The sequence below is a fragment of the Crocodylus siamensis genome, chromosome 2 (assembly GCF_052110815.1).
Source record: "Crocodylus siamensis isolate JL-2025a chromosome 2, ASM5211081v1, whole genome shotgun sequence".
NCBI lineage: Eukaryota > Metazoa > Chordata > Crocodylia > Crocodylidae > Crocodylus > Crocodylus siamensis.
The window spans coordinates 170986883-171275240 of record NC_143396.1 but is presented as its reverse complement, the minus strand read 5'-3'; the positions used below and the strand labels follow the sequence as shown (position 1 = coordinate 171275240).

The following is a 288358-nucleotide window of genomic DNA, read 5'->3' as shown; positions in this document are numbered from 1 at the left end:
AACAAATGTACTCCCACTGAAGATGAGATCAGAGACTAAAATCATGGGCACCATGGTCAGTAGCTAGAATGAAATGAAGACAGGCAATATTGAATCACAGAACAGAGGACAGATTAATTGTAAAGACAGGTCAGAAGATTAGATACCTGGGTGTTTGTGAGGTCTGAGTTTATGACCTTTATTTATTGACTGTTGTTTCTGAGTTTGGACATTGGCTTTCATGGTAATCACATTAAGTTAGTTGAAACCAAGAAAGACTGCATCAGGGCAAGTTCTAGACCGGGGTGCTCAATCGCAAGTCCATGGGCCAGATCCACACTGGGGCATTGTCATCTGGCTTGCAGGGCTGGCTGGCAGGGTCCAGAAACGTGGCAAAGGGGGAGCCATGCTACCACTCCCCCTACTGCCAAAACTCTGTACTTATGGGAAACCTCTAGCACTAACCAATGAATCCAGAGTGATGTGACCTCCCCACAATTAATCACCTGGGAAGAAATTAATCTCTGCATGGGCAACGGGCACCCACATCAAGAGCAAAAACTGGCGATCAGCAGGAAAGTCTATGACATCAGTCAGTTTTCCTGCCAGCAACCCGGGGGCACCTGTGTCCCAAGCCACTATGCAGGGGCAGGGTGCCATGGTGAGAGCCAGAGGATCATGGTGGAGGACACCAGCTATGAGCCAATAGAGATGGACAAGGGTATTCCTGAGCCTGGAATGCTTTAGAGTTGGGGCACAAGTCATGGTTAATCAGTGGGTCAGGGAAGTCTGGCAGGGGTTTTATCAAGCACAAGGCAGGATATCACCATGAGGCATAAGACTGGCATCAGGTTACCAGTCACTGTGAGGGCAGAACCAAGAAAGAAGGCTTTTCTCTTCAAGACAGTGAAATGTAGAAAAAATCATTTCTGCCTATCTTAATAGAGACTGAGGGAAAAGATAATTTAATTCACCATATATAAAAAGTTAAGAAAAATACTGTATTGTTCTGATTATAAGTTGACCTGGCATTTAAGTCAACTCATATTTTCAGGTTTCATTTTAGGGGGAACAAGTTTTGTTTCCCTCCCCACAGCCCCTAATATAAATCAATAATTTGGAATTTCTATTCTCCTAACAAAATATAAGAATAGAAACAAGGAACCAGGGACAAAATCCAAAGGTTCAAATTCACTCAAAACAACAAATTTAAAAACCAAGCTCAATTCTGGCTCTGCATCTTTATTGCATAAACAAAAATACTGCAAGTACTAAGGTCAAGACAGTAGGGCCAGGTCCCTATGAGTAGGGCCATGACTTTGCAGCAGCACAAATAGTAGTGGCACAAATTTGTGCCACTACTTTGTGGTGCAGTGCACATACCTGTTCATGCACTTGGCAGCATGACACTTAGTCCCACTGCTCCATGTACTGCAGGGGGGCTGCTCGGAGCACAGGGTGCCTCAGAAGGGGCTAGACATCAGGCAGCCCCCACACTGAGGCACCCTGTACCCCAGCCATCCAGGAAGCAGCACATGGAAACAGGGAAGTAGGCAGCCCAGGGCTGGAGCTGCTCCATGGCGTCTCAGAAGGTGACCTGGATCATGCGGAAGGCCTCCAGCCACTGCTCATCATCCCAGGTGTGCTGAACCATGTGCTGCCAGCATTCATGGCCCCAGTGGGCCCAGAGGTGGTAGTGCTGCTGGTTTCTAGCTGCTGCAACTGGAGACTGGAGCTCCCCCTGATGGCAGTAGGGGCCCACTGCAGGGCTTCAGGAAGTTTGGCACTAAAAGCAGCAAATCTGCTCCCTAGTACCCCGCATATTTAAATTAGGGCTGTGCGAAATTTTGCTACCAGTTTTGTTTCAATGCTGTGTCAAATTGTTTTGCGGTTGAAACAGCAAAATCAAAATGAAACAGATATGGTCAAAACAACCTCAAAACAAAATGATGCGAGTCAAAACATTTTGCCGTTTTGACCCTTTCGACATTTCGCCCATAGGCTATAATGGGGAAAGGTGAAACGGCCTATAACTGTCATTTCTGGCCTGATTTGGATGAAACTTGCAGGACTGATAGCCCCTTCTGAGGGGCATGACGCCTGCCAAGTTTCAAGGAGATAGGTACAGGGGGTTTGGGGAAACTGCACCCCAAAGTCTTGAAAGCAAAATTCATGTCATGTGTATGTGTTAGGCCACAGGTGAGTCAAAACTTCAGGAATGGTAGCTCTTGCTGAGGCCACAAAGCCTGCCAAGTTTCAAGGAAATAGGTGCAGGGGTTTGGGGGAAACTGTACCTCAAGCTGCGGACAAGCAAAACTCATGACATGGATGACACTGTGTGTGTGTGTGTGTGTGTGTGTGTTAAGGCACAGCAGGGTGAAAGCTGCAGTCCTGCTTGCTTCTGCTGCAGCCATGAAGCTTACCAGCTGTCAAGATAGGTGCAGGGGGGTTCTGGGGCCCTGCACCCCTAGCTGCTGACAGGCAAAACTTGTGACATGGAACTGACTGTGTCCAACTTGGGGCAGAGGGAGGTGAAAACTGTGGGCCTGCTAGCCCCTGGTGTGGCTACGATGTTGGCTACAAAGAACCAACTCACAGGATCATCATAAAATTCTAGTTTATTAGACAGATGCAAAAGTCAGATCATAAACCTTAGTCCCTGAGTGAATCATGATTGATTGCGTAACACGGTAGCTAGTTATAATAACAAGTTAATGAGCAAGTATTAACACCTACGGAAACCACAGACTAATGAGAGGAAAGAATCAATACAGAGCCTTCCAACTTCACTGTTAAAAGTACAGAAGCCCTGGTTTGAACTAATGAGTGCTGGAGACTGAAGCTTGGGACTGGATACCCCCCATCAACCTCTCTCAGAGCCCAATTCATCATGGCAGTGAATTCATCAAAATTCATCATCGGACTCCTGAGACTGTACATACTTCCGGATGTGACCCCTGGGGCTGACAGCTGCCATCCAGCAGCCATCAAAGGGGACGTCCCACGAGGTCAATGAACAAAAATTGAAAGCAAAATTCAATTTGACCTGAGGCTTTGTAGCCTCAGGATTGGCTAGCATGCCTGCAGTTTTGACCTAGCTGTGGCTTAACACATACACGTGACATGAGTTTTACTGTCACGATTTTGGGGTGCAGTTTCTCTGAACCCCCTGTACCTATATCCTTGAAACATGGGAGGCTTCATGCCCTCAGAAGTGACTACCATTCTTGCATGTTTCATCAAAATAAGGCCAGCAATGACAAAGTTATAGGCTGTTTCATTACCTTCCCCCTTATATCCTATGGGCAAAATGTCGGAACAGGGTCAAAACGGTAAAACGTTTCAGTGGAAAGGAATGGACCAGCTGTTTTGAGTCAAAACAAAATTAAAAATGGAACACTATTCTGTCAAAATACTGGTCAAAATGGAACAGTGCCATTTCACACAGCTCTAATTTAAATGCCTGCCCAGAAGTGCTTAATCCACAGAAGTTTACACCTAAATGAACTGAGTCTGGATCAAACGCATGTGTAGACACGCCATTAGTGGCCATGAACTGTGAAGCTGCAGCTGTCACTGTAGTGACCTGCTCCCCTGGTATAGTGCATCACTACAGCGATGTAGTGGTGAAAAAGAAACATGTACAGCAGGGACAGCACAGTATGAGCTGTTACCGCACTGTCATTTAGGACTTCCGAAAGGAAGTCCTAAATGACAGTAAAGTAACAACGGCATGTAGACGTGCCCACTGAGTAGTTTTTGTGAGAGACTGAAACTGAGAAATGAAGAAAGAACAAGAAAAATAAGAAAAGAAGGGTGGAAGGAAAGCAGCTAGAATTGATCACTGAAAATGTGGTTACATATACAAGTGGAAGTTGTACACATGCATATGGAAGTTTAGGTTACCTCCGCATTTCCTTTCATTACCATTTTTACATAAGTTGAAACAGACACCTGTTGCACTAGGTTGAAAATGCCCAGTTGTGGCCAGATCGGTGGGCTGGACACCATTGAGGAAGCAGTTTATGATTAATATGCAATATTTATTTGGCTTTAACCTATAAAATATTGACAACTCAAGCAAATGATTTCCTATATAATACTAATCTATGACAACACACAATAATCAAACAATCAAAGCTGAGGAGTGATGTGCGTTGGGTCACAAGGTTCAGGTCAAGGCCCCTTGCTTTCAAAACCACGAGTGGTTTTGGTGCGGCTGGCCAGGACCCTAGTCTCAGACCTGGTCAACGGCTCATATTTCTTAAAAGGTCATTTAACAATCAAAACATAATCAATCAAAACAATTACAAACAGCTAAATGGGAAATTACATCCATTGAGTCATGGGGTTCAGGTCAAGGCCCCTTGCTTTCAAGATCGCAGACGACCTTGCAGCTAGCCAAGACCCTAGACCCAGACTTGGTCAACAGCTCATGTCTTTTACAGGAAAGACAGACAAATACAAACATAAATAGCTACAGTCTTACGTGCATGCTTACCACTACAGCAAACAAAAGGAGTGGTTTCATGGCTGGGAACGTTAGTCTCTTCACGGAGGCCTCAAGAACAACCCAAGGCAGTGCTCGGGGTGGGGGGCGACCCTGCGGGTGATCAGTCTGCGGGCCCTTTGATGCTTGAAGTTATGGTTCGAACTTCCCCCATCAGGGCCTCGTGGCTTTACCCTTTTATACCCTTACTCTTTTTCACTTACTTTTACTGGCCAATTGTGTTACCTCCCTGCCAGCATTCTGTTCACTTGTCAGTAGCCCCTTCCTCACTGCAGTCCCCTCATTGTTTTCTGCTTAGCCAGTTATGTTGCAATTTCCTTCCTGCTTCGCTGGCAGTTCGATGCGGTTGACTTCCCTGCCTCATGAGCGTGACAGGGGTCACCCGTCCAGAGGCTCGTGTTATGACCTAGCATTCGGCTATTTCACTGCGGCTTGGCCATTCATCTGGGAGATGCCTGTGACAACACCAATTTAGGTAGAGTGGCAGACTTTTTGGAGCCTAGGACTGGGAACCAGAATTACCTCTAAAAATACATCAAATAAATTTCAGCAAAGATATTACAAAGTCCTGCACTTTGGATGGAATAATAGCATGCACAAATACATAGTGGGGAATGACTACTTAGGCTAAAGTACTGCAAAGAAGGACCTGGAGGTTGCAGCAGATCATAAGCTGAATATGAGCCAGAAGTGTGCTCTTGTCACCAACGGCATATTAGGTTATATAAACAGAAGTGTCACTTAAATATCAGAGGAAGTGATTCTTCCATGCTATTCAATATTGGGGATGCCTCTCCTGGAGTACTGTGTCCAGTTTTGGGCCCCACACTTCAATATGATGTGGACAGCTTGCAAAATGTACAGCAGAGAGAAAAAAATATTAGAAACCTGAGAAAGGTGATTGATAATTGATAAGGAAAGGCTGAAGGAAGATTGAGCGGGGGATTGGATAACAGTCTTCAAATATTTGAAGGGCAATTATAAAGAGGATGGAGGCAGACTTCTCTGTGTCTGTAGGGGACAGAACTAGGAGCAATGGCTTCAGTTCACAAAAGAGGGGATTAGGAGGAACTTTTTATTAGATGGATGATTAAACATTGGAACAGTCTTCCTAGGGCTGTTGTGGAATCTCCATACCTGGAAATGTTCAAGAGCAGGTTAGACAGACACTTGACCGGAATGGTTTAGGGATGATCCTGTCTTGAGCAGAGGGCTGGAAGACTTCTTGTGTTCCCTTCCAGCTATATTTTCTTATGACCCTGAGGTACTTGCCTGGCCATTGAATGGAATATATTGGTTTATTGCCTTCACTGTAGGTTTCTACCAGATCATACCTCTTTTCTATACACTACACAAGTCCTATATTCAAGCCATCACTTACATCACTTTCCTTCCCCCCATGACAAATGAAGACTACAGTCATAGATTCATAGATTCATGTATTGTGAGACTGGAAGGGACCACAGAAGATCATCAGGTCCAGTCGCCTTCAACTGGGCAGGAGAGACAACTGGGGTCAGGTAACTCCAGCAGGGTGACCATCTAGTCTCCTCTTGAAGATTTCTAGGGTAGGCGATTGCACCACCTCTGGAGGGGGCCTGTTCTACAGTCTGGACACCCTGGCTGTGAAGAAGTTTTTCCTAATGTTGAGTCTGAAATGGTCTTCCAGGAATTTATGTCCATTACTCCTGGTTATCCTCAAGGGCACCCTGGTGAGCAGTTGTTCGCCAAGCCATTGATGTATGCTCCTGATGTAGCGATAAGCCACTATCAAGACACCTCTCAGCCTTCTCTTTTTCAGGTTGAAGAGTCCCAGGTCCCTCAGCCTTTCCTCGTATGTCTTGCCTTGCAAGACTCTGATCATACAGGTTACCCTTCTCTGGATTCTCTTGAGCTTTATCACATCCTTGTTGAAGTATGGCTCCCAGTACTGGACACAGTACTCCAGCTGCAATCTCACCAGTGCTGAGTAGAGTGAACAAATCACTTCCCTAGTTTTGCTGGAGATGCATCAATTGATGCATGCCAGGGTATTATTTGCCCTGTGGGCTATAGCGTCACACTGACAGCTCATATGCATACTGTGATCTATTATTACCCCCAGGTCCCTTTCATTCATGGTGCTGGCCAGTTTGGCATTGCCAAGCCTGTAGGTATGTAAAAGAGGGGGGGCAGGGAGGGAGTTGTTCCCAGATGAAGCACTTTACATTTCTTGATGTTGAATTTCATTTGATTCCAATCCACTCAACTTGGTAGCCTGTCTAGGTCCTCATGTATCTGCAGCCTATCTTCAAGCATGACCATTATCATATGTTGCAGATCTTCCCTAAAAAACACTGTAGGCCTGATTCTGTTCCAGTTATCAGATGTCTTCATACTTATTCTTTTGCTCCTCTCCAGACAGTAAAAACCAATTAAAGCAAAATATGAGTGGTTCCTCCTCCTACCTGCTGCTTTTTGTGATTCAGTCTTAAGGGACAGATTAAGGTGCTTTACAATGAAGACAAATTAATGGATTTATAGTGACATGAGCAGAGTGAAAGTGAATCTCTTTGGGACCCAGTACAGGAAGATATGGGTGAATGACTCTTGGGTTTGGTTCATGGCTGCACGATCCTGTACTCCCCATCTTTAGTCACCTGTGATGCCTTGTTGTTCAAAATAAATCAGAGAGGTTGTCCAAAAAAAAAAAAAAAAAGAGGAGGTAAGTGGGGGACAGGTGTGGCAGGATGCCATCTCTGTTTCTCCCCAAACTCTGCTTTCAGGCAGATGCCTAATCTGACAATTTGGTTACCATAGTCACTGCAGAGGGCAGTCACTTCTGGCCCCATCAGCTGCAGGTAACCCAGAGTTGTAACCTGAGCTGGATACAATCCTGAGGGAGGGGGAAACCTGCTCCCTCTGCCTACATGACTGGCCTCACACACCTGGATGGGGGCTTAAACTCCCTATTGTTCTAAGCAATGGGAGGGGGCTAGAGACCCTGCCAGTCTACCTGGCAACCAATGATGCATTTCAAATTGGTTGGCTGGCAGCCAACAATTGCTGGCCTTCATTGGATTGGGTAAATGAGGTCATAAGGTCTATATAAGTTAAGAACTGCCCAGGAGGCAGGGAAGCAGCCATGATGAGAACTCTCGAAGAAGCTGGGCCATCCAAAACCCTCTGTCTCTCTCTGGAAATTCATGGTCAATGAACTGCTTGCCTCCAGAGGGAATCTCCACCTGCCTCTAGATGATATGTGTGAGTAAGCTACTTGAGAACTAACTAGATATATAGCTTGCTGTAACTCAGATGTGTGATCAAATGCTATCATGCCAGTTTGCTCTAAGGTATTTCTCTGATATTGCTGTATCCTGTACCCTATTCCAAACCTACACCTTGTAACCAATAAAGTTCTCCTCTGTACCTAGCATGGGAGAGTTATTGGGAGAGGTTATGTCTTGGGGTCCCATTGGATCAGCTGACTAAGGCTGACCATTTGTGCTTCAGACTGGTGCTTCCATCTCTGTAAATCTTGCTTTACTTATATTTCTATTACCAGTTAGCTGTGTCTGATCCTCTTCTCTATTTCAATCTCTCTGCCCATGAGAACTCTCCTTTCCCCTGGCCATTTTGCTGTCTCTCACCAACAATTCGATTTTATTCTTAAAGGAACCTTGCTCTGTGGCTCTGCCCATTGGTCTCTTCCTTGTAACAGGAGTACAACACCCTGTTACAAGGCCAGGTCCACTTAGAATCTGAACCTTGTTTCTGAGGTTCCTGAGAATTAAAGAAGATAACCGGGCAGAGGCAGCTTAAAAATACTAACGAAGGAAAAAGGAAAAGGAAAACCCAAGAACAAACTGTTCAATGCTTTGGAATTTTTCTTTGTTTTGTTTTGTTATATTCCCCCTCTGCATCATTTTGATTTTCAAAAATGATTTAGTCACTTAGGGCCAGACCCAAGGAATGGATTTAAGTGCCTAGATTTCATTTAAGGAGAATATGAGTGTTTAAGTCATGTTGGCAACTCAGCTCCCCTCACTGACTGCTTAGTCACATCCACAGCAGTGGACACATCTACATGTCACCCTATTGTGACATAGCGATGTGTCATGTTGCTGTATCAAGCACTATGGTGATGTAGTGATCACGTAGGTCTACAAGTGATCACCAGCTACATCGCTATAATGATGCGATGCCTTGCTACAGCATGCTGCAATGGCAATGTAGCCAGTGAATCTAATCATGCACCGCCTATACGCCACAGTACATGTGGCTGTGTTTTAGTACTGTCTCCAAGAAAGTACTAAAACATGGCGCCATGTGGAGACATGTAGACACATCCAGTTAGTTCCTAAGTTTTTGAGTAGAAAGTGACTTGGGGACCTAAAGATCAGCTATTGAGCATACCCAGAGCTGCCACTATCTTGATTTTCTCATCTCTCATTTGTCTAAGGGCCTTGTTATACATTAAATTTAGGTGGCTTCTGGAGCTCAGTGTCCCCTCCCCCACCTTCCAGTTCAGTGTGGACAAACTTTATATCCCCTGAACTCTACTGCCCAGGGAGTGGTTGTGGCCATGCACCATAAAATAGTACTTTCAGGAACACCACTATCTTATGGCAGTGTAATTAACTGTGATTAAATGCATGCATAGATGCTGACTGCAGACATAAGTTGCAACTCACCAGCCCAGCCACCAGGGAGCAAAATGCCTGCCTAGCACCTAGCCATGTGGCTCTGTACTTTCAGCACCCTCATGTCCTAGCCAGTCCCTCCACTGCCCAATTTTACCACCTGAAGCCGAGGGCAGATTAGGGCAGAAGTAACCTTGGTGTAAACTGTTCCACCCCAGCTCAAATTGCTGCTGTACCAGATGCATGTGTAGACACCGCATCTGGAAGTAGTTTACTCAGGCTCAAACTGCTCCAGAGCTTATTGTATCATATTAATTGCAGATGTAGATGCACCCACATTGATCAACATTTGAGCAGTTCAATGTGCAAAGTGTAACAAGACCATTATTTTATTTTATATTCACATACTGGGGCTGAAATGCTATTTTTCCTCTAAAGAACATTAAACTGTTCATTCTGGTCTCAAGCTTGTCTTTCTCCTTCAGGAAAGCAAATCAGGTTGCACATCTTTGGCAGGTAGGTCTCCCATTCCCTCATATTGCAGTTTGTTGGGTGCCTGGACTCTTTCTACTGTCAGCGTAAGCAAATTTAAACCACTAAACAGTAGTTCTCTGAGAATATTTCTTGAATTAGTCTTGATTTCTGTTTTAATCTGGGTGGGTGGAGATATGGCCAGATACCAGTGAATTAAAGGTGTTTTCCTCTCTGTCTCCTCCTACTTTCTCTTCTCTTTGCTTAATAATTTGAGAGAGAGCAAACTGCACAGCAAAGGCATATCTAACTATTTTTGTGCTCTGAGAAGAACAGGGGCATAGGGAAGAGGGTTGTGCCAAGCTCAGGAGAATGGAGATTGGAGTTAAGAAGAGTCTTACCTGCCACAGGGGCTGGAAGCTTCCCCCTTGCGGAGCAGAGACAGAGTCCCCTTGTCAACCTTACTCTCCCTTCACTGTGGGAGATGCTGCTGCTGCAAAGCTACCAGTTAAATCTCTCACAGCTACTGCTGACTTGTTTGTGAAATGTGAGTGTAAAACCCTTAATTCCATGGCAGCTGTGAGAGGGTTAATGCCATAGCTGCTGGCCACACAGCAGGGAGATTGGGGCCATGTCTATATGAGACACTGACAATAGTAATAGCTCATTACTATTGCACAGTAGCATCACATGGCACAAAGCATGATGCGATGCTACTGCACAGTAGTAATGAGTTACTGCACAGCCAGCATCACCTAAAAGCTGTTCAGTAATGCTACTACACAGTAACTTATACAATTACTAAATGACTGTGTAGTAACCACTGTGCAGTCAGCATCTTGTGTAGATGTGGCCAGTGAATAGAAGAGAGAACTCCTGCCTCTGGTTTGTATGGCCACAGCTAACAGCCCCTGGGTGAGCCTGAACCAAACACACCAGCATCTGCCACTCCTCTAGCACCCCACTGCCTCCATTCTGGCATCCTCCCATAGTCAGTACCCAGGGCTTATTCTCTGGTCATCCACCCCTTGTTGCATGACTACTGCATAAAGATTGCATGCTGTGTTGCAGCTTCTACCATGGCATTTCTTTATGTTCTTCCTTCCTCTTTTCCTTTTCTCTCCCTTTTTTTCCAATGGAATGTCCTTCAGAGAGAACAAATGTGATATTATTCTAATTCTACATATTGTGGAAGAAATCAAACTTCATGTTGTGGTTGAATCAGAACTGACAGAGCCAGCTTTTCTTTATTTAGGGCTATACTATGATCACAGGCAGGATTTCATACAGCAAGGGGAATCACTCACTTGTCTGTTTCAAAGGAGTCCTCCTCTTCTGTAAGTTTTTTTAAGCATTTTTATAATTAAGATAGATAAAGAGAGAAAAAAAATATGACCTTGGAGAAACTAAAACAAGTTTACTTAATTGGACACCTGTGCACAGGGTAATAAGGCATGCAGGATTTCTTATCTCAAAACATGTAACTGAAACAAGCAGTATCAGCACTTCTGTTCTCTGTCTGTTTTTCTACTCAAGTAGGCCAGAAGCCCGACTAAATTTACTCCTACACTATAGAATATGAGATATGCACAAAAGTGGAAATGGACATTCCTGAGATTAATATGGTTTATTCATATACTTACTGAAGTCAGGAGGAATCCTGATAAAGACAGAACTTATCAACTGTGTATTAGAAATAACATTTATTATCTTTCAATTAGAAAAAAAATGTGCCAACACAAAGCAACCATGATTTCCTCCCAAAATAAGTTGTGAAAGCTGTAGGTGTCTTGTACTTATCTCTGCCCATTTTCTCACCTGTATCCCTCAAACCTCTGCAGGATGCATTTGTAGCCTTCCACCCTGACAAGGCACTGGCAAGAAAGTACTTGAGGTCACTGCTGATCGGGGAGCTGGCGCCAGATCAACCTAGCCTTGAGCCCCACAAAAATGTGAGTGTCCTGTGGCGTGGAAGAAGGTTGGGATTGCAAGAGGGGAGGACCAGGGACTAAATACAGTTTTTCTGGGTTTTAGTTCACTTCCTGGCTTCCAGGATTCTCAACTGGAGCACAAAGAACTTGGCTTGTTGATTCTAGGGTGTCTGCTGTGGGAGAGGAGCCCTTTGGATTAGTACTTTTCCCTGTCTTGCAACAAACTTGACAGTGTGACTGTTACCCCCCTAGGTAGCTGAAACCATTAGCCATATCAACTGGCCAGTAGGCCTGTGTGAAGCAGCAAGTATTTGCTTCAGATTCAGCTGATTCAGAGGGACAGTGACTTGATTCAGTGACTCATTTACAACACCCTTTTTCTGTTAGAATTTTGATACAAAATCCTGCCTTATTCTTTCCTAGACTGACTATTCACAACTCGTCCCCCGTTTCCTCATGTGTCATGTTTTTTGTACCTCTAAACAGTTTTGTTGCTTCCTTCCTTTCCTATCTGTCTCAAACTTTCCTAACCCTGATGCCTAAAACTGGGCCAGTACTTCAAGTAGGGCCTCTACCAGTGCTCTGTAGAATTGAAGGATTCCTTCCTCTGGTTAATTCAAACCATTATCTCAATCTAATAGAGGCATTTCAAATCCTAATGCTATCCTGTAAAGTGTTTGCTGACATACCCAGGTTGGTGTCAACTGCAAATTTAACAAATGGATGCTTAATTCCATCCTCCCAGTCTTGGCCTCAGCCTGCCTGTGTCTTGCACCCCTGCCCCTGGCAAGGCTCAAAACATGCATGCCCCTCAGGAACCTTTGTTTGGCCTCCTTAACACCCCTACAGCCACTCCCTGGCCCTCCGGTATAAACTAAAATATAAATGCAAGCAACCACTTCAAACAAAAAGACTCAAAGCCCTTGTTGGGGCCACCATGCAGCTGCCAGAGTCCTCTCCTCACTTATTGGCTCGCCTAATCCATGAGAGTATTTGACCAAGCCTGCAGCTTCTGCATCTGGCTGGCCTGAGCTAACAGAAGTTCTTCTCCTCACAGGCAGCATCTACACATGCAATTAATGCAGTTGAATAAACTCCCTTTTCTGCATCCTCTGTCGCACGGTTGCCTCCCCCATTCAGTAAGGAACCCACACTTTTCCCTGATCCTCCTCTTGCTACCGACATACTTGTAGAAACTCTTCTCATTACCCGTCACATCCCTTACTAGCTGCAACTTTAACTGTGCTTTGGCCTTCCTGACTTCATCCCTGCATGCTCAAGAAATGCTCTTATATTCTTCCCTAGTTACTTGTCCAAGGTTCCACTTCCTATAAACTTCTTTTCTGTCATTTAGCCTGCTGAACAGTTCCCGACTAAGCCAAGCTGGTCTTCTGACATACTTGCTAGTCTTTCTGTGCATAGGGATCATTTGTTCCTGCACTCTCAGTAAGGCTTCTTTGAAATACAGCCAGTTCTCCTGGACTCCTCTTCCCCTCAGTCCCGCTTCCCAGGGGATCCTGCCCATGAGTTCCCTGAGTGAGTTGAAATCAGCTTTTCTGAAGTCTAGCGTTCTTACTCGGCTGCTCCCCAACCTTCCTTCTCTCAGGATCCTGAATTCAGTCCTCTTGTGATCACTGCTGCCCAAGTTGCCATCCACTTACTAAATTCCCTACCAATTCTTCCCTGTTTGTGAGCAGCATTTTAAGAGGAGCATGGCCTCTGGTTGGCCACTCTAGCACTTGCACCAGAAAGTTGTCCCCAGTACTCTCCAAAAACATCCTAGATTGCCTGTACACTGCTGTATTTCCCTCCCAGCAGATGTCAGGGTGATTGAAGTCCCCCCATGAGAACCAGGACCTGTTCTACTGCCTCTTTAAAGAAAGCCTCATCCAACACCTCATCCTGATCTGGCAGTCTATACCAGACCCCCACCATGACATCACCCTTGTTGCTTTCCCCTCTTAAAGGGTCATCTATGTCACAAGTTTTGCCTGTCATCAGCTTGAGGTGCAGTTTCCTCCAAACCCCTGCACCAATCTTCTTGAAACCTGGCAGGCTTTCTGGCCTCACCAGGGGCTACCAGCCCTGCAGTCGCATCCCCCGTCCCCGCCCATATTGTAACACATAGACATGACATGAGTTTTGCTTTCAAGAATTTGGGGTGCAGTTCCCCCAAATCCCTGCACCCATCGCCTTGAAACTTGTCAGACTTTCTGGCCTCACCAAGGGCTACCTCCCCTGCAGTTTTCACCCCCCTATAGTATAACACATACACATGATATGAGTTTTATTTCAAGAATTTGGTGTGCAGTTCCTCCTGAACCCCTGTACTGATCTTCTTGAAACTTGGCAGGCTTCATGCTCTCAGCAGAGGCTACCATCTCCGCAAGCTTCATCCAAATCAGACAAAAAAACCCAAAGTTATAGATATTTCATAGATTCCCCATTATACCCTATGGCTGGATCCCCGAGGCATCTCCAAAGCTTTGGAGCCACTTCAGCCAGATCAAAGCGGAAACCTGGTCCAGAGCTCCAGATCGGATCCCTGGCATCTGAAGCGGCCGGATCCAAAGCTAGATCAAATAGCTGCCTACTCACACAGGCCTACTGGTTGTTCCTGGTCACCTTGTTCTCCTCTAAGTGCTTCACAGTCAACTCTTTGAGGACCTGTGCTATGATCTCTCCAGGTACGCAGGTCAGGCTAACTAGTCTGTAGTTTCCTGCATCCTCCTTCTTCCATTTCTTAAAGATAGACACTATTTTTGCTGTTTTCCAATTGTGTAGGACTTCATCTGACCCTGTAGGCACTGAATTTATAGCCCAGTCTTTATACCCTGCTCTGGGCAAGCGCAACCTTCAGACCTACCAAAACTCCTCTGGTTTATAATAGGGGAGTTTTATTGATACACAGTGATAGGAAATAAGAGTAATGCAGGCAAAAAGAGCAAGATTATTACAAAATACATTACCCAAATTCCCCAGCACCCAGAATATATACAAGAAGAGCAGTGCATCTGGCCAATACATAAACACCAGAAACAGGTTTCATAGTTTCATAGTTTGTAGGGTCAGAAGGGACCTGAGGAGATCATCTAGTCCGACCCCCTGCCATGGCAGGAAAGAATGCTGGGGTCAAATGACCCCAGCAAGATGTTCTTCTAACCTCCTCTTAAACACCCCCAGGGTAGGAGCCTGCACCACTTCTCTTGGAAGCTGGTTCCAGACCCTAGCCGCCCTAACTGTGAAGTAGCGCCTCCTGATATCTAACCTAAACCTACCCTCTGCCAGCTTGTGACCGTTATTCCTGGTCACTCCTGGCGGTGCTCGGGGGAACAGTGACTCCCCCAATGCCTGCTGGTCCCCCCTGACTAGTTTATAACAGGCCACTAGATCCCCCCTCAGCCTTCTCTTTTGGAGGCTGAACAGGTTCAGGTCCCGCAGCCTGTCCTCATAGGGCCTGCCCTGCTGTCCCCTGATCATATGAGTGGCCTCCTCTGGACCCTCTCCATGCTGTCGACATCCCTCTTGAAGTGTGGTGCCCAGAACTGGACGCAGTACTCCAGCTGCGGCCTGACCAGTGCCGCACAGAGGGGGAGGATCACCTCCTTGGATCTGCTTGATATGCATCTGTGGATGCATGCCAAGGTGCGGTTGGCCTTCCTGACTGCCTCTCCACACTGCCGGCCCACGTTCATCTTGGAGTCAATGATGACCCCCAGATCCCTTTCTGCCTCCGTGCTGATAAGAGGGGAGTTCCCCAACCTGTAGGTATGGTGCCAGTTGTTCCTCCCCAGGTGCATCACCTTGCACTTGTCTGTGTTGAAACCCATCCTATTCTCATCCGCCCACCCTTGTAACCTGTCTAGGTCTGATTGTAACCTGTTGCATCCTTCCAATGTACCCACGTCCCCCCACATCTTAGTGTCATCAGCAAATTTGAACAGGGTGCTTTTTACCCCCTCATCCAAATCGCTGATGAAGATGTTGAACAGCGCGGGCCCGAGGACCGAGCCCTGCGGGACCCCACTGCCCGCGTCCTTCCAGGTTGAGAAGGACCCATCCACTACCACCCTCTGGGTGCGGCCCACCAGCCAGTCGGCGACCCATTTCACTGTGTGGGTGTCTACACCACAGCCCCCCAGTTTCTTAATGAGAACAGGGTGAGAGACAGTGTCAAAAGTCTTCCGGAAGTCCAGGAAGATTACATCCACTGCTACCCCTGCGTCTAACAATCTGGTGATCTGATCATAAAAGGCCACCAGGTTGGTCTGACAGGACCTGCCACTGATGAACCCATGTTGGTTGCCCCTAAGCATGCAGTCTCCTGCTGGCCCCTCCTGGATGTGTGCCAGCATAATTTTCTTGAACAGCTTGCCTAGGATCGAGGTGAGACTAACCAGCCTATAGTTTCCCAGGTCCTCCTTCCTGCCTTTTTTGGTTCTTTGCTTGCTTGTCCAACATCAGCAACCTTGTAGGTTGGGGGCCGATGCCAACTTGTTGTTTTGAAAACTCTATTAATCGAGTCTGCTGGAGCATGTAAATTGATGCACCTGGCATGGAATTGGGTACAAGTGTATAAGCAGTGCAGTGCATGTCAACACTGAGAAAATGGCAGGTGGTGCACTTTGAACTAAAACAATATTCACCGTGCTTTAGTTCAAAGTGTACCACTGCCATTTCCTCACCACTGACCTGAGCAGCACCAGTCATACACCAGATGCAGCACCAGGCACTTTTAAGTGGCATGGCTTACTAATTAAAAGTCTTCAGTGCTGTGTTGGGAGCATGTGTGAAGATGTCCCTCGAGCCAGCCCTTTCTCTATTATGAAAATGAAGTTTGGATGTTTTTAATTTCCCAGGATGTGTATGTCCACTGGCCTCAGACACCCTGTCTTGCCTTCGAGGCTGTAAAACTGCGTGACAAACAGGCTTTTAGAAATCAATTAACCCTTCCCATTCCCCTAGATCATTGTTCTAGTTTACCTACAATCTAATTTCTAGCCATCAAACTAGACACTGAGGTGCTGATACAAGTGATGTTTTGTCACAATTGGCTCCCTGAAGTGTGCTCTACAGCTGTGCTTTTACAGGAGTGCATGGCTGCAGAACCCTTTAAAAGTGCCTGATTGCATGACAAGCTGAACCCTCATTACATGAGGCTTTTATCACATCCACTGCTCTCCCTGAATCCAAAGAACCTGTTACCTTATTGTAATAAGAAATCAGGTTGGTGAGGCATGACCTGCTCTTGGTGAATGTATGCTGGTTGTTCCTGGTCACCTTGCTCTGCTCTAGGTGCTTCATGGTAGAATCTTTGAGGACCTGTTCCATGATATTTCCAGGTATGCAGGTCAGGCTGACTGGTCTGTAGTTTCCTGGATCCTCCTTCTTCCCTTTCTTAAAGACGGGCACTATTTTTGCTGTTTGCCGATCATGTGGGACCTCACCTGATCTCCACTCTTTCTCAAAGAGAATAGGCAATTCCTTCAGTAAGCTAGGGTGCATCCCATCAGGCCCTGCTGACTAAGGAGCATCTAGCTTCTCTAAATAATCCCAAACCTGTTTTTCCATTACTAACCAAAGGCCAAATTTGGCCTGTGGAGCCATTGCACCTGGTTAGGAAATGGCGGGGAGTGGCGGGGTCACAGGGAAGCATTGGCAATTACTACTACTACCCCTCTTCTCCTGTTGACCCCAATCTCCCTCCCACATTGCTGGGTTGGGATCAGGCCACATTCCTGTCCCATATGCCACCCTGAGCCTTGCCTCTTTCCCAACCTACACTTCCACACTGCCCTCTTCTTCCCCCACCCCATCATATTCAGATAGGGCCCGTACCACTCTTGTCCTGCACACTGGATCATATCCACTGGCAGATCCAGCCCACAAATGGCCTGGGAACTCCCCCCTCCACCCCGAAACCTTCCAGCTTGTGGGACCATAAGGCTGGGCACCACTGCTCTTGGTGCTTGTCTCCTTCCCTATCTTTGTTGACAACAAAACTCCTTATCTAGTAGTTGCCATAATTTATGAAAACTTAAGTAAAAAGACATTAAACACTTTGAGCTTCTCTGAATCATCCGTTACTAGATTGCTTTCTGCATTCCATAAGGGACCTATAGTTTCTCTGGTCTTGTTCTTACTTTTGTCATGCTTGTGGAATTCCTTTATATTGCCTATTATGTACCTACCAAGCTACATCTTATTGTACCTTGTTCTTCCTAATTTTATCCCTGCATGCATGTGTGATACTCTTATAACCTTCCCTAGCAGTACAAAAAAGTTTTTAGTTTTTATATCATTTCTTTTTTGAGTTTCAGCTCATTGAAGAGATTGCTGTCTAGCCAGGCTGGTCTCCTATTGCACTTCCATTTCTTCTCTTGCATCAGGATAGCTTGTTCCTGTGCCCTTAAGAGGGCCACCTTAAAGTATAGTCAGCTCTCCTGGACTCCTTTTCCCCCTCAGACTTGCCTCCCAAGGGATCCTTTCCACCAGTTCCTCAGTATCTTTCTGGGCAAAGAAGTGGGCTGTGTGATCCTGTCAAGCCCTGGATGCTCCTTGTTCCTTTTTCAAACACGGGCACTATATTTTCCCTTTTGTACTGTTCCAGGCCTCACCTAACCCCCATAACTACTCAGACATAGTAGGCAGCAATGACTGCATTTGCTTCAGACAATTATTTGAGTACTCTGGATTGAATCTTACTAGGGCCTAGTGCTTTGAAAGCATCCAGAGTCTTTAAATGATCTTTTCTTACTCTTGACTGACCATCTCCCCCAATCCTTGTTGCCAACTATTCTCAAGTTGCTCCTTCTTGAAAAGTGCAATAAAAAGCACCAAATATTCATAGATTTTATAGACATTTGGGCTGGAAGGGACCCCAGAGGATTGAGTCCAGCCCCCTGCCCCAGGGGCAGGAAGTCAGCAGGGATCATAGGATTCCAGCAAGATAAGCATCCAAAGCTGTCTTGAAGGTGTTCAAAGTGGGTGCTTGAACTGCCTCCGACAACAGTCTATTCCAAACCTTGGGGGCTGGACAGTAAAGAAGTTCTTCCTTGTGTCCTGCCTTGAATCAGACACGGTGGAGTTTGTGACCGTTCGATCTTGTCATCCCTTGGGGTGCTCTGGTGAACAGACATTCCCCAGATCTTGATGAGCACCCATGATAAACTTATAGGTGGCCACCAGATCACCCCTGAGCCTGCACTTTTCCAGGCTGAAGAGCCCCATGGCTCTCAGCCTGTCGTCGTACGAGCTGTTTTCCTGACCTCTGGTCATGCGTGTGGCTCTCCTCTGCACCCTCTCAAGTTTCTCCACATCCTTTTTGAATTATGGAGCCCAAAAATGGATGCAGTACTCCAGCTGCAGTCTCACCAAGACCGAGTACAACGGGAGAATGACATCCCAGGATTTGCTTGAGAAGCATCTATGGATGCAAGCCAGTGTTTTGCTCGCTTTACTAGCTGCAGCATCACATTGAAGGCTCATGTTCATCTTGTGGTCAATCATGACCCCCACGTCCCTTTCATCTGTAGTGCTAACCAGCGTAGCACTGCCGAGCCTATAAGGATGCCGCAGGTTTTTCCTCCCAAGGTGGAGAACCTTGTATTTTTCAGTGTTAAACACCATCAGGTTCTCATCCTCCCATTTCTTCAGCCTGTCAAAATCTGCCTGGATCACCCTCCTGTCCTTAGGTGTGGATGCTTTACCCCAGAGTTTGGTGTCCTTGGCAAACTTGGCCAGTTCACTTCTGACACCAATGTCCACATCGCTAATGAAGATGTTAAATAGTATAGGCCCTACGACAGAGCCTTGAGGCAGCCCACTGGTGACGGTGCACCAAGACGATTGGCTTCCATCAACTACCACCCTCTGGGTCCTACCATGGAGCCAACTCCCCAGCCCAACTCCCCAGGATCGTGGTGTGGTCGAGCCTGCAGTTAGCCAGTTTAGGCAAGAGGTGATCATGGGATACCAGACCAAAGACTTTTTTAAAGTCAAGATATATGACATCAGTCTCTTCCCTCTTGTCCAGGTGATCGGTCACCTGGTCATAAAAGGAAATGAGATTGGTCAAGCAAGACCTACCTGCAACAAACCCATGCTGAGTATCCCTCAAGATATTGCCTTCAGCTAGGATGGCCTCTTTGATAACCTTTTCCAAGACCTTCCCCAGGACAGAGATCAGGCTGAAGGGCCTGTAGTTTGCCGGATCTACTTTCCTTCCTTTCTTAAAGATAGGCACGACATTGGCCCTCTTCCAATCATCAGGCACTTCACCAGAGTGCCAAGAGCTCTCCAAGATCCATGCCAGGGGCTGAGCTATGATGCTTGCCAGCTCCTTGAGTACTCTTGGGTGTAACCCATCAGGGCCAGCTGACTTGAAGGTATCCAGCCTGTCAAGATGTTCCTTCATCCTATTATCAGTTTTCTCTCCCTATTCAGCGTGGACCTTGTTGGTCTTACTTTTACCCCTAATGAATTTATAGAATTCTTTTTGTTACCTCTCATGCCCCTTCCTTACTTCTTCACAATTGTGCCTTCCTAGTACACTTTTATGCTCAGCCATAATAATAAGCCAAAATTATAAATTTTGAAATACATTTTGAAGAATTATTTTTTTAGTCCAACACTACTGAACTCCTTGCAACACAAAAGGTGATGCTACTGGGAGGCAGGCTTCAAAGGTAAATAAGAAAACCCATTCCTCATATCAAAAACTGAAAACCACTTTATTTCAGGAAAAATTAATTCCATGTCCCAGAAAAGCTGCCACTAGAGGGGCCCATCTCTTAGAAGTCTTTTTTATCCCCCTATAGTCAATTGTTAACCTCCATGCTACAACTGGCTGCTTCCCAACTAGACTGGTGCTAAATTAGGTGCTGAGCACCATTAAGTTAAGCTTTACTTTTCTAGTTCCATTATGACTTGTCTCAAGGACCCCTTTGCTTCCTGAAGTATTGGATATGACTGAACTAGTCCAAGTGTGACTGATTAGTCCAAATGTAGGGGTGATGTCTATGATAACTAGTGCCTGTATTTTTCCAGCATCTAACAAATGCTCAGCCTAAACATCTTGCATTCCTCTCCACCAAGAATCCCATCTATGTGGTAGAAGAGGAGGTTGTTCTTGCCTTCTTTGCTTGTACTGTCTGTGTGAGTAAGACCATGGGAAAGAAGCACTCAGTCTCACTCCTCTCTCGATTCAAAATTTTATTGGGAAGTTGGTAGTTATTCCCAATTGCCTTATAGTGTCACCTTCCTTTCCTCTGATGGCACTCTTCTCATTAATCATGCATGAGTCACATTGAAGGGATAGTATTTTAACTTTGTAATTCTGATTAAATTCCAAATTTGCCTATATGGTCACTATTTTCTACATTATATAAGGTGCAACATGCCATGACAATTCTATTCAGTCTTTTGAGCTGTATGTATTCTAATGTGGGATCAGATGTGTGGAACCAGCCTCAGGAAATATTTAGTAGGGTACACTTGCAGAATGGATATAGCCCCTTTCTACATGTCCTTGGAAAGTACCAGGGAGTGAAGGTACCATGACCAGGGAGGAAAATCTTTGGTCATGTGCACAAAGTCAAAAGAAAGATGTCTATGAGAACAGGGCCTGGCCTGTCTAGGCAGCTTTCCACCTGGCCTGGCATGCATTGCTGGTCAGCTTGACCAATGCATCAACATATGAGGCCCTTCAGGTATAAGGCCTAAGCTCCCATGTTGGAGGATGTGGAAGGAGAGCACTCACCTAGCAGTCAGCCAAGTGTGAACCCTCTTTGGTGGAAGTGCCTTTGGAGGCAGGACTGTGAATAAATGGAGGCATCACAGCTGGGCCCAGGAAACCTGGATGGCTACTGCTGACCACCATCATAGTTATTGTGTAGGTGCAGGGCTTTATGGGGCCTGTGAAGAACCTGAAGGGGCCTGTGGTTGTTAATGTTTGTCTTATCTATACCTGTGTTATATTAAAAATTTACAGGAATTTCCAAGTGGTGCTATGCTGGGTACAGTGGTTTGCAGAGAATGTAATGAATCAAGAGATGAGGGGGATGAAGTAATCCAGAAATTATGTCATGATGGTTCAGGGTGTTCAGTGGCTGTGCAGGCCATTTATGCAGCTACAGCTGTATAGTGCATCTATGAAGCAATTTGGAAAAAAAGGATGATGTCCTAGAACTTCTAGCTCTTCCTCCTTATTCCCCATGATTAGAGTTACCATAGATCTGGATCATCCCAGACATGTCCTCTTTTTTGATGCTCTGTCCTCCATTTCTGCGTGTTTTTGAAATGCCAAATAAGTCCAGGTTTTTGCTCTGCCTCTTCTTTTTCCTGGCACTTGTGGCTTGGGTGCTTGGGACTCGGAGTAGCAGGGGAAGGTGGTTGGAGGCTGTGGGGATCACATGCTCTGCATATAGGTCCCACAGCTGCTGACAGGTGAGAGAGAGACAGCACTGCATGAGCAGCAGGGCTGGGGGGGCCAAGGGGCTGCAGATCAGCAGTGCACAGGGGGGGCTGTGGGTTGGGAGTGAAGGGCACCAGCATGATCTGGGGGAGTGGGGTACAGTGGATCAGGAGTGACAGGCACCAGCAGGGCTGGGGCGGGGGCTGTGGCTTAGGAGTGAGAGCAGAGGCAGGGCACAAGCATATACCTCCACACACGTCCTTTTTTTGAAACAAGAAATATGGTAACCTTACGCATAATGCTTGAATTAGTATGTAACCTGAAATGTGCAAGCAGTTCACTAGGAGCAATAAGAGAAAAGGGAAGAGGACCTGGGTACCAGGCACCATATCCTGTTTGGGGCAGGTGCTCCAAGATGCTGCAACTGCTGCTAGCTGAGTGATTCCTGGGCAATTGCTCCCTATATCTGACAAAAGTCCTAACAAGAGCCAGTCCAGGCCCAGCAGGATAAAAATGAAGACTCCCAGGTGACCTGGGAACACTCAAATAGGGACAGAAAATAAAACAGTTTTCAAGCAGTTTCCAGGTCAGTTTGCTGCCCCTCCCTCTTTGAAGGGGAGCCCTTAAGGTAAGCTCTTTGTTTTAATTATGGAATAGCTAATCTACATATATTTAGTGTAAGTAGCTAAAACTCAGAAGTTAGACCAATACTTAAGCCTCTTGCTTAACTAGAGTCCAAAGCAAGGGGGAGTTGGCTAGGGAGTTTGCCTGGAAAATGTCTTTCACCTTCCTTCACTGTAAGCTTGCTGAGAGAAAGCAAGGAAAAAGGAACATTTTGGGACCAGGGAGCAGTAAGTAGATCATCTTACAGGTGAGTTTGCTAAGGAAGGTCTGCTTGGAAGAGAGGCAGCATGAGAGAGAGAGAGAGTAGATTAAAAGACCCTGAGAAATGGGTGGAGGACTTTGCAATGCCTGAGCCACTGCCACTTCCAGCTTTTCTTCTGCTTGCACCTGTGAGCTTTTATCTGTCCAGGCAGGGCCACTAGCTATCAAGGCTTTGGTCAAGGTCCTGGTTTTCCACTGTGGAGACTGAGGCTGGCAAGTTCCTTCCAGTGACAGCCAGGTGGGGAAGTGCCTGTGATGTGAGCCACCAGTGCCTCCTCATGGTGTCCTTCTGAGAACAGGCAAGAGAGCTACAGGAGGGGATGGCAAGACTCCAAAACATCCTCTACCATGAGGATGCAATTCTGGCAAGGACTCCTAGGACTTTGGAGGAAGACTGCCAAAGGCAGTGCTAGAGAGGGAAGGGGACACAGACTCACAGGAAGGTAGAAGCTGGAAGCTTGTGACCTGGCAGCCAGCAGAAATCATCATCTCCACTAGCAGTAGTTTGTCTGGAAAACAGATATGGAGTGCTAGCAACAGAAGAGGAGACCACATTCCTTTGGTGGAGGAGGCCAGGCCAGACATCCCTAAGGCCAGTAAGATCAAGACCACTGCCCCCAGCAGAAGTAATGGGTGGTGGTGGTAGTTAGAGACTCCCTTCTGCAGGGGATGGAGCTGTCCATTTACCAGCCTAGTCTGTTGTCTTGGGAGGTCTGCTACTTGCCCAGACCCTGGGTCTGAGATGTCAGAGAGGGATTACTGAGGCTCATCCTGCCTTCTAACTACTACCCCACACTGTTCATCCACAGGGGCACCAATGATACTGCCAGGAGAGACACTGAGCAGATCAATAATGGCTACAAGTTTCTGGGTGCAAGGGTGAAGGGTACAGGGGCTCAGGTAGTGTTCTCCTAGATCCTTTCAGTCAAGAGAAAGACCCTGGGCAGAAGCAGACGCATCCTGCAGTTCAATGCATGGCTGTGCAGAGTGTCACCAGCAGGGCTTTGGCTTCTTCAACTGTGGGTTGTGGTTCCAAGAAGGATGTCTAGGAAGAGATGGGATCCACCTCACAAAGAGAGGGAAGAGCATATTCGAAGACAGGCTCACTAACCTGGTGAGGAAAGCTTTAAACTGGAGCACTGTCATGAATGGGTATAAAACTGTTCAGGAAGGATAGACAGGGGAGAGAAGGAACAGGAGTTGCACTTTACGTAAAAGAGCCATATGATTGATTGCTCAGAGCTCCAGTATGAAACTGGAGATAGGCCTGTTGAAAGTTTTTGAGTTAGGGTAAGGAGTGGGAGAGCAACAAGGGTGATGCCATAGTGGGTGTCTGCTATAGACCACCAGACTAGGAGAATGTGGTGGATGAGGCTTTCTTCAAACAGCTAGCAGAAGTTTCCTGATCACAGGCCCTGGTTTTCAAGGGGAACTTCAATTACCCTAACATTTGTTTGGAGGGCGATACATCAGTGCACAGGAAATCCAGGAAGCTTTTGGAGAGTATTGGAAACAAAATGCTCATGCAAGTTTTGGAGAGGCCAACTAGGAGCTGTGCTCTTCTTTACCTGCTGCTCACAAAGAGGGAAGAATTGGTGGGGAATTTAGTAAGTGGATGGCAACTTGGGCAGCGGTGACCACAAGATGATTGAGTTCAGGATTCTAAGGAAAGGAAGGAAGGAGAACAGCAGAGTTTGGATACTGGACTTCAGAAAAACAGACTTCAACTCACTCAGGAAACTGGCTTCCCACCACGCCTTGTTGTTAACTATTTAATTGATCTTAATAAAGTGGGAGGCTACCCATTTCTTGCCCCGATACCAGGGGGGCACTATCTGCAGTTCCGTTCCTCCCCTACACCACAGCCCAAGCCTTGCAGATGGCAGCCAGATGTGACCAGGGGGTTAGACTACAGACCTCCTCAGGTCCCTTCCAGCCCTCATTTTCTATGATTCTGTGAAACTGACAGGCTGATATGTGCTTCTATTTCCATTCTTTAGACCTTGTAAGAGTTCCCATATTTCATCCCAAGTCCTAGGCTTTTATCTAGGTCACTCTGGTCTATATCTACCTGTGTGCTGTTGTCTGTGTCCCTTGCTGATCACAGTTATTAGCCCTCATCACTAAGCTAGTAAGTCTATCCAAAAAATGGCTTCACCTGACAAAGTAGGAGACTATATCTGTGTTCAGCAAGCCTTCTCCCAACACTCCTCTGGTCAAAGATACCAAATTTTCTAGAAAGCAAGAATAGGATCTAGGTTCCGGCATCTTATTTCAGAGTCCCCATCTTTCATGGCTAGTACAGGAAAAGGCTCAAGAAGTGTTGACAGAGGTAATGGTTTTGGTGATATGGTTTCTTCCAGATATTATGATGCTTTTTATCATGATACCTGCTGAAAACAAATAAACGAATGTATCCCTCTCCTCTCCTTGTCAGAGTTTTAACAAAGGTAATATACAATAAAAATATCACAAACCAGGGAAAGAACCCTCTCTCTCCATGCCATTATCTGCTTTGTTTTGTGGCTCTTGATGTCACTTGCATCCCACACCAATTCCCCTCACAGGAATTGCTGGTACAGGACTTCCGTGAACTGTATTCCACCCTTGAGAGAATGGGATTTCTGAAGTCTGGTGGTCTCTTCTTCTTCCTGAGTTTTCTGCAAGTTCTGCTGCTTGAAGCTGTCAGCTGGATCATCCTCTGGTATTTCAGGATGTCTCTGATGCCTCTGCTCATCTCAGCAATGCTGCTGACAACCTCTATGGTAAGGTTAATATTTAATATATGTAGCCAAAGGCCAGCCTTTTCCTTACACCCAGTTATTGCCAGCCACATTATCCTGTTTCTCTAGCTGCTGCTCAGAGTGAACACAGTGGAACAAGCTTGTTTTAATTCATAGTGTATACCTTGCAATGTGGTATTTTACCCTATCAATTGTTACAGGCTTCAGGTCTGATTCTCCACTGCTGTGTAGTTTATGGAGTCTTGTACTCTGGTGTAAAGTGAATCTATTCTTTTGATGTTAGTGAGTAAATTTAGATTTGATTTGGTAACATTTCCACCCTCTTTGCACTGGTCTAAAGGCCATGCAAGCTGCAGGATAATGGAGAATCAGTGTTTTGTATATAAGTGCAGACAGAGCCCTGAGTAGTTCTGGGAACACAGTGACCGGATTGAATTAAACAACAGTCAGTAAAGAGTTTCTACCAAAGAATTTCTGGCTGAATTACAACCTATGAAGGCCCTGCTGGGTAACTCATGGAAATGCCTCCCTGCTGTCGTCTACTAGAGGGGCTCTGACCCAGTACAATGGGTTGAGAGAAGGAGGCAGTTTCAACACCATGGGGGAAGCAGCCTCTGTGACTGAGCATGTTGAGAACAGTTTTTTGTACCTTGTGTTTTGTTTTCTCAGTGCATCTTTTTTTTTTTTTTGCAGCAACAGAGTCTGACTCTGCAGCATGATTTGGGGCATCTCGCAGTGTTTCGCAAGACCAAATGGAACCACTTGGCTCAGCTCTTTGTGATGGGCACACTCACAGTAAATACTTGCCCCAGTGTGACAGGGGACAGTTGTGAGGGCAATCACTACATCAGCCCTCCCACCTGTCTAGGGCAGCCGCACACCTGTCTCACCCACCACACCTTTAATATAATTAATACATTGTTTCTGGGCCGGAGACTGCCCCATTTATGCCCTAATACTAAGGGTGTAATGCACAGCTCCAACCTCCCCTTTACCATGTCCCAAGCCTTGCAGGTGTTAAACTACTATCTGTCACTTCTGCGCCCCTCTGGTGCTGGGCTCTGCACCCCTGTAGCTGCACCCCTCTCTTTGCCTATCACTGGGCTCTACCCAAATCATATGCCCCTTTCTCCAGGCACTAATGAGGCCTCTGAACCTCCCCTTATAGCCTCATCCCAGTCCTCCAGTGCAAACAGTAACACAAGCATAAGCCTTGGGCTATAACTTAAACACTAGCAAATGGCAACAGTGCTATGCCCCTTTAAGGGAACAGACTTACACCCTTAGGGATATATGCCTCTAGCCCTAGGCACCTGGAAGGCTGCTGGAGTCTTGCTGTACTTGGGTAGTAAAACAGGAAGCACCACATCTTAGGTAGCTCCTTCATGCAGAGGAACTCCTTCCCCTAGAAGTTGCCAGAGAGAGTGTCCCCACTAGCTCCAGCCCTGGGCTCATATGCCCTGAAACCCTGCTTCCTTCCTGTCATCTGACAGCCACAGGTGCTGCCCAATTGCCCCATTAGGCTGTCACCCAGGCAACCTGCAGCTGTGGGGCTCTGCTTAGCCTGCATAGCTCCCTGGCCCGGCTGCTTCAGCTCTAAAGGAGCAGGCACATCTCAGTGCACTCCTATATCCAGGTAATGTTCTGTGAAGCTTCGGGAGGAGCAATCTCGCTCTTTGAGTCAGAAAATATCTCCTGGAGGGACTGTATCCTGAATATACCAGGAAGAGGAACAGGATTTAACTTTCAGAGTGAAGGGAAGAAGCAATGGCTGCAAGTGTTCCCTTCTGATCACACTGATGTTTGTAACCTCTGGTCACCCTTTCTACAGAGGCTTTCATACAACTGGTGGAATCACCTGCACAACCAGCATCATGCTAAGACAAACTGCTTCCGCAAAGACCCTGATGTCAACTTGCATCCGCGCTTGTTCACCTTGGGAAAGAAACTCTCTGTGGAGGTGAGCATGGACTAGCTTGGTTTCTTCTAATGTCAGGATGTTATTGATTGGTGAGGTATTGACTCTCTAGTACCTGACACATCACATTAGGTGGGACACCTGCTTATTAGAAAGATTGGAAATGGTCCAGTGGATGGTTGGACTTGCTGTTTGAAATCCCAATGGTTCCAATAATACACAGCAACATAGATGAAGAATGGAAATAGGTAAAAAATGAGGAAGAAAGTAGGTCAGGAAAAGAAAAAACAGCTGAAACTGATAGCAGATCATGATACTTATGCTATGGATGGAATCTTATTTTGATTTATGCACATAAATGGAAATACTGTTTCATGTCTCATGTTTAGTGGGGATGCATGAGCGTCCACATATCTACTGAGGACAGTCAGCTGTCCTCTGACTGGCAAGTTATTTTGCTTTGAACATGAGTTCTTAAGCATTCATTATATAACTTTAGCCTGGCATGAAACAGGAGGTGTCTACATCTCTCTCATACTCGCTAGCACCCCCAGATGACAGGTTAAGCCAGAGTTAGAGATACCTCTAGCCCTCGTGTTCAGATTAAGCCACTGAAACTTGCATTCAATATATATTGAATCAAAGGAATGGGGAAAATCTGATCAGTGATAAGTCTTTGCCTGCTTGGGAGCAAGGGAGTAGGGCAGAACCCACAGCTGCTTTTACCTGCCCAGCCAGCATGCAGGCTACAGCACATGAACATTAGCCATTTGAACCCTTGTGCCTCCACGCTGCTCTTGAACAGGATCCCAAAATACACCGAAGTGCCAGAAATGGCAGTTATGTAACTGAGAAAGGGCCACTTGGGCGTTCATTAGAATGGAAACACAATGAAACCCCAACTCTCAGGGCAATATGCTAAGAGCCCAATGATATGGCTTTTATAACCCTCACATGGGCCTATCCTCCAAATGGAATTTTTTCAGGTGCAGTCTTTGTTCACAGGTGACTTTTTCTGGAAAGTCTGATGAAAGAAAATAATTTTCATTTTTTGTACCATAAAGGCACCAACTGGGTGTGCTCCATACTGGTTCATCCTTCATCTAGAAATAAGAGAGAAGGTTAAGGCCTGGACTGCTGCTGTGGAATTACCTTTATGTTAGTTTACAGAAAAAGATTCATACTAATGCATTTTATACCCTTTCTCTTAGTTCTCTCCATCATAGAGCACTCTTCTCTTCATCATAAAAATAGATCTTCTTTTTGTCTGTTATAAATTTAACAATGCAACTGTTGAGGGGATAGAGAGAATTAGGAGACGGGGTAGAAAACTCATGGACTGTAGAGTCTGTCAGGGAATGGTGGGATGAAAGGATAGACACCAGGGACCACTGCACAATACAGCTGCATATTGTATTTTGTCTCTTTGGGACAGAGGTTTTTGCATGTGGGAGCACTTCTGTATCTCCTCCTGATAGGTTTCTTCTTAATTTAAACTGGGAGGTGTTGAAGGAATATCTCAGTGTTTGGGGCAGAATTTGAATATTTGCCTGGGTGGTTCTAGTCCAGATAACATGTTGTGATCTCCTATCCTTTCACAGCTTGGGATGAAGAAGAAAAAGTTCCTGCCATACAACCACCAGCACAAGTACTTCTTCATCAATGAGTATCTCTGCTCCCATACAGGTCACCTACAAACAGTTGTCAGAGCTTCTAGAATTAATTCCTTCCAGTGGGGAATGAGCAGAGACAGGCTTCTCCTTCCCCTGGCCAGCTTGACAGGGCATCACTGGGTACATCTACATGTGCTATTAAGACAACACAATAAACTCCAAAGCAGTTCACACCAGGGTTAACTGCCTCTAGGCAGATCATCTACATGTGTACCCAATACCACAGCAATTACAGCTGGGGCAGAGTAGCCTCGGGCTGGCAGGGGGCACAGGGGGTCAGTCCTGGGCTCTGCAGCACTGGGTGTCGGAAGGCAGGCAGGAGCCAGGGATCTGGGCCTGGCTAGCTGGGCCGACCAGGTGCACTTTGCACCTGGTGGTCACCATCCATGTGAGAGTTTGATGGCAGTTAATTACCCTGCCATAAGATAGTATGGTCCCCAACAGTACTGTTTTACAGTGAAGTTAATTAATTTACTACACCCTAATACTGGCACACATGTGGACAGTGATGCTTTACTGTGGAGCTAATTAGTCAATTCTACAGTAAAATGCACATGTAGATGCACCCACTATGTAGAAAGTAGAGTGAAGGGAATCCTCTTGCCTCATCATTTCCTAATATTCTTTCTATTTTGCCACTGCTCTTGCACATCCTCACTCTCACCCTGGCTAGCAGCTACATTTCTCTCCCTGTCTCACTCTCCTATTTGAATTCCATTTTTCATTCTACACTGACAGAAAGGGAGATGTAAATGGACAAATACAATCTTAGGGCATGTCTTCACAGCAAATTGGAAGTGTGATGGTAGCCAGGCATAACAAGCCTGTACTAGTTGAATTAAGCTATCTGGGCTAATGATTGGAATGGCAGGTCTTAAAAGGCTTTTAAAAACTGAGGAGATGCTCCCTGTGTTCTTCCCCTGCTTGTGAGCACATACTAAAACCCATTTGCACTGCTAGTGCAACCTACGTTAGCCAAGTTAAATGAGACAGACACAAGGCACAACTACACAAGATGCTAATTCTACTGCACATTAGCACAGCAGGCAAAAACTGTGCTGATGCACTAACATGCAGTAGAATTAATCTACTGTGCATTAGCATCACAAAAAGTGTGCTCCATTATTATAGGTTTGTGCTCCTTGTGCCTCAGAAATATGGATGTTTCAATTGACCTGGGTGGCAAACAGGCCTATTGGTGGTGTCCTCCAGTGACTTGGTGATACTTGTCAGAAATGACCACCCATGGTTGATGACAGACTATCTGCTTAGAGAGTCTGACAAGTCATAGCTGACTTCTACATGACATAGAGCAGCCTGAGTGAAGTCATGAAGATGAAGCCATTTCCAGAACTTGATTGGGCATCTGCACATGGGTGACAAGCTAATATATTCTTCAATAAGCCAAAGCTCACCTGGGTCAGAGCCAGCCCCAATCTTCATCTCAAACAAATAAGGAATCAGGCTAATCATCTTTAGGAAGAGGGCCCAGCCCACACTGCCCTGTATAAGTTTGGACCAAACAGCAGCAAGCTGTGTTGTCAACAGACTACTTTACTGTATCTCTCAGATTCTTGGCCTCTTGTGGGCTAAGATCAAGTGTAGTTTAGTTTTGCTGCACTGGTCTGATACCCGAGCCAAGAATGCATTTAAAATATCACTGTGTAGTGGAGGGTATGCCCCTGTGTGCTTGCGGACAGGACTCCCTACAAGAGCCTCATAATTAGCTTCTCACTTACCAGCTTCCTGTGGGAGGATCTTGGCTACACACCAACTTTATGGAAATGGGAGTCTCTTCCCTGGCTTGCTCCTGTGACCATACAGCTGAGGGCAAGCAAAACTTGGGGGCATCTGAACCCCAAGCCTCCAGGCTTGAGCCTGTGTCACAGGCCAGCCTGGGCACTGTGAGTATATCAATTTAGTTGCAGACTGACTGAGCACTGCAACTTTATTAGCCACTGAGCTTTTTGGTTCAGGATCAAGAAGGTGATGTTGGAAAGGAAAGAAATGACAAGTTTCACTTACAAAAAGGAATGAATTTTAATTATGACAACAAAAGATATAGTTTGCATATATAATACTTAATAAAAAGGTTAAGCTAATAAGCAGACAACATAACAATACAGATTAAAATTGACAATGATAATAACACAGATAAAGAAATTAACCAAGAGTTTCCACTTGGTTAGTAACTTATCAATAGTCTCTCAGTTAGAAGATGCATGGCAAGTTGAATCAGCCAAGTCAGACATCTCTGCCCTGGGCTGCCCAAAGGATACTGGTGGAAGCTTCTCAGTCAGGATCTGGTCCTCACTGTCACAGGGAGTAAGAGATATCCATGGGGTATGGGACAGCAATGACCCTTCTGTTCTGTCCTTCCTAAGGGTTACTATGATATGTGTGTTCTTTTGTATTCTAATTATGCTCATTTTTAGTTATATAGCCATTCATAATATTGCTTTATAGCTATTATCATATGGGGTTAAAAGGTGTTAGAAATTATTATAATAAGTTACTGCCCAAGCTTGGGTTTATCCAATAAGCAAATTGCAACACAACATCTTCAAGTTTAAAATTAACATTACTCCGCCTAAATCTAGCCCCTTCAAAACTCTCTGACTATGCTTTTTTGAGATGTCCTTTCTTGAAATGTACTGGATAAGCTGGGCAGTTGAATCCAGTTTTTATCATCATGAAGGCTAAATTCTGAGTAAGAAAGAACTGGTAGGTCAGCTAATTTCACAGCTATAGCTTTGTCTTTGAGGCCTAGTCAGTTCCACAAACAGTTACAAGTTACATTTGTGGGTTACAAAAAATACAATCTTCATATTAGACAAAAGTTCCAAATGCCTCCAAGAAGCACATATTTATTGCTTATTGGTTCTGGCCATCACAGGCCTGCATATAGGATGCCTGCCAAAGGATATGGAAGTATCTGAAACCCCAGATTGGGGTAGAGGATACTTCTGGTAGCAGGGCTACATATGGTTCTTGAATGATTCAAATGGATTCAGATTTGATCTGGCTAATTTGACCTGGAACACAAAAAAATTTCCAAAAAGAAAAAACCTCTCAGATTCTTGGAATTCCCAAATCTGACTTTGGCATTTGACCTCTGACTTATGACTTGTTGCTCTGAACCTCTGGCTTGGACCATCCTGCCTCTTCCTGCTTGCTCCAGTTTCTGTCTTGGACCTCCTGGCCTTATTCAACTGCTTCCCCTGACCTTGACCTCATCTCAACCTTCTGGTTGCTCTCTTGGATGAGGACTGATGTCTGATTTGACCATAGCTTCCACTCTCATAAACCCCTGATCTAGCATGCTCCATTTGGACTGACCACCTATACCTTGATCAACCACTATCTGTCCTTACTTGGGTATGTAGTGTCTAGCCCGTACACTGTCTGCCAGTGTCTGTACAAGCATACTTTGCAGAATGAGGGTGAATGGCTTACATGAGCTGGATGACTCTGAGTTGCAAGATGATTATATACAATTCAGTTTCCTGGGATACCATCAAAGCACTCATGCAGCAATCTGGCTTCCAACACCTTCTCCCTAAGAGAGTCGTAGTTACTGTTACTAGGGAAAAATCAAAATGTATCAGGCCACAACTGCCTTATGAAGCAGTTTAGGTTCTACTCCACCCTGTGACATCCTCTTTCTCTTCGGAGTCTGCCATTTCTCTATTGAGGAAACTACACTTGTTAGCTCCAGCATGCTCAGTAGAGGGCAATAAACCAAACTGGGCAGGGACTGTTTAATTTCTAGTCAGTTATGCCCTCAGAATAACTTTGTCCTAATCCAGCTGAGACCTTTCAAAGCTACCACATTCGAGGTTTCTTTTGATATTGCTCATGTTTCTCCGGTTTTGCTGGCTTGTTTCTGGCAAGATTTTGTCCCCTGGAAGGTCCTGTGGGAAACAACGGCGTGTATTTGCTGGCCTTTCCATGGAGAGGCAGTGGCAGGTCTAGTGAGGAGTAATTACCCAAAAACTGTCTCACATGGCCTCTTTCTCTTCAAACAACTTCACCAGCTCCACCTCCCACATTTATTAGCTGCCCTGGGACCTTCCAAAACCTTCTCCCCTGAGCCCTGTCAAGGCTTGTCAGCCTGCCCTGTACATGAGACCAGCTCAGTTACTAGAGAATCCTGTGGCCTCACAGACCTCTTTTGAGGGTAGATTGTCTGATTTTAGTCATGTAACTAATAACATGTCCCTGTTCTCCTCAAGTCCATTTCCAGCAATGCCTCTATTCATGTTTCTCATCTACATCCAATTCTACGCTTTCTACCACACAATCCAAAGAAAAAAGTGGCTGGTAAGTACTACATGTCCAAGAATTGGCATACTCAAGAAGCTTTGAAGGAGACAGCAGAACATGAGAAGTCACATCCTGGAAACTTTGGGCTCCTAGGCACATGCAGGGAGCTGGCTCTGATGCACTGAAAATCCAGCGCATCGGAGCAGACTCGATTAATCTAACACGGAAATAAATACACTGCAGCAGCCGCTGGTGTCATATGTATCAGCATCCCCACGCTGCAAAATGGTGGTGGGGTGCTTTGAACTGGCCTGTGTGGTGTGTGCTATGTTTATACCATGCCTGCTACATAAATATAGGTTTTTATTTCCCCTGTGAGCACTCTGCAGTTGATCCTGTTTTCTGGCCATCAGCTCTGTGAACCAGAAGCCATAACCTAACTTGGACCCTTTGACAATTCCCCAGGTCCTGCAACCCCTTTCACTAACGTCCCCCTGTGAGCAGCCAGACTATTAACAAACACTCAGAAGCAGCAGTCCGGGACAGGGGTTGCACAGAAGTTTATTATGAAAGGCTGCACTGTAGTGAATGAAAAGAAGAACATATGGTGATTGCAGGGAGCCTGGTGCTATTTGTCGGGAAGAGTGAATTATGTACTCTGTGGTGTTCACTAGTTGTAAGTGGGGTAATCCTTTCTTGGGGTGGAAAAGTATTTTTATTTTTTAATATAAAATGATTTAGCCGTGGAAACATGTTCACATGCAAGCACTAAAACCATGGTGATTGGCGCAAGCATTCAAAATACAGCATATGCATTGTAGCTGGGCACTACCATATGTGCTCCTAAAAGTTGGGGTAGGGGGAGCTGCACTGATGCAATCCAGTGTTTACCTGTTCATAAATATAACTCTCAGGGGTAATGCGTGTGGGTACCTGCTGGGTCACACCACAATTGCTAGTAGACAAGATCGGCAAAATCCAGCAAACTAAAGGATCCACAAGGGAATAAGGGAAGCCATGACTAACTGTTACATTTTTCCACTTCCCTCTTGACAGGACCTGGCCTGTGTGCTGAGCTTCTTCATCCGGCTGTTTCTCATGTACAAGCCCCTATTGGATCTGAAGGCTTTTCTGGGCTATTTTGTGCTGATCAGGTATCACTCCTTGAACCCAACAATGTCACTGGCTCTGCCACACCCCTCTTCCTTGTTCCCCTGAGTCGGTCTGTCTCTCTTCCCCCACCCCTGTTATCACTCAGCCCACTGTCGTGGCATTACACATCTTCCAGGGGAGGCTGTGCCTCAGTCCTCTCCAGAAAGAAGCCTTGCCTCATCCCTCTCTCCTGAGGCTATCCCCTGAACCCAGCCCTGAGATGGCTTCTCAAGAGGCAAGCGTCTGCTTTGAGATCCTGGCTTGTCTTTGTCCCTGAATTCCACAGTAATCAGTAGCGCCCCAACCTCGGAGACCTCCTGCTTTTTGGTCCTGGGAAGGGGGTATATATTCTTCGGAGGAGGAGGAAAGAGGGGCTAGACTGCTGATGTCCCAAGCAGCAGATTCTGCTTCAAAGCAAAGGCTTTTTTGTGGCACTGCAGAGCCTTCGACTCTACTTTGTCCTCCCTTGGACTGTTCCTTTTCCTCTCCGTCCCCACTATGAGTTTCTCTCTGTCCCCCTTACCCATTCTCTCCTCCCCATCTCTCTCAGAGCCCCCCCCCTTCTCTGACAGACAGCCACCCTGGCAACAAAACAGCCACAAAATGATGGTACTTTCCCACAGTGAATAACACTCACCTAATACAATTAGAAAGAAGGTCATGGAGAACCAATCATGGAACAGTCCCCAGGCCCTGCTGCTAGGCCCAGATTCCCATCTTCCCCTGGGGTGAAAGGCTATCCAGTTGTCCTATCTGTTGAACTACTTACAGCAACCATTTACATCAACACATGCTCAGACCAAGCCTTCAAAAAAATGTTCTCCATCAGAACCTCAGGCTACAATTCAGCCCACTTTGCCTCTTTCATCACAGCCACCCACCCCTCCTAATTTTTTCACTTGCTTCTTATTTCTGTACCAGGAGGGAACTCTGTAGTACTTCAAAGACACTCCTTTGACTGCCATGCTGTGAGTCAGGGTGGAGACTGCATCATGACAACACCTCTGGTTATCAAGAAATGGGTTTGGACTTAAGGTTCTTGTCATGTTCCTTATCCTGAGGTGCTGCTTGTGGTCAGTCACTGACTGATGCTGCTAAAGCACATAGTCACAGGAGACTAGCATCATCATCAGTGTTACTGGCAGCACTAAAGGAGGAATACACTTTATGAGTTTGAGCAGCTTCTGGATCAGTGACTACTTCATGGGTGTGTGCATGTTTTTGTTTTCATAGAGTCCTGCACAGTACTTGGATTTCTTTGATCACACAGATGAGCCACATTCCCATGGATACTGATTATGATAAGAACCTAGACTGGTTCTCAACCCAGGTATGAATTATGTCCTCTCAGGCCACAGACTCCCAGATGATTGTGTCCATTGTGGTGGTTGGAAGGGAAGGATGTTTGATAGGGAGTGATATAGAGACTGCAGGAGGCCTGACGATAGCACTTAAGATCAAATCCTAGAAGTCTTTCTCATGGTTACTTTGAAAATGACACCTTCAGCCTCAGAAGAATAATCACAACCACAATCTCTCCAAGATGACACCAACGTTCATGGGGCAATCTCACAATAGGCAGTCCAGTGAATCAGAGACCAATCTTAATCCACCTTCACATGCCACTAACTTTCTATTTGTATCATTAGTAGTCTTCACTGATCTTAATCGCCTCAAAGAATACCTCTCTCTCCTATTCTTCAGTGGTGAGAGACTATTAGTTGCCCGATAAATGAATCCCTTTCACTCTATGGGAAACATCAACATGGACAGAACAGGGCCCATCCAACTTTCAAGCCGACAGCTCACTGTGCTATTTCTGAGGGATTGCCTGCCCAGGTTTTACATCTTGTACAATCAGAGGAAGGTTGACCCATATCTCACACTTCCCTAAAAAGTGCCGTGGTCCAGTCTACCACCCTGTGTTTAAACAGGCCCACTAGAAAGCTGGACATGAAATATTCATGGGGCAATAGAAAATATATGCAACAGGAAGTGTGACTCCATTGAGGAGGGCCTTCTCCTGGCATGAAAAAACCCTAGGTTCTGGCCCATCTTTCTAAACTGGGCTCTTAGTGCCATTCATATACTACGTAGTGATAAAAGCATAAGCATCAATCACAGAAAAGTAAGACTGGAAGGGACCTCCAGAGGGCTTCTAGTCCAACCCTCATGCATGAGGCAGGATCATCCCTATGCAAACCATCCTATACAAATCCACTCAGGGATGTCAGCCAGGGATACGCATACCCCTGGGGGTACTTGAGAAGGTCCTAGGGGGTACGCGAGGGGATTGAGTGCCACCATGCACACTGCCGCACAGGTGCCATCCACCCGGCCAGATGTGGGGGGCAGGGGAAGCTCACATGCAGCTGCTGCTGCCTTCACATCCAGCTGCATGCCACCCTCCACCACCCCGCTCAGTGGCCAGGGGTATACTGCTCCGCATCCGGGCACCTGGGGGTAAAATGATCAAAAAAGATTGAAAACCCCCGGTCTAACTTATTAGCAAAACTATACTGTAAAACCTGACACAAAACCCAAGATATAACACTCTAACCTGCCACAAATAAAGCAGGGGGATCATGGTTGCCAACAACTTGCTGCTGCAAAGGTCATTGCATCCCCAAAAGATCCAAGGAAATTGGCTCTGTCCCTGCTACAGAAGAAGACACAAATCCCTATAGTCCATACAAGTCTAACCATCATAAAAAATGCCTTCCTGGCTCTAAATGTGGTGATTGGTTTGATGTGAGCAGGGGGTGCAGAAGACCTTCTAGCCAAGAATCTCTGGGTTTCCCAATATGAACTTTGGCACACACCAGTCAAAAATTCCAGCCTTAGCTGCAGCTAATACGCGATTCTTCTGAAGAAGGCAAAAATACAAAACAATGCAAAGTAAACAAACAAAAAAAACCCCAAAATAAAACAAAATAAACTTTAACGCATAGCAGCAGGAGTGGATGGGAAATTCTTTCCTGGTGACATGCGGCAACCAACAAAGTCCAGAAATATGCGAAATGTCTCCAGTAGAACTTGGCACAGCTATTTCTACGTTAGCACTGACCAATGCTTATTCTACTACTTCTTGAACATGTCCAATGATGGAGATTTCTTACCTAGGCAATCTTCCCCAGGCAGTCTATTCCACACCCTCACTCTTCTAACAGAGAAGTTTTTCCTGATAGCCAATCTAAACCTTGCAGAGATTTCAAACCATTAGTCCACATACTACTTTCTGCATGAAGAGAGAAATGATTCCCTCCTGTGTCTTTGCACCTTCTAAAAATGCATCCCAAAAATGCATTCATCTTTTTAGAAGCTACATCACACTGCAAACTCATATTGAGTCTGTGATCCAGAAAGACTCCCAGAACCTTCTCTGTAGCGTTGCCATCCAACCAGGTGTCACCCATTTTGTAGTTCTACTTTGAATTAGTCTTTTTGAAGAGTATTACCTTGCATTTGTGAGAACTGAACTTCATCCTCTTAGCTCCACCCCAAGTCAGTGGAAGTTTCCAGTAGAAGCACTGACTGGGAAAAAGGGCTACACTCAGGGTTCATTCCCTCCCAGAATAGGCCCCTCCTGTCTGGTTCAAAGCTTGATGGCTGTTGCACTGGGTGAATTTAGATGGTTTTTAGTGATGTATATGCCTAGGTGCTTTGCCAGTGTCTGTTGGAAGGGTATCAGAATTTGGTGATGTTGGAAAAACACATGGCAGAAGCTACCTGTTCTGGGACATCCATATGCACCTAACCCTAAAGAGAAACCTCTTCTAAATGCGGAAGTATAAAGGAATGAGGACCCTTAGGGGGCAGGTGGAAACAGACATACCCGTGCTGATCCTGACATTTACAGGTTCACTCTCAGTTCTCTCTCCTCTTCCAGCTTCAGGGAACATGTAATGTGCATCCATCATTATTCAATGACTGGTTTACTGGGCATCTGAACTTCCAAATTGAAAATCAGTGAGTATGAGTCCCTGGCAATGAGCAGGTAAGGGCAGGTCCCAGTGGGAGGAAGGGTATCCTCATGGAGAAATGATTACTGGGGATATCTGGAGAAAGATGGGATTTCCCTACAGTCCCTGTGAATACCCACCCTGCAGGAAGAGGAGAAAGCGGTTGACTAGCTGAGGTTTCTGCAAAGGGGAGAGATTTTTATGAGGCCTAAGTGCCAACTACAGCTCCCAGTGAATTATCTTCTTTCTCTCCTCCCAGCCTTTTCCCCAGGATGCCTCGATACAAGCTCTACAAGGTGGCCCCCATGGTGAAGTCCCTGTGTGCCAAACATGGCACTAAGTACTATTGCAAGCCCCTGCTCACTGCCTTTGCAGACATTCTGCAGTAAGAATTAACTTGGAAAATTCAGTACACAACTAGATGATAAGACAGCACCTCACATTAAATGAGAAGAGACATGCACAGCAAAAGAGCAGGAGAAGATGAGCTAGGAACAGTGGATGGGAATGGACTGTATGGCTAAGGGTACAGGGATGGTTTTATGGAGCCTTTCATATCTCAGTTACCACCTAAAATCTAGCCACAGGGTGCTAATGAGTAGATCATTAGATTTCAAAGAACAGATTTCGGAGGCCTTTGTAGGGTGAACTGGTATTTTGGTTCCTAAAGAGCATCTGTCCACATCCTAGGACTTACCTTAGCAAGTGGCAGTGTCATTCCTGTCTTATATTGTATGTCAGCAGAAAAACCAAGAGCTGAGTGGGCTATGGCATGAGAAGAGCTGTTTGACCCAGAAGGGGAAACTCTTGGCAAGGAGAAAGGTACATTGAGAACAACTGCATAAGGCAGTCATAACTTTCTAAGGAGATGGACTTGAATTCTTGGGATGAGGGGCAAAGCACTGTCACGTATCAGGAAAAAAGCATGGAAAAAGGTTTTATCATGGCATATAGTGGAAAAGCAGGTAATTACACCATCAATCAGTATTAGTTGCTGACTGATAGTCATATTAATAATCCAGAAAAGGGGTGAGACATGAGGTGGGTCAAGCGTGTTCAGTTCTGTTATCTTGATTGAATAGTATGAGAAACATAAGAGAAATGGATAAAGGGGCAACACAGGGGCCAGTAAAACACAATGTTGACATTTGCAAGATAATGCAAAACAGGAAGAGTGATTGGAAAAGCTCACCCAGTTATCCAGGATTCAGAATTGATTATTTCAGTTCAATGGAAGATCTGCATATCCTTGTAGATGATTCATTGAAACATTCAGCTGGGTCCACAGGAGCAGTCAAAAAACAACCAACCTGTTAGCACAAGTAAGGAATGGTGCCAAGAATAATGGTGAGAGTACTACAAGGCCATTATTTGAAACCCTGAGATGCCCTCCTCTGCTGCTCTGGTAAACATTATCTAAAAAACAAGAATAGAAACTAAATAGTGCTCAAAAGCCAGAGATTGGAGAAGATATGGTAGTGGGGGAAAGGAACGATGGCATTGAGGGAGGTGAATAAGAAAAAAACACCAAAATATATTTTAAAATATTCTACATGGAAAGGATAGTATGAACGTAAAAATCAAGCACAGAGAAGTTAATACTCTTTAGTATGTGGAGCACTGCCCTCATATGGTGCAACCATGATTTTATACTTAGCATTAATTGGATATCTTCTCTCTCTCCCTTTCCTCTTCCCACCCCCTTAACCCCTCCTGCACTCCAACAACCCTTGCAGGTCTCTGAAGGAGTCAGGGGACCTCTGGCTTGATGCCTACCTGCATTAGTAACTGGGAGTCCCATGTAGGTGAATTCCACCTACAGGTGTTGCCAAAAAAAAAGGAATGCAGCCCTGTTAGCTACATACGATCAGATATTCTGTCTTCTGGGTGAGGGGTTTCTTCAGAAGTTTGCTTCCAGGAGTGCAAATTAGATTTTAAAGTACATTTTCCTCCCACGATTCTTCCTTCCCTTTTCTTTGGCAGTCAGCACCAGGGGCTGTCTTCTTGTTCGCTGTTTGCAGAGCACCTTCAGAATGACATCCAGGTTCTTGCATATTGGCTCACAGGTGTTATGGGAATCTTAATAATAACACCGCCACTACCACTGTTGCCACCACCATTATAATAATTGGGGCACATGACTTCTGAGGAGAGGCAAAGCAACTAGGATTATTTAGTCTGTAGAAGAGAAAACTGAGAGTGGATTTGATAGCAGCCTTTAAGTACCTGAAGGGGGTTCCAAAGAGGATGGAGCTGGACTGTTCTCAGTGGTGACAAATGACAAAACAAAGAACACTGGACTTAAATTGCAGCGGGGGTGGGGCTTGTTTATGGCATCAGCTTTTTCTGGCTAAAGATGTTCCTGGTGGTTTTTTAGTGTTGTAATGTACTGCAGCTAATGATGTAACATGTAATGACTTAATATGCTAAACTAGTAAAAGATGCTGGAGGGCATATCATAACGATTTTAGTTGCAGTACTGATTTATGCCAGGGGGGCATTTTAAGATAGTATTTGATTTTTTGGTTGGTTTATTTTCTTGGGTCGTGCCAGGTTGATTTTTTGGTGGGCTTGTCAGAGGCTTTGCTTAAGAGACATGCACTTTTTGGTGGGGTTGAGTTTAATAAGCAGTGCTGCCCGCCTCCCCTGCAAAGCCTGCTTTTTCTGGGCTGTTGTTGCACGGCGCACTGGTGTTTGGGGCAGGAAATGTTTTTGTGCAAAAGTCTGCAAGAGCCTGCCTGCCTCCCCCTCTCGTCTGGCTTGGCGTCAGAGGTGGGTACTGCAGGCCACCCAAAGGGGCTTCTTCCCCTGGCCAACCCTGGTCCCACAGTTCTGCCTCCCACTTGCTCTGTGCACTTGTTGCACTAGGTGCTTTGGAGGGGGGATACACTTAGGGGCACACAAGGGTACACAAAGGGTCTGGCTGCCTTGCCAACACCCAGGGAGGTGTGCGTAGGGGGGATCTGGGTATCATAAGCACTGCATCTTCTGGCCACTTTGCAGAGCCATCCAAAGGGGCTATTCCCTGCAAATTTCTTTCCTGTCATTTTTTGCACAGGGAACAATTTTGTTTTGGCGCTGTTTTTGGATGGGAGCTTTTCCAGCCCACGGTGGGTTTTGCGCATTTTCCAGGCCGGTGCCAGAATGTCTGGATTTTTTTACACCAAAACAAGGCCACCAGGAGTGGGTTCCTACCCTGTCAGGGCCTATAAATTTGGGAGCAGTGGTTGGGGTGCACTACGTTGTATCGATGAAAGAGTTTTGAGGTGGATGAGAGACTGCAGCACACCAGAGGCAGAAGGACCGGGTGGCACAGGAATGCCAACGCAGCAGTTGAGTAAGAGTGCAGGCTGCAGCTGCTGAAGTCATGTGCAGTACAGCATTCAAGTGCAGGATGGGAGCTGCTTTGCGAGACTTGAAAGAGGACACGGCGATGTGTTCCACAACCAGCACATTTAAGCACTGGTGAGTGACACCTGACACTTGGCTGTGCCCTGTGGCTGGGGGGGGTGTGGCAGGCCAGTAGGGGGCGCTCCTGCGTTGAGCCGCCCACCTCCCTGTGCCCGACCACCTGCCAGGCTCCGAATGCCTCCCTAGGGGCGCCTTATGCTTGGCCGACCCCTCTCCCGGAGCACACTCGCTAGTCTGGGGGTAACGTGCCGCCACCACCCCGAGAAGGGACTGTCTCGGCCCTGTGCCCTCGGGGAAATACAGGCCTAATAGTCCGACGGGTACTCGACCCGGTACAGGCACTTGGGGCACTTCCCCAAGCCAGGGGGCAAAAAGTAAAGTCTCCCTTAGTCCTCAGACCTAAGGGGTCTCTCTGGTGTAATTTAGACCCACCCCTCAATAAGTCTCCCACACCGGTCAAAAAGGAGAACTTTATTGATTACAGGGGGTAGGGAAAACTAGGGTACAGGGTTGAGAAATATCTTAGAAATCCTAAAGAGCAAACAGTGTGGCTGAGGTAGCCTTTTGATTACGCATCTGTGTTACTGCCAGCTAGATATCTAATCCAATTGAGTAGCTTACTCACAAGCATCTTCCAAAGGTCTCCAGTTTCCCCTCTGGAGTCTTGGGGTGAGAGAGAGAGCTAGGTCCCGATGGTAAGGCTCCTGCTTTGCTGCTGCTTCACCTCATGGCCGAAGAGAGAGAGCCTCCTTCCCCCCCCCAACCTATATAGCCCCTGTGACCTCATTCACCTGGTCCAGTGGAGGTCAGCCCCAGTTGGCTGTCAGCCAACCAATTCGAAATACATCACCTGTTACCGGGCAGATTCCAGCTCCCCAGGTAGAAACCCCCCACCCAGATCATTGATGCAAGTCACCTAGGCAGAGGGAGCCGGTCCCCCCTCCCTCAGGACTGCAGCCAGTTCAAGTTACCTAAAGAGACTGGCCAGGGTGTGGTCCCCTCCGTGCTGACCCACCCTAATCAAATGGTTGCTGCTCAGAGATTTTAGTCACAGTGTCACAGGGGAGAGATTTTGGGGAGAAACAAGGTGGCTTTCTGCCACAGGGGTGCATTGTTGACTTCAACTTGGATATAAATAGGGTGGGTGGATTTAATTGTCAGGAAGGAAGCTGCAAGGTATTGCGCAGCATGAAACCCTGAAGTGGCAGTGCATTACAGTGACCTTCTCCACCTCCCGGTGCTCCCCCTCTCCCTCCCTGCTCCTGGGAGAGGTACCTGAGGTCAGAACAGGAGGCACTGCATGGTGTTTTATCACTACTTGTATTATCCTTAGATTAATAATACTGAAAAAGTAATTAAAAATGAGCGTGATAATTAGTTCACCATTAGCATTGCATGTGTAAAAAATAAGCATCTCTCCACCACGACATACACAGTTTCTAAACAGAGACAAAGAGGGGTCATATTGTTTGAATACAGCAGCAACTAAACATGCATGTGAAATAATGATTTTAAATTTGTCAGTGATTTGTATTTATCAATGATTAGAAGGGTTTTGTCTCTGGTCAGGGTAAGAATTGTGTATGCTGTGTGTGTGCACCCTACTTCCAGGGCTAGCTGTTGCTCAGCCTCCCGGCCTGCAGTGTGGAAGATTTTGAAATGCTGAAAAATTGCAAATGTTCAGGTAGTCCAGGCAGATACTTAGTGAAATACGCTTCATTAACTCTTTTGAAAAATGCTGAATGCAATGTTCCCTTTTTTTTATTTTGTTTATTCCCACAATTTTTTACTTCAATATATATTTCTACTTAGGCTGTATCCTCTCAAGATACAAAGAAGCACAAAGTCATTTATGGGTGCTGGGCCAGAACTTGCTAACTGTTGGTCATTCTGTTCAATTTGTCCAGCAGGTACAGCAAAAGAATTAGAGTAAAGTTTTGGTAGGAGGGTAATGTGTTTTCCTAATGTTAACCGATCGATAACAATAATAGTAATAATATCTCATGTGTCTGACTTAGTCAGCCTCCCTCCCTTGCTGTCTGCCTTTCCTTGGTGCCTGTCCAAATATCTCAGGTGCTGGACCCTGTACTGGACCGGATGCCTATTTCCTAATTATTGTGCTCTTTTTTGTGAGGACAATGATCCCAAGTAATTCTGCCTATGGTAATGATTATTTTAATAATTGTACTAGTAATAATCATAAATTATTATAACAATACTCTAACCACTGTGTCATAGCATGGGGTCTTAGCACCAAATCCCCAATTCTTCTTTAGCTTCCTTCATTTCACATTTGATGTGTTAAACACCCTCTCCCCACCCACAAAAGGTAGGCTATACCTGTCTGTCTTTTGTAAAAATTGCCTGTCTCCTTGAACACTCAAGAGCAAATCATGGATCGTCCACCGCACCTCATGGGGTTTGACCCAATAATTAGCTGTTTTGAACGCAGCACTGTGAATTCAGGCTTCAAGCAAACAATTTTGACTGCTGTTTGAATTATGGTGTCTCCAGGACAGCTTCTCATTTCCCTGAGTCAAGTCATGGATGGCTATTTTAGGAAGCAGTTGGGTGCAGGCTGCAAATGTCTTTGCATGAAAAAATTGCCAGCAAACCATTCAAAAGCTGTAACTCAATTGCTTTGTTAGCCTGGCATCCGACAGCACCCCAGGCACAGGAGGGGTTTCAGTTCCATTCCACAAGTTACCCTCAAGCACATGAAATTTTCACCTCTATGCTCTGCACCCAAAAATGAGATATTTGACCCCCATCCACATTACACCCCCTCCCACAATGGAAGAACATTGATCATCCTGTGGAGATTGCTCATCCAGGATTTGTTATTGCCTGCATATCTAATGGAAATGTGTTTCAATCATCCTTTCTAACACATTCACGGTTTCTCCTCTGCAGTGCTCACCCACCATTTTCACCGCTTGCCAGCACGATAGTAGTGTGAGTATGCTTCTGCATGCCAGGGGCTAGACTGTTAGAAGTGAAGAAATGCCATCAATGTCTGGACATTGCACAAATCACACTTGTATTATGCCTCTCTTCATAAAAGTTTCATAGGTCTCTGGTCCTTGGACATACTCCAGAACAGGTCCTAGCAGGCTATATTGCAGACATCACTGTCTCATCTGCTCTGCTTTCTTGTACACAGCGGGGATCGCACCCCAATGGCAGGAACGGTGAGTCCCGGGGCTTTTCTCAGAGTTTTTAATCTTAAAGGGCTAGAGCTGGCCTGGGGAGGGCACCCATAGTGGGGCTGGGGGAGCAAGGGGGGGCTCATGGCAGAGCCCCCCATACAGCGTGGGGCAGTGAGGATTGCCCCCAACCCAGCAGCACCCGGTGAGTTGGGGCTTTTTTTTAAAGCACCAGGAGCTGGGGCAGGCAGGGCAGCTGGGCGGGGGGGGGGGGCAGTGGGCAGGGGTTGGGGGAGCTGGGGGAGCAGGCAGGGGTTGGGTCCTGCTTTGAATCAATTCAGACCTTTTAATTGGTCCCCTGATTCAATTTGGATTCAGAGATTTGGCCACTGAATCTGACCGAATCTCCTCCGAATCAAATCACCACCCAAAGCTTCACACAGCCCTAGTATGTATGTAATCGAAAGACTTCTAAAAATAGAAGTTATGAAATTACGTTGGGTGAGAAGAAATCCCAAGTACTTGGATTCTTTCTAACTATCATATTTATTACCCAGAAAAATAATACTGACAATGCATTGTAAAGATTTCAAATTTGTCTTTTGACAGGAATGAAAATGAGGCAATTCCATGAGGCAATGATCTTTACTGGTGGATGAACATGGTTGTTTCTTTCTTTCTTTCCTTTATTCGTTTGTCATTGTCATTGTTTGAAGTCTTCATTTATGGTTCTTAAGTTAAATTGTGTTATTAAAATTTTTTGCTCTGTACAATACAGGTGTTTGTGTGTTTGTTTGAAATAAAAAATGTGATAAGCAAGAGACATATTATGGGCAGGCACAGCCCAGCTGTCACGTGAAAGCAGGGGTGTGCTCCAGGGGTGCAGGGTCAGGCACCCCAAGTGGGGAGGGAGGGCAGTGAAGCAGGGCATGCAAGAAAAGTTGGGGCACTGAAATGTAAGAGGTTTGCTGGCCCTGAAAAGCAGCAGCAGGGAAAACAGGCATTGCCTGCTGGTAGCAGTAGCGGGGAAGGGGAGAGCCCCAAAGTTCACAGTAGGGCCAGCCAGCTGTGGTGCTGTGGGCAAGCATGGCCTGGCCATGGTGTGAAAGCAGGGTGTGCTCCAGGGCTTCAGGGTCAGGCACCCCGGGTGTGGGAGAGGACAGCAAAGCAGGGTGTGCAAGAAAAGTTTGGCCACTGGAATGGAAGAGGCTTGCCAGCTCCGAGAAGTGGCTGCAGGGAAAATGGGTGCTGCCGGCTTTTGGAAGTGCATGCGAACATGGGGAACAGTTATTTTGGAATCCAAAAAAGTAGTATTTTTCATTAACCTGAACCTTGAACTGGTAAATGACCAGTAAAGATTTGCAAGGATCCCACCTGGTGTCTTGCTGCAATACTGCAACAGAAATTCCATGGATTTCCGAGTGAACCCAGGCAGCATCTGGTGGTGGAACTGTTGCAAGGCAGGGAAAATGCCATTTCGCCTGTATGTCAGATGCATGTTGAAAAAATAATACAATAAAAACTATTCTCTTGGCACAAGTTGCCATGCTAAAAATAAAACATGTTGGAGGTGGTTTATTTTACTACAATAAACAATTACTAACACAATAAAACATGGTGAAAATGTGGATCTTCAGACATGATTAAGTTAGCAAAATGGCGATTTTTGTCAGGTGGAAACAGGAAAAGCATTACGTGGGCAAGCACCAAGGAGGTTTAAGTTGGATATTAGGAAAAAAACTCTCTCACTAGGAGGATGGTGAAGCACCAGAACAGATTACCTAGAGAGGTAATGGAATTGCCATCCTTGGAGGTTTTCAAGACCTGTCTAGACGAAGCTTTGCCTGAGATGATGTAGCTGGGGCTGGTCCTGCTTTGAGCAGGGGTTTGGACTAGATGACCGCCTGAGGTCCCTTCCAGCCCTAATTTTCTATGATTATGTCTCATCTTCATATAGGTATTATGTCACTTATGTCTGGCATAGCCCAATGAGTCTGTCTTTGACCTATATGCTCCCTTCAATAAGCTTCCACTTTGGCTCTGCCTCAGCACCAGTGTTTCTCTGAAGCAAGTCCCCAGCAGTTTCATTCTGGTGGATCTTTCCCAAATTTCCCAGTACTTCTCTATATAGCAGGACATTGGGAATAATTTCATGTAGGAATTAGGGAGATTTCACCAGTGTCCATTACCCCATCCACCCTGTAAAATGGGTATATTTTCTGCACAGTTCTAATGTCCCTGATGTCCACTTTGATGAATGAGCAGTTGTCAAGGTTATGGGCTATGCCACCCTATACCATGGGCCAGATCCTCTTCCACCTCTTAGTTTCCTAAGTGGTATTCTATTTCGTCTGCTCAAGGTCCTTGAAAACTGGTAGAACTGCTTCCTTTTCACTGCTTTTAATACATAATCATGTGGCTAAGAGGATAACATTTTAAAGTTTGAATGCAGCTCTTAATTTCCTTCCAATAAGTCCTTACTGGGATAGTAAAAGAAGAATAAGTATGGTCTGGAGGAGAGCAATAGCAATTGAAAGAACCAGCAAGAAAAAAAAAGATCAAGATTCAGCCTAAAATCTTCCTAATATTCCCAGTAAAAAAAAATGCTAAAAAGCACCTGTGACAAAACCCTGGGGTGTTGTGGTGTGCTTAAAATACATCCTGGTCCCCTGCTCTGCTGAATGAGTATGTCCACATCATTAATTTGCCCAGAAATCATAATTTACCAGAGGTATTTCAGTCTATTAACAGGAAAAAAAAAACCCCCAAAAAACCAAAGAAACAAGAAGTGTTTACTAGACAAAAAGAAAAACTGATCAAACACTTTGAGAACAGAATATGGTAAAATCTAATGACAAAATCCTTAGCCTACTTTTGGACTAACACCCAGCCCTTATGAAATTTCTGTGAAAAGCACTTGGGAGGCAACCTCCCCACTTCAGACACATCTAACTCCCTCCACTAATGATCTCTGGTCCACCTCCCATCACAGCAAGCCCTCGCCTAACAGTCATTCCTTCCACAACATTCAACATCCCCCTCCCAGCCACCTTCAGGGAAACAAGAGTCCTCTCCAGCTTGTCTGATGCAGCTCTGATGCACCAACCCTTGAGGCATCACCACCAAATATGCTGGTTCCCATGAATGATAATTATGGAGAGCAGCTGGGAGGAGACAGGAACCTTCAGGGAGAATTTGCAAAGTTGCCTTCACATAGCAGCTTTCATGAAAAGTAAAGCAGGCACCAACCAGCTTTCTCCTGTTAGTGTCTGTAGAAGCAAACAGGATTTTCAGGACTCTTTTGCAGGTTAGCTCTAAAACATACAAAGTCTGTGGAACATTACAGCAGTGACAGGATAAAGCTTAATGCCCACTCACAGCTCTGACTTGGCACTAGAAAGCCTGGCTAGCAGGGTTTTGGTCAGGAGCCAGGACTCTATCCCCCACTCTGGGCTGGGAAAGGAATGGGAGGGTGGCATGTAGTTTGGAGACTTAGGAATTGCCATGAAGTGTACGACTGGAGCCTTAGGTGGGAGGGGAAAAATCTACAGTGAGTGGGTAGGGAGGAGAAAAAAAGACAAAGGAGCGAAAACAAGAATAATTAAAAATAAAGGGGTTTTCCTGCAGCCAGATGGGTTTAAGATGGGGTGGGCTATTACTTGGCTCAGAGAGCCCCTTAGGGAGTTTTGATGAGCTGTTGTGGGCTAAATCAGCATTTCCCTCTCCCCCATGACAACAGCTAACCAAAACTTTCTAAGTGGCCCTCCAGACCACGTAATTCCCCACCCTGGGTTAGCAATTGTTCCCCTCTTCTCCATGAAAAATGTGAAGTGCCTGGCATACAGCTGGGCTGGGCCAGTGCCTCATTGTGATCCCATGTGCCACCTTGGGCCATATGGGCACAGCTAAAGCAGCTCCTGCCTGACCCAGCTGCATCCAGAGGACTTGGGGTGGGTGGGAGAGGGGGTGCAGGGAGATGGGCTTTGGGAGCTGTGGCTTATCCAGATCCAGCCAGGCTGGTGCCACTCTGTGTTCCTGAGTGATGCTTCAGGCCACATGGGTGCAGCTGGCATGGCTTCTTCCCATCCTGGCTGTGTTCCGGAGACTCGGGGCAGGCAGAAGCCATGCCAGGGTCAAGCAGGAGCCACATCAGCTGCTCCAGCTGCAAACATGAGGCGTGGCTTAAAGCATCATGGGGAACACAGTGCATCATGCCCCTACCAGCACCCGGCAATAATGCACAGCTCCCAGCTCTCTTCCCCTGCACCCCTGCCCTGGCTAGTGGGGAGTACCTTACCTGAGCTTTGACTCCCTGGGGGCTGGGCTGTCTGTTCTGAACACAAACAGACTTGCTTGGCAGAAGCTTGGCCAGGAGCTCAGCACTCCCTGGCTTGGAGCCTACACTGGGGGTTGGGGAGTGGGGCAGGCCAGGCCACAGAGGGGGGTGGCTGCTGCTCCTGCAGCCAGCTACAGCACTGGGAAAGAAGGTTGAGAGGTACTGACAGGCAGGGCGGGTGCAGGCTGGATACAGTTCTCCTTCAGAGGAGCAGCTGTGGGCCTTCGGGTTACCATCTGGGTTTTCCAGGACTTGTCCTCTTTTTGGACCCCTGTACTGTGTCTGGGCAGGTTTTTAAAATAAGAGCAAAATGTCCAGGCTGTCTGCACTCCCTGGCCGGCTGCTTCCAGCTGGGAGCAGGAGGCAAAGTGATTAGCTGTCAGGGGTCACATGCTCCCAGTGTGGGCCCCAGCAAGCCATGTAGAGACAGAGACAGAAAGAAAGAGGGAGAGAGAGTGGGAGCATGTGCAATGTGGGAGATGCTTTGGCAGCAGGGCTGGGGGACTGGGGTCAGTGGGTCTGGAGTGAAGGGCAGCAGCAGAGCTGGGGGGGATGTGGTTTGTCAGTGAGGGGCAACAGAATGGGCAGGGCTAAGGCACTGACATGTCACTGCCCCCCCCATCACATCCCCCCTCCTTTCCCCCACCCCCCAGTGACAGATGTCCTCTTTGTTGGACCTGGAAATATGGTAACCTTAGATAGAACGATTTGGTGGAATGGACCTGGGTCACAGACCATATTTTGCCCATCCCTGAGTTAAGGGCAGGCAATCTATGGATGCGTTCATGCTGCCTGTTTTCTAGCTGACTGCACACTCCCTAGTATCCCAAAGTTCTTGTGCCACCTTGGGGGGTTGTGCTGGCCTCACTTTCTCCTCACCCCTGCTCTAGCGCTTCTCCTCCCTCAGCAGCTGGCTGGCCCCTCTGGGAGAGAGGGAAGCCACATGTCTGGCTCCCTCAGTGATGGAAGTGGAACTGCTCCTTGGCTTGAGCCTGGCCAAGCCACTGGCCTTTGGTTTCCCAAATCCCACCTGGGCACTGTGTTGCCTCCATTTGGGGTTTTTTTGTTCAGCTGCTGAGAATGCTGCATGCATACTGGACAGGAGCTGGGTTACCACTCACATCAGAACTTATGCCCAGCAGGCTCACCAGGTAGGGGAGTGGTGGGCATGGAGCTGCAGGTGGCTGGGAGTGTGGAGCATGGGGCTGGGGCTGGTGGCAGTGTAGGGCCCATGCCCAGGGGGGCAGGAGCTGTGCAGACCTTGGTTGGCAGCATGTGGGTATGAGGGAGGGTGGGGCTTGTGGGCCTGCCCCACCACACTCCTCCCATGGTGCACAGACCTGGCAGGTGGTAGCAGCAGCAGCAGGCAGGGGGCACTCAGTGCTCTCATGCCCAGCGCAGGCACCCAGCAGGGCATGACTCCAGCCAGCGCTTTGCATTGCAGCAAGGAATGCAGCTCCACTGGGCAGTCTGTATCGCCAGTGCTCCCTGCCCTGCGTGTGCAGCCTTTGCACTCACCAGGCATGGGAGGGAAGCCCCACATGCTGGAGCCTCTGCCCCCGCCCCACCAGGGCTGTGTGGGGGCTGGGGAAGGCAGTGGACTCCAGGACATGGGGCTTCCCTCCCATGCTGTGTGAATGCAGGGAGTACCAGTGATGCAGACTGCCCCATGAGGGGGCTATGCTCCTTGCTGTGATATGCAGCACTGGTCAGAGCCATGCCCCATGGTATACCAGAGCCCTGAGCGCCCCACCTACTGATGCTACACTATGGGGGGAGTGCAGGAGTCCCCAACCCTCCACACCCTCCCTCACACCCCACAAACCCCACACACCCACATCCTTCCCGCACAACCCCCCACACATACACAGCCCCCTAACATACCATATGCCCACCCACACTGCCCACAACCCCCCACACATGCACACACCACCATATGCATACACACACACACACACTCACACTGTACAATATACAAAACTAACAATTTATTTTCAGTTAGTATATAATCCCCTCTGTATACAGTATGCAAACACAAATCATGACAAAAATATTTTTTGTAATAAAATTAAAATATGTTCTAGTAGGTGTTTGACTTTTAGTGTATGGTTTGGTTTTCTTCTGGTTCTAAGATGGCAACACCCCCTCCCCCAACAAAAGGAGTATTTCTGGGGGGCAAGAGGAGGGACTTCCAGTGGCAAAGGTCAGGGGCTAGGAGGTGGGACTTCTGGTCCCAAGATGACAACCAGGGGGTGGGGCAGCTGTCAAAAGGTGGGATTACCCACACGGCCCGCAACAGCTCACCAAAACTCATTAAGCAGCCCTCCACCCAAAATAATTGCTCGTCCCTGCCTGAGCAAGTATGTCCTATTATGAGAATTTTCTATTAGGAGTACCACTGAGAGATGTCAGAGATGCTTTTGCCCAGGTCCAACCCCAATAGGTCTGGCATGGGACAGTCCAATAGACTGCCAAATATATATCTGCTCACTCATAGGACACCACCCTGGGATATTTTTAGAGGTACTGGGGCACCCCCTTCTAGAATACACTTTGGATCTTGGCTGAAACATTGGGTACCTCTGACAAGGCTGGCTTTCTATCACTTGTCCAAGAAACTTAAAAAACATATATCTAGTATAGCATAACTATATCTGATAACATTTGGTTAACTCAAGAACTATTACTAAAATTCTTAATCTAAAATTGTAATGTGCTATATTTGGATTAAGCAAAGTGTTTTTTTGGTGAGGAATGTGCCCCCACAGGTAATTGGGTTTTGTTGTCTTTGATAGATTCTGGTATGCGGTTTGTGGGGGTACTGGAGATATTTGGCAGGTTTTGTCTTTTGAGCTGTAGGAAGTTGGCTTCAGTTCTGGTGATGAGGTTAGGTGCTTGTCTGAATGTACAAATCATTGTTCAAAGGCATATCTACTCTACCTACAAGCCAGTTCCTAAAAGCAAAACTCTAAATAGCATTTCCTAGCCATCACTGCTCAAGGCAGGGTTGTCCCTATCTGAACCAACCCACATAATGTTTGTGTAACCCACTCTTAAAACCTTCCAGGGATAAAGATTCCACAACCTCCCTAAGACATCTACTCTAACACTTAACCACCCTCTTAGTGAGAACATTCTTCATTATACCTAACATAAATTTCACTTGTTCCAATTTAAAATCCCTGCAATCTTTAAGTTTGTGCCATATACTGCAAATCACCCCAGTCCATTCCCTTTCCTCTTGTTTTCAGGAGGCTTCCTCTGAAAAGTTAAGTCAGCTGTTTCCCACGATGATTAACCTCTGGTGGGAGAAGGGAGAGAGTGCAACTGATACTGTAAGCAAATGACTTATCCACTTACCATCTAGCTATTGATGCTGTAAACAAACACTGACTTTTTGTAAGCACTTTCTCCACTTACCTTCTAGCTGCATTGTTTGAACTTGCCACCATTTGTGAATGCAAACCCAGAACTGAATAAAAGATCTTCCTTTCTTTTTCTTACCTACTTCCTTATTGTGAAAATTATGATCTTCCTGGGAACTTAAGGCAGGGGGGACATGGTTAGGATAAAGAATGAATGCTTGCATTCCTCTGGCCAGCACAGAGTGGTGAAAAGGGGGTGTGATGCAGGTGATGGGAAGAAGGGAGAAGGGAAGGGAGTCTTGTGTGGGTTTAGAATGGTCCTTCAAGCCAGAGATCACAGCAGGGAAGAGCAAAGCAACTGTTTTCCTTTGACAAGGTGCACAGGAGTGATGTGAGCTGTTGCAAATTCAAGAGACAGGAGACATGACCAAGGTCTGGAGGTTGGTATGATCCTACTGGCCAGTGATAAGTTTAGGGGAGGGAGAATCTTCTCTGTTCTTATTTCTGGACATGAAGAGCAGTAGGTAAGCACCCAGTAGCAGGTTTTGGGAAACCTGGATAGAATCTGGGACTTGGAAAACTCTGGATGGTCAGTGGTTGGACTGGGGAGAGAGAAGCAACACTGCTTCAAAACCCAGCCTGGCCTGACTCCTGTGGTGCAGTGAGTACACAGGTGCCACTGATGGAAGGGACAGGGGGGTCTTACTTCCCATGGTTTTCCAGCCTCTCAGGATCACACTGGGATAGCTGCTACTTGTGAGCAGGATGTGGAGTAGGAGTATGGAGCCACCGCTACCCTCTGCTGAGAAGAAGGGAGGGGGACAGGCCATGATAACCCTTGCATGAAAAAACACAATTTATTGATGATCAGGGAACTGGGTTTTCTGTTCACCATGGAAAATTGTAGTAAAACCCAGATTTTCTCATTTTAAGGAGAAAAACCAAGATTTTCTCCTTCAAAGGAGAAAAACACAGGAAATGATGGGTTTCCCCTTGCAGGTTGGAAGAGTTCCAATCTGCAAGGAGCTGGAAAAGTGGGAGAAGGGAGATCAGCAGCAGGCGCCATGTGCACATGCATATATACAAATGGCCACCAGGCAGGCTGGAGAGCAGCTCCCTATGGGTAAGTCTGGTGGCAGGGAGGGAGAGATTGAGACCCCCATAGTGAGAGAGTTGGGCAGGGCTGGGGCTGGGGCTGGGGCTGGGGCCGCTGCCCAGCTGGGGCCGTGTGTGGAGCTTGGGGCCCAAGGTCAGAATGTATAGCTGTATGGCATGGGCAGGGGGCAGGATAGGGCCATGGGTGGCGGGCTGGGCAGGGGGATGGCTCCTTGCTTCTGTACTTATTCTCAGGAGGTTACATGGGGGTATGCGCCCCTCAGATTTGTGCACGAGGTGCGCTGCCAGCTGGGGCTTTGGGGCTCCCTGCCCTGCTGCCTTCCCCCCCAGTACCTCTGCAGCCCAGCCAGCAGGACCTGGCACAGCAGGGAGCAGAGCAGGGCTGGGCATGGAAGCTTGGTGCTGCTGCCAGGAGCCCCACACCACCATGGTGAGGCACCCCCTGCCTGCCAGCAGCAGTGGAGGTGTCAGCACAGAGCTATGCCCCTCACTGCTGCTGGCAGGCAGGGGGCACCTCACCAGTGCGGCATGGAGATCCCAGGGGTGACAATGAGCTTCCCAGCCTGGCTCTGCCACACCAGGTCTCACCCACTAGGCTGCAGAGGCCCCAGGAGGAGGCAGCAGGCAGCTGACCCCCACTCCCTCTGATGGGCTTCGCTCCAGACATGCCACCCATGGGGGAAGGGGAGCACACTCTGCTCTGCCACAGACAGCAGCTGGGCCTCAGGCCCTGCTGCAGGGGGCAGGGGGCTGCTGACCTGGGTCCCTGGCCCCATAGCCCTGGCAGCTGGAGGACCCTCTGGCAAGTCTGGGGAGGCAAGGGGCTGTGGGTGGGAAGTAAGGGGCACCAGCAGGGGTGGGGGGGGCTGTGGATGAGTGAGGAGCACCAGCATGGGAGTGGGGGGGGGCCTATGGGTGGGGAATGAGGGGTACCAGCAGGGCCCAGGGGGCTGTGGGTTGGGAGTGAAGGGCAATGGCAAGGGCAGGGCATCTGCATATCAGGGCTGCTCAGTGCCACACAGCCACAGCTGCACCTGCATCCTGGTGAGCAAAGGGGGAGGAGGCAGAGGGAGCTCTGATTTTCCATGATAAAAAACCCAAAATCAAACACCAAAATTTATAGGTATTTGGAATTTATTTTATTATACTGATTGAGGCATGGGTAAGCTTCCAATGTACTTTAAAACTGTAAATATATCAATAAAATATTGTGTTCAACTGATACCTATATAATGGTGTTTTATTTTAAACATGGCATTTGGGAAGTTTTAATCAAACAATTTGCACTTGTTTTAATCAGAGAATTTGTGATTTATAAACAGAGAACACTAGGATGTCTCAGGCGATGCTGTAAATTACTATTAAGGGAATGGCTGCCATCTGAGAGTGAAACCACACAACAGCCTGCAGTGGCTCAAAAGAGTTTCCAGGGTGATCTCACTTTTGCCCCCTGAAAAGACAGAATGTGCCTCCCTCCCAGCCACAGTACGAATGGATGGATGGGAGAGGTGGATATACTCTGATCTGTAGCTGAAATACAGTCAACCCTCCATAGACCATGCAAGGTTCTGTTAGCATTCTATTCTCCACTGATAGCACCCCTTTCCTCAATGCCCCCAAATGCCCCATCACCTGCCTGTGGCATGCAGTATGCCTTTACACCTGCCTTAGAAAAGATCAGGTTACATGCAGGATGTGTGACTGCAGGGTAGCTAAGATGGGAGTAAATAATTCAGGGGTTAACTCAGGGAGGTGGGAGTGGGTCACACAAAAAAGTGTGGGAAGCTACCTTTTCAGGCTTTGGTGCCAAGGACAAATGTAACTAGAAGTGCTTCACGCTTCTTATCTTTGTTTCATCCAGGATCACTTTTTATACCGTTAATGCTGATTTATAGGTTTAAAATGCTGCATGTTGTATCCCTTCATTTGTATAGTGCTTTCAGGACTCTTGAAATGCCTGAAAGCTGAATGTTACATTAAGAAAATACTGATTGCATGTGTGTATTGCTTGCATCACTGGCATCTTATCTGTAACTATTTTTGATACTACCTCAGCCCATGTGCCTGAAGACACACAACATGATGCACTGATCATATTTGCATGTAGGTTCACTGTTTGTTTCAGAACAGAAATGTCCAGCTTATCTGGTCCCGTGGGTCAGATGAGTACTGTGAGGCCAGGACACAGGCCAGATCCAAAGTGCAGTCATGTCATCTAGCATAGGAGGCTGGGATTTGGTGGTGGAAAAGTTAAGATGTGGCTTCTGGAGCCATGATAGCTGCTATTCCTTCCACCACCATACTTCTGATGCTACAGGCCAAATGATACATCTCCATGCTTTGGATCTAGCCTGTTGAGCTTCGACAGACTGACAAATTTGGCAGCAGGACGAACAGCAGTAGCATTAATTGCTGTGGTCTTGGGAGCTGTAGTAATTAATGCCACCATAGCTCATCCTGCCACCAAATTTCTGGACCCACGACAGGTCCCAGAGAGAACATAGATGACATGTCCTGGTTGGATAGATCTGGCACACAGGACCCATCTTGATCACCCTTTTTAGAGATCTTCAGGTTGATAGTTGTCTAATAAACAGTAAGCTCTTGAGGGTCTTCCATCACTGGTGCTGTCCAGATTGGACCTCCATGGCTTGTTCATACTTCTGTAGTTTCAGAAGCAGGAGCTGTATCTTTGGGTGTGGTACTCCAAGAGTTTTTTTGTATATTTTGATCAGTGCTTTTTTACATTTATATTTTGATTATGATTCAGATTGGACCGAGAATCCTGCAGAAACAGGCTGCCTTAGACATAGTGAAAAGTAATGAGGAGTCCCTTTCTCTTCTTGCTGAGCCTCTAAACAAAGGTGTATCATACCAAAGTCCAGATGACTTTTTCCATGTTGAGGAGAAGGAAGAATGCATATTTCTATATTACAGTGGTTTTAGTGGTACTTCTTTTTTTAAGGCTGGTTGTCATAAAAATCTTCACACTCAATTACATTTCCAAAATTCTGAAATAATGTCCATTTGGATGATATTGCAGGTGCCAACACCAAAGTAATTCCCCTCCCAAAGGGAGTGTTTGTAGCCATATCAGAAACAAAGCATTGTCATTCCCTGATATTTTGAGCACAACATAATCTGAAAATGACCAGGGTTTGTATCAATGTCACAGAAATTTATGAGCACCTTGCACAAATACGTCTCACTGGGCAAGTCTACATGTGCTTTTAAGCACACCTAAATTTAATGCACATTAGCTTAATGAACATTAAGCAGGATTAGGCAAGTGTCTACACATGCAGCTATTAAAGCACATTAACACTGTGTATGGACTGACTTAGGCCTAAAGTTAGTCCCAATTTAGTCAGCACAGCATTAATATGTTTTAACTATTTGCGCCTAAATTTGATACCTACATTTGCAGGTATCAAATTTAGGTGCAATTACCTGCAAATCACCATTTTTAAAGTGCATTAAGTGCATGCACAAGTAGATGCATCCATAATATGCCTGACATTTAGGCTAGTATGCCTTAAAGCATTTCGTGTAGGCTTGCCCTTTATGTGGTTTTCTGTTTCTTCAGACTTTTATCCTCAGCCTATCTTTTAGTGCTTATCTCTACATTAAATGTGACTCTTAATCCACTTATGTGGAAAAAAATTGAATCTGAACAAAAATACTCTCTCTCTCTTTCTCTCTCTCTCTCTCTCTCTCTCTCTTTTGCATGGTTGGCCTCCTTTTATGTCTTAATAGATACAGAGGCTCAGAGGCCTGAAGGACTTCATTACCTCCTACACAACCCAGCCCGCATTATTTAATAAGTTTAATATACCAAGTAATGAAGAAACAATTCTGTCCTAAGAAAAGATATTTCATGAATTTTGGAACTAATAGAGTCTTTTAATTACGACTGATTAATCTTCAAAGACTAGCTTTAAAGTGGTAAACAGGTGCTTAGGATGACAAAATAATCAACAAAGAATAGCTTGTTCCATTAATTTGGAAAAATTATATGGGATGGCAAGACAGACTCTTACAGAGTCTGAATCATAGTTTAACCACACAGTAACAACTAGGTGAAGCAAATATGAGGTGATCTTAATTAATAAATGGTCTTAAAGGTTCGTGGACTATCACAAGATTGTATCCTACAAATTGTAGGTCAGAAAGTGCTAGCAAGGGCAATATTTGTTTAGAGCTAGGGACAGAAATTACACATCAACCAGTATAAGTGATCAGAAACCAGTTCAAATCTGTAACACAACAGAAGTTCAGTGCGCATAAACCTCTTTCAAAATGGCTGATATCGGTTTAAGATAAACCTGGATGGATGTAGTATCAGACATGACAGATTTAAGTTAAATTGGTTTATTGAACTTCTGTCCCAGATCCCCTCCAGATTCAAGTTAGCTCACAGTCCCCCAATAGCCTAGGATGCTTTGCACCTCTCCTGCAAACCTCCCTCACAGGGCAGGCAGGCTAGCCTTGGCCCAAGCTGTCTGCTCCAGCTGAGCAAGGAGGCATGCCCCCCAGATTCTGGCATGAGCTTCTGCAGGCATGTGGATGCATTTCTGGAATCAAAAGTTAATGTCTGTTCATTTGCTTACTGGTTCAATCTACACAGTTTAAACTAACCTGCAAAGATTGAATTGATTCCGCCTCAGGCTTTTTGACTATGTAGTAAGCCTAGATGTAAAAAAAGATAATATAAAGAGTATATGAAGGGTGGTCTTGGGGCCCAAATTGGGGAAGCAGACAGCCTCAGAATCATAGAATCATAGAAAATTATGGTTAGAAGGAAACTCAGGAGGTCATCTAGTCCAAACCCCTACGCAAAGCAGGACCACCTCCTCATAAATGATCCCAGGCAAGGTTTTGTCTAGCCAGGTCTAAAAAACTTCCAAGGATGAAGCTTCCACCACCTCTCTGGGTAACCTGTTCCAGTGTTTTACTACCCTGCTAGTGAGAAAATTCTTCGTAATATCTAACCTACACTTCCCTTGCTGCATCTTGAAACCATTGCTCTCTTTTCTGTCTTCTGCCACCACTAAGAACAGCTTAGCTCCATCCTCTTTTGAACTCCCATTCAGGTAGTTGAAGGCTGCTACTAAATCCCCCCTGAGTCTTCTCTTCTCTAGACTATATGGACGCATCCACACATATAGGCATGTGCACTTACAGCAATTCAAATATAAGTGGTGCAAATCTGAGGCAGAGCTTTTTGCCTCAGTGCAAGTCCCTGGACATAAACTTTGGTGTGGTGCAAGTTGTGCCACTTGAGGCAAAATAACCCTGCCTGGCTTCTGCAGCCAGGGGGATCTAGAGCCAGCAATGTAAAAAGTTGCCCTCTCCTGGCCCCATCTGTACAAAAAGCTGCCCTTGCAAGTAGCTCAGGGCTACTCGCTCTCAAGAACTTCTGAGGCCCAGTCAATTGGTACCTGGGGACACTACCCCTTGTGCAACCCTGAGAGTTCCCTGCAGCCTCTACCCACTGCAGCAGTCTGGCAGTGGGGGCTGCTGCCTGGCTGTGACCTGCTGCCACCTGCCAGACCCAGATAGGGACTGCACAGCCAATACAGGCATCTGCCCCTCTGGGCCAGCTGCCAGTGAGCTGTGACTGCAGAGTTGGCCTTTGGGCAGCACTACTCCCATGCATGTCCCCTGTCCAGCCATCTGGGCTGCTATCGCCTGAAAGATATTCTCAGTGTGGTAACCTGCTTTGAACTGAGCAGGCTTCTCTGCCTGAGTCCTGCCACTTGCCTCCCTAGCAGGAATTCTGGTGTTCACTATTTTAAAACTGAAAAACCCCTGATAAAAAAAATAAAAATCCTGAAGTCAGCCAGCCTGGCTGAGAAGAGCCTCCTCCCCAGGGGGGAGAGGTGGAGGCCATCTCTTTCCAGCAGCTCGCTGACCACAGCCCGCTCTTTGGCGAGATAGGCAGTGAGCTGCTGGGAAGAGATGGCCTCCACCTCTCCCCCCCTGGGGAGGAGGCTCTTTTCAGCCAGGCTGGCTGACCTGCTCCACCGGGCTTTAAACTAAGCCCGCTGGGGGATGGGGGGACTACTGTCACTGCTGGCCCGCTGAGCAACCCTTGCAAAGCCAGCAGACCAAGGCACTTAAGGGAGCCCACCCCTGCCCCAGCCCTGGCACAATCTGTGGGCAAGGCAAGAGCCCCCAAGGGGACACTTGCCTGCCTGTACACTAATGCCAGGAGCCTGGGCAACAAGCAGGAGGAGCTCATCCTCCTGCTCAGTGCAAAGAATTATGATGTCATTGGGATAATGGGGACCTGGTGGGACTCCACCCATGACTGAACCACAGGTATAGAGGGCTATACCCTGTACAGGAGGGATCGTGTTGACAAAAGGGGCGGGGGTGTAGCTCTCTATGTGAAGGAAAGCTACGTGTCCCTGCAAGCTGATTTTGGCAACCAGCATGGACAGCTAGAGACCCTCTGGGTAAAAATTCGTGGGGAATACGGCACAGGGGACACAACGGTGGGAGCCTACTACAGACTTCCCACTCAAAGTCCTGAGCTTGACCAGGAGTTCGCCTGGGAACGGACTGAGGCCGCTTGCTCCAGGACCTTGGTTGTCATGGGTGACTTCAATTACCCAGACATCTCGTGGGAAGATCACTCAGCAAAATCCGAGCGGTCGCAAAGCTCTCTCTCATGCTGGATGACCTCTACCTGACTCAAGAAGTCTATGGGCCAACGAGAGGCAAAGCACTTCTCGACCTGGTACTGGCTACGGGGGACGACCTAATCGGCGACCTAGTGATCGATGGGAAGCTGGGTGACAGCGACCACGAGCTGATCACCTTCACCATCCGCCGTACAGCTGGCATTGTCAGTCAGCAACACAGAAGTCCTTGACTTCAGAAAAGCAGACTTTGACAAGCTCAAGAGGCTTGTCAGTCAGGCCCTCAGGGACCGTGACCCCAGGGAGATGGGAGTTCAAGAAGAGTAGTTGCTTCTTAAGGAAGCGATCCTCAATGCACAAGCTAAATCTATTCCAACACGGAGGAAAGGCAGCAAGAAGGCACAGCAGCCCTCCTGGCTCTCCAGGGACCTAGCGGACCTCCTGCGGCTAAAAAGGAAAGCCTACAAAGGATGGAAGATGGGATTCACCTCCAAGGAGGATTATTCTGCACTGGTCCGGTCCTGCAGGAAGCAAACCAGGAAAGCCAAGGCTGCAACTGAACTCCAACTAGCTTCAAGCATCAAGGACAACAAAAAGTCCTTTTTCAGATATGTGGGGAGCCGGAGGAAAAGCAAGGGCAATGTTGGACCCCTGCTAAACCAGATGGGGCAACTGACAACTGACGCCCAGGAAAAAGCCAACCTATTAAATAGGTACTTTGCATCAGTCTTTCATCAGTCCCACAGGACGCCCATGCCTGCTATGGGACAGGGAGATCCGGGTGTTGGAGATCCCCTACCCTCCATAAATGCTGACCTCATAAAGGAACATCTTCAGAAGCTGGATAACTTCAAGTCAGCCGGCCCTGACAATCTGCACCCCAGGGTACTCAAGGATCTGGCGAGCGTCATAGCTCAGTCCCTGGCACGGATCTTTGAAAACTCCTGGTGCTCTGGTGTAGTGCCCGAAGACTGGAGGAAGGCCAATGTGGTGCCGATCTTCAAGAAAGGGAGGAGAGTGGATCCGGCTAACTACAGGCCCATTAGCCTGACTTCTATCCTGGGGAAGATCTTAGAAAAGTTTATTAAGGAGGCCATCCTTGATGGACTGGCCCAGGCTAACATCCTAAGGGATAGCCAGCACGGGTTTGTTGCAGGTAGGTCTTGTTTGACCAATCTCATTTCCTTCTATGACCAAGTGTCCTATCACCTGGATGAGGGAGATGAGATTGATGTCATATATCTTGACTTCAAAAAAGCTTTTGATCTGGTATCCCATGATCACCTCTTGGCCAAACTGGCCAGTTGTGGCCTTGGCTCCACCACGATCCGTTGGCTGGGAAATTGGCTCTGTGGTCGGACCCAGAGGGTTGTAATTGATGGCAGTCACTCATCGTGGTGCCCTGTGACCAGTGGGGTCCCTCAAGGCTCTGTCCTGGGACCTATCCTGTTCAACATCTTCATTAACGATGTGGACATTGGAGTCAGGAGTGGACTGGCCAAGTTCGCCGATGACACCAAGCTTTGTGGCAAAGCATCCACGCCAGAAGATAGACGGGTGATCCAGGCTGACCTGGACAAGCTCAGCAAATGGGCGGACGAGAACCTGATGGTGTTTAACACTGAAAAATGCAAGGTTCTCCACCTTGGGAGGAAAAACCTGCAGCATCCTTATAGGCTCGGCAGTGCTACGTTGGATAGCACTACAGAAGAAAGAGACTTGGGGGTCATCATTGACCACAAGATGAACATGAGCCTGCAATGCAATGCTGCAGCTAATAAAGCAACCAAAACGCTGGCTTGCATCCATAGATGCTTCTCGAGCAAATCCCGGGACATCATTCTCCCCTTGTACTTGGCCTTGGTGAGGCCGCAGCTGGAGTACTGCATCCAGTTTTGGGCTCCACAATTCAAAAAGGATGTAGAGAAGCTTGAGAGAGTCCAGAGGAGAGCCACGCGCATGATCAGAGGTCAGGAAAACAGATCTTACGATGATAGGCTGAGAGTCATGGGGCTCTTTTGCCTGGAAAAGCACAGGCTCAGGGGTGATCTGATGGCCACCTATAAGTTTATCAGGGGTGACCACCAGGATCTGGGGGAACGTTTGTTCACCAGAGCGCCCCAAGGGATGACGAGGTCGAATGGTCACAAACTCCTGCAAGACCGCTTCAGGCTGGACACAAGAAGAATTTCTTTACTGTCCGAGCACCCAAGGTCTGGAACAGTCTGCCAGCAGAGGTGGTTCAAGCACCTACATTGAACACCTTCAAGAGTAAATTGGATGCTTATCTTGCTGGGATCCTATGACCCCAGCTGACTTCCTGCCCTTTGGGCAGGGGGCTGGACTCGATGATCTCCCGAGGTCCCTTCCAGCCCTGATGTCTATGAAATCTATGAAAGTCACTCTGTAAAATACCCCCAAATCCATGTTCCTCCACAGTTAAAACAAAAGACCACTATATATAGAGAGAGAGACAGAGAGACAGTGATCAGTTGGCCAATGTTTTATTAGTATATCTACAGTGTTAAAGCAATTTGGAAGCCTACCAGTGTCTCTATCATCATAATAAAATGAATTCTAAATACATATGTTTTGCTGTTAGTTTTCTTACTGTAGAGCAGTTAGAGCTCCCCCTGACACCTTCACTAACCAGGATGTGGGGACAGCTGACCCTGCAGCCACAGAAGATCTCATCCTATCTGGCAACTGGGCATGCAGGGTGTGTGCTGGGGGGACGTGGGGTTTGCAGAAGAGAGATGGGAAGATGGGTGGGTGGCTGTGGAGGGATATGAGGCGCTGTGGGGTATATGGGTAGGTGTGGGTTGATTGCAGGAGGATTACAGGGTGGGGCTGCTCAGGAGGGGTGAGTTCCTTGCCCCCCACAGGGTGCAGCCCCCCTATACAGGTCACAGACTGCCCCCCACAGAGGCCACAGCCCCCACAAGAAGGGTCACGTGGCCCCTGCAGGAGCTACCACCTCCCCCCCTGCAGGGCCCATGTGCCTCACCCATGTTTGCTCCCCCAGCCCTCTGGATTGCTGGCCTGCCAGCTCCTACAGCCCCCCCGATGGCTGCCCCACCTGGCCCCAGCCTCCAAGCACTTTAAAAAAAATCCCTGCACTCACCAGCAGTAGCAGCAGCTGTGGGGCCACTCCCCGATCACCCTGCCCCTACCCAGCCCCGTCCCTGGTGCTCCGCCAACCCCAGCAGTCCAGGATTTAAAAAAAAAAAGCTCCGCACTCAACGGCTGTAGCAGATGCTGTCAGGGTCACTCATGGCAGAACCCCGTCACAGAGCACAGGGCAGTGGGAACCGGCCCCAGCCACCTGGCACCTTCACTGCCACTGCCCCATCGTGCAGGTGTGGCCTGGGTTGGCAGGGCACCACACAACTCTAGGCATTGTCGGGCAGCTGGAGCTGCTGTGGCTGTCACCTGGGGCCTGGCACCATTCAGCCGGAGTGGCCCCAGCTGCCTAAAAGCCCACAGAGCCACATAGCACCATGCCAACCCAGGCCACACCCATGAAATGGGGAAGTGGCAGTGTGCGTACCACATGGCCAGGGCCAGTCCTCACTGCCCCAGCTGCCCAGTGTTGTGCAGAGGGCTCTGCCACAAGACCCCAGTGCCCCCAACAGCAGCTGCTACTACCAATGAGTGCGGGGCTTTTTTTTTTTAATTGCCGGGATGCTGGGGCCAAGTGATGCAGTGATTGGTGAGGCTCAGTGGGAGGTGGCAGATGGGGCCAGGTAGGGCAGCAATCGGGAAACTTGAGGGGGAGGCAGGGGATGGGGCCGGGCGGGGCAGCAATCCAGAGGGCTCAGGAAGTAGGCAGGTAATGGAGCCAGCAGGAGTCCTCCCATGGTTCCCTTCCCCTCTTTAAGCCCCAATCCCCACCCCCTACTTACCAGCACAGAGCCCAGATCCAGCTCCCTGTGACTGGCACACTGCCTGCCCTGCACAGGCAAGCAGCATGCTTCAGGGCAAGGGTCAGCCATAGAGACTAAGTCTGCACGAAGCGAATAGTATTCACTTTGGATTCAGCCAATTCCGGGGACAGCGATTCAATTCGGTGAGTTGAATCACTGTCCTGAATCGATTCGGCCAGATCTGATTTTCAGATTCGGCTGCTGCTGAATCAGCTGAATCTCTGAATCACATAGGCCCCATCCCCCCAGCTCTCCCAGCCAATGGCTGCCCCACCCACCCCAGCTCCCAGCTCTTTGAAAAAAAAAGCTCCCACTCACCAGATGTTGCCAGGTGGGGGTGCGATCCCTGCTGCCCCCACTACCCCACACCATGTGGGGGTCTCTGCCACAAGCCCTCCAACTCCCACCCACTGTCCCAGCTTCCCTCATTGGCTGCCCTGCCTGTCCCAGCTCCTGGCCATTTATAAAAAACAACAACCCTGGAATCACTTGCTCCTGCCCAGCAGGGGGCAATCCTTGCTGCCCAGCACTGCCCTGTGCCATGTGGGGGGCTCTGCATGATCCTCCAGAATCTCCAAGGCTACTGCAGCAGCTGGTGAGTCCAGGGCTGGGTTCGGTTTTTTCTTAAAGGGCAGGAGCTGGGGCAGGTGGAGAAGCCATGGGGGTGCTGGGACAGTGGGAGTGGATTGGGGGGGTTCATGACAGAGTCCCCCACATGGCATGGGCCAGTGGGGATCTCCCACCCTGCCCAGCAGCACCCGGTGACTGAGGGCTTTTTTTTAAAGGGCCAGAAGCTGGGGCAGGCAGGACAGCCATGGAGGGTGCTGGGGGAGCAGGCAGGGGATTAGGCCTGGCAGGGGTCCCCCACCATCAATGTTCCCTCTAAAGTGTAGCGATCCATGAGCGCACCACTTTGGTCCGTGAGCGCACCGCTTTGGTCCGCTCCTGTTAACAGCATAACAAACATATAACTACTTGAACAGTAATTGGGTTCTGCTAAAGCACTCTTATATATTGTTTGAATAAGCCTGGTGGGGCTCTGCAATGTATCTCAAGAACAGCAGCAAAATATTGTGTTTAAGGTGTATTAGACTTTCATGAATAGATTTAAGAGTTAAAATTGTCAGTTGTCACAAACAGCTAGAGGGTTAGGGTCTGATTCCCCTCACACAAAATCAGATACCAGCATAACCTCAGTACAGTGATGATACAAATTAATATACGCAAGAGGAGTATCGAATTATTTGTACTTGAGTGTGTATTGATGAAGAAACTCCTATAGGTACTTATATTTTAAATTACATAGCTTTACCCAAACATTGTGCCTAAGAAAAGTAAAATAAAGAAAGCAGTAATAGTGTTCTGTGCACCACTAGAAGTCATGTGAACTGTTTACATGCAATCGTTTCCTTCTATGGTGCTTATAGACCCATATTTTCTTTTCAACTATGCCTTTGCAAATCAGCAGTCACTTAATTGAAAAATAGAAACTCACAGTGGTGTAATATTTGTATGAGGGGGGAAATCACATGCAGGGCCAGCCCACAATCTCTGGGGACCCCCTGCAGGATGTAGTTCCAGGGCCCCCCTGATCCCTCCCCAGGGCCAAGGCAAGGGCCAGGGCTGAAGCCGAGGCCGGGGCCGGGGTGGAGCTGGGAACTCCTCCCACACTCAGCCAGTAACTAAATGAATGCCCCAGCACACCAGATGCAGCAGAAGGGGTGATGGCCAGAATTTCCGGCTACAACAAAGTAAAGAAACCAGCCGGAGCAGTTCCCCAGTGCTGTGAGGAGGCAGCCCCCATCTCTGCCCCCACCTCACCTCGGAGAGGAGCCACTGCCTGAGAAGTGAGAAGCTTACCTCCAGTAAGTGTCCCGCACTGGCCCCGGTGTTTCTGCCGCACTCCATGCCCACCTCCTCTCTGGGCGGGTGCGCGGCATTAAAAACTTAGTGCACGGCAAGATTTTAAATCGTGCACAGCTGGCACACATCTTGGAGGGAAGCTTGCCCCCCGTGGTCCCCTCCCCCAGCCTCCCCTCCTCCACCCCCTACTTACCAGCTCAGTGTCTGGGTCCAGTTCCCTGCTGCAGTGGGTGGGAACTGCCCAAATCACCAAAGCTCTCCAAATTTTTTCCAAATCAATTTGGAGAGCTTTGAATCGATTTAGACCACTTAATTGGTCCACTGATTCAGTTCAGATTTTGGAGATTTGGCCACTGAATTGGGCCAAATCTCCAAATTGAATCAGCACCTGAAGCTTTGCAAAGCCCTAATTGCCTGCCCCTGCTCTATGCCATCTTCTAGGTCAGGGGCGAGCAATTATTTCAGGCAGAGGGCCACTAACTGAGTTTTGGCAGGCCATCGAAAGCCGCATGACAGGCAGCCAGGGGCAGATAACTATTCATTTTCTAAATTTTTTAGGGGCCCCACGGACCAGATAGAATGGCCTGGCAGGCCACATCCGGCCCATGGGCCACATTTTGCCCACCCCTGTTCTAGGTCATTTATGAAGATATTGAACAAAACCAGCACCAGGACCAACCCCTGGGACTCCTTCTGATACTGGCTGGCAACTAGACATTGAACCATTAATTGCTATCCTTTGAGCCCAGTGCTCCAGCCAGTTTTCTATCCACTTTACCATCCATTCATCCAGCCCACACTTCCTGAGCTTGTTTATGAGAATACTGTGGGAGACTGTATCAAAATCCTTGCTAAAATCAAGGTACACCACATCCACTGGTTTCCCCACATCCACAGAGCCAGTCATCTCATCATAGAAGACGATCAGGTTGGTCAGGTTGGCCCAAGTTACCATCTACTACGACACTCCCCATTAATTTTTCCCTGTTTGTGAGCAGCAGGAATGTAATCATCCACTGCCTTACCTGATTCTGATCCCTTGTATGTAGTGGACTGTGTGAGAAATATTAATTCTGATCATTTTGTGTTGCTTTCCTCCTCTTTGCTGGATCATAATTGTATTGTTTTATTTAATCTTCCAGATAAAGTAGTGCTATATCAGTACCTAATGTGCACAGCTCAGTGGTCTTCAGGTCAATAATGATATCTACTGTAGCTGCTGAAAAAACCTGACCCAGTAACTATATACAATGCTGTATAATATTAGTAGCTCAAATAATTAGAATAATATAAAAGAAAAGACTGCAAGAGCCCTAAGATAAAGATAGTGCATAAACTTTGCCCATCCAAAGAGAAACCCCTTGGTGTTGTAGGTCCTTCTCTGCTCCCTCCATTTGCCTATCCCCCACTGTCTGCCCCTCTATGATCTCCCCACCACCTTCCTACTGCCTGTCTCCCCATCACCTGCCCCCTGCCACTGCTTTTACTTCTCCACAATGGTTGTGGAGGGCAAATTTACAACCTTCCAATAATTAGATACTGTATGCAGATAACAGATATATATATTTTCCATGTATAGTATCTAATACTGGGGGGAATCATCTTAAATTCAGCATTTTCTTGGGTAAATATGGTATATTGGGATATTTACCTGAAGTCTGATTTTTTTCAACAACACACAGTTTTTAAAAGCAAACAGTGTTGTCTTGGCACATTGCATTTGGATTTGTTTTGCCCTCAGTGTTGATGTACAAAAGCATGTCAGCAAGCTCTTATTACACCTGCTCTGTGAAGTTTTCTACTATTCTGTAATCCCAAACGTTACTTGTTAATGGTGGGTTAAGCACCTACAGGTCTGAGAAGCCCTATTTTTAGTTATTATTTCAGTTGCAACAAATAAACAAGCATCTCTCTTTTGGATTATATTATACTGTACTGTACATCTGTGCCATAACAGAATCTATTCCCATGATTACGAAGGGAGTAGCAGTGACACCATCGGGGGGTAGGAGAAATATTTGCACATTAACAAAAATGATAACACTTTAGTAAAGATCCTTCTCTCCTTTCTAGATTTCTGAGGGCTTAGAACAAATTTTTACTTTGGTTATAGGAGGTGGATTTGACCTTTACATGATGAAGTGGCATTACTGTAGCCACAATTTTGTCCCCCTATGTACAGTATGGGATCCATTTCCATCTATAGTATCTTAGGATAACCTTTTATATGTGCCTGCTAGAAGTAAAGTAGGTATTATATGTCCTCTCAATTTTTAGCTCAATAACAGTAGCATGTGCCCAGAGAACAGGAGACAGTTTCTAGGTCTCTATGTAAAAGGTATTTGAAAGTGTATCTCTCCCTTCTCAAAAAATGATTTGACCACCAGACCATGAGCTAGACCTTGCTGAGGGCAGTCTCAGGCTCTCAACTTGAAACTGGCTTACTGAAACTTGCATTAAATATTTGTCAGATAAAATGAATAAACTTGGATAGCTCCTAGTGAACTGGGGGATGGCGGCTAGGTTAGATACTAGGACTGTGCAAAGCTTCTGTAGCTGATTCAATTTGGAGGAGATTTGGCATGATTTGGGGACCAAATCTCCAAATCCTAATCGCATTGGGAGACCAAGTAAAAGCTCTGAATCAATTTGAAGTATTGAATCCATTTGGGAAAAGATTCGGAAAAGATTTGGATGATTCAGAGACTCGACCATAGGCTAAACAGGCAGCTGACAGCTGCCTCCATCTGGTAAATCTGTTGTGTTTGGGGGAGGGGGGAGGGAAGGTGCGTGGGTGAGGGAGGGATTGGGCCTGGGACAATCTACCCAGCCAGGGCGGGGGGATGTATTACTCAGGGAGCAGGTTGGGAGGGTGGGCTGCACATGTGGCAGCACTGAAAGTGGGGGTTATGCCCTGCTGCCACTTGCCCAGCTGGGGCAGGGTGGGCAGGATGCGGGCACGGCATGCCCCTTAAGGAAGGAGGCAGGTGGCAGCATGGCATAGCCCCCACTCCCAGTGCTGCCACGGCCGCATCCCACACCCACCCCGTGCCAGCTGGCAAGAGGCGGCAGGGCAGTGTCCCCTCCCAGCACTGATGCAGGTGCAGTAGCACTGGGAATGGGGAGCTGCTGCCCAGAGCGAGCCACTCCTGCATTACCCACCCCACCCCAGCTGGGCAAGCAGCAGCAAGGCAGAGCCCCTGTGGCTCCCCTCGCTGGGTCAGAGGCAGGCACAGCAGAAGGAGCCAAGGGAGAAGCCCCCATGGCTGCCCTGCCCAACCTCATCCCCCACCCAGCCCAGCCCCTGGAACTTTAAAAAAAAAACCCACACACTCACCGGCTGTAGCAGGGGCTCTGGGGCCATGTGGCAGAGCCCTCTGCACAGTCCCCCAGCCCCCAACCTTCCCTGCCCAGCCCCACCCCTGATAGGCCCCCTGCCCCAGCCTCCTGGCACTTTAAAAAAAATAAAATAAACCCACACTCACCAGGTCTGGCAGCCATGACTGGGGCCTCTGGGAGCTTGTGGCAGAGTGGAGGGGGGGCATCAGGGATCTTCCCCCACCCCTGATTGGCACCCACATGGCAGTAGTCACATTGCATGGGTGCAGTGCAGCTCGGCAGGGCACTGCATACTGCCTGGGAACTGAAGCCACTCCAGAAATCATCCGGAGACTGGCAGTGCTCAGTCCCAGCTCCCAGACAGTGTGTGGGTGCCAGGGGAGTGGGAATCCGCACTGCCCTCCACTGCCCTGCACTGTGTGGGGGAGCTCTGCCACAAGCACCCAGAGGCCGCAGTTACCATTCCTGCATCCAGTGAGTGTGGAGATTTTTCTTTTCTTTTAAGTGCCAGGTCTAGGCTGGAGCTGGGAAAAGGATAGGACTAGGCAGGGAAGCCATGGGGGTTTCTCCCACAGCTCCCCCAATCCAGGGAGAGGCAGGCACAGCCAGAGGAACCACCCGGCTCTGCCTGCCTCTCCCTGGCTTATCTGAGTCACCAAACCTGTCTGAATCAGAGCCGAATATTCTGAAGCTGATTTGGCCAAATCAATTCAGGACAGTGAATCACTGTCCTCTGAATCAACCAAATCCAAATCAAATACTTCCATATTCACACAGGATTAGATACCAAGGTCTGTCTTTTCCAGGGAGCATTCCTTTTACAGAACTCTACTCCTTCTGACTTACTATTTTCATACTTTGCCTGCCCAATTGGTCAAATTCAAAGCAAGAGCTGGAAAATGCTCTGGGCAGTGCTTAGTCTGGATGAGAGATCTCATCACATTTCTAGATGTTTCTCTTCAAGGACCTGCAGTTCTGGGTTTTGCTTACTTCACCTCCAAGTCCACCAAAGATATACACAGATGAAACAGAAATATGGATTGAAAAAGGGAGGAGCATATACCACAGTTTCATGTTGATCTCTTGGAGCTGTTCTGCATATCTGCTCTATCCAGCTGTACATAGAAGCTAAACCATGGTAATTTAGAAGCTGATTTATTATGTTACAAACTGCCCTCATTTAGCTTTAAATTACCATAGGACAAGAGTAAAACCATGATAAAACAGTTCAAATGGATCTACTAATGCAGTGTCTCATACCATAATTCTCTCCTACTCCCTGCTATGGAATACTATAATTTCTTGCTTCTCGTCTGTGGAAGATTTTGATGCTGGCCTCAATCCAGGGGTTACAGGCTGAGACATGAGCTGCTTGTTTCTCATGCTTTTTTTTTCCTACTGGTATTTCATAAAGTATAAATAAGTAAAGCTGAAGGAACTGCATACAGCGTGAGAAAACAATTATGAGCAGAGACATCTTAAGGAATTAAGAAAAGTAGCCTGATGTGAAGGAACTTGAGCCTCAGGAAAAGGCAGGTCAGCATAAGTGGAGTAAATGTGATGAATATGGACATCTGTTAGAACTATGGTGGCCATCAAGCCAGCAGAGCACACCTGAACCTTCCACATGTAAAGCAGGGGAACCATGGCAGCCAATGTCCTGCCTCTATGAAATGTCGTCAATACGTGCTCAATACATCCTGTATAAAGAGCCATGCCACCTCTACAGAGGCAGGCAAAACCCGCTCCCACAGTCCATACCAATCCGACCGTGGGGTAAAATTCCTTTCTGACCCCAAATATGGTGATCAGTCTGCCCCTAAACAGAGGGCAAGACTCTCTAGCCAGGAACCTCGCGCTTTGCTCCCAGCAAGAACATTGGCACACCCCAAAGTTCCCAGCCTTGACTGTAGCCAACACCCAATGCCTCTGAGGGAGGCTTAAAAATAGGGAATCTTCAGTCCCTGATTTGATTCAGCAGAGATTTGGCCCTATTCGGTGGCTGGATCTCCAAACCTGAATTGAATCAGGAGACCCTTTAATCTCTCTGAATCAAATTGGAACCCTCTGAATCCATTTGGAGAGATTTGGAAAGATTTGGCAATTTGGATATAGCCACAGCTTTAAATGTTCTTTCTATATATCTCAAGGTACCAAGCAGCTCATGAATGCCGCAATGGTGGGGCAGATGGAGCTTCCCACGTAAGTGTTGGGGGCTCCCCAGTGCACTTAGCAGCAGACCCAGAAGTGGACCTGAAGCACTTCCTGTCCACTTCCAGGTCCACCAGGGAGCGTGCTGGGAGGCTTCCCCATGCCCCCCCAGCTTGGTGACTGGTGCTTCCTAGGTCTGGGGGGGGCACCTAGGGTCCCCCTGTGGCCAATTGCCAAGCCAAAGGGACACGGGGGACCCCGCAACATGCTCAGCAGCATACCCAGAAGTGGACTGGAAGTAGTTCCAATCCATTTCTGGGTTCACCACCAAGCACATGGGAGGGTGGGGGCATACTCCTGTGGGACACTCCATCCGCCCCACCATCACAGCATTCACAAGGCGCACCTGGTACCTCGAGGTATGTGGAAAAAACATTTAAAGCTGTGTCTATGGCCGAATCACTGATTCCCTGAATCAGCAGTGAATCTTCAGATCTGGCCAAATCGAATCGGGGCAGTGATCCAAATCAACAAATCACCACGCCTTGAGCTGCTTGGGAACAGTTACTCGGTCTTAGACGGGCACGCCTGCACCATGCAGGTATCAGATTTAAGCCCGATTAGTTACTGCGCAGTAACAAATATGTAGACACCTTCCTGTGCAGTAACACTGTGCATGTGGACTGATTTGGGATTAACTTTAGTCCTAAATCAGTCTACACACAGCATTAATGTGCTTTAATACCTGCACAGGTAAACCCTGGCCTATTCCCACTTACTGCACAGTAATTTACTGCATGGTAACTTTAAACCAGCATAAATGTACATGAAGACATGTAGAAATTTACTAACAAGATCATAAATTATAGTGTAGCAGTTAACTATAAAACAGACTCAGCCTCCAAGGACAGGCTGATAAGACTCTGCAATGACCAAATCCTATTCATTTTGAAGTCTGAAGTAAGCAAAGATTTAGTTTTCCTCCCTATTAGTTACCATTTCAAAACAAACATGTAGCCAAAAACCAGTTTGAAACAATTAAGAGTTTTCTCACACTGACCTGATATCTTGTTTTCTTATACAGTGGAAAATTCCCACCTGCGATGGCATCTTGTCTGTAAACTATAAATCGCCTCTAACAGTTTTATTTGGGGCCTCTGAGCTTGCTCAGTGAGCCCAGCATGCTGAGACAGACAGCGACTCTTTGTCTTTGGGAATAGCTCCACAAGGGGTCACAAACTCCTCAACAGACATGCCCAGAGGTAATTTATCCATAATGGAATTTTCTAAGCAAGCTCAAAAAGGAAACACAAGGCACACATTGTACCCAGGTGGAAATTAGAAACATCAGTCAGTGTAAATATCAAGAATGACACACAAGAGGCATGAGTATTATTTTGGTGTTTAAAACTGAAATGGAATTTGCTGCATTCCCTTCATTCTAAAAGGCTACTTAAGCCCACTTTGAATTCTCAAAGTTAAGCCTTCAAACAAATTTTTCAGGTGCTGTTTTTGTTCAAACATGAATATTTCCAGACAGTCTAACAAATAAAAATGTAAGCTATTTCTGTATGACTAAAAGACAGTTGCTATATATATGAATGTGTTGATCTAAAGTTACTTTCTGTTGAATCTGCTAATGGCAATGAATGTTTGCTTTTACTTTATCTTTACAGTATAAAGCACTTTTTCCCATCCTTGTGGTTGGAGCACTTATTTATGCTCTGGACAAATATAAATGGTGACAAAGGTTCCACAAGATGGCCATGCATTAAATTAACCTGAAATTTTTGCTTTAATTGTGAGCATTTAAAAGCTGCTGGAACTCAAAATGGCTGCTTATATTGAAACAATGTGGGCTTATGAGAGCACCCTGGTGGGCTTGTCTATGCATATCAAGTGGCTGAAGCAGTTTTTTTTAAGTAAATGAGATTCCACTACAGAAATATGTAGCTGTGTTTCTAAGTTTAATGCAATAAAAATCATATAGTTTACTGCACAATCTTCTCACCCCATAAATGCCATCAAACAAAATCTTTAAGGAATTAATGAAAATTGTCAAAAAGTGTCTGGGACCCAGGCCACTGATTACTGCAGAAATGTTCGGTTTCTGTAAGAGAAATCAACTTGAAGATGAATTTATTTCCTCATTTGTAAAAGAGTTACAGAAGTTATCTGAACATTGCAATTGTAAGGATGGACTTAATGAGGCTCTGAGACAGGTTTTTGTGTGGCCAGGAGCTGTACAAAGGAAGCTCCTAACAAAGAAATAACTCACCTTTAAATGTGCTATTGAGGTTGGGTTAGCTATGGATACTGCAGCAAATGATACCATAGAATTGCTATGGAAATAGGAAATAATTAATCATTAAATATGCAGTGTAACAGCCAGACTTGGCAGCAGCCTGATGTGTGCTACTGATGTGGAAAAGGATAACATATCCCAAATAATTGCTGGTTGAAGGAACACTATTTCCAAAATTGTAGTTTAAAAAGGACATATCTGGCAGTGTGCTGTGCCAAGAGAAGTAAAGAAGAGTGTGTGGTAAAGAAAAGGAAATAAAAAGTTATACAGTATGCAATAGTGAGAGTCGAGCAGCTATTCTGGGTCTATATCATGTCAACAAGGATGACAAATGAGCCATCTAGCTGACATCCCAGGTTCCTGGCAAAACCATTAAAATTGAGTTGGATGTAGGCTCTGCAGTGTCAGCAATCTCATATTCCAAATATGAAAAAAAAACTTTTAAAACAGGGGTGGTCAACCTCCAGTATGCAAACTAGATACAGCACTGGCACTATTTCACCCCATCTGTTGGGCTCCCCACAGGTCTGAAAAGTTGGCTTCAAGTAAGTAGTGACAGTGCTTTTCTCTAGTGTCAAATTTCTGAACCATGTGGCCCAGATAGTGTGGTCCTGGACACTGGATCAGGTATGCAGGGGCCCAGTCCCAACAGGCAGGATCTGGTGCAGGACCTTGGGGTCCAATCCGTGTGTGCAGGGCTGGGCCCAGTCTACATAGAACCCAATCCATGCATGTGGGCTAGACAGAGGCAGCATGGGGCCCAGTCTGGCCTGAGGAGCAGTCTTGCGCCCTTCATCTGGCCCATGGAGCCAAAAGGTTGAGCCCCACTGTTTTAAAAATATTTAATTAAAGGAGACCCTTGTGTTTTTAAAAACATACACAGGAAAGATAATTCTGCTAAAGGGCTTTATGTAAGTACCTGTAGAATATAACAATAAGTGGCACCTCTTAGACTTATGCATCATTTAAAAAGGAGGGCCCTCTTTGGGGGTTCAGGAATGGATAAAAGAGATTCCTCTGAACTGGAATTGTATAATGATGCTGCAGGCACTTTAAAAGATCCCTGCAGAACCAGCCAAACAACACTTTAGATATATATTAAACCATGACTCTGAAGTTTTCAGGGAAGTCTCAAGAACTTCAAAACATATCAAGGCTAGGATGATGATAGATGAAAACACCCAAACCAAGTTTCACAAAGGTCAGCCAATTCTATAAAGCTTGCATGCCAAGGTAGATACTGAATTGGACTGCCTAGAGTGACTGGAGCACAGTTTTACCACGCTACCAGGGGGCAGAGATGTACCAAAATTGATTTAAGACAAGATTACTTACAGAAGGAAGTAGAAGTCTGCAGAAAGGGTTATATCAGTGTAATAAAGTAGTGCTTGGCATTGCCTCTGCTCTTGCTATATGACAGCAAGCAATGGATCAAGAGTTACAAGGTCTTCCACGAACAGTGTTATTTGGATGACAGCATTCTAACTCATAAAAATGATGAAAAACATCTGAGCTACTTTCATCCCCATTCTCCCCTTCACCCAGCCTGTCTCTCACCCACTGACTCCTCAGTTTGCATCTTCACTGACTGCCTGTCTTGCATGCAGCCCAGCCCAGCCTCTGGCTTCTTTATTTTTCATTCCATCCAGGAAGAGCAGACACCAACTGCAGAGACTTCCTCAGCCTGACGAAGGGTTTTTAAACCTGTAAGCTTGCTAAAAAAACATTTCCAACTATTTAAGTTGGTCTAATAAAACATATCAGATTCACCCAAAGAACCTTGTCTGCCAAAGAACATTTGAGAAATTTGAAGAGTATTAGAACCTCTAGAAGAGTACATGTTGTGAGCAAATTGTGCAACATGAAAATTTTTCAGAGTCAGTTGCTGATTGCAATGGTGTTAATGATATGCAAAATCTACATAAACTGCAAGAGAGGATTAAAGCAGTCTTAGAAGCCTCACAGCCAAAAGATGTTGTGAAATGTAGCTCTTCTCTAAGATTCATTAATTACTGTAGGAGATTTACCAAACCTAGCAACTGTGGTGTACTCTTTAAATTGTTTGCTCTAAAGAGACCATAAATGGGTTTGGTCACATGAGTATCAAAAGGCTTACTTAAAAGCAAAATGCTGATGAAATCTGATATTGTACTGGTTTAGTTTAACAACCGTTGCCAATCAAGCTAGTGTGTGATGCATCCTTACATGACATTGAGTTCACATACTATGGCTGATGAAACTGAACAGCCCATAGCATTTGCATCAGTTATAGCAACAGAATGAAATTATGTATGGTGTGGGGAGTAAAGAAATATAGCTAATACTCTTATGAGAAAAAGTTTACATTAGTCACAGATTAACAACCCATCCTACAAAAGGAGTGTCTGGGACAAGTGCAGCCCATATTAAATAGTGGGTGCTCTTTTTAACTGGTTACACTTATGACATTAAATACAAAACAAAGGCACATGGCCTTTCTCTCATTGGATTTTCTCATTCACCTGTGAAAGAACCTGATGTAATAGAAACAGAATCTACTCAAATCATTAATTTATTTCAGCTGGAGTATTCCCCAGTAACCTGTATGATGACTGGCCAAGGAATCAAGCAAGATCCTACACTGGAATAGATGTATGAATCCATCCTGAAAAATTGGAAATATACTGACACTCCTAATTTAGTGCTGTCTTATGCATGCAAAGATGAACTTATTATACAAGGATGTGTCATGCGGGGGAATTGTGTTGTTGTACCCAGCAAACTGTGCACAGGAATTTTAGAAGAGTTGTGTGTAAGGTACCTAGAAGTTGTAGAAACAAAGATATTAGCTAGAAGCGTTATATGGTGGCCCAGTATTGTTCAGCAAATAGAACACCTTGTTAAGGAATGTATGGGATACCAAAAAGCACAGAATATGCCCAAATCAGTGCCATTACACACTTAGGAATGGCCACACCCTCCCTGGCAACAGCTTCATATTGAGTTTGCAGGACCTTTTTCAGGGATGATGTATCTAGTAGTGGCAGATGCCCACTCCCAATGGCTAGAAGTTTTCTCCATGAAAACTGCTACAGCAGCACAGACAGTAGAAAAATTGTGATGTCTGTTTTCAAGGATAGGATTGCCAAAACAAGGGGTAACTGATAATGGCCTACAGTTCAGTTTAGATGAGCAGCAAAGAGCAGGTGGTAGTCCACAGGTCTCTCTACCTGTACTGTGGTGATGCTCAATACTGTAGGAAGGGGAGCGGGGACAGTGAGAGCATAACCACCCCGGGCACCGAAGTGAAGGGACACCAACAGGTGCTGCCCAAATGGGGTGGTGCGTGGGACAGAGCCAAGAGTGGCTCATTCGGCAGGGGTACGGGGGTGGTGGGAGAGCAACTCCCACCTCTGCGTGCACTCCTGGGAAGCACGAGGGAGCATGTGCCCCCTGGATCTGTGCACAGGGTGAGGGAGGGCTGCTGCTGTGGGTTTGCTCTGGGCACCAAATTTCCTTGCTATGGTACTGGCGATGCCCACTGCTTTGCAGATGTTTGCCCTGCAAAGTGCAATGGAACCCTGGGATCAGGGAGCTGTGAGGCCTGGTTGAACTGGAGGGGTCTGGACTGGAAAGTGCACACAGCCCTCAACATATAGCCATCCCACTGCCTTCCTCTTGAGAGCAGGGGCCATTGTGGGGTCATGTCACTTCTGGGTTGCCTGTCTCCCCAGATAGCAGGATTGTGCAGGCATATTTGACAAAAAAGTGGACACCCTGCTGCCCCACAGACCATTATGGCTGTCCCATTGAGCTTCAGTAAGGGTCACAAGTTTCCTTACCTAATTGTACTTTATGTCCAATTCAGAGCTAGAAGCCTTGAAGAGAACCTGGCTAAAAAAATTTTACATAGGCATAGATATAGATGTAGATATAGACATAGACATTCGGGCTGGAAGGGACCCTAGAGGATCATTGAGTCCAGCCCCCTGCCCCAGGGGCAGGAAGTCAGCAGGGATCATAGAATCCCAGAAAGATGAACATTCAAATGTGTCTTGAAGGCATTCAAAGTAGGTGCTTGAACCACCTCTGGCGGCAGTCTTTCTTATGTCCAGCCTAAATCAGTTGTGGAGGAGTTTGTGACCATTTGATCTTGTCAACCTTTGGGGCACTCTGGTGAACTAACATTCCCCCAGATCCTGATGAGCACCCCGATAAACCTATAGGTGGCCATCAGATTGCCCCTGAGCCTGCGCTTTTCCAGGCTGAAGAGTCCCATGGCTCTCAGCCTCTCATCATAAGATCTGTTTTACTGACCTCTGATCATGCACATGGCTCTCCTCTGCACTCTCTCAAGCTTCTCCACGTCATCTTTGAATTGTGAAGCCCAAAACTGGATGCAGTACTCCAGCTGCAGCTGGAGGCCTAGTGCAACAGGAGAATGATGTCCTGAGACTTGCTTGAGAAGCACCTGTGGAAGCAAGCCAGCATTTTGTTCGCTTTAGTAGCCGCAGCATCACATTGAAGGCTCATGTTCATCTCATGGTCAACCATGACCCCCAAGTCCCTTTCATGTGTAGTGCTAACCAGCGTAGCACTGCCGAGCCTATAAGGATGCTGCAGGTTTTTCCTTCCAAGGTGGAGAACCTTGCATTTTTTGGTGTTAAACACCATCAGGTTCTCGTCCGCCCATTTCATGAGCCTGGATCACCCTCCTGTCCTCAGGTGTGGATGCTTTACCCCAGAGTTTGGTGTCATTGACAAACTTGGCAGGTCTATTTCTGACACAAATGTCTTCAATATTGATGAAGATGTTAAAGAGCATAGGCCCTAGGACAGAGCCTTGAGGGACCCCACTGGTCACAGGGCACCATGATGATTGACTTCCATCAACCACCACCCTCTGGATCTGACCATGGAGCCACTTCCCCAGCCAGCGGATTGTGGTGAGGTCAAGGCTGCAGTTAGCCAGTTTTACCAAGAAGTGATCATGGGATCGAAGTCTACTAGTCGAAGGCTTTTTTAAAGTCAAGATATATGACATCAACCTCTTCTCCCTTGTCCAGGTGATAAGTCAACTGGTCGTAAAAGGAAATGAAATTGGTCAAGCAGGACCTACCCACAACAAACTCGTGCTGGCTGTCCCTCAGGATATTGCCGTCAACTAGTCTGTTAAGGATGGCCTCCTTGATAATCTTTTCCAAGACCTTCCCCAGAATAGAGGTCAGGCTGATGGGCCTGTAGTTTGCCGGACCTACTTTCTTCCCTTTCTTGAAGATAGGCACAGCATTGGCCTTCTTCCAGTCTTTGGGCACTTCACCAGACCACGAGGAGCTCTCACAGATCCATGCCAGGGGCTAAACTATGATGCTAGTCAGCTCCTTGAGTACCCTGGGGTGTAAACTGTCAGGGCTGGCTGACTTGAAGATATCCAGCTTGTCAAGGTATTCCTTCATGAGATCAGCTTAGATGGAGGGTAAGGAATCTCCCTCACCTGGGCATCCCTGTCCCACAGTGGGCAAGGAAGTCCCATGGGTCTGGTGAAAAACTGATGCAACGTACCCATTTAACAAGTTTGCTTTTTCATGGACATTGGTAGTCAGTTGTCCCATCTGGTGTAGCAGGGGTCCAGTGTTGCCCTTGCTTTTCCTCCGGCTCCTCACATATCTAAAAAAGGACTTTTTATTGTCCTTGATATTTGTAGCTAGCTGGAGTTCTGTCGCAGCCCTGGCTTTCCTGGTTTGCTCTCTACAGATCCGGACCAGAGCAAAGTATTCCTTCTTGGTGGTGGTTCCAGTCCTCCATCCTTTGTAGATCTTCCTTTTAAGACGCAGGCAGTCTGCTAGTTCCCTGGAGAGCCAAGGGGGCTGCTGTGCCCTTTTGCTGCCTTTCCTTCGAGACAGGATAGACTTTGCTTGCGCATCCAGGATTGCTCCCTTGAGGAGCAACCACTCGTCCTGAACTCCCCTTCTCTTTGGGTTGTGGCCCTTCAGGGCCTCACTGACAAGCCTCCTGAGCTTGTCAAAGTCACCTTTCCTGAAGTTGAGGACTTTTGTATTACTAACTGACTTGCCAGCTTTACGGTAGGCCTCTGCGAGTCAGCAGTGATCTGATCCAGCTTCGGATCTGGCTGCTTCAGATGCCAGGAATCCAATCCAGAGCTCCGGACTGGGTTTCTGCCTTGATCTGGCCAAAGTGACTCCAAAGCTTCGGAGCTGCCTCAGAGATCCTGCCATAGGGTATAATGCGGAATCAATGAAATATCTATACCTTGGTTGTTTTTTGTCCGATGTGGATGAAACTTGCAGGGATGGTAGCCTCTGCTGAGAGCATGAAACCTGCCAAGTTTCAAGAAGATCAGTGCAGGGGTTTGTGGGGAACTGCACCTCAAGCTGTGGACAAGCAAAACTCATGCCATGGGTGACACTGCATGTGCTAAGGCGCAGCAGGGTGACAGATGCAGGGATGGTGGCCCCTGCTGTGATGCCTTCCAGCTGTGAAGGAGATCGGTGCAGGGGGGCTCTGGGGCCCTGCACCCCTGGCTGCTGACAGACAAAACTGGTGCCAAGACTGTGTGGGTCTTGGGGCAGTTGATTGTCTGTATTGAGTCTTTCCTCTCCTTAGCCTGGTTTTGTAGGTGCTAATTGATGCTCATTAAGTTGTTGTGCAGTAGCTAGGTCCTGAGCTGGTCTCCAAGTCCCTGGTCCCCGAGTGAATCATGATTGATCGATTGGTAACTGGGAACACAGCAGCTTAGCAGCCAGGCCTGCAGCAGTGTCTCCCCCCCCCGCAGACAGACACAGTCAGTCCCACAGCACCCATGGCACCAGTTTTGCTTGTCCGCAGCTTGAGGGGCAGTTCCCCCCAAACCCCTGCACCGATTTTCTTGAAACTTGGCAGGCTTTGTGGCCTCAGTAAGTGCTACCTGCCCTGCAGTTTTCACCCCCCCGGTCCCCCCCCCCAGCCCCCCCCCCCCGTGTTGTAACACACAGCCGTGACATGAGTTTGGCTTTCAAGAATTTGGAGTGCCGTTCCCACCAAACCCCTGCACCGATCTTCTTGAAACTTGGCAGACTTCATGCTCTCTGCAGAGTCAACCATAATTTCATCCAAATCAGACAAAACACAACAGAGTTGTAGATATTTTGTTGTTTCCCCAATATACCCTATGGCCGGATCTCCGAGGCGGCTCTGAAGCACTTCTGGAAGCCGAACGAGGCAGCGCTGTGACCCAGACATACTTCTTCAGACCCTGAAGCATCTGAAGCTTCTCCGGATCCGAAGCTCTGTCCAAATCCTCGCACAGCCCTACTTTACAGTGGATAGTGCAGGTGATCAGCTCATGGTCACTGTCACTCAGCTTCCCTTCAATCATTAGGTCACTAATTAGGTCATCCCTGGTTGCCAGTACCAGGTCAAGCAGCACTTTACTTCTTGTAAGCCCGTAGACTTCCTGCGTCAGATAGAGGTCATCCACACACGGGAGAAATCTTTGCAACTGCTCGGATTTGGCTGCATGCTCCTCCCAGGAGATGTCTGGGTAGTTAAAGTGTCCTATGACAACCATGCACTGGGAGTGCACAGCCTCAGCCAATTCCCTGGCAAACTCCTGGTCAGGTTCTTGATTTTGGGTGAGAGGTCTGTAGTAGACTCCTACCATTGTGTCCCCTGTGCCGTGTTCCCCATGGATTTTAACCCAGAGGGTCTCCAGTTATCCACGCTGGTTGCAATATCGGCTTGCAGGGACGCATAGCTCTCCTTGACATAGACAGCTACACCGCCACCCCTTTTGTACTCTCGATCCCTCGTGTACAGGATATAGCCATCTATACTTGTGGTCCAGTCCTGGGTGGAGTCCCACCAGGTCTCTGTTATCCCTATGACATCATAGTTATTTGCGTTTAGGCAGGAGGACAAGTTCCTCCTGTTTATTCCCCAGGCTCCTAGCATTTGTGTATAGGCACATGTGTCCCCTTGGGGGGTCCTTGTCTTGCCTACATTTTGTTCCAGGGCTGGGGCAGGGATGGGATCCCTTGAGTGCCTTAGACTGCTGGCTTTGCAAGGGTTGCTCAGCAGGCCAGCAGCGGCAGTAGTCTCCCCATCCCCATCTGTCTGTAGAGTATAATGCCCTAACCAGTATCCATGCTCCCTTTTCAACAAACTGTTTGAAAGACTGGGGCAAAAATGTATCTTTACAAAGTTGATCTGAGAGGATCATACAAGTTGATTCATATTTCTGTGTCCAGGGGGAGGGATGAATGTAAGATAGCATACTGCACCTGGTATGGGTACTGTGAATATCTTCTTATGCCCTTCAGACTCGTCAGTGCTCCCACCACATTCCAGCACTTCAGCAACAATGTTTTTGGGATGCCTTGAATCGGTTCATAGTGGTCTTGCTGGATGATGTTCTCATTTTCTCTGAATCTGATGAACAGCATGACTAGTACATCTGCTTTGCTCTAGCATGGCTCCATCAGAACTATCTGTATGTGAAACTGGAGTAACGCAAGTTTGATTGCACCACTGTGAAATTCTTGATATATATCATCAATCCAGAAAGTCTGGGACTGGACTCATATAAAGTAACAGGTGGCTGAATTGGTCCCCTCAAAAGGTGGATAGGATGTCCAATGGTACCTAGTTTTCACAAACTTCTGCAGATTCATCTGGAAATTTTTCAAGGGAGTTGCTACCATAATGGCATTTGACAAAAAGGGGTTCCAGTTCCAATGGTCCCCAAGAGCTCAATCTGTATTTGATCACCTAAGGAGGCCTTTACCTCTGCACCAGTCTTAGCATACCAAGACAGGGCCCTCCCTTTCACAGTGGAGACAGGTGCTTTTTCAACCAATCAGAAAAGAATAGTCCCAGTGCCAAGGGACTTAGAAAACTGCTGCATTCATGTGCTTTCAAGGCCCAAAATATGACCCTTATTTAGATCAACTGTGACATCTGGGAGTAGTAACTACTGGCCATCAAGAAGGCCTTCTGAGAGTGGTGCTTCCATTTGGAGAGAACTCAACACCCTGTATAGGTCCTGACTGACCATAAGAATCAGACATATGCATTTCTGCATAACAAGGAATCCCAGCCAGTGACCGATTCCCTGATTTCTGTTCTTTTCCAGATTAATAAAGGCTCCACTTGAAACCTCCTGTGATTCTGACATGGCTCCATTTATAATTACCCTTTGCTTGCAGCAATTGAGCTAGTTGTCTATCCATCTTATAGTAGGTTTTCCAGCCCACATTTCCCTAAATCTAACCAGTACAAGACAGGCACAGTGTGGTAAAAAACAGTAATGAGAGGAAGAAAAGGAAAATTGCCAGAGGTACCAGATGTACAATTAGCAGAAGAAAAGAAGCTAATTATTGAGAGACCAAGGCCTATCAAAGGAGAAGAAAGTCACCTTAAATGTGTAAAAAGAATTTAGGAGTCAGGTAGACTATGTAGTAGGACCAGGCCCCAGGGTGGCTATGATGCCTCCCCATGGCCACATGGCTCCTGCTCCTCTCTGGCTCCTTGAGGTACCCTCCACTTTTTCCTCACTTGCCATGTCTTGATGTAACTTATAGTGTACAAGGGGCTACCACTAAGGTCCCAAAGTGCACTTCAGTTTTTCAGCTAGCTGATCCTCCTCATGCCCAACCAGTGCCAATATTGCCTCTCTCCGGTGCTCACCCGCAGTGCCAGCTCCGGCACCAATCACTGTGCCCTCCCAGGGCACCCAGGAAGCCCCCCACTCCACTGGGGAGCTCCTAATGAGGCGTCCTCCGTCCCCTACAGCCTCTCCCAGTCCTCCGGTTGTAATAACAACCAAAACCAAAATCTCCCCCTCCTGGATTACAACACAAATACAACTTCCAAGCCAACCTGGCTCCCTTTTACGCGTATCCTTTTCAGGGTTTCCTCCACCCGGTATCATCAAGCAGACACTCTCCAGCCATCAGGCCTCTCCGCTATGCTCTGTTCTGCTTGCTCCAATAGAGCTCCCTCTTCCCTGGCTGCCAGAAGGGAACTGGCTCCGGCCTCAGCCTCTTCTGTTTATATGGGCCAGGCCCCGCCCCCTGGCTGTCAGCTGACCCAATCTGTTGCCTAAGCAACCTTCAGCTGTGCTGTCCTGCTGATTGGCAGCCAAGCCCTACTCCCAATGCCAGTAGCAGGAACCCCAGTGCCCTGCTACATATCTCCCCCTCCTGGGGTTGAGCCTCCTTAGGAGTGGGCCCTACGACACATCCCCCGCCTTAAGTTTCGAGACTCACCGTGGCTGCTCTTCACTTGCCGGGATGTGGCATCCCTTGAGAGTTCTTCTCGGGGTCTCTCCGTAGATTTCCACCAGCTCACAGACTGTAGGCGGGGGTTTTTAGGCGCCCCCAACTTGCCTTTTTTCCAAGGCGCACCGTATGGGATTTCTTGGGATATACCCGCCATAGGTAGTCCCCCCACCTTAGCCAACCCTGGCAAATTTCCCTCTCTGCTGGCTACGTTTCTGTCGGCCCTTCAAAATTTCCTTTCGATGCTCACCTTCCCGGGTCCTTTCTTCCTGATGGTTTGCTGGGTTCTCAGTTTTTCCCTGTCTTCTTGGATGTCTCGGAGCTTGCCCCATATCTCCCATTGGCACTTTAGTGCCCTTCGGGCATCTTCCTCGCTCCAGCATTCAACTCTTCCCTGGCCAGTAGACTTCCCTCCGGGCCCTTCATAGATTTTCACATAGGCCACTCAGCCTATTTTGGCCTCGAGAATCCTCCTCAGGGTCTGCCATCTGATGTCTGGAGGCAGGCCATTTATGTACAGCTGCAGTCTCTTCCTAATCCCAGGTGTTCTCTCAACCAACAGCTCCCTCCTCCTTCTATCCAGATCCTCAATTCTTCTGTTTTGGGCTGGACAGTCCTGCTATTCACGGCATCTCTCCGTGGCTTCTGCCACCCTGGATTGGGGTTTTTCCCTGCCTTTTCTATGTACCTTGGATAGGAGGTCTCGTTCTGAGGGGAAATATCTTCGTCGGTCCCTGTTCTTTCTTCCTCTTTTGAGTTATTTGTCTCTGGCTGCTCAGGCTCACGTACAGCTCTTATCCCCTTACTCAGCTGTAGGGAAAACTCCCTCAGTTGATCTCTTAACTGATTCATTTCGCTGACGTGGTGATCCCGCCATTGTTCCCACCTAAGGTCCCAGTCCTCCTGCACCTCTGACAGGATCTCCTTCTTCAAGGCCTCTAGCTCTCCTCTTATGAGGCTCTGTTCTTTAGGGCCGCTTTCTAGCTGTCCTGGCTTAGTTCCTTTTCTTGAGCCCCCAGGATCTTTAGCAATGGGAAGACATTCTCTCGTCAGGTCCTGCACCAGTTTAGGCTGGGCCTCCTTAATGAGTGCCTCTACCTGCTGCAGTGTTTTTATGAGCAGCTCCCTCTCCTCACACTCCGCCTTAGCGGCCTTCACAACCTTGGCTAATTGCTGCTCCAGGTTTTCCACTCTCTGCTTCAGTAAGTCCCTGACTTTTAAGGCATGTACTTCCCGCTCTGCTAAGACTACCTCCTTTAGCTTCTCTGCTTCCCTGATCTCTCGAGCCTCCCGGGCCAGCTGGGTATTTGCCTCCAGCAGCTCCTGTATCTTTCCCCCCTGAACCTGCTTCTCTAACTGGAGTTGTTTCTTTTCTGCAACCAAGCCTGCCTCTCTAGCCTGGCCATCTTTTAGGCAACTCTCCAGGGACTGACTTTGTTTACTGCAGCGATCTCTTTCTGCTTCCAGGTCTTGTACCCGCGATCTTAACTCTGCATTCTCCTTTCCTTGTTCCCCTAGTTCTTCCCGCAGGGACTGACATTGTTCCTGTAGCTCCTCCTAATTTTTCAGGAAGATTTTTACTTTCTCCATCTCCTGCCCTACTATTGTATTCTCTTTCTCTATTTGGGCCCGGGTTTGGTTCCGCTCTTCCTGTAGCTGTCTAACCTCCTGTTCAGCCTCCAGACAGCCCTCCTGCCACTTCTCTCTGTCCGCCCATAGCTCCTCTATCTGTTCCTCCTGGCTACATATTTCTTGTTGAAGGGCCGTTACTAGGGTTTTAGCCACTTCTAACTTTTGTTGGACCTCCCGCTGTTCCTTTATAGGGATTGTCCCACCCTCAGGAGACTGTACCAACCAGGCCACCATGTCCGCCTGCATCTCCTGCAGCTTTTTCTCCCTTTCCTGACCTTTTTGAATTTCTTGGGCCAGCAACCTTTCTATTTCCCGAGTCTTGTCCGCCTCCGCCGCCATTAGGCACCTGATTTCTTTCGCCCCCCCTTCTTTCTTACTCGGCGACAGTTGCTGTTCTAGCGTCGCCACTTTAGCTTTGGCCCTCTTTCTCTGGGCCTCCGCCAGAGCCAGGTCGCGCTCCAGTAGGGCTATCCTTTCTTTCATTCCTTCCATTTTTAGTAGCTCAACAAAATTCTCCAGCCCCTGGCCGTCCCTCATTTCCTTGTGAGACATTACTTGCCGTACCCTTATCTTCCTTGGGTCCAGACCTCAGTCTTTCCTGCAGATTCCTGGCAATGGGTATCTTCCCTTTGCACCACCACTGAACTGTGGCACTCTTCCTTTGCTACAAACATCCGTCTATTTAGCCCTGGGTTCACTTTCCCCTCTACGGGACACGGGTTTCCGGCCCGCGCATGGCCGGTTGTTCCCGGCCAATGCACCACTTTGTCATGGGGCGGGCCCAAGGAGCGGCCGTGATCTCCCTAGCGCCTCCTGCCATGCCAAGCTGGTGATTCAGCACCCTCTATCTCGCCCGCCACGTCTTGGTGTCATATAGTTTTATAATGGAGGCTGCCTTAAAATAGGCAAAAAATAGTAAAAATACTCAAATGATATTGTGGCATTAGTCCTATAATCAGTACAGTTAATTGTATATAGTTTCATAGTTTCATCTTTTAATCAGATGTGTAAAGCAATAACTGGTCTTCTTAACCATCTTGATAGTGCCTCCAATACTTCACTGTCAGTCATTTCTACACCTAGGTTAATATTACTACACCTGGGTGAAGGTTTTTAACTAGAACTAAAATCAGTCTGCAGGGCTGTGAAATAGAAGGTAGACATTACCAGGAATGACTAACACAGACAACAAAACAGCAGAAGGGGCAGTTTGATTAGTGGAACATCAAGACCCATAAAAAACAAGGTCATTAACACTGGTGGAGTGGAGAGAGATTAGAAGGAATCAGGTAGATGACAATGAGCCATCAAGTCAATTAACTCCATCAGCCTGACTGAATACAAATGCTGTTACTCCTCCTAGGTGGTTGGTTTTAAAGTTTCTGTGAAGCAGGAATCAAAAGGAGAGTGCAACGGCACCCTCTCAATTTGCCCCTGCAGGTTTTTCAGGCATGCAGCTGTGCCTTCATGATGTGGGATGTTATTGTACATGCTGGTGACATCTATGATTGTAGGTATTCTCAGGGTGGTGGTCGATGTTCTGGATTCTGTTGAGGGAGCCTGTGACAGATAAAGCCTTTGATCTCTGGTACCTAGTTCTGTTCAGTTTCATTCCTCTTTGGAATACCATGATGTTACAGAATTCAGAAAGATATGCTGCTCTGAGGTAACTGCACACTCAGAAAGAGGATGGTGAATGTAGCTGCAGGGTGTACAAGCTGTAGCCCATCCTTTGCCTCTCTCCCTGTGCCAGGGAAAGCAGTGGCAGTCAGTAAGTTGACAGTGTGCCAAGACGCATAGTTAAAAAAAAATCATAATAACCAATGAACTTGCCATAGGGGCAAGATACAGGTAGGGTCATGTCTTGTGTGGATGATGCAGAACAGTAATGCTAAATTGTTATGGATTTAAATATGCAACAAGAGCAACAAGGATAAAATTGGGGTGTATGATACTAAAGGCTGAGACCCATTTAAACTGAGATGGAAGAAACACAGACTTATGTGACCTCCTCCCCACAGCTGTTCACTTGGAAGGACATTGGGCTCCACATGGGCAAGGGGCATCCTCAACAGGAGAGGTGGTTAGTGATCAACAGGAAGGTCTATGACATCAGCCAATTCCATCGGCAGCACCCGGGGGGGTCCCGAGTCATCAGCCACTACGCGGGGCAGGATGCCACGGTAAGAGCAAATGGGTCTCAGCAGTGGACACCAGAGTTTTTAGCCAATAGGGAGAGCAGGAATCTATGCTGGGAGCAAGAAATTCAGGAAAGGTAGGATATGAGCCTTGGAAAGACAGGAGGATAGGGAAGACAGGCAGGGGCTTTATCAACCACTCAGTGGGATGTCATTTTGAAGCATAAGAGTGGATTCTGATTACCAGCCATCCTGAGGGAAGAGCTCAGAAAGCAGCTTTTCTATATAAAGCAAAGAAATGTCTACGTTTCTTTGTAGACAAGACAGCACAAGAGTTTGAGCTATGCTTAGAAAGACTTTACTCACCCCATATATAAAAAAAACAAGAAAAAGACCATATTTTCCCCTTATAAGTTGTCCCTACATACAAATCAAACTCATAATTTCATGTACAATTTTTTTTTAGAAAAAATTACCTTTTTTCCTGAATATAAGTCAATAGTTATGAACTGATTTTCCCCTTAAAAAGTTCCACAAGGGAAAGAAGCAACAAAGGGCAGGGCTCAAAGTTTAAATGCACATATTTGTAAAATACAAATATTCAAACTGGTACTTGCAGTGTTTTGTGCCTGCAGTAACAATAATGAGAGTATTTTAGCACAAAGTCAAGGCTGAAGGGGCCTGACTTATAGGTCAAGTCCAAAAAGAACTCAAGTGCAATTTTTGATATTATTTGGAAGGGGGGAAAGGTCTCATAACAATATACTATAGGTACAGATGATACTGAAATTTGTGCAAATATAGAATAAAAATGAAAAATAGAAGAGGCTGTATGCATTTAAATAAACATGCAGAAAAACATAATATGGTATCTTTTTAAGAAATGCAATGTTCCAAACCATAATGTAGAATACTGATGTGCAAGAACGTAGAATTAGGATTGCAATCATAACCTAAACTCTGGTAACTACAATGATGAGAACCCTGGTTTTCTTAATGTCACTATTTTATGTGAACTGTGGATTAGAAGATAAATTATTCATTATATACAAAAAAGTCAAGAAATAAAAGTCAAGAAATACCGTTCCTATTAAATGTTAACCCTGCATATAAAAATCCCACAGGAGGATCAAGGAACCAAGGAAGAAAAGAAAGGTCTAAATGTGCTAAAAATACTAATATAAAAACCACACTAAAAAAGAAATCTGACTTGGTATTTTTATTGAATGAACAAAAATACTGCAATTACAAAGTCAAGACTGTAAGGGGCCCAATTATAGCTTGCCCCAATGTAAGGGGCAGATATAATTTTTAAATTTCATCTGTAGGAAATAAAAACATAGAAGACCATCAAAACAATATAGTAGGTGGAGAGATACAGACACCAAAATTAGAGTAAGTATAAAAAAATGAAGAAAAACAGTAGAAGATATTCTTTGCAATAACATAAACATGCATAAAAGTGTAACATATCCTTGTAAAAAATGTGGGGTAGCAGATTGTAATATATAAATACTGATAAGCAAAGAGGTAAAATGATCGTTGCAAGCATAATTTAAACTCTTATATCTACTATCTCTTCACTGTTTAAGTAAGAAATGGAAACCTCTAATTTTAGCTATTTTATGTGATCATATTCTGTCCTGAAGACAAGTTGACTTATGTAGGAAGGAAGCAGTATTGGGGGTGACCCATCCAGCTTCACTCTATGCTGATACCCACCCCCAGAGCCATCACAGGAGCAAACAGGAAAGGAGATGACTGTAAGGTTGCCCACATTTATCATTAATATAGTGATGAGGTCTGAAGTGTGAGTGGCTGTTTGGAACAACATGCTGTGCACAGGCTTACTCAAACTCTGCCTGTCCTAGGACAGAGAAACAGGACCCATGACAATATTATAACAATGGCAAATACTTATGTTACCATTTCTACCTATCTTAAAGTCCTTTTCAAGATGGACAAATGTTATATTACTTCAGTTTTTCAGGTGAAAAATAGGATGGAACAGGGAGATTAACTCCCTCATATGGCAGTCTTTTGACTGCTGGCATAGTCATCTGAGTCCAGGTGAACCAGTTCAATCATCCACTGTGAACTTACCTGAAATTGTTTCCTGGTGAGACTGGATGGTCCTGTACTAACCTAGGTGTCTGACAGATGGAGAGAAATGCCTCTTGTGTGACAGAATATTGAAGAAAGTTTTGCTTTCTTTTATGTTTTTCTCTCCTCATTTGCTCCCCAACTCGAGCAACAGCAGACTGCATGGATCTTGCATACTTCATTCCAGCCCCAGCTGTGATTTCTTTCCATCCATCTGCTCTCTCTTTCTTCAATTTCTTTTTGTTTTCAGTCATAAAGAACAGATATGATTTCATCCCAATGGTTGTCACAAAATATGTAGTACACTGCCATCACATGGTTCTGTTACCTTAATTGTGAGTATTCAAGGAGAAACTTTGTTTCTTCCTGTACCAGCAAGTTTCAGACATAAGATTCCAACACAAAGAAGGTGAATGCTAACTCAGCATTAAAAAATATTCACACATACCATGTTACTGTATACGTCATATATTTCTAGCTACAAAACACACTGCATTTCAGCTAAGCCACAGTAATAAAATTAGGTACATTCTCATGCCCAGATCACACTATTAAAGCACTTGAATTAGAGAAGTAAAAGTTAGGATGAGGGCAAACTGTCACGAAAATGTACCGTATATAAGAAACAGTGATAATTTATATTCATATGCTAGGGCCTAAAATTAGGTACATGCTCTTTCTTCCTATTTTCTTTCTTCTCTCTTTCGTTTTTGGATGCAGTGCCACACAGATGAGATGAGTGTGATAGTACCCATTGTTAGCTACAGAATTTGAAAAGTCCCTGAAGGGCGCATCTACACGAGATGTTTACTGTGGAGCTGACTAATTAGCTCTGCAGTAAATGTCTCAAAATCTACATGTGTAGCCCTATTATGGCACAAGCAACTAATAAACTCTGCAGCAGGGTAGTACTTGTAAATACAAATACTCCTGTGGAGTTTTTTTCGTGCACAGCAGCACATGTATAAACACTGACCCAGCTGCCTGGGGCATAAGGGTGCTTCAGTGCAGGGGAGTCTGCCAGCTAGCCCCACACTGACACACCCTCATGCCCCAGCCAGCCCCTCTGCAGCACACTGAGCTGGATTAGAGCAGCCATGGGCTGGCAAGCTGACTCCCAGAGTGCCCTGCTAGCTGGGAATGCCCCGACTGGGCTACACATGTTGTGCATGAATAAACCCAGGAGCTGATTGCTCTGGAGTTCATTGCTCCCAGAAGGCCTGGGAGCAAAAAACGCCAGAGCAATAAGGTCCAGAGTTTATTCACGTACACTAATTGCATGTATAGATATGGCCAAAGTGTAGCTGGACAAGCCAGAGTTTGGGCATAAGCATTACCATGAACAATGCATGCCCCCAGAGGCTGGGAGGGCACAACAACCACCTGCAGGTGGCAGCGGCAGGGGCATGACAGCAGCAAGCAGGGAGCTCCTGCAGATGGCCACGATGGTGGCAGTGGAGATGGGGGAGGGGTGGCAAGCTCCATCCAGTGGTTGGCAACCACCTGCCAACACTACTAGCAGTGGTGGTGGTGGCCAGCAGGATCGGCGACCACACGCAAACACCACTGTTGGTGTCAGTGGTGAGGTGGGGGGTGACATGCACCCCCCATGTGTCGCCAATGAGCATTAGTGAAATTAAAATGGTTTATTCACATAATCCCCAAAGTCAGAAGTATGAGTCCCAATAAAGACCTGATTAATAGGACTGTGTGAAGCTTCGGTCCCTGGTTTGATTTGGCCCACTTTGGTGGCCAAATTTCCAAATCCAAACTGAATCAAAGGACGCTTTAATTTCTCTGAATTGAATCAGAACGTTTCGGAAAGATTTGGTGATTTGGACATAGACACAGCTTTAAATGTTGTTTCTACATACTTAGAGGTACCAGTGCAGCTCATGAGTGCTGCGATGCTGGGGCGCATGAAGCGTCCGACAGAAGCACAGGGGGGTCCCCAGCATGCTCGGCAGCAGACCTGGAAGTGGACCAGAAGCACTTCTGGTCAACTTCCGGGTCCACCAGGGAGGGTGCAGGGGGGCACCCCCCCCACACCAATCGCCAAGTGGGGGGGGGGCCACGCACTCCCCAGCAGACCCAGAAGTAGACTGGAAATACTTCCATTCCACTTCTGGGTTCGCCACCAAGCACATTGAGGGCCCCCCGCACTCCTGTGGGACGCTCCATGGGCCCCAGCATCACAGTGTTCACATGCCGTGCTGGTATCTCGAGGTATGTACAAAAACCATTTAAACCTGTGTCTGTGTCTGTGTCTGTGTCTGAAATGCTGATTCTCTGAATCAGCATCAAATTTTCAGATTCGGATTCAGCCAAATCAAATCAGGGACAGCAATCCAAATCAACTAATCAAATCACTGTCCCCAGTTCTGGCCGAATCCAAATCCAAATCAAATAGGGCCTGCTTCACACACCCCTACTGATTAGCTGTATCTTTGAAACAGCCCTTATTAGGTTTTAAGTACAAAAATATGTTCAGGCACAAAACAACTATGGTTCCCATATGCAGAAACTGATGAAAGTATTAAATACTGTTCTCCCTGGTCTGTGGTTTTCTCACTTTAATCCTTCACACATTTGCAGGATGCCTTTGTGGCTTTCCATCCTGACAAGGCACTGGTGAGAAAGTACATGACGCCATTGTTGATTGGGGAGCTGGCACCGGATCAACCCAGCATTGAGCCTCACAAAAATGTGAGTGTCCTGTAGCATGGATATAGGCCAGGGCCCCAAGGAGGCATGAGCAGGAGCTAACTATTATTCATATGGGTTTGTATTCATTTGCTGGCTTCCAGGACTCTCAGATGCAACACAGTTCCTTGCTTCTTGGTGTCATAGTCCCTGCTTTGGGAAAAGAGCCTTTGGGATTGTACTTTCCTCTACCTTGTAGCAAACTTGATTTAAAAGAATGGAGTAGTCATAGTGTAACTGTGACCCCTCTAAGTGAGCTAAATGCATCAGCCATGTCACCTAGTCAGAATCAGAAAGAATCCCTGGGAAACAAAATGGATCAGGTCTTCCCTTCCCACAGAGTATCTCTGAAGTCTCTAAGGTAAGCAGGGTATATAGGCTTATCTAATGGTAAATGTAGAAACCCTTTCTCCTGAAGGCTGCTGTGCTGTACAACCAGAGCAGAGAATATGGAATCATAGGACAATAAGAAAGTTGGGACTTCAAAAGTTCAGCTAGTCCGACTTCATTCTCAAGGCACTAGAGTTCTTGTCTAAACCATCCCAGATAAATATTTGCCTCGCCTGCACTTAAAAGTTTCTTATGATGAAGAGTCCACATCTTTAGGGGGTCTGTTCCAAAGCTCAATCAGTCTTACACTTAGAAAGTTAGTTAAAATCTTATCGAAATCTCCCTTATTGAAAAGCAACCATATTATTACTTCTGTCCCTTCTCATCACAGGGTACAACTGATTTCTGTCTTTTTTTAAACTCTTTTTGTATTACAGTTCAGTACAATGGGCTGTGAAATCCGTCTCATTTTTCTCTAAACTAAAACTCAGATCTTTCTTTCTTTCCTTGTATGTCATGTTTACTCCACTTCTAAGTAATTTTGTGGCTTTCTTCTCAATGTTTACAATTTCTCCACAACTTTCTTGAATCTAGTGTCTAAAATTGGATACAATACTTCAGGTGAGGCCTCCATCAGTGCTACTTGGAGTGGAAAAATCACTTCTATTGATACATCCCAGTAGACAATTACCTACCTACAAGGCATGTCTACATGAGAAGCTGACTGCACAGTAACCTGATACTGCATAATAACATCACATGGCAAAACCAGTGACACAATGCTACTGTGCAGTAGTATTAGGCTACTGAGCAATAGTGTCACAAAAAAGGCGATTGTCGGTGATGCTGCACAGTAACTTGGGTTACTGCATATTTATTTAGTAGTTGTTTATACAAGTGCTAAAGAAATGTGCAATAACCACTGCGCAGTAACGTCTCATGTAGATGCAGCTATAGTGTTGCCCTTCTGAGTCTCATCCAGCCTTCAATTCATTTAATGCCCACAGACTTTTTCAGACAAGGTTATTTGGATAAATGTGATATCTTTTATTAAGCCAGCTGAATAGTTGGAAAAATTGTTCTTTGCAAGCTTTCAGGCACAGGACAGGCACCCTTCTTCAGGCATAGGGAGAGTCTGCTGGTGCTCTCTCTAGGGTTAAATAGAAGCTTAATCCAATATGCAAAATGCAGATCTGTGAAAACGTGAAGTCAGAGGATTGGGGAGGTTCAGTCCTCTGGGAATGATGTTGTGTTTCTTGCATAGGCTTAAAAATTATGTCACTGCTGAGTTTGTCTTCTTTCTCCTTCATGTCAATATGGCTGCAACCGACACCCCCAAAACATGGAAGATGTCAAATTTTGCCATTTGAAATGGAAACTTCACAACATGAAGAAGAAAGAAGCCAAACTCAACAGTGACATATATATTTTCTATGTTACCCTTTTTGCTCACTGTACTAGTCTTATTAGCTTTCCCTCTCTAGTCAGTATGGGATTCCCATCACCCACAGCCATGCCCCATCCAGTTTTCATCATTTATGGAAGGTTTATAATACATGAGACACCCAAACAGTGATTCAGTAGGTAAGCAAGGAATGAGGTGTGCAGGATATGATGATCCAGGAGCCATGTCAGAGCAACTGAGCCTGCTCAGTACCTGGAAACTAAAAATATCACAAACCACCAAAACACAGAGAAGGAACTCCCCCTGAATGCAATTTCCCCCTTGCCATTTTCTGCCCTGTTTAATGGCTGCTGATACCATTTTATCTCAACACTGTTTCTCCCCACAGAAATTGCTGGTACAAGATTTCCAAGAGCTGCGTGCCACCGTCGAGAAGATGGGACTTCTAAAACCCAATGGTCTTTTCTTCTTCCTGTATTTTTTGCACATTCTGCTGCTTGAAGCTGTCAGCTGGAGCATCCTCTGGTACTTTGGAGTGTCCCCAGTGCCTTTCATCATCTCAGCAGTGCTGACAGCAACTGCCATGGTAAAGTTCACAGTATATTGTACATTACTAGTGGCTAACCTTTTCTGCCACCCTATTAGGATCAGTATCACAATCCTACTCCTTTTGCTGATGGCTTTCCTACAGCCGTGTACTTCCTGTGTTGCAATCACACTGTTAGAGTGGTTCCAGTAAAAGAACGTAAGTCAAAGTCATTGTAGTGACATCTCCCTTTAGCCCTTACCGTCTAAGAAAAATAGTAGTTAGCCATGCCAAAACTTAGCCTCATGCCCTCCCTGAGTGCCACTCTGACCCCCTTCACTTGCCCGATCTACTGTCCTGCTCCCTGTCCGCTCTGCTGGTATGATTTCTGCTTCCTGCCCTATGTTTCCTGAATGATCTACTGCTATATTTTCTGCTTCTCCTCTATATGCTGCTATGCTGCCTTTCCCCTCCCTTATCTGTCACATGCCACATACAGAGGCTGCCTGCGGGCCACCCCTGAACTAGGGGGATGGTGGTTAGGGAGGGTGGAAGAAGGAGGCTGAGACAGCACCATGGGAGAAGAGCCACCATGACTATGTTGAAAATAGACATCTCTCTAAATTGTCATTTTATTTTATAACTCTTATTTTTTATTGATGATTCCTTTTCTTTTCCAGGTCCAAAATGGTTTTCTGCAGCATGATTTGGGGCACCTCTCAGTTTTCAGCAAGCCCAAATGGAACCATTTGGGTAGCCACTTTGTGATGGGCTTTCTGCAGGTAAGTACCTGAACCAGAGAGTGTTCCCTGGAGCTTCAAGGACTGATTAAAAGGGGGAGGGGTCACTTGGGAGTCAGAAATGTCTTCTTGAGGGACTTCAACTGAATACACCAGGGAGGTGAGGAGGGTGTAACTCTCATGGGGAGACAAACCATGATGCCTGAAAGTGTTCTCTTCAGGCAGCTCTGTTTGTAACCTCTGGTCTCCCTTCTTGCAGGGGGGATCAACCAGCTGGTGGAAACATCTGCACAACCAGCATCACGCTAAGCCAAACTGCTTCCGCAAGGACCCTGATCTCAACATGCATCCCCTCTTGTTCGCTTTGGGAAAGAAGCTTTCCGTGGAGGTGAGCAGGGGAAGCTGCAGGAAACAACTTGGACTTCGGGGAGAATCCAAAGTTAGGAAGTTATTGATGGTCAGGTACCGAACTCTAGTAATTAAAACATGAGAGAAACTGTTGCATCTGTATATCAGATATGTTGGGAAAGGTCCAGTGGGTAGATGGACTTGATATTTAAGATCTCACTGACTCTAGGATGACACAGGGAGATGAGATGAAGAAAGACTGGAAAGGATTGGGTGGAGATCAATAAAGGAAAACATTAGGAAGCGAAAAGAAAAACAGCTGTTAATTTTATATGGCCGAGCAATAATATCTGTACTAAAGATATAATACTATTTCAGTTGACATGTCCAAATAGCACTTTGCCAGTTACATGAATGCTGTTCTGGGAACTTAATGACATTTAAAAATCTTATTACTGGGCCTGATGCTCCGCTGAGCAAACTTGCAGATAACACAAAACTGGGAAGGATTACAAAAACATTGGATGGACAGGAGCACAATTAAAAAAAATTCTGATAAATTGGGAAGCTGGGCTGGGGTCAGTAGGATGGAATTCAGTGCTGACAAGTGCAAAGTGCTACACCTCAGGAAGAATAATCAAAAACACTAATACAAAATGGATGAAAACTGACTGAATGGCAGCACTGCAGAGAAGAATCTAAGAGTCCTGGTGCATTACATATACAACATGAACCTGTGGTCTGATGCAGCTGTAAAAAAGGCAAATGTAGTTTTGAGTGACATCAACAAGAGCTTTAGATGTAAGACTGTAACAGCACAGGGTGCTCTCTTACCTACAGGGGCCTAGGCAGCAGCCAGGCAGCCTACAGCTGGCTGTAATCCCAATCAGGCACTGATGCCTGATTGGGGAACAGGGCCCACCTGGAGTATATAAGGGCTGGGTGCCTGAACTACAAGGCAGCAGTTTGCTGCTACCAGCTGAGGAGGCAACATCTGGTTGGGCTGCTTCCGGGAACACCTTGGGGGTAAGGGCTGGGGCTATGGGGAAGGAGGAGGCCACATGGTCCTGGGCGTGACCTAAAACTGCACCCTGATGGGGAAGGGAGGTGTGGTAGTGCTACCTGTGGTGGGGTAGCTCCCCAAAAATGCAAGACCAGTTACCTCCCTGATGAAAGGCAAGTAGGGGCATCTGAAAACCCCAGCCCCCACATCCCTGGTGGGTGAGACCTGAGACAGGGGGAGACCAGGCTCACTGCAAGCAGTGAGGCAGGGCCCAGGCCAGGTGGATTGACCTGTGGCAGCACCCAGTTTCACAGCAGACCCTGAGCACATTATGGAGTGAGGTGTTAGGCTCGAGGAGAGATGGGGCTTGTAGCCCTAGTTCCATTGTGGGGGGCTTGGAGCCCAGTGTGGGGGCCTGGGGCCCAAAGATATACAGAGTGGGTGATGCCCTGGGATGGAGCTTGGAGCCTGGGGACAGGGCTTGGATCTGGGAGAGGTCTGTGGCCTGGGCATGGGGGCTGAAGCATGAGGACGAGGCCTGGAGGCAGAGGACTGGGAGCTCAGTATATGTAGAGATGATGATGAGGCAGGGTGTTAGGCCAGGAAACACCTGTGAGGCATGGGACATGTCAAAGGGAGGTTGGTGAGTGTACAGAGGCCCTTGTCACCAGGGCAGGTAAAAGGCAGCTTTCTGCCTGATTAATATCAGATAATTAGAACATCAAGGCATGGCAGGCGAGAGATGGGCAGGTGGTTAGCCCAAAAACCAGTGGGTGAGCCTGTATTGAGATTGGTCCCAAGACACCCATTTGTTACAAAGATACAGGAGGTGATAATCCCTCATTAATTAGCACTAATTAGGCCTAATCAAGAATACTGTGCACAGTTTTGGCTTCCACACTTTATAAAAGATATGAAGAAATTAATGAGAGGCCAAAGGCAGGCAACAGAAATCCTGAAGGGCTTGGAAGGCAAGCCATATAGATAAAGACTTACAGAAATTATGATTTTGCAGATTTTACAAAATCCAGCATTGCCTGCAAAAGTGAGCAATACCTGTGAAATCCACAGGAGAAAAAATAGAAAACTCACTGGAAATAAAATGCTGACGCCCCAAAGGAAGCCAGCAATCCTCAAGGTGTCGCAGCAGCTCACCGGGGTGGGGAAAGGGGACTGCCCACTTGAAAGGCTGCTGCCAATATGGCTGCTGCCCCTGCCCCTTGCCCCTGGTTGTTTGCTAGGGCTGCTTGCCATTTGGTTCTGTCCCTCTCCACCAACCAGCAATGAGGGACAGCCACCTCTCACTAGCCAATCAGTGGTGAGGGGTGAGGGCCAGTGAGGGGGCCTCAGCCAGAGGCATGAAGGGCCCCACAATGCTCCACCCACAAAATGGCTGCCAGGTCTTGCAATCTGTCCACAAAATCAGCAGACAGCCACTGTGAATTAAGTAGATTCCCACATATAAGAAGCTGAAAGAAATAGGCATGTTTATCATGCAGAAAAGGCAATTAAGAGGGAATATGATAGCAGTCTTCAAATATCTGAAGGTCTGTCGTGAAGAGTGAGTACACCTCTTTCTCTGTCATTGCAGAAAATAGGATGCATAGTGATGGTCTAAAATTGTGACAAAGTAGGATTAGGCTGGACATCAGGAAAAAAAAAATCTTCATTGTTCATAACAGTGAGGCAGTGGATTAGACTGCCTAGGGATGTGGCAGAATATCCTTCATGTGAGATTTTCAAGAAGAGTTTAGAAAAACATTGACCATGGATGATCTCAGGGTAAGAATATCTGGTGTGTTCTCTGAAGAGCAACTGTTGGAAGTCCAGGATCCCTCATATGGATTACTAGGAGATCAGAAGAAGGGTTCTGCTGTCTAGAGCTGGTGGAAATTGGAAAGACCTATACTCAACAGCAGGAGAATGAAGCGGAGCTCACAGCTGACTTAGTTATGAAAGATTGAAAGAGTTGGGATAAGTTAATGGAGAGATAGTATGACAGAACAGAGAGTGCTGGCTCTCCAGTTAAGGTGATTTCATAGATTTCACAGACATTAGGGCTGGAAGGGACCTCGGGAGATCATCGAGTCCAGCCCCCTGCCCCAGGAACAAGAAGTCAGCTGGGGTCAAAGGATCCCAGCAAGATAAACATCCAAATGTCTCTTAAAGGAGTCCAGAGTAGGTGCTTGCACCACCTCCGATGGCAGGCTGTTCCAGGCCTTGGGGGCTCAGACTGTAAAGAAGTTCTTCCTTATGTCCAGCCTGAAATGGTCTTGGAGAAGTTTGTGACTGTTTGACCTTTTCATCCCTTGGGACGCTCTGGTGAACAGACATTCCCCCAGATCCTAATGTACACCCCTTATATACTTATAGGCAACCACCAGGTCCCCCCTGAGCCTGCAGGCTGAAGAGTCCCATGGCTCTCAACCTCTCATCATAAGGCCTGCTCTCCTGCCCTCTGATCATACACATGGGTCTTCTCTGGACTCTCTCAAGCTTCTCCACATCCTCTTTTAAATTGTGGAGCCCAGAATTGGACACAGTACTCCAGCTGCAGCCTCACTAAGGCCAAGTACAAGGAAACAATGGCATCCTGGAATTTGCTTGAGAAGCATCTACGGATGCAAGCCAGAGTTTTTTGCTCGCGTTACCAGCTGCAGCATCACATTGGTGGCTCATGTTCATCTGGTGGTCAGTCATGATCCCCAAGTCCATTTTGGCTGTGGTGCTAGCAAGTGTAGCACTGCTGAGCCTATAAGCACGCTGCAGGTTTTTCTTCCCAAGGTGTAGTAACTTGCATTTTCCGGTGTTGAATGCCATCAGGTTTTCGTCCGCCCATTTTCTGAACCTGTCAGGGTTGGCCTGGATCACCATCCTGTCCTCGGGTGTGGACGCTTTACCCCAAAGTTTGGTGTCATCATCAGTCCATAGACTTCTTGAGTCAGAGCTCATCCACGCATATGAGGAAGCTTTGTGACCATTCAGATTTGGCTGAGTGCTCTTCCCATGAGATGTCTGGGTAGTTGAAGTCTCCCATGACAACCATGCACCGGAAGCATGCAACCTCAGCCAGTTTCTTGGTGAACTCCTGGTCGAGCTCTTGATCCTGGCTAGGAGATCTGTAGTAGATTCCTACTATTGTGTCCCCTGTGCCATGTTCATCATGGATTTTAATCCAGAGAGTCTCCAGTTGTCTACCCTGGGTGCCAATGTCAGCTTGCAGGGACGTGTAACTTTTCTTGACATAGAGAGAGAAACACTCGCCCCTTTTGTCTACACAATCTCTCCTGTACTAGGTATAGCCATCTATACCTGTGGACCAGTCATAGGTGGAGTTATCCTTATGATGTCATAGTCATTCTTGTTTAGCAGGAAGACCAGTTCCTGCTGGTTATTCCCCAAGCTCCTGGCATTGGTGTACAGGCAAGTAAGCATCCCACTGGGGGCCCTTGTTTTCCCTACACATCATTCTGGGGCTGGGTTCCCTTGAGTGCCTTAGCCTGCTGATGAATATATGGAGCTATATTTGATGTCCCTGGGTTGCAGTATAGAGTGGAGACTTCTTTTTTCCCATGTTTCTGGGCTCTGCTGGAGCCTGGAAGGAATTTTTTCCCCTTCTGTTTCTAATGGTGTCTGGAACTTTTTCACCTTCCTCAAAAGTATTAGGGGCAGCCAAGACGGGATTTTTGACTGAGGTGTGCCAGTACCCTTGGTGAGATTTAAAACCCTCTGCAGTTCCTAGTTACAGGATCTTTCTCCTCTAGCATGAACCATGTGGTTTCTAGCATGAACCATGTAGTTTTTGCCTTTCTCTCTTGTGGGGGCATGGTCCTCTTGGATTGCTTGATTCTATATTTAGCAGCTACATCCTGTCCTTACAGCAGCAGGACACTGACAGTGTCTTGGCTATTTTAGACACTGCCTGGCAGTTGTGTGATAGGACTGTTTGTGTAGTTTGAAGAATAGGTTAGAAAAACACTTTCATAGGATAGTTTAGACAGGGATGATTCTGCCTTGGGCAGATGATTGAACTATATGACTGCCCTACTTTTCTATGATTATATGATTCTGTTCAATGTGGCTGAACAAACACACATGGTTATTGAGCACACTTGGTCAGCTTCACTCTGTCTTTACAGGTACGTAGCTCCACACATACATACCTGAGCATAAGCCCTGAAATTGTAAACCAGGAAAAAATAGAAGGAAAAGGGCCTTGAATCTGCACCTTCTAGGCACATTTCCTTGAACCACAGGTTAAGTCTTAGTGGGCACATCTACATGTGGGCTTTAATGCACAATAGCCTATTCTACTGCACATTAAAGTGGTGCATTGAAAACCATGCTAATGTGCAGTAGAATACACGACTGTGTATTGTTACCTAAAAAGTATGCACTTACACCATAAATGCACATAAAGCTGCACTAATGTGTAATTTAGTACCTCATATTGGAGGTACTCAATTTAATGAGCATTACTAAAAGTGTATTAATACACATGTAGATGCGCCCAGTTGGATCCATCTCCAGGCCTCTTGTTGAAGCTGAGCCACTGCATCTTGCATTTAATAGTCATTGAAAAAAAAATGGATGAAAAGAAGGGAGCAAGTGACCAAGTAAAACTAAGGGTCCCTTACATTCTAAGTCGTACATGCTTAATAACCATGTAAATGCTTCTGTTTGCACACTGAGCATGGAACAGAACCACAAGATCCTTCTGAATTGTATCAAAGTACCTTTTGGGCACCTAAAGGGAAACAGGATTCTACCATAATACTTGGGTCCCCACTCTCTTTCCATTTGAAGAGCTTATTGAAATGGCTTATAACCTTCTTAGCTGCATGCCCCAAAATAAATTTATCCAGTGCAGTCTTTGTTCAAAGGTAACTATTTTCAGAAAGTTTTATGAAATAAAAATAATTTGTCCTTGTCTGCAACAAAGTCTTCATGTGGGTGAGTTCCATGCTCGTCCATCTGTCATGACCAAATGGGGGAGAAAGGTATGGCCTGAAGTGCTTCTGTGTCCACTCCTTTGGTAGCTCCGGCAAGGATTAGCATCTCCCTTAAACAGGTGACAGCCAATGCATTTTATACCCTTTCTTCTTGCCTCTGCATTGTCTAGCACTCCTCTGTTTACATCTCCACAAGGCTAAGATTTTTTCTCTTAAGGAAAAGTTGCACATTACACTTGGACCATACTAACTCTGGAATGTTAAGCTATGCTAAAGTTAGTTAGATGTTTTGTTTTTAGTATACAATTTGTTTTTAATAAATTATTCATTAAAGTAACTTCTGAAAGACTTTGTGCATGCTGCCCTCAACAGCTCAGCAAAAACTTGTTTAAATGGCCTGCCAACCGAAAGAAATGTCAACCAATGTGTTGAGAATTAATCTGTTTCTTGCCTGCACTGCTCTGACTTGCCACTAGATGGCTGGTGAGTAGCGGTACCACTAGCTGCCAGGACACCTGGGCTCTATTGCTAGTTGCATCTCCCTGAAGTTAGCTTGTGGTAGGGTAAGTAGCACAGCTCAGAGTTTTAACACTTGCATGAAGGAGTGTCACACTGAGATGCTAAGTGGGCACTTAACACAAGTCAACAAGCTTTAATGTGACAATGCTCATGCTTTAAGATGCTCATGCTTTAAGTGTCCTTAGTATGGTCACTTAAAACATGTTTAAGATGCTCATGCTTTAAGATGCTCATGTTTAAGATGCTCATGCCTCAAGATGCTCATGTTTACGATGCTCATGCTCTAAGTGTCCTTAGTATGGTCTAAGTGCAATGTATAACTCCAGTCTTGGAGCTCTCCAGGCAAAGCTCTAGTCTTTGTGTGGAATTAATTTGAAGGACTTTATGGAAGGGCTAGAAATAAGAGATAGGGTAGAAAATTTGTCCATTGATGCCTCTGGCAAGAAGTGGGAGGACAGATGAGAGAAACTAATAAATGAATATAAGATTAAACTCCACAAAGACCTAAGGCCACTGCCCTGAGCAGGTACACATTGCACTCTATGTATCAGTTTGAAGAAACCTCTTGTTTCTGATATGGGACCAACAAGGTGATTGGAATTAGAACCGGGAGGTAGTTGAGAGGGTCACTGGAGCAGTGCTGTAAAGTGCATGTTGGGTGGCTCTAGCCCTGCTGACCAACCATCTTCCCCTCTTCTTTCACAGCTTGGAAGGAAGAAGAAAAAATTCATGCCTTATAACCACCAGCACAAGTACTACTTCATCAGTGAGTATCTCTGCTTCCCCAGTTACCTCAGCTTCCCAAATTAATTCCTCCTAGTAGGCGGGAGCCAAAGACAGAATTTCCCTTTCCCTGGAAAACTTTGTGCCACTGCTATCTGTCCCTGGGCACACCCCTGCACATGTGTTCTGGCACATGGCAAAGTGACCTGGGTGCAATAGGAGAGGCTGTCTATGTCGCAGCACCTGCGATGGCCCCAACAACCTTACCTGAGGTCCTAGGGGCCTCCCAGAGTGGCAGCAGTGCTGAGCCAACCACTCAGAGCCTCACCAGCAGCCATTGTGTAGATGAGAGAAGAGCTGCTGTGCCCACAGTAGGGCATATAGTGGCTGGCCAAGCTATTGTCTGCACAAGCAAATATTGCAGGATAAAAGTGAATGCTACATATGCCAGTTAAATGGTATGACAGGACCAGCCCCTGCAGGTAGCAATATTGACACTAGTAGTCCCACCAGTCCTGCCCAACTCCAGCTTCTTGGTGTATTTCATTTAACATGCCTTGATGTAAGGGTTTTCAAAGCTAGGCAGCTTCTCCTAAGCCCTAGAGCAGTTGTGGCCTTCAGCCTTCCCCATAGCCACACCCATACCTCCATGGTCTTACTCTGGTTTCATTCACTGAGCTCTCTGGCTCTGTCCATTTGTCAGTTCACTCAGCCTGCAAAGCCTCTGGCCCTAGTAAAGTTTTACCTATTCCTTAGGCCACTGGTCCCATCTTAGCTTCAGCCTCTCTGCCCAGGCTCTAGCCTCTTGGCCTTATCCTGTTTCTGGGCCTCCAGCACAGTCTTGGCTTCAGCCCTTTTGCCCAGGCCTTAAACCTCTCTGCACTCCTCCCCAGCACCCTGCTGTGTGGCCTCTGAAGCACCCCTGTACCACAATCCAAATCTCCAGTAAGAAAAAAGAAACACCAGCAAACTGTCTCAAAATAAAACACTTAACCCCCACTCTGGGTCACTGCGCTGCTGCAGAAGTCTTGTCCAATTTAGTGGTCCCCTCCCAGCCTTTGCTGTTGCTAGTTTGATGGCATCTGGCCCTGTTTCAGCTGCCCACTGATTGCAGCCTCCACTGTGCTGACCATTCACTCACTCACTCACAGTAACAGGGTCCAATGATCACTGTTACAGATGGTTCTAGGCTCTAATAGACTACTAAATCACAGGATCACAGAAAATTAGGGTTGGAAGGGATCTCAGAGGTCATCTAGTCCAACCCCCTGCTCAAAGCAGGACCACCCCCACTACACCATCCCAGCCAAAGCTTTGTCTAGCCAGGTCTTAAAAACCTCCAAGGATGGAGATTCCACCACCTCTGTGGATGAGGACAGCTTATTGTCCACTGTAATCCTCAGGTCCTTTTTTACAAGAGCTGCTGCCCAGTCAGTCAGCCCCCAGCCTGTACTGGTGCATGGGATTGTTGCATCCTAAGTGCAGGACTTTGCACTTGTCCTTGTTGAACCTCAGGAGATTCCTTTTGGCCCAATCCTCCACTTAAATAAGTCAGTGTCTTCGAATAGCAAATAGGGAGCACCACAGCTTTAGCTTCCATCAGCTTTCACTAGTAACTGTAACTGAGGAAAAGCAAACTAGACTAAACTTGTCTAACTAGGAAGATTTTTACTCATTCCTGTGGCATGCTCTCTCTCTCTCTCTCTGGTTACTGTCATTTCTTCCTCAAGGGGATTTACTTGCTGGCTTCATCATGCCTTGCAGAGAGTAATAAATGCAACAGAGTAGGAACTGTTTCATTTCCAGTGAGTTCTGTCCTCAACATGGTGCAGTCCCAAGCCCAGCTTGGACTTTTAGGAGCTACCACAGTCTTGATTTCTAATGACATTGCCTATATCTGTGTCTTGTTGCTACCTCCTTCCTGGCACAACTTTGTCCCCTTGAAGGGCCTGTAGAAAACAGAGGCAAGAGTTTTCTGGCCTTTCCAAGGAAAGGCAGAAGCAAGTCTAGTGAGTAATAATTATACCAAAAACTTTCTCCCATGGGCTTTTTTTCTTAAGGCTGCTTCACAGGCTCCTATCTCATGCACTAACTAGAATCCCTGACCTTCCAAAGCATTCTTCCCCAGTCCCTTTCAAACCCAGCCATTTGGCCACTCAGATTTCCCCTTTAAAGGTGGAGTATATGATCCAAAGATGTAACAAGTACCTGTTTCCTATTTTTTTCATGTCCTCTTCCAGCAATGCCTCCATTCCTGATTCCTGTCTATGTCACATTCCATATTGTGTTCAAGGCAATCCAGAGAAAACAGTGGGTGGTAAGTACTGAATATCACAAGTTAAGATGCTCAAGAAGCTTTAAAAAAGATGGAAGCATATGAGGACTATTGCCCTGAAAACATTCTTTTGACAGTGGCTACCTAATTTGTGAACTTGGGATAAAGCTAATCTATAAAAACTTGTATTCACCTGAGACTCACCTGAAGACCAATATCCCACCCTAAGTAGCTACTAGAGACTGGGGCTGGGATCTCCAAGACATGGTTCTGGCCTGGGTGATGCATGCTGCATATATACTATGACTGCTACATAAATACAGGGTTTTAATTCCTCCATGAGAACAATGCATTTGATCGTGCTTTCTGGTCACCACATCCACTGGACAAGCACCATGTCCCTAACTTAGATCCTGTGATGATATCACCCTATTATAAACTTTTCTCCAAACTGCTCCTTTGAGCATCCAGACTATTTTAATAAACACTCACAAGTAACAGTGCTGAGAGTGAGTTGTACAGAAGGGAAGGATAAAGGGGAACTGCAGTGAGAGGTACATTGGTTGATTTCTGGGAGGCTGGTATTCATGAGGATGAATGGGCATTGCATTTTGTAGCCTGTAAGAATTGTGGGAAATGTTTCCTTGAGATGGAGAAGAATTATCTTTATTAGGTGGTTTAGCATTCATTTCCTTGCTTTTGTCTCAGGAGAGGTGTGGATATGTGTGCACCGGTCTTCTTGGTGTTATAACAAAGTATTTTGAGCATTAATTAATGCTTGTTTAGTACTGTGAAGAGGTATATTATGACAGGTTGGTCATTTCCACTCAGTGGATGCCTTGGTCAGCTTTCAGTTTCAAGCAAATGTGAATGAAACCTACACAAAATGTTGGTATGCAAAATATATGCATTCTTCCCAGTTGTACTTTTTAGGATAGTACTGGGGATTCAGAGTTGGGGCAACAACTGCAACAGCAAGTGATTTGCACAAATGACTATCAAGGGTTTGCTCTCTTTTAATTGTTGTATGGTACTCATGGTGATGGGCACAATTTTACTAAATACAGCAGGTACAGAGTGAATGACCTCTAATGTGCATGCTGATACAGGATAGTGTTTGGCAGCTGAAGCGCTGCAATGCAGAATTGTCCAGCATGTAAACACAATCCTCAATGGTGTTGAAACTGGGGGCCCTCTGGATCCAACCTCAAGCGCCAGATGCAAAGGAAAATGTCAGCAGAATCCAGCAGACTCTAAGACCCAGGAGGAAAAAAGGGAGAATGACTAAATGTTACTTTTCTCCATCTCCTCTTTGGCAGGACCTGGCCTTTTCGCTGAGCTTTGTCATCCGATTCATTCTCATGTACAAGCCCTTACTGGGGGTGATGGGTCTCCTTATGTTTCATGAGCTGGTCAGGTAACATTTCTTGACACACCAACCCTGGCTCTGCCAGCTTCTTTTCCATGTTCTGCTTTGTCTGTTTATCTGCTTCTCCCTCCCCCTTTTTACTCTGGCCTTCCTCCTCCCCTGTATGGCCACCCAATCTGACTAATTTTCCCCATCTACTTCCTTTTCCTCTACTGAGAGTAGCCTCTGTAGCATTCAGCAGACACTTCTGTGATTTGCTGTGCTATGAGTAGTGTGGGAACTGCAGCTTCTCCATTTGTCATGAAAACAGTTCCATTCACACTAAAAGAAGTTTGGATTTAAGGATGTTGTCATCAATCAAGGTGATGCTTGTCATTCGTCAACAACTGATGCTGCCAAAGCACATGGCCAGCAGAGACCAGCAGCATCATTAAAGCCATTTGTGGGATTAGGAGAGGTATGTGCACGTTTTATCAGCTTGGGCAGGCTCTGGATTAGTGACTGTTTTGTGTGTTTGTTTGTACAGAGTCCTGCAGAGTACCTGGTTTACTTGGGTCTCACAAATGAATCACATCCCCATGAACATTGATTACGATAAGAACATGGACTGGTTCACTACCCAGGTACAGCTTATCTCCTCTCTGGCCACAACCTCACAGATGGTTCTGTCCGTGATGGTTGTTGGATAGCAAGGCTGTTGGATTGGGACTGACATGAAGACTGTAGCAGGCCCAAGGAAAGTATTTTGGATCAAATCCTCTTCCATATCTAATTTTTTTTTATGGCCACAGGAAAAATGACACCTGCAGCCAGAGGACAGCAATCCTAATCTACCCAAGATTACAGAGTTCTCTTAGGATATAAACAGACTGTGCCCTGGCACAGCTGATCTTTTCCATTGGATGAAACACACGTTGCCCATTGTCCCACAGGGTTGGGCACTTACCACTTCCGGGAGCAGCCATTTGCCTGATCTTGTGGGACAACACTTAGGGCATGCTTCTGCAAATGGGGGAACCCAAGGTTTCCCTGCTAGCAGAAGCATACCTAGGGAATCTCTGAGCATGCTTCTGCTAGGTGGGAAACCCAGGGTTCCCCCATGTGCAGAGATGCATCCTAAATCAGATTCACCAGTTATGTATCTGCAAACAAGGGAACCTGGTAAGGCATTCCCGGGGCTTCAAGGGCCCAATTCTGCATGGCCCATGATGGGAATTTCCAGGGAATGTGGGATTGGGCCCCTGAAGTCTTGGGACTACTTTCCTGGGGCAACTAGAGACCACAGGGAGGTCTGGGCTGCCTGTGCTCTCCTGCCTTAAGGAAAATTGATGTCTGCTGCAACATTGCAGTTAAAACCATGCCACATATGTTGCAGCCACAAATTATGGATTTGTAGGGCAACAAGGGACATGTCTACTAGAAGTAGATCCATTTTCTTGGCCTTTGTGCCACCATAAAGATTGTTATGGTGGCACCAAGACAGTGTCTGTTTATACCCTGAATTTCATAATGGGCAATCCTGCTGACTATCAGCAAAGAGAGCCCTGCAATGAGATGAAGGAGATCTGGAATCTGGCCCCTCCTTCCAGCCCGTATTCCCAGTTACATTTGTCTACTTTGTATTGCTAGTCATTGGATAAGAGCAAAAGCAACATTAAGACAACATGTTCTGAAAGAGTAGCAAAATCAGGGCTTCTACTTTCCCAGGGCAACCCCATCTTTTTCTATACACAGAGTGGATATTCCTCTTATGCTCTGTACTTCAGGTCCTCTTGACAGACCAGTGGTTCAGATTCAACAGGAGGGTTGAAGCTTGCTTTCAGCAATGCCTAGCCCTTTCCCTGACACGTAGAGGATATTGCTGGGCAATGGAAGATTTAGTACTGATCCCCTGTCGTTGGGTAACCAATAACCCAACTCCTATTTCTTGCACAAGTGCACTAACCTTGGATGTTTGTGATTTCCTTTCATGTAAAACAGTTGATTGTCATGAATATTCTGCAGCTAACAATTTGGGAATTTACAAAGAGCACTTTTCAGATGGATTCAGGTTGAACAGAGTATAAGTGGAGCTGCATGCCTCAGTGGAACAGTTCACAGCATACTTACAAAGATAAAGAAAATACAAATGAGGAATCTGTACATTCTAGTGGCTTGATAACTGCTGCACAGCACGGAATGAGACTGCGCAGTGGTTAAAATCCCTAAATACTTTGTAAATGCCACTTAGTAGATCGATACTTGGCCATTAGAAACGGCTGATGAAAAAATATTTGGAAAAAAAAAGCCTGATCTGAGGCATCCTTGCATAGTTCCCTTTACTCACAGATCCCTTATAACTAGTGCAGGACAGAAGACTGAGAACCCTGGGGGAGAGGTAGAAACTGGATTACCGGTATTGACACTAACATTTACAATATTGCTCTTACTTTACTCTCTTCGATTTCCAGCTCCAGGGAACATGCAATGTGCATCCATCCCCATTCAATGACTGGTTCACTGGACATCTGAACTTCCAAATTGAGCATCAGTAAGTATGGGACCCAGGAATTGGGCAGGAAAGGGGTAGGTCCCAGTGAGAAGGTTGCAATCTTTAGAGAGAACTAGTTGAGGTGGCCTTATGCAGAAATGAGATTTTCCTTGTAGTCCCTGTGAATACAGATCTTGGAGGAGGAGCTAAAATAACATGGGGGACCAGTTTATGTTCCTGGAGAAGGGAGAGATCCCTGTGAGCCTGAAAGAAAAACCAAGGTCCCAATGAAACTTTCTCTCTTTCTCTACTCCCAGCCTTTTCCCTACAATGCCTAGACACAATTACTGGAAGGTGGTTCCCTTGGTGAAGTCCCTATGTACTAAACATGGCATTGAGTACCAGTGCAAGTCCCTGATCACTGCCTTTGCAGACATTGTGCGGTAAGAACTGATTGGAAGATTCATTACACTATTAGATGGGCAGCAGCAACAGTACAGTAAATGGAAGTCAAGGTGGACAGCTGGAGAGAGGGCGAAGATGAGCTGGATGCAGTGGATGGAATGGGACTGTATGTTTGAGGGAACAAGGAGTATTACGTAGAGCCTTTCATATCTCACTCACCACCTACAGTCTAGTAGTTCTTAGCTTACAAAACCTACATATGGAATTGGCAGTTTGCTGAAATATGCCAGTAGCTCAGATGTGTTCAGTTTAACCAAGAACACAGGGTAGTTTGAGAAACCTAACGGAGATAGGTAAAGGAGCACCAAAAGAGAAGTGAAATACAGTGTTGAGATTTGCAAGATAATGTATGACTGAAGGAAACATTGATATACAGTTTTAGGGATTCCAAATTAACTGTGCCAGCTCAAGAAAAGACCTGTATATCCTTGTGGATGGCCCACTGAAAGGTCATGCTGGGTGCCCACAAGCAGTCAGGAAACAACCAACTGTCCGTATGTATGAGGTATGAGACAGAGAGGATAATAGTAACAATACTAAAATGCCATTATTTAAATCCCAGGGATGCCCTTCATTTAATTTGTTTGCTGCTGGTAAATGTTATCTCAGAGTTACGTTTTAAAATATACTTCATAAAATGGATGTTCTGGTTGCAAAGTCAAGCACATAAAAGTTAAGACTACAGCAGTGTAGCTCTGCCTTTGTGTAAGACCATAATTTTATAATTTTAATTACTTGGTCTGCTTCTCTCTTTCTCTCTCTCTTGCAGCTCTCTGAAGGAGTCAGGGGAGCTCTGGCTAGATGCCTATCTGCATAAATAACAGTGGTATCATGTAAGGGAACTTCATATAAAGGAGCTGCTAGAAACAAAAGGAATCCTGTCTTGTTAGCTACCACCACAGTACAAACCAAATGTCTTGACTAGTGGAACAGGTTTGCTGAAGAAGTTTGGTCCCAGGAATAAAAGTTGTCTTTTTTTTTAATATATTTTCCTTCCCATGCTTCTGCCTTTTATTTCCTTTCCAGCTCAGCAATCAGGGCTGTCTTCTTGTTCTCCATTTGTATAGCACCTGGTACAAAGGCATACTGCTGTCTGAATGGGATTCCGGGCATGCTGTAGGAATCAAGATAATACTACAGGGCAAAAAGACACTATTGTGTGTCTTTGTGCACATTTGTGCAGCAGTAAAGTAGATGTCAGATGTACCAGGGAGAAGGGGGTTGGGGCCTGGACCTGCAGGTTTGCTTATGTATTTAATTCTCACTTTCCAAACCATAAATTGTTGTCCTAGCTCCTTTGGTCTCTTTTACTCTAGAAACTCTTTGTAGTAGGGAATGGGCCTTAGCAGACTGCCTTAATAAAATATTTCATTTGTCATATTTGTGGAAACTTGCCAGTTCCATCCCTCCATGAAGGAGCCTTGCATGGCTTTGTCTTCATGCAGGAGTTATGTCACCTTTGACTAGCACAATTCAGTGCATCCTCCCTTGGCATATGTAAACCACTTCCTTCACTGAGCTCACAGTTTGACCCTGCCTTGCTCTCAAACCAAGTCCACAGCAGTTTCATTCAGCAGTACTATTGCAGGCAGCTGAGTTTTAGGGGAAATTCTGAGAGACCTCACTTATCTGGCTTGTAGAGTGGGAAGATTTTCTGCACCCTACAGTGTCCCTGGTGTCCACTTTGATGGATTCCTGGCTGGTCAAGGTAATGGGAAAAGACATCTACTGTGGGCTAGATCTTATTCCATCTGTTACGTATCTAAGTGGGTTGATGATGAAGCTTTATAGTTTGAATATAGCTATTAATTAACCACTACTAAGTCCTTGTTAAGATAGTAAAAGAAAAGCAAAGGTGATTTGGAGGACAGTGATAGCAACTGAGGGAAGCAGCAAAGGAAAAGACTAATTTCCAGCCCTTGTTTTGCCTAATATTCCAAAAACCAAAAGAATCCGAGAAAGCACCCCTCAGGGGATCACCAACAAATATGCCAATACTCACTGACAATAATTTTGGAAAACACCTGACTGGAAAGAGAATTTTTGAAGAATAAGGAGAATGTTTGAAGTTGGTTACCAAAGGAAAATTAGACACCGATAAGTTTTCACATGCTTCTGACTGAAAAAGCAGCCAAAGGTTTTCCAATTAGGTTTAATAGATTCATAGATATTTGGGTCAGAAGGGACCTTAGCAGATCGTTCAGTCCAACCCTGTGCCCTGGGCAGCAAAGATCATTGGGATCAGATGACGCCAGCCAGATGCGTGTCTAGTAGGGCTGTACAAAATGGCACAATTCTGTTTCAACAGAACATTTCATTTTAAATTTCATTTAGATTCAAAACTGCTGTTCTGTTTCATTTCATCAAAACAGTTTCGCTGTTTTGACATTTCCCCCATGGACTATAATGGGGAAGCTCAAAACAGCTTATAACTTTGTCATTTCTGGCCTCATTTGGATTAAACTTGCAGGAATGGTAGCCCCTTCTGAGGGCATAAAGTCTGCCAAGTTTGAAAAAGATGGGTGCAGGGGTTTCAGGGAGACTACACCTCAAAGTCTTGAAAGCAAAAAACTCATGTCACATGTATGTGTTAAGCCACAGCGGAGTCAAAACCGCAGACATGCTATCCCCTGCTGAGGCAACGAAGCCTGCCAAGTTTCAAGGAGATAGGTGCAGGGGTTTGGGGAAACTGCACCTCAAGCAGCAGACATGCAAAACTTGTGATATGGGTGACACTGTGTGTGTTAAGGCACAGCAGGGTGAAAGCTGCAGAGGTGGTAGCCCCTGCTGCAGCCACAAAGCCTTCTAGCTTGCAAGCCCTGCACCTCTAGCTGCTCACAGGCAACACTTGTGACAGGGGTTGGTGACTTCTATGTGTGTTAAGGTGTGCCCTCACTCAACTGACACCAAGGCAGGAAGGAGGGCAGTTTAAACAATGCTGCCGTTTATGCAGTTTTTCCATCCCTCCCCCGGAGTACTGGGATTGGAAGGGACCTCAGGAAAGGATGACAGTCACTGGGCAGCTGCACAGTCAATAATGAGAGCATTCCTCCTCCCCCCACCCCTTACCTTAGTTTCTGTTTCCCTGCAGGCAAGCCCAGCTTGAGCTTTGAAACTTGAAACGTTTTGAAAGTTTCAAAATGTTTCAACTTTCCTTGTTTTGTTTCGAGGCTGTTTTGAAGCTCTCTGTTTCATTTTGCTGTTTCAGCTCAAAACAAGTCAAAACAGCACTGAAACAAAACTGCCAGTGAAATTTCACACAGCCCTAGTAAGCAGTTCCATAGACATTAGGGCTGGAAGGGACCTCAAAGATCATCAAATCCAGCCCCCTGCTCCAGGGGCAGGAAGTCAGCTGGGGTCAAAGGATCCCATCAAGATAAGCATCCAAATGCTTCTTGAATGAGTCCAGAGTAGGTGCCTGCACCACTTCTGGAAGGAGTCTATTCCAGGTCTCGGGGGCTCAGACAGTCAAGAAATTTTTCCTTACGTCCAGCCTAAAATGGTTTTGGAGAAATTTATGACCATTGCTCCTTGTTTTAGTTTGAGGCGCTCTGGTGAACAGATGTTCTCCCAGATCCTGAAGTACACCCCTTATATACGTATAAGAAGCCAGCAGGTCCCCCCTGAGCCTGCACTTTTTTAGGCTGAAGAGTCCCATGGCTCTCAGCCTCTCTTTATAAGGCCTATTCTCCTGCCCTCTGATCATGCATGTGGCTTTTCTCTGGACTCTCTCAAGCTTCTCGACATCCTTGTTGAATTGCGGAGCCCAGAATTGAATGCAGTACTCCAGCTACGGCATCACCAAGGACAAGCACAGTGGGAGGATGACATTCTGAGATTTACTTGAAAAGCATCTATGGATGCAAGTCAGAGTATTGTTTGCTTTGCCAGCTGCGACATTGCATTGGTGGCTCATGTTCATATTGTGGTCAGTCATGACCCCCAAGTCTCTTTCAGCCATAGTGCTAGCAAGCGTAGGACTGCCAAGCCTATAAGTATGCTGTGGGTTTTTTCTCCTAAGGTGGAGTACCTTACATTTATCAATATTGAACATCACCAGATTTGTTCATTTACTAAGTTTATCCAAGTCAGCCAGGATTGCTAGCCTGTCTTCAGATATGGACACTATGCCCCAAAGTTTAGGTGTCATCAGCGAACTTAGCCAGTCTGTTTCTGACTGTCTCTGTGGAAGAAATCAAACTTCACGTTGTGGTTGAATCAGAACTGACAGAGCCAGCATTTCTTTATTTAGAGCTATACTGTGATCACAGGGAGAATTCCATATAGCAAGGGGAATCACCCACTTGTTTGTTTCAAAGGATTTCTCACACTAAGTTTACAAGCATATTTATACTTAGTGACAGAGAAAGAGATAAAAAAAATGACCTTGGAGAAACAAAACAATAGTAAATTACACAAAAATTTAGGAAGTTAACTTAAACAAACCATCTGTGCACAGGATAATATATCAAGATAACCTAAGGATAACCCAAGGCATGCAAGATTTCTTAGCTCAGAACATTTAAATGAAATAAGCAGTATCAGCACCTCTGGTCTCTGTCTGTTTTTCTAGTCAAATAGGTCAGAAGCCAACTAAATTTACTCCTACATTCCCTAATTTTTTTTCACAAGTTAGATATTTATAGCCATTAGAAAACTAAGCACCATTTATCTTAAATTCTACCTCGCACTTACTGACTCCTACTGCAACACAAGATCCATTACAGGTACAACAGAACTTTCCAGGGGTGGCATATGCTAATCATACACAGACCAGTTGCAACTTACATTCTGCCAAGTTTCATTTCTATGAAAATCTGAATAGTTAAGGGCTAACATCTGAGTTGCATTCAAGGGTACCGGTATCATGGCTATTCCTCCAGTAGAATAGATAGGGACATGACTACATATCTAACAACAAGAGACGTTTAAATCTATCACAATTTGATTAACTAAAGACAAGAACATATTTTCATGAAATGATCTTCTTTGTCGGTGCAGAAGTGTAGTTTGGTTTACAGAGTTTCTTATAACTGATGAGTCAAGTTCATATACGATGGCTCAAAAAGAAATACTGAGAACTACCCAAATCACAACTAACCAACTCCACTTTGGGAACCAGGAACTAGGTAGAGGCCTTTTTCCTGTCCTGAAGGGCATAGTGGTATCATTGGGGCATATCCTCTTTGCTCTGTGGTGGCAAATCCTCTTCGCTTGTAGGCACTTGGCTTACTACTGGTCTGGAGCTCTCCTGCTGGCAGGCGCTAGGCTCACTACCAGTCTGTGGAGGCTGATGTTTTCTTACTGTGTGAAGAGTGGATCCATGTCTGGAGTCCTTAACACTTTATTGCAGTGTTGATGGTCAGGAGTACCTTTCCAGCGAGGTTCCAGTGATGACTTTTGTTGATGGACTTTTATACGGACCCAATCTCCAGGCAGGATAGAATGGCACGGCTCATCTGGTTCTCTGGGGAGAGCTGCTTGTACCTGGGAATGAAAAGCCTTAACACACTTCATTAGTGCTTTACAATAGTCCAGAATGGTATCATCAAGTGAATGTAGAGCGCAAAAGTGGGAGGCAACAGGTGGTGAGGAAGGGAGCCTCATGGGTCTTCCCATTAGAATTTCATGTGGGCTAAGCCCAGTCTTTCAGTTGGCAGTAGGTCTCATACTCATAAGAGCTATGGAAAGTGCATCTGACCATTTTAGGTGAGTCTTAGCACAAATTTTGGCCAGTTTATTTTTTCAGAATGCCATTTTGGCATTCTACTTGGCCTGAGGCCTGTGGATGGTATGGGAAACGAAAGTTCTGTTGGATCTACAGGACTTTGCAGACTTCTTTCATTATCTGTCCAGTAAAATGAGTTCCTCTATCAGAGTTTAGACATAAAGGAATACCAAACCTTGGAATAAAGTGTCAGCTTTTGCATATGGGTAGACTTCTACCCATCTAGAAAACATACATACAATAACAAGAACATATTCAAAAGAACAACATTTCTGCATTTGAATAAAATCTATTTGTAAATTTACAAACAGTCTCTAAGGTGGGGGATGTGCTGCCTTCTTTGTTTTTACAGGCTTTAACGGAGGTAGATGCCAAGAGCAAATCATCAACATATTGCACAAGCACATAATTTTTCTTTAAATATTATATCATCTAGATCTTTCTTTAGAATTTGAGAAAAAAGAGAAGGGGATTCAGTATAGGCCTGGGGCAATCGCATCCAGGTATAATGAAGTCCTTGATAGGTAAATGCAATGAGAAACTGGCTATCAGGATGTGTAAGAATAGAGAAAAATGCAGAACACAAGTTAACAACAGTAAAATAACAAGCATTAGGAGGAATACAGGACAAGATAGTAGCTGGATTTGGTACAACAGGAAAAGTAGGTAAAACTGCAGAATTTACTGCACGAAGGTCTTATACAAAAGGATAGGTATTTTTCCAGGAAGAATAGGCATTATTACAAGGGCTCTTAGTCAGGACAATGATACCTTGCTTTAAAAGGGCAGTTATAACAGGGCGTATCCCTTCTTCAGCTTCTGGACATAAAGGGTATTTCGCAACTTTGGGTAAAAGCTTAGCTGGGTTTAATCTAATTTTTACAGGCTGGGCAGTATGGATTTATCCTATTTCATTAGCATGCTGGGACCAAAGAAATGGAGGGACAGCTTTTATGATTTCTTCTTGCAACACAGAAAGATTAGGGAACTCAGACACAGGAGGTGAGCTAGCTAAAACGGCAAGTGCTGCTATTTCATTATCACATGGGACAGCTAAATAAACACCATTAGGAGAGCAATAAATAGTACAACTGAGTTTACAAAGCAAATCTCTGCCTAACAAATTAACAGGAGAACAAGGACTAAGGGGAAAGGCATGTTGATCAGAAACAGGACTAAGAGAAACATGTAATGGTTGGGAAACAGGATGAGGAACTACTTGATTTGAAATTCCTACAGCGTTTACAACAGCATAGGAGAGGAGAGTTGTGGAAAATTCTTCAGCTCAAAAAGTAGAGCAGCTTGCACCAGTGTCTACTAAACATTTTGTAGAGATGCCATTTATCACACAGGAAATGAAGGGATCTTCTTGATTAAGTGGGAGAAGCAGGGCTGCGATGATGTTACTATTTCTCAGGCTGGCCTAACAGGAGGCTCCCTGATTCAGGACAGAGAATTGAGTGAGAGAAGGTGGTAGCGAGTTGAACATCATCCCCGGGTGGCCGGGCCGGTGAGGACATTGAGCTTTCCAGTGTCCTGGTTGGCCACAATAATGACAACTGTCATTATTTTGGGACTGAAATCCTCCTTGTCCCATCCTACGACCACGTCCCATGCCTCTGAACTGTCCTTGATGGAAACTTCAGCTTCTGCCCCTGTCTCAAGTCTGTAATTGTAATGACATTAGCTTAGTTTCTGTGGATTCCTTTTTCTTTTCCTGGCAGGTTGTACAATGATTTGCATTGGTGACTAGTTCTGCAAGTGGCTTAGTCTGCCAACCTACAGCAAGTGTGCACAACTGTTCCTGGACTTTAGAAAGAAGTCCATGGACAAAGGCAGAAGCAACTGCTTCTGGGGCAGTTTCAGCTGCATTTTCAATACCAGAATGTCTTTCAAATACTAGTTTTAAGTGGTCCATGTAGTCTGCTGGGGATTCTCCTTTAGTTTGTTTACAGTTATGTATTTTTGGCCCAGTCAGTTTTTCTGGGGCAAATTTTAAACACAGCCTCAAGGAGGCATCTTTGGGCATCTGTTAAGTGATCTCCAATTCCGGGATCTTGAGTAGGCCAAGTAGCCTGTACAATGAAGCGGTTGTGGACCTCAGAGGGCAGAACACTTCTCATTAATTTGTTCATATTTGCCCATGTTGGATCAGAACAATGGATTACAGTGTCTAATTCATCTTTAAATTTCTGGGGTTCCTCCCTGATGTTGGGAAATTGTTTAACAAGGTTTAGGAGATCTCCTGGGGTTCAAGGGACAGGGACTGTGATTGTAGTTTCCCCATTTGGACCTTGCCCTGGAAGTTGGTGTAAAGGCATAAGCTGAGCCTTTTCAGATTTTAAAGAAGGGGCTGGACCATACTGGGTACCAGACCTTAGACAAGAGGAGAGGGTTGAGATTTCAGGAAACAGATGCCATGTCTTCGGTGGACATGGGCATACCCTGGGGGCAGGTGACAGTTGTTGAGTGATAATTTCCTGGTGAGGTGGGGTAATCCTGCCGGAAGAGCCTATCTGGTTACTTTGGACTTTTTTTAGGTTCAGATTGTCGCGCCCCGAAGACCGGTGTACCCTTGACTTGCGAGCCTTGGTCGGCACGACTGGCTTGGCGCGAAAGGGATCAGTGATTGGACAGGTGGGTGTTAACGGCGAGTAGGAGTCAGGTGATTTAAAGCATATTGGTTACACAGAAAGTTTATTTTACTTACGCTACTGATGGTTGCAGCGTAAGCAGAAGAGTTGATTTATTCAGTTACAGCATGCAGATATCATGTTACCCAGCATTTATAGGGTGGGTAAGAGGCTTGTTACAGGTTCCGAGCGATTCACACAAGCTGTCACGGTCTGCAGACTACCGAGAGCTCTTGACGAGAAAGACAGACGAGCCGGCACAGACAGGGGTACGCCAGAGAAAAAACCAGGGGGCGGAGAGATGTTGTTTGTGAACGGCCTTTTTACAAACTGTACTTTCTTAGTGTGTACGCAGTTCTCCACTTTGGGCGGAAGTTCTTTCAAAGTTATACTCGGCAGGGTGGCCAATTACTACACGCCAGGCATGAATAATTAACGGGCTGGCAATTGTGCTTTCTTTGTCCGCTCAGGTTTCAGAAAAGTGGGGGTTAATTTTTTGCTTGGGTGGTACTGAGCCTATTTGGTCACAAGAGGGCAAGGATAGCACATTATTTTAATTTTATAATTTCATTAAAGTCAGCTAATCTCATTACTATAGGTATGGTATCTTTCATGCTGAGTTGTCAAGGTTAGTTTCTCTTGTGTAGGGAGCTTGAGTGATTTGAAATGAGGCACAAACAGGGGTGTGTGCATACAGCACTGTTAATACAAAGGGATAGACTACAATTACAGAGTTTGCTGTGTTAGCCTCTGACCTGTTGCCATCAGCATCCGAAATCAAAGACTTTGATCTTTGACACAGATTGTGCCTGGAACTGATATGGGGGTGGCACATTAAGAAAATCAATTATATCTTCTGCAGATTCATTCTGAGTTATTTGTGGATAAAGTTGTTTTGGTGCTGATGGTACTGTTGATGGGGGGGCCCCCTTTTGGTGCATCTTCTGTTTTAATTTCTTTATCTGAGATTTCAGTTTCTCTTGGGAGTCCTTAAGACTCCGAACTTGAGATTCTTGACATCTTTTGAAAGCTTTGTCATACTAATCAAAAAATGTGTCCCACTGAGTCTGTGGTATATTACTACCTCTTAACTCAAGGTCTCTGCAGAGATGAACAATTTCACTTAAATCAAATGTTCCCTCCAGGGAAAACTGCCGGCTAAAATCATCTCTGGTATACCAATTCCATTTGTCTAGAAACTTACAACTTTTATGGCCATAGTGTGTGTACATGTACAATGCTGGAGTCCCTTTTGGCGGAGCCGGTATATCTTTAGACTCTCCGCTCCCCATATCTTTAAACTCAACTCACACAGGTCTTTCATACAGGAATGGCTTATTCAGGGTGTCTGGTCAGGTTGTGAGATTTGCTAGCAGCACAGAGATGCTGTGCCTAATGTCCAAAGACAAGACTCCACTGCAATAACAGCACACAATGCAGTTACTCATGGTTAGACACGGCTCATTTATGAGGGTGGGGAAAGGGTAAACCTGTCCACTGGGTCATGAGGTTCCAGTTGGGCCCCCTTTCATTCAAAACTGCCCTTCCAGACAGCCTTGGGGCAGCTGAACCCAACCTTAGTCCCAGACCTGGTCAGTGGCTCATATTTCTCCGTTCATACTCTCAATTCACACAAAGGAATTTCTGCATTGAGGCATGAGGTTCAAGAGCATTTCTTTAGTCTCAGCCTTGGTCAACGCTTCTCGTGGAAAACACTCACACTCTAAGAGTTTTCACCTTGCACTCTTGCTTTTGTAGAGCACACAGAACAAATCTGTTGTCTTCAGGGTGGCTGCACAAGGTTTCTATTCCTGGCCTCAGAGAGACCTCATAGTTCTTTACAGAACTTAACTCAATTCACACGGGGAAATACTTTCATTGGCAACAGCAATACAGTCTTTAACCTTAACTCTTTCTACTCACAGTTACTACTTACACAGTGGGTCTGACAGTTCTGGCAGAAAAAAGAAGTTCAGATAGGGTGAGCCTCAAGCAGTGAATCAGGAAGACACAGAGACCGCCTCTCACTGAAATGCCCCAATAGAAATTTCAAAAGGTCTCTTACCTTGTTTGGCGCCAGGGCTTCAGTGAAGAGAAGACTGTGTCCCAACTGATCACTCCAGGCGTCTCTACCCAAGTCACGGCACCAAATTGCAAATCAAACTTTGCATTGTGGTTGAATCAGAACTGACAGAGCCAGCTTTTCTTTATTTAGGGCTATACTGTGATCACAGGGAGAATTCCATACAGCAAGGGGAATCATCCACTTGTCTGTTCCAAAGGATTTCTCGCACTTTCTAAGTTTACAAGCTTATTTATACTTAAGACAGAGAAAGAGATAAAAAATACGACCTTGGAGAAACAAAACAATAGTAAATTACACAGGAATTTAGGAAGTTTACTTAAACCATCTATGCACAGGGTAATATATCAAGATAACCTAAGGATAACCGAAGGTATGCAGGATTTCTTAGAACCTTTAACTGAAATAAGCAGTATAAGCACTTCTGGTCTCTGTCTGTTTTTCTAGTCAAATAGGTCAGAAGCCAACTAAATTTACTCCTACAGTCCACATCATTGATAAAGATGTTAAAAAGAAGCGGTCGAAGGACAGAGCCTTGGGGGACACCACTGGTCACAGAGCGCCATGATGATTCACTTCCATCATCTACTACTCTCTGGGTCCGACTTCAGAGCCATTTACCCAGCCATTGGACTGTGGTGAAGCCAAGGTCACAGTTGGCCAATTTTTCTGTGAGGAGGTCACAAGATCAAAAGCTTTTTAAAAGTCCAGATACATGACATCCATCTCCTGTCCCTTGTCCAGGTGATATGTCACCTGGTCATAGAAGGAGATGAGATTGGTCGGGCAAAACCTACCCGTGACAGACCCATGCTGGCTGTCCCTGAGGATGTTGCCTTTGGCCAACTTATCCAGAAGGGTCTTCTTGATAATTTTCTCCAGAATCTTACCAGGGATTGAGGTCAAGCTGATTGGCCTGTAATTCCTGGGATCTACTTTCCACCCTTTCTTGAAGATGGGTACCACATTGGCCTTCTTCCAGTCTTCAGGTACTTTACCTGAGCGCCACAAGTTTTTGAATATTTTTGCCAATGGTTGGACTATGACACCTGCCAACTCCTTGAGTACTCCAGGGTGTAATCTGTCAGGACCAGCTGACTTGAAGGTGTCCAGCCTCTCGAGGTGATCCTTTACTACATCAGCACCAATGGTGAGTATAAATATGCCCTCACCCCAACTGTCCCACGTCTTGCTAGACAGGGCAGTCCCATTGGACTAATGAAAGACTGATGTGAAGTATCCATTGAGCAGATTGGCCTTTTCCTGAGTGTCAGTTATCAGCTATCCCATTTGGTTCAGCAGGGGTCCAATATTAACCTCACTTCTTTTCTGACTCCCTACATATCTGAAAAAGGACTTTATTATCCTTGATACGTGTAGCCAGATGGAGCTCAGTTGCAGCCTTGGCTTTCCTGATCCGCTCCCTGCAGGAATGGACCAGTGCTGAGTACTCCTCCTTAGTGGTAATTCCAGCCTTCCATCCTATAAGTCTCTCTTTTGAGGCGTAGGAGGTCCTCAAGTTCCCTGCTGAGCCAAGGGAGTTGCTGCACCCTTTTGCTACCCTTCCTCTGAGATGGGATGGCCATCCCTTGTGCTGTCAGGATTGCTCCCTTGAGGAGCAACCACTCCTCTTGGACTCCTCTGCCTGTCGAGTTGTGGTCCCTTAAGGCCTTGACAAAGAGCCTCCTGAGCTTGTCAAAGTCAGCTTTCCTGAAGTCAAGGACTTCTGTATTGCTGACTAATTTGCCAGCTTTGGATAGTAAAGGTGATCAGCTCATGGTCATTGTCACCCAGCTTTCCATCAGTTCTTAGGTCACCGACTAGATCATCCCCTCTGGCCAATACTAGGTCCAGCAACGCTTTAGCTGTCATCGGCCCATAGACTTCTTTGGTCAAGTAGAGCTCATTCACGCAAGTGAGGAAGTTTTGCAACCAATCAGATTTGGCCGAGCACTCTTCCCATGAGATGTACGGGTAGTTAAAGTCTCCTATGACAACCATGCACCAAGAGCATGCCACCTCAGCAAGTTCCCTGGCAAATTCCTAGTCCAGCTCTTGTTTCTGGTTAGGATATCTGTAGTAGCTTCCTATCACGATGTCCTGTGTGCCACATTCCCCACATATTTTAACCCAGAGAGACTCCAGTCATCCTTTCTGGATGCCAATGTCAATTTGCAGGGACGTGTAGCTGTCCTTGACATAGAGAGCTACACCTCCACCACTTTTATCTGCAAGATCATGCCTGTACAGGGTATAGCCATCTATACCTGTGGCCCAGTCATAGGTAGAGTTTTACCAGGTTTCCGTTATCCCTATGATGTCATAGTCATTTTTTTTTTTTTAGGGCATTGGTATACAGGCAGACAAGTGTCCCATTGAGGGCTCTTGCCTTCCCCACAGATTGTTCCAGGGCTAGAGTAGGGGTGGGTTCCCTTGAGTGCCTTAGCCTGCTGGATTTACAAAGGTTGCCCAGTGGGCTTGAAGTGGCAGTAACCCCTGCAACCCCCAACAGGGTCAGTTTAAAGCCGCCAGTCTGGCTAAGAGCCTCCTTCCCAGCAGCATGAGGTGGAAGCCGTCTCTCCCCAGCAGACCACCGCCTCTCTCACCAAAGAGCGGACTGTGATAGTGGAAGCCAAAGCCTTCACGATGATACTAGAACCGCAGTCTTTGTTTGACTATATTGACCTGTCTCTCCCTCCTCAGCCCAGTTATTGCTTCAGGTCTTCAGCTGCCTGTTCTTGCAGCCAGCTCACCCTAGGCAAAGAGCTCCTGGCTAACAGCATGTGCAACCACTTACCCTGATGGGCCTCTCTCCTGCCTGGGCACCAGGGCTTTGCTATTACCTGGCCTCTCTAGCTGCAGTTGTTCTTCTTAAACAGCAGCCTCCAGCTCTCTATTACATGAGGGATTTCATGGAAGAGTACATTGCAAACAAGAATCTTAAATCACTGATAGGTGAACAGCAAGCAGAAGTCTTCAAGGTTGGTTGTTTGTAATTAAAAGTAACCAGTTTAGATATCAAACTAAGCTAACTTAAAACTTAGAAGTTAGACCACAGGTTTGATCTTCTTCAATTCCTAATTTAAATTCAGCACTTAAATGGAACTGAGAAAGGTAAAACAAAAATGATAGAATAGTAAGGCTGGCAGGAACATTAGGAGATAATCTAGTTCAATATTGTGCTCTGGACAGGATCATCCCTGGCTAAGCCATCCCAGTCAAGTGTTTGACTGCTTGAAAGTCAATCTATACATTCAAATCTGCTAATCTAAAGGAAAACTCAAGAAAATAAAACTCCTCTTAAAGAAGAAAACTAAATTTTTAAGGCTAAAATATTTAAATAAAAAATGCAGGTAGAAGTCTAGAAGCAGTGTGGGAGCTACCCATTTTATTTTTATTGCACCAAGTGCAGCATTGTATGACTACATGCCCCAGGGAAGGTTTCATGTGTATGTGCCTGCTGTGATGTTTTCCTGGCCATGAGAGAACCAGTGCACTCTCTCAAAGGTGGGGTGGCTGAACTGAAGCAAATAAGGGAGGCAGACAGTTTCACAGATGAGGCTTTCAGGGATACTGTAAAGCAGGTCCACCTCCATTGTAGCAGCCCCTATTCTGCTAAGAAGGAAGCGAGTCTCTGAGAAAGAAGGCATCAAGATGAGGAGAATAGAAGTGATCACTTAGATGGAACTCACTATTGAGTTGATGTTATAGTATCCTCTTGTACTGAGGATAGTCCACTGGAAAGGACCTCACAAAACAGAAACAGGTGATAGTAATAGGGAATTCAGTCTTTATGTGTATAGGTATCTGTGATGATGTCATCCAGGAGGACCTCATAATGACATAGAGCCAAGTACAAAGTCAGGGACTTCACAAGATGTATAGATAGGATTCAAGGGGTGCTGGAAAGGAGCCAGTAAACATGGTCTGTGTGGGTATCAGTGACATAGGGAAACCATAAGAGAGAATTCCTGGAGTCTGCCACATAGGAGAGTTCTGCCAAGAGTTCCTGGAGTCTGCCAGCCTAAAATTTAGACTGCCGCATAGGAGATTAAGGACCTCCATGGTAGCATTCTCTGAAATGCTACCAGTTACTGCCCAGGGCCTTAGTTGATAGGCAGAGACAATGGTGTAGAAAGGAGAGGTTTAGGTTTATTAGAAACCGGGGAACATTTTAAGACAGGAGGAGCCTATTTAGAAAGGATTGTCTCCACCTGAGCCAAAATAGAATCAGACTTCTGGCACCAAAGTCTTGAAAAGGTTATAGAAGAATTTTAAAACTAAAATCTGGAAAAGATGGAAAGTATAGAAGAGCACATGGTTCAGAGTAATGTAAACCTCAAGGGGGACATCATATTAATTTTGGACCCCTTTGAAAAGAATAGGAAGGAAATGCAAGTGCTGGTGATAATGAGGCTAGTCCGAACATTCAGCATCCCAGTCAAATAGCACACAAAAAAACTCAACCAAGCAAAAACAACATTTACAAGCACTTCTGTACAAATGCAAGAAGCCTAAAAAATAAGATGCATGAACTAGATTCTTGACATTTAAGCTGCTGACATGGGAAAAAAAATAAAAACACAAGCCTCCATGGCTCAGCAAAAGCATCCAAGACTGTCTCCTTGCTAAAAAGGAGGCGTATACCAAATGGAAAGAAGGGGTCATCACCAGGGATGACTATTCTGCAGTGGCTCGGGGATGTAGAGGGGGAGTTAGGAAGGCCAAGGTTGAGATGCAATTAGGACTAGCTTCTCAGATTAAGGACAATAATTAGTCCTTTTTTAAATACATAGGGGGCAAAAAGAAGGTCCCAGGTAACATGGGGCCCCTGCAGGATGCGTTGGGAAATTTGGTCGTCACACCAGACAAAAAAGCTAACGTGTTTAACGATTTCTTTGCCTCTGTCTTCCTAAGTAGGGACCAAAACAGTCACCTCCCTGCTGGGCCCCCCTCGGGCCCAGGGGAGGCACACCTGGGCCAAAGGTTAGCGAGGATTTAGTTAGGGAGCTTCTGGAGAGGCTGGACGTGTTCAAGTCAGCCGGCCCAGATGATCTCCACCCTAGAGTCCTAAAGGAATTGGCCGAGGTCATTGCAGGACCCCTGGCATGGCTTTATGAGCGCTTGTGGTGCTCTGGTGTGGTCCCAGAGGACTGGAATCCCATCTTCAAAAAGGGGAGGAAGGAGGACCTAGGAAACTATAGGCCAGTTAGTCTTACCCTGATCCTAGGCAAGCTGTTTGAGAAAATTATGCTGGCATACATCCATGAGGGGCCAGCAGGGGACTGCATGCTTAGGGGCCACCAACATGGGTTCATCAGTGGCAGGTCCTGTCAGACCAACCTGGTGGCCTTCTATGATCATATTACCAGATCATTAGATGCAGGGGTAACTTCCCTTATGCTTTTACATTTGACCTGCCAGAGGTTGCATTTTCCTGTTTTCTTTATTTGAGGATGCCTTGTTTTTCTTTTTTTAAAAAAAAATATTTATTTATTTGAATTATGTCTTTTTGCCTCCTTAACTCTGCTATTAAACCTGGTGATGACCCCTTCTTTCCAGTTGAGTGATGGCAGCAGGAATGCAGCTGTTTTTTTCAGAGCATCCCAATCATTTCTGTGCTCCTGGATCAAAAAAGTGATAAAGAAGTTGGTCTCCAATCTGAGTTTATGGTTTGAGCCCTAGTCTCGTCCCATCCCTAGTCTCTTCCAGCCCAGCCCCGCCTTCCTAAGGTATTTTTTCTGGAACCAGCTTCCTAGGGAAGTGGTGCTGGCCTCTACCCTGGGGATCTTTAAGAAGAGGCTTGATGACTACCTAGCTGGACTCATTTGAGTCCAGTCTTTTCTCCCACCCAGGCGGGGGGTCGGACTTGAAGATCTACAAGGTCCCTTCCGACCCTACTTCTATGATTCTATGATTAGATGTGGTCATCTTCGCTTGCGAAGGATGAACAACGTTCTGTAAAAAGGTGGTAAAGTCTGCAGATATCAGACCAGAGAAGTTTGAATCATTTGAATAAGGTAAAGAATAATGTTGAAAATATGATGGTGTCATTATTTTTAAATCATTGGAAGGCCCTTATCTTGAAAAGTGCACCACAGAAATAAACTGTGCTAAAAAACACGAGACATTTTTATTTCTCCTGTTTACCATGAAGAAAGATTAAAAAAGTAAGATTTACCTTAAAGAGAAGACAGAGAAGGGCCATCAGAAAAATATATGGAGAATTATCAGCCAGGCTGCCATGAAGTCCTTTTACTGTGTAACATTAGCATTGCTAGTTGTGCAAACACCTACACAATTCACTAGATAAACCCCAAGTTTCAAATAGAAATCCAGTGTCAAAATTTTTTTTTTGACCTATTGTGGTCTTTCTGAATTCTTTGCAACAGAAAAAAAATGGCTGCATTAGTTTTTCCATAATCAAAGAACAAGGGAAACCTAAGATCTAGCATTTTCTGAGGGGGGAATCTTGTGTCTAACAAGGGATATCAAGCAGCAGTGCTCAACCTTCTGAGCCTACAGGTGCAGGGCTGGTTCACAGGCCAGATTAGGCACCATGCCAGGATTGGACCTCGTGCCTGGCCCCTGGAGGCACAGGTTGGGCCCTGGGGCTCCACACCGTCTCTGCCCAGACACTGCACACCAGGATCAGGCCCTGGAGTTCTACACCTGGCCGTGCATGTCAAGATTGGACCACATATCACCCTGCACGCCCAATCCAGCGCTCAGGACTATGCTATCTAACCTCCAGGGCTCCCCACAGGTCTAGAAATTTGACAAGAGGGCACCAGTATCACTGCTCCACCACCAAACTTTCAGACCCATGGAAAGTGCTCTACAGGCTGGATGATGCAGCTCCACAGGCAAGATCTGGCCCACATGCCAGAGTTTGAGCACCCCTGCCTTAGAGCAATCACAGCTATTCCTGCATACTCTGTGGTAGTTGTACCTCAGGATGTGGTTGGGATTGGTCTGACGCAAGAAATTTGTGTTTCCTATGACTTTTCTCTTTATATGAAAATAATGAGAAGACAGAACTGGCTGCTTAGGTGAATCTCTTCAACTCTGCCATGAGGGTGGGAAAAAGATACAAAGGCACATACAGAAAAAAACCCTTGAAAACTAGCTATTAATCTGGAACTGAAAGCAGGATTATAAGAGGACAAAATCATTCTTCAGGTGATGTGGGGAGTCATGGATCCAAGCCTTCCCAGCAACCTGATGGAAACTCATGCTTCACTCTGCCCTAAAATAGCAAGAGATACTTAACATAACACAACCCAACCCACAATGAGGCAATAGATCTCTATGCTTATCACTCAGCTTGTGGGAGTGATGCATAAAGAAGCATTTAGTGCACCACCTGGTGTTTCTTATTACACAGAGTACATTATGCAAAGATTTCTGCAATTACACCATCCAGAATTGAAATGCAAAACACTCTGGGCACTACAGCAATGGCTTCCAACACACAGTGCAGCCCCTATTACAGGTATAGAAGACAAAATTAGCCCCACATGTCTTTACTATGCATATTATAGGTAAGTTTCACTTAGTGTGGGAAACCTTTTTCAATGTCTTGACTTACGAGTATTTAAAATATAATTGTTGGTAATACATTATAAAGCAGGAAAGTGTAAAAGGAGAGGACCAAAGCGAGACCTGCAAGGCGGAGGTGGCTAGTCCCCTACCGAATGTGGAAATTAGGCTAGAAGGCAGATTTAACTTTACCTGTCATTTGAACCATGCTGGGGATAAAGAGCATAAACAGTTGTGATTCCTCTATTTATTGCTTTTAAGACAGAGGAACATCTTTTTCATAACCTATACTATTTCTGCTGTACTACTGCAATTAAATATTCAATTACTCCCAGGTCTGAGTGTGAACTGAGACTTTAAATACTCCTAGGCTGAGTGAAGGCTAATCTTTACTAAGTGCAGTTGCCTGCTTCTTAGACACAAGCACCAACACGTGGCCAATTTTTGTCACTTGAATTTGATTTAAACTTTTTGCTAAGATGAATCTCACTTATGGCAATTAATAAAACAGATGATCACAATTTTATTTAAGGAAACATCCAATAATAAAGCTAGATTCTGACCTTGTTTTGCTTACCAGAACATTTTGGAGAATATAAATCCTAAGAAATGTCTACAGCCCAGTTTCTATACTACACTTTCTTGTTACTAAATCTTTTCTATGTTAGACTCAAGGCCCTTTGTCATTTTGAAATTGGGACTCGTGTTTCTTAGGCACAAAAGCACTTTTGAAAATTTGACTCTGTCTCAGCTATTTGAAATAATCTTGTCATAGCAATACAGATACAGGAATCCTAAAAGATGATGTGACATCAGTCCCTATTTTATCCAACTATGTAATGTATGCAATATATGTATGAGTATATGCATGCATTTTATTTCACGTACATAGCTTTGAGACACTTTTTGGAAAATTGCTATAACTTCGCAAGGCATTTGTGAGAGAATTCTGCCTCCTGCTTCCCTTGATATGAACATTATAACACCTAAGAGACAATTGTTTACATGTTTAAAAACATCCTGAAAAGCTGCTTGTCCTAGAAAGGTCAAATGCCCTGCGTTTGGCAGCCTTCAACAGGTCCTAGCAATTTTGGGCACATTTACACAAGATGCTATGGCACAGTAGCAACAAGCTAATGCGCCGTAGCTGGTTGCTATGGCACAGTAGCATTGCCAGGCACTAACCATGTGGTGATGATACTGTGCAGTAACTCATTGCTACGGAGCAGCAGAGATGGGAAAAAAACATGCAGCGATAGTACTGTGCAATAAAGCCAGTTACTGTGCAGTAATTTAGTACTGGCTTATGCAAGTACTAAATGACTATGCCATAACAACTGCACAGTCCACCATGTGTGTAGACAGTCACTGAGTTGGACTTGTGCTAAGGTAAAATTGCACTGTTTGACACAGACACATAGCAAACTGGAGGATACTACAGGGGGCAAAACAAGAAATGAAACAGACCACTGTATCAAATAATCAAGATGTCAGAACTCGGGAGACTGACTTCTTACTTTGACATACCAGTGACCACAATAATTCTGCTGTCAGGAGTATGTTTCATCACAAGAGCTCAAAATACAATGCATTTAAGTAATTCAGTCTTACAGTTCCTTTGTAAAATCACTGTCATCACCAAAATGGGCAGAACCAAGATTCACAAGACTTGTAAACCAAGAGACACAAGAGCCAACACAACAGTATCAGAACTAGGTCTAACATCCAGTCCCATGCTTGCATGCTACATCTGCGATCTTAGTCATGAAAGTCACTTTACCTTTACCAATAATTTCTGCATTTGCCATACAGGCAGCCCTCAGACTTTAGACACAATTGGTTCCTGAAAACCTCATCTTAAGTCAAAACGTAACTCGGAACCAATTTTCCCTTAGGAAACTGTTATAAATGGGGGATTGGTTCCTGAACCAAGACCCAATACCCTATTCCCACCAAAAATAACCCAGAATGTTGTACTCAATCAATTATAGATGAGTATTATAGCTACATTAATGTATTTATATCGTAAATAGCAATCATACTGATTTGGAAGAACTTCTTTGAGGTGTCTTTGCTGGACTTTTTGAAGGGTTCTTGGCTGGAGCCTTCTCAGAAATCTTGGCTGCAGGTTTTTCTGGAGTCTTGTCTGCTTTCTTAAAGAAAGTGTCCAAGGAAGTTTGGACAGATGCTCTCCAGGGAGATGAGTGACGCAGCAAACTTGTTCGCTGGCATGGCATCGGCTCAAACATTGTAAAGTCGAAATTGAGGTCAGAAAGTTGAAACAGGGTGTCTATTTATAAACGTTGTAAGTGCAAAACATTGTAACTCGAAACATTGTAAGTTGAGGACTGCCTGTAATGGGGCTAATGTTAAACTGCCTCACAGGTTAGACTGTTAGACCATATTTGTATGATGGAAATACAAACTGTATTAAGCAGCCTATAAAGCTTAGAAGAAGCAGCAGCATAAGGAAAAATCAAATATCTTTTCATATACCATAGCTCTTTCACGGACAGCCTAGAAGTCAAAAAGAAAACTGGGAGCAAGGATGATGGTCAAGATTATTCATATACAACTTTTATTCCAATTTAGCAAATTTTTCCTCTCTATTCCTTAGTTATGAGCTTGCATGAAACACCCATTTTCCACATGAATCAACAACTGAACAGTTTTTCATTCTCAGGTTTATTTAAAGTTGACATCAAAAATTAAAAAAATAAAACCTAGTGACAAGAATCAAGCTTGGAAAGTCGCCATTCATTCTTAGATCCTCCTGGTTTATACACTGGGACCAAACCAACAATACTGGAATCTGGAGTGTAATCAAAATAATCTGCACCAAGGCTTTAAACTTCAGTCATTTTTATAGGAGAAAAGTGTTAAATTTCTCATTTCTTCGAGTAATCAATTAATTAGCTGCATAGTTAATACTGACAACTGAGAAGTCCATATACAATCCCCACGGAAACGAGACATTTTGCTTTTTCTCTAGCTCTAATTTGCGTTTCAAGCATTTCTTCTCCCATGTTCTGTTTCAATCTTCATCCCTCCCATGCTAGTTCTTTGGGTGAAGTTCTGGGCTTTCTGAAGAGAAAGCCTCTTTCCTACATTTAGATTTGGTTTGCTTTCTGGTTAGTCAACACTACTTTTTCAGCGTGACTGGAGATCAAGGCTGTATACCGCTTCCCTACAGGTTCCAAGTGCATGCTCTATGCAGCATCCCCACTGCCTGTGGGCCTCAAGACTAAGTCAGTTTAAAAGTAATGAACATTGTTACTGAATTATTAGTGAAGCTCACTCAGCCCTGGTTTGTCCTATGTTCACACTTTTAATTCCTCCCAGTTTCCCATTTATTTCATCCACCCTTCCATCAGAATTTTGGCCACACTGCTGCTTGTTAGAGGACTCTTAATCTAATTTGCTAATCTAGTCCTGATGGGGAATCACTATGTACAGGAACAGAAGCACAGGCATCATCAAACCCCACCCCCTCCCCCCCCCTTCCCACTTGCAGGGCATAATTTAGAGCAGCACACACAAGGATTTTCTACCAAATTTAAAACTTATGGAGAACATGGAAGCAGAAAAGAGCAAGCAGAGTTTTGGAAAGTCCAGCTATTTCCTCTTTCTGAACTTTGCTGCAGCTGCAGCATTGCCCTTTGCTTTCTTTTTGGTTGGTCCCTTGGGCTCTGGCTCCTTCCGCTTGGCTGAAGTAATGGAGCCAGTCACCTTGAAGAAGTCATCCAATCGGCCCTGAGTGCTACCTTGGCGGCTCTTGCTCAACCTCTTGATCCCATTGCGGATCCGTTCTTCATTGAACTGCTTCTCCCCACACATAAACTGGACAAGACCATCTTCATCAGGCTCACCCCACTTTAACTCCACAGCCTCAGGGTCTACCACATCAGGCTGCAAAAAGAGGTGTTGGGCTTCCTTGTGCAGCCAGTTCTCAGGAACAGGGTACTTCTTGGTGTCTATGTGCTCCATGATCTTCTCAATGGTTTTATGTTGCTTGATGAGCTCAATGGCACGCTTGGGCCCAATACCACGGATGCTCTCACAGTAGTCACAGCCCAGGAGAATGCACAGGTCCACAAACTGCTCCCATGTCAGGTCCAGCTCCTGCAGGATGCGGTTCAGGTAGAATTCCTGGATAGGCAGTTTCTTGGCCTCGCTAGCTGTGAGGTGTCGCATGAGCACTGGACTGCCAAAGGTCAGGCAGTCCATATCCTCAGTGGCAGCTGCATAGACTTTGCCAGCTTTCACCAAGGCGGCACAGCTGGCTTCAGCCTCACCCGGTGCTTCCACATAAGGGATGCCCATCAATGAGAGCAGCTTCTTGCATTCATCATTATGCTGCTTGGTTACCTTGACCAATCTCTTGCTGAACTTCTCAACCTTCTCCTCCTCGCCTGCCTCCTGGGCCTCCTGCAGCTGCTTCTCCGCCTCAGCACGGCGCTCACTCCGCTTGGCCAGTTCCCCTGACTTCAGCTGGGGGGGCTTGCCATCGAAGACGTAGACAGGCTTGATGCCATTCTCCACCATGCGGATGGTGCGATAGAACATGCCCATCAGGTGGCTGGTGGTCTCGCCCTCCTCATTGTGCAGCACATCAGCCCCCTGGCGCACAGCAATCAAGAACTGGTAGATGCTCATGGAGGCATCAATGGCCACCTTCCGCCCAAAGTAGCTCTTGATGTCATTCTCCCGGATGGCACTGGGAACCATGTCCGCAATCAGCTTGGCCAGGCCATGGATTCCCATCCTGGCAACAAGAAATGAGGAAGTGAGGACAGGAGCAGCCCTGGGGTCACATTAAGTTTCTAAGGACCACAGGCTTGTGTGGGACAAATGGAGTAAGCCAGGCCTCACCACATGAGCACTGCTGCCATAGCAGAGGTGCTTCACTTGCACCAGTAACCTGGTATGCCAGGAGCAGATGGAGGAGAGGGGCTAGACAAGGAAACTTGTCCTGCCCCCTTCAATCAATCCCTCCTTGCAGGAACACAGGGAGGACCCATATAGGAGAGGAAGCCTCATCACCAAGTGCTGGGTTAGCCCTTCCCCACCTCTGCCCCCGCCAGTTACTGGCCTCAGAGCAGTGTTTCTCACCCTTTTTTGCTCCAGGACCCATTTGTAAACAATGAAGGGCAGTTCCAACACAGTGCCCCTCCTGCCCCCCAGCTATGGAGGGCATGGGGGGCCCCAAGCAGCTGCTGGCAGGCCAGACCTCTGCCAGCCTGCAAGGGAAAAGCCCCAACTTTCCATGTTTTTCTCTGTTACAGGCAAGTCCATTTGTAAAGCCCATCCGCACCCCTTTCATATGTTCCTGCGACCCACTTTTGGGTCACGGCTAGGGTGGCCATCATAGAGGACGTCCCTGTTTTCTGCTACTCTGTCCTCTATCAACACCACACCCGACCCCCTCTATTTTTCTCTTCCAACAGGAAGAGACAGGGCGGAGGGCAACTGGACTGTCCTCTACGATGGCCGCCCTAGCTACGACCCACGGGTTGAGAAACGCTGCCCTGGGAAGCGTCGCTTTCCTCACAGAAATGGGGCGGCTGCCGAGAGGAGGAAGTGGCAACCCGGGCCCCCTCCAAGCTCGGCAGCGTCCTGCCCCCACCCCGCATCCCAGCCTTCCTGGATGCCCCGCGCCCCGCCCGGCGCCGCTGAGGCGGGCAGTCGGGCACGCGGGAGTGACGGTTAGGACAGTTAGCGCGCGCCGAGCGTTCGGAGGGGGGCGGGGAGGGACTGTTACCTGCTGTCCCAGACCCAAGGCCGCCGCTGCCTCAGCGCACGCGATCCGAATCCCCGCGCACCGGTCACGTGGGCGCCGCACCACCCCTCCCCCCAGCCAACCGGCTGCGCGCGCGCGGGAACGAAGACAGCTGCTGCCGGACCACACCTCCCGACAGCCCCGCGCGCCCCTTTCCGCAGCCGCCTCTTCCTGCTCCGGGGTCAGAGGTGACGAGCGACGTGTCCTTCCGTTGCCGGGGAGCGGGGCGGCGGCAGCGGCGACATGGTGAGTGGGGGACAGCGGCGGGAGTTGTGGAGGAGGGGAAAGGCAGGACCTCCAGCGTCTCACCCGCCTTCTTCCCCTGTCCTCCCCTCCAATTGCAGGAGCTGGAGGCGATGAGCCGCTACACGAGCCCGGTGAACCCGGCCGTGTTCCCGCACCTCACCGTGGTGCTGCTGGCCATCGGCATGTTCTTCACCGCCTGGTTCTTCGTGCATCCGCCTCGGCCCGTGGGTGGGGAGGGGAGGGCAGAGCAGAGGAGTGGGCAGCGCTGCCAGGGCCTCCGTAGGAAATGATCGTATTGGAAGCTCAAAACTACCGTACACGGTGAAAAAAATAGGCATATAAGTATGCAAATGAGCCTTCTTGTTTACTTTATATTGCCCAGTGTAAGTGAGGAGTGACTGAGAGAGACCTGGGGCATCAAAGTTAGAGCATTTCTTTATTTCAAGGCAAGCTGCCATAAGAAAGTGCTGGCAGCAATCCCAAAAGTCGCTTGCGACTCTCTGAGAATAACTAGGGTTTTGCATGTGCTGCCTCAAAAACCACGGTATGTTTTGCAGACAAGGTACTCTGGGTGAACTGTGTCTGCCTATGTCCATACACCAACACGGCTACAACCCACATCCCAGTCATATGTTTTGAGCACTTTTACTGTTATTGCTCATATATTGTGCAAAAGATGAAACTGTCATACGGCTATGATAGTTATCGTACACCAGGGAACACTGAAGGGGAATAAACATCCACAGAAACCTGGGAAGGGGACAGAGGCACTTAGACCCCGTCCCTGACTGCCCCAGCCCCAAGTGTGTGTTGGGGTTGAACCTAAAGGAGAAGAGCTGGGGCAGGCTTGGGCTTTTTCATTAGGCTCCCTGAGAGGCCTAGGGGTGCAGTGGGCAAGGCTGTTTCTCCTCCTGCCCCGCAGCCAGGGTCTTAGGCTGCATAGGACATGCCTCCCAACCCCTGCAGCTGCCCCCCTGCCTTGCTGGCTGGGAGGATTTGCCTTCCCATGTCCCACAGTTCCAGCCATTGCCTTAACTAGCACCTGCAGCTACGAAGTGACCTCTACCAAGTACACACGGGACATCTACAAGGAGCTACTCATTTCCCTGGTGGCTTCGCTCTTCATGGGCTTCGGAGTCCTTTTCCTGCTGCTCTGGGTCGGGATCTACGTGTGAGGCTCAGCCAGGGGACGTGCCAGGTAAGGCTTAGAGGACCTCCCCCAGTGACCACTGGCCTTCGAACAAGTCCAAGGAGCCAGTGGACACTACCCAGTGAAACTGTCTAGAGGTGTGCACAGGTGAGAGACAGGAACACACCAAGGGATCCTCCTGGCCAGAGCCTGTTTCTCATCAGCTAGATGGCCAGCCTAACTAGGGCCAGGAGGAAGGGTACAGAGCAGGAAACAGAATATTGCCATGCTACCATAGAATCATCTAAATTAGGGTTGGAAAGGATCTCAGGGGGTCATCTAGCCCAACCCCCTACTCAAAGCAGGACCATCCCCAACTAGATCATCCCAGCCAAAGCTTTGTCTAGCCAGGTCTTAAAAACCTCCAAAGATGGAGATTCCACCACCTCTTTGGGTAACCTGTTCTAGTGTTTTACTACTCTCCTAGTCAGAAAGTTCTTCCTAATATCTAACCTGAACTGCAAACTTGAGACCATTTTTCCTGTTCTGTCATCTGCCACTAATGAGAACAGTCTAGTTCCATTCTCCATCCTCTTTTGAACCTTCTGCTCCTATAGGAAGAGCTGCTACTGGCTAATGCTCCTACAGACTGTAATAAAGTCTGTAGCTTTTCTGGAGGCAGAGCCTTCTGGAGCCTGTCCCTACAGATGTGAAGCCCTTTAACAGTGTTCCCAACAAGGGCACTTAAAGGAAGGCAGCTGAGCATCATACTCTTAGCCTTCTAAGTTAGTTACCTTACAAGTGTGTTATTTAAGGAATCAGTTTTAATGATGTAAACTGGGATTTCAAGGCATTGTCTGTTTTCATTCTCACGCTCTAGTACCAGTTGATAGCAGCAGGAATGCAGCTGTTTTTTGCAGAGCATCCCAATCATTTCTGTGCTCCTGGATCAAAGAAGTGATAAAGAAGTTGGTTTCCAATCTGAGTTTATGGTTTGAGCCCTAGTCTTTTCCTGCCAAAAATTCCTAAGGTATTTTTTCTGGAACCAGCTTCCAAGGGAAGTGGTGCTGGCTCCTGCCCTGGGGGCCTTTAAGAGGAGGCTGGATAGTTACCTAGCTGGGGTCATATTAGCTCAGTATTCTCTCCTGCCCAGGGTAAGGGGTCAGACTTGAAGATCTACTTAGGTCCCTTCCAACCCTACATCTATGAATCCATCTGGGGGCCATGTGATTGGAAGCAATTTTGCTTACAGCGGGAGGTTTGTAGCAGACTCTGTTTTTCTGGAAAGGCGTCTGATCAGCCTCCTAACTCTTATTTCATATTCCAGATGGGACACCCCACAGAAGCTACACCTTTTCTATTTTTGTACTTTAAGGATATGGCCCATTGCAGACCTGGACTGTGCTCCTGTCAGATGATTGCAGCCAATGCAACACCTCAAGCCTGAATAAAACAAGTTCTGTGATGTACCAAATTCTGGGCTCCTGATTTGTTTCAGGTGCTCTTTATCTGACTCTTTCAAACTTACTCAGAACATATCACACAGTTAGCATGCTCCAGAGTAACTCCTACGTTGTGTGCAGAAACCGAATGTCCTTTTCACAATTTCCCGTAAGCAGCAGCCAAACTGAGAAACTTAGCAGAGTCTTGACTTGGGCCTGCTCATCTCTTCAGTGAAACTGCAGGGCTAGTTTTCCGGTTGTCCCTGACAGATGTACAGTAACCGATCATCATGGAGTGAAAGTTCAGTGTTGAAGGTGAATTTCAAACAAAAAATTCTTTACAGCATCTAGCAGGAATATAAGCATATTATGAAAAGGGTTTTTTTTTAAAAAAAAAGGAATTCTTTTGCAGTGAGCACTGGACCAAGTAGCTGTTTAACAGTTATTTATCTTCCCTAGAGGCTGTGCTTCTCTGTTAGGTACCTGGAGACAACCGTTAGGTTCAACTGCACAATTTTGCATCATAATGAAGCTAGCACAGAAATGCGAAGAAAACTGGAACTTTTGTACAGGTTTAATGCAGTGAACATTGCTTTCCCTTAGCTAGAATTTAGTCAGCAGAATTGTTAGAGGCATAAATCACTTATTGTTAAAATTTGCTTTGCACTGCTATTCTGACATCAGTTATTTCCCCCAAGATGTATATGGCTTTGGGTTAGGAATGGAACACAGATTAACCCAGTCATCCTGAGGTATTTGGGAAGCGGAAGACCTGGAGGAAGAACAAGTAGGAGGGGGAAACAGGGGAGGTGCTCTCATACTTCCTGAGAAATCAGGGCAATCAACTAGTTGTCTCAGGTGACTATACACCTGAGCCTAGGAAACAAGCAGGAAGAAACAGAAGTCCTTGCACAGTCATGAAACTGACATGATTGGAATAACAGAGACTTGGTGGGACAGCTTTCATGACTGGAGCGCTGTCATGGATGAGTACAAACTGTTCAGGAAGGACAGGCAGGGGAGAGGAGGAGTTGCACTTTTTGGAAAAGCTGTATGATTGCTTAGAGCTCCAGTAAGAAACTAGAGATAGGTCTGTTGAGAGTCTCTGGATTATGGTCAGAGGGGAGAGCAACAAAGGTGATGTGGGGGTCTGCTGTAGACTACCAGACCAGGAGGAAGTGGGTGGTGGATGAGGCTTTCATAGAATAACAGGTGTGATCAGGCAACTTCTGCTACCTGTCTGAAGAATAATCATTCTTCAGACAGGTAGCTGAAGTTGCCTGATCACAGGCCTTGGTTCTCATGGGGGATTTCAGTCACTCTAATCTGCTGGGAGGGCAATACAGCAGTACACAGACAATCCAGGAAGTTTTTGGAGAGTGTTGGGGACAACTTCTTGAGGCAAGTGCTGGAGTGGCCAATTTGGGGCTATGATATGTTGACCTGCTGCTCACAAATGGATGCATTGGTGGAGAATGTAGTAAGTGGATGGCAGCTTGGGCAGCAGTGACCATGAGATGATTCAGTTCAGGATCCTGAGGAAAAGAAGGAAGGAGAGCACCAAAGTAAGGACCCTGGACTTCAGAAAAGCAGACTTTGACTTGCTAAGGGAATGCATGGGCAGGATCCCATAGGAAGCCAGTCTAAGGGGGAGAGAAGACCAAGAGAGGTGGCTACTTTCAAGAAATCTTACTGAGGGTTCAGGAACAAACTGTCCCAATGGTCAGGAAGAGTAGCAAGCTCTGCAGAAGTTCAGCTTGGCTTAGGGAACTCTTCACTAAACTAAATCACAAAAAGGAATCTTATAAGATGTGGAAACTTGGATAAATAACATGGGAAGAATATAAGAGCATTGCTCAGGCAGTCAGGATAGCCAAAGCACAATTGGAACTAGCAATGGATATAAAGGTTAACAAGAAAGGTTTCTACAAGTATGTTGGTAGCAAGAGGACGATCAGGGAAAGTATGGGTCCATTACTGAATGGGGGAGGCAGCCTAGTGACAGGATGCAGAAAGGGCTGAAGTGCTCAGTGCCTTTTTTGCCTCCATCTTCACAGGCAAGGTCAGCTCCCAGACTACTGCACCAGGCAGCACAGTTTGGAAAGGAGGTGAGCAGCCCAGAGCAGTGAAATAATAGGTCAGGACCTATTTATAAAAGCTGGACATGTACAAGTCCATGGGGCTAGATGGGATGCACCTGAGGGTGCTGAAGGAGTTGGCTGATGAGACTGTATAGCCACTGGCCATCTTTGAAAACGCCTAGTGATCAGGACAGGTCCTGGATGATTGGAAAAGGGCAAATGTAATGCCCATATATAAGAAAGGGAAAAAGGAGAATCCAGGGAACTACAAGTGAGTCAGCCTCACCTCAGTTCCTGGAAAAATCATGGAGCAGATCCTCAAGAAATCCATTTCTAAGCATTTGGAGGAGAAGAAGGTGATTAGGAACAGTCAGCATGGATTCACCCAGGACATGTCATGGCTGACCAACCTGATTGCCTTCTATGACTAGGTGTCTGGCTCTGGGTGCAGGGAGACCAGTGGATGTGGTATATCTTGACTTTAACAAGGCTTTTGATATGGTCTCCCACAATGTTTTCGCAGCCAAGCTAAGGAAATATGGGCTGGATGAATGAACTGTAAGGTGGATAGAAAACTGGCTGGAGCATCAGACTCAGTAGTAATCAATGGCTCAATGTCTAGTTGGAAGCTAGTATCACCTGAAGTGCCTCAGGACTGACCCCAGTTTTGTTCAATGCCTTCATCAAAGACCTGGAAGATGACTTAGAGTGCACCCTCAGCAAGTCTGCAGATAACATTAAGCAGTGGGGAGTGGTAAATATGCTAGAGGGTAGAGCTAGGATTCAGAGCGACTTAGAGAAGTTGAAGGATTGGGCCAAAAGAAATCTCATATGATTCAACAAGGACAAATACAGAGTCCTGCACTTGGAACAGAACAATCCCATTCATCAGTATAGGCTGATGGCTGACTTGCTGGGCAGCAGCTCTGTAGAAAAGGGCCTGGGTGTTTATGAATGAGCCAGCAGTGTGCCCTTGTTGCCAAGAAGGCTAATGGCATACTGGGCTGCATTGGTAGGAGTGTAGCCAGCAGGTCAAGGGAAGTTATTATTTCCCTCTATTCAGCATTTGAAGTAATGTGTTGAGTTTTGTCCCCCACAGAAAGGACGTGGACAAATTAGAGTCCAGGGGAGGGCAACAAAAATGGTGATGGGGCTGAGGCATGTGAGTTATGAGGAGAGGCTAAGGGAAGTGGGCTTATTTAATCTAGAGAAGAGAAAACTGAGGGGGATTTAATAGCAGCCTTCAACTACCTGAAGCAGGGTTTGAAAGGATGGAACTAGGCTGTTCTCAGTGGTGGCAGATGACAGAGCAAGAAGCAACTGTCTCATGTTGCAGCAGGGGAAGTTTAGGTTAGATATTAGGAAGAGCTTTCTCACTAGAAAGATAGTAAATGCTTGAACAGGTAACCCAGGGAGGTGGTGGAAGCTCCATCCTTGGTGGTTTTCAAGCCTTGTCTACACAAAGCTTTGGCTGGGATGATGTAGTTGGGGATGGTCCTACTTTGAGCAGGGGTTTGGACTAGATGACCTCCTGAGGTCCCTTCAAATCCTGATTTTCTATGATAACCTCATGGATGCTGATCTGTAGTTTGGACCACTGGATCTTTCACTGTAGTCAGTATAATCCAGATCCTCTTCTTGGTCACCATGTTCCTCACCATCTCAGCAGCAGTCAACCACTACCGATGGATGTTACTAATTTGCTCACATGATCCAACTCAGGCAGTTGTACTAACACTACAATGGTACCCATCATCCATTACTCAACAGAATCCAGATATGATGAGCAGATGTTCTTCCAAGCTCTCACCTGCATTCTCTTGAGGATCTAGCACGTTTCCCTTCTTTTATAGTATCTCCATTAGGCCACTGCAGAGACAGAAATCCATCACAGGCCCTAAAGAGCCAAGGGCACTTACATAATGTTGGGAAGAAAGGATAGGAAGTGTCACAGAAGAGCAACCTGACCAAACACTTCATTGAATTGAAACTCAGCAAGGAAAGGTTAAATCAAGGACAGTAAGAGACCAGGGATGGGCAACTATTTTGACTAGAAAGCCAATGAATAAGTTTTGTTGAGCTATTGAGGGCTGTGGGGGAAGAGGTGCAGCGAGAGATGCCAATTGATCCTATCCTGCCTGCCAGCAGGAGCCTGAGGAGGGAGGGTTGTGCCCCACACTGCTTTGCCGTGCTGCACCTGGGACCAGAGCCAGGGCCAGGCTGTGCAGTGCAGCATGTAGACTCCTCCACATCCCAGCAATCCACCTCCCACCCAGCTTCTTGTTAGTGCTTCACAGGGCCCACATGGGACACGTTGCAATGCAGCACACCAAGTAGCCATACTATCTGCCTACTGTGATAAGACATTGCTGTTACACTGCACCACCAGAAAAGTCAGGAGCGGCTGCCCCAGGCTGAGTCCTTCCCATGGCCAGCACAAACTCATTTAGCAGCGCTGTGATGGCAGCAGCTCATTGCAGCAAGTGAGCAGGACAGCTACTCGGTGCAGTACATCTCACCCTGTCCCATGCAGGCTTGGCTACCAGTGGCTGTGGTGCTAGAACTGTACAGCAGTGCAAACAAGAAGCCAGGTGGGAGGTGCAGTAGTGGAGAAGTCCACATGCTGAGCAGCCTGGCTCACCCCTGGTTAAGGCGGAGTAGAGCTGCACAGGGTGCAGCCCTCCTTTAGGTTTCCAGTGGCAGCTGGTGGGCTGGATAGAAGCAACTAGCAGGCTGGACATGGCCCGCAGGCCGTATTTTGCCCACCCCTGTAATAGACTGTTCTGTTGCTGCAGGTGACAGGACAAGGAGTAACATTCTTAAATTACAGCAGGGGAGATTTAGGTTGGATATTAGGAAGAACTTTCTATGAGGATGGTTAAGCCTTGGAACAAACTACTTGGAGAGGTTGTGGAATCTCCATTCTTTGACGTTAGTAAGAGCAAATTACACTAATGCTTTGACTGGCATAATTTAGACATAAATGAACCTACCTTGAGCCAAGGGGTTGGACTAGATCCTGAGGTCCATTCCAGCCCCACGTTTTTATTATATTATTTTCCCATCTTTTTCTAATGACCTCAGAAAACAGTGCCACCAGGGTGAAGAGCAGCTGGTGGAACAAGGACAAAACTGAACAACTGAAGGGGAGAATAACAGAGGCTGGTGATCCACCTAGTTCTGTTTATCAGTTGGTTCAAAGCTTCATAGTTCTATCCAAATCATTACTATACCAGGATAACCTCTGAAGTTCTTCTATAAATTGGTAAATAAAAGCAACACACACATATGCTTTTCAGCTTGCTAGGAAACATGGTGCCTTTTGCCCTTGTAAGGAGCTGGCCAATAGTAGAGTTGCTTTTTGTCTAAATTGGATTGTCAAACTCAGTTGCTAAAAATGAAGAATACAAAACAGAAGAGCCAGCTTGTGCAGAATGTTATGTCACATCCACTATCTCAACAAGAAAGGATTCCATGAGCATGTATGCCTCATGGGCACTATTCTAACCTGCAGCTCCCAGTTAAAGGCAAGGGCTCAAGAGGTAATCTCATCTATGTATATGATCCACACCAAGACCTCTTGGAGAGAAAAACTCACAAAACACAAAACAAAACAAAGAACCAGTGTGACAAAAAACTTCTGGTTCAGGGAGTTTGATTATACAGTGAACTTCCACTGTAAATCTAATCAATTCTGTATTTCAGCTACTTGGCAATACTGTATATAAAAAACTATATATGAACACATCCAAGTAAAATGTAACTCCATGAAGCCCAACAGACACCAACCGTACTGACCTAAATTTTACTCTGCAGCACAAAGGGATCAAGTCAAAAGGGACTTGGGGATTGTAACATCCAATGTTGCAAAGTAGAAATTGCAAAGTGAACCAAAATAGAATCCAGAAACATGAGTTAGATGCCTGGACTCCCTACCTATTGCACAGAAGAAGTTACAGTTGGATTCAGAATAACTTCTGGTGAGCTGAATGCTGAAGACAGTCATGCATGTCACAGACTCGTTCAGGGCTGCAGTGGGGTGCCTGCCTCCTAGAGTTCGTAATGAATGTAGACTAAAGTCCTTTCTTTCCCAAAATAAGCAGAAGTCACTCTCTTCTTTTAAACACCTTACTGGAGCAAGAACCCCTATTATACAACATTTGGGTTGTTTGAGCTCTCACCTCATCACTAGGGTATAGATCAGGCTCCCTCTTAGTCCAGCAAATCTGGACTTCTTTTCTGACTGGTAACCCTATTTCAATAGGTGCGGGGCGGGGAGTGGCCCCATCCTAGAATAGCAAATAGCTTGGTGGGTAGGCACTCTCCACCAGGAGATGCTAGTCTGAATCCCCTTAGAGGAAAGAGCAAATACTGGTACTTCCTAGGTAAGGGCTCCTCCCATTGGCTATAGAAAGGATTGTGGTGTGTTAAGGCACTTCACTCTTGGCTCATTATGGAAGGCAAGATTGGAGAAAGCCTGTTGAACCAAGCTGCCCAGGGGAGATAGGGAGAGGAACATCTAGCTTTTGGATCCTGGGCAGTCTTAAACACCACTCAACCCTGGCAAGACACAATTACAGGATTTTATGGTGGCAAGATGCCACAGGTTATGGTAGCAGTAGAATGTGCCAGGGCAGATTTCAAAACTGATTTTGTACCTAGGCCCAGCTAAGTGTTTTTTGTGACTGTGTCCTTGAGATAGCATACTAACAGGCATTACAGAAAAATAATATGGTAGAGATAAGACAGCTGAGAAGACCCAATACCAAAAATACAGTAAGTGTGCTAATAATTAGATAATGCTGCATGCTGTAAGATTTTCATAGTTTGGTCTGTTGTTCATCACAGTGGACAATGCAGGATCCAAGCAACAAAGGCTTAGGAGCTGGGTGAGTAGCAGGGAATTGAGAGGAAGTCTCACAGGTAGCAAGTCACAAAACAAAGTACACAGTGCTCTCAGAAACCTGGAAGTCCTCATTCCTACCTACTAGCTACAGAAAGGGGCCTCCAAATCTTTCATTCTGTTAATCGTTGTAAAAAAAAAAACATGATTGTTACAGACAATAGCCCTTCACCATGGCCCTCTGAAATTTTTAGTGCTCATTTGGAGCTGCAGGCAAGTGTATCCTGTGCCTACAATGCTAAATGGGCACTACCAAAGAGAGGCCAAGGCAGGCAGCGGAGTTATTGGAGGGAGAGAGTTATGATGGCTGAGTCACTTCTGAAGTTACAGTGCTAACAGTTCAGCCCCTCTGCCTGTGGCACCCAGTGGGTCCTATCCAGGGGCAACTGCTATATCACTGATGGCAAAGTATACAACAGTAGCTTATATGATGTAACAGTGGAAATCTGGGTTAGCATCCTATAGCATTGCTACAAGCTCAGGTACGGAGCTGGATTCCAGCTTTTTTCACCACCTAAGCAACAAAACATGCAGCCTTCTAGGGCAAGTAGAAAGGAATGTATTTTCTTGGCTCTGACTTGCTCTGTGGTCCTGGTTTAACTATTGATTTTATCACACCACCCATAAAAGGAGTTAGGAAGGCTTATCCACTTCATAGTTTCATAGTTTCTAGGGTCGGAAAGGACCTGAGCAGATCACCTAGTCCAACCCCCTGCCATGGCATGAAAGAATACTGGGGTCAAATGACCCCAGCAAGATGTTCATCTAACCTCCTCTTAAACACCCCCAGGGTAGGAGCCTGCACCACTTCTCTTGGAAGTTGGCTCCAGACCCTAGCTGCCCTGACTGTGAAGTAGTGCCTCCATCTGACTGTGTGGGTGTCTACACCACAGCCCCCCAGTTTCTTAATGAGAACAGGGTGAGAGACCGTGTCAAAAGCCTTGCGGAAGTCCAGGAAGATTATATCCACTGCTACCCCTGCGTCTAATGATCTGGTGATCTGATCGTAAAAGGCCACCAGGTTGGTCTGACAGGACCTGCCACTGATGAACCCGTGTTGGTGGCCCCTAAGCATGCAGTCCCCTGCTGGACCCTCCTGGATGTGTGCCAGCATAATTTGCTCGAACAGCTTGCCTAGGATCGAGGTGAGACTAACCGGCCTATAGTTTCCCAGGTCCTCCTTCCTGCCTTTTTTGAAGATGGGGACCACGTTGGCCCTCTTCCAGTCCTCCAGTACCTCACCAGAGCACCACGAGTCCTCATAAAGTTGTGCCAGGCGACTTGCAATGACCTCGGCCAGTTCCTTTAGAACTCTAGGGTGGAGATCATCCAGGCCGGCTGACTTGATATGTCCAACCCCTCCAGAAGCTCCCTAACTAAATCCTTGCTAACCTGTGGCCCAGGTGTGCCTCCCCCGGGGCCCGAGGGGGGCCCAGCAGGGAGGTGGCTGTTCTGGTCCCTACTTAGGAAGACGGAGGCAAAGAAATGTTAAACATGTTAGCTTTGCCATCTGGTGTGATGACCAAGTTTCCCATGGCATCCTGCAAGGGCCCCACATTACCCGGGACCTTCTTTTTACCCCCTACGTATTTAAAAAAGGACTTCTTATTGTCTTTAATCTGGGAAGCTAGCCCCAGTTCCATCTCTGCCTTGGCCTTCCTAACTACCCCCCTACATCCCCGAGCAACTACAGAATAGCCCTCCCTGGTGATGACCCCTTCCTTCCATTGGGTATAAGCCTCCTTTTTAGCAAGGAGACGTTCCCGGATGCTTTTGGTGAGCCACGGAGGCTTGTGTGCTCTCCTGCTCCCTTTCACCCTCATTGGGATTACCTTCCTTTGGGCTTGGAAGATTGTCTCCTTAAGGAGCGACCACTCTCCTTGGACACCTCACTGGCATAGTGTGACTATGTTGCTCCAGTGAAGCAAGGCCCTACATTTACCTTCAATATTCATCTGCTGGTAATGTCAGTTTCTGGAAGTTGTATCCAGTCAGTTGCAAAGTATGTTCTAGGTATCAGTGGATGGGATCCTATTAATTTTGTAGGAAATTACATATAAAAAGCACCTGATTTCCACCAAAAAAATTGTTATGCTTTTTGTGGGGGGGCTGATGATGAATCAGAGCCCTGAAAGCTTCCTCTGCCTGCACCAAAGGGGCATTATGTGAGCCTGATTTTTTTGGAACTTAGGTTGCATGAACCCTCTTGCCTCACCTTTTCAGCTAGGTTTTCTCCATCTCTCATTCTGATAGCACCCCTTTTTTCTTCCTTTGATGCTTATGGAGCAACTACTTGGTACATCAGTGTTTTTCCTCCGCTACTGGCTGTTGTGAAAAGAAATCTCTTCTTGTGAGTCGTGAGACCTTTGGAGCATTAAGGCACTACAGAGAAGCGGTATGGTCTTGACTCTGACTTCACATGTGGCTTTTGGCTAATGGCTGATTTGTTGCTCCACTTACTAAAGCAAGAATAATGATTACTGTCTTGCAGATATGGTATAACCATTTGTCAACTGCTTTGAAAATTAGGAAGGCCACAAATATGAAAGCACAGTAAGCACTGCAGCAAGGTCTTGATTACTGTTCTAGAGCGTGCTCCGGAACTGCTCCATTTGATACCTGATATTAAACACTATTTAAAATATAGCCACTAGAATGGGCAGAATTTAATTTGTCTTCTCAAAATTTGAGCACTTTTAGAAAACTAACAGCATTTGGGGAAATCTGTTGCTGCTAGTCTCAAGGTACTCTGTGAAAAGCAGAAGTTATAGTATGATTTGCAAATGTCTATTTTTCCACTGTAATGGAGGAAAGCAGGCAGGAGCCAATGTTGGGTACAAAGCAGTATTTATATATTTATTTATATCGGTATATTTACCTCCAGCATAAAACATAAGTCTAGATAAGCCAAACAAAAAGTTGGGGAGTCCTGAGAACCAGCACCCCAAAATTCAGCAAAATATAAATACAAATCAAAGAGAAAAGAGGGAAGCCAGGCTTTCCTCCAGAGCAAAAAAAACCAAATAATCATTAATAACATCTGCTAAGAATGTAACTCTACAAATCTGCTGGCAATATACAGTGATTAAAGCTGTGACAGCAACACTTAAACCAAACAAATTAGTGCTTTACTTTTTCCTTAATCTGTGCAGTGGTGGCAGCGCAATTTCTATTTACAGGCTTTTAAGCTTTAACAGGAGGCCAAAAGGCTTATGAATTTGCTTTTGAAACAAACTCCAAAACAGCCAAACTTCAGAAAGTGGCTCTGTGTTCACACTTGTCTTCCTCCCAGCCAAGGATGTCTAGACAGATGGAGCTTCAGGTTTCCAGAAACAGAGAGAAAGGAGCTCCCTGCTTGCAAGGCTGGAAACAGTAGCTCAGAGCTCCCTCTGTCTCATGCAGGGAAAGGCCTGATTGTTAATTCTTGCTGTTACTATTTTCAAAGGGGTAAAAACATCTCTTGCTGCAGGTGAGTAAAGCAGAGACAACTTTCTCTGGTAGTCTCTACAGAGCACAATCATTTCTACGAACTGATGCCATCATGTGACATTTTACCTGCTAACAAATGTACTGCACTCCTGTGAGACTCTGGTTTCTGCTTAACTGACATACCATTCTGTCATGGCTGACAAGATCTGTGTGTAGTTTGTAAATTACTTTTAGGATGAAAGGTGCTATAGAAATGTAAGAAATCATAAAAGCACATTTGGAATCTGTTTTTATTGCATCTTGGAAATACCTAAGATGTTAGCTAGCCACTGCCATTTTTGCTTTAAAATGGTTTGGAGTGAGTAGGACTCACCCCTAGATTTTAATTATTGCCTTGACCTTTGGAAGGGGAAGTGAACACAGTACTGAGAAACTAACCAGCCATCCTTGTTGAGCCATCCCAGAGCATGTGTTACACATCTCACCTGCCGTCCCTGCATATAGGTCATGTTGACAGGAAAAGGTGCTAGAGAAGTTACTGCAAGCGTTCAAAACTGGCATTGGATGAAAGTACTGACTGATTCTATGCTGGAGCACCAGGGGATACTGGCACTGCATCAGCACACTTCCACTAGCATGCAGCTTTCCACCACTGATATTCAGCTTCCAGTGATTGCCCCCCCAGCAGGTGCCTTCTTTTGTAGAGATGTGAAATGCACCTATGGATCCTCCTAACTGCTATCAGCCATTCCCTCTGAGAACACCACTGGGGGGAAGGGAGGGGATTGTTTGGTGGTGATTGCAGTGTCTTCAACCCTGGTCCCGACAGCTCTGCCTTTATTTAAAGTACAGGCATTCAATTCCACTCTGTTCAAAACAGAGAGGAAAAATACTGGCTGAACACGATAGTGTTAACCCTCAATTGAGAGGTCCCAGCAGGATATATGAGATTACTCACTTGAGCAGGTGTTTGCAAGATTGGGGCCACTGATTGCCAAACAGTGAACAAAAGCTGCCATATAAGAAATTTCCCAGCTTAAGGCCAGCAGAGTTCAAGGCAAGCAGGGAAATCAATGTAAAAGCATCAAGTGTCTTTTCCAGAGTTGCACTGGAGAACTTCGTAAGCTGTTGACAGGATCACAGAGTCCTATTAAGAATGGAGCAGTGACTGTGGGCATATAGGGGCCTTTTGTTCTTCTCTACTGTGATGCCTGGAGTAGCACAGGCCTGCCCTAGTTGCCACATATTCAATACTGACTCTCATGTTCCTCCCTGCCAGTGTTTAAGTGCATTTTAGTAAATAGATCATTACTATACGGTTAACAGAATTCTGCTTTCAGGACCAGAGTGGGAATTGAAAGCCAGGGCTGACCCTTAGGAGAGTTGCCCTCTGACTCCCACTGAAGTAGTCAGGCATTGCAGACTTGGAGAGAAACAACTGGATCTCCTGCTTGTTTCTTATCCCTCAAATAAACTAATGGCTGCATCCCCCTGTTTTATCTGTATTAAGTGAGAGGGTATTTATGATGTTTTGGGCATTATGCCTGGTTGGTTGTGTGAGAATTTGTTCCTGAAGATGTTAGTTCTTGTTTAGGCTGATTAGAAAAGGATGATCCTGCCTTGAGTAGGTGGTGGGACTCCTGAGGTCCTTGGCAGCCTAACTTGTCTATGATTCTCAGCTGGGGTGAGAGAGTGGGGAGGTTCCTGGAGTCCATATAGGAACCATTTCTACATTTGGCCAAAAAGTGTGCAGCTGTTTTCCTGCAGCAACAGTGCCAGCTGGTGGTGAACCAAAGTAATTTGAAAACATGCATTCTTTCCAGAGGTGTGACCTGAGTCAGCAGTTGGATGGCTGAGTTTGTCTTCACTAAAGGCAAGGCATGGTAATCACGGCTCCTGCCTTAGTACCTGACCCCTGACACAGGTGCCCATCCCCAGTTTGGTTAAAGCTGCCTATATCAGGTGATGAGACTGTGCCACGGGTAAGACTGTTTCTCCTAGAGGAGTTTTCTAGTCTGGTTGAGGATGGAAGAATGGTGTTTCCTCCCCAGTTGCCTTAATTCCCCTCTTGAAGTAGCAGCCTGGGATGGCTCCTGACTCCAGAAAGGCAGAAACTTCCTCCCTGTGACAGAGCGGGGGAAAAGGGAAAGGAGCAGCCAGGAACTGGCTGTATTTGTCAAAGTCTGACAAGCCCTACTGCCACAGCACCAGGACAGTTCTCAGGCTTCCAGACAGGGTAAAGCACCAGCCCCCTTTGGTTTCCTATGTAAGACGAAAATAGGTCAATAATGACGAGTAAGAGGCCTATTTTTATACTGCTTTAAAAAGTCAGTAGTTTAGCAAGTTAAGACCTTGTAACAGTAAAACACCCAGCACACTTGGCAGGCCAATGGGCAACAGGGCCTACAGTCACTTTTGCTGGCCCCTCCTGGAGGAAATCCTCAGGGTAGGAGAATGGATTTGGCAGAGACCCCCTTGGGGAGCAGCTCTGGATGCACCAGAAGATACTGTAAACCCAGCCCACCTGGGTGTCTAGCAGCCTTTCCCCCGTTCTGCATTGCTGTCTTCACTGTTGGAACAGGACAGCCTCCACATCCATCCAATGACTGAAATAAGTGCAGGCTCCAGTAAGGAGCCCCTGCAAACTGGAGCCTCAGGCAGATGGGTGACTGCTTCTGGACCTGAGAAGCCTCTTTTCCCACATCTTTAGGAAAGGAGATAATACAAACAACCCCTTGCCTGCACAAGGAATGGCTTCAGCATAGTCTGAGCAGTTTATCTGGGAAGTCTGTCCATCCAGGCCTGCTCTTCATGGAGTGTAGGAAACAGGGAGGAAGCAAAGGGATCAAGAGGAATTCTGTGGCCTCCCTGGTTCTGCTCTTGGCAGAGTGCATGTCTGTGTGTGAGGAGCCTTCAGTTACGGGTTTTGGCTTCATTTAGAGTCCAGGAGATCAGGAATGCAGGGAAACAACTGCTGGCTGACCAGCAAGAACAGCAACTCCAGTGTCTGATTTCCAGTATGTCCAGAAGGAATTCCAGTGCTTCTGCATTAAAAAGCGCTCCAGTGTTGACAACAAATTCCAGTGTTGCAGAGAGCTGCTGCATTGCTTCAAAAAGCAATGGGCCCACTCAGGCTGGAGTTGCCAGCCATGCTGCAGTCACAGCTCTGAGGGGCTGGGATAAACCTGTCCATGCATGATCCAGTGTAACACTCTTAGATCCAGTGTTGTAAGGGAGGGAGCAAGAGAGGAGGGAAAGAGTTCCTCAGGGTATTGTGGGATATGGTGTTTATAGGTATCGTGGCGCAGTTGCACTGTTCCATGTTCCTTGCTTGTTTTGCACTCAGTGTCTATGTTGTCTCCAGTTTGGAGTCTAGAGAGGAAGGCAGGAGCACAATGGGACTTGGGAGTTCACAGAGGAAGGTATGGAGCAGTCTAGAAGATTTTACCAGTTCCCTTCCTCTCTCCCATTAAAGGGCACTGGTGCAGCCAGGATTCACTTGCAGAGCCAATAAAACTGGAAATAATAGTCAGTGAAACGATGTCCCATTTGTTCAGTTGTTGCACTACAGTTGGTGTGGCCCTGTGGGAGACAGAGAACATCAAGCGAAGCTCTCAGGTTGGTGAGGATCCATAGTGAACTCACCCACCTGTGCTCTGAGGAAGAGGAGGATTACCTGGCCAAGCTCATATATGGCTCCCCACCCACTCCCAGCTGACTGAAAAACAGGCCAACAGACTCCCATCAGCTGTTGAGCTTGAGACATGAGCTCTGTATTTTCCCTTCTTCCACTCCTCCTCCTGTCCTTTAGTAAGTTTTGGCTTCTTGCAGCCCACCTAACTCTCTTCCTCCAGCAACGTGACTATCAGTGCCTCCCTATGGTGAGAAGGATGATGGGTGGTAGGGCTCTCACAAGTTCCTCCCATAAGAAAGAGGACTTGAGACTGGACCAAGGTAGGAGGCTTAGCAATGAGGGCTGCTCTTCCTGGCTCCTGTCTTGGTCCCGTAAGTTCAGATGTGAAACACTGCACTATTGCCCTAGACAGCAGAGAATGTAAAGCACATCTTCATACTTACAGGCCAGGCTACCCGAAAGTGGTAGGTGAATTCCTGGAATGACAGCATTACTATAGGCCAACGGTGCATCCTTTCCTAAAGGGAAGGAGAAGACATGGCCACTGAATTCTTGGAGCAGACCTCAAGGACCATCTAGTTCCACTTCTGAACAGATGAAAGAGCTGTGGCTCCTAAACAACTGCACGTAGCTCACATACAAAGCTGAATCACCAATGTTTGGTGTTAGGCACCCTTGGTGACACAGATATAAAACATTTGGCTCCACTGCATTGGCTTCTCAGGCATCATCCTGCAAAACCCAAAGAAAGGACTGGGGTCCCAGACACCAGTGGTGGAACTGGAGTGATGTGTGGGAGGGAACCCAAAATCCTGCACTGGCCATTAGAGAAACATGTCCGGCTGCAGAAGTGCCAGAGCAAGGGAGGTTGGCTGAGCTGACAGCAATTTGTTTGCAAAGGTGCCATGCTCACACTGCCTTACAAAATGCTAGGTAAGGAGATTTGCCTATGCATGGGTTTAAATGATTTAAGCTAAAACCTGGATACCCCATTTGTAAACCTGTGGCTGGTGGAGTGGCCTCTTTATTAGGGTAGCTGCAGGGTGGGAGGAGGCAAAGAATGATTGCCTGTAGAAAGAGGAGGGCTAAATGTCCTGTCCTACAGATTTAATGAGAAAATACAGAAATCACACCACTAAATTAGTAGGTGCAGACAGAGCAGTCAGTGAAAGGAAAGGGGTCAGGAATAAGGAAACAAATGGTACTAAAGAAGATGGTGTCACAGACAGTAGTGCAGGGGGAACAGCAGCAGGATAAGGAAGGAAAGGACACTGTTAATGTAAACCCAGTGGCCAGAGGCTTGTATGGGTATAGGAATAGAAGAATATAAGAAGTTAACATGACAACAGTGTCCCTGAGGTTGGGGGAGGTTTGCTGAAGGCTTTGAGGCTGTTGCGCTGCACAGTATCCAGGGCCCTGCCTGTAGCCTAATTCAAGGGGTTTTGGCAGAAGTGAGGTAATTCCCTCACCTTGTGGGGCTGGAGACAAAGCAGCTCACTGAGAACCAGGGTCAACTGGCTGACCCCAAGCTTGGTGTCACTGCAGCTAGACTGCTCCCCAAGCCAGAGCTTGCTCAAGTCTGTTCATTGTGTTTTGCAGCGTAGACATGGCCTCTGTCCTTTGAGGAATGCCACATCCCTACCTGGGTCCCTGTTGTACTGGTGGAGCTGTCGACACTCACGGCGTCCTGACACGGGCTGCTGGAGTCAATGCCACAAAGGTAGATGGACACAGCTGAAGAGGCACTGGAGAGATGTGCATGAAGTGAGACAGGAAGCTACCACCAGAGGAGGTTGCTGGCTCTGAAACAGAACCCCAGCAGCTTCCCACTCCCTCCACTGTTACCCCAGCTCTACAGCCCACCCAGTAATTAGCTTCTCATGACCTGCCCTTTCCACCACATCCGTGTAGTCTGCTCCACTCATAGCTACCTCCCAACCTGCCCCTTCAAACAACGGTCTCTCCTTTCATACAGCTACACCCCTCCCCACAAAAACTGCTCCTTCCCATCTCGCCCCCTGCATGCCTTGCCCCACAAATTGCCCCTTCTCATCAGTCCCAGAAAGAACTACTTAGTTTTCTCATGCACCTTTACCCTTATGCCCCATCAGAGCCAGACTTTTCATACAGTACTCCATTACCCATCACTTCCCCCTCACACACTACACACCCGCCTTCATAGTGCCCCCCATACCATTCTCTTCCTTCTCCCAATATTAGTTCTTGAACCATGACCCTGCAATCTGATTATTCCCACTGCTCAGAGTAGAACCTGTTCCCCTACTCACAATGAAACGTGCCTCCTCTTCCCACTCTGCCCCTCTTCTTTTGCACCCATGCCCTTATTAGCCCTTTGTGCCTTCTCCACTCAGATTGTCACTCTGTTAGTCCCCTGCTTCCATGAGGTCACTGCTAAATTCTTCCCTGCAGCCCCCACTCTCTCAGGAATGGAAACCAACAGAAGGCAAGCCCCTTGACTCACTTCATCTCCAAGGTCATGTTGGTGTTCACTGCTGTGAGCTGGCTGATGGGAATGCGGTAGGTGAGGTTTCCCATCCTGTGGGGACAAATCAAGAAAGACCAAGGTTTAACATCAATACAACCTACTTCAGGGAAAGGTCCATAGGGAAGGGCATCCTGCACCCTCCAGCAAAGCAAAGCGGCCATCACCTAGTAGGGCTGTGCAGCCTTTTTGAGCAGAAAAGAATCCTCTGATCCTACTTTGGCTCAGCCTGATGGCCTCTTCTCACCAGTTCCAACAAAACTCTAGTGAGGAGCTGGGCCCAAGGATCAGCCATGAGTAATAGACCCTTCCACCCATCCCATGAGGCCTCAGACAGCAGCAACTCAAAGTCTTTAGAGGCCTACGGACCTCATGGAATGGGCTGGAGGAGTGACTCAGACCACTCCCTACTGGGACAGAAGAGTACATCCTAACCATTACTGAGCTGGGCAGTAATGAATCTCCTTGTTGGCATTGTCAACAGAGAAGCCAAGGATTGAGGGTGTGATGGAGAATGAACAAGAAGGCCAAGGCAGGCTATGGCACAGTAGCTGGGCTGTGTCAGGGAAGCCAGATTAGCTGAACCTGTCCTATGCATAACAAGAGCTTCCATCCGCTGTGCAGGCATTTTTGCTGCCATCAATGCTGGGCAGAATGAACCAGCCCCTCACTCACCTGCATGTGTCACTAGTTGCACAGTACTGGGACGTGATGGCCATGCCGATTTCTACAATCTGTATGGAGTGGAGTAAAGGACTTGAGCCTGCAAGACAGGGGAGAGGTTACAAAGGAGCTGAAAGTATCCACCAGTCTGAGAAGAGGCAGAGAAGTTAGGGTTGGGAGGGACATCCGTGAAGCCAGCTCTCCCCACCACTGTCACATTATGGATTCCTTCATCCTCATCACTAATTCCCCATCTCCCTCCACCTCCACCAGGCTGTGCTTGGTTCCTGCCTGCATTATCTCACTGACAAAGGGCAGCCTGGTGCTCTGCTGTAAGGGCTACAGCCAGTGTCTTCCAACAAATTCCGTCCCTTCACAAGCAACTGCCAGTTTTTGGAAAAGCCATGTGCTCACAGGCCCTGGAGGCTTCTAGGTGAGCTGGGACGCTTGTCCCTTGGAAAATAAAGTCTCTTGCATCTTGGGTGCACAACACTTCTCAGAGGAGCCTGAGAGTTAGTTCCTGAATCCCCATCCAAACTCCCTTAGGCCACCCAGAACATCCTAGCCTCACCCCCTCTGGCTCTACACATAGCTCCCTGTACCACCACTTCTCCACCTATCAGAACAGGGGGCCTGCTCTGCCTCTGTGACATCAACCCTGAGCCTCTCTGTTGTGCTGGCAGAGGAGACAGAACCAGGAAAAGATTCTTCCCCAGCTCCCTCTTGGACTTGAGCTGTCCTCTTATAGCTTCTTCACCTCTGCTACAGGAGTCGGGGTAGAACACACTTGGGATTGCGATAAGCCTTCTCCATATCCCCAAAGAGTTAGACATGTCCTTCAAACCCAGCCCAGTCTGCAGACCATTGTGGTAGTGGCCACACCTTTTGCTCTGGCACCATCATGTGCCTAAAGTTGCATATTTCAGTTGTCCATTTAGTACTTGGGTTTGTTGTGGAAACTGTTAAATGAGCTGGGAGGCTGGGGGTTGATGTGGCAGAGGCAGGGAGCTGAGAGAACTCAAGGCAGGAAGTAGCATATAGGGACTGGATGCACTTTGAGCATCTGGCATTTCTGAAAACTTTATCTCTAGGGTTTTAAAGACCCTCATCCCCCCAAGGGCTTTAAAAGCACTAGGGGAAAATTCAGAGCTGGTGTAAGCAGATGCAGCTCCACTGAAGTCCACCAAGTGGTGCTACAGCCTGGATAGTCACGTGCGAATGGGCAGGCATGCACCATGACCTGGCAGCTCTTGTCTTTGAGACCCAGTGTAACCCACTAGTTCTGTTTGATGGTGCAGGGAGGTAAGGGAGTGTCAACCTGACAGCCATCATGACAGCCATCATGTTGGGGAAGCAGCAATGGGTGTTACACCATGTGCTCTCGATTTCTTCTGCCGACCTCTCAAACTCAGCCTGTGTGGTTGTGGAATGTGATGGAGTGAGATGCTGTCTCAGTACCAAGGCCATCACTTTGGTATTGGGTACTCTGTCAAGATTTCTGTTACACCTAGGCAGGACAGGGAGAGTGGAACCCCCCAGATAGTCGTAAGTGTAGCCAAAGTGTGGGGGAACAGAGGTCAGCAGGTCTAGGTCTGGAATGTGCTGTGTGAGATAGAAGGTATTAAGGGTTCTGTCAGGGGGGTATAGCTCAGTCAAAGAGGGGGCTCTGGTATTCACAACAGCTTTGGCTTCTGTGAGAAGGTGCAGGGAGACAGTTTAAGTTGTGTGGGACTGAGGTATAGGTTCAGGTTTAAAGATCAAAGTGATGGGGGGCAGGGGATTGAGATAAGTGACCTACCACTAAGATGTCTCAGGTTATCCATTATCACATGAATTTAACCAAACAGAGTGCAGAGCGGAGAGGGGAGGTCCACTTACCCTCCTGACTGGCACCTGCCACCTGGGGCCGCTCACTCCCTGATGGGCTGACGCTGCGTTGCTGCCGGGCCTGCCCTTGTGGGAAACTGTTGCGGGACAGTGAAAGCTGGGAGATGTACTTGGACTTGCTCTGGATGTGGGTGAAGGGGGAGGATGGGCTGGCGTTAGGGCTGCCAAAGCCCTGTGATCTCTCAGAGTTCTTTGTCCACTTTGTGTGGGACATCACTTTCCCAGTGATGCCCCTGGATTTGGCTTTGATGTTTGTCACTGGCAGAAGTGATGTGTGGCTTTGGTCTGTGGGGAGAAGAAGATAAGCGACTGCGCTCAGAGAGCGGGGAGGCTGAGCTCAAAGACAGAATTACCACTGCTCCACAGCCAGGCAGATCTCCCCACTGGGCATAGATATCTGAGACCAAATGCTTCTCCAACCATATAGGGTGTGAGCTCAACTCAGAGGACATGTAGCTCATAACCAGAAAGAAATGGAGTTGTCTACCCCCCACCCCTCCCTCGTGGTGTCTTCCTACCCCTGTAATGAGGTGAGCCCATCCCCACCCCTACGTGCCTGAAGTAAACTCCAGAGCTATAGAAGGCCATGTGGATGTGAGGTCTGCTCTGGAAGCAGCAATCAGAGGACCCCTGACAAGGGAAGTCCAGACTCCCAGGGTGAAAGCAAAGTCCTGCGGTCCAGGCAAGTGCAGTGTTTAATGGTCAATGAATGACAGCATTGGCCAGGGCCAACTGCCCCAGGGCTGCTGAGTGATATCATGCCCGGGGCAGATGCTTTTCACATTGAAGCACCAGACAGAGAAGAATGGAGAAAGCTGGCTCCTGAGCAGCTAACAGTAAGGCATGGCTAATGGCCCATCCAGCCTTGGCTCCAAATTAACACAGACATGGGGGTTGCAATACATGGTGGGGATGAAGCACTCAACCCCCATGATGTTTTCAGCCCATGTAGCCCAATGTCTCCCAGAGTGGCAGTACAGACGCTGAGGGGAAGAGTATTTATGCACTGCCTGTCCAGACTAACCTGCCCCCTACCCCTCCTCCTTTACACCTTCCAGGATTCAGACATCTAGGAAGACCAAACTCAAGAGACTGCAGCCCTAATTATCATATTTCACGCCCACTGATGGACCTGTCCTCCATGAATCTGCCCAGTCCCATTTTGAACATGGTTAAATTAGCAGCCTCCCTAATATCTTGCGACAATGATGTCCACAAGTTAATTACATGCTGTGTGAAAAAGTTCTTGTTTGTTTTAAACCTGCTACCTAAGAATGTCATCTTACATCCCATAGTTCTAGTACTGTGAGAGCAAGTAAATACCAGTAGTAAATCCCTATTTACTTTCTCCACATCATTCAAGATTTTATAGACCTCTATCATATTCGACTTTAGTTGCGTCTGCTCTAAACTAAAGTCCTAGCCTATTTAGTTTCTCCTCGTACAGAACCCTCTCCATACCCCTAATCATCCCTCATCTGTCCTTCTTCTACCTCTACTAAATCCCAGAACTGCATGCAGGTGTGGGTATATCATGGGTTTATACAATGGTATAATAACATTTTCTCTTTTGTTTTCAATTCCATTTTTAGTAATTCCCAACATCCTATTTGCATGGGCTGTGCTTACCTGTCCGGTTGGTGGCATGTGTGGGGCTGGTCTCAGAGACAGCAACAGAGGATGCATTAGTAGGAGTAGCAGAACAGCAGGTGGAGAAGCATGGAGGACTGAAGCATGCTAGCACACTTTGGCTGGACATGCCATGTGGCAAGTTGTGCATGTTTGTTGTGACTGCAAGACAAAGAGGGAGATTGAGTGAGCCAGCCCCAGAAGGGCAAGACAGCATCAGCAGCACTGACAGCCATGGTCTGAGACATGGCTACTCCCATTCATCAAAGTTCAGTCCCTGTGGGCCCCCTTTGCTGTGACATAGCCATATCATCTCTGGCATATGACAACCCTCAGGAACCACCAGTGCTGAGAGAAGGCTATATTTTATGCACTAAATTATATCAGAGTATCTAGGAACCAATACTAGCCCTATCATGGTACATACTGTGTAAGGGGGCTCCGTTGCTGGGTGCACTGGGTGACATAGTAGAACGTACAACCTCTGTCTTGTCAAAGTTCTGATTTGATCTGAAATGCAGGAAAGTGTGCATTAGAGGGCAGGATGCAGCCACCAACGATGCTTGTCTACACCTGGAGGGAAGGCAGGTAAGAAGGGGCTGTGCAGTGATGATGAGGGTGTGGAGTGACAGCAAGAGCAGGAATGGAAATGGGGAAGAATGAAGGTTAGCAAGAGACAGCAGGGAAGGAAAGGGGAAGAATGCCAGATTGGAGAAAGAAAAGAAGGAAACAGTATGGGGGAGGGGGTCAGGACACCAGGACTACCACAGCAGGTCACACAGGGGTCCAGCTGCCTCCAAGGTCTGACCGCGAGAAGTACCATGTGCTTCAGACAGAGCCCTCTTTGATTGATTATGGCACAGCCTGGCCATGAGAAGGTGTTTTCTCATCCCCAATCAGTCAGGGGTCAGTATGAGTTTTCACATCCTTTCTTGGGCTGCCTTAAGTAACCATACAGTGTACTTACCTGTATACACGCTTAGGCTTTGCTCAAACCCTACCCACACCCCTGGTCTCTATCACTACTGTCCCATGAGCTCATTAGACTTTGTGTGATGGGTCTCCTAGCCCTTTCAACTGTCCTGCCCTTTCCATTTTGGTGAATGCCCCCTCACACTTGGACTGTTAGAATGAAATGAGAAAAGAAGTGTTCAGTCTACTACCTCTGCCCTGTTCACTAGCTTATACTTTCCTCTCTAGCATTCATCTTTTCTCCAAACTGAACAGTCCCATCCATTTCGTCCCATCTCTTTGAATGACTTTGGATTTTCCTGTACTGTTCCCTGCCCACATCACTTTCCTTCTTGACATACTATGATCAGGACTGATGACAACAGATCCTGAGATGGGGAAAGCATGAGGGCAGCAGAACTAGGATGCTAGATTTCAAAAAGGCAGATTTCAACTGACTTAAGAAGTTAGTAGGCATGGTGCCATAGGAAGACAGACTGAAAGATAGAGGTGCCTAGGAGGGCTAGAAGCTTCTAAAGGGCACAGTCTTGGAAGCCCAACAAGAAACTGTTCCAACATGATGAAAGCAGAAGAAGGAGAGTAAGAGGCCAATGTGGCTGCTTAAGGAGCTTCTAGAATGCCTCAAATGCAAAAGAAAAGCATACGGCCAATGGAAGAAAAATGGCAGGTCACCAAGGAAGTGTACCAGAAAATAGCAAAAAACTGCAGAACAAAATCAGGAAGGCAAAGATATAGAATGAGCTGTACCTGGTGAGGAAGGTTAAAGACAACAAGAAGAGGTTCCATAAGCATCTTGGCCAGAAGAGAAAGACCAAGGAAGCTGTGAGTCCCCACTGTTAAATACCCAAGGGGAACTCTTAACAGAAGACGCAAAGGCAGAGCTACTCAAAAACTATTTTGCCTCAGTGTTCCCAAAATAATTATGGTGCAACCAGGCACTTAATAAAGATTATCTGAATAAGGAAGGAGGCAAGTTGAGGGATGGGTTAGCAAAAGAGACAGTCAGAGAGCTTTTGATGAGTCTGAACAAATTTAAGCAAGCAGGTCCTTGTGAACTTCATCCCGGGGTACTGAAGGAATTGGCAGTGGATATGTTGGAGCCCACGGCAATAATATTTGGAAAGTTGCAGGAGACAGACAAGGTACCAGATGACTAGGAAAAGGCTAATGTAGTGCCCCTTTTTAAAAAAAGGCAATAAGGAAGACCCAGGGAACTAGACTACACTTAGCCTCACCTCAATACCTGGGAAATTATTGGAGCATATCCAACAGAAGTCCATTTGCAAGCATCTGGAGGAGAAAAGACTGATAAAAAGAACCCATCTTGGATTTACTAAGAACCAATCATGTCAAACAAACTTTCTCCTTCTTTGACAAAGTAACTACTTGAATGGATGAAGGGAATACTGTGGATATAGCCTATTTGGACTTCACTAAGGCTTTTGACAAGATCCCAAATGAGCTTCTTATAAACAGATTGGAGAAATGTAGGCTAGATAAAACTGCTGTAAGGTGAAAAACCAACTAGCTCAACAGCCGCATGCAAAGGGTAATTATAAATGGATCTATGTCAGAACTGCAGAAGGTTTTGAGTGGAGTCCCACAAGGGCCTGTCCTGGGCCAAGTGCTGTTCACCTCATTTATTCAATGGGTAATTTGGGTACTGATATAGAAAATTTCTTGAAGAAGTTTGGAGACAATACAAAACTGGGAAGGACTGCAAGCACACTGGAGGATGGGAGCACAGTTCAGAAGGTTCTCAAAAAATAGCACAGCTGAGCTGGAATTAACAAGATGAAGTTCAGTGCTAACAAATGCCAGGTGCTACACCTTGGGAAGAATGATCAAAAATACAAATACAGTATGGGTGACACCTGGCTGGATGGCAGCACTACAGAGAAGAATCTGGAAACCTTGGTGGGTCATAGATTCACTATGAATCTGCAGTGTGATGCCATGTAAGGTAAATAAGGTTTTGGGATGCATCAGTAGAAGCATTAGGTGCAAGACACAGAAGGTGATCACACCTCTCAGCTCAGCACTGGCTAGGCCTTATCTTGAGTAGTGTGTGCAGTTTTGGGCCTCACAGTTTAAAAAGGAGGAGGAGAAATTAGAGTCCAGGGGCAGCCAACAAAATGGTGTTGCCTCTCTGCTCAGAGTCAGACTCTGTTCACCTTATTTGGAGGCAGGAAGGAATTTTACCCCATGGTCAGACAAGTACAGGCTGTGGGGGGGTTTGCCTTTGGGGTCACTGCCCTCTTCCTCAGATCTCTCAAATGTATTTTAACAACCATTACAGCAGCAGGACATTGGCTGCCATAGCCCTTTGGCTTTACCTGTGACAGGTTAGGGTGTTATGTCAGGGCTGACTAGTTTTGCTAAGAGGTGAGACAATGGATTTGTATAGAATGGGCTGGATAGGCATAATCCTGCCTCAGGCAGAGAGCTGGACTGGATAACCTCTGGAGGTCCCTTCCTGCCATACTACTGTTAAGATTCTATGACAGGACAGTAAGGAAGAGCAAGCTATTCATTAATACAACAGCATCAGATAAGGCTGTTGGGATTAGTCTCCAGTACGATTCCCTTACAGCCTTCACACTTCCTTTGGTGTACAGCTGCTTACTGAGCAGAGGTATTCCAATGAGCTTTCTACAATGATACCCTGGTATTTTCCTTGCCAGGTCACATTTAGAGTGCAAGAAGGCTATATCTATTCTTTCTTCCCACACAGCCTGCTTTGTGTATATCAACACCACATTTCTTTTACCATCATATTCTCTATCCACCCCCTCACTTGCTTCAATCATTCTCAGAGTTCCTTGCCATCTTCCCTAGTCAAAGCAGTGTTGCATCTTCTGCTAGATTTTTTCCTTCCTTTTTAAGATCAGTAACAGCTATAATCTTGCAACACCAGACTCTGTATGCAACCTTAGTGCTGTTACCACTGTGATGAAAACTAGCCAAAATCTTATTTACCTTTTGTGCAGCTGCATCACACTGCAGACTCATAATGAATCTATGAGCCACCAAGGCTCCCAGCAATTCAGACACTTGTCCCTGCACTGAAGTAAGGGCCTTGTTACTCATTACTTAACATGTGTTATATTTAGACTGCAGTATGCATTAAAGTGACTTAAAGTTTTCCAAGAAGTTGCATGTTAATACTTACTACGATTTAAATATAGATTGTATTACTGCACTGGAGTGTTGAACTGGCCCGGTGTGATCCCAGGTCCAAAACCAAAAATCACCTGGTATCACACTAGAGATAGTTCAAGGCTCCCATGCAGTGTGAGGGTTGGGACTAGCTTCCATGCCATGCCAGTGTCACTCCCAGCCCCTGCACCATGCTTGAGCCTTAAACCAGCTCCTGTGCAGTGTAGGGGCTGGATCTCAGCATCCCTCCTAGCCCCACACCAGAGCCTTGAACCCGAAAAGCTCTGGTGCGGTGGAGGGGTATGCAGGAAGGAAACCTGGCAAACAGCCTCCAGTGCAGTGAGTGTGAGGGCTGGAACCCAAGAAACAGCCAGTTCAAGGCTCCGATGCAGTAAGGTGGCTTGGGAGCCCAACAAACAGCTCGGGCTCCCAACCCCTCCCCATCACACCAGTTTCCTGAAAGTATTATTTCCATGGAGTAATCTGACATTAGTTCAACACATGTTAGGTAATAAGCTCTGGAGATACTCCTTACCAGAAAAGGCCTAACTTTGCTACACTAAAATGACACTTCACATGTGATTAACTGCTTGAACATTTGGATGCTACTATTGTACATGCAGTTAACTTGTCCTAAGTACAACATGTAACAAGGCCCTAAGACTTACTGAGCTATACTTTCCAAGATCTCTTTGAAAAATATCTGCTTCCTTCCGTTGTCTGGGGTAACTGCTTATTTGGGGGACACTGTACATTTAAGCAGCAGCCCAACCTAAACTCCCTTTGAAAAGCTGATTAGGGTAGCCACTTGCCCTTTTAACTTATTAAGTGATTCCCATGTCTCCTCTTATGACTTCTTGGTCTCTTGCACTGCTTCGGCTTTACAGGGCCTGAGAATTGTGGGGCCAGATTGGTGTCTCCCCAAAAGTGAGGAGATATATACCAAGAGATGGTTTGGGAACTACTCTGCCCCCCCGCCAGCTGGGCAATATTGTACTCCAGGGCACTCCCATGGCAGTCAGCAAAGCCACTTCAGCATGAGCAAGAGCAAGTTTCTATACCTGTCAGCTATTCTGAAGTGTCCCTCTCCTCTTTACTCGTCTCCTTTTCTCCTTAGTGGTCCAGCCACCTGATAGAGTCTCTCGCAGCTTCCCTGCTTGTGACCTACTAAACATATGCCTTCATTTTGTTTGGCCTTCAGCTGCTTACTGTTCGAATTCCCTCAGGGCCCTCCAGTCCCATCTTCTATGTTGCCTACTGGCCTTTGTGCTCCTTCCTGTGGGACACTTATGCTGAAGGACACTCATCCAACTCACAAAACCTCTTAATCCTGGCCCTTTTCTAACCCTGGCTTTCCCCCTTTCCTTCCTGCTTTGTTGAAGAGTGTCAGTGCCTGCCATTCTGTAGATGGAAGGGAGAAGAAAAAAGGAAGCAGATAGGAAACAGCACTCAAATGACAGTACAATGAAAGAAAAGTAACATACCGTGGACATAAAGCGACTGGGACCCCAGGACCCCTGTGCCGGAAAAGGGCCAGAAGACAGGCAGTGGGGACAGCAAAAGAGCTGCAGGGCAGCCGGAAGGGAAGGGAAAGAGGAGAGAAATGGAGAGGAGTGGGACAAAAGGACAAGAGAGGGGGAGAGCAAGAGGGAGAACAAAAAGAAGGGTAACAGAAATGAAAAAAGTAAAGGAAGGAAGAGAAAAGAGAAAAAAAAAGAAACGGGAAAGAAAATGTGTTGGGAGGGAAAAGTAAATGGAGCAGAAGGGAAAGGGCAGAAATAGGAGGAAGTGGGAGGGGAGAAGGAGAAAGAGAAAGAAGTCAGTAATTCAGTAACACAAGGCCTGACATGACTGTAGGCAACTCAAGAAGTTTTGCCTGCTGCTGTCAAGGCAGCAGATCGCAGGCATCCTGCTGATGCTCTTTCCTGCCTTGGGGCACCATTTGGGGAGTCAGACCCTCAGCAAGTGCAACTTGGCATCAGTGGAAGACTGCTGATTCACACCAGTCAAGGACTTTCCCCAAGTGTTTCGATCTGCAGCCAACTGCTCTAGCCACCCAGGAATAGCCATCACAGTGGGTGCTGTAGACATGCCAAACAACAGCATATTTATTTTTTTATCTTTTCTTTTTAATCTTGAGGAGGCTCAGTGGGCACAAAGCTGCCTCTGCCCTCTAGCCTTGGCAAGCACACTCCAGCAGAACTCCACTGCCAGTGATTAACAATCTCATAATTGGCAACGTATACTCTTTAAAGGCGCTAATCAGAGAGCAAATTCTACCCTGCGATTTTTCAAACACTTCTCTAGAGGCTATTTGGGTAACCCTGAACATTTCAGTTCAACGATGGGCAGGACTCAAAGACGGAAAAGGCATCTGGGTCCCATCTCTTCCCCACCATCTCCTCCCTCACAGCCTACAATCCATTCTCCAGTAAATTGTCTAGTCAGACAACTCACTCTCAGGAGGAGTTTGTTTCCACAGTTGTATTTCAACAAGTCTCCCTACCCTACCTCCTCTCTAGTCAATCCCTCTTAGCCACTGGATTACTGGCCCCAGGCCACAAAACTACCATTCCTTTAATCTCTGTTCACTGCAGGTAAGTGGTTTATGTGGGGGTAGATGCCCTCCACCCCTTCTCTGTTCTGTCCTCAGCTTGCTGGCTTTGTTTAAATACCAGCAAGCCACTAGGCAATGAGAGAAGCCACAAAGAATTTGTGCCCAGGGGAAGGGAGAGGGAAGGGCAGGAGATACATACCCATCAATATCTGCCAAGTCCTCCTCATTGCGCAAGCTCAGCACGTAGAGAGTGGACATGGACACCACACTGGGGAAGAGAGAGAATTTTAAGTGTGAGGGTGGGTATCGATTCTGCAGCAGGGGAATAGTGACTCTCTCACCAGAGCAACAGTCAATGCATCTCTGTCTGATCTATGCCCACCCAGGCTAGATGGGCAGCTGTAGGTCCATAACTCCCAGCCCTGGTGGTACTCACAAATGGCTCATGCAGGACTGACCCTTCTATTGTCTGCTTCTCTATGGTATCACAGGCTGATGTCAGGTTGCTGCACCAGTTGCCATAAGCAACAAGGCCACCCTGAGAGATGAGCACTTACCAAGAACTCCCTGGAGTGGATCAATTGGTCTGGCCAGCAGTTAGGGCAGAGGTATTTTTATTTGTTATGCACTAACAACAGCTCAGCCTGTGGATGACCATGGAGTAGCTGGGCTCTCTACACTGAGGACAACATGCAATGAATGACATGTCTGATACATGCAGTTCCACTGTTGGGTAGAGATCGTGGCTGATGGGGCTCTGGCAAATGGCAAGTGGTGGCCTGGGAGGGATAAGAAAGACAGCAGGGCTCTAGGGTAGAAAAGGCATTCACAGATACAGGGAACAACAATGAGATTGGCTGCATGAGCCGCAGGGATATAAAGGGAAGCAATGGTGAAACAAGCAAGGGATTGAGCTTGGACTCAGCCCTAAGGTGCTGTTGCTCCCACAGAAAGTAATGTGAATTGTGCCTGCTTACTCTAAAGCTGAACCTGGACCAAGAACCATGAACCTGAGCAACAGTGATGTGACCGGAGGAAGGAGATACCCGACCTGCTGGGTGAGCAAGATGCTTTTAAAATGGTACACAGGAGATAGCCAGCTGAAAAGACCCCATGGTTATTCCTTTGCTGTACCATGCGTGACTGAGGAAAGTAGCTTGCCATGCTATGGACAAGCAGCCAGGGGGGCAGTCACTCACCTGAATGCCATGATGATGACCAGAGCGATGATGGTACCCTGGAGGAAGCGCTGGCTGATGCAGGCTTGTTCCGTGACAGGAGATGGGGACTGCAGGACAAATGCAGGGGAATCAATTGCTTGTACAGTGCTGAACTCCTTAAAGCAGCTCTTTCTACTGCCTTAAACTTCCCTGGAAGAGGAGGACTTCCTGCCCCCACCCCAGCAGGAGGCCACTCCTCCTGCTTCATATAATGCCATTCACTATCACTGAAGTATAAGCATGACAGTTCCTCTAGAACAGCATTTCTCAGCCTGTGGGTCATGATCCAAAAGTGGGTCGCAAGAATATATGAAAGAGTCACAAACAAATTTAAAAAAATGGCTCAAACTTTAAAATAGGATTCTCCTTTAAAGGAGGAAAACATGGGAAACCATGGGTTTTCCCTTGGAGGCTGGCAGAGTTCCGACTTGCAAGGGGCTGCTTAGGGCTCCCTATGCCTCAAACATACACCCAGGAATCGGGGTCAGGAGTGAGGGGCACCGGCAGGGCCAGGGGGCTGTTTTCTACTTAAACTGTTTACTGGGTCAGGACTAGCCATCAATGTTTACAAACAAGTCCTGGTACAAAAGGTTGAGAACAACTGCTCTAGAAGACACTGGCCAACAGTGCTGCACTTAAAGTGACTGTAGGGAGATGGTGGCTACAGGAGATTGGCAATGGTAGGGGATAGGTGGGGCCGGGGATCTGAAGGCAGTGAGGCAGGTAACAATACTGAAAGTGCTGAAGACAGAGGGACTCCCCAGTGCTTGTACAACTTACTAGGTGCATCTACACAGGACACTACGTTGCCATAGCAATGAGCTATGGTGATGTAGCTCATCACTATGGTGACATAGCACCAGCAGGCACAAACCACGACGCCAACACTTTGTCACTGTAGCTCATCACTATGGTGATGCAGTGTCTAAAAATAACTGTGCACTGCCAGGATGCACAGTACCAGTAGGTACTAACTAGGCAGTCCTGGGCACATGTAGGCATAACATGTAGGTGTAACATCTCCATTCAAGCACCCCTACCCCCAACACACCATGCAGCTCCCCAGAGACGGACCCCAGCTTCTCCTGCCCTCCAGCAGAAGCACAATAATGCAAAAGGCTTACACGCACAACAGTGTCCTGACGTACACCCTCATGCTTTGCACACCACCTAATACAACTCCTGTTCCTTTGAAAAATGCCTTCTTACCTTGCTAGCCATTTTGGGGGGCCTTTTTTTGTGGGGAACACTTCCTGCACGGCTGAACTGACTTCCTGCTTGGCTGCAAAGGGAGAAGAAAGGTTTGAAGTGGGTAGGCTTTGGCAGCACACAGAGCCATAAAGCTCAGTGAAGGTGGAGTTCAGGGGTGGTAGCACATCTGTAACAAACTCACGTGGCACATTTAGAGAATCTGGGACAGATAGCTCAGGGATTCAAAGCCCTGAAAGAGTGAAAGTCACTGCAGAATGAGTTGCTGCAATAGCCTTAACTCTGCCCCATGGTCTGGGCCTGAGGGGAAATCTCACTTCATTCTCCCTGGTGCTGAGCTCCCCGTAGCTGTAAGGGGCTGCGGCAGAATCTCCCAGTGCCCCACCCCTCAGTGCTACGGCTGCCTGTGCTTCAGGGTGCACATTCCTTCCCTGCTCCTCTGCCTCCTGCCTTTGGCCATACCTGAAGGCCCCAGAGCTGACAGTCGACTTCATACTGTCCAAGCGCTTGAGCTTGGCCAGTTTGTGACTCCACCTCTCCAACTCATCAATGCGGGTCTCCAAGTTGTCAGTCAGTTTGCAAAGTTCCTTCACCGCCCCAACGTTCTCCATGAAGATCCGCTCCTGCCAGGGGCCAAAGCAGAAGGAATGAGCTTTCTTTGGGTGCATAGGGACAGACACACATGTGGGCAGTGGCCTGGCCAGATCAGGCTGCCCATCAAAACTATTTTTCCCTCTTGAAATGTTCAAAATCTACTCGAGCCCAATGGAAAGGTTCCAGACCACCCATCAGCACTGGGCCATGTAGAATGGCACATCAGGAAACCCAGCCAAATTCTCCACAGCTGTTTGGAACTGATAAACATTTGCAAGGGATTTATTTTACTTTGCACCAACAAAACAGATAAAGGCACTGTCTCCAGTACTGGGTGTTCTTGGCAGCATGTACAGTTTTTATCTGTTACAAAGCTGTTGCTCACCTAGCCCCTCCCCTGCCCAGCCAAACAGGAAATAAACGGCACAAATCCTCTCTCGCCTACCTCTCCCCACCCTTAATACTTTGCTCCACATGCAACAGTTTGTGATACCTGAGCTACTTCGCAGCCTGTGCCCTAAGTGAAAACTGAGTTCCAAAAACCAGGGGGCCCCAAAGATACCATCCCACCAACTGCAGGCTCCTCAGTAAAGTGAAAGAGCTCCAGTCTACACATCCTCATCAGTTCTAACTGCAGTACTGTCCAACTGGCATAGAAGTGGTCCCACCAATGTTGTTTCATCATCCCTGAAGCTTCTTTCACCGCTGTGCCTGGTCCTAACTAGGCTCTCTTGGGATAGCAACTGTCTCACATATGTGTAGGACTTGGGGGTGATTGAAACCCCTGGGGCTGGGGGATCATGGATGCTGCAATTCCCAATGCTTGGGGATGCATCAAATCCCCAGGCCCAGGGGTGCCTGAAACCTGCCAGCCCACGCACACAGCCAGGACTGAGAGTCCCACACCTAATGGGGCTCTTGGTCCTGGTTGCACATGTGGCACGGCTGGGACTCATAGCCCTGTCAGGTGCAGGACTCTCAGTTTGGCTGCACACGGCCTCTGTAGCTGGGAGACCCCTCAGCAAAGGGGCCTCCCAGCTGTGACAGCCTGCTTCTTGCTAACGCAGGGGAAGCCCAGGATCAGGCTCCCCCTACACTTGCAGTGAGGCACAACTGGAACTAAATGTGCAATTCCACAATTGCGCCTCCTGCCATGAACATGGGGCACATGGCACGGTTGTGTGAATTATGCATTAGATCCATTTGTGTCTTTACCTGCATATGTAAAGGGAGCCTTAGCCTCACCTCATTTGACTCAGCTACTTACTGGAGCATATTCTAAGAAAGTCCATTTGCAAGCTTCTGGGGAAAGAAAGGCAGATCACAGGCATCCAACATGGATTTACTAAAAATAAATCATGTCAAACTTGATCTCCTCCTTTGACACGTGGGTAGATGAAAGGAATGCTGTGAATATAGTGCATGTGGACTTTAGGTTTGCAAGTTTGCTTTAGACACAAAACGGGAAGGACTACAAACACTTTGGAGGACAAGAGCATAACTTGAAAGGATCTTTATAGATAGGAAAGCTAGCCTGGACCTAACAGGATTAAATTCAGTGCTGACAAATGCAAAGTGCTACAGCTAGGGATGAATAATCAAAAATACAACCACAAAATGGGTAACACCTGGCTGGATGGCAGTACTACAGAGAAGGATCTGGAAGTGTTGTTGGCTCACAGATTCACTATGAGTCTGCAGTGTGATGCAGCGGCACAAAAGATAAATATGGTTTTGAGATGCATCAATAGAAGTTTGGCAAGGCACCATTAGTGCCTGCCATTTTAAGGGTTGAGCCAAACAGCCAGCAGGTACTTGACTATGGCGGCCATTTTAGAACTCTGGCCACCTATATAGACAGCAGTTCCCTACTGGCAGAAACATTACCTGGCTGGAAGGCTGTATGAAACATCCTGGAGGTAAGGGCAGGAGCTTTAGGGGATGGTCTGGAGGCTCCTTGGTCCTGGGCATGACCTAAAACTGCACCCTGCTGGGAGTGTGTGGCCTGGTGGGGCTCCCAGTGGTGCAGGAGCCTCCAGAAAATGCCAGGCCATGTACCATCCTGGTGAAAGGTGGGTTGGGGTGTCTTAACCCATAGCCTCCACAATACTGTGGGTACAAGGGGGCCAGGCATGGCTATGGCCACCTGAACCCAAAGAGGGCATAAGACCCTGGTGGGGCCAGGCATAGCTACGGCCACCTGAGTCCCCACCAGGGAGAAAAGCCCTGTGGCGCCAGTGCAAAGAGGTGGAGATGTGGAGCCCCAGTTTGTGTGTGTATGAGTATGTATAGAGTTGCCCTGGGAGGGGCCAGGGCAAGCTTGGCTCCGGTTGGGTAACTGGCTGGCCACTACCCCGTGAGGGTCACAGGAGAGGCCCAAATATGGTACATCTGCCACCCAAGGTGTGCACTAAAAGCCTATGGCTGAAGGGGCCTGCTATGAGAGAGGGAGCAAGGTGGTATGTGTTGTTGATGCGTGGAAAAGACCCTGTGAGAGGCCCTAGTGAGAGGAGGGCGGTATGAATGTGTGCGTCTGGGGCCTGACAACGAGGGCTAAGCTAGGTCTGGCTGTAGGCCAGGATCATTGTCACCTGGATGCCATCTGCGGGGCTTGGGCTGTGGTGTAGGGGAGAAACGGAGCTGCAGATAGCACCCCCGTGGCATCGGGGCAAGAATGGGCAGCCACCAGCCTAATTAATACCACAATTAAGAAACAACAAGGCATGGCAGGCGAGGAGACAGGCGGTTGGCCCAGAAACAGGTGGGCGGGCCAATGGCAGACCGGCCCCAAGAGAACCCCCTGTTACAAGAAGCATTAGGTGCAAAACACAAGAAGTGACTGTGCCTCTAGACAGGTTACAAGGGGGGGCGGATGACAATAGGATGGGATTCAACACAGACAAGTGCAAAGTGATGCACCTGGGGAGGAACAACTGGCACCATACCTACAGGCTGGGGAACTCCCCTCTTGTCAGCACAGAGGCGGAAAAGGATCTCGGAGTCATCATTGACTCCAAGATGAACATGGGCCGGCAGTGTGGGGAGGCAGTCAGGAAGGCCAACCGTACCTCGTCATGCATCCACAGATGCATCTTGAGCAGGTCCAAAGAAGTGATCCTCCCCTCTATGCGGCACTGGTCAGGCCGCAGTTGGAGTACCGCATCCAGTTCTGGGCACCACACTTCAAGAGGGATGTGGACAGCATGGAAAGGGTCCAGAGGAGGGCCACTCGCATGATCAGGGGGCAGCAGGGCAGGCCCTACGAGGACAGGCTACAGGACCTGAACGTGTTCAGCCTCCAAAAGAGAAAGCTGAGGGGGGTTCTAGTGGCCTGTTATAAACTAGTTAGGGGGGATCAGCAGGCATTGGGAGAGTCCCTGCTCCCCCAAGAACTACCAGGAGTGACCCGGAATAACGGTCACAAGCCAGCAGAGGGTAGATTTAGGCTAGATATCAGGAGGCGCTTCTTCATGGTCAGGGCGGCTAGGATCTGGAACCAACTTCCAAGGCTCCTACCCTGGGGGTTTTTAAGAGGAGGTTAGACGAACACCTTGCTGGGGTCGTTTGACCCCAGTACTCTTTTTCCTGCCATGGCAGTGGGTCAGACTAGATGACCTACTCAGGTCCCTTCCGACCCTAGAAACTATGAAACTGAAACTCTCTGCTCAGCACTGGTTAGGCCTTATCTAGAGTACTGTGTGCAGTTTTGGGCTCTGCATTTTAAAAAGGATGTGGAGAAGTTACAGAAGGTCCAGAGGCAGGTGACACAAATGACAAAGGGCTTGGAAGGTAAGTCATACAAGGAGAGATTGAAACGAAATACACATGTTCAGCTTGTGGAAAAGGTGCTTGAGAGGGACCTGATAGCAGTCTTCAAATACCTGATGGGCTGCCATAAAGAAGAGGGAAAACACCCTTTTCTATCTGTCTGCAGAGTGTAGGACAGTCCAATGACTCTCCAGGGATCCAGCAGACCTCCTGAGGCTAAAAAGAAAGGCCTACAAAGGATGGAGGATGGGATTCACCTCTAAGGAGGATTATTCTGCATTGCTCCGGTCCTGCAGGGAGCAAACCAGGAAAGCCAAGGCTGCAACTGAACTCCAACTAGCTTCGAGCATCAAGGACAATAAAAAGTCCTTTTTCAGATATGTGGGGAGCAGGAGGAAAAGCAAGGGCAACAGTGGATCCCTGATGAACTAAATGGGGCAACTGACGCCCAGGAAAAAGCCAACCTATTAAAGGGATACTTTGTGTCGGTCTTTCATCAGTCCCATGGGACACCCATGCTCACCACGGGACAGGGCAGTCCAGGTGAGAGAGATCCCCTGCCCTCCATTAATGCTGAGCTCATGAAAAAACACCTTCAGAAGCTGGATACCTTCAAGTTAGCCGGCCCTGACAATCTATACCCAGAGTACTCAAGGAGCTGGCGAGCATCATTGTCCAGCCCCTGGTACGGATCTTTGAAAACTCCTGGCACTCTAATATAGTGCCCAAAGACTGGAAGAAGGCCAATGTGGTGCCTATCTTCAAGAAAGGGAGGAAAGTGGATCTGGCTAACTATAGGTCCATCAGCCTGACTTCTATCCCAGGAAAGATCTTAGAAAAGTTTATTAAAGCGGCCATCCTTAATGGACTGGCTGATGCCAACATCCTGAGGGATAGCCAGCACAGGTTTGTTGCGGGTAGGTCTTGCTTGACCAATCTCATTTCCTTCTACAACCAGGTGACCTATCACCTAGACAAGGGAGAAGAGATTGATGTCATATATCTTGACTTCAAAAAAGCCTTCCATCTGGCATCCCATGATCACCTCTTGACAAAACTGGCCAATTGTAGCCTTGGGTCCACCACAATCCACTGGCTGGGAAATTGGCTCTGTGGTCAGGCCCAGAGGGTAGTAATTGACAGAAGTCAATTGTCATGGTGCCCTGTGACCAGTGGGGTCCCCCAAAGCTCTGTCCTTGGACCCATATTGTTCAACATCTTCATTAATGATGTGGACATTGGAGTCAGAAGCAGACTGGCCAAGTTCGCTGATGACACCAAACTTTGGGAAAAGCATCCACACCAGAAGATAGGCGGGTGATCCAGGCTGACCTGGACAGGCTCAGCAAAAGGGTGGACAAGAACCTGATGGTGTTTAACACTGAAAAATGCAAGGTTCTCCACCTTGGGAAGAAAAACCTGCACCATCCTTATAGGCTTGGCAGTGCTACACTGGCTGGCACTATGGAAGAAAGAGACTTGGGGGTCATCATTGACCACAAGATGAACATGAGCCTGCAATGCGATGCTGCGGCTAGTAAAGCGACCAAACACTGGCTTGCATCCATAGATGCTTCTCCAGCAAATCCCGGGACGTCATTCTCCCCTCGTACTCGGCCTTGGTGAGGCCACAGCTGGAGTACTGCATCCAGTTTTGGGCTCCACAATTCAAAAAGGACGTGGAGAAGCTTGAGAGAGTCCAGAGGAGAGCCACGCGCATGATCAGAGGTCAGGAAAACAGACCTTACGACAACAAGCTGAGAGTCATGGGGCTCTTTAGCCTGGAAAAGCACAGGCTCAGGGGCGATCTGATGGCCACCTATAAGTTTATCAAGGGTGACTACCAGTGTCTGGGGGAATGTTTGTTTACCAGAGCACCCCAAGGGATGACAAGGTCGAACGATCATAAACTCCTGCAAGACCATTTCAGACTGGACATAAGGAAGAATTTTTTTTACTGTCCGAGCCCCCAAGGTCTGAAACAGCCTGCCATCAGAGGTGGTTCAAGCACCTACATTGAACACCTTCAAGAGTAAATTGGATGCTTATCTTGCTGGAATCCTATGACCCCAGCCGATTTCCTGCCCTTGAGGTGGGGGACTGGACTCAATGATCTTCCGAAGACCCTTCCAGTCCTAATGTCTATGAAATCTATGAAATTGCAGCAAAGTAGAATTATACTGTGTCTCAGGAAAGATTTCAGTTACAATAAGGCAGTAGAATATACTGCCTAAGAAAGTTGCAGCCTCTTCATCACTGGAGGTGTTCAAGAGTTTGGTCAGCCACTGGTCAGGGATGATCACTATGCCTATGTCCTACTATGGGTATTTCCCCATGCTTCTGGACTTTGGTGTTTACCACATGGGGATTTTCTCCTCTCCTGCTTCTACATGTGTCAAGGGTTTGTTTGGGTTTTTTTTTTAAAGCTTTCCTCAGAGGCACTTGGTACTGGCTGCAGCAAAGGCTGAGGATTTTGACAGGAGTGTGCCAAAGCTCCCATGGGGACTTAAACCCAGATGTTCCTGGCTAGTGGGTCTGCCCCTTGGCTCAGGGTCAGATTGATTGCCACATCTGGGGTCTGGAAGAAATTTTACCCTATGGTCAGATTGAAACAGACTATGGGGGTTTTGCCTTTCTCTGTAGCAGGGGGCCTGGCCCTCTTCCTGGGATCTCTCAAGTATATTTTAATAATCTCTGCAGCAGCAGGATGTTGACTGCCACTGTCCCTGCTTCTTTACCTGTGGCAGATTAGGGTGTTTATGTTGTGTGTTGTGTCAGGGTTGACTGTAGTTTTGCTAAGAGGTGAGACAATGGATTTGTATAAGATGGTTTGGATAGGCATGATCCTGCCTCAGGCTGGCAGTTCAACTGGATGGCCTCTCAAGGTCCCTTACACCTCTACTGTATCATATCTATAAAATCTATGAGGCAAGCAAGTACTCTGAGCAAGAGAGATTGTGACTCAATTTCATTTCCAAATTTATGTTCAAGAAGGCAAAACAAAGGACACCTGGCAGGCTGAAGTTTACTGCCCTCACCACCCTCATAACATCTCATTACAAGAGTCAGGGCAGCAGGCAGACAGGCAAGCAACATTTCCCCAGGTGGTGCTGTTTACCTGAGTAGGTCTGGCTGCCAGCAGCCTATTTCCAGGTGGCCCCAGTTGCCAGCAGCTTTTTCAGTAACCAACAGGCTACTCAACAGAACAGATGCCTTTCTGTCTAGCCCTTGGCTTCTGACCCCTTATTCCTGAGCTTCTGCCTGTAGACTTCTTGTTCCAGACTCCAGCACCTGACCTCTTTGCTCCACACTTTGCAGCTCCCAACTCCCTTGGCCCATGGTTCTACTTGAAGTGACCACCGAGATCTCAGTCCCTTACAGATCTCAGCTTTCTGGCCTTCCTGCTCCTGATCCTTTGACTCTTGATTCTAGTCTGGACTTTGTCTCGTCTTGATTCTCTTGTGACCCTGTTGGATCAAGCCCAAGCCACCTATGTCCCAGTTGTACTCCTGAACCTTGTTCTCATTAGTGGTGCTCTCTGGAGGAGGAACTAACCTTATTCACCACCAGGAAGTTCTCAATGGTCTTCCCATTGGCAAAGACCAGGTCCCCGGTGTCTTTCACAGCTTCTGGGAGAATCTCTTTTATTTCCTGAGCAATGACACCTGCAGAAAAATAATATCATTGGATCAATGGACCTCAATGGTTCCAAACCCTGAGGACAAGAACAGATGAAACTTTTATACCAGTGTTACTGGCAAACAGACAATGCAAACCCCTAAACCAGGGTAACATGACCCAATCTAGTGTAGAACTACTCCTCAAGGGGTCAGGAATAAAAACACACACTACCTGTGCAAGTTACATCAGTTTAGGTTTCACCTCAGGGTAGATCCATCCTGGAGTGGAACTTTAGCACATGGATATTACCTACTCCCCCTGCCACCTAATAGCAAGGCAAGTAATAACCACCTACTATGTGAGTTAACCCAGATAGCTGCACCTCCATCCATTACAGATCCTCACCTGATTTAAATTGGCATACAAGTCGTATGTATGATGCACAGGATATGTAGTCACCTGACTATGCCTTAAGTCACTTTCCAAAATGGCCATCTATTTCCTACAAATCAGTCAGTGGCTGACATGAATCCTTCACTCTGTGTAGCAACTAACCACATATCAGATCATAAGTGACTGGTTCCTAGAAGGCTTTACACTGTGGTTAAATTCCAGCCAATGAAAAGCAACCAGACAAGGGACTTTTGGCTACTGGCTATTCTCAAGTTATACACTTATTGTACATGCACTTAGTTTATTGGGCTGCTGCAGGGCACAAGGGAGAGGCTTCAGCACAGAGGCCAGGGGCCCAATAGAGCAGTGGAAGGATTTGTGTACCTTGGCTGATGCACACATAGTAGTTTGCAGAACAGACATGGAAGCTTTAATAACCCACTACAACTACACATATGCTATGTAGAACCTGTGAGGATGATGTCCAGGGTTGTGTACCTGTCTCTAGGGTATTTTCAATCCCCATGGTGGCAGCAAACTCTGGCTTGTAGTTATAGTGCACCAGGCGCATACGGGAGATCCTCTTCAACTGTTCAGTGGTATCCACCTGGGAAGAGGCAAGCACAGGTCAAGGCTATAAGTAGGATGCTGACTCCTAGAAGTCCCAGAGTTAGGCCCAGGCAGCCATAAGTGAAGATAACAATGCTTCACACCAGTGTCTGCAGCAGTGATCCCGCTGACACTGAACAAGAACACCCACCTCCCCAGGGCCACCTGCTAGGCCAGGTCAGCTACCAACCAGGAATATAATCCAGTTCTTGGATTCATCAAATAAGGAACATGTCAAATGAAACAAAATGGACTGACCCACCCTCGCACACCAGGGGACAAGGCAGAGAAAGTTCTTCTTTACGTGAAGATTACACTTAGGGCTGCCAGGTTCTGGAATGGACTCAAAGGGAGGTGGTGCTCTTCAAGAGGAGGCTGGATAGATATTTGGCTGGGGTGTTATGACCCCAGCACTCATTCCTGCCTGGGGCAGGGGGTTGGACCTGATGATCTGTTTAGGTCCCTTCCAACCCTAAGCACTATGATACTGTCCCTCACAGCACTTGACCTTGCTATGAGGGATTAATCAGGGCAAGTAAATTAAGAACTGATCAAGGCATTTCCTCAGAATTCTGCCCAATCCTGCTCTACAGTTCAATAACGTTTGGTTCATTGTGCTCAATGGTTTTCATTCTGTTGCTTCTGCGTTTCCTGGTTCTAGCTAGAATCCAAAGAGCTGAATCTCCATGAGACAGGCTGTGCCCAGCAAGCAGACAGGTGGTTGCATTCTTGTGGTACATCCAGCCTGGGAGGCAATAGGCAAATCACAGGGTCTTAGGATAGACCTCACTCTTTGAGACTGCCAGCTCAGCTAGGCAAATGGAGCAGGCTAATGTCAACACTCAAACCATGTATGTTCTTCCCCAGTACCATGACCCTCTTTAGAGCCATTTGCTGGGCCCAGGCCAGCCCTCACCTCCTGGATGTCCTCTTTCACGCGGATATCAGATGGGTGCATCAGTGAACCCATGACTTTCACATTGCCATGAACCACAAGGGCTTCATCAGGGCGGTCGGTGTTGATGCCAACTCGGCCATGGTGAAAGACAGTGTCAGGGAGCTGAGCCCGCTGCCAGAGAACATCACTGTCACTCTCAAACTGTCCTGGGTTTGAGGCCTGTGAAGAGACAACACAGTAGTGACTGGTGAGTCTCACTGGCAGCAGTGATTATTGAGAGATGAAGAAAGGGCTGGTAAGCTGGGAGCAGAGGGGAGCTCTACATGACACCCCTCACTGATTTAACTCCACTAGACAGACACCAAAGGGCCAGGGTGCCATGCATGGCTCTGTGGTGGTGGGTATCTGCCACACACACAGAAAGCTGCCTGTGTTAGAACTACAAGAGAAGCAGCTCTTGTGGCTGCCTGCAAGAGCAAAGAGCTTCTGATTCAAGAAGGGTTGTTTCACACCTCATATATATATAAAAACAAGGCAAACTGGAGTAAAATGCAGTGACAGGACCTATGTTACAGCCTGCCCACACAGTACTGCCACAACCTTACTCTGGGAATGAGCTGTATGTTGCATGAATGACTGCTAGGGGCAGCCTGGTCCAACAACCTGAAGACCCATGAGACTGCTTGAAGGGTCTAACTGGCAAAGGCTTGTGAACCCAGTGACATGAAAAGCACCCTTGGTAACAGGTCCTTAAACTGTGAGCCTTCTGGACAAACACAAAGCCTGAGGCCCAGCAACAGCAGTTCTGCAAGACAGAGTCAGAGGCAACTTGCCTGGATAACGCCCCCCTACCCTTTCTGCCTTACTTCTGACAAGTAAGTCCATGGGGGTGTGAGGCAGAGCTCTGCAGCAGCAGAAGGCAATGCTGCTAAGCCAGACAAAGCAGTGAGAGACAGGAATTTTATGTGGGCTGAGGCGAAGGCAGGAGTCTTATTCCAGAGACCACAGCACAAAGCCCTGCCTGCCCCTTGTGAAGAAGCAGCCCTGAGGGGTGTAGTGCTCTCTTCTAGTTGAAACCCAGCTCTGTTCAAGGCTCTTCCTGAAGGAATTGATCAAGAGAAACAGTTGCAGTGTCCACATCCATTCCTTTCCTTTCCAGATTGCTCCTATTCTGAGCTGGCTGCCACCTAAGCCTTTGGAGCTCTTGCAACATCTTATCGCCTGAACAGGGATGGCCCAAGTGCTGGGGACTGCCATAGTGCATGGGGTCTCACTCCCTGAATCATGCAGGCATGTGCTGCTGGGGTGTCATGGGGAGACACTGGCCAAAAGCTATCTGTGCGAAGATTAAGCCATGGCTGCACCTATGATAAATCTGGGCAGCCTACCCAGGGGATCTATATGGAAGCTGCACAGTTCATCATGCACCGACTTGTCTATAAAATCCAGGGTCCCCATCCATCCAACCTGGTCCTTTGCTATAGAACATGGATAAAACCCTTAAAAGGCAGCTGAGCTGAGATCATCATAGTGTCCTAGCCATTTTTTTTTTTTTAATGCTTCCTGCTTCTGCTTGGCTTTACAAGACCCAGCTTCTTCCCCAGAGCTACAGTCCTCAAGCCCCAACCAAAATACTCCCCAGGGCAGTAGGAGGCTCCTAGAATCAAGCCCTTTGCGCATTAAATATCCTTCCTCACAGCCTTGCCTGCAAACTTGAACACTGCTGCCTCAGCCACTCCAGGTGGCATTACCCCTCGGGCCTATGTGTCTGGAGAAATCTGCAGTGGCTCTCTCTCTAAGGCAATCCTGACCATGCAGATCCCTCACCCCTAGCAGCCCCTTCCGTAGGCCCAGCCTCGGTGACCCTCCTGAAGAATATGCTATTTTCTCTGTCCATGTTTCCCTGCTGGATTTCTACTAAGGCTGGGAAATGGGGGTTCTTTGGCTGGTTGTTGTGGGCTGCCTTCCTCATTGAGTGCATGAGGATTGAGAGTGGGGAGCACTGAAAAGGCAGGAAAAGTTGGCAGCATATCCCAGACAGTGCAGCAAATGGCAGTGGAGCTCCCAAAAGCTGGAGAGAGGTGTCCAGGTGGACAGAAAAGTGTGGACTTACTCTGACAATGATGCGCTCAGAGATATGGGCTGCGAGCGTGTAGTTTTGATTTTGGGCGTGTGCCTGCAGGGCCACAACCAGCATGAAGTACCTGCAAACAAGAGATACCTATAAGGGCACCAGCAAAGTACACATTCCAAGATGGACATATTTGATACTGGCTTCCCATACAGAGATGTCCCAGTATCTGTCTTGGACACAGCTGGTATCAACTCCCCTCAAACAGACAGGGATACTTTGCACAGTGACATGTGGGTGATATCCCCACTCTGAACACAGTTTCTGGGTTTTTGGTTGTAGTCATGTTGGTCTAAGGACATAGGCAGGCAATTGTTTGGGTAGATGTGAGGGAAGAAAGGTGGGGGTGGGGGGAAGATAAGTGTAAGAAGACAGTTCTGGCAGGTACTGGTGAATCAGATTTATGACACATTACACCTGCCTGACATTACAACCCTCCCATCTCCTAGTTTTCTGCCCTTTGTCTTCCTGATTTCCAGCTATTTCCTTTCTCAGAAGCAGCCTCCCTTCTACCTTGTATTACTAGTGCTGTAGAGTCTCCCTTACTCACCTTCAGCTTCACCTTCAACTAGCAAAATTTTTCTCCATAACCTGGGCCTGGCTGGGCTAGCCCAGTATTCAGGTCAGAGTCTACCACACACACCCAGTTAAACGAGCAACTTGATTAGGGTGCAGGCTTCATTATGAGTTAGATACTCAGGAAGCTGCCAGAGGGGAGAAGAGAAGAGATGGTGTGGCTTGAGCCCAACTACCATCTCTCAGATGTGATGTAAGCCCAAGGTCCTGGCCACCCGCTGTCACTGACCAGCTGAGCTTCTTGCTCGTTCATGATCTGCAGCGTCTTCCAAGGATGGCAGTGGAGTCACTCACAACCAACCCCTGGATCCCATCTCCCCTTTGCTCACTCTAACAAGATGTCTTGATTAAAACAGCAGTGCTCCCAAGTGGAAGGCACAGCTCAATGTCAATCCACTAACAAAATGGTCCCCCCTCTTCATCCTCCTCCCCACCCACCCCACCATAACAGCCAGGAGGAGATCATGTTGCTGCTCACCTCTGGTCAGGGTTAGGCTTTCCTTTCTTCCTCATGTTATTGGCTGTGGTCTCGCTGAAGTGCAACCGCCCCACAGTGACCTTTGTAACCTGCTCAGAAGGCAGGTTGACCCTGGGAAAGGGGAAGCAGGAGAGTAATTGAGAACACAGATCAAAAGAAGGCCACATGAAGAGTGGTCATTTCCTCTACTGTAGGAGAACCAAACCTAGTTCCGGTAATCTGGGGAACCCCCACATTTTCTTCATGTCAACGGGTGCCACCAATATGCACAAAATCTGTGTCCAGGGGAAAGGCGAATCCCCCCACAGACTTAATATGTTCAAGATGATGAGGATGGGACCTCATCTGGGGAAGAGACAAAGAACATTTTATATACCCAACCCACCTGGTCCCTCCATCCTAGCACCTCAAGGATCCCTGGCCCTACTCTGCCTTCCTTCCACTCCTCAGGTAGTTCTCTGATGGTACACAAACATGCGTGCACACAGCAGCAGCAGGAGCACTTACGTGACAGGGTTGAAGGGACGTTTGCTACGATCAGACTGCGACTGTTCTATGTTGATTGACTGGTTCAAGGCCTCTAGCTGAAGAGAAGATTCAGGTACATGTTAGAGACAGGAATGTTGCAGCTTTACCCACTCTCACCCCCTTCTCACACAGGTGTATAATCCAGCCACCTGCCAATCTGCCAGTTTTGAGTATCATAACTGCTGCTCAGGAGAGGCTTGGTTACCTTGTGCCTCTCCCGCTACCCATCACCTGTGCTGCCGCTCCCTCTCCAGTTGCGAGTCTGGAAAGGTAGAGTGCTGAAGCGTCACAGAGTTTGGACCAAATGGCCTCCTCCTGGGTTCTCCCATCCAGACTCACACATACAAGGGCCAGTGTCCAGAGAGATGTGCAAGCACACAGGCCAGATTTCCCAGGAGCAGTTTCCTGAGTGCCCGTGTCAGAAATACTCTGCGATTGACTCTGGCCTACCTCAGCCCAGGAGGTGGGGCTAGAGTACAAGGCTCAGACCCTTGCTTTGGGCAAAAAGTACTGGTCACAAACCGTGACCCACCCACACCCATGCAGACATGATCACACAGATGGCACACTCAGCACCCTTGTCTATCAGGCACACTCACACATAGAGCAGCGTTACTCACTTTTTCCACACACAGGCACCCACAGAGTGTGTGGAAGGTGCATGTTCAACATTTAGGCCTCTATTCACACACACGGTAACAAAATACACATTCACCCATGCAGATTCACACAGGCACACTCCTTGACACGTACCATCCTACACACACCAACACTGTGTTCATCCACCCCGTGATTCTTCCCAGTCCTCAGGTACTGCAGATTCTCCTTTCAGGACTTACCTTGACTCCATGCAGCTTCAGATAGAAGCACTCAAGGGGTTTCAGGCCCTCTGGCGTCTTCACATACTTGGGATCTCCAAGCATGCCAATGTACACTGTGACTTGGAAGTGGTTCTTCTTCTGGCACACAAAGGCATCGTCACCCACTGAGAAGTTGAACCCTTTGTCCGCATCCACCCGGTAGGTTAGCATAGGGCTGTATACCATAATGGGGAGAAAAGGGGGTAGATGTCAGACTGAAGGGTCAACAATCCACTGAGAGCTACACATGACCTGATGACTTATGCTAACTAGAAGAACGTAAGTAACACCTGAAAAGAGGACACCTTCCAACTTGCGAACGATTGCGCAGGCCACCTTTCCTCACCATCACAACCAGATGACACCAGTAGGGGCAAGTATTGCTAACATGTGCAAGTAGCATGAGGGAAGTATGGTTGTTAAAATTTTCCTCCAATGCAATTCAGGCAACTGGAAACAAAGGGGAAAGAGCCAGCATCATGTAACCATTCCCCTTTTCTGCAGACCATCTGCCAGTGCTACACAGGACACTCAGAAACCTAGCTTCACAAACTTCTGTTCTATGCTGACTTTTGTCCAACAACTTCAAAGTGCTGATCGGCACAAAATGGCCTGCAGCTAGTTCTGGACTCAGACAAAACAACTGTCTCACAGCAAGTCTGCACAGAAATTTCAGGAAGAGAGTGCAAGCGTATCCCACATCCAGGAGGGATGTCAGGGTGATTATACCAGAACGAAAGGAAAGGTACACCACAGAACAAGACTTTGATCAGGATACAAACACCCAGCTCTTAGAAAAGGTGCCATGTGATCCTTACTGATCACCAGTGGACCTGACAACAGGCTTACATCTCACTTGAGAGGGATGTTGTCCAATAACACACCTCCCCTTTGCATCACACTGGAGCAGACTCAGAGCAGATTCAGAGAGAAGAAAACTCCACAATGAACCACCAACACTACCTCCCATTTCCCCTGGGCTTTTCTTCCATTCACCTACTGTCCAGGCTTAATGTATGTGATCAGCCTGCTGAGTGCTGCTTCTCAAGATTCAGAGTTTGGGCTGGAGAGTCAAGACTGATCCAGGGATCTACATTAAGGCAAGCGTTGGACTCTCTCTATAGGCCTTCTATCTTGGATAGGACCATCTGAAGCCTCTCCCAGTGACTGCTCAGACTCAGATCTCTACATCACTGACCCTGGCCTTGCTGCCAGGCTGTACCCACCCCGAGCAGGCAGATTCCCAGGAAAATCAGAACCACCTGCTGCTGCTGCTTACAGTTTCCAGCTCCCACAATGCCATGTCCAAGGTGGGAGTGGGAGGGAAAACCTGGGCTGCAGAGAAGAAACACACACACCAGCTGGGAAGGTTTAATCTATGTCTCCTTAACAGCCTGGTTACTGTGGTAACAGTGAAAATATGTGGCCTTTGCAGTGAAGCCCCTTTTCTTCCACCTCCCAAGATCTCTGGCCTGCTGTTTGGGGGAGCAAGGGGCCCCCTCAGCTGTGCTGCCTGCCAGGTACAAGTGGGTAAGCAAGCCCACTTGCATCACTCACTCTCACCAAGCATTTCAACTGGGGGAGGCAATATGCTTCCCCTGTCTTTTTTAGTTTGCTCAATTTTCAAATCATAGGGCACACTGTTTTGTATTGTAGACAGTGGTCAGCAACATTCTCTGTTCCCAAAATGAGGTGGCTGAGGGCTGAGGCAGGCTAGTGTTACAACCCAGCCTCTGCTGCCACCAAACCCTGTGCCACTGGAAAGCTGTCAAAAGCCAACCCCTAGTTCTGCAGACCACATTCAGCCAGCCAGCCATAGATGGCTGACCCGTTTTAAGAGAATGTGGGCAGAATGGGAGCCAGGCCTTGCTTTTCACCGCAAGCATTACAAAAAGACCATGCCTCCTTTCACTAGGGAAAGCACAGTCCCAACTTCCTCCCAGTAGAGACAGACGAGTAGATAGATAGCATTAAGAAGAGTGAGTAGGATGGAATGGTGGCCACTGACGATCAGATTCCTAAGCCAGACATTGTAGGAAGCTGGTAAATGCAGAAAGGATCACTCCCCTTTCTATACTAACCCTCCCCCAGGAGAGAGATGAACAGCAGCAGTTTCAGAAAGTTCTCCAATACCATCTTCAACTTTTTGCTGAGATGTGGCCAACACAAACGGCAGGTCTCAGCATGCCGCACTGTATCCCTGATCTATGCAGCCTGCCCACCAGGCCTGCTGGGCTTTCCCCACTCCTGCTAGAAATGCAACGATTATGCACAGAAGACAGAAGATATTCAGGGATCCTCTCTTCAAGGATTAATGCAAAGAACCTGGAAGATCATTCACACTTGCTTTCACATCAGAGACTTGCTGTTTGGAGGGTCACACTTCCACACCTAGGAAAAGGGTATGAATTTTCACTGTTTCAATGGCTAATTACACGGGAGGAGTTCAGAGAGATGTGACAGCCTGAGGTCATACAGCATTTTTGTTACGGGGCCAGGATTAGATCCCTGATGTCTGAGTGCACCTCACAGGCTTCACTGCTGCCTGAGGAGTCCAGCTGAAACCTGCTCCATTCAATGCCATGACAGCACAGCCTCGGGAGAAAAGAACCAGTGCAGCCCACAGAGGGGCAGCTCTTCACTGAGAACTTCATAAAGTTTTGTCTCTTCTTCCCACATGATCGGAATCTCTCAGGTCTCCCTAAGGTCTCAGTGGCCTCTCAGCTGAACCAGCCAGGACAGGACACTGACAATCAAAGAAAGCAACAACAGAAACAGTAAGTGGGTCCTCTGTGTAGAATCCACATCCTGGCCTACCTTGTTCTGACATCCGTTCATCTCATACAAGTTGCCCCCCTGCACTGGCCTATCAGATTACTCCCATCATGCTGCCAGCTGAGGCCAAATTAGCCAAAACTAATTCCAAATCCAAGAGTTCAGAACCATAAGCGGCCCTACAACCAGCAAACATCCTCCACCTGTACCTGGGGCTTCAGATATTTCCAAAACCTCTGGCAGGGATCTTATGTGCAGGCCCAAGCCTGGAGACCTGGGGTTTGGATACCCCCAAATTTTGCTTGCCCTTAGCCAAAAGGCCCTTGGAACAAGCAAGGAAGGAGACACCCATTTCCATAAACTGGGCTTAAAGCTGCTGCACCTCAGCAGGTACTGAACCATGCCAGAAGAGCTGAGATACACCACACATCATTTGTGTCACTGCAGTCTCCCTTGTGGTGAATGGGTTAATGCTGAACAAAGTCTCTGGGGTGCTTCCAGGTTCTGGTGAGCAAACTCCCAGGAATCCCCATAAATAACCGTTTCCTTTTTTCTTGAAGCACCAGAGAGACCTTGGCCTGCCTGAGATGTGCCCTGAACAAAACCAGACAAGGGAAGGAAAGTGTGCTACCTTAGCCAGGAAGAATGAGAGGAATTTCTCCCTCTTTCTCTCTCTCAACCCGCCCCCGCCTTGCTCAGAGTATTAGGCTTTTATTTTGCCATCCCTGTCTTCCTGCAAGATTCCTTTCTTTTCCTGCTGGTTCTTCTCTCATAGGACTCTACACTGGAACAGGCCCAGGATCTATTGAATCTGGTATCCCATCTTTGAGAATGTCCAGCACCAGATGCTTCTTCAGTAGAAAGTGCCAGTGAAAGGCAGATGAGGATGATCTTTAACCAATTCTTCACCTCCATTTTCTTGTGCAGGGACCAGGACTTCCTCACCGTGATGCAAGACGGACTCAACGGGAACGCTTCCAAACCTCAGGTTGGGGAGGACCAGGTTAGAGAGCTTCTGGAGGGACTGGATGTGTTCAAATCAGCGGGTCCAGATGCTCTCCACCCCAGGGTGTTGAGGGAGCTAGCAGGGGTTATTGCAGGGCCCTTGGCACGGCTTTACGAGCGCTCATGGTGCTCGGGCCAGCTGCCAGATGATTGGAAGATAGCCAACATAGTCCCCATCTTTAAAAAAGGGAGGAGGGAAGACCCCAGCAACTACAGGCCCGTCAGTCTTACCTCAATCCTAGGGAAACTCTTTGAGAAGATCACCATGGAGCACATCTGCGACGGGCCGGCTTCAGGGATGATGCTCAAGGGCAACCAGCACAGTTTCATTAGGGGCAGGTCATGTCAGACCAATCTGATTGCCTTTTATGATCAGGTCACAAAAGCATTGGATGCAGGTGTCGCCGTGGATGTAGTCTTTCTGGACCTCAGCAAGGCCTTTGACACTGTCTCCCACCCCATCCTCATTACAAAACTAGGCGACTGTGGCATTGATGCCTACACAGTCAGATGGATTGCAGATTGGCTGAAGGGTTGTACTCAGAGGGTGGTGGTGGACGGGTCATATTCAACCTGGGGAGAAGTGGGCAGTGGAGTCCCCCAGGGCTTGGTCCTTGGCCCATGCTGTTCAATCTCTTTATCAGCAATTTGGACGACGGGGTAAAAAGCAGCCTGTTTAAATTTGCTGATGATACCAAGATTTGGGACGAGGTGGGCACACTACAAGGGAAGAACAGATTACAGCACGACCTGGACAGGTTACAGGGGTGCGCTAATGAAAATAGGATGGGTTTCAATACAGACAAGTGCAGGGTGCTGCACCTAGGCAGTAGGAACCAGCAGCACACTTATAAGCTGGGAAACTCCCTTCTCAAGAGCACGGAGGCAGAAAGAGATCTTGGAGTCATTGCTGACTCCAAGATGAACATGAGCCGACAATGCGAGGTCACAGTTGGCAGGGCTAACCAGACCTTGTCATGCATCCACAGGTGCATCTCAAGTAGTGCGGAGGAGGTGATCCTCCTCCTCTACGCGATACTGGTCAGGCCACAGCTGGAGTACTATGTCCGGTTCTGTGCACCCCACTTCAGGAGGGACATGGACAACATTGAGAGGGTCCAGGGGAGGGCCACCCACATGATCTGGGGACAACAGGGCAGACACTACAATGAGAGACTGAGGGACCTGAACCTGTTCAGCCTTCACAAGAGAAGGCTGAGGGGGGACCTGGTGACTATCTATAAACTCACTAGGGGAGACCAGAAGAGTTTGGGAGAGACCTTGTTTCCCCTAGCGCCTCCTGGCATAACAAGGAATAACGGCCATAAATTGTTGGAAAGTAGGTTTAGATTAGACATCCGTAAAAACTACTTCACAGTTAGGGCGGCTAGGATCTGGAACCAACTTCCAGGGGAAGTAGTGCTGGCTCCTACCCTGGGGGTCTTTAAAAAGAGGCTTGATGCCTACCTGGCTGGAGTCATTTGAGCCCAGTTTTTCTCCTGCCCAGGCAGGGGGGTCGGACTTGAAGATCTACAAGGTCCCTTCCAACCCGACTTCTATGATTCTATGATCTCCCCCAACACTGGGCCTCTGCTCTTTCTGTTCACTTTTATTCAGGTGGTCCATCCCTCACTGTTCATTTCCATGGGTCCATCACAAATTGAATCCCTGAAATCATCCTAAAGAGGTCCTTCAGGCCTGGGTCGTCAGACAAGCCAGATCCAACATATACACAGCCTCCAATGCTTACACGCTTACACACACACACACACACTCCACTTTGCACAAATACACAGCTCACCCACTCTAGCCCTGCTCTCTTCACCTCTCCAGCAAGTGTACAGTCTCTTTTCATCTCCCCCCACCACACCCATCACCTCCACAGGCACCCATGGTGCAGGCTACCCTGTATATACCTCGGCACTTCTCACGGACAACCAGCTGCAGTTAAAAGAGGGAGAAGAAGAAGGAGGGGAGGGATTCCCAAAGCAAACAGGAGCCTTACAAACACGGTCTGGCTAATGTCTACTTGAACTGATTGCTGCTCAGCACACAGACGCAGAGCTTGAGCCCCTCGGCACATCCCCCTCCCCCTGCTTCTCAAGAAAAACAGAAATGCCACTGCCCTGCAGAACCCCCTTCCCCGGGGTCTGGTTCACTGTAGCTTCAGAAAGAGCAAACTGCCTGATTGGCTGTGAGTTAGGTCATCTCCATGGGCAACAATCCTAAGCAAACTTACAGGGTCTAAGGCAAAGACTGTTTAACAGCTTGTAAGACTAGACGGGAACTCCACGATTATCTGGGCTGCCCCCCTAAGTAATTCAGATCTGAGAATTTCACCCAGTGGTTTCTGCATCAAACCCATAACTTCTAGCTTGTGCAGGACATCTTTTTTAGGAAGGAAAAAAGGTCCATACCTCAGTCTTGATTTAAAAACTTCACATAAAAATTCATCTCTTCCTTTAGTCCATTGCTGCACTGCTTAATTACCCTTCCCAGAAAAAATTCCAGCCTGTAACAGCAAAAATGTGCCCCAAGTCAGGGGAGGGGTCACTGACTCTATCTCTATAATAATGCACTTTTTGAAAATGCTTACATCCTCTCAAAAAGTCTCCACTCCACCCAATTGGGGCTCCTGGCACCCGTGAATACACTGCATGAGGCCCTGGCCAGCTGGGACCCAAGTCCTGTTGGCTTGGAGATTATTTACATACATTTTGTGGGTCCTTCATATGCTTGTGATGGAAGACTGCAGCCAATATGGCACTGATGGGGGATAAAGGACTCTGGTTCCCAGGCCCTGCTATTTAGAATAAAAATGAAAACTGATCACTGAGGCATTGGTTGGCCTCATCTCTGCCAAAGGAAGCTCTGGCTGCAGCCAAAGCCACACTAGTTCTTTCTAGTGAGAGTGCAAGGGTCAGAGGGCAAAGTCCCGGGAACACAGAGGTCTAGGGTCAAAAGGATTATTTGAGCCAAAAGGCCTCTGCTGATGAGAAGTAAATTAACACAAGATTCAGAAGCCCAGGATTGGAGACTAGGCAATTTCTCCCAGAGCTGAGCAAAAGGGACAGGTTATAAACTCCCCAAAGTCAGTGTTTAGCATCAAAGATCAGGGTAAGTAAGCAAGCAGGCTAGTAAGCTAGCAGAGGAACTCAGCTACAACTGAGGTTAAAGGAGGGGGGAAAGAGAAGTGACAAAAAAAAGAGAGAAACAAAGAGGAGAAGTAAAAGGAGGGCAGAGAAGATACTGAAGTGTGTTGTGGCTGAGACCTAGCAGAAGTGAGCATCTAACTCATCAATTCCTTTCCTTCTGCAATCACCTATACACCCATGTGTCCCTTTGTGTTTCTTCCCCATCCCTCAGGATTAAATATCCAGAGACCCCCAATCCAATTAAGACTCAGTAGTTTCATACATTCTCTGGCTTGCTTCTCTCCCATTGTAAAATTCCAGAATAAGAGATAGGCATCTGCTTTGAAACAGAAAAACTGGACTCTTCTTCAGCCAACTACCACAGTATGAGTTAGTGACCCAGTGGGAGAGTCGACACAAGATGCTAACTGTGCAGTAGCTGAATAATATTGTGCAGTAGCGCATCACAGCAGAAACAAAGCTAATACGCTACTGTGCAGTATTATTCAGCTACTGCACAGTAGCATCACTAAAAAGGCTTTCGCCGGTGCTACTTGCATAGTAATTTTATTTAGTACTTGATTATACCAGTACTAAATAAATGCACAGTAACATCTCATGGAGACGCGCCCAGTTACTGCTCACCTATGCCACCAGACACCCACCCAACAGAGCACCTGACCGAAGGACATTCCAGAGACCCAAGACATACAATGTGACTATCATGATCTCTGTGATCCCCTCTTGACCAAATGAGCTTTTCCCAGGATTAGCCAGCCACTGGAGACTCACTCATGAAAAACCAACGGGACAACAGGGCTCAGCCTGAGTTGTGTTGTGTTATGTATCCCAAAAGCACTCAGCCAAGATACATATTCTCTTGCCAGCTGTCTCTCCTGTGCCAAAGGAGGGACCCTCCTTACCCCAAGCAGAAATGTAGGATCTGAGGCAATCCAAGAACCCATACTCCTCAGTGTCTAGGAGCACTTCTTTTACAAGTAAGAACTTGTAGGTCTTAACTCCAGTCTAGGGCCTACAAGAAGCCCACAGTGAGGTGGCCGGCTGGGCCAACCATGGGGAGAACCTGGAGGAAGACACCAGTCCCATTCCCATGATCAAAATGCAGACCTGTCAGTCTCATATTGAAAACACTTCTTTTTGGCTTGGGGTTGAATCTTCACCAGCTGCCTCACCTCAAATTGTAAACAAATGGTGAGGTGGAGGAGGAAAGGCTTGCTGGGATTTATCAGCACACCCTGTCAGGGAGATGAATTATGCCTGTTCTCTGGAATAAATTAACGAACTGCCTTGTTCCAGAAGTCAGCTTTGTTTTTGGAAACCATCTAATTCTTTCAAAGGTTCAGTGGGTCTGAAACCACACAACTGGTGGGAGAGGCCAAGATAAAAGATATTGCAAGTAATCCAAAACAATGACACTGGCCCTTTAGACCGACACCAGTCCCTCAAGCTGCAACACCTAAGTAAGGGCCATGGCCTTTCATGCTGAGACATAATCCCAAGCACCTGAATTCAAATTCAGAACACATCAATCCTTTCAACCCATTTCTCTGGCATCAGAGAGAGCTGGGCTTCCTTCAACAGTCCCAAACAAAACAAAGACCCCAAACCTTTGAAGTACGCCTTCCTGAACTGAAGCATACTTGCTTTATGAAAAAGGAAGCACTGGTCCTTTAAGTAGGGTATGATGATCTAGATCCCTGCAAAGGGGAGAAAGGCAGAGCAGCACATGAGCTAGTCTATGTGGGACAATGGTGCGAGATGATAATCAGGAATCGGGTAGCAGTGGTCCTGGAAAAGAGAGGCAGGGTACTGGGGTAAGATAGTACACTCCAGAGAGAGTCGTGCTCAAGACAGTGATCTGATCTAGCAGCACCCTCTACTTTGGCATTATCACATCATTAAGGCAAGAAGACATTTAGAGCCTGTCCTCCCACTCCCATATCAAGCCTCTGAGCTGGTTCTGTTCCTGTTGGGCCTTAGCCCAGAAGTGCTTCTTCCTCTCAAGTGTCATAAAAGCCCATGAAGGATTTTTAGAATTACTAGGTCAGAGAAATGAGGATTATCCCCCAGCACAGGGGAGAAAACCACCCTTCCCAATGGCCCTGCCCCAGACAGTCAAGAGTTGGACAATGGAGATCCTTCACCCACTCACACGTCTCACTTTAGCAGGTGGATTACTTTTGGCTGAGCAGATTCATAGAAGTAGGGTCGGAAGGGACCTTGCAGATCTTCTAGTACAACCCCCTGCCCTCGGCAGGAGAGAAAACTGGGTTCAAATGACCCCAGCAAGGTAATCATCAAGCCTCCTCTTAAAGACCCCCAAGGTAGAAGCCAGCACCACTTCCCTTGGAACTTGGTTCCAGATCCTAGCCACCCTGACTGTGAAGTAGTGCCTTCTAATGTCTAGTCTGAACCTACTCTCAAACAACTTACGGCCGTTATTCTTTGTTACTCTGGGAGGCGCTCGGGGGAACAAGGTCTCTCCCATTCCCCACTGGTCCCCCCTACTAAGTTTACAAATGGCCACCAGGTCCCCTCTCAGCCTTCTCTTGTGAAGGCTGAACAGGTTCAGGTCCCGTAGCCTCTCCTCATAGGGTCTGCCCTGCTGTCCCTGGATCATGTGAGTGGTCCTCCTCTGGACCCTCTCAATGCTGTCCACCTCCCATGGTCCCAGGTTTGGTCCAGGTCTCCCATAGCAACAGCCTTTAGGGTCATGATGAGTGGTGGTCATATTAACCCCCATGCCAGCAGTGGTTCAGGCAGCTGCAGAGAACAACATCTGAGCCACTGCGTCTGCACCATCAGTACACAAGGGTTAATGCTGGCACTGCTGCTGCCACTGCCACCCATCAGGCCACCAGAGGTGGGTCATTTGGGCTGGTGAGAGGCCCCAGAGTCAGGATCTGGCCCACGGGGTCAAATGAGTAAACATAAAAATGTCACCTCTCCCTAGTCATGACATCCAAACTATCCAAATCCTCCCAGAATGCAAGGTAAGAAAGTTTTGGAAAAAGAGATTCTCCACGGCAAGCAAGATCTTTCCCCTCCCCTCCCCTGCAAAGGAAGGAGCATCAAATAGGGTGCCTGAGCAAGAAGGCATTATATTGTGGCAGCTAATGCAGAAGCAGTAACTACAAAGCTAATGCCCCAAGGAAGAAACTTTCAAGAGAAACAGCATGGTGTGTAGCCTCCTCCCAGCCAGGATCTTGCCAAAAGACCTCCCCTGGCTCTTCCCCTAGAAGCCAGGCCCCTGGTGAAAGAAGAAATTGTGACTTTTGGTGGAGAAGGGTTCCCTCATGCAGGAGATTGCCTGACAGCTGTGCAGAACTGTGCCCCTATCTGGCTATTGTAGAGACCCAGAGTTTTTGTTTAGCTCTCCTGCTTGGAGTATTCTCCTGCTTCGGGCATCTGCCTAGTGAGGATGCTCTTCCATCCATGCCAGGGGGTGAAGATCTAAAAACCAGCAGCTGCCATACTCAGCTCAAAAAAAAAAAATAAAAAAATCACCCAAAGTCTGGAAGCTAATTCAGAGACTGAGGGGGCACCTTAGCTCAACACAGCAGAGTACTAAGAGTTCATGAGGGCACTAGAACTGACCCCAACTCTCTTTCTGCATTTGTCTAGCTAAAGCAAATGGCCTAATTCCAAGATAAATCCTAACTTCCTAGATTATAGCAGGTGCAAAAGAGATGCAGCTAGAATATCTGGCCCACTAAACTACTGCCAGGAATGTTACTGAATGGCTCACAGCAGATGAAGGCTTTCAAAGCTCCTGCTCAGATCACAACCACCAATGAATGTAATTGGCCTTGATGGTTTCTGTCACCTTATATATAAAGACAGAGACAGGTGTTAAACAGAGCTGAACAATGCTGGTACACAGCTGAAAAAAAAGCCTTTTTGATATGCCAGGGTAGTGGCCACTATCAAAATCCCAAACACAAAACCCTTGAAAAGGACAAAACCTGAGATGTTTCTTCCACTATCTGGTGCTGGTTGCTGCCTTCCTCATTTAGTGCAGGTTCAACAAAAGAGAAAGACCATGAGAATGTCTCCTCAAATCCCACTACCCATGGAAATCAGGCTGGGCACAGATTCTCTAGGTAGTCTTTGCAAGTGTCTAGAAAGCAATGTCCTGGGGAGAAAGGCATGTTCTGACCCTTCCACTCTGACAGACAGGTCAGACATGAACCTGAACACGTTCCTGTAGTGGAGGGGAGGGGTAAACAGAGCCATCATTAAACATCTGCTGCTTCCTGGCACAGTTGCCATCAGTAAATGCATTCCGCTACACCACTCATTGCATCTGCTTTCATGCTTTGGTGCCAGAATTTAGGTTACCAGCAGGGAGATGTTGCGAGTCATTCAAACTACCTGAGTTCTGTTTGTCCTTAACTGAAGGTCTTGGAATCACACATTCTTGTTTGTTCCAAGGAAATAATACTCAACGGTTTCCTTAGAGCAGTACTTTTTGGTTGCTCAACAGCTAGACTAAGTGTATCAGGCAGGTCAGCCTGCCAGTGGTCCCAGTGAATGTACATGCGCACATCTGGACAAATATAACCAGAGCCCAGCAATTTAGATTTTTCCTAAAGAAGCACTTCAACCAAACCAGGAGGCCCCCAAGATCAACAAAGATGGATCCTCTGCTCTAAAAGAAATTCCATCATTTGTATTCCCACCAGATTCCAATGCTTCAGTGCATGAAAAGCTCTGATCTGTGCTAGAGCACACCTTTCCCCCTCATGTGATGGATTCCCCAAGCAAGATGGTCTTTGGGACACAGTGCAGACCCCATCTCCTTTCTCCTGCTTTCAGAAGCAGTGGGAAGCTGAGGCAGTTGATGACTAATTCAGGATGTACAAGGCTGGGCCTTTCCCAAACTTCTGAGATGTGAGGGAAGGCACATATCTGCCTCAACAGGATGAGGAAGAGGAACAGCTCTGTCTGTACTCCTCAAAGCTTGAAAGGGAGGCTGTCTACTGTCCCTTTCTGTGACCACCATTCACTGTGTAAGTGCCACTGTCATTTAAGGGGCTATTAAATCAGCAGTCTCAATATGACAGGACAGATGGGATAAAACTGTCCGTCTTAAATTAAGACAGGGGTGATAAACATACAGGCCCACAGGTCAAATCTGGACTACAGAGGTGAATCATCTGGCCCACAGGAATTCTTGTGGTATGGAAGACCCACCTCTGGATCTGGCCCATGGGGCTGGAAATTTCTGTTGGTGGGGCCAGCACCTGGGGAGATGATGCCGTTGTGACATGGCCGACTGCTGAGTTTTTGAGTCGAGCAGCCGTGATGCTAACTGTCCAGGTGCTGGTCACCCCAAATTTCTGGTCATAGATTCATAGAAGTAGGGTCGGAAGGGACCTTGCAGATCTTCTAGTACAACCCCCTGCCCTCGGCAGGAGAGAAAACTGGGCTCAAATGACCCCAGCAAGGTAATCATCAAGCCTCCTCTTAAAGACCCCCAAGGTAGAAGCCAGCACCACTTCCCTTGGAAGTTGGTTCCAGATCCTAGTCGCCCTGACTGTGAAGTAGTGCCTTCTAATGTCTAGTCTGAACCTACTCTCAAACAACTTATGGCCGTTATTCTTTGTTACTCTGGGAGGCGCTCGGGGGAACAAGGTCTCTCCCATTCCCCACTGGTCCCCCCTACTAAGTTTACAAATGGCCACCAGGTCCCCTCTCAGCCTTCTCTTGTGAAGGCTGAACAGGTTCAGGTCCTGTAGCCTCTCCTCATAGGGTCTGCCCTGCTGTCCCTGGATCATGTGAGTGGTCCTCCTCTGGACCCTCTCAATGCTGTCCACCTCCCATGGTCCCAGGTTTGGTCCAGGTCTCCCATAGCAACAGCCTTTAGGGTCATGGTGAGTGGTGGTCATATTAACCCCCATGCCAGCAGTGGTTCAGGCAGCTGCAGAGAACAACATCTGAGCCACTGCGTCTGCACCATCAGTACACAAGGGTTAATGCTGGCACTGCTGCTGCCACTGCCACCCATCAGGCCACCAGAGGTGGGTCATTTGGGCTGGTGAGAGGCCCCAGAGTCAGGATCTGGCCCACAGGGTCAAATGAGTAAACATAAAAATAATAAAACCCAGTTAACCAGTTAAGCCTCCATTATTAAACCAAGTAGCTGGAACAAGAGCAGCGTTTGATTCCAAACACTCGCACATATACCATTATCCAAAACAAAGGACTTTGCTGGCAGAGGGGTTCTGCTGGCTTTTGTTTTATGACATTTTGTCTACCTGTGAAATTGTGAGACAGAAGACTTTTATCTGAGGGCTAGACCATCTCCTGCTGTTTGAATCCAATTATGTTAGGAGAAATTAAATGTTATGTATTGTTTATAAACAAGATGGCGCTACAGAAGTAACAGACTCCAATATCAAATTTTCCTTCTAAGAGGAGCAACATACAACACCCCCAAACATGGCTAACTGCTTAGGTCAAAAATGGGCTAACACCAGTGTCAGGAGAGGGACCCAGTTTTCAAGGAGAGAAATTATAAGCTGGCATTCCTGTCACACCAAGATGGAGCAAATGTACTCACAGAACTCAAAGAAGGCCAAAAAGAACTAAAGAAAGACCTAAAATAATAGCTGCAGAGTTCATAAAAAGACTTAAAGCACCATCCGGAGGTTCCTGAAAAAGGAAAACATTCAGGGAGAGGCAGAATCTTTGGGTGCAGCCTACCAAATATCTAGACAGATGGGGAAGTCCAACTGCAACACTTCAAGTCTGGAATGGTGAGATGGCTCAGTCAGAGCAGATCAGAGAAGCAACATGAGTCTCATAGACTACAGGTTTTCTGCAGATTCTGGGACATGAAAAAAAGCTTTGGCTAATTTGGAGTTTACTAGCAGAGAGGCTCTACAGCAAAATCCAAAGGAGCACAGAAACCAGATTGAGAAGGAACTCAAAAGGACATACACTGCAGTGAAAGTCAGCTATCAGGATGTGGAATTTGGCAGGTGGCTTAGGCGAGACCACACATTCACAATGATTTTCTTTCCTGTATGTAAACCACAGAGGTCCAATGGGGAGAAGTCAAACTATCCCTGCTTAAATAATGCAAAAGACCATTATCTCTGAGTGGAAAATATTCATAGGAGACTTATTTGACTTAGTTAAACATAACTGTAGAAATTAACAGCTAGAAAGATCTGCATGAAGGGTTTCTAGCCAGTGTGATTAACCCAGTTCTGAAAGTCCAGCAGCAATTACCACCAGAAATTAGACTGAGTTACAAAGAAACCTTCCAAGTCCTTGACATACAATTTAGAGCCAACCACCAGCCTGAGCTGGCCAAAGCACAGCTAAGAGCCACAAGCAAAAGGAAGTGTTTCCACCTACACTAGCGAAAGATCTGTAGAGGCTTATGTTCCTGGTGCACCCAGCAGATGTTTACAATTGAAAGTGGATCCAAAGAACATGGAAAGAGCTGCCTTCTCCACAGGATGAAGCTTGGAACAATGTAAAGTGATGAATCTGAGTTTGTGCGAAGCACCTGCTACATTTGAAAGGCCAGTGGAAAAAGTATTATTAAATACCATTCTTCCCTCTGTCTGTTTGTCAGACATAGGTATTATTCTAAATCTTTGAAACAAGAACTGTACATTGTACATTTTACAAAGGGTGTGAGATAAAATGAAGGCTTCCAGTCTTAGACTGAACACAAAGGAACACAAGAGGTTTTATAGAAGAGGCAGTTTATCTTGGACCCCAAACAGCAAGGGGAGTGTTTCCATTGACAAAAAAGAACCAGCCAAATCTTTCCAGGGATTCTGCACTTTCCATACAAGCAGAAGAAGGTAGGGCACTGCTCCTGTTACTCACGATTTAATTCCTGTGCTTGCCAATTTTGGCAGAGAAAAGGAATCCGTTTCAATGGTTAGCAAAACGTGATTTAGTTTTTAGAACTGAAAAAGGCTCCTGTAGTTAGCTGTTCCTGTCTTGGCCAACTTGCATTTCCAACGTCCTTTCATATTGGACATAGATATAGGTGCTTATGGTAATGGAGGCAAAATTGACACAAAAATACTATGGATTTGAGCAGGCAATGCCCTATTACAGCAAAAGTCTAAGTTCTCCAAAGTTAAAGGAACTCTGAGCTGCAGCTGAATTTAGAGAGCAATTTCATTATTATATGTATGAGAAGAAGTCTGAGGTCAGGAAGGATTGTACGTCCTTGTAGTGGCTCTTTAGATTCAGGAATTCTGAGAGGCACTTTGCACAGTAGTTGGAAAACTTCACTGTCATGATGTCACAGTTATACATAGGGCTGGACCCAAACACAGTAATGCTGATACCTGATCCTGATGGCCTTGCTAGGGAGCTAACTGCAAATGCTGTACTAAGGAGAAGAACAAGGAATTCGTTAGAATCACTGCTGAAGGGGATGACAGTACTCAAAAAAAGATGAATATCTTCTCTTCCCATAACTGCAGATATGCAAATGATCCTGGCACACTGGATGCAATGATGGAAGAATGGAGTTTAGCGCATAAAGGGCTTCCTGAAAGGGAAGCTGTTGTTGCCCTCATCTCGCCTGCTCTTACCTGTGGCACATTATAATGTTTTTGGTGTGTCAATATTGGTCCTTATAGCTGTGGGCAAGGGTTTGAAGTGGTAAATTTGGGGGGTTCCTTTAGCTAATAATCATCTATGAGTGCAGTCAACTGAATTTGATAGTCCAGGAGGCCCTTTCCAATCCAAAGTTCCCATATTCCCAGACTGTTGCATGATGTATCAAACAGCAGCCAAGGAGAGTACAGAGTACCCCTCATTCCTCATACTTCGCATAAACTCAGGACAGATTTCAGTAAACCCCTTTTATGGGGTTCCTGATGAGGAGCAAGAGAATGGGACCATCTGGATAATCCAATAAACGCAATGATCCAGACCTGAAGGATCTCATGTCCTTGCCAGGAAACATCTGAACCTAACCCTTCATACATGGAAAAGTCACATGGGAAAACTTTCAGAAGACAATACCTGGTCTGGTTCTGAAACCCCAGGAGAGAGAAGGGTAGCAGCCCTTAGTTAAAAAGGCCTCAAGAAGAACTGTATAGAGACTATGGACCTGAATAAATAAAATAGCTATAAAGAATACAGCTGACTCTCAAGATTAACCCAAAGTTATCCATAACGACCATTTGAGGAAGAACCATAAGCACAGGACTTCAACAGGCATGATGCCCAAAACTGGGGACAGAAGCTGACTTGGAGAAATTGTTGCAGTAATGAATTCTCCATTAGAAAAGAATTTGTGACAAGCAGATTCAATAGGAACAACACACATTCCTTGGGCAGTCCTTGGAAAGGACCTGTCCCAGGTGGCAAGAGGAGAAAAACTCCAAGGAGATTTGGATGGAAGTATAATTGTTTTGTGTTGGTCATGGGAAAATGTCACAATAGAAAGGTGCAGCAAAAAGATGAATAGTTAAGACTTCAAAACTGGAAACTGATTATAATATTTCTTTTTTCTTACCTGGGATGGGTAATATTTGAGGCATTACTATTTTAAGCTCCATTGGAGTGAGAGGTTCAGAGAAGAGCTATGTTGTTGTGGGTTAGGCATCACTTCAACCCTTCATTTAAGACAGCTGTAAGGAAGAGTTGAGCTCTTTTATCAAAATAGATCATCGTGACTATAGTAGCCTCCAGCTGAAATGCAGGTATTTGTCCTCACCCTAAACAAGGGCAAAGGCAATTCAGCTGTAAGCCAAGGGATCCCACTGGGCATTGTTTTGTAAAAGAAAGGGAGGAAACCAGTAAGCTAAAACCTACGAGACCACAAAAAAGCACGAGATGCAACCAGAACAAGCAGTGAGAGCACGACCTAAGAAAAGACTACTGAGAGAGAAAGAGAGAAAGAACGTTTTTTGGCTGTGTGCTGGCTAAAAGAGGCTTGAAGCTGGAAGCAAGGACTGTCTCCTGCCATTAGATACCTGCCATATACAGAACAGGACTGTGTGTATTCTTTGTCAACAGGCAGGGCTGCAACGAAGATATACATGGCTCCACCATCATTTCTTCTTCCAATAGGAACAACCAACAACGTCACTTGGATCACAGGAGAAGTAACAGGGACATGGGATGGGCTAACCAGCAAATCCCGAATAAGGCAGCCACATGGCACGCATTTTAGCAAGGACTCTTGTACCACTAGGGCCAGCATCCAACCCTCAATAAACAAACCTTCCTGTGGTTCCTTCTTGGGGCTGGCCTCACCAGGGTCCCTTGGACTTTCCCCTAGATGTTGTTCTGGTGAAGCCCAACAACAGTTGCATCTTTTTTGGTATCAGAGATAACAAAAACCCTCCCTGTGCTCTGAAATAGGACCCACAGCAAATACTGGCTGTGTGGAAACACAGGAGGAGAAAGGGGCGTTTACAGGATTAGCAGTTCCTGGAATCCAGCCTGCTGCTTGCCAGTTTTCTGTCACCTTTCTGGAATGCAAGGAGGATTTGCAACAATTTCTTCCTGAACATTCATCTTGCTCATCCCGCCAGCTGCACTTATGCACTCCCTCCACCCCGCCTTGGCCTCTCAGCCTTCCTCTTGGCCCCTCCCTATTCATGTACTGTAAGCCACCCACCCATCCTTCCCTTCCATCTCCATTCTCCTTTATGGCTTCCTAGCATTTCCCTTCCTCCATTTCTCCTTCCTTCTTCCTTTATCTATTCCTTCTTTTCTTTCCATCACTTGTTCCTCCCCACTACTTCTTCCCTTTCTCCTTCCAGCTCCTTCAGTTTTTCCCTCCCACTTCCATCCTTCATGGCACTCCTTGTCTCTGTCTCTCCCTCCTTCCCTCCCTGTCTCACTGTGCTGCTCCCCATCTCTCTCCCAGCTACCAGTGGCTGCTGAGAGCCCTGAGCCCGCTCTTTCAAAACACTACATCTCACACTCAGATGAAAATAGCCATTTTAAAAATCCAAGCTGGAGCTGCAGATCCCTCTAGACTAAACCACACCTCAAAATAGCTGTGCTTAGTGTCACTGGCTCCTGCTCATTTAGGCTGGACTGTGGTCCTGACAGCACATGGGGAGGCTTCCCTTTCCAGCCAAACCTGCCTTTGATGGGACAAGCATACCTATTCCTGGCAAAACTCTCTCACCTTCCCAGTTTGCAAAGAATTAAGTTTCCCCCAAGCAAAATTACATGGGAGACAGCACCCCTCCCCCAGGGCAGGCTGGCTGGGATCCAGGGAACCCAGGACAGTGACCCTTGGGAACCTCTTGCAGGATGAGAGGCATGTGTGGCTGTCTGTGGGGAGTGCAGCAGTTACTCACAGCTCCTTGTAGTTGGCATCGTACAGAGTTGCCCACTTGTTCTGCTGGTGTGGCTGCCACTTTATGGACTGGTAGTTGGGATCCAGGTAAGAGCCATTTAGGCTGTCATTATCTTGAACCAGGCCTGTAACAACAGGAAAATACTGATTTAAACCATTCCATAAGGACTCCTGTCAGGCAAGAGCTCCCTGCACCCCCCATTGCACCCAAAGTAGTATGACGAAAAAGGTCCTCACTGCCTACTCACTCAGCCTGGGGTCCTTTCCCCTGACTGAGAAGCATGGCACAGCTGAGTCTGGGGCCAGGAGAGGAGTTCCCATATTTTGTACGTTCAGTGCTGGGAACTCTGCTCTTGTTCACTTCTCCAAGACAGCACCCCCTGCCTGTGCCCAGCAGACATTTTTCCCCTATTCCATCCCCCATCCCACCTGCTGGCACTGGGGAGGTGTAAGGAACCTGGTATGGTCAGGGGAGCAGGGAGGGGAGGGGGCAAAAAGAACATACCTGGTGAAAGTGCCCCCTGTTGGTGCCAGGGAGGCGTTTGGACTCTGTCAAGGCTGAGTGGCACAGACCCCATACCTGGCTCCTGTTTTATCATCCCGTTGAGCATCTGCGCATTAAGGGTATTGGGGGGCGACTCGGAGTGTTTCCTCTTCTTGGCAGGGTGCACTGGGAGGCTGCAGAGAGTGATCGGGAAAGGAGACCCTGAGCGGCAGGGAAGGCAGCTTATAGGAAAGCATGGACCCTGAAAGGGGGGGGGGTGAGGGTGTGGCGGGGCGGGGTCTCAATGGCCAGTGAGGAAAGGAGAGGAGGGGCTTGAAGATAGGAAACCAGGAAAGGGATTGGTTCCAGGTGCTAAACACTAAACTCTGAGTGCTCTAAGAGCAGAGATGCCCCTAACCTTCCTCTATTAGGGACCCTCTACCTCTACCCTATCACCATACTCCAAACCTCCACAGCCAACGGGCCCCCAACCCTCTCCACCAACAGGCCCCCATTCTGTGACACCCCACTCTACTGTACTCAAGTGCTTCATTACCTACACCACTCCTATGCCCTATGCCACACTGCCACTACACACACTTTCATCATAACTGACCCATGCATCACTGCCATAACCCCCCACTGCCATACCACCATATGCTCCATGCTGTGGACAACCCCTGCCTCATACCATCATGCTGCACAATCATGCTCTCCTTCACCTATTACCCTAAACCTCTGGGCACATTACCATGAAGTCCATTCATACTCCTCTCCATGTGGTGAAACCCAGTAACTTTACTGTCCTAAGGCATAGCTAACCCCCCTATGCCTCCTATCCTCCGTGAGTACTCCCACACTGCACACCAGCACCTCAGAAAAAGCCCTGTAGCACTAGAGGCCCCAGGTTCCCCCATACCCCCCGCCCCTGGCCTCCCCAAGATCTTACTCAGCTCCGTGCTGCTGAAGTAACTGGTGAAGCATCTGGGACTGCTGGGCATGGTGGAGATCACCAGGCGACACACCCTGCCCCATGCCATATGGTGGCATCAGCGGCTCAGCCTTCATGTACATGTCCCGCTGCATGCTGGGATAGTGGGGGTTGTGCGGCGGCGGCTGGTGTGGATGGGGTGGAGGCGGTGGAGGAGGTGGGGGGCCCTGGAGGTGAGGAGGCGGGGGTGGAGGAGGTGGAGGAGGGTGCTCCAACCGGGAAGGGGGGGTCATGTGGCACATGTTCTCAGGGGTCATGGTCCGAAGGAGGTGAGGATCTTCAAAGAAAGAATAATAAAGGGTTTGTAAGAATCAAGTGCAAGACCAGGCATGATTTGTCCCAGCTCTACCACACATAACAGCTACCCTGTCTCCCAATAACAACAGCTTGTTCCAGACCCGCTTCTTCCATCTTGCTGCCCCAGCCCCAATCCATTCCCTCGCAAACCTACTCTCCACCACATCTTCCCTTAGGCCTGGCACAGGCATACTCTGAATCCACCTCTCCCATCTGAATCTAAGATGGTATCTCCACCTGCCCAACCACTTCTAGTATGATTTCTCCTCCCACCTCCTGCTTCTTCAAAGGCCCTGGGGTCCTGTGGGGACAGCTGGTGAATTCTGGTCGATAAGGAGAGTTCCAACCACCCCCTTCTTTTGATAAATTCAACAGTGTCACAGGGCTTTGTCCCTCTGTGCTTGGAAAGAGTTTTGAGGGAGCAGCGGTGAGGACTCCCCCAGCTGGCCAGACATCTCCCAGCAGCTGAAGTACTCAGTGGGCTCATTTCTAAACCAGTCGGCATAATAAGGGGATGACTTCCATCTCAGGTAAGTTTTGAACTGAACAAGTCAAGCCATTCAGCATGACAGCCTCCCCCCCGCAAATCACCCCTCTGTTCCTAGTACATAGGCCATTAATGCCTAAGTAAATGGGCAAAAAGGGACAGCTAACATTCCCTTGTGCTACTGTAACATCAAGAATAAGGGCCTCTGCATACCATTTTGGAGTGTCTGTATCTATATCAAACTACAAGCTCCCTTCTGTTTGACAGAGCCATTTGCATGCCACTGTACTGTGTCTCACCTAATGCCTTTTGAACTGGAATTCCAAGAGGTAATAACAGAGGGCAAACAACATCAAACCCAGGGTTGTTAACCTAGATGGTCTCTTATGCAAATGACATTAACTTGGACAATTAATTGGTTAACATCAGTGGCAGAAGGACATGAACCCCTCCTTCCAGGAGAGCTGGAGCTAGTAACCAAACCATGGGGGCTTGAAGGGGCTCAGGATGGTCAAAAGACTAATGGAATTGCAACTTGTAAAAAGGGAGGTGCTTTCTCCATCTACCCTGAGCGAAGGAGAGAGGCCAAACAACAAAAATGAACAGGAACAAAAGGGTGCAGGGAAAAGCTGGGACCTCTGAAAGGGCCAAACAAAACCCACACGGCTCTCCAAGTAGCATGGGCAGCAAAGGGAAGGATTTGTTTGCAAGTTTTGCTATTTCTTCTATATAGCTGTGTATCTCCTGTGCTTTGCAGACAGCCAAGAAAAATGTCACCCATGCTCTCTCCCCTGGAGTGTGCATCTAGAGTCAGAGAACCAGAAATAGTATCTAAACTTTGTCTAGCCCCAGCTTGGCAGAGTATGTGTGGCTCAAGGGGCTCAGTCCAGTACAGCAGCCTGGCTAAGTGTCCAGTAACAGGAGCCCATCTCAGTTTTTCATAAATCGTAAGTCCAGAAGGGAGCACTGTATTCATCTCATCTGGTCTCCTATATAACTTGGGCTTTAAAACTTCCCTGAACTCCTGGCCCTTCTTGTGCTAGGCACTGTACATACACAGACCAAAGACAGACCCTCCCCAAAGAGCTGACAATCAAAGTCTAGACAAGAGACAGGGTACAACAAGTAAAATGGTGAAGAACAGTGACCACGAGGTGATGATGGACAGTGGGAACAACAGCTATGAGCACACGAACTTGCTACCTAACTGCTGCCAAGTTCCTAAGAGATACAGTTGGGAGATGCACCAGGAAACCAAAGGGGGAACTTTGCTCTCCGATCTCACTTGTTTCACCCACAGTGCCAGCCTCTGGCATGCCTACAGTAGGATCCCACAAGCCCAAACAACTCCCCTCACCCCACATGTAAGAGATCAGCCTGCCTGGCCTCTATCTAGCTTACATGGCACCCCACCTCCATAACATCTGAATGTCTCATGCCTTGAATGTATTTCTCCTCACAACAACCCTTAGCACCCATTTTGCAGATGGGGAACAGAGCTCCAGAGAAGATAAGAGATTTGCCACCCAGGGAGACTGTGGCAGAGCAAGGGATTGAATCTGGGCATTCCAAGCCCTAAACTAGTGTCCAGACCACAGGACTGTCCTTTCTGGCCTCCTGAGCGAGTCACTGCTTTCCCAGTATACTTCTCTTTTATCCTGCAAACATTAGCCACCCTAAAACTCTGATATGGCACAAAACTCCAACCTGCTGTTCTTCTCCTCCATCCCAATCCCTCTAGGCAGCCAGCACTTCAGCTCCAGCTTCCTCTCACAGCCATGCCCACTAACCTCTGCTTCAGACTCCACGCTCACCACATTCCCTTATTCCTACCACAGTCAACGAAAGTTTTCCTTTTCACTTCCTTAGCAGTGACAACAAATGCCTGCAGAGTGGGGACAGACAGGGTGACCTAGCCTCTGACAGTTAAGCCTCTGCAGAGGGCACTTTTGTAGGCATATTTAATTTTCTGATACATACTCTTTAGTTTTAAACCAAGGAAGGACTTTGATCCTAACATTTAAATAAACAAAATGGGAGATTCAAATACACATTCTGCCTGGTCCCCTTCCTATCTATGGGATCAGATATTGAAATCAAGCCACTATCTGAGTTGATTTGACTGTGTCACCATCAAAATAAACGTTTAACAGGTAGAGCTTGGGTATGGATGCAAATGAACTAACTCTCCTGTATTTCACTTTAGGACTTGCTTTGACATTGAGCCCCCTGCAAGCAGAGCTGTGCACCAACAGGGAGCTTGCTACGTAAGTGGGACCTGATAGTACCATTCTCAAAACAATTTACTAATCAGTGGGCACATCTACACGGGACGTTATGGTGCAGTAGCAACAAGCTACTGCACTGTAGCTGGCTGCTACAGAGTTGTAGGGTTGCCAGGCATGAACTGTGATGGCGAAGCTACCGTGCAGTTGTAACAAGCTACTACGCAGTAGTTCATTGCTAGTGAGCAGTAGTATCTAAAAATAACCATGTGGTGACAGAACTATGCAGCAATGCTGGTTACTGTGCAGTCATTTAGTATTTAGTTAAGCAGGTACTAAATGACTGCACAGTAACAACTGCACAGCATGATGCACGTGTAGACACATCCAGTATGGTTCATATCCTGTTGCAAACAGTTTCTCCAAAGTCAATGATACTAATCACAGTAAGAAGCATTATATCCAGTAGTATGTTTCCTGCAGCAGACCCCTGAGTCTTTATAAAGGTCTACCCAGGTTTTATAACTGGACTTGACTGATCATAAGCTAAGTACCTCTCAGTATCCATTGAGGAATAAGGTCAGGGCAAGTTGGGAGTACCACTAAGCTGCTTTGAAGGCATTTGATGCAAAATAAAAGAATGGGAAATATCTGAGAAAGAGTGAAACCATGGGGATCTCTGAACACCTCTCTCCCTTCCTGCAAAAAAAAATTTACATGGAAGCAGAGAAAAAAATGAGCAATCTTAACCCCGAGGATCATCTTCTACTACCAGAAAATTTAAATGTCTGCAAATAAGGCCTTTAATGACAGAAAAGTTCTTGGGGAGTATATGGGAAGTTTAGATCTGGGTCTGAACTTTCCCAGACTCCACTTGGATCAGGTTGATCAGGATTCTTCTCCACCATTAACCTTCACTATAGTCTTCTTCTGCTGATCTACTCCATGACAATAATGAACAAATTATTAAGGAGCAACACTACAGAACCCTGCTTAACATGGAAACTACAGTATAGCCAACTCATTGGTATCACAAGTCACATGATTCTTAGTGCTGTTCCTAAAAGCTGAAGAAAAGGGTAGAAACTAGTGGTTTAATTAATTGAAATCATGGCAACAAATAGTTCCTCTGAAATAAAACATAACCATCGTTGGCATATTGACTAGCAAGAGAGAAAGCATTGATACTCATCTCAAAAGGTGCAGAAAACCAGCATCTGCAGTTTCTTCCAGAGTGAATTTCCTCATCTAAAATTGTTCATGGAACTGGAAAAGCAGAACTTTGGGAAAATTACTGATCCTGGAAGCGAGATGTTTTCCGTGTCTTTCCATCAGAACTGCTCTAGTGAAAACTTAAACCCCCGTTTCAGGGCTTCCAACAGCTCTTTGCCATCAACTTCATTCAGCAGTTTGTCCTCATATTCAGTGCCTCAAAATGGCACAGATCAGTTAGCTCAGTGACAAGCCATCTTTGCCAGCTATGGGCTGGAATGACCCACCTCCAGCCAGAGGGGGATGGGCAGGTGCCAGGACCTCCCTGCAGCTGGTGCTTCTTCCCTCAGCAGCAGTGATAAGCCACCTTAGCCAGCTGCAGGCCACAATGACCCAACTCAGGCTAGAGGTGGGCACCAGGACTTGCCTGCAGTTTGTGCTTCTTCTACTGAATTAGTGATTGTTCCACAAAACTGGAAAGCAAAGATATGAATCTGAAAAGATGAAGTCTTCTATAGTAATTTCATTTCCTTACTGAGGCAGAAAGCACAAGCAATTTAAAAATACAATGGAAACTCTTTAGCCAGACAACATATTTCCAAGCAGAATAAAACCTCTCCATTCTTGAATTTTAAATGCTGCAAAGGAAGAAACAAAGGAATATATAAAAGAACAACTAAAAGAATCAACAGTGGCAGTAGCACAAGAAGGCTGGTCAGACTGAAGGAATGACCTAAGGTTACCAGCATCTACACAGGAAAATCTGTATTCCTGCTTAATAGCATGGTTTTCACATCTAAAAAGAAAACCACAGACCTTGTGTTCTCATTTCTGAAGAGGCCAAGCAAGAATGCACAGAAAAGTGTACACAGGTGGTCTTGGTCATTTAGTAAATGAAAATGAAATGGAAAAAAGAAAAGACGACTAACGTCCTTCGATACAGGCATATGAATGCTGTAAAATAAGAATCTGAAGCACAACATGGATGCTCAGATCTGCAACTGACATCATTCTCGTGGCGTAGGTGGCTGAAAATGGAGGAAGAATGCCTCACCTTCCTGGCTGACCCTTACAGAAATACTCATGCGTTGTGGGCCAGCTGTAAATGGGACAAGTTTCTGACTCCACTGGAGTTACACCAGCCAATGTGAGCTGATGATCTGCCCCTTTGCAGTTACCTTTGATAGTAAGACATGGTCTGCAGTGTAAGCAAGAGAAAGGACTGTGATCAAAACCTATCACAATGTTTTTCACAATGGGCTTTACAGAGGGATCTGAGAGTTTAAAAGGCAACTGAATGAAGTTTTGAAGGAAATTTATGGATTACAGGTGTCTGATGCTGCTCTTGCAGCTTAAGAAAAAAATGGCTCGATACAAATAACAAAGAACTGAAACTGCTGTAGGATAAAATTGAAAAAGTAGATCAAGAAAAGTGATGGGGCATTTCTGTTCCTAAGGTCAATATGACATACCCAAGCGGGGAAAAAAAAAAGCCTACCTGTAATCAATGTAGCTATGCCAGTAAACTCCACTTCCTGGAAAAAGAGCCATTTTGTCAACGTAGTATATACTGCTTAGGGATGTGGTTGCCTCCATTCAGTGATAGAGGCTGCACTTCCAGAAGGATACTTTGCCAATGTAGCTGTACAGCTTCCAATACCTCTGTGGTGCAGACAAGCTCTTAGCCAAAATGACTGACTTTAAATACAACCCAGAACAGGAGAAGGAAGCTTGAAGCATGAAGATTATTGGACAAAGAACTGGACTGGGTCTCAGAAGGCCTGCATTTAAATCCTGGCTTGGTTGCTAGTCTCCTGGGTGACTTGGGGCAAATCACTTCACCTCTGTGCTTCATCCAGGAAACAGAGATAATGGTGGTTGCCATGTGTAAGATGCTGGGAGAACTACTGAAGAAAACTGCTATAGAAGAGCTATAACTGCCCCTTTTCCTAATAAGTAATATAACATGGTCTTGAGTGCTCTCCTTCCTTTCTAACATTCAAACTTTATGATCCAGATTTCTCTCGATTTCTCTGAAGGAGTCTGAGCCAGAATTTGGCGCGTCAAACCGATAGAAAAATGCCAATATAAAATTATAACATCATAGGGTTTGAACACACCTTAAGGACCAATGAATTCAACCCAAGATGGAGGATGGAGGGGGAAACTGTTGCACTTGGAATAATACTCTGCAAACTCCAGTTCAAGCAGCTTAGCAGCAACTGAGCATGTTCCCCACACTTTCGTATTGGTTTGGTCAATACTTCACAATAAAGGAAGCACTGAAAAAGCAAATACACAGAAAGCATCTATCTGTCAGGTCAGCGGAAAGCAAGTGGAAGGGCTACCTAGTTAGTAGGCTGGGGACTCATCTGATATCTTCTGCCTACAAAACTGCAAGCTATTCATCAGAGCAATGGTTGTGATCATCTGTGTGAGAGTTCCAATTATGCTTAAGCAGCAAATGACACAGCCCACGCTTGGTGCTTCAATTCATAAAATCTCCATGGGTTTTTCTGGGGTTTTCCAGTGCTTGGGGTGGGGATTAATGGGAAAAGGAAAAATACCACACACAAGATTTTTCAGATGTGGGGAAATCACCACACACCCTGCTGCTGGAACCTGAATCAGTGACAGTCCTGCCTCCTCCCACAGCCATGGATATTGAGATAGCTGTTACCAGGCCCTCAGTTTCCATGTGTATTCCAGCAGCTCTCACCTCAGACTTGCTTTGTCACCATGATTCTACACAACCTGCTTGCTTTACAGAACAGGCAACACACATTTGTTTTATATACGCCTTTGCCTAAAGGAACGTAGAAGTGTATTTGGGGAACACAGGCTGCATTAGACTGTGACTTCAGACATCCCTATGTTGTTAGAAGCTTCTCTCTGTGGAAGCAAATAACTGGCTTCCAGCCTCTGGCCCTGGGACAGAGACAAGGGGGACAGTGGGCAGAAGTTTCAGATGCAGGGAGAAGCTGTTTCCCCATCATCACTGGAAAAGGAAGTGGACATGTGCACTAGGAACCTCTCATTCCTGGACAACCAGAAGTGGTAGTCCTCCCCACCTCCCACACAACCACAGCAGAGACAAGTTTCATTCCAGGCCTGTAAGATTAAGGGATACCCTCCATAATACCAGGCCTGCCTGAGAGAGAGCATGCGGACAGGAAAGATGCAAGTGCAGCCAGAGAGAACCCTCTCAACAGGGTCCAAATCAGCAAGAGGAGACAAGAGGAGAAAGGCTCAAGTGGTGACATGGAAAAAGTCACAGGTGACCTCAACCACCAGCATTTCCACACTGCTAAAGCCCAGAATGAAAACCGGAAAGCCATCCCAACCTCTTCTAAATCACACCACTGTATGCTGAAGTGGGGACTGCTGCACCAGAGCCAGCCTCCTTGCTGCTAGGAGGTAAACGTGATCCCAGTACCAGACAGGTCCGTAGCAGGCTAGGGAGAAAGTAGGCCTGGGCACCAACTGTGCCCAATGCCACTAGGTAGCAACATCCAGGCAGCTCACAAGGTGAAGTGACCTAGCCTGGAACCTGATCAGGCCCTTTGTAAGGAAATCATAGAATCACAGAAATAGAAATTAAGAGCTGGAAGGGACCATGAAAGATCGAATCCAACCCCCTTGCTCTGGGCAGGAATACTGCTGAGATCAAATGTTCCCAGCAAGGTGTCTGTCCAGTCTCCTCTTGAAGACTTCCAAGGTTGGGGACTGCACCTCATCCTTGGGAAGTCTAGTCCAGAATCTGGTCACCCTTACCATAAAGAAGTTCTTCCTTACATCCAACCTGAAACCATGATCTAACAGTTTATGGCCACTGCTCCTTGTCCTCCCCTGGGGCACCCTCGTGAACAATTCTTCTCCCAGCTCCCAATAGTCACCTTTTCATACTTATAGACAGGCACCAAGTCCCCACTCAATCATCTCTTCCCCAGGCTGAACAGTCCCAGATCCCTTAGTCTTTCCTCATAAGGTTTGTCCTCCAGGCCCTTAATCATTTCTTCTCTGGACCCTTTCAAGATTCTCTGTGTCTTTTTTGAAGTGTGGCGCCCAGAACTGGACACAGTACTCCAGCTGGGGTCTCAACAGCACCAAACAGAGAGGATATATCACCTTCTTAGCCCTGTTCACAATGCATCGACTAATGCATCCCTTTATGCTATTAGCTCCGTTGACTACAGAATTGAACTGTCAGCTCATGATCATTCTGTGATCAACCATAACCCCAAGATCCCTTTTCGCCATTGTGCTGGCCAGCACCGACTGACTAGAGCAAAACTTTCTCAAGATGAATCAGTGGGGCCTGGCCAAGATAACAGTAACCTTCCCCAGGCCCTTCTATTAAGGGCAGGGGAGGGATGTAGCATGGGGCCATATCATTCTGCTTCCTTTAAAGGCTTTTTCCTAACAACAAAAGACTTTTTTGTGCACCATAGAGACATAAGACTACAAGGACATTCCATTGGGACTGTACACACAGGGCCCCTGTGGCAGAATGGGAGGGAGATGCATTATAACAGTGGGAATGCCCTGATGTGGCTGGATCAGAAAGTGTCTATTATAACTATTCTTCTTAGGATCAGAAGTTTGTGGACTTCTCATATTCTGGCTACTTCCTAAAATTGAGCTCCAATCACAGATCAGGCACTTGTCTATGTTTCACAACACATCAGCTACAGGGGACACAAAGAACAGAGACTCAATACAGGTTTGAAGAACAAGGGGATGTCCAGATCACTTCACTGCAATGGGCAGAGCTGACTAATTACAGCTCCACATGCCAAAGCATGATCCTGTTCCATCCTGGAAAAACAGTGAATACAAAATCTGGGGGTGTCTTCTTCCCACTTGCTGCTTGTCGTGACTTAGTGTTAAAGTTGATGGCATGTTACAAAAGTTGGTACACCAGCATTTTTTCAGGGAGTTGATCAAGGTGGAATACTGAGCTGCCTGATAGGTGGAACTAGATCTGGTCCTATTTTTCTTTTTTTCATTTCCTCACCTCGATACAGGGCTTTACATTTGTTAGGGAAGGATCTCACTTTACTGACACCCACAGCACCCAGCTCTGCTCCTGTCCCCTCCAGTTTTGGTTCCATGTGCAATTCTGACCAGTCCTGAACTCAGTCTTATGAAATATGTGACAAGACACAACATAACTCAGTTGTGCAAAGTGCAGAAAAGACCTAGGTAGCTTTCAGTCCAGCTGATTGAGAAGAGAAACCCCAGAACAGTCCTTGGCTAGAGATCAGCTAGGAAACAGGATCATCACAGGGAGATAAAGAGAAGTTTTTTCATCATGATAGGAGCTCCACAACCAATCCAAAAAGTGCTCAAAGTAGTACTCCAGTAGGTCATTGAGAAACACCACAGCCTTTGCAGCACAATCAGGTAATGCAGGTTTGCAACTGCTAGCTAGGACTCTAGCTGAGATAAACTATGTTGCTTCTAAAGCACTGTGGAGGGAAACATGGAGCCAGTTCTGGGTACCTGCTATTCCTGCCATACCATGGGATAATGGAATGGCTGGGCTCCATCTTCCGCATCTCATGGAGACTCTGCTTTTTGATGTTCATGTATTTCTAGCCACAAAGCAGTGGAAAAGACCACACATACTAGCAAGACCACGTCTAATGCAGTAAGCTTGCCATCCCCAGCAGTGGTACCCTGAAGCATGCTGCACTGCTCAGAGTGGTCTGCCACCTAATCCAGAAGCAGTGGAGTTGCATCTCTGTGCTGCCAAACATGGCCTAACATATCATGGAGGCAGGCTCACTGCCCTGGCTATCAGCTGCACTAAAAGACTGGCCTGAAGTGCTGTGTAAATGTGGCTACACAGCTTTCAGTCTAGAAGCAACATAAATCAGCACGGCATGCTTGTGGGCGCTGCTGCCGGGGCATGGGTTGTCCGTGGAGATAAGTTCTTAGTTCTACATCTGAACCAGGGCCCAGACATGCTGCATACATACAGCCCCATCCAAGCCAGGCAAAACCAGGTCCCAGGCACTGAACTCCTGCCTCAAGAGAAATTAGCCAATCAAGACCTGTTCTCCAGAGCCTCTCCTCCTGCTCTCCTAAAGTGAAGGTGGTGCTGCTTTGGCAGCAAGGGAGCGCAGCTCTCCCTGCAGTAACCCGGCCTCTTTGTTATATTTAAGGAAGGGCCAGGAGGAATTCCAAGGATTTTTTTGGTAAGATAAACAGAACTCTTGACCTCTTCCAGGGAGAAAAGAGAAGGAACTGTTCCCAGTGTGAACTGGGTTGGAGTCTGAAAAGAGGGTGCTACTGACAGGGCAGCAGGGGGAACCTGGAGCACCCTCCCACACCTTTCTACCCACCCGCCATGGGTAGCCGGCCATCAAGGGAGTGGAATGTTGCCACAGGGACTATGCCACATCCACCCGCTTCCTCCAACCCACGCAGAGCCAAGCAGGCCTGACCCGCCTTCTTGGCGGGGGTGGAAAACAGCCTCTGGGAGGGGCTCCCTGTTCCCCCGCCCTTCGCAGAAGACAGATGGAAGCTCCTTGCGACCGGCTGGGCTCGCTGAAGGAGCAGGAAGGCTCAGAAAGAACTTACCGCTGAAGGGCAAGTTCATGGCTGCCTCCTCCAGTCAGGCTTCATTGCTGGGATGTGCTCTCTCTCGCACTTCGTCCCTCACTCAGGCAGGGTCAGTCCCCCAGTACAGACACCAGTGAAAGGAGACTTGCCCACTCCATTTCACACTCTACCTAGGAGTAGTCCCTCTCTCCTGCTCTCTGTGCACCTCTCTTCCTCTCCTGTTCCTCCTCTCTCCTTCACGGCTCTCTCTTTCTCTCCCGCTTTCAAAGACTAGCAGGAGAACAATAGGGGAAAGTCTAGGGATATTTACTAACTGATAATCTCTCCACGTATTGCAGCCGGCTGTTTTCCCCTGTCTGATAAAGATTTCAGAGCCAACCACTCTCATGAAGCATGGAGGGGGAGGATGTTGGGTTTGAGTTTGGGGCTTTTTTTTTTTTAAGCACTTACCATTCACCTGCTGAGGGGAGTACGCTTCTGATCCGGAGTCCGGGGGAGAGTCAGGTAAAGTGCTGGGGAGCGATTGAGAAAAAGGAAAGAAGAGAAGGTCATTCCAAGGGAGCTTCCAACAGGACTGATCCATTCAGTCTGCTCACTGCCCGCCCCGGACTCCAGGACAAAACCCAAGCTAGCAGTACAGCAGATGCCTCTTGCTGCCCAGACTCCTGCTGGCAGAGGCTGGTGCCCAAGGCACCGGCAGCTGCCTTGCACCAGCCCCTATACCTAGGAGAGACTGGGACTGAAGTAGCTGTGAACTGCCCTCCAGCTCTTCCCTATAGACAGAGCTACTAGCCAGCACTTCCACAGTATGCTCTTCAACACTAGGGCTGGGGAAGTCTGGGACTGGGGTTTCAGGAAGCCCTACATATCCCAGTGCCCCAACCACCCTGACTACCATAAGCCTTGGTGGGGAAGGAGTCGCGGTGCCTCTGGAGGTGGAGCCTTGACACCATTCCCTACAGCACCTCCTTCTGGGAGGGGCTGGGAGCACTTGGAGTAGCATTCACTGCTCCTGCACCACCCCCCACAGTGCCTGCTTTGATTTTATTTATAAGCATTTCACTTTATAGCCATTCTGCTGACCTGCTAATAAGACTCCTCTCTTTGCTTAGCAGCTCCTGTCCAGTTAAAAGAAGCCAAACAGAAATGTATCTGTTCCCCAGAAAAAGATCATTTGCTTCTCCGCAAATAAAAAGGAGGCTCTGGGGGAGCCTGGCTCTATTCCGGGATCTGAGGCATGAAAGCGAAGGCTGTGAGCCCAAGGGCCAGACTCTGCTCTCACTCACAGCTGTACGAAGGCAAAGCAACTCCACAGGAGCCTGGGGTGCTCCTCTGGGTTTACACCACTGCCACAGAGGGTGGAATCCAGCCCTATTTCTGCAAAATCCAGCATGAATAGGAAACTCTCTGGGCCTAACCAAAAGTACTGAGCCTGCAGACAGAAAGACTGACAACCAGCTTCCTGTGTGCTAAGTGGTACTTGGGAAACAGACCAGGATTTTATTTAGTTGTTATTTATCTATTTTGACTCACACCATGGGGCCAATGCAGGCTCTGGGCATCTGGACACTTCACATCTGGAGGTTCGCAATCCAACTCAGTTTGTTCCATATTCTCCTTTTCTGTGCTCCTCGCACAACAGTCAAGGCTAAACTCCTCCTCCCCAATCTTCCCACCCTTCAGGAAAGAGACAGGCCTTGTGATCCACCATACAGATCAAAAAAGGGAGGGCTCTGTCAGATTGAGTGCCAGCGCATGCCCTCCCCTCACCTAATCACAGCTATTAGAGATGGTTAGCCATGTTAGTCTGAAGTCATGCAGATCCCTCTCTAAAGTCATGCAGATGGCTAACCAACTTGGTGGCTTATACAAGATGTTCTGGGAGACCCAACCCAGTCTCTGATGGTCATGTATTCCCCAGCACATAAGCCACTGCCACAGATGACTACAAGAGGCAGCCTCAGCACAGACTGCCAAGACGAAACAGGTCTCAGAAGCCAAAAGGCACCTCTCAGCCTATGCCTGGCTGAGGCACCAGGGTACTGAGAGTACGTAGGCTCAGACTGTTATTGCCTGGAATGTCGCTGGGGATGGTGTCTCCAATTTGTTTCACTAACCTAACTGTAGCCTAACTGTACTTAAGCTTAACTGTACCTAAGGAAGTAGACAACTTTACCCACTTCTCCATCAAGTCAGGTTTCACAACAGGCCTGTCACCTTAAGCACTCCACCCCAGCCTGCAGAACAGCTTAGTCTTCGGCAGCTTTTGCTGTGCTGTCTCATCCCATGCTTCCTCTCTCTCCCAAACCCTCATTCCTTCTTAGAGTGAAATTGCTGACAGGGTCATCTCCTCCTTCCCCCGAGGACGTTCTCCCTCTACTCCCAGACAGCCAGGAGCAAATTACTTCCAGACACACAAGCTTAGCCCTGTAAGTGTGTCCCACCATACAGCCATGCCAGGGTCCAGGAACCAGGTGTGCACACAAAACCCCAAGCCCCTCATAGAATAAACAGTACAGCAGGCCAGATGAGCCATCAGAAAGAGACTTGAGAAAGAGTGTGTGGTGAACTGGGGTCTTGCAGAAGAATGTACACAAACCTCTCTGAAAAAATGTCTAAGTTAGACCTCTCTCTTCACCCCAAAGATGCTTCACACCATGATGTAATCAGATCTTGAGAGTTACAAAGGCTCCAGATTTAAGGTGGCAGGTTGCCTAAGAAATGGGACTGATGCCAGCTAAGTCTTTTTATTAAGGGTTTGAGGGAAGAGAGGGAAAAAAAATCAACCAACTAAAAGGTGGTGAGCCTGTTTCCTGCTCTCTGCACCACCACCAGGGGGGCATTCTTTTGGATCTGGGTCTTGCAGGCTCCCTTATGTGCCTTCTGCTCCTCTTCCATATTAGTAGGCCCTCTCTCTCTGCCCTTACTTCCCAGACCCTCTGTAGGCTTCCCCATGCTGCCTATAGGGTAAATACCTGATATTTTCCCAATTCTCCCAAGACCAAGAGACTTTAGATCCTCTCCTTTGCCCAGGTTATGTAGCATGGGTCTTCCATTTAGAGGAAAAGGAGGTAATTCCAGCAAGACTGCAAGCAATGCCCTAGCAAAAGCATGCCACAGGGGGCATGGGGTGAAGGGTGATGAATGCACTCTGCATACCACTAAGAGTTAGATCTGGTTTGCATGCTGTAGCAAGTGGGTCTAATCTACATGCCACAGAAATCCACAAGGAGTCTGTTTTCCAGACCATTAACAGCATGGGGCAGGTTTGAGGATGCATGGCACAAACACCTATGAGACAGGGTTTCAATCTGTAGAGAGGCAGAGCCCAGAGGCAATCTAGAGTTCAGTACAAATTATTTTCGACTGTGCCATTCTTGTCTTCTGAAGAACAATGAAAGCCTGATGTGCATGTTTCTGCTTCTTTGGGAGTGATACCTAACAGGCCTTGGCCTCAGCTCAGCAGGCTTGTGTAGGGTGATTCCTGGGATGACGTGGAGCCTTCTCAGATCTCAGAGGAAGGGGCAGGCTCTGAGTCAACGAGACACTCATTGAGTGCACTGGAGTTGGCCTGTAATTCTGGGGCAGTACTGAGCAGGTTGCCACACAGGGAGCACAATCAGTTCTCAGCATGGAGGGAGGGCATGGAAGGTGGAAGAGCTACACTGAGCTCAAGCTAGCTGAGACTCCCATCTTGCTGAGTTTCAGCTCCTCCCTACACCCTGAGCATCAAGCAGAGCTTCCTCCTTGGCTGTAACTCCCTGGATCCAAATGATGGGTTAAAAATCTTCCAATGTCCCACAAGACTCAAGCTCACCTGTACCAGTGTTGAGGCAAGACACCCCACAAGCCAACAGGCAGGTGAGCTGACAGTGCTTACAGAGCAGGGCTGCAGTCCTTAGGATTACCATCACATATTCCATGAAGGCCTGCAGCAACCAGTATAGTGAATGGCTGGAATGCTCAAGACATGACCTGTCCTGGGCTGCTTCTCATTTCAGAGACAGTGAGCAAAGGAAATCTCAGTCTTATCTCCCACACTGGGAATAAAATGAGAACAGATACAAGAACCAGTTTATTTACTTATTTCCATCTCTTTCATGAGGATCTTTCTGAATTTCTCCAGTGGGCCAAGTCCTTTCCAAGGATGAATTTGGCCCAGCAAAAAAGAAAAAGTCAAGAGTAATGCACAACCTTGCACCAAACAAAGGCCTCATCCCAGCTTTGACCTACTCACATCAGTGAAGAAGAAGGTGGTCCTTGAAGTACCACAGCAATGCCAACTCACTGTCTGTCTTGGATGGGTGGGCGATGCCAGGACCTTTTGGATGCTGTAGCAGGTGGAGCTATAGGGAGAGGATGTAGCCAGACTGCCAGGCAACACATAGAGAATGAGGAGGAGAGGGGGTGTGGTATTACAGAGGTCCATTGCTATCTGCCTGATGCCTGACTTCCTGACTTATTTCTCAGGAGTCTGCATTCACATTGAGTGAGGAAAGTTTCTCTCCCTGCAACACAAAGTAAAGAGGCCTGGAGAATGTACCAAGCCAGTCTAAATGGGTTTCCAGGAACCAAAGCTTTGATTTAATCATAAAAGCCTTGAAGCTGTGAGAAGTTCAGCATTGGGGCCCACTGCATCCAGGAAGCACACACCCTCTCTCAGCTTAAAGAGCTAGGGTACATTTTCCCATGGATATAATGGTTCATAGATTCATAGAAGCAGGGTCAGAAGGGCCCTTGTAGATCATGAAGTCCGACCCCCTGCCCTGGGCAGGAGAGAAAACCGGGCTCAAATGACCCCAGCCAGGTAGACATCAAGCCTCCTCTTAAGAACCCCCAGGGTAGGAGCCAGCACCACTTCCCTTGGAAATTGATTCCAGATCCTAGCCACCCTGACTGTGAAGTAGTGCCTTCGTATGTCTAGTCTAAACCTACTCTCTAACAATTTGTGGCTGTTATTCCTTGTTATCCCTGGGGGTGCTAGGGGGAACAGGGTGTCTCCTAGACCCTGCTGGTCCCGCCTGGTGAGTTTATAGATGGCCACCAGGTCCCCCCTCAGCCTTCTCTTGTGAAGGCTGAACAGGTTAAGGTCCCGTAGCCTCTCTTTGTAGGGTCTGCCCTGCTGTTCCCTGACCATGCGGGTGGCCCTCCTCTGGACCCTCTCAATGCTGTCCACATCCCTCTTGAAGTGCGGTACCCAGAACTGAACACAGTACTCTAGCTGCGGCCTAACCAGTGTCACATAGAGGGGGAGTATCACCTCCTTGGCTCTGCTTGAGATGCATCTGTGGATGCACAACAAGGTACGGTTAGCCTTACTGACCATGACCTCACACTGTCAGCCCATGATCATCTTGGAGTCAATAATGACTCAGCCACCTCTCGCTCCCCATGGTTACCAGCACCCTACCCACCATGACAGTATCTGGTCTGGCCAGCACTACTGTGCCCTTCTAGTGTGCCATGGCAGTCCAATCACAGTATACCAATCCTGGCTAACCACAGCAATCAGTGGCATCCCTGCTGTTAGTTCCTCCCTGCCCATTATGCCCACCAGTGACCCAGAGCACAGGAATCATATTGCGATACTGGATATAATCTCTCCAAATGGAGCTACACCTCCAGTCCAGTCCAGAGCATCAGACACAGAAAGCCAGTCTTCCTCCCCCTAAAAAGGGTGGCACATAGAGCCCATTCCAAGTGACTGCAAATATCGTTCACATTCCATTTCATTCTTCTGTTGAGTACAGCAAGCAAGATGCCATACCAAGAAAGGCACTGCTTAGTCTGATTCACCTAAACTTTTCAACTAGGACAGGCACAGTGCAATCCTGGAATTAGGATTTTCTCCATCCAGAATCGATCCCAAGCACGGACATCTTTTTTTTCCCCACAGAGATGCAATACAATTCCTCCATTGTGAATCTGCAGATGTGTTCCATAAAAGTCCTTGATCCTCACCCTCCCTAGCTGTTGGCTTTCACACCATCTGTTGCCACAAGGGTTGTGATCGGTTTAATCCAGAGGCGGGCAATTATTTCAGGTGGAGTGCCACTTACTGAGTTTTGGCAAGCCATCAAGGGCTGCATGACAGGCAGCAAGGGGCAGATAAATATTAATTCACTAAATTTTTTAGGGGCCACATGGGCCGGATAGAATGGTTTGGTGGGCCACATCTGACCCACGGGCTGCATTTTGCCCACCTCTGGTTTAATCTATTCTGATAAATGTGACTGAGGCAAAGATTTTGCACAGCACTGTCAAACTTCAGGACTCCAGTTTAACCACCTATATCCATGTTTAGGCATCTGTGCATGATTTAAGAGCCCAAATATATGTTTATGTTCCTACCACCCGAGGCTTTGTGGAACAAGCATGTCAGGCCTCAGAGGCCCTAACATATAGGGCCAGCCTTAGAAAAACATCTGGCCCCAACACCTGCCCTCACTCATCCTCCTTCACTTCAGCTCACTTACCCAGGTGCATAGGAGGCCTTGGGCTCCGCTTTGATTGGAGGGACCACGTTATTCAGGCAGTGGCCGCTGAGGTACCCCTTGGGCACTACCATGCCATTGTTATTATTGCAGTTAAGGTGAGCACTGTAGCTGGGTCCACAGGGGTTGGGCAAAAGAGAACCATGACGGACCGGGACTTGGCTACTCGGGGGACCAAGGTGGAGTGAGCCTGTGGACACTGGATTGTTCACATGACCAGCACTGGAGATCGAGCTGGCCACAGAAGCACTGGCAGTGGCAGAACTAGAAGGTTGGGCGTGTGCGTAGCTGGCTGAGGCAGGGATGTCAGGGAAACATCTGTGGAAGAGAAGTTGAGAACCTCAGTGGTATATGTATACTGTACCTTTCACTGCCACTTCAGCCCTGCAGTTTCCATTCACACACCCTCCTCAGGGATGGAGGCACTGTTGCCCAGCTGCTCCAGCACACACACTCTGAGAGCTCAGGAGAGAAACGGAGAATAACAGAATGCAACCACCCAGGACAACATAGCCAGCATGGCCTGGATGCTGCAAAAACTGCTCACAGGCCCTCAGTTTTACAACACATGGAGGAGAAGGCAACAGTTCTAGCAAAATATTTCCCCACCTGTGCTGCCTCTGGCATTGGCACATCATACCCCTTGGGTCTTCCTTTGAGAGTTCCCATTCTAAAATCTGACTGAGTAAGCACAATCCCAAATGATTTGCAGGATCTAAGAAGGATGGTACAGTTGCAGGCTCCTCTCAGAGTGACTCAGCTCATGGTAAGACACAACTGACTACAGCAGAACAGCACCACAACCTCAGCACATGAGATCCCAGATCCCCACTGCCAGGACCTAGGAGAGACTGCCCTTCCCTTAACCTTCACTTGTCTCGGCACACTTTGGGAAGGGCACTCCCTTCTGGTACCACAGAGATCTCTTCCTGCTCCATATACACCATCCAAGGGCTCGCTCTCTCTTTCTAGGAACTATCCTTAGTAACATAGGGGACAGCAGATGAAAACGCATTCATCTGAGTTCCTTTGTGCTGCTTTTGCTCCAACTCAAAGGGAGTCTTCAGAGGACTGGAGTAAAGGATTCTCCAGTGATCCTACCAGAGAGGTAAAAAAGGAGAGACAGACAAACAGAAAGGTGGAAAAAGAAAAGAAAGGAGAAGATGGGATTGCCAAAAATAAGGTAGCAGAGAACATGAGGCAGAGACTCTAAAAAAGACAGAGGTAGAGAGGGAGACATAAGGAAGCAATTTACAAATGAGTCATTGCATCACTGGAAAGGAAACTGTCCAACTTCTTCCCCTGTCTCCCTGCTGAAAATACCTGAACCCTGCCTCTCCAGGTAGCCCCTAGCTGTGGGTCAGCAAGCACTTACATATCTGGTGAGTCTTCCTTGCTGATGTACTCTTCCAAAATGCTGGTATCAATGTTGGAAGGCTCCAGAGCTCCATTGATATCGTGACCTGCAGCAAGGACAGAAAGTGAAACAGGGTGAGTGCTAACATCAGGCTTGATGTTCCTTTGTTCCCACTACCCTTCCACCCATCAGAAAATAAAGGGGCCAAGTAAGGTTCTCTGAGTTCCTGCATGGCCAACAGGTTGCCCAGTTTTGGAGAGGCCCCCTATGCATCCACATACACATTACTGTGTGAAAATAGATGAATGCATCTTGGTAGCAACTGAGATAACAAAGCATCTAGGACAAGGTAAAGAGATCAGAAAGGCTGACAAGGGTAGCAGGGGATGCAAAATGTTTAACAGGAAACTACTGACTGCAAGACCACCTGGAATCATCTGGGATTAGGGGTCCTGCTAGATTGGTCATGATCATATGGGGCAGGGACACCAACTGTGCCTGGGGTCTATGGAATGCTGGTGTCTACTGAGATAAGCCTCGGTCATAGGAACATGTGTGCTCTGCGGGATACTGGGATCCAATGAACATAACCTAAGTCACAGGGGATGCCAGGGCCCATTGAGTCATGCATGAGTTGTGTGGGATGTAGGGGTGATTATAAGGGAGCCTGCTGGGCTGGACCTGAATCACATGATATAGAAGTGAGACCACCAAGACAGGCTGGAGTCAACTTGACAGTAGGTCTTGATAACATAAGCAGAAGCCACTGGCTTTCCCTAGGTCACATGAATAAGACCACCACTCTGGAAGAGCTGCTCTGGGTGGGCCACAGGAGCCCTTGGCTAGGCTTAACTAGAGAGAAAATTAGGCACAGCAGAAGGGCTGCACCATGTGGGCTCCATGGGTGGATTTGGGAGTCTAGTTTCTTTCTCTTCCCTTTGGACCCTTGCCTCAGTCTTGCAGAACTTGCTGAAATTACTCTGCTGCTGCCATGACAGTTTCAGAACAGATCTGAGCTCCCTTCGCATGCTTTTTTTTTTTTTTAAAGAGATTTTTCATGTTCCCAGCCAAATCAAGTCAAATCCATCAGTCAGTCCAGAATCAAAAGTGGCCCTACAACTGGCAAACATCCTCAACCCCCACCAGGGGCTTCCCATACTTCCAACGTCTTTTGGCGGGCTTCGTATGTCATCCTCCCTCTTCACTCTCCCCTCTCTCGATAGGAAAGGGCTGGACTTTCTTCCCCCTTTTCCTCTAGGGTCCCTCCTCCTCCTCCTCCCATGATGTGGAAGCTGGGCTGGGCTTTGTTGATAGAAAGTGCTTTCTTTATCTGCCTCTCTGAAGTAGGAGCTTGCAGCCCTCTGGAGTCTATGCCAACCCTAAGTGTCAAAGACACTGCCAAGAAAGGTGGAAGAAGAGTCCCAGCCCCCCTCCTCCCTGAGCCCAGAGCATGAAGAGCCCTGCCCCAAAGGCCTGATCCCTTCAGGCTGAAACAGTATGTCACTTGCCCAGCAGACTTGTGCACATGCTCTCAAAGGACCACCCTCCCCAGGAAGGCTGCACTCTGGGTAAAGGTTAGCCAATGAACCGCAAAAATGAAAAAGAGGGGCTTCACCCTGAGTCCAGCCAATCAGGTCTTTCCCCTGTGAAAATCCCTTTCATACCAAGACAAGCAAATCGGCAGAAATAAATCCAGCTAGGAATTTTGCCAACTGGACAGGGTGAGGGTTGGTGGGGAGGGAGGTGGGGCTCTTTTCCTTGGTAACACAGGCCAGAGAGAAAAAGCCTGGGTAGCGATTCCACTGTAAGGCACCTAACCCTTTGTGTACCACATACCTCGATGGCAGAGTGGTGGACAGAGTAAAGGCACTTGCCACTCCCCTGCTAACACCTGTTTCCAAGGAAGACAGACAAACACACAGATCCTGGCATCCCCAGTCCCTCCAGCACCTAGTGGGGGCTCTTGTGCTGTTCCCAGAGACAAACAAAGAAAGAGCAGGACATGATTTATAAGACAAGCAGGGACATTTCCACAGCTTGTTGCTGAAGCAACAGCGCATGGGGCAGGAGAGTACTAGGGTCTCACTCTACCCACAGATCCTCATCACCTGAGAAGCCTGTTTAGATACAGGGCTCACCTAGGCTGAAATGACAAAGCAGTGATGCATCCCTAATCAGATGTCTTGTGATTGAAGTATCATCAAAACTGAATCCAGAGTAAGTGAGGGCACATGCTTGCGAACCTTCCCACCATGGCTCAGCTTGCATTCTCTCGGCTGCTTTCCCCACTCTTCCACCTCACAGGCTCTCCCCAATCCAGCTCTGCCGAAGCACCATCCCCAGAGCTTCAGTGTTTCTTTTCTCCCAGACCAGCTCTTGAGGTTTTCAGTCATGTTCATGGCATCACCTGCTACACCAGGGAGATTTCTGTCTTGAGCAGAGAATTACAGTCGTACTAAAGCATGTATTGATGTGGACAAAAGCACACTAGAAAAGTGTTCAGAAAACAGAGTTCCTTCATCATGTGATTAAGGATTTGAATCAAGGTCTCCTGGAGCGAGGGACCAAACTACCAAGCTACCCTGGGGGGAGCTCTACATCCCTTCTCACTTCAAGAAGCGCTCCTCAGACCAGCAGAAGTCCTGGTGCAGGACGCTAGCTTGAGAATGTCTCTTCGAGATGGTTTCTGCCCTCTCCGCAGTCTAACCCTGCAGGTAGGTGAGCTCACACCTTCCCAGTCACTTTGCCTGAGAGGTCACCTTCATGAAAACTCGATTAAGACCCAAGCCTCAGGTGAGATAAACACCTTGACGTGAAAGGTGTGTCAGCTGAGCAGCTCTGGAGCTGCAGCAGACTTGATAACAACCATAGCGGGGGAACTGGTGGTGTGTCATGGGGTAGCAGAGGTAAGAGGAGGAGGCTATTCACATCCTAAAAGTGAAGCCAAGGAAGAACATTACTCAGCTTGAGTCTGTAGGCCCAGGAGTTGACTGCGAAGGAAATGAGAAGACAGGCTCTCCGAGGCCTGCATCAGACTGCTGGAGTGCTTTGTAGCAAATTCTTGTTTGTACCCTGCTGCTTCTGATGCAACCTGGCCAGCCTGGGAATCTCATCCCCAAGATCCTCTGCCCTGCCCCTGGTCCTCCCTGCACCCCTGCTCCTTTCGTGGGACAGAAAGCATCTCTGGAATGTCTGCTGCGGAGTGCGGGCTCTTAAGAGCATCTCATTGCCTGAAACTTTTATTCAACAGGGGTTGTTACCAAAAGCCAGCTTAGGTGATTAATTAAAAGCTAATACCTCTTTCTAGTCACGAGCTCCTAACAACTTTAACAATACCCCTCCTCCCCCTCCCATCTGGGGATTAAGAGGGACCATGGATCCACAAAGCTTCATACCCACCAACCTCCACACAAGACAACCACTCATCTCCTTGCCCCAGTAAAATGGAAACAGCACAGGTGGCAGTGGCCATCACAGGTCATCCTGCCACCCGCAGGCCTCTCCAAGAGCCCAGGCTCAATAATCCTCATTCCAGAGTCCCCTGAAGCTTGTAACCCTAATGGCACTGTCAAAAGCTTCTCCCAGAGAGTCTCCAAAATTAATTGGGTCAAATTCCACCTTTAGTAAGAACCTGGGGTAACTCTGCCAGTATCAGAGGAGTTACTCCAGATTTACCCAATTCAAGACACTGAGTTCCTCTGTGCAAAGTAGCTTCCTCTGCCTTCCAACTGGGCTGAGTGCTCACACCTTGAGTGCCTACTGAAGTGTGTCACACCAGCAGCTCACATGGAGGAGCCCCTGTGCTCTAAATTCAGACCCTTGCCTACTGCGCCACAACTTCAGGCAGATGAGCCTTCAGAGCAGACTACAGCTCATCTCAATATGCACAGAAAAAAGACTACACATTCTTCCCTGACACCCTCCTGTTTCAGAATCCCATCCAGAAACAGGTCAGAAAACTACCAGGCTCCTGGCCCTAGTAAGCCCCTACCAAGCTCTGGTTTTCCTCTGTCCCAGGTAGCAAAACTGTCCCTGGAATGACTGCCCACTCATCTCCACTAACTCCATATCTCTTCCCAAAGCCCCCTCCCCACCACTTCACTCACCACTCTCTGCAAAGTCCCTGCTCCCCTATCAGAGTCCCCCTAAAAGTCCTACTCTATCTCTCTCCCTCAGTCTGCTTTCCAAACTCTCCCTCTCCTGAGGGGTCATGGAGGAAGTGTAGGGAGTCATGAAGGTAAATCTTGTTTGAGAAGAACAAGATGACATTAGCCCAGGGACCTTCCCCATGAAAGGAGTCAGGAGCTGGGAAAGCAGAGGCCCCTGTACGTGTGAGAATGTCAGGAATCCCAATGTTTGGACTGGTTTCCTCTGCCTTCCCCAAACTCCCAAACAGGATCAGTGTCCAAATGAAGCTGTCAGAGCTGCTCCCCCTTCCTGTGTGGTTGGGATTGGCAGCTTGTCTGCTCCCCCATCCTACACCAGCCACCCCAGGCACCCACCAGCACCAACCACCCTTGCTGCCTTTCAGCCCCTGTGCCAGCCCCAACCCTGCAGCATGCTCGCAGGCTCAGCACATAGAGGAGGTCCAGGGAGCCCTGCTCCCTCCTCAGCTCTCCGTGTCTGCATGCATGGGGCTCCAGTGGATGAGTGCAACACGGTACTATGCAGCTCTCTCAAAGAGTTAACAGAGCCCCGCCCCTTCGAGTCACTGTATTTACAGGCCTTAGAGATTAAAACCAGAATTTACCACGAGTGATAGACTGATAAGTTTATGGTATTTCTATTTATAACAATCCCTCCCCCATCCACACTTGCTCTGCTGCCTGTCTTCTAATCACCCATAATCCTCCCTGGGTCACCAGGGGGGTGGGAGGGTTAGGGGGAGCGACTGACAGAGAACAGCATCCTGGGATACCTTAACAAGAACCAGATGTGGGAACCTGGAGAGGATGACAAGGTCAACCATTTTAATGGGCTGCTGAACTTCAGCAAAAGGGAAAAAAATAGCAAGAGCAAAGCTTCAGGAGACAGGAATGAGGGGAGGGAGTTACTGAGAGGCAAGGCCATGCCTACAAGAGGGTTGTGGGCTTCCCCGGGGCAGGATCACCCCATGGCTGCAGGGATAAAGCCTGCTTTTGCACACACCAGACAGCAGAATACAGCCATCAGCCAGTTCAGCTTGTATACAAGAGCCATGAAAGCAAAGGAGAAGAAAGCCAGATTGGATAAAGAACTAACTCAACCCTCTGGCCAAAGACAGACCTGGATACTGAAAAAATCCTACTGCATTTTCCACATTTCCTGCCTCAGAGACCTCAGCCCGGTTGGCCATCACCATCTCTGTTTGCCCAGCTCCCCTAGTAAGGAACACCTCTGGACTCCCCATTTCAGATCAGATATTCAATGCCTTCTCACAATCCCCTACCTCCAAGGTGTGTCCATTGCTAGCAAATGTCACAAGCTGCAATGGCAGCCACGCATTCACTTTAACTATTGCAGAGGCAGGTGTTCACAGGGACAAGGGCTTGCACAGAAGGCCTGAAGTGCCACCCAAGCATACATGGCTCATACATCTACCACACAGAAGATATTCCCATTTCCTGTAGCCAGTAGCATACAAGAAGCATCGCATCCAACCAGCTTTGACTCCTAGGCCCAAAAGACCAGGATACACTTACAGCTGCAGTGAAGCCTCTGGTCTGAAATCCAGAGCAGGACGTGAACTCATGTCTGCACAGTCATACTGAGCACAGTAGCCACCCTGCCAGCACACTGCAACTCACACCGAAAGAGGGGCTGAAATACGAGTTACACACGTAGCTCTCATTTGTGCCTTTCAAGATTATCCCCCCTACACATGCGAGCACAAACAAGGCTCCACCTCATACAACAGGCATTGCTGAGGAGCTCAAATGAGTCTCAACCCTGCATCAGGCCCCTGCTTCTCCATCCAAAACCAGGGGACAACACTACCTGACTCAAAGGGCCTCTGTTCCTTGATTTTTGAACAGGCTCAGACATAAGACACCAGAGAGAAGGAAATGAAAGTTCATGGTGATTTAATTTACACCAGACAGGCACCTTCCAAAATGTGAGTGTGCCAGCATGTAACTAGATGCACACCAGTGACTCGGTGCTCTTCCTGAGATGATCTGTTGGCTGCAGGGAGCATATGGTAAAACTTTATGGACATGATGGCTCCTAGCAGACCGTTTGGAGTGTTCCACATATCTCCAGCACAAAGAACTGGCCCTTTTGTGAGAGAGGTGTTATCCTCTGTACCCTACAAATGGGGAAACTGAGACACAGAGCACTCAAATATCATGGTCAGAAAGGGAGTTGGTGGCAGATGGTGTTGCACTAGAGAAAAAATCAACACAAGAGACTAAAAGAACCCAGGAGTTTGGAGATCCCAGACCTCACCCATCCTTCTACATGTGGGTACTCCCACAAAGGGGCACCAGATCCCACCCAGGGAAGTCAGCCCTAAGTTCCCACATACCTCTGCATGCATTAAATGAGGGGCAGCAGGCATGGCATTTCCTTGGCACAGTGACACAGTGGAACCAGGCTGAAGGCTGTCCTACAGAGTGACCATTGCCACACCATCCTCTACAATCAGCTGTCTTGTGAGACAACCCAAAATGGGAGCAGAGAGGCACTGCTGCAAGTCACACTGAGCTGCCTCCTCTAGGAGCTTGCATAGGCAGGTAAGGCTGAGAAGCCAAGCATCATTTAGCAAGTCTGTGGGCTTGGTAGACTGTCCCACCAGCTGGTGGGCTCCTACCTAGAGCCTGCCATGGCATGTTTTTGTCACCTAGTGCTGTAGCATCTCAGCTCCATGCTCGCTGCTCCTCAGGAGGCAGCACCAGCAAGGAGCAATGGTGGCTGCAGGGCCTGCCCTGTGCATGCTATTGCCAGTTCCTTTCAGTGAATGCACACAATGGGTTGTGAAATCAGAGGGCTGGGCTGCCGCATCGGCACATTCCCGGGCCTTGCTCGCTCACCAGCCCTTCGGCCTCCGCTGGTGTTTATACTTGCTGCCCTGCTGATTGGCCAACAGCCCAGCCATGAGCCTGAAGAATCTACTGAGAGGTTTCTAACCAAACACTGCCTAAGCCTGGGGAGCTGGAAGCAAGCAGCTGAGCTCCATCCCCTCCTCCCTGTGTCACCTGGGCTCTCAGCCATGGCCTGATCTGGGCACATACCTACCCTTCTCCCCCCACTAACACCCAGCAGACCAGTGCCCCAAAGAGTCCAACTGCTTCAACACAGGCCTGCTTCCAGGCCCCATCCCTGCCTTCCGGATGTGAGGGATCAAAGCATTTGAGCAGCAGAAAAGCCCTGTTCCCCAAAACTGCAGCCCCAGCCCAGAGGAGGAGGGAACCCACCATGAGAAAGATGCACCGTTCCCCAACCCTGCACATCCCACTCAGAGCAACATCAGACACACCAGAGGTCCAAGGCATTAACTGTATCCAGTCCCCATCCCACACATCCCCACCCTCAGCAACATGGGGCATGCTGGGACTCAAGCATGGCCCCAGTGCCCTGCTCCCAAGACACATTGCTTATTCTCCTCCTGCCATGAGATGAGATGAGATCCAGTAGGGCTCAGATGACGGCCCCATCTGCAAGCGCAAAAAACCTACCCAGCCCGGACCATGGAGGGGATAGAGAGCTCCTTGTCTAGGGAATAAACAGGACTGATTTTGTTCTCCTGCCTTAAACACACACATGCACACGCACTTAAACCCCTTGGGTGCTGGAAGATCCAACCCAGGAGCTTGGGTGGGTTGGATCATTCCTGTCTGCCATCTCTTCCTGCCGCAGCCCACACTCCCCCACCCCCTTCCTAAGATAGGCAGCCCCACATTCTTCCTTAATTATACTCTTTATTACCTGACTATAACGTTAACCAGTCACTCCCTGGAGAAGTGGTTCCTGTAACCTGAGCACGAGGCAAAGCCAAACTGCCCCATTCCCCCAGATAACTCAGAGACCACCCCAGAGCAAAGCCCCCATTGTCTGGGGCCCTTAACGGAGTCTCCCCAGCATCCACATCCACACAATTAGCATAATCACAGCACAGATGCCTCACTGAGTGAACGTGTGATCCAGGCTAGCCTGAGCTCCCTCCACCTTGCAAAGTCCCCAGGTTGCTTTCACCCCATACATCAGCAGGTCCATGACTCTCTTAGATGTCCCTCTGGGGCAGGCACCTTTTCAGAGCTAGAACTATTTACAGGTATGTATACAGGATATTTCCCAGAAGCCAAGGGACAGGATATTAGCTGGTGTGAACCCCTGCAATTCTTTTGACTTCTGTGGGCTTTCACTAATTTGAAGACAAAGGAGCCACATGGATTTACACTAGCTACAGATCTGGCCCCAAAGCACCACGAAAGGTTGCTTCAAGACTCAACCCACCCCACCCTGTCCCCTCCCATACACATACCAAACCTTAAAAGCAAGGAAAGGCCAGGTATGGGAGAGGTTCTCCTTGCATTTTGTCCCCTAGGCATCACATTATCAGCTGTCAACAAGACACCACATCTCACCAAAGATGCCTGCACCTCCAAAGGTGTTCATCTAAGCACCCTGGGCATTTTTACATGTGCTCCAGGAGGTGTGCAGGGGACTTTAATTAGCAAGCTATGCTAATTAAAAGTACCTGAATATTATGTGTATCAAAGTCCCACACATTGAAAAATGGTGACGGGGCACTTTGAACTAAAGCCCATCCAACAAGCTTTAGTTCAGAGCACCCCACCAACATTTTTCAGTGCGGGGACACTGATACCTGTGATGCTAGAGTCTGTTGGAGTGTGTTTATTTCCATACTCCAGCAGACTTGATTAACTGAATCTGCCCCAATGCGCTGGATTTCCAGCATATCGGAGCTAGTTCCTTGCACATCTGTAGGAGCACCTGAGTTCACCTAAGCCCTGAGTCCAGCAGCTCTGGCAACCAAATGATGACAGGGTTCTTGGGGAAAGCCTGGGGTCAGAGTTAAGGGAACAGGGGAGCTCTGGGCAGTCATAATTCAAGAAGAGAGCAAAGGGCCTTGCCCTTCTTTTCATTTTTAAAAGGGGAAAATGTCCTAAAATCCAGAGAGGAGTTATAGGCCCTTCAAACATAACCTATGGCAGGGAGAAATCTGTGCTCCTTCCAAGACTTCCTTCTATTTCTATAGCACCTTGCAGCCCTAAGAGCAGGCTGGAACAGATTGTCACCCCCAGACTCACAGTGGCTAACACTCCTCTCCCACGGACCACAACACACCTCCTCCCACATTAAGTCTCAGCCCATCATGAGATAGGGATCAGAGTCAGGCCCTTTGCATATCTGTATTATATACAAGCATCTGAGGTCCACCATTGATATGTGCTCACTGCTGGCATGGAAAGTGGTTGTTACGTAACAGTGCAAATTAGTGCAGGAAGCAAAGATGCTGCATGCAACTGCTGCTACCAATAGAGGGAACTTAGGGAGATGGAGTCGGCATCCAAGGTGATATGTGACCAGGACACTGGAGCTAGCACCCCTATTTTGGCAAAAAAAACAGAGCTGCAGAATCTTCAGGGGCCACAAGGGCCTGATTCCATTCCTCATCTGAGAAACAGTGCTGCTGTGCTGGGATACTGTGCTGCCTGCACTGCCTCCTGCAGCACCAAGCACTCCAGCTGTAGGCAGGATGAAGTCATAGCCAACTCCCACAGCACAGTGCCCCTAGCCCCCATGCTAAACAGATCAGTCAGTTCACCTCATACCTCCCAGTGGCCTTTCAGCACCATGATGGGTCACAAGATCACGGGCAAGCATTTCCCCTGCTGAATCCCAAGAACAAGCTATGACAACCCTCCTATGTTACCTGAAAATCTCCCCACCCAGGGTCACCCAGGCATGACCTCACTTGGCTTCAGAGCTCTGAGGATCACATCTGAAGATGGTTTCCATAGACAGATGCTAATGAGGACCACTTTTCCTAACCCATAACAGATAACAATTGCTGAGGAAGCTCTTCCTCTGCTGGGCATCGCAAATTCCCTGCCTACTATGGACATCGGTTCTTGCCACGCAGGGTACCGCTATCCCTAAAATGCTGATTGCAATGGGATGGGAGCCTGTTTGGCCAAACATGAGCTGGCTTCAGCCTCTCTTTTCCCAAGGCCTTTGGAGGGACAGGAGGTGTCAGTAGGGATTTGCCAAGTAACTGTGGTAGGAGGTGCCCATCCATCCCTGCAAGCCATAGGGCAGCAGTAGGCTGTGCAGCACTGGTGCAGGTGGCATCTGTCTCCAGAGTACAGTTGGCCACGGTGGGCAGTGCCATACAGGAGAAATGCTTTAGGCCAGCCATTTCACTTCCGCGCTCTTCCCAGTTCCCTTCTCCTGGCCATTTTTTCCCCAACTACTTCCCTTCCCTCCCCCCAAAAGCCTTTCTTCTCTTCCCAACTTCTACCCCTGCCTCTTCTTCACCACCTCCCCTGCTATTTCCCTTGGTCTCTTCCCTCCCAGCTTCTCCATGCTACCGGCCTCTCTCTTGGCCCTTTCTTCTTCCAGCCTCCCCACCCTTCTCCTGGCCTCTCCTCCACCCATGCCAGCTGTGAACCTTGGCATGGAAGGAGCCATTGTCCTCTGGGCATCAGGACAGAGGAGGAGGAGGGGAAGGTGTAAGAGGCGACACAGTGGAGCGTTTGTGCGCTTCCCTGCTGTCTTCCCCCCTCCCGCCACTGCCGTCAATGGGCCACTTGTCAATTCATGCGCTAAGATGGTGGAAATGGCAGTGCGCACACAAGCATTGCCATCTGGCGGTAGCAAAGCTGACTGCCCAGTATGGCACACTGGCTTGTTTGTCTGGAGCCCCGTTGCCATAGTAGGTAGCGCTTTGGCCTCCTGATGAGGAGCCAAGGTGGAGGGGCTATGAGGGCAAGATCAGGAGAGCCCACTCACTGGAGCCTATCAGCCCCTCCTGAGTTCATCATATCTGGGAGCAGTGCCCTACACAGTCAAGCTGCTCTGTGACCCCAGGACACCCAGACTCAAGCCTTTTCTAAACATACAAAGCACATTACTTCCTTGGCTGCCCCAGGACAGCAAATCTACACAGGACAACAGGACCATGCTGTCCATTCACCAGGACATGCCTGAGACAGACCCATTGCCTGTAACAAGATGGCAATAAATATCTAGAGCCCCGTGATGCAAGGGGTGTCACTGAACTCTGATCTACAGGCCCCTTAGGAGAGGGAACCAACTTCCCCTCAACCTCTTGCCAGGGACAGTGGGTCCGTGAAAATTAAAGGACCTTCTCTCTCTGCCCAGACATCAAGTTCATGGAGCGGGCACCATTCATGGGCCTTGCTGCTGCTTAGAAACACCTCCCATCCCCCAAAGTGCTCCAACAACACTGCGTGTCTTCTCCTCTTGGAGCGACAAAACCTCCTGCAAGCTACCCTTCCTGATGAGCATCTTCCATGAGACAGCTCTGACACCATTCCCCATATAACCTAGGGACACCCACACATGCTCCTCTCCCCAAAGGATCTCTCTCTCCAAGAGATTGCCCTGGTCTCCCAGGTCAGAATGGGAAGCAATTCCTTATGGGTCTGTCACTATGGGACAGGACTAGAACACAAGAGATCTGAATTGAAAAGCAGACCCTGCCATAGCCTTCTGTGAGCAATCTTCTCTTTTTCCCCAGCCTTCAAGCTGTCTGGCCTCCCTAGACTGAGATCTCCAAAGGACAAGGACACTTTTACAAGAGCAGGGCAAGCACCCATTTCTTGTTAGCCCACTACCATAACTATGTAGTTGTGTGGCTGTACCAGTGAGACTGCTCCCAGATATGATGTGTACACTGCTGAGACAAGCTGGATATGGTGCTGCTCTGCCCAGCCCCAGTGTAACTGCCCCAGGACAGTGTATTTAGAGGGAGGAAGAAAGGGAGGGAGGGAAGGACAATTCTGTAAATGCGACAGACTGCTTGACAGATAAACCACCGCAACTACCAACCATAAGCATGTCTACCAATAAGAAGCCAATGCAAGTGTTCTGCCATTCATGCCTGCAGGAGCTGCAAGAGACTGGTTTGGCAGAAGGACCTGGACAAGCCACTGAAATAGAGCAGTTTGCAGACCTGTTGCAGAGTAATGCAACTCAAAGACACAGCATGGGACCTCAGTAGGTGATTTGAAAAGATCCAGGCCCCTAGAGATGCAAATTACCTGCCCTAGGAAACCTATTTGACCAGAAAGAGAGTTCACCAGGACCCCATTAGTTCTGTGAAATGGATGCCATTTCTGTGATGATCAAATGTGGCCAGCCACTGGGCTTTTGCCTCTCACTGGATAGATGGCCTGTAGTAGTGACACAGCCTATGCTTATAAGCACTGTGCACAGGTATCTGCTCCATGGCTGGCTTATCAGGTTGAACAGGGTGAGCAAACTACACTACTAACACATACTCTGAAGTGACTGGCTTTGCTTTGGAGATCTCCCACACAAAACACTGAGGAGACACAGCTCTATTTAACTAATTGCAGTGTCTGGTAAAACATAACATCTGGTAAATCTCTAGATCAGTGATTCCCAAAGGGTGTGCCATGGCAAGATCCCCCTGTGTGAGGAGATACTTGCTTTCCTTCCCTGTCCGGCACCTTGCACCTGTAGCTACTCCTCTGGGGACTGCCACCACTGCTGCTGCCTTTCCCCACCCTTCTCACCCCCAGGCAGCCCCCATGCTGGCACCCCCATGCTCCCAGCAGTGTGCTCTGCTGTAAGTGGGCAGGTGGGCACAGCTTGCCCCTTCCATTCTTCCCACACTCCCAGGGCCAGCAGGAGGGGCAGTGAGGGTGGTTGCCAGCATGTGAGACCCTGCAGAAGCAACCTCAGGAGGGGCTACACTTGCTCCCAGAGGTACAGACCAAGGTTTGGGAGAGGGCAGACAGAGTAAAAACCAGGGCACAGCAAGGTGGCACCAACTAGACCAGCGATTCACAGCTTTAGCCTCAAGGCCCCCTCCAGCTCTTTTCTGAATTTAGATGTAGCTCAGTGACCTTCAACTGGGGTGCTGTGAAATTCAGAAAAGTTATGGAGTGGTGCCATGAGACTAAAAGATTGAAACCACTGATATAGCTACTAATCCTTTGCTTAAAGACAGATGTATTTGGTGTCATTTTTTAACAGTACATCTCAGCAATGGTATGATTTCCTCTAGCAGGGAAATGGAATATATGTTTTCACACACACACACAACTCTGGGGGGTGTAACAGTGAAGTGTGCAGTCAATTATAATCCAAAAATGTGTGCCACAGGTATCAAAAGTTTGGCAAACACTGCTCTAGATCTACCAGAGACTAATGTGAGAATTCCCAGGAGAACACATCCCCGCAGGACAGCCCTTATTTCTGCTTTCTGCCCCATGGGAATTTCCCAGGGCCTGACAGCATTTCCTGAGTTCTGTGAACTGACTGATGCTGTAGAGATGAGGGATCAGCCTGACAATGCTAACTATGCAAGGAGATGGTTGCTGCTTCTTTCCTTAACAATGAAACGAGATGCACAAATGTTCTCTCTTTCAGGTACCTTGAGCCTTGCCACCCATCAAGCATGTGTGGTATTACAGTATGGCCTACAGAAGCTTTTTGAAATGCAGAAGCTAGAATCTCTCTTTTTTGCTTAGGTTTGGGAATGATATAACATAACCTCCATTAGCAGAGAATATCACACTCTTTAAGGGGAATGACCCAGGGCTATAACGGATGTTTATCTACCTCAGACTGCATACATGTTAAAGGCAGAAGGGACCGTTATGATATCCCTGCATGACACAGCTTAAATTGCACCCAGTGGTTCCTGCAGCCAGCTTGTGACGTGAGCTAAAGCATCGCTTTTGGATGCCACCCAAAGCTAGATCCTATTTCACCTGCTAGGCTTCCAGGAGGACCTACACACCTAAATGGATCCAGTTCCACCCTGCCTGAGTCCCTGAAAAACAGTTAAGGCAAATGTGGGTGGGTTCTCCTCCTGCTCACTGCTTTTTGTGACTTAGTCTTAAGGCTGAGATTATGGCATATTATAAACATAGATGTATTAACATTTTTTTCAGAGTCAAATAAGGTGGAATGGGATCACACTTTGGCGTTTAACAGATATGACAGGACCTGTCTCCCAGTCTTGATTTCAAGTGACAAAGACTATCACATTCCCAGGGAAGTGGTTCCACTGGTTCCTAACTTACCATCAAAAATGTGCATTTCATTTCTGGTCCAAATTTCTCTCTGATCCCGCCAGGGAATTTTGTTGCACTTTTTTTTTGCTAGCCTGAGAAGCCTTCTAGGATCAAAAGCACTTTTTTCAGAGCATTTCTGAGTCCCCTCTTAATCTTCTCTTTGCTAAGCTAACTCCACTGAGCTGCTTCTTTCTCTCACTAAGACAGGATTTACAAACACTGCTCATTCTCATAGATTTTTTCTTCCTAAATACTTTCCAGTTGGTCAACATCCTTTTCAAGGTGTGGACATGAAAAACAGACATTACAGGAATTAAATAGAAATGACTGGTTCTGCCCTAGAAACTTCCATACTTATCTTTTTCATTATGTATTAAAGCTGCTCAAAATAGGAAAAGCACTGTATAAAAACCTACACATTTCACAAACATTTCATTTTTCAAATGGATTGATTTCTTGCTTTCAGGAAAGTGTATGCGAAACTGTACTAGAAACATTTTATTTGCCATTTCTGCAAATTTCCATTTTTAAATCTTGAATTGAATATTTTTCAAATAAAAAAATATCAGTTTTGAAAAGTTGTTCTTCCTATTAGAGATAAAGTATACATTTAAGGTACAACCTAGTACAAAATTTGAAAAGAAATACATTACGCAAAAATTATCCACCTTCATAAAAATGTCATTAAAAGAAAACAGGTAATTTTCCCATTAAAATTTGTAAACTTTTTTTTGTTTGAAATCTTTTGATCAATTCACTATACTCTGTCCTGAACAGAGCATGGAAGAAACTCAAATTCTGGACTAGGTCGCTTACAGTATAAATAAGTCAATCCACGTCAGGTATCAAACACACCACCATGTTAAACACACCCTAGTTCACCTGTAGCATTCTATGTCCAACTCCCAGGAGTGCGTTTTTCAGGGGATCTGAATGAAGAGAGGGCAGATTGCTGGCATGCTGCATGAGAAGGCTACATGTGCAGGGGGCAGCATGAAAATAGTCATGGAGACAAATATGGGAGAAGATTACACTGGGAACAGATGGGCAAGAGGCATGGACTGAGCATGTTCCAGCAGGAGGTAAAGAACTGTTCAGATCCTTAAAGCAAAGGGCAATAAGTCAACCAAATGAAGAAGAAAAGCAGAGCCTAATGATATTATACAACTTGAGGAGTGATGCAATCAGAGCATTCATGGTAAGGCTGATGGCAGTATTTTGGGTGAGCAGGAAATGCAGGGTAAGAATCTGTGAGACCCATGAAGAATGGCTGGCAGTAGGTAAGAGATGAGGTGGGAATGAAGAATAGTTCTGGTGGTCAAGGACAGAATGCAGAGGCACTGCACCAGGCTGACCTGGAAGAAAGCAGCCTTATCAGGACAGAGAGAGAAAGAGAAAAAAGCAACAGAGAGTTTCATTTTAGCCATTTTGCATTTAAACTGGTGGTGGGACATCTAGAAGGAGACATTTTAGAGAGGCATGAAATTGGATGGAAGACATGTTGGTGGATGGAAGAGTTAGATTTAGGAGATATCAGCAGACAGATGGTGATTGAAATCATAACCATATACGTACCTACATTTACCAAGAAATATCAGCTAGAGAGAAAAAGGCAAGGAAGGAGTCTTGACAGATAGCAAGAAAAACAACAGAGAGGAGAAAGAGAAAGGACTATCAAGAAAGACCAGTTGAAAGAGGAAAAGAAAAATAGTCATGAACGCCAAAGGGAAGGACTGTGCCAGAACCAAGAGAAGATGCAGCCTTTCCTTGGTAGGTTCACATTTTGGATCCAGGCCAGGATTAATTCATCCCAAATATGGGTTGTTCAGTGACCCATATGAAAGTTCAGTGTCCAGGTAACCTCATCACAAAAGCCACTCTCTGCAGCCATACCCTGGGGGGAGTCTTAGCAGAAAAACCAAGGCCTGAATGAACTACAGGGAACACTCCCTATGTTCCTTCTTAGAGGTCCCCTTGACCTCTAGCATTGGAGACAACATGGAGCATCTCACACTGCTCCTCCCCAGCTGTCACTGCTAGTTCAGCTTCTTCTACCAGAACTACGTCCACTTATTTTATTACTGTATTTCACTTAAAAACACAGCAGGACAGTGGGTCTCAGCCTTCTTAGTCTCAAGGTACCCCTCAGAAAATGCCAACTCTATTAGTTTTCACTTGGTTTGTGACAAAGGAAATATAATAGTGAAAGTCAGAAAGACCACAACATGTCAGCATGTTTTTAACAATATAGCTTCCTATTTGAAATTTCTGATTTTCATCTTGTGAATCATGTTTGGACACATAACTGTGTGTACATTATGTGAAAACACGCATCACCCCTAAAAGGATCTCAAAACAACCTGGAGTACCATGGTACCCTGGTTGAGAATCACTGCACCAGGGGGTGCATGTAGCCCAGAATAAGGTGTAACAGGGAGCCAGAAGGCTCCTGTTACTTAAGAGGAAACTGCAGCAGGGGGAGCTGACTCAAGGAAAGCTAGCAGTTAAGGAACTAGCTACCTGCTAGTTGAATTGTGGCCAAGAGCCAGCAGTAACAGGCACAAGGGACAGACAGCCAGGTTTCTCAAGGGCTAAGAGCTGCAAACAATAGCTGAGCAGCTGCAAGGGCATGCAGGCAGGTCCTTAGGGTCACAATGAACATACCCGAGATGGCTGCTGAGTCACCTAACCGGAAACGGGCAGGGCTTAGCATGTATATACACTCAGAGCCTGAGCCTACACAGAGAGTCTGGTCCTGGAGGCTGCAGAGAAAGGTGCTCTGGAGTAGGAGGAGCCAGGAGAGCTCCTAGCTGGCACCCATTCTTAGGTTTACCATACATCTGGGTTTTCCCAGACGACATGTCCTTCTCTTGGGCCCTCCAATCTCCATCCAGGTTGGGGGGGTTTAAAAATATCAACAAATGTCCAGGATTTTGCTCTGCACTTCCCTGCTTGCCATAGCAAAGAGCTGCTTGGGGCTGGAGGAGCAAGGGGAAAACAATTAGAGGCAGGAGGCACCATGTGCATGTGTGCACACTCATGCATATGGCCAGCATGCAGCCAGACAGGGTGGTAGCAGGCCCAGACCCTGCAGCTGGATGCAGGTAAGTCTAAGAGGGGTGGGAGCTGGAAGGCTAGGGCTTGGGTACTGTCTGGGCAGGCGGTGTGTGTGCTTGTGTGGGAGGATGGGGGTGGGGGGTGCCTTCCAACACTGGAGGAAGCTGTCCAGATGCTGGGACTGCAGCAGGGCAGGGGAGGTGCCTGCCCCACCAGTGGGGGAAGGGGGTGGGGGGAGCTTTCGGGGGCAGCAGGGAGCTGCATGGCTTGGTCGGCAGCACAGGGGCCAATGCCCTTGCTCGCAGGGGCAGGACAGCCAAGAGATGCTACAGGGCTGGGGGGAGCAGGGGGCTGCCAGCCAGAAGTAAGGGGCACTGGCAGGGCTGGGGGTCTGTGGCTTGGGAGTGAGGGGCACTAGGGGAGGCAAGGGCCTGTGGGTCCAAAACACAGGGCACAGGCAATGCCAGGGGGCTGTGGTTCGGGAGTTAGGGGCACCAACATGGTCCAGGTGGTGGGGTACTGTGGTTTGGGAGTAAGGGGCAGTGGCAGGGCCAGAGATCTGCAGGTCAAGAGTATGGGGCAGCAGCAGGGCTGGGGTGGGGGGCGGGCTATGGCTTGGGAGTGAAGGGTGGGGGCAGCATATCATTGCCACCACCCTTCCCCCACCCCCAGTATCATGTTACCACCCCTCAGACAATTGTCCTTTTTTTTAAAACTGGAAATATGGTAACCCCACCGGTGCTACCCTGTAGGAGGTAAACAGAATGCAGCTGCCTGGCAGAGGAATATGACACAGGATAAGCGGAAGCCTTGTTGTAGCTACTGTTTATGTTTGTACACAGAGCGGGGTGTAGCTGTTGTTATAGCCAGAGGGTTTGTTCCTTTATTATAGCTCATACTGGTGGTCTGGGATTGGGACTAGTAGGGGTGGTATAGAGATCCCAGCCATGTCTGAGGGCATGAGTGTCTGGAGTCCTGCCAGGGGGCTGGGGGCTCAAGACATAGACCTTGAGCCTTATAAGGTAGCAGCCTAGAGGAGGACTGCAGCTGAGTACAACTCAAGCCAAATAGGGTGAGAGGGCCCAGACAGCTGAAGCAGGCTCACTGCCCAGACTAGGGCTGAGGCAGGGCCAGGGGACCCAGGCCTAAAGTAATCAAAACAAGAGCTGGTGCCAAGAAGCCAGGTCCAGTTCAGTGGGCCCAGGCTCAAAGGCCTAACTAGAGAAAAGGGGTGGAGGCTGAGGTCCCAGCAAGGGAGTGATTGTACACTAACACCTAAAAGGCATGGGCATGGCTGTAGGGGAAGTTCAGAAGCAGTGAACAGCCCTCAAGGCTGCAAGTACCCTGAGGGACACAAGTGGGCAGAGAGGGCCACTAGGCACAAAACAGGATGAAACCAGGTAGGACCTGCTGGCTTTCAAAAGAACAGAAGGCTTGCTCTAGCACCCTTAGGCAGCTTCCCTTTCTAACAGTCAATAGTTACATCAAGGCATGGCAGGTGAGAGGAGAGGGTTCCCTAGAGCCAGAGCTGGGCATGGGTTGCATGGCCACCAGGGGACATCACAGCCACTCCTGGAACCCGAACATTGTCACATTTGGGAATTAACAATAAGGTTTTGGATTACAGTAGTTAGGCAGTTTCATTAGCAGCCAGCACTAATGTAACAAAGGGCTGGATTACAAGAGAGAAGTGAGAAAGGAAATTACACAAGAAGCATGCGTCATTAGATCCAAAGATCTGTTAGGTCATCATGTTCATCCTCATGTGGGATTACTCATTATATTTCATTTTCCAGTCTTTTGTCCAGCCGAGTTGCAAAATGTTCCAAGGGACAGGACTTGCAGCACTCCCCTGGGGGGGACTCTTCCATATAATAATCCAAGGGTGTCGTGTCAAATTTATTGGGCCCCACAGGCTGGCTGAGTAGTACAGGGATGTATCCATAGTGCAAGGCCAGTCTGATGCAGGCACTACGTGCGGTGCATGCTGGACTGGCTCCATGTGCCAGGCCAGTCTGAAATCCATGGGCAGCACCTTAAGTAAGATGATAGGGCTCTGCAAGCCAAATTCGGCCCACGGGTTAGATCTTTGACACGCCTAAAATAACCCATTCACCATGAGAAAGAACTTGCTGACATCCAACCCAAAAATATTCTTTTCCTCATTCCTATGTACTCTTCCTTAACTCTTGCAATGGTGAGATACCAGTAGCCCTCATCCCCCTGCTTTACCATGGCAGGTTGGAGTGTTCTTAGGGACTTTGGGCTATGTGCTTTGTAATAGTGCAATAGGGTTGTTTGCGCAGTTTTAGGAATAGGTTAGCCATGGGAAGGTTTGGATAAGCATGTTCCACCTATAAGCAGGAGTTGGACCTCTATGCTCAAAGTTGGACCAACATGCTCAAAGGAGGATGCATAACAGGGCATCTTTTCCTTTGTGGATCTTGACAACACCTAGATTATTTTGCTCAGTTCTTGTTACCATATTACCAGACAGGGAGGCAGAGGAGAAATGACCAGGTACTGGAAGGCTGGATTTGTGAAGGAAGACTCACAGGAGTCTTAAAATATAATGCACAGCCTAATGGTACAACCCATGTGGAGCTCAGTATGAAGGGCATTGGCAAGGAAAAGTTATAGAATCATAGAAAAGTAGAGCTTGGGTTTTTCATCCCAAGATGGAGCACCCTGCACTTCTCTACGTTGAATGTCATCAGTTTTGGTCTGCCCACCTTGCGAGCCTGTCCAGGTTGGCCTGTATCCCGTTTATCCTCCTGTGTGACTACCTTCCCCCATAGTTTAGTGCTGTCCATGGACTTTGCCAGTCCACATCTGACACCTGACTCCAGATCATTAATGAAGATGTTGAAGAGTACTGGCCCGAGTACTGAGCCCTGAGGGATACCACTGGTCACCTTGCACCATGGTGATTTCCTCCCATCAACTACTACTCTTTGGGTCTAACCCCGGACCCAGTTCTGCAGCCATTGGACCATGAGATGGTCGAGGCTGCAGTTCCCCAGCTTAACCACGAGGACATCACGGGAGACCAAGTCGAAGGCTTTCCTGAAATCCAGATATGACATAAACCTAGTCTCCCTTGTACAGGCAGTGTGTCAGCTGGTCATAAAAGGAGACTAGGTTGGTCAGGCAAGACCTTCCAGCAACCAAGCCATGTTGGCTGGCACTCAGAAGGTTGCCTTCCATTAGCCTGTTGCTGATGGAATCTCTGATGATTTTCTCCAGGCTCTTTCCAGATATGGATATCAGACTGATTGGCCTGTAATTCTCTGGATCTTTCTTCCTTTCTTGATGATTGGGACTGTGTTGGTTCTTTTCCAGTCTTCTGGTACCTCTCCTGAACACCACAAGTTCTCAAATACCTTCGCCATAGAGTGTGGTATGATATCCACCAGCTCCTTCAGGACTCTCGGGTGCACACCATCTGGGCCCACGGACTTATGGATGTCTAGCCTCTTGAGGTGTTCCCTCATTTGATTTACATCAATTGTGGGCCCATCTTCCACACCTTGGATGCTTTGTGTCCTGTCTGACAGGGTGACCCCCTTGAGCAGGTGCAAGACCTACACAAAGAAATCATTTAGGAGATTGGCCTTTTCCTGAGTGTCAGATGTCACCTGCCCCATCTGATTTAGCAAGGGTCCAATGTTGCCTTTGTTCTTTCTCCGACTTCCCACACATCTGAAGGACTTTTTGGTGTCTGGATTCCCAAGGCTAGTCTGATGTCAGTTTCTGCCTTGGCTCTTCTGGTCCTCTCTCTACAGGTGCAGACAGTGCTGTGTAGTCCTCCTTGATGAGAAAATGGAAATTATATCTGGTGTAGGCTTCTCTTTTTAGTTTCAGGAGGTCCAAAAGTTCCCTATTAAGCCAATGGGGTTTCCCAGCCTGCTGACTGCCTTTCCTGCAGGATGGAATGGACTTTCCTTGTGCTTTGAAGATTGCATCCTTAAGGAACAACCATTCTGAGGGGCCATAGTCTCTTAAGTGCCTGGCTGACCAGTCTCCTGAGTTTCTGAAAGTCAGCCTTCCCAAAGTTGAGAATTTCTGTTTTACTGATAAATTGGTCTGCCCTGAGCAGGACAGAAAAAGTGATCAGTTCAACAGTTCACCAACCTTCAGATCACTCACCAGGTCATCCCCTTTGGCCAGAACCAGATCCAGCACTGCATCTCCCCAAGTCACTCCACAGACCTCTTGTGTTAGGTAGAGCTCATCAATGCAAGCAAGGAAACTATGTGACTGGTCAGATTTGGCTGTGTGCTCTTCCCACGAGATGTCAGGGAGGTTGAAGTCACCCATGACAACCATGCATTGGAGTGTGCAGCCTCAGCCAGTTCCTTACTGAATTCAAGATCTAGCTCTTCCTCTTGCTTGGGAGGTCTGTAATAGACTTCTACAATTATATCCCCTCCCCCATGCTTTCCCCATATTTTAACCCAGAAGGTCTCAAGATGCCCTCCTTGATTGCTAAACTCAGTTTGAAGGGAAGTACACTTCTCCTTCATGTGGAGAGCTACCCCGAACCCCTCTTCCCAACATGGTCTCTCCTGTACAAAGTATAGCTTTCTATACCTATGGACCAGTCGCAGGTGGAGTCGCACCAGGTCGCTGTTATCCCTACAAGATGGAAATGTTTGTCACTCAGGAGAAGGGCCAGGTCCTCTTGCTTGCTTCCCAAACTGCTGGCGTTTGTGTACAGGCAGCTGAGCCTGCCATGGAAAGCCCTGGGCTTCCCTGCACACTGGGATATGACCTTTGCTTGGGCTGTCATCGGAGTAGGTTCCCTTGGGCTACCTAACCTGTTAATACTATAGTTGAGGTGACCCAGGCTTGAACTATTAGTTGACCACCCATCCTCCAGTGATCCTAGTTTAAAGCCCTGTTAAGTAGGTCAGCCATTCTGGCCGAGAAGAGCTTCTTCCCTTTCAGGGTCAGGTGGAGGCCATCCCTTCCCAACAAGCCACTACCTCTCTCCCTGAAGTGAGGACCATGGTTGAAGAAGCCAAACCCCTCATGATGGCACCACCGCCAGAGTCTTCTGTTAACCTCTTCAATGCACCTTTCCTTCCAATGTCCGTGACTCATGACTGGGAGGATCAAGGAAAAAAATACCTGTTAATCAGGAAGCCTAGAACAAGTTGAGATGCAACTGACAAGAAACAAAAGACAAAACAAAGGGATTCTACAAGTATGTCAGAAGTAAGTGGCAAACCACAGAAAATGCAAGTTCCTTATAGGATGAAGATGGCAAAATAATTACATATGATGCAGAGAAGGCTGAAGTATTAAATGCCTTTTTTATATCAGTTTTCACAAAAAAGGTCAGCTATCAGACCATTAGTGCAATTAGCAGCAAAGATAGAGAAGATGACAAACACCCTAGAGTAGTGAAAAATAGATTTAGAAAAAAATTACTTGAAGAAGCTAGATGCTTTCAAGTCAGCCAGCCAGATGGGATACAGCTTAAGATACTGAAGAAATTGACTGAGGTAATTCAGAGAAATTGGCTATCCTCCTTGAGAACTTGGGGAGGTCAGGTGAGGTCCTGGATGACTCAAAAAGAGGAAATATAGGCCCATCTTAAAAAAGGGAAGATGGAGGATCAGAGGATGATAGTCCAGTTGGTCTGACCTCAATACCTGGAAATATCATGGAGTAGTTTCTCAAGGAATACTCTGAAGCACCTAGAGGAAAACAGGGTGATTGATCAAAAACAGCCAGTATGGATTCACTAATAGCAAGTCATACTTGACTAACCTGATTTCCTTTAAGGTAGCAGGCTCTGTGAATGGGGGAAGAGCAATGGATGTGATATACCTTGACTTTAACAAGGACTTGTGACACTGCCTCCTGTGGCATTGTTATCAATAAGATAAGGACGTACACAGTATATGAAAGTACTATGAAATGGATCATCATGCTCAACAAAGTCTCAATGGCTCGATGCATTAGAAGGAGGTATCAAATGGGATTCCCCATAGGCCTATCCTGGGTCCAATATTGTTCAGTTTTTTCATTAATTATTTGGACAATGGAATTGAGTGCACAGCATATTTACGGATAACACCAAGTCAGGTGGAGTTGCAGACACTCTGAAGGGTAAGGAAAAGGTTCAGAATGACTTGGATAGACTGAAGAAATTATTGCAATCCAATCAAATGAAAGTCAGCAAGGACAAGTGCAGATTTTGCACTGAGGATGGAATAATTGCATGCCAAAATACAGACTAGGGAATGACTGGCTGGGCTGCAGCACTACAGAGAAGGACCTGGGGGTAACGATGAACCATAAACGGAATATGAGCTAACCACGTCCTCTTGTTCCAAAAACAATAATAGCATACTGGGTTGTATTAACAGGAGTGTTACTAGACAATAAAAGGAAGCGATTATTCTGCTGTATTCAGCACTGGTGAGGCCTCACCTAAAGTACTATGTCCAGTTTTGAGTCCTGCACTTCAAGAACAATGTGGACCAATTGGAAAGAGTCCAGTGCAGAAGAAGGGGCTATGAGAGGAAGAAGAAACTGTTTCCTATGTCAGCACTTTACTAGCAATGTTGCTACCTCTGTGCAGGTAATATTTGTCAGTTTATTTCTTTATTTTTAGGGAACAGGAAGACCAAGATTCCATGTGGAGAAATTCTTACTGACATTTCTCATGTCCTTGGAAAAGGTGTTTGGTCCTTTGTCAGGATGTTTTAATCCCTTTTTCTGTTATGTGGAGCTAACGAAGTCCAAAGTTGCTGACCCTGGATGCTTTCTTCCGCAGCCATTTCTGTTGAAATGAGATTCTTCTGTAGTTGGAAATCGTCCGGGTTACATGTGTTAGATTTTCTGTAGGATTTTCTGTCAGTTGGTTTCCCATGTTTCACTCTGAGGTCCGTACTGAGATAAAAATTCTCTGAGGCAGTCAGTCTGGACACTGTCTGTGTCCCTGGAACTGATATTCCCTTACCAGGCTGGGAATTGCTGCCTCCTCTGTCTTCCTTTCCACCCTGCTGCATACATCTTCATAAGATGAGTCCTGTCAAAAACTCTCCTGAAGCCACAGGGAGAATTTCCAGCTCCCGTCTACCAAGACCTACCCCGTTTATGACTTGTCATTTCTCTGACAAATCCTGTACTCTTACCAGCAGTCCCAGTAACAATATGATTAGGGCCCTGAGAAGCAAGACTTATGAGGAAAGCTTAAAAGAACTAGGATTATGTAGTCTAGAGAAGAGAAGATTAAGGGAGGATTTGATAACCATCTTCAAATACCTGAAGACTGATTATAGAGAGAATGGAAATAGCCTCATATCTGTGGATAAAGGAGTCAAGACTAAGGGAAATGGCCTCAAGCTGCAGCAGAGGAAATTTAGGTTGAAGATTAAGAATAACTTTCTAAATATGAGGGTGGTCAAGCATTGGAACAGGCTACCTAGAAATTATGGAATCTACATCCTTGGAAATTTTCAATAGCAGGTTGGACAGACATTTAACTGGAATGGTTTAGTCAGGGATGATCCTGCCTTGAGCAGGTGGCTGGACTAGATGACATTGTGAAGTCTCTTCCAACCATACTGTCCGATTTATCTATGCCAAGTGGATACATAGGATCATCAGACAGAGTCCAGCAGATAGTGACAAAATTGATTTGGGAGCCAAAAAGCAAGACTGAAAGAGCTAGGCATATTTAGTCTTGAGAAGAGAAGACTGAGGGGATATATGATAATAGTCTTTCAAATACTTGAAGGATGATTATAAACAAGATGGGGACACCTCCTGTGGTTGTAAGGGACAGGACTAGGAGCAACCATCTCAAACTGCAGCAGAAGAAATTTAGGTTGGAGATTAAGAGCTCTCCATGAGGTCAGTCAAGCATTGGAATAAGCTACTTAGAGAAGTTGTAGAATTTCTGGAAATTTTCATGAGCAGATTGAAAAGAGACTTGGCTGGGATGGTTTAGTCAGGGATGATCCAGCCTTAATGGACTAGATGATGACCTCATGTGGTTCCTTCCATTTCTACTTTCCTAAGTTATTTTCAGTACATGTTTCTGATGCACGCAATTCTCTTTAAATACACAGTTCCTATTGTGGCAACTCCTAAAGGTCCTGGTCTGTGTCCTATTGCACAAGGTATTGTACAAAAAATAACAAAAGGACAGGGAAAGGAATGTCCTAAGGAGGTCATCATGTTTAGATTTCTCCAAAGCATTTGACTTGGTACCAAATAATCTCTTGATTAAAAACTTGTATTACATGGAATTTCTTAGACAATTATTAAATTAATTAGAAGTGGTTTATTGACAGATATCAAAATGCATCTCTTCTGAAGAGATGTCAGGGAGAAGAGCCATCCCTACCAGGGTCTATCCATGGGTTGGTTAAACAATATTCAGTGTTTTTATCAATGATATAAAACCTGTGCTGGTTATGCTTGCAGATGGCACAAAGATTGGCATGACAATTGATGAGGAAAGAAGGTTACTCTTACCAACTGTGATTTGAATTACCTGGTTAAATGGTCATAGTCCAATAAAAAGCACTTTAACTGGCCACATTAAATGGTTAAGCGGTCTGGAAGCCAGGAATGCAGGCTATCCCTATAGGAGATGGAAGACTCCATATTGGAAAAAAGAGATTCAAAAACAGCCAGTGGTCACTGTCAATAATAAATGTGGCATGAACTCATGGTGTAGTGCCGTGGCTAATAGGGCTAATGTGATCCTGGGATACATAAGAAAGGAAATATCCATTAGGATGGGGAAGTGATATTGCCTCTGTGTACTGCACTGGTAAAGCCTCTACACCCAGTGCCAGCATCCAGACAGATGAAGAAATACTGGAAAGAATTCAAAAAAGGGTTCCCCAAATGGTCCAAGCACTGTAAAAAAACAAACAAACAAACAAAAAAAAAACATTTTATAATGTGACTCTTAGGGAGCTCAGCCTATTCAGCTTATCAAGCCTAAAAGCTGAGAGGTGACTTGATCACTGTTGTGGGTATGTACAAGCAGAAAACATAGCGAATATTGGGGTACTGGGGGGAAGTCTTGCAAAAAAAAAAAAAAGATTTGATCTGAAATCTGGGATTTGAAGCAGGACACATTAAACCTTGAAACAAGAGGCAAATTCCTACCAGGGAGGACAGCTGTGCAATGGGACAGTTTCCCAAGTATGTGGTGGGACTTCATCAGCTCTTTGGAGGACAGAACATCAGTGACTCAATAATACAGCACCTCGGTCCTACCCTTGGGCACTGCTGTAATAAACATGACACGCAATGATGATACTAACCCATTTGTTTAGAGCCTCTAAAATGAGCTCAGATTATCTTTCTAAGAGACATGGTCCAGTCCTGCTTCTAGGTAAAGTACTGCTGCCAGCTTGCTTGGCAGGTCAGACCCAATGAACACCACGGATCCCTTTCTCTCTAAGCTTGAGACAAAATAGATCCAACAGACAGACAGACTGACAATGGAGCCCAGGGAAGCAGTGAAATGGAAAAGCCTTGATCATGGTGCATCACTGGCCAGGATTTCTGACCCTTGCATTTTAGGATTAATTTCTCAAAAGTAAGTAAGTGATTAAGAGCCAATTTAAGGCTTTCAATGGGACTCAGGCACTTAAGTAAGTTAGACACTTGCCTACTCTCTTATTTCCTTCCCCCACTTGTGTTCTTGGCTCCTCCCTAATTTAGCAGCAGCAGGAAAATTCATTGGCACTATTTATCCTCACTACCAAACCAAAGACACTTAACAGGATCAGACTGAACTCTGCCTTCCTGTTCACCTCTCATGACACAGCTGGGAGAAGGGAGGTGGGGGACTACCTCTAACCTTCATCCATAACCCTACAGCCATGGTTCAGAGATTGTAAAGGAAGTGTGGATAGAAGCCACAAAAGAACCAAAGTGGGGATTACTCCCTTACTCCAGAAAGGAGAGACTGCTGAAACCCTTAGGGTCAGAGATGAACAGGCAAGTGAGCCTTGTGGCTGGATCCTCACCTTGCACAAGAGCTCAGATGAACTCTGGGGATCTTCTTTACTATAAAAATAACTGATGGAGGAAAGGGGGGTGACCTCAGCATGGGGTAACAGATGCCCCAGATCTCCCTGCATTCCCCTCCAGCCCTTGGGGTCATATGTACAGAGGTTTATCCAGGGCTTCAGAATATACCAGGAGATGAGCAAAAAAGGGATCTGTTCTCAGATTTACTCCTCTTGTGGTATACATGACATTAGGGCAAGAATTAAATGACAACACTGCTGTCCAAGGTACTAGAACATAGCTGTACCAAGGACCCTTATTCCAGCACCTCACACACAGCATGCGAGAAGCAAACAATTTTTGCCTTCCAGTAAGAACATCCTGACCCAACCCAAGCTGCACCACTCATCCAGTGATTCGCCACCAAGAAATCCTGTTCTACTGTCTCTAATACCTTCAGTCCTTAGAGCTCTGGTCCTTCCAGGATAACCTCCCACTGACACCCCCTCCTCTCCTCTCATTCCAAGCATAACATTCTGAATTACTGGCATCTCACCATTTATATTGCAGTAGTCATTAGAGGTCTCATCCAAGAACAGGGTACAGGACGAATACAGAGTGAGAAACTGTTCCTGTTTCCCTAATCACAGAAAGCAAGTCAGACAAAGGATAAAAGGGGCAAGAGAGCACTGAGAAATGAAGTGACTTGCCCACAGTCAGCTGAGAAGTCAGTGGCAGAGCCAGGAACAGCCCCATATCAGGCCTCTGGAGTCCAAGTCCAGTGCTCTGTCCTCTAGAACCCACTTGCCCATTTATCTGAGGCAGAGCACATGGATGACCTGCCAAGAAAGGCTGAGGCTGACAAACCTAGCAACCCCAATCACTTGAACTCCTCTTTTCCTTGGATCCTGGACTGAACACATGGCTGACTGGTGATACTGGAAGCCTTACTGTTGCTTCAATTGCATGTTTTTACTGTAAACATCATCACTGCTTTAAAGAAAGCTTGAAACATTATGGATAATCTGTGCTGAGCCTCTCAGGGCTTCTGCAAGTTCCAACAAAGCCCCCTAGGATGTCACCAGGCCAGGAGAGCAGATGACCACCCAAGGGTGATCCCAGGTCAAGTCAGTATAGAAAGTGAGTGGGAAACCCCCAAGAACCATGCAGGTTCTACACAGGGGGCTGTTGGCAGTCCTCCCTGCAAATGCTGCTATATCGAGACACACCCAGGATCAAAAGTCCCCTGGTTCTTTTAGCAAGAACAGGGACATTAACCAATGTCTTGAATAAATTTCAATTGTGGTAAATATTACCACTAATCCCCCTAATTAATAGAATTAAGTCCATTCATTCCTCCCTCTTAGTTTTAGCGGAGCAGCATATTGTTCAGAGCAGCATTATACAGGAGGTCAGACTAGAGGAACTAGTTGTCCCTTCTGGCCTGAAACCCCAACAGACTTCCTGCTTGCTTTTTTTGAAGACTGGACACCTCCGTATGCAACTGAACTGTACTGAGATACGTCTGCATACAGTGTGCCTAAGCAGGACCTTCGCGAGTCCACCCTGTCAGCTATTCCCACCCACAATCCCACACTCAAGCCCACCTAAGCCAGAACACATTACCCCCATGGTATGAACAGGCCCCAAAATATTCATTGATAAAGACCAAACATTGTCAATTTGAAAAGGGATAGGCCAAAGGGAAGTGTGGAGTCACTAAGTAGACTCTGTTCAACTGCTCCTGCAAATGGAGCAATGCTGTAAACTGAGGATGCATGCCACTGAGGCTCAATCCCCAGCTATGCCAAGGTCACTGTCCCACCTTGGAAAAGTCAACCCCTCCCTCTGCACTGATGAGTATGCTTATGCCACCTTTCTGCCTGGTGTGGACATGCAGTGGTGAAGCACACCCCCTTCCAATTCACTCCCACCCTGTATATACCAGCTCCCAAAGTATGACAACGTATCTGCCGTCAAGCAGCCTAGAGCATCTCTCAGTATCACTGTCTGGCTGAGGCATGCATGCTAGAGTGCTTAGAGACACTCAAAGAACTTGCATTACCCAATATCTGGTCTCTGTTGCCTATAGGGTAGAAGTGACAAGGCAGGGCCTGCTTCCTGGCAATGGCATGGAGGAAGAGATATGCCCTTAGCAACCCCTCTAGGACATGGTGACAGCATCTTCCCAGTCCCCAACCCTTTGGTTTTGTCCATCTAGACTGCAAGACAGTCAGTGCAGGGCCTGTCTCTTTCTGTGGGCTTTTCTCCCCTTGTCTCTCCCACACAATGAGGCCCTGATCACACCTACAGGCTCTGGTCCTCACCACAATGCAAGTACTGGTGACTGAGCACTTCCGAGACTCTTGGATTATTAAACCTTCCCCTCAGGAATGTTTCAAAACCTCTGGATTGACCAAGCTTGTGAACCAGCCAATGGTGAACCCAAAAGGCTCTCCTGTGTGTTAAAACAACTGCCCCAACAGCTCAACTGGAACAGCATCTGGGGCTCAAGCCCATACAAATCATCGACCTGACCAGGACTCCCCACGTGAGGAACAGTTCCTCAGTGAGCAGCATATGCCCAGGACTCTGGCTGCCCTTCCACTCCCTAATGCCACATGCTTCCTTCCTCCACTTCCCTCAACAGCTAGTGAAATGAAACCACTGCCCACCCTGCATCAGCCATCACTCAGATCTGCCCTTTGTTGCTCCCTCATACACAGGGTTTCCTGCAGATCACAAATTAAATGCACTTTAAAAAATATTAGTGAGAAATTTCCTGCTCATGCTCCAGCCAGGTCCTCAATTCATGCAAAGCAGAGCAAGCCCTGCCCACAGTGGAGCTGGGCTAATTAACATCAGGAAGCCTGAAATGTTTAAGTGTCAAGTGACTGGCAGGGATCCTTCCTCCTTTCCAAGACAGGCTGTTGTGGTGACACTTCTCCAGCCTTACCTAGACCATGCCCTCCCACAATGGGCTTAGAACCATTCTAGCCGCTCCCCACCCCCCAATCAAGAGCAGTGAGGCTCTAACTTATACACGGTACACAGGGTATTTCTAACAACTTGATGACAAAGCGGGGAGAAAGGCTGTGCCATGACTACCCTATTGGGGTGTTTCACCAGCAGTGGCAGAGCACTCAGTCCTCCACCGAAGAAATGAGCCCTACCTACCCACTTTTTCTTTCCATGCATCAACCTGGGGAATAATGTCATGGGGACCCCCTTGCAGCATGCTCAAGACTTGTATGTTTGTCATGCTCAGAAGCATAGCAGGAATAAATGAGCCAGGCTCATCTTGTCTTGGAGAAACAGTGCTCTCTGCCACCACGGCACAGACAGACCCTACAAGTGCTGCTGCTGTGTATTCCTAGAGTGTCTGCACCTACAAAGCAGAGTATTAGGGATTTCCTCCATCCCAAGGTATCTTGTGGGGGGGGGGGTATCAACATCACAGCATCTGGGCCCATTGGGACATTCTGAGAGCAGAGGAACCCAGTTCTTGAACACAGGAGACTCTGTCTGAGCAAACCAGGCCATCTCAAGCACTAGATTCTCTCACTTTCTTGCCCTATGACCTACCAATTTGCTTCCCTTTTTGAGTCCCTTTGCCAGCTCCTCCTCCTGCCCCCAGCACAGTATCTAGCTTATACCACTCCTCCTAGTCTGCAAAGCTCCCAGCTTGGTATTTTTCTACATTATTATTGTATGTTGTGTCCCACTTAAGCCCTCTAATCCAAAAACACAGTGATTCTCCATTTTTACCTCTTCCCATTCTTCTCTGAACATTTCAATGCACTGTCCCTCAGGATGGAACCCACCCAGTTGTCCCTTTCTCTCCATTTTCGCCCCTCTTTAAAGTATCACCTTTTTCACTGTATCCAGAAGGCAGGAGTTCAAAAGTAAAGCAGAAAAGGGAAAGACCAACCCATCAATTCAAAGAATCCAGCTTTCTGTGCATCTGTGGTTTAGGTCTCCTCAAAGCAAGAACCACCTTTATCTCTGTACCATACTCATGGCTGGTCACTGCATTATCAATATGCAACATATGATAAAACAATACTAATGGCCCTAATACAGCACATCATTTAAGCAGGTGCTGATTTCCCCCTGAAAGCAAAACATGCATGTCAATACTTCACTGAAGATATACCAAAATCTGGTTAGTTGATTTCCTGTTCATCTAGGTTGCCAGTGTCCATCTGAAGTATATTTTGAAGAGAAGCACTGATGGGTAAAAAAAGCTAAAAAAAGAAAGAGAGTCTAAGGCTCCTGACAACCCCCAAAGATCACTAAACCTAAGTGATTGTCAAAGATCTTAAACAACTTGCATTTATTATTATTTGGGTCACATTAGCACCTCAAGATTGTGATCAAAATCGGTGCCCCACCATAGGGGTGCTGTACAATCACACAGAAGGAGGCAGTCTCCTGCCCCAAAGAACTAAGAGTCTCAATAGACAAAATGGACACAAATTAGGAGGGGGGGCGGGGAAAAGAGGAAGCAGCTCCTAAAAGATCACAAAGCATGCCTGGACTGAGAATTTCAAAAGGAGTTAGCTTAGAGGTCTAAATCTCCAGAGTCCCTATCCAGGACCTTGTCTCCTGCCCCATAGCACCCTCTCCAGTAACTGCTATTTGTCTGATTCTGAACAACACAACCAGGCCAGTTGGCATGACTCTTTGGGTCCCATGAACTACCACAGTGTCGCAATGTTTAGGTTGCAGATTTCATTGAGAAAGTGTAAATCCCACCAAAAGTGGATATTTTCCATTTTAATCATAAATTCAGAATTTTCAAGGGCAGATGGGACCATAGTTCTCGGCGTCTGGAAAAGGAAGTGGAAGGTTATGTGGACCTGCCCGGGTCCCTCCAACCTCTGGCTCCATCCCCTATTGCTCCTGACCTGTTAAACTTAAACCTGTGCAGCCTGCCATTTTCCAGTCCAATCCCCTTTTTGTTTTAACTCTTGGTGAAATATGTAGCCAGTAACGGTTTAAAAAATGAAGTAATTCAACCTGCCTGCCCCAGTGAACTGCGAAAGAGTGACTAGGGCTGTGGAGGGAGAAAGGTCTAAGAGGACAGGAAAGAAGGATGAATGGACACAATGAGGGTGGGATGCATTAGGCAGGATGGGGTTGGTGTACATTAGCTTTTGGCTTATGAACCCCTAGTCACCTGCTTCTCCCATGCCCTGGAACAGAGTACATAAGGCCAATTACATATAGCCCCATGCCCTTCTTGCCACCTGCCTGCCCAGAAGCGCCTCTCAGCTGTCTCAGAAGCTAACCTGGTGCTTTCCCAATCACTACCTCATATTGCCACTTGACAGCTGTAGCTGGCTGCTCTCTCAGCTCTCCTTCCTGCCATTTGCACTGCTTCAAAACAGGCAAAGTTCAGGAAGATAAGTGCCCAGCCTGAGGTGTCACATTACCAGGCTGAGGAAAGAAGCCTGCCATTCATGTGCACTCTCAGGTATTCTCCAGGGCTCCCAGAAGCCCATCAAGAGAAACCCACCCTGCCTCTGCACACCGGCCATGCAACTGAGTGTACACCATAGAGGGGGTGCCATGGAAGAAGCCAGGGTGACCCAGCCCAGAGGAGACATTGCCAGGGATGGCTCTTAGGGGATCTTTAAAGTTCCTGAACAACCTCACACAGGGTTCCATGTGGAAAGGGATGCAGGAGTGGGTAGAGAAGTTCCCCGATTCAGAAGCAGGGTGTATGGACAGCCTGTCCCTCAGACTTTCCTCACAGCAGGCACTGCCTTTGCATCTCCTCCCACTTATTGAGTACACTGATCTCATCTCTCCCATCATCCGCATCAGTTTGTCTTCCCAGAGAGAAGCCCAGGCACAGGCTCTCTCCCACAAAGAATGCTTCCTCTTATGATGACTAGTGCTCATGGATGGCACCTAGGATGGGCATGGGTCCTGCCAGGAGCTTCAGGCCAGGCCTGATTTGGGCAGCAGTGGGTTCCTGTTTGCATCTCTAGAGCTAGGGCTGCTCCCCGGGTTCCCTGGCAGCACACATGCTGGGTTAATCATTCTTCAGGTTAATTTAGATCATTGGGGTTCTTATCAGAGAGCACAAAGTCCAAGGGCAAGCGCTCAGCCAATCCGGAACACCTTCAGACAGGTGTAGGGGGGTGGTTACCCAGCATGTTCTCTGCCAAGCTGTCAGCCCCACAGCTTTCCTTTCTGGACAGCTGGCAAATGGTATACATACCCCACAGGGAGTTTCCAGCAGCAGCTGCCTCAGAGAAAAGATTTGGAGTCCTGAAGGATCCTTGAGGATCCAAGGGATTTTGTCCTGAGGCCTGTGTACAGCAGTTCACGCAGCCAAGCAACCAAAGGCGTGCCCATTCCATTCATGCCAGCTGTGAGGTCCCCCCCTTCAGCCCTTTGCACTCACATGGGGTCAGTCTCTGCTCAGCATAACACTTTGGCCCCATCAGGGATCTGATGGATCCATGTAGTCCTTAACCAGGATAGCAAGAAACTAGGAAGGGTCTCACTGGCATCTCCTGTCTTTATTGCCAACCAAATGTAAAAGAAAAGATCAAGCCTATTTACTATATAGGCACAGTGGGCCTTGGCACACCAGAAACCATAAGCCTCCCTTTGTGGTTAGAAGGAGACCACTAATTGTACAGCAACGAAGTGCTTGGGACAAAGGATGAAAAAACAAGAAAAAGAAAACAGGTTATAGGTTGATAACCAGGGCTCCAAGGCAAGACACCAAGCAGAGAACACTGGCTAGCTCCCTCTGCCCCTCAAATGCATCTAAAGAGTCTGTAGATGAAACCCAGTGTAACTCTGCCTGGAGACATACCCAGAAATGTAAGAGAAAAACAGCTCCATAGTTGCCCAGGTTAACCCTAGCCAGTGCCTCCTTCCTGGTTTAGTAGACAAGGAGGTTCACCAGTAGGTCCAAAGGACTTGGTGAGGCCACATATGGGATGTGCATGAAATAAAAGGTGCAGGGAAAAGTACAGACAGAACCTCAGTAGGAAGTTCCTGAGGAGACGGTAAAGGCGATGCAGCCTGGCTCACTAGAGAAATCAAGAAAAAAAACAGGGTGAAACAGGTGGAAGGGAGCCCACCCCAAGCCCAGGTCACTGCTGTGGATGATCCATCTAAGCAAAAAGCAACAGGTTAATGCTGAGCAGTATTTGCCTGACTCTGGTTGTACTGATGAAAGCAGGGGCAAATCAATCCTTCAGGGACCCAGGAGGCTAAGAGCAGAACCCCAATGAAGGAGGGATGCAGCTCAAACAAAATACAGCTTTCTTCCGGACTGTCTCTGTGGTAAAACCATCATGCACTTCAGCTCCAAAGGTGACCCAATACAAGATTTGTTCAAGCCCCCTCAGCCAGTTCTGCCTCAAATTGCCCCAAGATACCACTCACGATGTAAGAGCTGTCAGTTCTCCTCACAGCAAGGACTGGGAAGGTCACTGGTGGGCCTGTCTCAGCTGTCCACCCCCTGATGAGTCCATGTCCTAGGAGGCTCCTCTCCCTTAATCCTACCCACCAGCTACAAGCAATAAAACCATACAACAATCACTCCCACCCCAACCAGCTTCCCAGCTACCAATGCGTGCTTATCTCAACCAGCATCCCCATCATACTCCGCTGTCAGGAGCCCTTGACCACCAGCACCCACAAACACAAGAAGGAACCCTCCCCAGCCAACCCTCTCTGCTGCAGAGGTGTCACTTCAGTCAGCAACTCCCTGGCCTGTTTCAACCTGCCATTAGCAGACACCCTCCCCTCCACTCTGCTCCTCCCAGGCAACAACCAGTGAGGTTGGGCCAGTGGGGTACCAAGCCAGCAGCCCCAGGCCCCCTATGCCAGCAACAGATGCTTTCATCTGCTAGAAATTGTGGGAAAGAACTTCTCATCCCCCAGAAACCTGAACTCCAGGGCAGCTGCCATGGGCAACAGTGCAGGTTGCTCTCCTCAATCACAGCCTCCTCCAAGATAATCACTTATCCCTTTGTCAAAGCCTGCTCAATAGCTCTCTGCCCTGCTTCCACTCTCACCCCTTCTTCCCTTCTCCCCTGTTTCTCAAGCCCTGGGAAAGGCCCAAGGCAAAGATGGGGCCAGTGAGCAGAAGCGGGGGAGCAACCCCATGACAATAATGTTTCAGCTGAGGTAGAAAGTTGCTCTGTGGTGCCCACGCACCGCAGGGCAGGCCGAGGGCAAGCAATGTGGCCATGGCTTCTGGGAGTTTCCTCCTTCCGTCCTCCTGATACAGGAGCTGCACTTTTTCCCTGTGCCTCAGAAAGTTCCCAGGGGCCCAGGTTGCTGGTGTTTTCCTTCCCCTGAAGTAAAGGAAATGGATGGTAATCCTCCTGTTGTGCACTCTCCTCAGCAACCTACATGCAACAGGGAGTCAGACAGGGAAGAGAAATCAGACATAGATGAGGGCACAGGATGGAAGAGTGTGCAGACAAGAGAGGAAGCAAGGAGGACAGACAGGCAGGAGGAGAGGAAAGATCAGCAATGGAAGGATTAAGGGGCCCCGTGCAGTTACCTGTGCGGATCCAGCGCATCCTGAGTTGTGCCAAGGGCAGGTATTACGCTCCCACTGTGTCCCCGCTCTCCCCCTTTGTCATCACGCTTCTTCGCTCAGCTGCTCTGAATCCCAGCGCTGCTGCCTACTGCATCTATTCTCTTCGTTAACGATGGGGGGGGGGTTGAGGAGGAGGTCGGGAGGCTGTCACCTCTGTGCAGCACCTCCCTTTAACAGGAGGCACGCACTAGGATTTGGGTCTGCAAAGGGATTACCCTGAAGGCCAGTCATGTGTTTGTGCTGTACCAGGTTCCCCAGGACCTCTCTGTCACAGGCTAACTCAGCTCAGCCAAGCGCTCCATACACAAAGCCTCTTAGCTTCCCGAGCGCACCGATGAGGCCCAAGAGAGACTGCACCAATCCTCGTCCTGCCTCCTCACCTCGAGATGGGACACTGACTCAGGAAAAGGTATGCCATCCCCAGGCTGCCCCTGGACACAGCAAGGGTTTCTCTGCTCTCAGTCATGGGGCAAAGCAAACCCAGAACACCAGTGTTCCTCCTCCCTTCGCCTGCCATTGTCAGCTGCTCTCCTGCTGCCCTCACACTGTTCACAATGACTGGCTACAGCATGATTTCACAGGGAAAGTCAGAAACTCAGAAAGGACCCTAGAGCTGAGGAGAGCCTTCAGAGGAAGCAAACAGCAAAGCCTGAGCCCCAGACAGGCAAGCTGGTGAGTCTGTGGCCAAAGCTGAGACCTGATCCTCAAGAAAACACTTTTGACTGAAGCTAGTGTTGACAATTCAATACCCCCGAGTCCATAATGACCCATGCCACAAGCCAGTGTGAAGGGAGCCTCTGTTACAGGAGATGCCATTTTTCCAACAAGGCATCAACCTGAGGCTCTGCCCTTCTCAGTCAGTAAAGGACCCCTGCCACATTCTCAAGGGCAGAGGTGTTAATGCTAGTGTCACAGACATATGCCAACTCAAGTAATTATGTTCTGCCAGCCAAAACAATCCCTGAATTTTCAATTATATCAGTATCTCATCTCCATTTTGGGAACCAGTTGCTTGTCTAGCTCCACCTGAAGCCAACTCCCGTGATGAGACTCTACATGGACTGAGACACTTTCTTCAAATCGCTTCCTCCACCACTGCGGACCGTTGTAACGGGTTTGTGTGTATTTATCTTCTTTTTCTCTCAGCATCACGAACCCCCTCCCCCACCCCGGGGCTTAGTTGGCTAACATTGTATCTCCTGTAACAGTAGTTGGTTCTCCTCCTTACCCCCATCCCTCTAATATTAGTCCCTCGCTCGGAGGATAATGTATTTACCTACCAGCTTTGTCATCTTTTTTTCAGATTCACAATCCTAAACTTCTACTAATGAAAGTCAATTTGCTCTGGGCCCTTAAATAGCTGCTGTGTTCTGCCCCAGAGCTGCCTGCATTTTGACATTCAGAGAAACAATCCCTACTACTATACATAGAGGCAAATGAAGGAGAGGTGCCGTGGAGATGCAAGCATGCCACAGTGCCCTTCCTGCTCCTGTCTCACCCTCACTGCTCGTGTCTCCACCCACACACCCTTCCTTTCCTTCCCACCACCTGGAAGTAATGAGAAGGACCTCAGTGCAAGAGGCCGCCAGGTCAGGTACACATGTGAGTTCAAGCATTTACACCAGGTGATGCAGGGCCAGCTCTGCTCATTTCAACAGCAATACCTCTGCTACCTCCTCCGCAGCATTCCTGCCTGGAGCCTGGACCACTACAGAGCCCACAGCTTCCACTCAGGAGTCCCCAGGCTCTGTGGTCTCTCTGCCATCTTTGCTCCTGGGAGGATAATCCATTCATGCCATTTCAGGGACCTCCAAACAGCCCATTTAGGGTCCCTTCATAATGCCCCACTTACACCCTGCAACTGCCTCTCTCAGGGTCCTTTGAAACCCCTTATTCATGCCCGCTAATGCGCTGGCACCAAAACTTTGAGGCTACAACTTGTCTTAAGTGACCTTACAGGGTCATGAAAAACAAAGAAGCAAATCATTAGCTGGCATGGACCAGCAATGACCCAGCTTCCACAGTGGAATCTACTAGCTGCAGCTGAGGACAACTTTTGGCCCCTTTTATACAAAGGCCAACACTGGTAAGCAACTCATTTACCTCTTCCCCTGAGCTAAGGCTTATGGGTTTACTGACACATTCACAGACACTCTTGCTAATACCAACCCCACCCCTGCAGATCCCCTACTCATTGCCAAATTCTCACATGCATGCACTAATACAGTGTTTCTCATCCCATGGATCACAAGAATATGTGAAAGGGTCACAAACAAAAAATGGATCAACAAACTTTTAAAACGGATTCTCCTTTAAAGAAGAAAAAAAATGGGAAACTGTGGCTTTTCCCTTGCAGGCTGGCAGAGTTGCAGCCTGCAAGAGGCTGCTTGGGCCCCCCACCCTCCTCCACACACTGTGGGGCTGGAGGCAGGGGTCAGTGGGTTGGGGATGAGGACCACTGGGTTGGGAATGGCCACTGATGTTTACGAATAGGTCCTGGTACAAAAACGGTTGAAAACCACTACACTAATATATTCATATTCCCAGCACCTCACCAAAACCCACCAGCCCATGACAGGGAGCACCACTCTATACTTAGACAAAGGCACAAGCACAGGAGTCTGGAGCTCAGGGTTCAGTTTCCTGCTCTGTGAATCTCTTCCCTTCTCTGCACCACTGAAAAATGGGGGCAACAGTTCCGACTTACCTCCTGGGAGGGCTGTGAGACCGCAGTCACCAACTGTGTCTGGAAAGTGAGACAGGATCCATAAAAGAAGGCACCAAAAAAGAGCACTGTTTCAGAACACACACACACACACTCCTCCAGACAAACGCATTTGCTAATACAAACATATTCGCTCCTTGGCTGATAAACACCAGCACCCACTCACTCATTCACACTCACAGCTCAGAGGCTCCTGTAAGCCTTCAGGCAGTTACCACAGTATCGGCAGCCCTTACGGGCGTAGCACAGCCACTCTCCAAACACACACTCAGGAGTTTCTTATCCTCTGACCCTCTACACAAGGATTTAAATGGCCAGATCCTCAGCTACTGTAAATTGCTTAATTCCATGGCAGTCGAGAGAGCTAGCTAACGTATATGTGCTGGGGCCATGGCCCTTTGCAGGGAGAGTCAACTGAATGCAATGGCAGCTCCATTTGAAGCTTCCATCTGTCCAAACCCTTCACATTTCCCACTCCATTTCTTCAGGTGTTTCTGGCCCTCTGTTGCAGAGAGCTGCCAAACCACCCAACCAACCCCCACCCTCTTACTCTTCCTTTTAAAGCTGCTCGGCACATCTTTCCTGATGTACATTCTTTAACAACCTCTTATCTCATCAATTAGCCAAGGGAGAGAGGGATCCCAAATAGCTGAGCTCTGGCGTAACTGTTTCCCTTACATGAGTGTTAAGCAGGGAGGAAGGTACGGTTTCGAGCAAGATGCCAGCCAAGGGTCAGGCTTTTTCTACTCTCCACCTTCCCTTTGATATGAAATACAAACGCTCTAGGTAAACACTCTGGAGAAACCAAGCTTTACTTTCCCTTCCACCTAAAAAGCTTTCCCTTTTCCCCTACTTCAGTTCTGTTAGACACTGTGAGGGTAAGTGCCGTGGGAAACCACAACATGGATCAGGCTACTGCAAAATTGGACCCAAGCAGCCAGAATCTTCTGAACCAAGAGTGGGTCTGCTTGGAGAATCCTCAGCACCCACACAGCCAACTCCAACAGGCACCAAGGGCACCTCTTCCATCACAAAGTAGTGCGATTTCACCCAAACCTCCTACAGAAGCTGTCAAGCTATCATGCAAATCCAAGTCCTCCCATACCTCTCTCAGCCTTCTCTGAATCTCAGCCCAAAGCCCAAAACATTTCAACTTCCTTTTTTTGCCCCTTCACCTTCATGTATTTGTTAATCTCCCTGCAAATTCAGCAAACTACTCTGTATGAGGGAGGTGGATAAGTCCAACTGTGGCAGGTGGATAGGTCCAACCAGAAAACTTCTTTCAGAAGAAAAGGTCCCACCTTCTGAGACCTCTAAGATAAAAAAGGATCAGCATCAGGCCTCAACTCCAGCTGGGACTGAAGCTAGGACCCAGCGATCCTAGAAACTCTCACTTCCACGGACACGGCTGTTTGAGGAAAGTGGAATCACAGAAGACTACCCATTTCTTGAGGTTTCTCTCCAGAAAAAGGATCTGCCACACCATCTAACAGACCAAGCACAATGGGATCACTTGAGTTCTAATCCTCGCTCTGCCACTCCCTCAATCCCAAGTTTTGAACAAGTTATTTAACCTCTGACACTGACCCTGCTTCTCAAAAGTCTGAAAGGATGCATTACCCTTGCATAGTGCCTTGAAACTATGTATAATGAAAGGGCTACAGGACCATTCTTAAATACAGTGGATCTGCTTCCAGAAGACTCAAATCTGGTGAAACTAATTCAAAATTAAGTGGTGTGAACTCTCTAATTTACTTCAGTGGGTGTGCAACCTGTAGGAAGACATTTCCAGAGGCATGAAATCTCCACTTACAGAAAGGATGCTCTTCTGTGAAGAAGAAAAAATGACTGCACTATAAGAAGGAAAGATCCAAATGTACAACTCCCCCATAGAAGAGAATAAGGATGCTGATGTTAGAAGTCTCAGGGTATCTATTTTATCTTTCCAAATGAATACAATCCTACCAGGTCTGCTATCTGTCTGTATGTTATTTGTCCAGAAATCATTAATCCCTCAGGACACTGCAATGTTAGGTCAAACCAGAATCCTTGATGGAAAACCAGCAACATACAACTTAAGACTTTCAGCTGAGGATCAGTTTGACTACTCACTTCTTCAAAGCACCTTGGGTAGCTGGTATGCAGCAGACAGAAAAATAATCTTCTCAACACTTCTTAGCACAGGCTGCATGGCAGTCCTTTGAGTCAAAATTTCTCCTGTGGGGCCCCCCCCCCCAACCACATTAGCACCATGCAACATAAACTACTTAAAACATGAAAACAGGACTAGCTGCCCACGGAAAGTAGAGAGCCCCTCTGGAGGCTGCAGTGAGCTCCGAACGCTCAAAGAAAGAAATCAAATGACTGAGTGAGCACCTTGCAAAGTTTAAAAGCAGTCCTTCTGCACTGGTGCTCTTTGCTTTCCATTTCCACATGGCTAGGGATAAGGGAGAGCTGGGGACAAACATTTTTAGTTCAACCAGATGACATCAGGTGGTGTGTATTTCTGTGAAATTCAAAGTAGAAAGGAGAGAAGCACAACTCAAGATTAATACCTTTCAGCGTCACAGGCTGCAAGGGATGAGCATGAAAACCAAGACATTGGAGTCAGGTCAGGTGCAGCTGGGGGCTACGTCTGAAGCTAGGGCCATAGGGAAGAGGGTCAGGACCTACACCCAAGGGGGACCCTACTGAAAATACATCGGCTACATAGGAAATAGGTTGGTGCACACAGCAACAGCCCCTATTGTTAGGCTTCTTGTCCTGGTTAAAGTTGTTCCACTCAAACTCTGGATCAGGGCTGGCAAGCACAAGAAAATCTTTTCCCCAAAGCAGCGCACAGAGAAACAACATGCACTTCATCTTCCATAGGATCACTAAAGTTCCACTGAAGTTGCCTTTCTGTCTCTACAACACACATTTCTTTTTGGTTCAAGGGCCAAATCAGTCCCAAATTCTATTGGGCAAAATCCACTAGTCAAGTTCTGAGTTTCATTTGAGCAGAACTCAACCATTCAAGTCCACGTGGCTCTGTCACTGGGCAAGCATCCTCCTTCCCAGACTCAGTCTGGGACTTCAGATACTCCCCAAATCGGTGGTAGACATCCCACATGCTTGCCCAGAGGCCCTAGGGTTTGGTTGTCCCCTAGTCTACAAGAGGCATTTCCACATCTCCCCTACTTCCCAGGTCAAAATCATCGCAGCCATTTCAGAAATACAGACACCTAAAGCACCTCATACCCTGGGCCCAAAGGGAGTGAGCGTATCTCAACAAAAACGCCACAAGGTGTCAAACTGCGGACTTGGTCAATTGATTAACCCAGCCTTTATGTCAGTCAGAGAAGAGACTACACTGCTGCTTGGGCTATCAGCAGCAGCAGCAGAAAGCCCACATGTCTAGCTGAGAAGAGAAACAGGCTAGGAAGACCCAATGCATGTTCTCTTTGCCCCAGGCTCTTTGTTTAAAGAGGGCAATGCCAAGTGCAGGGACTCTGCACACCTGAAGTGTCAACCTGTTTCCCATGGCTGCTGCCCTTCCAGCAGGAAGCCAGGAAAGAGGGGTGCCAGGGAAAGCAAGGAGACATGACAGGAAGGAAGAGAGACAGCGCCCAGGAGAGAAGACAGAAAGGGGACTGAGGAAAAAGAAACACGGGGGGAGAGAAGGAAGAGATGGACAAACAAAGACGGGGAGGGGATGAAGAACAGTGGGAGGACTGAGCGATTAAAACAAAGGGCAGAAATAGCGGCAAGGCCCCAACTGCTCCGCACCCTTCAGTCCACTGCGCGACACCTAAATGCAATGGTCTGGGGCTTCACCGACGACTCAGTCATCACTGCGCAGCTGCGTCGTGCGTCGCCCTGAACCAAGCAAAGGGGGCCCAATTCTTCTCTCTACCACTTCTGCATCCCTGCCACTCCCTCAGCTTCAACGTCACTCCCCATCCACGCGGAGGTGGGAAAGGAGGGAACCTGCTGGCCCACGGTCTCCTGAAGCTGGAGGGGACCACCGGCGCCTACCAAAGCTGGGGAAAAGGGCAACTTGGCCTGTGTCACACAGGAATATCACGTGTCTGTCATTAATGAGAGACGGCTCTGCTCCCCGCACCACACAGGACTCTGCAAGAAGTCCATTGGGGGGTGCCACTGCCCTAACTTCAGGAGGCCCAACACCGTGCGCGGCTCAGGGGGCTGGTACCTGGCGGGGGTGGGGGTGAGTGAGGTGCCCGGGCTGCGACGTGAAGACTGAGACGCGTGAGGGGGAGCGGGCGCCCCGTGCCCCGGGTGTGACAGCCTCCCCCCCCGCTGGCTGCTCAGCACCCCACGCGCGGCACCCGGCTCCTGTGGGCAGCCCCTGCTGAGGGGGAGGAGGTGCTGCCCTCTTCCCGCGGGGGGGCGGGGCAGCCCCGGGCCGGGCTCCTACCTTCAAAGAAGCGCTGCAGAGCCTCCGTCTCGTCCACCACCTCCATAGCTGGGCCATGCACGGGGCGGGCGGGCTAGAGGGCGAGCCCGGCGCGGGGCATCCCCGGGGGCCCCGCTCAGCGCCTGCCCCGGGGCGGGCTGGGCCCCGGCGTGGCCCGGCCGCTGCCCATCGGCCTCCCGGGAACAGCCACGAGCCTGGCACCAAACTTGGGCTGCAGGCGGGCTCCCCTGCCCCTGCCCCCGCGGCCGCTCCTCCCTCCGGCTCCGGCTCCCCCTTCCCCGCTCCTCCTCCTCCTCCTCCTCCCAGGGGCCCTGCCCCTCTGCCGGCCGGAGCCGGCAGTGCACGGGCGGGCCGAAGGGGGCGCGCCCCGGAGCGCTGCTCTCCCCCCCCGGGCTGCCCCCGCTTCCCCTTCCCCTCCCTCCCTGAGTCCTACCCTTGTCAGCCCCTTGCCCTCACTCGGGGGGCGCCTGGAGGGGCCCCGCTCCACCCCGCTGGTCTGCAGGGTGGCCCGAAGGGGCGGGGGCGACACCCGCCGGTGGCCGGCCAAACACGCTGGCCTGGAGGCGCCCTTAGTGAGACACACCCTTTCCATCCCTGCCCAGGTCCCCCCAGCAGCTGACCAAAGGGTCACTCGCTGCTCCTTGGACAGGCCTGGGGCTAGCTATTGCTGCCCACCTTGATTTGTTACTGCGGGGTTGCTGATGGACAGGGGGCACCGGGGTGCTGAAAGAAAGAGCCCCCAGACGCACTTTTTAGAAAAAGACCTCAAAAGAGTTTGCAAGTGAGAGAGAGAACATGCAAGACCCCCCTGCACCCACCCTCATCAGATCCATGGCCTGATGGCTCAGATCCACCTCTGGGCATGGTGAAACACGGACTGGGTTTTTTCTCCCTGTCGAAAACAACCTCCTTGTGTTGAACTTTTTTTTTGCGCGTCCCATGTCACCGGCCAACTTGATTATGCTTCTAAGCAGGGCCAGACACAGGCAGGAGCAAACCAGGCAGCTGCCCAGGGCCCGACAGAAAGGGGGCCCCAAAATGGTGAAAATAATAATTATTATTATCATTGTCTCCGGCGAAGGGGGGCCCAATACTAAAAGTTTGGCCAGGGCCACCCGGAGTCTAGGTACGGTGCTGCTTCTGTCTAGCAAAGGGCTCTTTCCTCTGAGGTGTGAAGCACTGAACTGCCATCCTCGGACAAAGAAAAGAGAAGGAAGAAAGTAAAAAACAAGGGTCCTGGGACTTGCACCTGACAGAGAGAAACCTCTGTAACCTCGCTGTGCTTCCTGCCAACCAGCCATCTTAAATCCAAATAGCATGAAGCTGAAAATGAGTGGATTCAGGCCTCAGCGCAAGCTGTAGGATCTGTCCTTCATTCTTAAAACTTGTCATCTTCCTTTTTTTTTTTTTGAACAAGGGGAGGGGGGCAGAGATTTGTGTTTTCTTCCCCAGATGTGCCCACAATCAATAATAATGCCTGAAAAAAATAACAGTACAGTATCTAAATGAAGTTACAGTTATCTGACCACAGTTAACCAAAGGCAGAGCCCCTGCCAGCTGAAGACTGTGGGCCCATTCTCTTCGGGGCAGATAAAGCGCACAATGAGGTTTTGTCCATCTCCACAAACCAATTCAGAAGGGCAGATTCTCTTATATATATAAATATATTTTTCTCTCTCACACAGCTGTGCAGTGACCAATTCTTCTCTGGGGAGGGGAGGGGGCTGCGGTTTGGGGATAGTAATAGGTCTATTCTTTCAGAGTTGGAAAGCAAGAGCTCAACAGCCTTTTTTTCTTCTCTCTCTCTCTTTCCACTAAAACAATTGTTATTCCCCGTTATTCCCCCAGTGCTGTTTCCCCCACACACGCACACATACACCCTAACCCCCACCCCCCATCTACAGATATAAACTGCATGTGCTTGGGGAGGAAACGAAACGTTTCTCTCTAGAGGCTTATTTTAGTCAAGGGCCTAATTCAAAACACAGACCCAAATATGTCCCTAGAGCTTGATCGTAACATAATGGCAGGTTCCCTGTTCCTGAGATGAGTCCTGAACTGCAGTCCTGAAATTAATGAATAGCCAAGACTGATAAATTAATAATCAACACTAATGAATGTATATATTTCCCTCTACTGCTGGCTGTAAAACTGAGATTTGAGGCTGTTTGGCAATTTAAGGCTAGACCTGGCCAGCCTTACTCACACCAACAGGACCTTACACCACATGAGCACAGGGGGCAAATCTGGTCCTTGCAAAATAGTTGCCTCACTTCTCTGCTGTTTTACTATCATTCTTCTCCCCACAGGAGCTTGCCATCATGCTTGCCATCATTCTCCTCCCCACAGGAGCTTGTTTTATGTGCTTTTGGTTTCAATGAAGCCCCTTTCCCATACTAAGAGACTAGGGTCTGTCATGAGCTTTACCCCTCCATCTGCCTGTACTAACAGTGCCACCTGCCTTTTGCCCTGCAAGAACACCCTTCTCCAAGGCCGGCAGGGGAACGTGGTCTCCTCCTTCAATCAGATCCTACTCCCCGCAGCCCTTGGACCAGAAGGAAATCGATTAGGAGATGTTTCAAGGCACAAAAGGAGCTGGTGAATAGGAGTCAAACACCTATCTCCCATTGCACCTTTAAACAACTTCCCTTCTCTGTGTATATTCTTCCAGTCTTGGCTTTGCTCCATCATCTAGCACTCAAGCTGAAGGGCCAGGCCCTTGGTCAGAACCTCAGCCAGTCACTGATGTTCCACTGAAGTTAAAAGAGCAATCTTGATGGTCTTTGGTCTTGAAAGGAGCCCTTCCCTGCCTCCCCCTACCCCCTACAACTCCAGATGTGAGAGCAGCACTTGGAATAGGATTTTCCAAGGGCTCAGCACTGGCCTAACTCAGCTCCCCTCAAAGTTAATTGCCCTCATTTCACTCCTGCTTAAGTCAGTAGTCTGATTTACCCTTGACTTCAACAGAAGCAAAGTCAGGCAATACTGGCAACTTCAGAAAATCCTTCTCTTATTCTCCATGGTACTTCATTATGCACTGCTCTCTCTACCTGTGAGCCTCTCTTCTCTCTCATATGGTCCTCATGATACAGAGTGACAGACAATTCACTTGTGATGTGCACTAAATCCTTAGTGGAATCCTCTGTGTATTTACTGCTCCACCTCCTGACATTAACGCTGCCTGAAAAGGACCCCATCACTGGAGGTAAGAGGATAATTCATCTCCCCTGATCCCTGAACACTGGAGATCAAGGTCCTAACCTTTGAGGTACAGCATCAGGAGGCTGGCAGGTAGGAGACAGAAGTGAGTATCACAGAGAAAATATTTTAGATGATCAGATGAGCAAGCCACAATTTTAGTGTGTCCAGCATCAGCTGTAATTCCAGAAGCTCTTCAGGCTCCATTGACTAACTTGGGATAAACTAGGAGGCAAAAAATAACTCGCAGAAGTGACAGAGGGAGGATCTGTCATCTTGGCTTTGGTTACTGAAGCACAGCAAAACTACCTTGCAAGGTAAAGGGTTATTCTGGGTCACTTCATTAGTGATGGTCAAGCAGTCAAAAGAATCTGTAAACAGGACCTCCTAGAAGAAGAGCTAGTTCTAGTCTGTTGTGGCATCCATCAGGAAGAGGTTTAATATTGTGTGCTAAGATACTAAGGCAATCTTAGAGCTGACTTGCCTTTCGGTAAATCTAGTTTGGTTTTTTGCACTCTTGTTTGGAAAATCTGTGTACTTCTTTGGCTGGGACCCGCCACCTCTGAAGTGCAAATTCCTCAGTGTTGTTTGTTTTCATGGAAAATTCAACAGCCCCAGTCCCAAACCTTCTGAAAACTCCAGTCCTCTGGGGTGTCTTAGTTAGCTCCCATATGCACCTCACCAATAACTGAGCAACCCAACAACACCACACTAGGTCATACCACACAACAGCTGAGATACTCTGCTGAAGAAAAGCAGAGGATGGAAAGGAGATTAAGAACACCCAACAGTCCTCTGAACGTGCCTAGTTAATTACTAAAACTGTAACAGAGAGTAACAATTACGCACTGACAGTGTCCTCCTCATACACAGAAGGGCTTGAGGAAGGGCACTCTGTGCCCAAAAGCTTGTCTAATATTTCACCCAACTATACAGCTGGTCCAATAAAAGATGACACCAAAAAATCTTGCTTCTCACATATTTCCTGGACATGGGAGAGAGAAACAAGGGATGGAGGAGAACACAGATGGGGAGGGAAAGAAAGTTGGAGGGAAACAGCAGGAGAAGAGGAGAGAAAGAGGACAAACCTCTACCTCCTACCTATCAACCTCCTGGTTCTACACATCCAATCTATGCCCCTACTTCCGCAGCATTCAGAAAACAGGGAATGTGGCTTAGAAGGAATTTCTGAAATAACTTGCTGCTTTGGGGCAATAGCGAGCATCTAGCCAGGCATGTCTGCCAAGTTTTATCTCCATTGTCTCTGGGCACCTGGATTCAGAATGACCCTGTCTACCTATGTATTCAGATGTGCCTCATTATTGTGGTACCCAGGTACTTCAAAATCATTAATGACTTTCATCCCTAGGATAGAAAACCCTTTTGACTGAAGGATTGTCATCCCCACCTCCCACCCCCTTTCCAACTGAGGGAGATTAAGTGACTTGCCCTAGAAAGTCAAGAAATTAGTGGAATGAAAGCTAGTTCTCTGGATCCCATATCCTCCGCCATTCCTGAAACAAACAAGATGTCCCTTCCCCCGCTTCCCTCCCATGCTTTATCTTTATTATTTGTTGTGGTACAATAGTGCCCAGAGACCACAGTCATGATCTCTGTCCCGATATCTGTTGCTTCTTCCCTTTCCAGACCTAAGGGAAAGAGATGGGCTCGGCAGGCTGTCTTGAAGGTGGAGAAGTGTGTGTTCCATCATGGCCCCTGTGAAAATGAGTAAAAACGTCCAGTCCTTTATGGATACAAACCCTGAATTTGTCCCCATGCAGGGGCAGATTTCCATTCTACAATTACATGGTGTCAGATTGACTGACCACAGTGACACGGAAGACAAACTTTTTAAAATCCTGATAAGTGGATCCAATACCCCTTGATGGGCACTTGTCTTTGCTTTTTCCAAAGCCTTTTACATGGCACGCTGTTTGTTCTCTTTCTCTCCTCTTCTCCTGCTGTTTCCCTCCAACTTTCTTTCCCTCCCCATCTGTGTTCTCCTCCATCCCTTGTTTCTCTCTCCCATGCACACACACTCCCTTCCTCATTTCCTCTAGGTCACGCTGTCTGTAAATACTGCTCTCTCTATGCCAATTGGATTGGTTGTGAGCATGAGCCAGGAGGCAGGAGGAGGGGAGGGGAGGGATATTACTCATTGAAGGTGCGGGTGCTACTCCCTCTGGCACTAAATCTCAAAGTCCAGCTCTACAACAAAATAATTAAACATTCACACCCAACATCCCCCCCTCCCCAAATCCCTGGGAACAGCCAGGCCTTCCAAACAGACCTGTGTTATCAGAGCCCCTGGGCCCTTGCTTCCTCAGCACTGAGTCCAGGCAGAATCCTAATTCCAAGTAGGGTAGCTCAAGGGCACTCTTCTGGGAACAGGTCTATTGCTGTGGCATATAACAAGGGGCAGCACAGGGCTGCAACAGTAGCAACCTGTGGGTTTGTCCATGTCCGTTTCTAGCTGGCCCAGAAGAGCTGGTCTCCTGAGTTGAATGCTAGGGATGTGAGGAAAGAGTCTCAGAAAGATACTAGGAATCTACTTCTACCTGCTGGCAAACATGGACTGAAGGTTATTTTACCTAAGTCAGTGACCTAGAAAGAACTAACATTACTGGGTCAATGAGCTGGCACTGATAGTTATTATGACCCTCTGGCCACTGTTGAGTCCTTTAAAATGATGTCTCTCTCTGTGTTGCTGGTATAGGGATGGGAAGAGAAAAGTGTGGCACTTACAAATTTAGCATGCATGAATTACATGCCCATATTAGAAGAGACACATGCTAAGGGTAGAATACGGTTTCCTCCGCTTATATGGCTAATGTGGTATTTTGCTTTATAGAGGTTTCGGGCTGAAAAAAGACCACTATGGGTGCATCTACATCTGCAATTAATGTGTAATAATAAACTCCAGTGCATATTGCATATTGCACTGGAGTTTATTGCTCCCAGGCACCACATTTGAACATGCGCCGGGGACCACAGGACATTGAGCTAGGATGGAGCAGCCCTGGCTGGCAGGGGGTTCAGGGGGGTCAGCCTACCAGCCTGGGACTGCTCCGATTTGGCTCAACATGTGGGATGGTTGGGGCACAAAGTGCTTCAGTGTGGGGGCTAGCCAGCAGGAGTAATATATGCACAGAGTAATATAGTGTATATCTGTTTCTTCATCATCTTCAGCATATATGAAGTCTAATCCAAAACACGCTGCAGTCACTAAAAAGGCACCCATTTCCTTTACTGGGTCAGGGATCAGGCTTTATTTCCTGGACTTTGAGGGGCTGTTTCAAGGGTAGTTGTGTGTGAGCAACTTCAACTTTCTATTATTGATGACATTTTTAGGGATTCCATCCAATCATTGAAAAAGCTGATACAAAATATGAGAACAAACCTTTTTTCCTCTAGCTCCTGGCAAGTTCAAAACCTGTTCCAGTCCAAAACCTTCCCTTGGAAAGCCTCTAGCTACCTGAAAGCCTGCCTCTTCCTCCACAGCCAGCTTATGTGACAGTTGAAATTCACTAGTATAAAGGAGACCCCTGAGTTCATGAGACACAACTTTTACTGGGTAAGAAAACTTACTCCTGCAGGAGAGGATAAGGAGCATAGACTTACTGGCAGAAGTGACTGCCAAGGCACATCTTTGGGTACATCTGTATAAAGCTAAACTGTGTTTTTGGAAAACATTAGGTAGAAAGTTCTTAAACTCTAACATACAACTTGACTTTAGCTTTTGATACTGTCTCCCACAACATTCTTGCAAGCAAGCTAAGGAAGTACGACTTAGATGAAGGGGCTGCAAGGTAGATAGAAAATTAGCTGTATCATCAGGCTCCAAGGGTAGTAATCAATGGCTCAATTTCTAGATGCCAGCTGGTATCAAGTGGAGTCCCCGGGGGTCAGTCCTGGGGCTGGTTTGTTCAATATCTTCATTAACAACCGGAAGATGGGATGGAGTGCACCTTCGGAAAGTTTGCAGATGACACCAAGCTGGGAAAAGTACTAGATATGCCAGAGAGCAGCATTCCCTCTAAGCTGCATGGCATACGCAGCCACGCAGACCAGCCTAACAGCATGGCATGAGTGCACCTGCGCGGCCACACAGCTCAGAGGGAATATTGCCAGAAAGTAGGGCTAGGATTCAGAGAGTCATTGACAAACTGGAAGATTGGACCAAAAGAAATCTCATGAGGTTCAACAAGGAGAAATGCAAAGCCCTGCACTTAAGACAGAACAATCCCATGCACTGCTACAAGCTGGGGACAAACTGCAGGAAAGGACCTAGGGGTTACAGTGGACAATAAGCTGAATATGAGCCAGCGGTGTGCCCTTGTTTTGAAGAAGGCTAATGGAATACTGGGCTGAGTTAGTAGGAGTGCTGACAGCAGACCAAAGGAAGTGATTATCCCCCTCTATACAGCACTGTTGAGGCCACATCTGCAATACAGTGTCCAGTTTTGGGCCCCCCACAAGAGAAAGGATGTGAACAAACAGAAAAGAGTCCAACAGAGGACAATGAAAGTGGTTAGGGAGCTGGGACACATGACCTATGAGAAGAGGGTAAGGAAACTGGACTTACTTAGTCTGGAGAAGAGAAGTCTGAGGCAGGATTTAATAGAGCCTTCAACTACCTGAAGGGTGGTTCCAAAGAGGATGGAGCCAGACCAGGGTGGGTGAAATATGGCCCTCAGGCTGGATCTGGCCCACAGAGGAACTTTTTCCAGGCTACAGCAGGTCCCTTGGTTCTACCTGGCCCAGGTGCCATCTGGCTCATGGCACATCCCACCACCCATTTGGCATGCAGCAGGGCTGAGGTAGCTCCACAGCTGGACTGCATTTCTAGGCAGCCCAGGCGATGGCGGCTCCTTCCAGCTGCCACCACTGCTGGCCCCAGCCCCATGGTACTGGTGGGTACCCACGTGCGCAGCCCCACCCCCAGCCCGCCCCTGCCTGCTCTGGATTTGCCCACCCCCACTTAGCAGCAGCAGCGGTGGTGGCAGCAGGCAGAAGCTGCTGCTCAGCATGGAGGAAAAGCGGCTCCTCCCCCTCACTGCTGCCAGGCCTTTCTGGCTGCAGCCACCTGGAGCCCATAACTGGGCTGCTGTGCGGCTTCTCTGCATTGCTACTGCTGCCCCACTGGGCAGCCCAGAGGCGGTGGTGACAGCGGTGGAGAAGATCCACAGGGCAGCTTGGGCATGGGCTCCAGGCAGCTGCAGCAAGAGGGACCTAGCAGTGGAGAGGGGAGAGGGGCCGCTTTTCCCCCATGCCAAGCAGCAATTTCCCAGCTGCTGCTGATGCTGCTCAGTGCAGGCAGGCGGTGCAGTGCAGGCATCGAGCAGGCTGGGTTTGAGGCTGTGCATGTGGGTTCTGGCTGATCCACTGCAGCTGGGGCGAGTCTGGAGTGGGCATGGAGTAGGTGGGGGTGGGCCTGGGGCTGTGTGCTGTTGACAGTGGCAGGGAGGAGCCACAGAGTGTGCAGGTTCCAGGCTGTTGGCGGGGGAGCCCACTGCAGCTCTCCAGAATTGCCTATGTGACCCGTGGGTCCAAATAATTGTCCACCCCTGAGCTACACTGTTCTCAGTGGTGGCAGATGACAGAACAAGAAGCAATGGTCTCAAGCTGCAGCAAAAGAAGCTTAGGTTAGATATTAGGAAAAATTTCCCCACAAGGAGGGTAGTAAAGCACTGGAACAGGTCACCCAGAGAGGTGGTGGAATCTCCATCCTTGGAGATTTTTAAAAGCTGGCTGGACAAAGCCTAGGCTGGGATGATATAGCTGGGGGTGGTCCTACTTTGAGCAGGGAGTTCGACTAGATGACCTCCTGAGGTGCCTTCCAACCCCCATTTTCTATGCTTCTATGGCAAGTTGTACTGCTTGCCTTCTCTGCGCTGTAGTCTTAGAAAGTCTAGTCAGAGCACAGTAGATAATAGAACATGGTAGCTACTACTATATTCCAAAACATCTGCTATGTTAATTGAGACAAATCCTTAGACTTATTTTATCTCTCAACAGGTTCTTCATGCCTGCCAATAACCATATAATACATTCACAATACTTAGGTCAACCTAGAACAGGCTAGCTATCTCTCCTGCAGGCTAGGACCCAACAGAAAAGAGAGGGATACTAGCAGATCTATTTCTAAACAGTTCAGAGGCACTCAAATAATCTTTTGATGGCACCCTGTAAATTCATAGATATATAGCATGTCCCTATCAGTAAGGGTTTCTGTGACTGCTAGTGAGTTGTAAACGCTGTAACAAAGGCCATGACCTAGGTGTAACGAACTGTTAGAGCCAGTGGATGCCAATCTCTGCTACCTGATAGTGGTATTGGATGCCTATACTCATGCATTAAGGCTGCATTAATGCATCAAGGCATTAATCAAGTCTGCTGGAGTATGGTAATTACCACACCAACATCACATGTATTAGTGTTCCCGCACTGAAAAATGGCAGGGTAGGGGGCAGTTTAACTAAAGCTCGCTCAACAAGCTTCATTTAAAGTACCCCCATGTCTATTTTTCAGCACAGGGACACTAATACACATGATGGGGATGCTGATACACATGATGCTCTGGGCACTTTAATTAGAGCAGCTCTTGGAGCTGCTCTAATGAAAGCTCCCCCAGCCCGCCTCCTGGAGCACGTGTATAAACTCCCATTATGTTTGTAACTCTGACCTATATCAAGTGACTATGATTAAGGTCATACCTTTGGTATGTGATGTCAGATGACAACAGCTGGAATAAACTAGCATATCTCCATTAACTTAATGAAGCTGCACAGATTAATACAATTGAGGGTCTGTCTCCAGGACTTTAGCAAAAAGAGAGTGAATAAGTCCTCATTCAGGAAGGGAACTCAGAAGAGAACTAGCTGAGGTGGTTGTAGTGTTTGAAATCTTCCTGGATGCCTGAGATCTTCCACGCAGCTCCACGTCAGGCCCAGAGGAACTGAAGAGCCATACTTTCCATTGGAAGTATGAATCAGCTTTGATCTAGTGTTGGTACTGATCGATTTGCATCAAACAGGGAAAATTCTCCTTACTAATGAACTGCTATTTTGTTTAAAGCCCCTCCCCTCCAGCCCACAAGCTGTGCACAGCCCATCATGTAGCAATGTAAATTACAGTTTGCTCACAGTAACAGTCCAGAGGAGTTAATGATAAATAATAGTTCACAATCAAAGGGCTCATTTCACCAGCTGTCTTTGTGATTCAGCTCTAGCTGGCCACTCTGGCTCTAACTACACAGTCAAACAGCTGAGCAGAAAAGTCAGTATAAACAACAAAAGCGTTTGATTTTAAAATACAAAATACAGGCCTGGCAGATCTACTCTTACATTGTGGCAACATCGCAGCACACCTCCCTGTGCTTCATTAGGATTACCGGCTCAGAGACTCACCAGCAGGACAGATACATCACTGCCCGCATCACACACAGCTCAAGTCAGGGTTTTCATCATCCTGGTGCATGACTGGTGACCTGGGCACATACATTACCATTACTCACTCAGGTGGTCGAGTGAGAGTTGCTGTGTCTGTGCCCAGTCCCTGGCAGTGAAGGACAGAGTACCACTTTCACCTCCAAGCGCTGTTTAATTTGCTTGATGTAAATAACCCAGCATTGCTTGTGTAGCTGGAGTTCAGGATGCTTTTTCTTGAGTAAGGAGGGAAACAAAGTCAGTGGGATCATGTCAGTGACCTATAAGGAATAGTTGCTGCGACTCAAGCATTAACATTATTGTGGTCATGTCTCTGACCTCCTCCTCATCGCTTTGGTGACCTGAACTTGTGGCACAGGCTAGGACTGCGGAATAGGGGTTATTGTGCCAGGGATCCCCCAGGACAGTACCTGAAATCCAGAGTCACGGTGACTCCGTGGCCTGCAGGGAGAATTATGGTAACTGTGGTTACAGTACTCTGAAAGCCATTCTACTTAAGGCACCCACAGCATCATGTGTATTCAGCGTCCCGCACTTCAAAATGGTGGCGGGGCCACTTTAACTAAAGCTCATTTGAAAAGCTTTAGTTAAAACACTCCTACCACCATTTTGAAACATGGGGACGCTGACTACACATGACATGGAGGCTGCTGAAGCACGTTAATTAACACACTCCTGCAGACTCGCAGCAGACACAATTAACTGAGTCTGCTCTGATGCATGCTAAATAGTACATGTTGGAGCAGAAATCCATCCCATGTACAGGTGATCCCAGAGTCCTCCAGGGCTCCTCCCTTATGGCTTCCCTGTGAGAAGTGCAGGTTGAGTTCTCCCACCAAGGGTGTGACAGTGTCCCTTTGAGCCAGCCGGTGAGTTCATCATACATGGATCGAAAACCCACAAACAAAGACTAACGGGTGAATGAGTAACTCCACAAGAATGCGGTCAATAAGATGAACCCAAGAGGTATGGGACATGGTCACCTCTCACACGATGTGACACATTCATAACCCAATACCACCAAATGGCTGGCCATCTCATATGCAGCCGTGCAAGGAGTGGTATCTTGTAAGCAGGGATCCTTGTTCTCCTTGTTTAAAAATTGCAAATTCTCTGAACCCGAAATCCACAATTAAAATGAAATGCTGCTCTCTCTCTCTCTCTCTATATATATATAGATATGTATCAATTGAACATAATGTTTTTTTGAAATATTTACAATTTTAAAGCAATGTGGAAGCCTACCACTGCCTCAATCACTATAATAAAATAAATTCTAAGTACCTATACATCTGTGTATTTAATTTGGGGTTTTTTAGCATGGAAAATCAGAGCTCCCCCTGCCCCCTTTTCTCACCAGGACAGAGATCCAGGCCTCTCACTCCCAAGTCACAAGCCCACAGCCCTGCTGGTGCCCCTCACGCTGCACTGACAACCTCTGGACTCTGCCGGTGCCCCTTACTCCCTATTCACAGCCGCCCTGCCCCCCCAGCACTGCCAGAGGACACCCACAGCTGCCAGGGCTACGGAGCCAGGGAGCCAGGTCCGCAGCCCCCTCCCCCCCACAGCAGCTCCCAAGCCCTGACTGCCACCTGAGGGAAGTGGCAGCTGCTGCCAAGGAGTGGAGTGTAGAGCCCAACTTCCCCTCTCCCCTGGGTGGCAAAATGGGAGCGGAGCCTGTGGGGTTGGGGGATGCGGGCTGCCCACTGTGGGCTCCCTGCCCTGATACCCTCCCCCTGGGAACTCCAAGGCCCAGTGACAGAGACCCAGTGCAGCAGGGCAGAGTGGGGCTAGGCAGGAAAGTTCAGTGCCACTGCCACAAGCCCTGCGCTGCCCTGGTGAGGTGCCCTCTGCCCACCAGGCAGCAACGAGGAGCACAATTCAGTGCCGCTGCCCGCACTGCTACCAGGCAGGCAGGGGGCACTTCGCCAAGTGGTATGGGGCTTGCAGCAGCAAAGAACTTGCCTGTCCTGCTCTGCCCTGCTGCTTCAGGTCCCATCCTCTGGGCTGCGGAGGTCCAGGGCAGGAGAGCAGCAAGGTGGGGAGCCTGAGCCTGCATTAGGCAGCCCACCCCTGCCTCTGCCCCCGGACAAGTCACACATGGCTCCATCCCACTCCCCACCGGGGCCCTGCGGCTACACATCCTGGCCCCAGGCCCCGAGCCCCACACACGCACCAGCTGGGCAGCAGTCCCAGCCCCAGCCCTGCCCAACTTCCTCCCTTGCTATGGGGGCCTCAATTCCCCTCCTTCCCCTGCCAGACCTACCTGCAGGAGGTGCTCTTCAGGCTGCCTGGTAGCTCTGTGGGTGTGTGAGTGTGCATATGCACATGGTACCCCTTGCCTGACCACCCTCCTCCCACTCCCCCCAGCCCCTTACAGGCTGGAACTCTGTCAGCCTGCAGAGAGCTCTGCAAAAGTGGAAAATCTGTGTGTTTCTCCATTAAAATGAAAAATCAGCATTTTTCTCAGTTAAAGGGGGAAATCCACATTTTTTTTTGTTTTTCTGTGGGAAACGGAAATGCTGGATCCCTGCTTGTCACCCATGGACATGAACCATCACTGTGGAGGAGCTGTATCAACACAGCTACTATGAACAGCCCATTCCCACACAGACCAATATCACTATCAGGATCAGTTGCCTCACTCACAGAGACCAGCACCTTCCCAGGGAACTAATCACTTCAGTGTCATCTGAACATGAGCAACCACTTTACACACAAACCTGCTCAGCAGCAGGAAGCAGTTAATCCTTACGCTAACCAACATGGCCAAGGGATGTACATACCGACTGATACAGCTGAAAAGAACAGGGGCAGGTGCTGCCCCTCCCTTCCCCTTGTGAGGTTGGTAAACATTACCCTCACTTTATGAATGAGGGAACTTAGGCTCAAGAGTTTAAAGGCCACCTTGGCAAAAGCAGACTTTTAGTCTGGGGGTCTAAAACTCCTTGAGGCTTTATCAGGCATTTAATATCTACAGTCAATGATTGGGGACTGTAGAACTGTGGCTTTCCTTATCTGTTCAGCTACAGAAGTCTAACACTAGACAACCAGAATTACAGACTATTTCTGGAAATTTGGGACAGGATGACTTCTTGAAGGTCACACAGCAAGTCAGGTTCAGAACCAGGATTAGATCCCATAACCCAAGCCTCCTTCCCTATAGCACACTACAAATAAGATCTGGAAGAGCCTACAAATGTTATCCACACTACAGCTAGCTCAAGAAATGTAGAAAACCTCCCTAGGCTCCTGGGAGGATCTCACAATGTGTCAGACAGCTCTGGTTCAAGGGATTTACAGAAAACCTACAGACACCCCAGCTGAATTGGCTCCTAAACCAAGCACTGTGCTTACAGGAAATGAAACACTGTGCAGAAACTCTGCTCAAACCCTGCAGGATGTGTAGAAGTAATTCCATGTGATACACTGCTTCTAGGCTACACCTTCAGCCACCGCAAGTGCATTTTGCTGTGAACATTAATCTGCTCCATCAGAGGGAAGCTTTCAAATTGCTATCATGTTTGGCTTGTTCAAACAAAGAAACTGGCAAAAAAAACACTTAAAGATTTTAAGCCTAGAAAGGGCCCTTAGTTAATCTAGTACGAACTCCCGTGTAGACCAAGCCACTGAATTTCATCCTTTCACTCTGGTGTGGAGCAGAGCCACTTGCAGTTGACTAAAGCATCTTCCAAAAAGGCATCTAGATGGTCTGCCTTAGAAGCCAAGAGATGGAAAATCCGCCTCTTCTCTTGGTAGATTGCTTGTCCCTTATTTCCAGGTTGAATTAATTTGGCTTTAATTTCCAGGCATTGACTCTCCTTTTGCCTTTCTCTGCTGGGTTTAAACAGCCCAGATTACAAGGTATGTTATCCCTATGAAGGCACTTACACACCATGATCAAATCACCTTTGAGTTATCTTTCCTCACTAATGTGGAAAGTGACACAACATGATCCGAGACTGGGGTACAATTTGGAAACTACATGGTCCTGGATTAATGACACATCCTGACATCCAGTATCTCTTGACCCATCTGAGCTGTGGTGGTGATCTCACTTAACAGGATTCAGGGGACCATTTCTCTGCCTTGTGCCCCATCTCTCCTGGGGCTGCTTCCAATATCCCAAGGCCAAACAGCATCTAAAAAGTGAGAAGGTGCATGTCCTGGTGGGGAGGGATGGAGCTGGGACTTGAGTTCTCATTCTGCATCTGCTGTGCCCTTCTGTTTTGTGCTTCTGTTTCTCCTTCTGCCCTTTGTCCATCTTGCCCTGTTAGACTGTAAGGGCCAGATCCTTTCACTTATTAGGCACCTTTTCCACCTGTTTGAGGTCCTGAAAGCCAGTTAACACACGAAATGGATGGCTCCTCCTCCTTATTGCTTTTTGTGACTTAGTCCTAAGTCTATGATGTTAGCATGTTATAAAAATATGCGCATTAACATATTTCAGGGACTTGAGACAGGTGAAATAAGATGACACTGGGTACATCTACACAAGACCCTTTAATGCACAGTAGACTAATTTACTGTGCAGTAAAGCATTACTGTGTACACGTGCAGGCAGTTACTGCGCAGTAAATTAGTCTACTGTGCAGCTAATTTACTACCTGCAAATGTAGGTCGTAAATTAACCATGCAGTAGATACTGTGCTGTAGCACATGTGTAAATGCTGATTGGGAGCACATTTGCTCCCCGTTGCCCCACCACCAGGGGGCCACCCTCAAGTTTGCCCAAGAGGCATGGAGATCGGAATTTCTCCAGCCCCAGGCCTGGGATGACCCTTTGCCTGCCCCAGCCTGACTTTTAAAACTTTGGCATGCCCCCAGGGCCTGTGCCATCTGCTGCCTGCCTCTGGCCATCAGGTCCCAAAGCAGTGGCCCAGTGCCTGCCGTATCAGACTCATGGACCTTGGCAGTGGCCACCCAGGCCAACCTCACCAGCTAGCTGGCTATCACACAATGTTCCCTTGCACGGCAGGCATGTGCCCAGGCCCAACAACACCCAGTGTCTCAGGCACAGCCCCCGAGGGCTTTCAAAGAAACCACAATGGCTCCTCTGTGATGCCAAACACATCAGCCCGGGGCCCCAACTGGTCCCAGGGAGAGACCAGAGACCTGACTGCACTGTGGTGCAACACTGAGGTGCAAAGCCAGTTTGCCCAGGGCAGGCACTTCAGTGCCCAAATCTGTGAGGCCCTGGTAGGCCACATGCAGGAGCACAGACACTAGCAATCAGCATGGCAATGCCACATAAAGGTCAAGGCCCTGTGAGTGCAGTGGGTCCATGTCACCATCCACAACTGTCGCTCTGGAGCTGCCCACAGGACCATGCCCTTTATGTACTGCTGGACCACATTCTGACTCCCCAGGACCCTGGACGGAGCCACACAGTGCTCTCCAGCATAGGCGGCCTGCCAGAGACTCCACCACAGCCTGGCAGTGATGATTCTTCTGCAGGGGAAGGCCCCTCAGGGCACAGGGCTCAAGTATAGGTGCGCTCTCTGCCCCTGGCCTCATCGAGCAGTTCCAGGTGCCCAGGCCAATGACTACCATGACAGCTCCAGGTGCACAGCCCCACCCAGGAGGACAGGCCAGAGATGACACTAGCCACCATGATGAGCTCCAGATCCTCCTTGGAAGGGGCCACTGCCAAGGCAGCTATCCACCATACCCCTGGGCCGCAGGATAGCAGTAGGAGCCACACCTCATCACCGCCTGCAGGTACAGACTCAAGCTGCCAGGGACATCTACCATGCCATCTGGTAAGCCCTGCACAGGAGGGAGGTCCTGAGGGGAGGAGAGCAGCAAAGACATAGCAACTCAGGCCTTTGCCAGCTCTCCCATCTGCTCCTGGGCTGCACACCTGGAGCCAGGGACCCTGCATTGTAGAAGGGCCCTGGATTGGCCTGGGTAGAGGGATTGGGCTGGCAGGCTGCCTGCAGCAAGCACTAAGTGGGCCATCTACTCTTGTGGAGGAAGTGGGGATGGAGGACTTGGACAGCAGCCACTTGTAGCAGAGCCCTCCTGGCCAACTTACCATGGTCTCTGGACACCTGTGTGTGCATGATCCCCGATCTGAGGCCAGGCAACGTGCAGCCCCCTGGTGTAGTGCATATTATCTCTAAAATGTTGAAACTCTCACAAAGAGCCTTTCTTTCCTGACTCCACAGGTCCAACAGCTGCACATGGGAAAGAGGGACCAGCTGCCACCAGGGATATGCCCTCAGGGACTCCATCACTCTTGGCTGACACCTTCTGCATGCTTCTGCGTCCCATCTGCAGTGGATGCAAGACCAGACCCTGATGCTGGAATACCTGGTTACCATGGCAGAGGAATGGCTGGTAGAGGAGCAGGCCTGGTACTCCGAAGATGTAATGCATGATGGGAGAAGGACCATGAGGATCATGTTCAGGGACAGACTCCTGGCCCTTGAGGAGAGGCACATCACTCTCCTCAAGAGGATGGTGGAGGCCCAGAAGCAGCAGGCCACCATGGAGGATGGCTGGGATGCTGGACACCATTCTGGCCCTGGTGGTCACCTTCATGCTACCCACTGTCCTGCCCCCAGCTCTGGCCCCATCTGTCCCCTGGCAGCCACTTACTGCCCAGCTGTGAGACCCCCAGTGGGCATGGGCTGAGAAGCCAGGGCAGGAATGGGTAGGTGGGGTCCCTAATCAGGGGGCATGGGACAGTCACATCACCCAGCTGGAGGTCCAGCACACTAACACAAAGCAACTGCTCTCCACCAGGGCTGGCAGGGTGGAATTTCAAAAGACCGAGGCATCTTGGGCACTGCCAACCAATCCATTGCTGATGCTACTGAAGACAGCCTGGTGGTCTACCACAGCCTGAAGCATGACCAAATGGAAACCCTACTGGCTGCAGTATGGGTGGCCCTCCTGGGGCAGGTAGGTGACAGGGATATGGGTCCCATCCAGGGCCCAAATGCACTGCAGGAAGCCCAGGGCATGGAACCCCACCACCACCTCCAAGGGGTTGTGAACCTAGGACACAATGTGGCCCAGCATGTTCTGGAGGGTGCCACAGACCACCAGGATGGCTTTCCTGGAGGTTGCCTGACCCACCCTGAAGAGGTGGCTGATGTACTGCAGGTTGGCAGGCATGGCAAGCTTGAGGAGGGCAATGCCCAGCCTGGTCTCTGTAGGGAGGGGTGGCCACATGGTAGTAGGCTGCCACCCCAGGTGTAGGCGGAGCTGGTTGAGTAACTCCTGGAATGTGGCCCAGGTCATCCAGAAGGAGTCCACCTACTGCTCATTGTCCCAGGTGCACTAGATGACCTGGAGCCACCAATCCTGGCGGGCATGGCAGGCCCACACAGCGTAGGGCTGGAGCCCCAGGACCTCATGGCTGGCACCCATGGCAACATCCACGTGAGCATGATTGATGTCCCTTCTGGGGTCCAGGCAGTGGTCCAGGGGATGGTAGGTGACAGCTTGGGGGTGGCGGGCCACAGGTGGGGCAGTGAGCCTGGCCACACGGCTGTGTAGCACAGAGGGGCAGGCAGGGTTGAGGCCGACCATGGCCAGGCAGTGGTCACTGAGGTGGTGAAGCACAGTGGGCGTGGCAGCGAGCAGAAGCCTGAGGCATGGGTTGTCACTGCAGGGGTCTGGGTATGGAACAGGCTCTACAGACAGTGTCCTAGAGGGCTATGCCAGCAGGCTGCAGGCTTCTCCAGGCCAGAAAAGCATGTAGCCAAGGAACACTACATGGGGTTGCCTTTTAAAGAGTGCCCATGGCATCTGGGTAGCAGTAGCTAGATTCGCCAGTTCCCTCTGGATGCTGCAGTGGAGCAGAGCAGGGCAGGAGGAAGCCTGGACCAACATACTCCCATAAGCAGCAAATCTGATCCCAAGAGTTTGCATGTGTAGATGCCTGCCCAGGGCTGGATTACTGCACAGTAAATTACTGGGCAGTAAATCCAAAGTATATGGGATATATGTAGCTCATCATGGAAGTGGAGGGAGAAGATGTGGTGTGAAGTAGGGCACTGCAAAACAGCATCATTCCACTTTGATGTCCATTTCAATGGTCTGACAGAATGTGTTTCATTTCCAGTTTTGTTTCATTTTGAAAGCACTGTTCCATTTCATTTCATGAAAACTGTTTTGCTTGTTTCCATGCTGTTTCAACATTTTGCCCACCCAGCACCGGGAAGATCGGTGCTGCCACTGGCCCCAGCTGGCAGCACCAGCCTCCTGTCATCCAGCAGGCAGATCGGGGGCTTCCCCACACCCCCAGGAGGAGTCTAGCACAGCCCATGCAGCCCTCCTGGGGGTGCAGGCAAGCCCCTGATCTGCCTGCAGGATGACAGGATGCTGGTGCTGACGGCTGGGGCCAACTGCAGCACCGACCTTCCCAGCATGGACTGCACCCAGCCGGCAGCACCAGCTTCCTGTCATCTGGCAGGCAGATCAGGCCCCCTGTATCCCCAGGAGTCATCGGATCACAGGAGGTTGTTCCTGTCACCTGGAACGGTGCTGGGCACAGCCCGCACCCAGCACCAGGAAGATCGGTGCTGCCACTGGCCCCAGCTGGCAGCACCAGCCTCCCGCACCCCTGGGAGGGCTGTGGGGACTGTGCTGGACTGCTCCTGGGGATGCGGGCTCCCAACCTGCCTCCCAGATCACAGGAGGCAGGCTGGGGGCCAGTGGCAGTCAGGCTTGGGGAAAATCAACTCATGCAGGGACCTGCCCCTGCCCCAGGATCAGGGTGGGAGCGGGTCCCTGTACAAGCTGATTTGTACTAGGCCCCGTACCAGAGCCACCCTGAGGAGGGTGCAGGGCCCAGTGCAAATCAGCTTGTGCGGTGACCCACCCCCGGCTCAATCCCGGGGCAGAGGCAGGTCCCTACACAAGCTGATTTGCCCCGGGCTCACCTGCCACTGGCTTCAGGTGGCAGCACCAGCCTCCTGTGATCCGGAAGGCAGATTGGAGGCCGCACCCCCGGGAGCAGTCCGGCACAGGCCCTGCAGCCCTTCTGGGGCTGCGGGCAGGCCCCTATCTGTCTGCCAGATGACAGGAGGCTGGTGCTGCCAGCTGGGTGCAGCCCGTGCTGGGAAGATCAGTGCTGCTGCTGGCCCCAGCCATCAGCATCAGCCTCCTGTCACATGACAGACAGATTTGGGGCTCACCTGCACCCCCGGGAGGGCTGCGGGGATTGTGCTGGACTCCTTCTGGGGGTGCGGGCCCCCAATCTGCCTGCCGGATGACAGGAGGCTGGTGCTGCCAGCTGGGGCCAGTGGCAGCACCAGTCTTCCCAGCTGTGGGTGCAGGCTGTGCCCAGCACCAGTCCCAGCCAGCAGCAGCAGCCTCCTGTCATGGAGCAGGCAGATCAGGCGCTTGCACCCCAGGGAGGAGTCCAAAACAGCCCCACTGCCCTCCAGGGGGTGCAGGCCAGCCCCGATCTGCCTGTCGGGTGACAGGAGGCTTCTACTGCCGGCTGGGACCAGTGCTGAAGCCAAGTAAGCCTGGCTTCGCAACATTTGGAAACTTTCAAAACGTTTTGAGTGACCTCGTTTCATTTTGAAGCTGTTTCAAAGGCTTTTGTTTCCTTTCGATGTCACTGTTTTGAGCTTGAAATGCATTGAAACAGCTTTGAGACAAAACACAGGGTGAAACTTTGCAAAGCCCTAGTGTGAAGGCCTTTCATGGAAAAAGAGTTTGGGGCAGGGATCAGGGCTTTGGGACAGAGCCGAGGTTCAGAGAGCCTTAGCTCTAGGTTCTCTCCTTCCCAGATTGCTGTGACTGCGCTGCTCTGCTGAGGGTCTTTTGTTGAACACGGAGGCACTGCTGGAGCCTTCTTTCCATTTTTGCAAACTGTTTTGTTTGAGAAAATGGGGGGAGGATATGTGAGAAAAGCAGCAGGAGGTAATGTTAGAAGTAGTATTGAGAATTCCATCATTCTGGTCAGGTCATTGACCTCGTTAGCCATTCTAGTTAGCAGTGATTACAACACAGGTGATGTAAAGTATGTCCCAGATTGCCCTCTTGCTCCATGGGAACAGGATGTCTCCATACAATGGAAGGAAAGATGGAAGGAGGAAGCAAATAACCTGTAAAACCTTACCCTATGGGGCACCTCTTGCTGGTGACAGAAGGGAAGCTCCATTCTTTAAGCTCATTTTAGAAGGCTCCTTTGCCATCGTGCTGCCAGAGCATCTCAGCTAGTGAGAGTGCTTTCTGCTTATGCACTGAATGAATTCAAACTACGGGCTGAACAAGGAGCCAAAGAGCTACAGTCAGCAGCTCTCCACAGCTTTATTCCTGAGGAGCCTGTCACTTCTGTGGTACTCTTGAATGTTGGTTATTAGCTAAGCATTTGCTTAGGAGCAAAAAATGGGAGCTCATACCAGCCCCAAGTATTTGGCCTAGTCCTGGTCTGGACTTACCAGGGAAATTCTCACACTGGGGAGGGTATGTTGACCAACTGCTTGTTTCTCTCCTTGGCCTTATGTTTGTACATTATTTCCCCTTTTAGTACTCTCTCCGCTCCTCCCCCTATTTGACCTCATTCAGCTTATCACCGTCTACCTAGGCCTCTTCTTTAGAGCCTGTCAGATCCCAGGGTGATGAGCAGCAACCTTATAAAATATTATATTTAATACTCCCTGAGCCCCTGGGTCCCTCTCTATTTCTCTCTGTGTGTGTACATGTGGGTCTCTCTCCAGGCTGCCTAATAGCTTTTATCCCTCTGTTCTAGAACTGCCTTGCTTCAAACACTGCTGCAATTCTTCCCCTGATCAGCAGGCATGGTTATTATGGGAGCCCCCGGCCAGCTGCACAGAACGCTGGCATTTCATAATGGAGGCTGTGCAACCACCCAAACAAAACCCTGCTTGCTCAGATGGCCTCTCACTAGTATTTCAGGCAGTTCCTGCCAGTTTCTAGGCAAACTATAACTCTCCAGTAGCCCTCTGGGGGCTTTCTCCCCAGTCCTAAAGCACACTGTGAACTTGTGATCCCCACTTCCCATGAGCCCCATCTGTCTTCAGAGAGCCATTCAAGAGACAACTCTTTGGGCAGAGGTTCTTGTAACAAGGAGGCAAAGACCCCTACCTTTTCTTCCAGCAGGATCCAGCCAGCCAGAAAGCAGGTGCAAAGAAAGATTGGCAAGTAGCCCTTTACACAGGAAAAGACACCTAGACATCGACTCTCACTTATACCAATAGTAATAATCAAAGCCATGCTTTCAGATGCCTCAGCACTTTGGATGGTTTATAGCCATATGCTGTGGCACCTTCATCTGCAACACATGGTGCAAGGGCTTATGCACACATATTAGCTGGAAACATGTGCCCATATGTAAGTCCCTCAGTAATGTACACCACAGCCAGCATGCAGTGAGACATGCACTCATAGAGACAAGAGGCAGTCTGGTCTGCCCAACTGGTGGGTCTTTTCCTGCAGATGGGCTAGTCTGCTTTGGAGCTACTCAACTGACCAGCAGAGAGCTCACCTACCCACAAGCCTGAGAGTACCACAAATGGCCCCGCACTGGCTGAGACGGAAGCAGAACTTCAGCTTGTTCTGTTATCTCTTCTCAGCAAAGGAACTGCGCTAATAAATCTCCCGCTGGTTAATCATTAACCAGAAAGGCCTGTTCCTGAAACTAGCAAGAATGCTACCCTTGAGTTAAAAGAAACAAAGGGAAGGTCGAGCGGGAGAAAACACATCCGTTCTGGGCTGGCACAGAGTGGGCAGCGTCAGGTTTTCAGGACTGTACACACATATCGGTTGTGGAACGGGGCTCAGAGACGGTTATTTTGCAGTCGTGCTGGGGATTAAATTTGAAGTTAGGAGGCTTGAATGTGATCTCTGGGGCCTCAAGGCAAAATGCAAAAGCAGATCATCAGTGACGATGGAAACTCCAAGTCCCCAAAACCCGGTCAGTGATACTGGCTCTCTACTATAGCACTCGCTCCACCTAATAAATGCAAGTCTGACAGTGGAGTTTAGAGAAACAAAGCAGAAAAACTGCCCAGTGATACTGCTGGGTTGTAATAATCCTCCCTGGTTTATGCTACTCAGGCCCTTTGGATTGCCCCATAATGGGTAGCTCGTGGCAATCAGGAACATGTCTGCAAACCTTCCAAAATGGCACCCCTTACGGCAGCCCATCCAGCGTGAGACCTCCCAGCCCTTCACTTGTCCCAGATCAGTTGGGTCTGCATACCCATTGTTCAATAGGCACCACGATGGCCAGGTCATGGAACTTTTCCAGAGCTGCAAATAATATTCAAACTTTCCTGGCTCTGAGCTTCAGGGCATCTGAAGCCCTCCACCAATATACGATTGCACAATACAAAAAGGTAGAAAGTTGAGAGCAAGGAGGAATGGTGCCATCTGCTGCAGGAGAAAACAACTGCACTAAAGCAGATAGTACTTCAGTTATAACTGGCACCGTGGAACTGTATCCTGATTTCACCCTATGAACCAGAGACAGCAAGGTAATGCTTCCTAAAGGAAGAGTAGGTGGAGGGGTTAGGAAGATGCTTCAGACATTAGTCCAGTGTTACTCAAGCACAAGCCAGATCCCATGAAACTATGTGATTCCACCTGTAGGGCTTTCCAAGGGCCTGGAAATTTGAAATGGGTGTTAGGGGGGACGAGTCACAGTGGCAATTATCACTGCCATCACTCCCCAACTGTCAAATTTCCAAGTCCTGCAGGCCACATAGCAAAGTCCTGAATGAGGGATCCTGTTGGCACATGTGGGGCTGCGGATGGGGCAGTAGGGCCTGATCTAACATATACAGAAATGGGGGGGCAGGTCTGATTCAGTGAGCACAGGGCTGGAGCAGCAGGTCTGATTCTGCACAAGGCTACAGCCACAGTATGGCACAACAGGTGCATTGTTGTCATAATGTATAGCAAGCTCCTTCTCTGCCATCCTTAAGTCTTGTCTGTTATTGCATCTTATCAAAGTTCTCCTTCCTACAGACCTGGGCTTCCCCTTCCTCCCACTTGCCCTGATGTACCCACCTTGGACAACTGTAATGTGAATGACCATACTTGTCATCTCTGTGTCTTGTGGATCACCCCATCCTCGCTCGTCAAATTAGCACCCTCTATTAATTTCAGACAACATACTATACACATCATCAATAAGCTACTAAATAAAAAATGTGCCAAACCAATGAATCTTTGAGGATTCCATAGGGCACATCTCCCCACCTGCCCTGCTGCTCTGTGGATGCATCTACACTGCAATTAATGCACCTGAATTTACAGCAGAGTAAATTCAGGTGCGTTAAACTGCTCTACACATGCATCCGGGTTGGGAGCAAATTAAGCCAGACAGGACCAGCCTAGTCCAGGGTTGCTCCTGCCATGCTCTGGCTCCCTGCAGCAGCCAGGAAGAGCTCCAGGCTCCCTAAAGTACCAGCCCTGGACTGGCAGGGATCATAGGGGTCAGGCCTGGGCTCTGGGGTGAGGCGGGGGAGAACGGTTCTTGCCCCCGGGGGCAGAGCCCAGCCAGAATTAGCCCCCGAGCTTTGCACAGCTGGGAGCTGCCCCTGGAGACAGGGAAAGCTCCTCACTGCCCCCCAGAGCCCAGGACTAAACCTGAGCTCCATCCAGGTGGGAGCTGCCCCTGGAGGCGGGGACAGGTCCCCCTCACCGCCCAGCAGTTAGGTTGACCCCAAGCACTGAATGGCTAGGAGCTGCCTTCAGAGATAGAGACAGCTCCCCACAGTCCCCAGTAGCTCAGGGCTTAGCCAGGCAGCAGTTGTGGCCCCTGCTGCCTGGGCTGACTAGGAGCAATTTACTCCTTGTTAGTACACGTGCTTCAGTGCATTCATTTAAAGTGCTGTTTTCTAGTATCTGCTGGTACTAGCAAATGGTGCTTTAAATTAATCTATTGCATAGTAATTGCTGCACATATGCAGATAGTGATGCTTTACTGTGCATTAGTCTAATGCACAGCAAAGGACACATTTAGACATGCCCAGAATAATGACTTGCATTTCCATATAGGCCTAACATGATCCTCTGGCTTAACTGTTTGAGTATGATCTCAAATGACTGATTAGGTCCCCAGATACAATATAAATATGCAGATTGCTACATTGCCTACTATTTTTGGAATCTAATAAAACAATCACTGAATTGGTTTGGCATGGTTTCTCTTGCTTACACTCCATACCATTGTCCCGTCAGTAATCCATACATTGCCCATAGAAATTGAAGCTACCTGCCAGATGGTAATTGCCAGGAATTTTTGTGGGGAGGGGATTTTCTGAAGATCAGTAATTAATTTGCTTGTACAGTCCTCTGAAACCTGCACAGATCTCCATGGCTTTTCAAAAATAACAGACAGTGGTTCAGTAGCTAATCTCCTTTATTAGGTTTTAAACATCTTAAGTGCCTACTTTATGTGTATTCATATATTTTCTCCTCAGCAGCTATTTTCTCAGGTCATTAGTTCCTAATTATGAATAATTATATATTTGAGGATAGTACTCAGATTTTTTTCTTTCTTTTTTTATAGCTGTGCAAGAGCTCAGTCGTTTTAGTCATCAATTCCCCAATAGCAGTGAGAGTGGGGAATTGGGAAAATTCCCCATTCAGTAGGAAATCACCATACAAAATGTGTTAACTATCCCAACTCAGTTTATCCATGTTGTTTTCTTTCTAGCATTGTTTCTCGCTGACCAAGTACTCCTAACAGCTGGGTGAGAAATGCTCTGTTACCTTGTTTGTTTCATAGAATCAATGAGTCGGAAGGGACCTAGCCAGATCATCGAGTCTGACCCCCTGCCGTGGGCAGGAAGGAGCACAGGGGGTGGGAGGGGTCATAAGACCCCAGCCAGGTGCCTATCCAGTCTCCCCTTGAAGATTTCCAGGGAAGGTGCGAGCACCACCTCTCTGGGAAGCCTATTCCTTTAATGTCCTTCATTATATGTCCTTGCTTGGATTGCTGTGCTTCTCCGTTCCAGAACACATTTACCACTGTTCCCAAGAGTAAGGTATTGCTTCATGCTCTACTTCACAGACAGTTTGGGAAGGATCCTTTGCTTCTTGAGACTGCTACTAAGTTACACTGACCACCATTCTTTTCTTGCACTTCCATTTTGCAAAAGGACTACAATCTGTTGCATCTTTCTGATGGCATCTTTCCAGCCTTCTTCTACAGGGGTGGGCTTTAAGCTTCCTCTCATTGCGCTGTCTCACTTCAAAGAGTTTTTTGTTTTATCTACTGGCCTGTTCATATTAATCTCTCTCCTAGTAAATTGACCTCAGGTAGCTGATAACCAGTAGTACCAAAGCTATCCTGCAGCCCTCATTCTCACATCAACTCCTATCAGAAAGATTTAGGTTGGATTTAGATTGGATTTTATA

The 288358-nt window shown here is 47.5% G+C and overlaps 5 protein-coding genes and 1 long non-coding RNA gene across 11 annotated transcripts in view; 3 read left to right on the top strand and 3 right to left on the bottom strand.

Moving 5' to 3' along the window:
* LOC149871303 (uncharacterized) overlaps positions 1–73027 on the bottom strand; it is a 98503-nt gene extending 25476 nt beyond the window's left edge. Inside the window, exon 1 of one of the 2 annotated variants that reach the window (XR_016440522.1) lies at positions 72888–73027. This is a non-coding gene — a long non-coding RNA (uncharacterized LOC149871303). Of the gene's footprint in view, positions 1–4480; positions 4596–72887 lie in introns of those variants that run through there. The other variant, XR_016440523.1, reaches the window with a different exon arrangement.
* On the top strand, positions 10474–40312 carry LOC149871304 (acyl-CoA (8-3)-desaturase-like). Its single transcript, XM_090034464.1, has 12 exons — positions 10474–10497; positions 11424–11534; positions 25380–25577; positions 26250–26351; positions 27388–27516; positions 29076–29140; positions 33383–33470; positions 34470–34567; positions 35799–35895; positions 38455–38534; positions 38787–38912; positions 40264–40312. Exons 1-12 carry the CDS (start codon positions 10474–10476, stop codon positions 40310–40312), a joined length of 1167 nt encoding a protein of 388 aa, XP_089890590.1.
* A 14975-nt stretch (positions 73028–88002) lies between the features above and the next one.
* Positions 88003–110910, top strand: LOC149871302 (acyl-CoA (8-3)-desaturase-like). The gene is made up of 12 exons (XM_090034909.1): positions 88003–88203; positions 92857–92967; positions 95088–95285; positions 95906–96007; positions 96225–96353; positions 103493–103553; positions 105751–105827; positions 107105–107202; positions 107681–107777; positions 109605–109684; positions 109942–110067; positions 110859–110910. The coding sequence occupies exons 1-12, from the start codon at positions 88003–88005 to the stop codon at positions 110908–110910; spliced, it is 1332 nt and encodes a 443-aa protein (XP_089891035.1).
* Positions 110911–130741: 19831 nt separating this feature from the next.
* Positions 130742–134080, bottom strand: FEN1 (flap structure-specific endonuclease 1). Its single transcript, XM_090032285.1, has 2 exons — positions 133837–134080; positions 130742–132840 (listed from the first exon to the last, which is right to left on the bottom strand). Exon 2 carries the CDS (start codon positions 132837–132839, stop codon positions 131691–131693), a length of 1149 nt encoding a protein of 382 aa, XP_089888411.1. The 5' UTR covers position 132840; positions 133837–134080; the 3' UTR covers positions 130742–131690.
* A 119-nt stretch (positions 134081–134199) lies between these two features.
* TMEM258 (transmembrane protein 258) lies at positions 134200–136703 on the top strand. Its single transcript, XM_090032286.1, has 3 exons — positions 134200–134308; positions 135149–135298; positions 136557–136703. Exons 1-2 carry the CDS (start codon positions 134211–134213, stop codon positions 135273–135275), a joined length of 225 nt encoding a protein of 74 aa, XP_089888412.1. The 5' UTR covers positions 134200–134210; the 3' UTR covers positions 135276–135298; positions 136557–136703.
* A 1321-nt stretch (positions 136704–138024) lies between these two features.
* Positions 138025–262595, bottom strand: MYRF (myelin regulatory factor). Of its 5 annotated transcripts, none has more exons than XM_090032281.1 (26): positions 262353–262595; positions 219352–219439; positions 217959–218294; positions 211933–211994; positions 200650–200968; positions 199797–199894; positions 199218–199341; positions 180953–181148; positions 180093–180169; positions 179586–179696; positions 178514–178604; positions 176419–176619; positions 175392–175500; positions 174435–174544; positions 166980–167140; positions 166518–166590; positions 165288–165376; positions 164288–164356; positions 157828–157910; positions 157401–157562; positions 155763–156056; positions 153897–153984; positions 153201–153275; positions 152361–152463; positions 151162–151236; positions 138026–150666 (listed from the first exon to the last, which is right to left on the bottom strand). In XM_090032281.1, exons 1-26 carry the CDS (start codon positions 262396–262398, stop codon positions 150580–150582), a joined length of 3327 nt encoding a protein of 1108 aa, XP_089888407.1. In that variant the 5' UTR covers positions 262399–262595; the 3' UTR covers positions 138026–150579. The 5 variants fall into 5 exon arrangements, with proteins under 5 accessions (XP_089888408.1, XP_089888407.1, XP_089888410.1 ...); XM_090032280.1 differs by having other exon boundaries at positions 138027–150666; positions 199722–199894; XM_090032282.1 differs by lacking the exon at positions 155763–156056 and having other exon boundaries at positions 138025–150666; positions 199722–199894.
* Positions 262596–288358: the final 25763 nt, after the last annotated feature.

Bases quoted from the DNA above. Each gene is read 5' to 3' on its own strand.
- LOC149871304 (XM_090034464.1), top strand. From the start codon at position 10,474: ATGGCCACAGCTAACAGCCCCTGG. The intron at 11,535-25,379 runs GTGAGTGTCCTG...TTCCCCTCACAG, and splicing joins GCCTTGAGCCCCACAAAAAT to GAATTGCTGGTACAGGACTT. The intron at 34,568-35,798 runs GTATCACTCCTT...TTGTTTTCATAG, and splicing joins GGCTATTTTGTGCTGATCAG to AGTCCTGCACAGTACTTGGA.
- LOC149871302 (XM_090034909.1), top strand. From the start codon at position 88,003: ATGGAAGAAACACAGACTTATGTGACCTCCTCCCCACAGCTGTTCACT. The intron at 103,554-105,750 runs GTGAGTATCTCT...GTCCTCTTCCAG, and splicing joins GCACAAGTACTACTTCATCA to CAATGCCTCCATTCCTGATT. The intron at 109,685-109,941 runs GTAAGTATGGGA...CTCTACTCCCAG, and splicing joins AACTTCCAAATTGAGCATCA to CCTTTTCCCTACAATGCCTA.
- FEN1 (XM_090032285.1), bottom strand. From the start codon at position 132,839: ATGGGAATCCATGGCCTGGCCAAGCTGATTGCGGACATGGTTCCCAGT.
- TMEM258 (XM_090032286.1), top strand. From the start codon at position 134,211: ATGAGCCGCTACACGAGCCCGGTGAACCCGGCCGTGTTCCCGCACCTC. The intron at 134,309-135,148 runs GCATCCGCCTCG...TAGCACCTGCAG, and splicing joins TTCACCGCCTGGTTCTTCGT to CTACGAAGTGACCTCTACCA.
- MYRF (XM_090032280.1), bottom strand. From the start codon at position 262,398: ATGGAGGTGGTGGACGAGACGGAGGCTCTGCAGCGCTTCTTTGAAG. The intron at 199,895-200,649 runs GTAAGATCTTGG...CACTCTCTGCAG, and splicing joins CTTCAGCAGCACGGAGCTGA to CCTCCCAGTGCACCCTGCCA. The intron at 166,591-166,979 runs GTATGGCCAAAG...CTCCCTTTGCAG, and splicing joins GTCAGCTCTGGGGCCTTCAG to CCAAGCAGGAAGTCAGTTCA.